This window comes from Fundulus heteroclitus, chromosome 4, assembly GCF_011125445.2.
Source record: "Fundulus heteroclitus isolate FHET01 chromosome 4, MU-UCD_Fhet_4.1, whole genome shotgun sequence".
NCBI classification, from domain to species: domain Eukaryota; kingdom Metazoa; phylum Chordata; class Actinopteri; order Cyprinodontiformes; family Fundulidae; genus Fundulus; species Fundulus heteroclitus.
In genome coordinates, this window is record NC_046364.1 from 40424533 (window position 1) to 40687947 (window position 263415).

The following is a 263415-nucleotide window of genomic DNA, read 5'->3' on the forward strand; positions in this document are numbered from 1 at the left end:
CCTAACTATGTTCCACTTTTTGTTTGACTATCTTATAAAATCCTGATAAAATCCTTTGGAGATTGTGGTTTTAATGTGACACTGTGGAAACTATTTTAATTTGTTCATAATTTGTTCATAATTTGATGCACTTTGCCAACTTTACCTGGCACCAAACGCCTTCATTATTTAATGAATGTGTGTTCACAGAAAGGCAGAAAGGCTCAGGAATAATTCAACAATTCCAAAGGTCTTAGCATTTTTAACGTTAAAGGAAGTTAAAACCAAGTGGGATATTTAAATACCAAATATACATTTCATCTAACTGAGATATATTTGTTGAAACTTGGAAAGAATTTGAGTCGGATTAACACGTTCAGGTTGCTAGCAGTCTGTCGGGCTGGTGCAGTTTGGGAACTATGTTGATAATCCAGCGTACTGTATCTGTGTAGCTGTGTTTATTCTGTTCTGTACTTTCTGCTTTTATAACTTTATGTCACGCATCATAAGACCTTTAGCTACAGTCCTGTCCCACTCATGGGGCAGCTCCATCGCCCAGGAAGTTTGAACATTAATAATTACTCAGTGGAACAGTGGCTGTGAACTCTGTGACACAGAGAAGGGCTTCATCTCCATTAATTAGAATTTCATTGAGAATTAATTGAGTTAATTTATTTTTAGAATGCAGTTCATTTGTCTCTCTTGAATTAGTGAAATAAAAAAATCTTGAATGATATTCTGATCCATTGAGATGCAGACAAATGTGTAATGACGCTTAGCCTGGTGGAAGGGCAAGGCTTGTAATACAGTGGGGGAATCCCGTGTCCTGTCCACTCTGAAAATTCTCCATGAGTGGAGGACATTTAAAATGACCGCCAACCCGCTGAGATCTGTCCATCGGAGTAAGTTCACCCTGAGAGCAGCACCTCAACATGCTAAAAGAAGTCTCCACAACCCCAATAAATGTCATCATGGGATCTACTGTGGCCATTTGCTACTGCTGATGTGAAAGGTCACACCTCTACAGTCAGAGGCTGCAGAGTTTAACTTTCATGGGAGGCAAAGAGGAAACTAGCACTATCTAAGTGCTAAAGTTTGCCAGACCAAATGTGGACAAGGACACGTGGAACATTGTTTTTGAATAGATGAGTCAAAAACTTAAATCAATGGACACTGGAACATGTTTGGCATAAACTAAATCAGCATTTCAGGAAATTAACCTCACACCAACTCCAAAGCAAAGATGTAGACGCGTCATGTTCTGGGGAGGCTTTGCTAAATATCAAAGGATCCACCATCAGAAGGTGATGAGGAAAATGTGAGACCATTTCTAAAAATGTAAAACTGAAGCAGAGCTGGACCCGGCAACATGAAAATGACCCAAAACATCCTAGTAAATTCATGAACAACTGGCGTTGAAATGGAAAGTCCTGGATGCATCCAAAGCCCAGATCTTAATGTTTTTTTGTTTGTTTTTTGCTGTTTAAAGACTTGAAAGGGGTCGTATACATGAAAGACGCCCCTCAAACGTCTCACTGCTGAAAGTGAGGATGGTGAAAAACTTTTCTCAAACTGATATCAGAGATTGGTGGATTGCGACAAGAACCTTGTCGTTGTAGTTATTTCAGCTAGAGGTAGGAGGACTAGTTATTACTGGAAATGGTTTTCCTCAGTCAGAATACACATTTCTGTTATCTATTGGTTCCTCAGCACAACAAAGTTCATCTCTCATCGTTGAAGTGTACTTATGATTAAACTTACAGACCTCTCTCTACGTTCTAAGTAGGAGAACTTCAGCACAATCAGTGGCTGACTAAATCCTTTTTTTGCCTCACTGTAAAGCGCATGGCTTGTTACAAGTAAAAAATGCAACGTTTGCCCAGTAAACATGATCTTCATACCTGAGATGTGTCATAATGGGTCCTTTTAACTCTCAAATCTAAACTGTTTGGCTGAAAATCTAAGGGCTGGTGACTAATCAGTTTTAATATGAAAACAGAGACTAATTGTGTAGTTGAAATTGTTTTCGTAAAAGTGATGAAACAGTGGATAACCGTTACCTTTCTTAAATTAATTTAAAAAAAAGTGTTGCTGATCTGACACTCTTGCAGCGTTTGCTTGTGCTTGTTCTACGGCGTGAGAAATATTTAAACATAATTAACCTCAAATTCATTCAATCACAATATGCTATTCAGTCAAAAACAAATCAGGCAAATAAGAATACAAATTTTAATTATCACAAAGGGGTTTTCTGTGCTATTAATAAAAAATGAGCAACTCCAGTTCAATATGCAGAAGAGAACATGTGCAGAGTTGGATTTGGTCATGTAAGACATTTATAAAATGACTCTGTTATACACTAATAATAAATTATCATAAACTTCTGGACTAAAAAGATACTAAGATCAAGCTTTTCAATTTTAAATATGCTGCTGTGCAGGACGAGACTTTAAATCTTTTGTCAAAAACTGCACAAAGTAACACAAGCTAAGTCCAGTCTAAGTTGTAAAGCCGTGTACTTGAAGTAAACCGTTAGAATACGTAATAAAGATAATTGTGTATTGAGATACTCGTCTACCACCTGCATGGATAAGAGTTTGCTTTGACTAAATCTACAGTCCTACGAGGTCATTTGAGGCGACATGTAGAAAGACAGTTCTGCAGGTCTTCTTGTTTTTGTTTTTTTTGCTAAAAAATACATTAAAGTGTTTCAGACACAGACAGGCACTGTGTGACAAATCCAAGCGCTTCAAACTGTTTTGATAGTTAAACATAAAGCAGAATTGTTCTGGTTGTCCTTCAAGTGTGGTTACTTGCTGACCCAAATTGCCGGCTACCTTTGTAATGTGGAGAAAACAGAGATTTGTCTAAAATGAAATCGGTTTTCGACGAGCCCTTGTTCCGTTGTTCTTCAGGCTCTTTGTTTGGCCAAAATTAGAGGAATCCTTTTTCTACTTGAAGTGTTCAGTGACTGAGACGTCTCCTCTTTCTGGGTCCAGCCCGTTCATGAGCGATCCACCGTTTCTGGTCAGTGGAGTGGTCAGGTCGTGGAGCCCGGCCTCCTTCTCGTTCCGGTCCCATCCGTCGCTGAAGTTGATCGACATGGCCCTCTTGGGCAGGGTGAGTTCGGGCGCCGAGCTGAATCCCAGCTCTGAGGACAGCTTGCGCTTGATGGATGCGGCTCGCTGGAACTTGTCGTAGATCTCGACGCTCACGCGACGGCGGGTCTCTTTGAACTCGGCAGAGACGTTGGCGGTCCACTCTGCAGCGTGAGCTCTGATCTCTCCGACCTGCAGGGAGACAGGGATGGACCGAGACAGGACCTTGAGCCACGTGTTTACAGATTTCAACCGTTGGGCTCATATGTTTTCTGCTTTTTGATTAAAACCATAAGATATATGTATCTACATAAAACAAATCTCACACTACCGTCGCTTCATTTAAATTGGTTTTGTAAACCCTCCCCTCCAAACAGTCATAGGATTGTCCAGTCTGTTTCCTTCATACGCTGCACATTGTGCTGCTGTCGTGTTTAAAATGAGTGTGGGTGACACCGGTTCTGGTCGAGGAAGTCAACTCCATTGCATTGAAATAATGTATCTGCATAAGCACCTCTGCACACAGGATGGACCTCCTGGATGGAGCGGCTGTGTGTTTGGTTGTGTGCAGGACGGCAGAAGGAGAGGCTCGCCCAGGGCGCCATTCATGCAAGAATCGCCTCTGTTAGTCATAATGTCTACTGGAACAAGCAGAAAGGCATTATGTAAATTGAAAGCGGAGAACGTATTTTTAAATCTCCTCCAAATCTGTTGGTTTAACCGCCACAGTGAGACGAAAACCCCCAAATTTAACAAAAGTCCCAGCAGGTCATTCATTCCTGCTGCTATCAGATTTTACAATGCTGCACTGTAACTGTGACCATAACTGTAATAAGCAATGTGCAATAACTAATGTGTAATAATCTAATTAATACACTGTCCTACAACCCGTGCAATAATCCTGATGTAGTGACTTCTGCTGCTATCAACACCTGAACATAAGTCAGTATACATGTATGTATGTATGTACAAATGTATACAATGTATATGCAAATATATACGCGTAGGTACGTATGTATGTAGGCGCATAGATATATGTATATATTTAAGTATATAGATATGTTTATATATATATATATATATATATATATATATAGACCACTAAGAATGTAAATGAGACATCATATGCCCATTCATATTTCCTTTTTTTGTATTTTTTGGTATTCTTTTTGATCCATTGTATATATGAAGATTCATTGTATATAACTGAATGCCCTACTCTGCACCTTCTTGTATGAGCCGATGTGACGAGTGAATTTCTCCATTGTGAGATCAATAAAGACTATCTTATCTCTTATCTTATCTTATTTCAAATGCTGGTGTTATGTTGTGCAAACCTTTACGTCCCCTTTACAGCAATCTCTACAAATGAACACCTTCAAACCTTTTTTTGTTGTTGTTATATTCAAGCAGTCCTCTCTGTTTAACAAAGCGTTCATTAAATTCACATTTATCATCTCCAAAAATAAAAACCTATCTCACAACGCTAGCGCTTTTTATTTCTGACCACATCGGAGCGACTGACTACAGGAGCATAAAGCTAGTTGAGAATATGCCGTTTCACAGCAGGACTTCAGCATGAAAGGCCGCGGGGCGCATGAGTAAACACACAGAGCGGATCAAATGTCACAACCGTCACCTCTGCTTCAGATGAAACCCTGGAAAACTCATTTGGTTTTGTTCAACCAACGGGGACGGTCGGTTGTGTCGTTGTTCCCCCCTTTCCCTGACACTTTAAATATGCTTGCCTGCTGAGGAGCAGCTGAAAGGCCTTCCTAAATCTTCATTCATGCCTGGGAGGGAAATCTAATTATTATATGGGAACAGCTTCATCTTTCTGAAGGGTGACCTTAACCAAAGGCTAAAGCGTTCCAGATGTTTCTTTAAGCATAAGTCAAATTGATTTCAACAAGATTTACTGCATTTAGCATCAAAACAGTTGTGATATAGTTTTTTTTTTTTTTTTTAAACAGGAACCGTGCAACATTATGCATCTGTCCTGTGGAGATGATCTTAATGTCTGTGTTCATGTATTTGGCTGGCAGACAGCAGATTAGATTTGAGAAGAGTCATGTCACTGAAACAAAATTAAGGAGGGTGCAAACGTTGATGTGGGGGATATGACACTGTAACACGGACACCTTTATAGTTCATGTCACTGCAGAGAAAGAGGATACGGAAGATAGACAAAACTACCTAAAAGGGTATTCATACTCCTCAAAGGTGTTCCTTTTTGTCACGTTACAGCCTCAAGCCTCAATGACTTTGCCTTGATCTCAAAATGTCCAGGTTTACCCCACATTTACCTCCATCCACATTTCTGTCATTTCTGACCAGCTTCCCTGTCACTGCTGAAGAGAAGCGTCCCCACACCATGATACTGCCACCACCGTGTTTCATAGTTGGGGATGTTGCGTTCAGGAGTGAGTGATTGTTTTCTTTCTAACAGGACTTTCCTTTCTGCATGATGTGTCACCTGAACACACCACCTTCTTCCTCATATTTTCTGTCTCATACATGGTTTGAAACAGGATTTTATTCGGGGGAGTTAGTGAAAAGGAAAGAAAAACAATACAAGTGCTCTTCCGTTTTTGTTTAAATTTGTAAAATCTTAAAAAAAACAACATGTATCATTGTTGTTTTACGATTATGCACAACTTTGTATTGGTCTGTCAATTAAAATGACAATGAAATACATTGATTGTCGTGGTAGTAATGTCACAAAATGTGTGAAAGGTTTCCGGTGGTTTGAATACTTTTCCAAACGATGTCCTGCAAAGAGAAGAATGTGAAATAAGCCAATGAGTGAAGAGTGAAATACCTCTTCTTTTGTCCTCCTGGAAATGACTCTGAGCCAGTCTCCTATCATGCTGAGGATAGCGGCGAAGTAGGCCAACCCTACCAGAATCCAGAACCAGACCAGCGGTTTATAATAGTCCAGGTACTCTATGTCTGACCCACCTGGACACAGAGAGATGCTGTATAAACCTGCTGTCACGATGAAACGCTCAAGTTTAGGGAGAGTTTGTCCATTACCTGCCACAAAGTCTCCAAAGCCAATGGTGGTCAAGGTGATGACCACAAAGTACAGGGACTCAAGCGCAGACCAGCCCTCGATGTGTTTAAAGATGGCCGCCGGGAGCGCCACAAAGAGCAGGCAGCCAAAGAGCACAAAGAGCAGCGTGGATATGACTCGGATCTTGGTCTGACTGATTGCCCAGTGCTGCAGGGGGAGGAAAAAACAGTCTTATTTAGCTGCTTAGTGAAACGTATGGATCGTCTACAGGCTGAGATCTGTCGCGTCACCAGACACCTGGAGATGTTATATGCTGCCGACAATACAAGTTATAAAAAACAACGACAAAAAACAAAACATCTATGCCCACATGCTCAGGACCTTTGGTTCTGGCCTTGGTTTTCAGTCTATTTGATGATCAGTGAAACAATCTGTACTTTTTCCTCTTTGTTAAAGTGGGTAGTTATTTATGTGTTTTGACTTCTGACAGCTCTCACTCAGTTACTCCTTCTTGCTACCTGTTCTCAGATGCATAAAATGATTCAGCAAAGGAAAACAAGACAAGCTGTTATCATGTATTCCATAAAAAACAAAGCCAGAATGTAGCATCAGTATGTAAAAAAGTTTTCCCTATTGTTTTGTATTAACAGTTAAGGGAGTAAGTAGCAGTGAAGTACATTTATTTATCAGCAAATGTCTACACCCTAATCTAAAATGTAAATCTATGGGGTGGGGGGTGGGGGGGGGGGGCAATCCATGTTTAAAAGGAAAGTAAGATTTGCTGATAAAACATTTATTGTTCCTAATTCTGCCCAATTCTTTGTTTCTGGAAACATAACTCTGAAAGTTTTGGTTAAATAGAAATTGGACAGATTTTAAAATGATGATTACACTTTATTGTCCCCATAGGGGAAATTTGTTCTGCTTTTCCATAATATTTGGGGTTGTGTTTATGCCGATTTATGGCCATTATTCCAGAGACACATTTGTGAGAACAGACACTGATGCTGGAGGGGAAGGCCTGGTTTGTAGTTTCTGTTCTACAAGATTGAGGTCAGGACTACATGGAGACACCGAGGCATGAATTGTCTCTCTATTTATGTGATCGATTATTCTATCAGTTATTCTGACAATTAGTTGAGTAATTGCATAAAATAGATAGGCCAAACAGGAGTCGCTTGGCCACGGGAGCACATTCCATGAAGGGCTCTACGTATTGTTCTTGAGTTCTTGAGATAATCTCAAGGTCTGTGGCTATTGACTGAGTTGGAGTCAATAGAATAGAATGACCTATCTGGGGGATTTTTACATTGCCTCCCTCTTCATAGCTGAATCCAGTTGTTGGGATTGATTCCCACTTTGTTTTAATACCATTAACAGCTGACTAGAATTGACTAAATGCAGAGTTGGGATCCTATCATGGTACCCGACAGTGTTAAAGTGTGTCTGGAAAAATGCTGGGTCACTATAAGTTCATACTTCTCCCCACCTCTTGAAAATGTACAACTATTTTCTACAACATCAAAAAAAAATTCTCCTGTTCTTTTTCCTTCTTCCTTTTTTAACATTCTGTATACGTTATTGTTAGTTATAAAAATAAATAATAAAAATAAAATAAAATTGGCAGAGTTCTTGAGAGCGACCCATTCCTTCACAAATGTTTGTTCAATCGGGCTGCATCTCCAGGTTCTGGATTTAATATACTTGTTTCCTTGGAAGGACTTAGATCACCAGACTTCCATTATTTGGAGCGGTGATTGAATACTGTCAGCTACAAAGGTATTCACTCAGTTCAAAGAAAAACAGCAGTGCAGATGTGCAAAAGTGATGATTTCTTGATCAGTGATGTAGCTGAAGAGAATCAGCTTTTAAAGCAAAACTTTTAACCATTCTGCCAGCATCCAAAGTAATTGTATTGCTCCATTAATGTTTCCCTTGAATGTTGTAAAAAATAACAGAGCAAGTCTGGCACAATCTACAGATTTATAGGACTTTAGACAACAATATAATTCAACTTGTGCTTGGTTTCAATCTCAATCATAGTTCCCAATGATGGGTCCCTCAGGAAAGGTCAGAGCTACAGAATGAGCAAATTGTTCTGAACAACGTGTTCAGATTTCTGTTCCCTTCATTTAAGACCAAAAGCAGATAACAACCTCAGTGAGCTTTTGAAATCAGTTCATGTCTCTTCTTAAATAATCTAGGCCCAGTAATTAATACAGAAATCTCATTAACACCAGCTGTATTTTAATGACCAAGAGATACAAGATTAAAACATTCCTTTATTGAGTTCATTTCTCACATTTAACCTAGATGCTGAATTTACTGCTGTCTCTTTGTTACTTTTAGTGGGTAATAGATTATGTCACCATATATAAAGAGGCTCAGTTAAACCATCATTAATTTATCAGCTAGTGGCCATGAGTCACTGCAGCTCACTTACTTAAAGTGCTGGTTTCTCCGGCACAGTTACTTCGATGATGTGCTACAGCATTATTCATAGGTTTTCAAAACATTGCTTGATTCAAAAACGACAGTTGTTGAACTATCAAAGACGCTTCTTGTAAAAGATAAAACACCATCTGTTGGCAGACTCACCACAAACGTTTTCTCCACTCTGGCGATTCCCTTCCCGAAGATGGTGCCGAGCTGATCCCCTACACCCGCCAAGAGGAAACCAAACAAGGGTATTCCCAGCAGCGCGTAGATGATACAGAATATTCTCCCTCCTTCAGTGTGGGGAGAGATGTTTCCGAAACCTGCAGAGAGCACAATCAGAAACTGTCAAAGAGATGTGTATGAATAATAATCTGAGTCATAGAGACTGCGTTACGAACAAGGTTTTTTTTTTTTTACAATCTGGCATCACAATATAATTTTTCTAGTGCATATATGAAGTCTATATCCAAGACTTTACAAATGGTGCAACCTTCAGATCAAAAGGAGTAGTTCTGAGGCTGTTTATATGAAACTTTTGCCAGATCTCAATGAAAACCAACCTTATCCCAACAAAACGAAATCAAAGCAAGAAGATCCAGAAATTAAGTCGTGGGTAAAAAGGCTTCACAATAAGGTTTTAAATAACAAGTGTTTCATGATGGGTAAAAGCAAAGAGCTTCTGCAAGACCTTAGGAAACTCGTTGATGCAAAACATACTAATGGCATTGCTTTCAGACATTTCTGCATATTCAAATGAGTGCCATTCAGCTTGTAATCCGAAAGAGGGAGGAACATATTTTTTTTTACAGCCTTTGACAGCTTTTCTCCTTATATTTAACTCCATCCCTCTGTGTCCTTGCAAAATAAAAGCATCTGTACACCATGATACTACCACCACCATGTTTTCCTATTCATGGTGATGTACATGTTAGTTTACCTTCAAACGCTTTACATCTAGGCGAAAAACTTCAGTTCTTCCCCCTACATGCTGCATCACTTTCATGGCTTGTGGCAAACTTTCACTGGGACTTCTTCTTATTACTCCTCCATACAACCTAAATCTGTGGTGTGAACAACCAGATTATCTCCCCTGAGCTGGGGATTACTGCAGCTCCTCCAGAGTTACCACTGCCATCTTGGCTGCTTCTCTGGTTAAAGCTTTATCATATGCAGCCAGCCTATCAGTTTAAGTGGACAGGCCTAGCTTGGTCCTCCTTAAAAATATAAAACGGTTGATGTTTTTTTATCAACAAAGCCTGCTTTAATTCTCTCAAGCACTTAATCACTGACCTGTCCTGATGTGCTCCTTGGTCTTCATGTTGCTGTTTGATGTGCTTATACTGGACTTTTGGAAGAGTTTCATTGCATGGGCTTTTGTTTCATTTAGGGTATCAGAACAAAGAGATTGAATACATTTTTTGATTTTTGTTAGTGAAAACCTTTGAAAACCAAGTATAATTTTTCTCCCATTTTACAATTAAACCCTGTGTCTTGGTCTTTCACATAAACGCCAAATAAAATACACGATTTGCGGTTGTAATCAATCAAGAAAATATGGAAAAGGTAGAGAACTACCAACTTCTGCAAGGCATTGCTGATCTACAAGTTTACTCTGTGTATTTGTGTATCCTACCGATGGTTGTGATGACAGTTCCAGCAAAGAAGAAAGCAGAACTCAGGTCCCACAGGCTGCTGTGATTGGTCAAAGTTCCTGCAGGGTTCACCCCAGATCGGACAGCAGACACAACTTGCTGGAGAGGGGAGAGGCTTCATTAAACCCAAAACATAACCGCAACAACTTTCCTAATACTATATTTGATGTCCGTGTACAGATATTGGGCCATGTGGTTGTGTCTTTCTGTCTGCCTATAAGATAAAATATGTAAACAGTGAGTATGACGCTTCAGATGATGCAGAAACTGAGGCTGATAATGAGAACATATGGACCTAGAGCAGAGGTGGAGCTGATAACAGAGACGCTTTCTATGGCTCAGCTGTTTGTCTTTCCACTCCTGTGAGGCTGGAGCTGTCCATGGTGCTGAAAGCTTTCAAACTCTGCACGTCACGCCTTTAAAATCTGTGGATTGATTTAATAAAAGACTCCCGCTATTGTTCCCCAATTTTATTACCCAGTTATGTTTTAACTGGGAAAATGTGCTCATGATTTGATAATTTTTTTGTATTTCACCTTAATAATCCTCCAAAGCATGCTCCTGGATGAATCTAAATTGAGCAAATATGCATCACAGCCCTTTATTATTCGTTCCTAAAACGCATCAGTCCCTTGATTTATTCCACAACATAGAATTTGACCACTTTCCCAAATATGGTTGTACCCAATCAGAGTGAAGTAAACTTGGTAGAACTGCATATCATTACCGCAACCAACCGTTTTACTGAGGTGGGACATTTGGCCCAACAAAACAACAAGCTGATGCTATTTCTTATGAAATTCTTTAGAGAATTTATACATTGGCTGCAATATCTACTACATGAAATTGTTTATACGGTGATGTCATGGGACCTTTAAAAATTGCCTGTGTGGAAATACAGTGTTGATTTGAGACTCACGCTGCATCAGGCTCAAGGTATAAAAGTGTGACCAAATGCCTCAGGTTTTAATTTATTTCTGATTACAATTTCTGCTCAGTCTCTTGCTACTGAATCAATAAGCCAGAGGAGTTTTTTACTGCTAAGAAATTACTTGAGGTTTGACAACTAAATGATAAAAATGTTGTTTTTTGTTTTGTTTTTAAAAAAAATTTTTTTCCTCCAATGTTGCTGTTAGTCTGTCGTGTGTGTCATGAATGCAACAAAATTGCACTTTGAACCAAGTGGAAGATTTTTTCATCTCCTAACTCCAAATCAAGGTAACACAATGAAACTAAGACTCCAGTCCACCTAAGCAAAAAAGATCAACATTTAAGTCGACTTCATCTTTTTTATGTGAATGAATACATGCAGAAGAGTCGTAGGTTATAAGTAGATGGGCTGTGTCTGTATTCACAAATATTCCTAGGACTAAAAGTAGCTCTTAGTGACAACAATTTTACAAAAATCTTGGAATTTCCCATATTCTCATTTTTTCCTGGAATTTTACCTTGGTAAGACAAAAGTTATTCACAAAGCATCTTTGGCCTTAAGGGAGCTCCTAAAGTGAAAATGTTAAGAGTAGTGAGGAGGACTTTTAGTGAGCCTAAAAGTGTCTTAAGCAGGAAGATGGTGGAAACAGAGAGAGCTGATTGGCTGATCCACCACCTAATCAGTGGAGAAAATGAGCATATAAACCTCTTTAACGGTCATACACGTATTATGTAGATAATATAAACTTTATCATCCCCATAGAGGGCAATTAATTAGTTTCAGTGGCCAGATGGGTTAAAGGTGCAGCTCTGACAACTTAATTTTTATTTAGAATAAACAATTATTTGGAGAAAATATTGAATAATTATGAATAAAAAGTGGAGAAATTTTCAAAGAATATATAAAAGAGGTGAGAAAATATTTTTTGTATTGCATGATAATGTCAGTAGCCTAAATAGTGATCCAGATGTTTGCTTGTGCGATACCATCTCCTGCAGTGCTGCTCTCTTTCCAGGCTAATGCGTAAAAACACCAAGACACGCAGAGAAAGAGAAGCATTGATCTTTGGCAGCATGCTTCAAAGTCTGTGTATTTGCACCATGATCCAGGGAAGAATTTACTTTTCAACACTCCCCTATTCTCCCCTCAGAGCTGTGAATTGTGCGCTGCTTAACAGTTCGTTTTTTTTTACACCTTTTTTCTCTATTTCGTTTGGCCAAATCTAACCACATTAGTATCAAATAGATAAAGTAGTAAAATGACCAGTATGGCATGTAAATATAATAAACAAATGAAAATATTGATGGGAATGTAAATAAGGTGTGTTTAAACATTTTAATGCTGTATGACAATCAATTAATTTTGTTAAGTTTCATCATCTTTACACACATTTCTTTATCAGTCTAATCAGTCAATTTCTTTCCTTTGATCAATAGGACCGCATTTGTGTGGTTTTATTGTACTATCAACCAATCACAGCTCTGAAAGGACAGCATCACACAAAGCAACAGAGTCAACCAAACTTCCTCACTTACATAAAAATTGTCTATCATTTTCTTACTCAGAGTCACTCTCTGCAGCAATCTGAATCACTCTTAAGCTAAGGCTCCTAGGTAGGAAATTTTAGGCTAGGCAAGGAGTGCTCTTAGAGGCCTCTGAGAATCTTTGTGCACACAGGCACTGGAGTTTAGGAAAAGTCAGCTGGGTCACTATTGGAGAAACCAGAAAAATCCAGAAAATACTTGTGGCTGGAAGACATTGTTCTACTTTGTTATAGTTAACTTTACCAGATTCTCCTTCTTTTTTTTCTTTAATGTAGAGTCTTCCTAATTCAGTGTACTTCAGTTACTGTCTAAAATGGTGAATATAATAAAAAAATTAAAAAAGTAGAATTCCCTTAAAAAAATTTAGAAAATCCCTTAACTACTAATGCAGTTTTTGCATTAAATCAAGTTTATTTTCAATCATAGGTCAAACATGCCTACAATCTCCAAAACCAGACCTGGCTGCATCTGCTTCCTCAAACACATGGATATAAATGTGCATCACAATTAGGGAGGCTTTCAAAAATTACTTCTATGTGTGTGCTATAAGGTCATGTTTCTAGGGAACAGTGTACAGTAGAGCACCATCACTGATAATTAATATATGATGTAATATGTCAGGATTTCATTCCCTGTTAGTAAGTTGCACTTAAGACCAAGCTCACCTGAACTAGCTCCTCCAGCTGACTCTGGTTGACACAGGAGTGCTGGGACAGGAACTCCAGCTTCTGGGACAGGATGGCCAAACGCTGGGCACTAAAACAGTGAGAAATTAATTTTATCACTGTAATGAGGAAATTTTGCCATTTGATTCAGGGGCATTGGAGCAGGGATGTATCCAAAAGTTGCAGGATTGTGGGACTCTAGGACCAGACGTGGGCACCCGATTATATACAAAAAGTACATTTTATTGCATTGGACCATGATTTGTCTAACACTCGCTCTGAGTGGCAGAAGGAACGTAGCATGAGTTTTTGAGGAGTAGTGAGTAAATGAAGAAAGATGCCCACCTCTCATGAGGCTGCTCCAGGGATCTGAAGACTGCCGCTCCTATCACCAGGTACAGAACCACCAAAAGAAAGATGGCCGTGACTGTCTTCCACTTCATCACCGTGGCCATGACCTGCTGTTCAAATCAGCGCACATAGACACAGGATGTGTCCCAAATGTACAAGTTAAAGAGCTTTTTTAAAAAAAAAAAAAAAAAAACAATTTAAAACTACTTTTGGCTGGTTTATATTTTTTTCTTTATATCTGTAGATGTCTCACCTCACTTTCCTCCTGAGGACTCAGTGTTATTGGCTTTTTGGAGAAGGAGAGGCGGGGCTTCGTGTTGTGAGTGGCTGATTTTGGATCCAATAAGTCTGGAGCTGCCACTGTTGGGTGAAAAACAAGCTGCAATGTTACAATTTAAACTATTGACTCATTTTACATCATCCACTTTATCACTTAGTTTCATGTTGTCTATTGGTTTCTTTCTCTTTCATAGAATTCATGTATGAGTACCTAAAAACATAATATATGCGGTTGATGCAAATGTGTTTTGGGGGGTAGTGAGAGAATTTGGTGTAATGCCTGGGAGCTCTGGGAACACAAAACAAGGGCCCAAATCATGACAATTGGGATTCATATGCAAATAATGCTCAAGAAAGAAAAAAGAAAATAACCCTGTGTATCCAAAAATGTAAGGGAGTAGGTATGATTCAGATTCAAAGCTGTATACTTTTAGAGAAAAAAATAAGACTGTTTTGGTTTTAAATTTATGAGAGAGATGAATTAATTTCTGTACATATTTTACATCAGGTAATTGTCCTTATTTAAAGTGTATATCACTCATAGAGAATTTTGATAGCAAACCCATCGGGTTTTTTTTCTATTAGACCTCTAGCTGATCACATGAACTTGCTGCTTTTTTATATTTTATTCCATTATGTGTGGGATTCCGCAGGGATCTATGCTAGGACTACTTTAATTTATTTTTTATGTCAATTTCTTGCTACCTGTTTCAAATATCCTCATTCCAAATTTTTTTTGACCTGTTGACAGTTTATCAGCAGATTGCATGTGTACATTTGCAAAATCTTCCTGTGAGAGCATACGTTGCTTTTAAACTGTGTACACAAAAAAAAGGGCGGTAACTTCTGCAGCCAAATTACACTGTGGGATTCCACAGGGATTGATTCAGGGACCACTGTGTTAGTGATTTGTCATATTCTTTTAGATATCCTAAGACCAATATTATATGCAGATGATGCAATGTCTAAGCTATTGCACTGATTTTGAATGGTATTGTGTGTTTAACAGCCTAACTATATTGTTTAAACTGAATGTAATACTGAATATAATAAATACAGTTTAATTATCTTGGAAATAAAATACTCCAAAGATTTATCTAAACTTGTCAAATAGTCCATTGGGTACCTCAGCTGTGCTTTACAACATTTGTAGGAATTATTGTTGATTAAATGTCGACTTGGAAAATACACATTTACTTTATTAGCAAATACACATTTTTACTTTGTGTTATGATTTAAAGCACCACCATGTAACTATCGGCCACTAGGGAGCGCTAGACCTGTGACTTTCAGGTTTGGCACCCCCGAAGGCCACTGCCATCACTGCAGTGTCACAACATTAAGCAATTTCCATTTGTGTTTTGGAATCTGATAGCAGACTGCTTTGGACTAGCAAACTGAGAATCATGGACTTACTTGTATAGACAAGGCCATAATCACCTCTCTAGATTAAATCCTACATCGCTAAATCAGGTAAGTGGCATGTCTGTTTTGTTTTGTTGTTACAGCAGACTGAGCTCAGACTGCCTTAACCTAGAATGTGTCATATGACCTAAGCGGTGCTTTAGGTCATATGACACATTCAGCGATAGATCCCACTCTCTTAAGTTTCCTTTCAATGGACTATTTGACAAATGTTTTTCCTCTTCTCCCATGCAGGTGCAGAACACTGGTGTCATTTCAATGTGCCACCAGAGGGGGCAGACATCTCCAATAACCCTGGGTTTACTCTGTGCTCCTTTAAATTAAAATGTAAGTGTTTTTTTCTTTAAAGTTTTTCCATTTGTGTTCAAGTTATAAAAATCACAACATAAAACTAGAAGGTATTACATTGAATTTGCCTTTCACGTGAGGTTTGATAAATAAATAAAAAGTAAGGCTACAACCTTCAATCTAATCCTGTTCTGTTCTGTTGTGTGATAAATGTAGGATTTTGTAGTACAAGTAAAGATATCCTCAGAAATGTTTTATGTAATGTTTTAGGAGGACATGTCAGTATTTTGAAGGCAATGTTCCCAATTGAATACACCTGTGTACTGTACGCCAGTTCAAGGAGATGTTTCCTGTGGGTCCAACCTGCTCCCAGAAAAAAAGTTATATTCCCACAACAAAGAAATCTCCACTTACTGGTCGTTGTTGGCTATCCAATGCCCTCCGCTCTCCTCTTCTCCTCACCCGAGGCTCTCTCTGCGTTGCGGGGAATCTTTCCTCCTCTGCGTGTCTCCTCTGTGCAGCTCTGAGGAGGGCAGACGGACTGACGCTCCGTCTTCCCTCTGCTTGTCTGCTTGACTTAAACCGCTGATCGGAGACTAGTCCTGCAGAGTTGTCTGGATTTTATTGCCTTTACTATGTTGGGGTTTTTCAGTAAAGAGTTTCTCTGGTCTCTCTCTGTCTCCTGCAGCCCCTGTCAGCTCACCAGCAATCACTGTGCTGCGTGTGCACTCTGGCTTTTGAGCTTATTGCAGAGAGTAGGAGGTCCATGATACAGGGAGGTGCTCCCCAAACTTGGTGAGGCCCTCAGCATACATTAGTTTCTGGTAATACAGAAACTGCTGTGCAAACATTTTGGGTCATCCCTCGTTTTTTTACCTCCATGCTGACAGATTGTTTCGTTTGATGTCTCATGCTCAACAATGGTTCTTCATGCTTTCTGAAGATCTTACAACTCTTCTTTCTTTTGACCTTGACACTTTTAACTAGTTTTCAGTTTAGTTCCTCCCCACATCCAGAGACATGTTTTAGATTGTTAGGCCACTCTGATCATTAACCATTGAAGCACAAAAAGGCTCCAAAGCTCAAGCGATGAACCTTTGGGGGTTTTGATAAGGGCAGTTGCCCAGAGCAGCATTGGAAGGGGAGCTCCAGATAAAAACAATTCTAAGTTATGCTTTTAGGTATGTGCTGTCAATAGGAAGTTGGTTTTGCTACCACAAACTTGTCTTATTTCTTTAGCTGAATCAGTTTTTTTTAAGGTAACACATTTTTGATAGAGTAGTGCTTACTAGACAAATTCACAGGCCCTTGTACTTTTTTCACATTCAGCCATAAAGCTTTTTTTATTGATTTTGTATTACACATTAGAGGAAAGAAAATGATACATGAAAAAATGTCTCACCAAACAAAACTGAAAAGTGTGGCATGCATTTTTATTCACACCCACCAGATGAATACTAGTAGGTATCCTGTAGGCATCACCTTTCCTTGCAATTACAATGAAAGAGAAATCTATTGAGGTATGCCTCTACCAGCTTCACACATCTGGACTGAAGTTCTTGTCCATTCTTTGCTAAATAGTTTAAGCTCATCAGCCAGATGTGATGGAGATAATCTGTGAACATAAATTTTCAACTCTTGTTATAGATTCCCAGCTGAATTTAGGTCTGGAATTTGACTACATCTGGAATTTCACTAGGTCATTCTTACAAATATTTCATGTGACCATGCTTTGATCTAAACCAGTCCATACTAGCCCTGGCTTTATGTTTGGGGTTGTTGTCCTGCTGGAAGGTGAGCCTCCACCCCAGTCTCAGGTATTTTTTAGCCTCCAACAGGTTTTCTTCAATAGTTGCCTGCGTTTGTAAAATTCTCAGGAGTGTCACCCACACATTCAACTCTGCTTAGCATTTTCCTTACAAATACAGCACAATCTGAAGGGTAACTGATAGGCTTTTTAGTGCCATTAGATTTATTCCCACAAAGCATTGTTACAACAAAGAAACAATCAACCAAACATCAATTTATCTTACTAATTATACAAGTTTAACATTTCCTTTATATTAATACAGATGTTTACATCATAAAGTCATCAAAATTACTTTCTAATGTTGATCTATTTTTAAAACTAGCAGATATTAGCATGTATAAATAACTGTAATTGTGCTTTCCAGTAGAAAACAAAAGTATTTTCAATGTACAATGGCACTGCAGAGGTTAGAGTCTCCTAATGTTTAACCAGAGTAGGTGCAGTAAACCAGCTGTTGGTGAATGCAGAGCTGCTTTATTATCACACTCGGTCCATGCAATCTGACACATCCTATTTGCTTTAGGATATTGACCCATATCACTATGGTCACATTGTCAGTCCTGACTTTCTTTCCAGACTTCTCAGGAACAACAAGAGGGGAGAAACGAAAAGCTTTTTGAGGAACTTTGTTGCTGCAGTTGAACTAAACTAGGTAGAAATAAGCACAAGACACTGAAAGTGGAAAAACTGTCAGAAACCTGATAATTTACTAAATTTTGATAACATTTTTGAAAGGAACTCCTGGGTTACCCTGGTATTCTGTGTGCAGTCAGATTCCAGTTCAGCCTGCGCCAAATGACTGAAGCCAAATTTGGTTGCTTTCTAAGGTGAAAACTGTTGATTGCGCAAATCAAACTGCAGTTCACGGACTAATTATGACCTGAGAGGTTGCTGTAAACTGGGGAGTAGATGTGCAGTTATTCAGAGCAAAATAAAGCTTTTTCAGTCGCTGTTCAAGGTTCATCCTTTAAATGTCCACGGGCCTCCAAATGCTTGAATGATTCATGTCTCAGACTCTTTTCTCACCCCCCCCCCCCACCCCATCCTTCTTCTTCTCCCACTCAGCCCACTCCTCTCAGTCTTCCTCCCAGACCTAAATGAGAAATTAATAGCTGCTTAAATGTTGGTGTTTCCACCTCAGAACCCTGACAATTAAAGGTTAATTACATGCCCACTCACTTTGCTAAACATAGAACCTGCTTGTGTGGGTTTATCCGTGTGGATTCCCGACTTGCTTGCCATAACATTCACACTGACTTACATATCTGCATGCATGTTGGAAATGAACATGAGCAACATGAATCATAGGTAGTTTCTGTGTGACTAGCCTCCTCCATGAATACGCACTGAGGTCTTGCTTGAGCTGCTTATTTTAGCCTCTTTTAGGTTTTAGCTACATTCATTCATTCACTCGGACAAGCTTCCCTGTTCTAGCTGGGAGAAAAACACACTTGTATGTAGGTTAAAACATCATTGTTTTATAATCTTGTCAAGCTTTAAACTTCACCGCGGCGTTCTGTCTGACCCGTCTGCTGTGTTCCTCGGTCTTCATGGTGCTGGTGGTTCCCTGATGGTCTCTAAGAAACCTCCGAGGCCTTCTCAGAAGAGACGTCTTTATGCTGAGATTAAATTATACTGTATTTACTAATTGGGTTTCTTCCAGAGGCAATTGATTATACTACGTTTTATTTAGTGGTATCACATAAATGGACACCACATTTGTTTGAAAACAATGCATAATCCCCCCCCCCCCCCCCCCCCCACACACACACAATTATTTACTACTTTTTGTTGCTCTATCAGTTAAAGTCCTGGTAAAGTACAAATTGATTGTTGTAACATGAAAAAAATGTGAGAGCTCAATGGATAGGAAAACTCAGTTTTATGTTTTAAAATTTTCCTAAATATCCTAATTTATAAAAGAAAAGCCTGAGTCATAATTGTTAGTCCTAGTAATGCCTCATAAATCCTCTATTCATATCTTTTCTGTCCTCTGGTCACTCAGTTTGCAGATATTTGCTTAGTTAATTTATTAGTTTCCAGTTTACACAGGAAACACTTGTAACCATCCAGCATGATTCAGTTTTTTTTTTCATTTATATGTTTATGGTTTTATTTGTGATGTCCAATTGTTATTCATTGTGTCAGTTTCATTCTTTCTTTCTTTCTTGCAGCTCATTAATTGAGCTTCATCTCAGAGTCACGGAATCGCTGCTCTCACATGTTTAAATGAGTGATTTGCTTCATTTAAAAAACATCTTTGTGAGCTCATCAACAAATCCCCTTTGAACATATTTCCACTGTTTCTATTTCTGAGTTATTTAATAAGTCTGTTCCACACAGGACTGTTGACTCCTCTGAACAAATGTTATTGCAGTTGGGATTAACATGCCTGTGTGTCTGTGTGTCTGTGAGTTGCAGCTTTCATTTACAAACGGTTTGCTTAATGATTGAAGCTCGTCTGCAGAGCAATAATCAGTGATGGTGATTCTTAGTTATGGCCAATTTATACTGGAGCTACTAAAGATAGAACTCTCATTTCTGCTTGTTTGTATGCCATTTGTTATACGTGATAGGTGGTTTGTCTGAAGGGTAAAAATAAAACCTAAAGCAAATATTGTCTAGCCACTGAAATAAATGTCTATAATACAAAATCTTACAAATTGTTCTTTCTTAATGGGAGACAAGGGTGTCTTTTAAAAAAACACCACTATATTGGGCTTTTGTTATCTTTACAAATTGTAAAATTACAGGATCTGAGCTAATTATAAATTTTAATTTTATTATTAACATGAAAAGAAATCAAAAACACACAATGCTGGTAATTTTTAATCATATGCAGCTTTGTTAGTGTTCATTTATCAAACATTGTTGTCAAATTTGTACCAAATAGCAGCTCTTTTTCCAGCTGTTCTCAGATTTAATTAAAGCCAAATGTTATACTACTGTGATGGACTCGGAACCTGTCCAGAGTCTACCCCACCCTTCCACCAATGACCCCCAGAGATGCGTACCAGCCCACTGTGACCCTGCACGGTTAAGTTTCCCCCATCATTATCCAAGGTCGAGACCGGCCACTCCTCCAACAAGATCACAGTATGTAGTTCAAAGTTAATGTCATTAAATCTATTAACCTATCTAAATAACACCAGATCACATTGTAACCTATGTCTTTTTCTATGTGGTCGCTCCTCTACATTCAGCTCTCTTTGTCATGCAGACTCACACTAAGTCACAAGCGTTTCCACGCAGGTGAACACACACTCTCACCGGCAGACAGAGAGTGCAGAGAAATGTGTCGCAACCTTTGAAAATTTGAGAACGTCTGGCCAAAAATACCTGAGAGAAATCAGGAAAAACTCTGCGAGATTGTCTGACCTGCAAAGCATGCAAGAATAGCTGTTTTTTCTTTCTCTCTGTCTGGAACAAGCATGCAAAATATCCCAAGTGCTTCATGCCCTGTGCGACACACCAGCAATGCAGTGTATTAACGAATGAAAGGTAGAGAGAGAGAGAGAGAAAGAGAGAAAGAGAAAACTAAATGATCAAGAGTGAGACAGATGGATAAATAAGAGAAAGGAGAGAGACAAAAAAGATAAAGTAATGAAGAGAGATATATAAATACATAAAATATAGTACAGTATATCTTTAATAATATTCTGCCCCCAGACCAAATTCCTAGGTGAAATCCTGAAGCACTTATAGATAATGGATAGATGACATATTAGTCCTAATATTTGTTTTAAATGGGACCTGTTTTGCATTGATTTCTTAAGAAGAGTGTTTTCTCACCTTGCTGGGATTTGGTGGATGCAGAACATTTTGTTCTGGGTGTTGTTTGCTGGTTTCTTCACATTAACTTCTTGCTTAATGTCCTTCAACAACATTTCTGCTGGATTAAGGTCAAGACTTTGACTTTTGCTTTTCAAAACATTAAAACTAAATTCTGCTTTACTCCTCATGCAGTAGAAAGAGTTGTTTTATCAGCTTGTTGTCTTCTTGACTCCCTTTGTCTAGTATAGTTTGCAGTTCATTGCTCTATCAGTGATGGCAGGTTGTCCTGGTCAGGATCTAAGTGCTTGGACACAAATTGTGAGGATTGTTTTTTTTATTATTGCACATCTTATTATTAATAATAATAATAATAATAATAATAATAATAATAATAATAATAATAATAATAATAATAATAATAATAATAATAATAATAATAATAATAATAATAATAATAATAATAATAATAATAATAATAATAATAAATACATTGTTTTATAAATGCTTGGTCAAAAATAAACGACATCAAACATATTTTATATTAAAATACCATGGAGTATGGGTCTCCAAATGTGCCAAAACTATTTGCATGTATTTATAAATGCAAAAATAAAGGCTTAAAGGATGACTCTGAATCTAACACGGAAACATGGGAATGGCCAGATGTGAGAAAAACCCTCAATTAAACTAAGGAAAAACAAGAAAAGAATACAGCTCTAATAGAAATACTGAAAATTAAGGAACAGAAGCTAACTAAACAGGAACCGAAAAAATTCAGCTCATACTTCTGTCAAGATGGAGAAAAACACTCCGTTTGATTGAATTCAATATAAAATAAAAGATTAAAATAAATTGCTAATTTTGTAAAACAATTGGGATTTCCCAAAGTTAAGATAAGATAAGAAAATCCTTTACTCAAAGACACAGACATGGTTACACACAGTTTATAGTAATGAAAAAAACAAGCTAATCTAATCAGGCTTTTTCAGAAACGGCAAAAATAAAAGTACAAAATTAATATCAGAGTACAAATTGCACAAATATTGATAATATGGCATAATACTCCAGTAAAAAAGATGAAATATTCAAAAGAGGACCAGGCTATTTATAGAACAATGAGAAATAATATGCAATATGCATGATAGTACAGCCGCATTTTGAAGTAGCTAAGCCATGTGCAAATGTAGCTTAGTATCTGGAAGTTTGTAAACACATGTTGAGTCTGTTGTGAGCAGCAAAGATTATAAAGTCTAGCAGATGGGAGGAATGACCTGCGGAGGCGCTCCCTAGAGCATCTGGGATCCAGCAGCTCCATACATGGGGTGGGAGACGTTGTCCATCAGTAATGCTATTTTTCTTTAAGTCCTTCTGTCTCCCACCACCTGCACTGGGTCCAGGGGGCATCCCAGGACAGAGCTGACCCTCCTAATAAGCTTAATCCAGCTGTTTCCTTTCAGCTACATAAGCTGCTGCTCCAACAGACCATGAAGATAGTTGATGCCACCACAGAGACAAAGAAGGTCTTCAGGAGCGCCCCCAGCACTCCAAAAGATCTCAGCCTCCTCAACAGGTAGAGTCTGCTGACAGTTCATATGCTTTTGAATTTTTTAAAGATAGATAGATAGATCGATAGATAGATAGATAGATAGATAGATAGATAGATAGATAGATAGATAGATAGATAGATAGATAGATAGATAGATAGATAGATAGATAGATAGATAGATAGATAGATAGATAGATAGATAGATAGATAGATAGATAGATAGATAGATAGATAGATAGATAGATAGATAGATAGATAGATAGATAGATAGATAGATAGATAGATAGATAGATAGATAGATAGATAGATAGATAGATAGATAGATAGATAGATAGATAGATAGATAGATAGATAGATAGATAGATAGATAGATAGATAGATAGATAGATAGATAGATAGATAGATAGATAGATAGATAGATAGATAGATAGATAGATAGATAGATAGATAGATAGATAGATAGATAGATAGATAGATAGATAGATAGATAGATAGATAGATAGATAGATAGATAGATAGATAGATAGATAGATAGATAGATAGATAGATAGATAGATAGATAGATAGATAGATAGATAGATAGATAGATAGATAGATAGATTGATTTCTGGTACATTTGGAACCCCATATAATTCTTTAAATTGTTAAATTACTACCAGACTGAAGACAATTTTATAAGTGTTTCCACATGACGATTCACCTTTTTTTGTGCAGATGGACATCTCTGTGGATGATCTTTCCATATGGTTATGTGTGACTGTGTTACAGTTTACAGATGTCCTCTGACTTCATGGAAACATGGAAGCAGCATGTTTCTTTGAGTGCAAACCATTGTGTCCACAGGTACTAAGCTCATTTATGCACACACAAGTCATGCTCATTTGTGTGTGGCTGCAATTAAGAAGTCATCCAGTTAATTTGCCCTGACTGCTTGGAGCCCCCCCTTGCAAAAATAATCATTCATGTCCTCAGAACATTATGTGGGAGTTGGACTCAAGTCTCCAATTAGATACCAATGAAGTGAAACTGCCCCTGTCTGTGTTTATACCCGAGTGTGCTTACAGTAGTACATAGAGACAAGAACATTGTCTTTGTGTAATACCAGTCCGAACAAAAATCTGACAATCACTGCAACAGTATGTGCCCTTATGTCGGAGTGAGTGTGTGTTTGAATCCTCTGCATCATTGTTGGGGCTTCCTCTGGTCCTCTGGTTAATCTAAAACGTCGAGCAGTTAACTTGTGGAATGTGACAGCAACTGTTTCAGACAAACTGAACACATGAAGTTGTGCTAAGTGAATGAGCCCTAATGGATTCACCCTGCCATGTGAAACACGTGTTCACATTCTTCTACAAGAATTTCTACATGTGGAACAGGTGGGAAAGATTTTTGCATGTGGAACGTTTTCCCGCAATTTTGACATATTACTACACAATAAAATCTCATGTTCATATTTTGCAACACCATATAATTTTCAAATGTGAAACACAGGGGAAAACACACACGCACACACACACACACACACACACACACACATATATATATATATATATATACATACATATATAAATATATATATACATATGGATCGAACTGTATGCTAGAGTGAGCGAGACATTGATTCACTGAGCCACATCACCAGGATCTACAGCAATGTCGTTCGGACTGGAGAAATCCTTAAGCTCCCAGGTGTGTGTGTGTGTTTGTACTCGCAGCTGAGCGAGAACACTTATCACTCATTTTGCTCGTAGACATTCTATAGGTAGATGCCTCATGGACTGACACTGCCTGTTGGAGCTGACGTTTCAACACTTATCTTCAGTTATTGTAACCGTAAGCTGACGAAAACACGGTCAAAGTTTCTCCCTCTGCGTTCACTCCGGTCGGATCCTATGCCAGACTTGAGTAGGACAGACCCATCCAAGATGGTGGCGACACAGGTTGAACTCCAGCATGTAATGAGGTGTCTACGTATATATTGTCTATAATTTTACTAGTAAAGTGACTTTGATGTCGGTCCTCACTTTTATTCTGGTCCAGATGTTAAGTTTAGCACTATGGTGTCAATTAGGTTTAGGTTAGTGACTTCTTTGCAAGTGGAGCCCTATCTCTTGTACATTTGGTGTAATTTCAGTTTTTCAAGTTGGAGTTTGTGTATTTAGAGCAGTTGTAATTTTCCATAGAAATCCTCAGTGACCTTCATCAACTCTACATTTACCGCTTTTCATCCAACTCTCACCTGCATCTTCTCACCTCTTCATCCCCTCTGCTATTTATTTGCCCTTTTCACACCTTATTAAGGTTTTCTTCAGTGTTTACCCTTGTTACCTATTATTTGGTATTTTGGTTTTCACCCCCCTGTCACTACACCACATTTACATAACTCATCTGGTGAACAAAGAAGAAAGATTGAATTTTCTTCATATTTCTGCCTTGTGCCAGCTAAACAAGACCATTTTCCTGAATTAATACAATTTTCCAAGTGAAATATTCTCGAAAGTCAGCCCAAAATGGTCTCTGAAGTGTCTTACGACAACAAAAAATGTAAACTTTATGCAGTTATGAAATATACAGCAGCGTTTCCATTATGTGTTGTACGGAAATGCAACATTGGTGCACTACATGGCTTAACATGGTGCTTAGATTGAGATATATTCTCAGAAACTGTCTCTACCAGCCCAGCTTTGAGTTGTGTCCATGAAGTGACAGTGGTGTTGCTGTGGGAGGCCCATACATTGCATACAGATTGGGACGGCATGTACCAATTACTGCAGTGAGCATACGCTGAAATTACACTGGGGTCCAGAGGTCAAAAATAGACTCACAGTTTTCACTGTTAGGGGCCACCAAATAGAGGAACCTAATCCGTGTTATGTAACTTAAATGGAGGGATGTCCTCAGTTTGGGACATGTGCAAGTGTCGGTGTACATAGTTGCGTGAGTATGCATGTGAATGCGATAGGGCTATGATGAAGACAAACAGAGCCATGCAGCTGTGTGGCATTGTGCAGAGAAGCAGGAAAGCAGCAGGTAAAGATGGGACCTCCTTGTTGTTGCTGTGACGTAAATATCTCTGGAATCCAGTATGAAAATTATTTTATTGGGGTTTTTTTGTGCGTATTTTTGAGTATTATTTTGTCCTTTTATGCAGTTTGTTAATAAGCGAATTGCACATTGCATTTGGACATGCAACTTAAAAAATTCAGGCTACCAAACAAACTCCGCCATCACTGTAATTTGCGTGGAGTGCAGGTAGCGGACGTGAACACAAGGCTCTCAGGCCTTGGTTTTAAGACTTAATAAGCCTTAATATACGTGCCATACAATGCCCAGTACACTTTGTGCCATGTTCAATTGCCGTAACAGAATTTATAGGCTTGAACGGTGGCGGAACAAACATGATTGCAAAGCTCCACTGAGTTCTCCCATAGATGGAAATAGGGAATGTGGTTTTAAATCTCCAATGACTGATCATAATATTCAGCCAGAAAAGAAAGATCCAGACAGACGTAAAATATGGACTAAAATTGCAAGTTTTTTTTTTTTCATGTTTATTGTGTCTAATCTTCATCTTTATGTAGGCTATGATCTAATCTTGAAACAGAGGAGGCTGTCGGCTCATGGTGGCTGCCCTGTAGGCGATAGCCGACAGGAAGAGAGTAGAGAAGCAGAAGAATAAGGCCGACAGAAATGTATTTTTGCTCATTGTCACTTTTTAAATAATTCAAATGCATTCAGGAATAACAGAGAAAAATCTATCATTATATTTCAGTCATACTTCTGCACTCATGTTCAGGTTAACTGTGTTTTGTTGCAAGTATCATTAGTAACGCGTTGCAACAGTAGCGCATTACAGAAATATAACAAGGGTTACAGTAATACATAATTTTGGTTTAAAAACTACGACAATATAATCCTCTTTATCAACACAGCTGCGCTGTACAAAAGCATTTTATCATGGTCTGATGGTACGTGCTGTCAGCACATTTCCCCGTGCCCTGGAGACGTCAACCTGTACGGTGCTTTGGGTCACAAGATGGCCGTGGTGAACCTGGAGCCTGCTCCCAGCCCCTTCACCTCTCACTGAAGAAAATACCTGTCTCTTCCTCACCTTAGTGTGATCTGTTTTTTGCCTCCCCAACTCTTAATTTGCTCTTTCTTAGTCCTAATGTGGCTTCTACCTCCACCCAAATCAGTGTTTTAGGCACATAACTAAGCTTAACTTTAGTATCCCAGCTTGAGACAGAGACAGTGTTCTTGCAGAGGGAAAGAAATCATAGTTCTCTTGGTTTCTTTCTGCGATCTTTTACTGCAAAAAGGGAACTCAAAATAAGTAAAATGTTCTTGAAAGTTTTGTATTTTTCCTTGATTTGAGCAGGTAAATAAGACTATTTGCCAATGGTATAAGCGTTTCGCACTTAAAATAAGAAAAATGAATCTCCATCTTATTTCAAGTGCAGGATGTTTAATTATCTTATTTTAGGGGTAAATATACTCATCAAATTGGCGAATAGTCTTATTTAGCTGTTCAAATAAAGGGAAAAATACAACAATTTCAAGAAAATTTTACTTACTTTTAGTTCCCTTTTTGCAGTGTTGAATGTTGTTTTGTAGCCCAAAAAAGACCTTATCCATAATGCACAGTGCAGCCTCAGATCTGCAACTCGCTTATAGATCAGGTGCCTTTTATGCCTCTTCAGTTGCTCAGTTGGCAAAATCGTACAGCCCTATGTGCCACCTACGTATTCTGTACGATTAAGAAGAAATGTGTATCTTTACATCACATAAATAATGGTTTTCTTTTATTACAGCTAAAGTAATAAACTCTATACTTTACAGGATAATCTTACACAAGCCTGTAATGCAATTTTTCTCTGCGTGAATTAATTGCTGTAACACAGAATAGAAGATAAGCTTCCATCCTTTAAAATAAAGTTTGCAGTCAGACTAATTGATCTATGGGTCAGAACAGGTTTCCCCATAAATAACTGCCTTCAGCATACATTGGAAATTCTGGGACACTGATACATGTTTGTACTATCTTGTCTTGCATTGAAATATTTAGGACCCATCAGTGAGGGTGAGGAAAACTATCTTGTGTTTGTCTATGTGTGTATAATTTTATCTGTAATCAATCGATTATCTGGATGGGTAAAAAATATTCAAAGACATGTTGCTGATTATAACGCTTCGTCATTGCCTTTCTACACTGTACTGTAGCATATCTGATGTGATCTTTGTTTGGGAATAAATCAGGAATACAGGATGAATAGTTTTGAATAAGGCTGACACACAGAATATGTGTAAAGATGATTGGATGCTATTGTTATGACATGTGTTTTACTAATTGTTATGAGTTAACTAGTTTTTTTCCTGTTTTACCTGTTTAGGATCACTGCGTGATATCAACCTGAGTCTCAACGGGCAACAGGTGGATCTATATAAATCATTAGCATTTGGTGGAAAGATGGTAAACATTTACAAAATTGCAAGTACCTTTTTAGATATTTGCTGCAAGGTACAAGTAATATAAACTCCAAAATGATGCAATATGAATATGATCCCTCGTCAGTGAAATAAAATGTTACAGGGACATCTTGTGGTCAGATTGGAGGATTGCAGTTCTGTCCTTCACTTTCACTGCTATTGCTTCTAAAAAAGGAGAATGTGGAGAGGTGTGGTATAAACCGTTCGCCCCCTTTTAAAGAGGGGCTAAAAGAAGATAAATTTTTGTTAATCTGAAAGATTACAAAACATCTGCTCAGGGAGGTTGGTTTTGCTGCTTTGTTCAAAAACGGTCAGATCAGAAAAGGGGTCATCTTGCTAGGTTGGTTGTCTTTCTACATAATTAATATTCTCCAATCAGAGCACACCATCAAGCAAACAGCCTTGGGGAATTCTAGTGGTGGTTTTTGATCAAAGGGATTAAAACTAAAATTGACTAGCTGAAGTTAAACCGCTGCCAGGAGCATGATTTTGCTGCATACTCCTGTGTCGCAGCAGTGCTGCTGCAGCCAACTCCCTGCCTTGGTCTATGGGGCTATTAGGGGTCTGCAACCTATGGCTCCAGAGCTGCAAGTGGACCTTCCACAATGGCTCTTAACAACTTTGGCTAAAAAAGATGGCTAATCATATAATGCAATTTTAATATAGATATAATAACACAAGTTTCACTTTTTCTAATGGAACAATTGCATAGAATTTCCACATCAGAATAAAATGTTTTTATTGTTGTTTGGTTGGAAACTGATTTATTTTTGTTGTTGTTTTTTTTATTTTTATTGTTTAAGCATCATTTTCCACAGATAAATAGGAAAATGATTAGGGCCATTCATAAAATAGAAAATAGAAAAAAAGGGGGAAAGGCATTAAAAGTCTATTCAATTCTGACTTTAATCTCAGAATTCTGAGAAATAAGTCAGAATTCTGAGAATAAAGTCTGAATTAAATAAACTTTTAATGCCTTTTTCCCCTTTTTCTATTTTTTTTAATGTCCCTAATCCTCTTCCGTAGATAAACATCCCATAGCCCTAGCAGAAAAGGTATCCAACCACTTTTTGCAAAGATTTTATGATTTTCTTTATTTTGCAATCTAAAAATACAAATAAAACAGTGGTTCTTTAAAAATGACAACAAATATCCTGTGGAAGACATTTGTAAAAATAAATAAATAAATAAAATAAAATAAAAAGATATGTTGTCTTTTTTCCGAAAATCATAGAACATTAGCGGCTGTAAAAGAGTTTCATTAACGGGACTCAGGGCAATAATGGCTCCTTGGATTGTAAAGGTTGCAGACCCTTGGACTATTTATACTGGGTAAAATCGTCCTTCCATCCTGAAAGTAGTTAATACATTATGTATTCACATTAAAGAGGTTAAAAAATTCTCTGTGAGAGCTGCAGACCTGTAAAAACTCAAACCAATCTTTGCCGTACAGTCCGAAGGGCATGGATTTCTCAGAGTTTTTGTTCCTGTTGTTATATAGCGATGTCATGGGACCTTTAAATATTGTTTCATGGTCTGAAAGTGAGATGATAAAGAAAAATAAACAGAAGGGGGCACTGTAGACACATCTAAATATTGCTATAAGTACATATAATAATGTATTGAGTTATGGCACTTTTGGCCCTCTATACAGGAGTGGCCATTTTTCCTTTAAAGCTACAGTTGCTGGATTTAAACTGCACTGCGTTAAAATCACTACCCTGGTAAATGTGCTGCTAAACCGAAAGGCTGACAACACAAATGTCCAGCTGCTTCCACCCATTTAACCGATGTGAAGGATGCAAATTACCCCAGGATGATTTAAATATATAGGCAGGCCAGGTTTGGCTGCCCGCGCCCTTTGAGGAATGTGCCTGGGTGTGTGGACGTGGACGTCGTGGCGTGGCAGGAAAATCCCAGGACGGAGGCGCACAAAGACAGACGGCGCTCCTCCACGTGGAGCCTGACGTTGAGCCAAACACGCAGCGGTCTCCTCCGCGGCAGCAGGCGCGACAAGAGCGGGGGAGGGCGCAGTGCTGCAGAGCCTCCAGGGCGGTGCGGGACGGAAGAGCGGCGTCCTTCAGACATGAACCTTTAACCTGCGGAAATCGGCCGTCTACAGTCCCAACTATGCAGTCAGGTAGGTCCTTCATTATTTCTGAGAGAGGAGGTTAGACCGCTAAACCCAGGGCCCGACTGGCAGCGGGGTTATTTAAATGTTAGTTTTTCAGGCTGGTGAAGGTGCAGCCAAGGAGCTGTTTTAACAAAACCTTAGATATCAATCCGAGATGGAGCGTTGATGTCAAAGACGGCAGGAGTTGCTCGCAAACCAGTATGTCCTGTTCTGGATGCGTTGATCCAGAAATAATGCTGCAGTGAACCGGGGCAAGGCTCTATGAGGAAGAAGCTGCAGGGATTTAAACCTCAATTCTGTCTGTTTTAAAGGCAAAACGAAAATCTGCTTAAACTGCAAATAAGACCTTCTTTTATACGGAAACGGGCTCCTTTACAGAGCAGAGGGGGCAGCGCTGAGCTGGAAATAGGCCTAAATGTAGTTTTTAAAACTGCACCGATTCCACTGATTGTGAGCCTGTTCCAAGTTTGATTTTAATTTCTAGGATTAATTAAAAGCGTGCGAAATCACTCAAAGATGCGCTTCAAAGTAAAGTATCTATGTTACTCTTTCAGAAAAACAGCAACTTTATTATGGAAGCCAATTTCTGCTTTAAGCAGCAGTGATGAGAAATATGATGTACTGCCTAGTTATGTTATAATTTTTAGGTAGTATCATGGTTATAAGAATATGCCTCTCTGATCAGGCAGTAAACAGGTTCTGTAATTATTTATCAGGTGGAACATGTGTGTCCAGGGTGATGGGTCCTATTCTTCCTTCATCCCTATTGTAAAGGATGTGCCTCGAGGATCCATACTAGGGCCACTGTTGTTTACAATTTATGTCAATGATCTTTGTGACAAGTTATCTGATGCTACGGCTCATCTATATGCTGATGACACAGTACTTTACCGTTTCTCTTTCTTAAACTCACAATCACTGGAGCTGTTACAGTCAGTTTTTGTCACTGTTTAGTCCTGGTTAACTCATCTTAAGTTAGTGCTTAATGCAGATAAATCAAAACCCATTGCTTTTTTTCTAATGGTAAACAGTTTCACTCTAACCCTCCCAGGCTGTCAACTGTGCATGGAGTCAAAATTCAAATGGTCACATCTTATAAATATGTAGGTATTTAATTGATGAGAATTTATCTTTTAAACGGCACATCCATAAACTCATTTCAAATTGTATTTATTTATTTATTTATTTTTAGAAATAAATCATGTTTTTCTTTGCATCTTAGAAAACATTTGATCACTGCTACTTTTTTTTTTTTTTTTTTACCTATGTTGGACTATAGAGACCTGCTTTTTATGCATGTTCCAGGTCAGGTTTTAAAGAAATTGGATGCTGTTTATCACTGTGCATTACGTTTGGTCACTGGTTGCAGGGATAGTGTAGCTCATTGCTCCTTATATACAATTGCACAATGTTGTGTGCTCATAGGCTCTCCCACTGGCTGAACTTTATCTACAAATCTATTCTTGGACTTCTACCTACATATTTATGTCTACATGTGTGTAGAAAGTTTAACCGATATGGCCAACGTTCTCTGGACTTCATCCATGCAGATCCCAAGAGTCAGAACTGAACTGGGAAAAAAGGCTTTTAAATACTCTGCCCCATCGACCTGGAATGATGCACAAAAGGACCTGAAATTGAGAACTATTTTATCTCTTGGGGGAATTAATATCTTTTATAAATGAGTACTAAGCATGACTGGTTGTTGTGACTGCATTTTGTAAATGGATAATCTTACCGTGTGATGTATTCAAATGTGTATTTGAGCTGCCGTCTTGGCCAGGTCACTCTTGAAAAAGAGGTTTTAATCTCAATGAGGTTTTTTTTTACCTGGTTAAATAAAGGAATCTATGTCTTATAATAACAACATGTTTAAGTCATAAATAGACATGCATTTAAACATTTTTTTTACCACAAAGGTGGAAACAGGCTTCCATAAATATATGGATCATTACATTGCTTAAAAACCACTAATAATATCCTCCAATTTATTGGATAATGATTTTTCTACAAATAAAACAAATATTTAAACTTAATTTATCAAATAAATGTCCTCCCAGCGTTTATTTCATTTTCTGCATTGGGTTTAACGATATGGTGAACATAGAGTGTCTGCAATTTCTTCTATTAGCCTTATCTAAATCTTGTAATCTTCAAACAGTTTTTTTAAACCATGCAGTTTTAAAGAAATACATTGTTTTCCGAATCCTTATTCAGTGAAAACTTTCACATTAAAGAGTGACAGTTAATAGAGCAAAGTTATCACCTTTGCTATGATGCATTTGTGGTTGGATAAAAAAAATAGTATTTTGATGCTTAGTTAGAGGGTAACTTGATAAAGTTAAAACTGATTGACTACTTTGATCATTTGGTTAGCTATTGATTAGCTAATAATAAAAATATATATTCAATGTGTGGGCAGATTAAATTGGATGTTTGTAATGTGTAATCCCATCATTGTTTATTTTCAGGTCTGCTCATGGGGTATCAGCTGGACTGGCTGGTCCCACGCTTTCTGTCTCTGTACTTCCTCATAAACCTGTGCCTGGCAGCACCTGGGCTACCTGGGACACAAAGGTACTTTGACACAAGACTTTTCTGTGGAAAGTTCCTTATTATTAGTCAGAAGTCCCCATTCTTTTCATTAGTATTTGATAGCATTGCCTTTTCAATTTTATTTCTGGCCTCAAACATGTTTCCTTAAGCTTCTCGCAATAGTTTGCTGGATTTATGGCTCATTTCTCCTGACAGAACCAGTGTAATCTGGCCTCCTTGCTCACACACCTTTTCAGCTCTGCTCATGCATTTTCTATGGGACTGAGATCAGGGCTAAATTGACTGAACCTTTAGGTTCATTGTCCATTTTGAAAAGCCACTTGTGTCCAAACCTTAACATCCCAGCTGATGTCCTAAAATGTTTCTTCAGTGTTTCCTCATTATGTCCTTTCCTCATGATGTGTTTCATTTTTGTGAAATGCACCAGTTTTTCTGGCTGGAAAAGACACACATGACAATCAGATTTGTTTATAAAATGGCAAATATACATATTTCTTCTTTTAAAAAACAATCAATGATAATCTCTGTTTTGTAAAATAGAAAGAGATAGCAGGACGTGGCAATAGATCTCTTTTTTAGTGTGCTTTTATTTGTTTATCCTTTAGGGAAGAGTCAGCAGGTGCCCATTCCCCATCAGCAGGACTGATTAATCCCTTTGGCTCTGGAGAAGAGGAACGCAGGTGAGTGGCTTTTAAATGATGCCCTGCTGATGCACTCCTATCTCACTTTGAGCTATAAATTTACTTGAATTTTATATTTGCTTTACACTGGTGTCTGCAAGAAGGTCAATTAATGTCCACCTCATCATTAGAGTGCTTTCCGCATTTCTCCCTTTTTGTTCCATCCATATTAATAAAGTCTTACATCGTCGCTAGAAGAAAAGCAGAGATTCAAACCCAGCACAAAACGTAATATCAACCAAGTTGTTTGTGTCAGACTGCTTTCTTAAGTTAACTCTGATAAATTCTACACAATATAAACTCCATAGGCAGCCTTGTTAGGGTTACAGTGGACTAAGCAGCTACTGTCCTTTCCCCCTGACCTTTGGTATCTCTGTTGTGTTGATGATGTGGCCAGGACCAAATGCTGATAAGATTGCATGTGTAATAACACCAGCTTTTGTTGTAATTATTGGTCTATGTAGATTCCCAGCTCACATTTTTGGTTAATCATAATTTTACCTTTAAACCCCAAGTGTTCACTTCATTTAGGGAGCAAAATGAGAGAACCACTGAGCTATATAATACACTGGAGTGCTAATCACAGTCTGTTTGAACGAGTCGCTTTGAAGCCACCAGCCGCCATATTGGTACTCCCTATTTTCCCCTAGTAACTAGGGAATATGTGCGCTAAAGCATCGAATAACGAGGATTTTCTCATGTTCAGGGGGGCTTAAGACTTTTAAAATGTCAAATACCATATACTTTTATGTTATGTTTTAAAAATATCAAGTACTGAGAAAGTCATGTGCTGAAATATTTTGCATTTTATTGATATATGTTTAACATTTATAAATATATAAATAACAATATACAAAACATTACATTTACATATGTGTATACATATATATACATATATACATATACACATAACTTATATATATATATATATATATATATATATATATACATATACACATATATAATATATATATATATATATATATATATATATATATATATATATATATATATATATATATATATATATATATATATATATATATATATACATATACACATACTAGTGTTAGTACATCGACTGACTCAGTGGAGAGAACTCAGCATTCTATGGGCTTAGTGGGACAATAATTATGCAGCTTATTTTCATTGATGAGATTTAAGGACGTATGCTTGACTTATACCTTGAGGTCGATAGAAATGTTTTTAACAAAGCAGATGGTATTTGCACCACCTTGCATCAACAGTGCACAAATATTTGCCTATGGCGTATCAGCAAATTTAGGCTTCTAGTGAGGTGTTGAATGCTGAAAGTAGACATCTGTGCTTGGAAATAAAATACTATTTACCTACAATTTGAAAACCCTTCAACCTCATTTGTATACCTATTGAGAAATTTGCATTTAGAGATTTAGTGTGCTTCAGTGTTATTGATGAAAAAAATTACATTTCAGATACTATTTCCCTTTGTAATCATCAAGGATAGTACAACCTTATTTCTATTCAATTAGAATTATTTTTAATTTATATCCAATTGATATGTATAAAAAATCAAGTAAATGTTAGTATTATTTCATTTTAAGTTACTAAATATTAGTTACAGACTTCAGTTGGTTGGAATAACCATTTAAAATAAATGCTATCAATTCAATATTTTTAGTTTATTTGAAACACATTTTCCTTATTGTTATTATTATGGTTGTTGTTATTATCTTAATTTAATGTTTTTACTTATTTTTGATTTTGCTTCCAAAATTTACAGTGCTGTGAAAAGTTATTTGTCCTCCTTACGGATTTCTTCTTTTTTTTATTATTATAAAACATTTTTAGATCATTTATTTTAGAAAAAGTAAATACAAAAGGCATTTATCAAAGGATCATATCAGTCACTGACTACACATTTAAGAAGTCACTCAGATAGAACCTGTAAGGCGTCACGAAGTAGGATGAAAGTTCTCAGAAATGTCCTCGACATCTAACCCTCTGGAAAAGATTTACTAAACCATTTCTACAACAATTGAGAAAACATGGAACTGTGGTGAACCTTTCCAGGTTAACACAATTATTTAAAGAGCGCACCAATCACTCAAAAGTTTAATCCAAAGCAATATCTAAAGCACTGCAGTTACTCCACCTGTATTTACTCAGGATTTCTTAGGTATTAAAATTTGTTTGATGATCTGAAAAATTAAAGTCAAAGCAAAAACTGGTGAAATGCTTGAGAGAGCAAACAGAATAGAATAGAATAGAAATACCTTTGCTGTCCCACAATGGGAAGAGTCGGGCATCACAGCGGCAAAAACAATTAGAGAGAGGACACAATTATTAATAGATAATATGCCATATCCAGGTAAAAATGCAATGTTTAAGTATATTAAATATAGTATTAAAGAACATTGTACTTACTAAATTACAGTATATTTACCACTAAATCTTGTTCAACAAATCACAGCGTTTAGAGGAGAACATATTAAGACTTTATCTAGCAAAAAGACTTAACTAGATATTCCAATATAAATCAATGGATGCAAAGAAAACCACAAAAGAAACATAAAAATTGAACTCAATAATTTGTAATTACAACATGACACATGTAAATTTGAAATATCTACCATTCAGCCACTTTGGGGATGTTTGATTTTGTTGTTTTAGATACACTAGTAATGAAACGACTGTGGCACCAGGGTCAGCTGGGAATATAGACAAAATAATTACATCATAAATATTCTAAATATTGTCTCATCAGTCTGTTAAAGTGATGTTGGTGATTCATTTAGACCTCGGCTATTTTAGAGATGAATGATCCTCACTGTTGTCTGATGCCCTTTGTCTCAATGACAGAGACAGCCAGTGTATAAAGGCAATATGGAGGCACACAATGGGGTAGTGTTCTCGCTACAATATGTTATATTTTGATAAGATCCTAGTAGCTCCGCTAGCTGAATGTAGTTGTTTTTGTAGCATGTTGTTAGATGTACTGTAAAATGACAGTCAATCGGTTTGATTTAAAACAGCAACCACAAAATAAAGCAGCTGAAAATATTAGTTTATGTGTCTGAACCTGCCATTATCACTTTGTTTGGACTGGTTTACTGACCTTAGCCAAGGGATGTCCTAAGTGCAGTCCACTGTCCAGTTCTGGACCCTGGAATAATTTTGTTTCGTGGCTTCCTGTAGGCCTAAGTATTCATTTAAGGGAAAAACCTGAGGGTTATATGATCAGATTACACTGAAAATCTGCGTTTAATTAGAACGTTTACTCTTCAGTTCCTTCTCTCAGAGCTCACCATATATTCAGATTATTTTTGTTGCTGAGGTTTGCAAACAGAAAGCTAAAGGCGGGGAGAATATTTTAATAAAAAAGTTGGTAGTTTTCTGTGGCAAAATACAATACATGGAGATGTTAATTAAAGTAATATTGATATATTTTCTTTTTTGTTTTCCTTATTTTATTTTATTCTTCTTCTTATTTTTTTCTACTTTTCTTGTATTACCAAATGATGTTTAGAAAACTGTACAATGTCTGTAATCGCAGGTTGTTGCAGAGCTATATTCAGCACAGTCTACAGAGCAGCCAAGGAGGACCTGAGATCACTTCCTGGGAGCAAGGTAGACAGCACCGACTGCAGATAACATTTAAAATCTAAACAGACACATCTAAATTAACTATTAAATCACTGAAAAGGTCATTTGAGTAACTTAGTTCAAGAAGAAAAGAGTTGCACAGAGTGATGTATATCAAGCTGCATTGACAACAAACTTGATTGCTCCTTGTATGATCACTGACCTCACACTGGACCTGAAGCAAATTGGATTTTTTTTCCCCTTTCCATTCTTCATCCAGGCTCTGAAACATTTATTTCCAAATGAAATGCAAAATTTTGATTTATCAGAAAAACAAACTCTGCTTCAAAATCATCTCATGGCTGTGTTTCACCCTGTGGGGATTTTCTTTTCACTCAACTTTGCCTAAATACGCTTGGATACAGCGCTCTGAAATGCGGCCCTGTTTAGTAGTAACTTTATGGTGCTTAGGGCTGGACGATAATTCAATAACAATATATATCAATCGATAGACGTGTATCGATAATAGAAAAAAAAGGGTCAATAAAAAGTTCAATAGAAGAAAAGTTTTCCTTTTTGCATTCAAGCCTATCATGTAGGCCAGGGATGGGCAACTTCCATGATAAAGAGGGCCACATTTTTTTCAGCACGACCATTGGAGGGCCACATGACCACGCACTTCAAATAATTGGATATGAAAGACGCTAAAAATTATTCTCAATAAGAACAAATTTTAGATGAATTTATATCTGTATGTTTACTGCACCAACATATAACTATTTTCTGCATATAAATGCATTTTAATATGTCCTTAAGCAAAAGACAAACCGTTTGCTTTAAAAAAAATGCAAAAAATGAATTTAAGCTCCATGTCAATGCATTCAGGAGCATGGGTCATTTCAAATTTACAAGGAAAGAGGCATAAAACGGAACAGAACTTAACTCAAACAAGAATGTGTCTATCCAGAAACTGTGTGGGCTTTCTTACAATACTGAATGCTCTATAATTGTATTTCTGTTACTTTTTGATTATGCACATGTTAGCTTTTTATTCTGAAAAATCTAATGTCCCATGCTCCTGAATGCACCATAGCTTTCTGACGCTCACGAATGCATCACACTGGTCTGCACGTTTGATCTTCTGCTTAAGACAAAACTTTGCAGTTTCAAAACTCACGTCGGCTCTCACGGTTTATGTTGTGTGTAAATGACAAGAGACCAAAAAAAAAATTCCCCATGTCCATACTTCTTCCCATTTTGTCTGAAAAATGTGACTTTCTCGTCAAGTTTTTCCTATATTCCACTGCTAGTGGCCAGGGCTCTTGACTTTCTTCCTCGCTGTTGCAAAGCGGCCCATGCCCGCTTTTGTTCGGGTACGGCCCCCTATAGGTCAAAAGTATAATTGCAAGTTTATTTTTTTATTTTTTTTATTTTTAATTTTTTTTTGTCATTATTAAATTATTATTGATCTATTCGCGGGCCGCACTGAGTGATGACGAGGGCCGTGTGCGGCCCCCGGGCCGCCAGTTGCCCATCCCTGATGTAGGCTAATACTAGTCTTTACATCCTCCCAACCAATCACAAATGCAGACCTAGGAACACGCCGTCACCAAGCTCCGCCCCCTTTAAAGAGTTCACAAAGCGCGTTCTTTTTTAAAAACTTGCAGTTTTGGAAAAAGTTCATTGAAAATTGGATTCAGTTTGAGTTCAGTGTTTATGTATTTTATATCTAAAAATAGGCCATCAAGCAGCATAAAATGGCCAGGGCTGCACTAAAAGTATATGTTTTGAATTTGTTGATAGTTATCGATAACGATCAATATGATTTTTATTTTATCAATATTCTTTTCTTTTATATCGTCCAGCCCTGGTGCTTACCGTTTATGTTCAGGGTGTCAAGCGATTGTTGGACAATTGTCAAGTCAGCAGTATTCCTCTTGATTTCAAAGGTCATAACATAACATTTCTGCATCCTTTCATTGTTTTTTTTTGCAGTACACCAATTTTCTGAGAAACTAAAATTTTTAGTTTTCAACTGCTGTAGGTAAAAATATGTAAAATTTGCAGAAATAAACACTTGAAATAAATCAGTGTAAAACAGATTTATAAGTTTTTCTTAATAAATTACTTGATGACATTGAAATTATTGAGATTCATAGAGATTCTCTACTTCCAATTATTTTCCAAGATTTTTGAAAATCTCTGTTAACAGACTTTATTGATACCTTTATTGTTAAACACAAACTACATTGTGTGATTGACTACAAGATCTGTTTGAAACCTCCCATTAAATATGTTCACACTAAACTATCTAGAAGCATTGCAACTCTTCCTTCTTCTTTTGTGCTTCACAAAGCACTTTAGCCTGAAATGGACAAGTCATTAATGTAGAAATTGTTCATGACTTACAAGTTATAAGCAAACTTCCATGGCAGAGTTTTATCATTGTTTTAAGAAAATGCTAATGAAGTGCTTTGGATGAACTTTTTAGGTTTGTGGTTCTGGGGGTCGTTCTCTGTTTAGTTTTAATTTACTTCCTCCAGGGTAAGGTTAACTATGAGTTCTAAATCAAGAGTGAGTGTGAGCCCTCCTTGACTCTGCAAAGTAACATTTAAAATGACATTAACTTGAGTGTATAACATATCGACCTCCTGCTTTCCCTCAGGGGTGTTCTTCCTGTTTCGTCTCTTTGATTATGATCGCAGTGGCTTCTTGGATGGCTTGGAGATGATGAAACTGCTCTCTGACTACAACTCCAATCATGCACTTGGACCGGAGACCAGTGAGCAAGTAAGTTGAAGTGACTGAAGGAGTGTGTTGGTGGTTTGTTTTAACCTCCGTAGTATGTAAGCATATTTGTGAATACCTATCACCAGCATACCTTCGGCTGATTATGGAAATTAGCCTCTCCTTATGTTTCTTTCCGGGTTCAGGTGGAGTTGATGGTCGACTTCTTACTACAAACTCAGGATCTAAACCAAGATGGTCTGTTGGACCCTTCTGAGCTGCTCTCTCCTCCCTTCATCAACACACAGGTACACTGATAAAAATAACCTGTTTAAGTTCAACCAGCAAAATCTGTATAACCTGCATACATAAGGCTCTGGTATATTTTCTCTGAATAATAATCTGAGAAGTGTGACATTCATTTATATTTAGACAGCTTTACACTGATGCCCCTAATTAAAATGCATTTAACCAGCTGCCTTCAGAAGTTACATTATAAGTTAATCAACCTGTGTCTAAAACGGCCTTCTAAAACTCAACTAAAAAGTCATCTAAAACTGCCATGAGGGCTATGGTAACTCTGGAAGAGCTGTAGAAATCCATAGCTCAGGTGGAGGAATCCTATGACAGGAGAACTATTAGTTGCGCTCTCCATAAATCAAGCCTTTATGAAAGATGCAAGAAGAAAGCCGTGAGATGTGATAATTTTTGCAATTTCCCACACGTGTGAGAGACACAGCAAACATTTGGCACACGGTGCTCTGGTCAGATAAAACCAAATGTGAACTTTTTGGTCAAGTATTCTGATTAGTATTGATTCAAAGTTTATTCATTTTTGTATTTATCTTAATAAAATGGAAGTACAATACATCTACACAAACAGATGCTTGTTTCCTTGATGTAGTTCAAAGACAACATGATAATGCATGTATTCAACATCCAGAGTAAATGCAGTCATTTCCTTTATTATAATAATACTTTCAAGCATAATTCAGTGAATGTAACAATACAGTTTTACTGCATCTCCTCTGTTTTCTGTTCATGAATTATGTTTGTCCTCCCATGTTAAAAGATTTCCAAAAACAAGAGCTGCTTTGAGATTAAGGCATAAAACATTTATGAAACAGTAATAAACATTTCAAACCTTATTTAACAAAGTGGCACCTAAACCATTTCCTTGGCAAGCATGACAGCAACACAGAATAACAGCTGTTTAGCCTGCTAGCACATTTAGCTTTAGCATTAACACTAGCAATGTTGTTAAACTAGCTAAAATTGGATCCTAACTTACGTGTTTTACTAATTTGATATATGAAAAATATAACCAAAAATAGCATAACAGCCTTAGCTCTGGTGACCACCCTGGATGATAAACGAGAGAATGGTTTAGTGAGCAAGCATCTTCATTTTAATTGCAGTAAAAATGTGTGAGGAGGATTTGTAACCAAACTAAATTAGTTAATGTCCAAATTTAACAATTATAAAACATATTTAACAAATATTGTAGCGGATTAAAATATAAACAATTGTAATGGGTAATAGTTCATGTCCTCAACATGTTATTTTTATAGTGCAGATTTAATCCTTCAATGACGTACTGTTTGATCACAATTTGTTTTGGAAGTGACGCCATTTACAACTAATCTACCCTTAAAGGGCTCAAGCGGCAACAAAACACCTCATCAAGAGCAAGAGTTGGCAGAAGAGAACATGCTGTCAAACACCATGACTGTGGAGGAACATGCAGCAGTGCCGCACAGGGAGGAGCAGCAACACGACACAATGACGCTAAAGGAGGAACCAGTAAAGCAAACAGAAGAACATCAAGATCAAGAACTTTTTAATGCCTTGGCAGAAGAACAGGAGCAGGCCCACCATGTCCCTGTGCATCAAGGGCAACCAGAAATATAAATACTGTAAGCCCAAAAACCACTTTATTATTTGGCCTTCTATATAAAACTGCGTGTTGAATTAAAGTAGATGAATTACAATTTTTTACTACTGTAAATGGTGTTTCTCTTTATGAGTTCCAAGTGTATGGTACTATCAATACTGGACCATAACACAGACAGCTGCTCGTTAAAATGCTGACTCTCCAAAGAGTTTCTGTCACTGTAATCTCACATTCTTTCTATGAATAAAGTGATTCCTACCGTTATTGTAATGGTCTTTATTTTTTATTGCAACTTTGTATATTCCAGTGAAATTCTGTCCACTGTCCCCATCCAGGGAGCATTTCAAGGCTAAGTGTCTTTACCCAGAGTGGTAGTCTGTAGGTTACAAGGAAAAAAGGTTTTAAAATCAACTTCTAATGCTTTCCATAAATGCAAAAGCTAGAATCTGCAGAGATACTTTGCAAAAAGACTCTGTTCTGACATGTAAGGATATATTGTATTCATTTATTAGTTGTATGTATTCACATTACATGTCACTTCCTGAAAGGTTGATAAACCTCTCACTTTGGCTGAAATTGTTACATTTATATACTATTATATACTATGGCGCTCTCCAATCATGGTGTTCAATAAAACAACTTTAAGTGAAGGTCTACACACATACACACAAATAGACAGGAGTTAAAAAGCATCAACAGTTAAAAATATAAGACACTTTTAAAGGTGCATGTGCATTCAGTTGACGTCATCCATCCTTGGCGTTAACAGGTTAATTGCAGGGCTGCTTCTGAAGATGGTTCATTGCCCTGATGGCCTGAGGATGGAAGCATTTCAACAGTCTTTGAGGCCTTTCTGGCATATCGTTCTTTATAAATGTCAGCCAGGGCAGGCAGAGGGGCACTGATGATCTTTTCGGCCGTTCTCACAGCTCTTTGCAGGGTTTTCTTATCTGCCTGACCACACAGTAATGCAAAATGTCACCACTGCCCCTCTTCCAGGTAACATAAAAAAGGTGTTTGCTGAATTAAATTGATTTTTTTTCCTAGTAGACATTGAATAATTGTTTGTTTTTAACCCAACAAACCACCCGCTTCGGATGTTATCATCCCATAGAATGGCGATTATCAGTGGTTATCAGCCCCATTGAATAGCCTCAGTTGGTCCCTGCTCTGCCTGCTATCAGGCTGTTATTAACCATTCTATCGGTGATAACAGCCGCTTGTCGCGAATAGAACCTTTTTTTTTGTTTTTTTACCTTTTTTTAAAAACCTTTATTCATAATGTATCTGCGAATTTGAACAGGATATTAAGAATTTACTAAAAATTCAAAAGCCAAACGTATCATAAGATTTTAATTAGGTATTGTAATAATCGTTACAGTATTTAAAAACAACTCACTAAAATCTAAAACCGGAGTTTTTTTTTTCCTGTTTTGTTTATTTTTGTTCGCTTTTTTAAAGACTTATATTTCCAATATGCCTTTTATTTCTTTGGATTTTTTCCAATAATTCACTCAAAATAAATGCCAAAATTTAACATACTTGGTTAATTTTATTGGATCGTGTTCTCTCAATACATGCCGTGTTTTTTCTTCCGGTCGTGCAATTTCATATATATATATATATATATATAATGAAATGAAAAGGTATATTCTAGAGTTATGGAGTTATGTAGTGTTATGAGTTGTCCAACCTCATAGCCTTCCACTAGGTGGCTGTATGTACATCCGAAGTTGCTTGCAATCCATTAATAATGATAAGAAGAAGTTAGGGTTGGCCCTAATCTTATTTTTAATTAAAAAAAATAAAAATACGGATGGATTTGCTCATATGATTATATGAAAATCTGTGTTTGTACCATATGAAAATGTTTAATATTTGTATTAGTAGTAATAATAATAAATTACGGATTGCAACCGACAAAAGATTAGAGAAGAAGAAGAAGCTTACGTCATTCGACGCGACACTTTCCACGGTCGGAGCTGGTGAGTAGACCCTGAATCTGTCAAATAAAAATGTAGTAAAAAACCTCAAAAGACCGAAGGTCTACATTTATAAATCTGCTGATGGTAGTTCTATGAGTTAATGTTAGCGAGTATGTGGCACAGCATGTGTTTGTACAGATTTAGACACGTTTTTACCACTATTTGGTAGAAAAAAGGCTACTAAAAGCCAGTCAGGTTCAAATGTAGCTGTCCTTCATACCTTTAATAACAATGTGCTAAAATTTTGTTTTTTTATTATGATTTTATGCTTCTCGGTGTTACAGTATTTCTGTCTTCTTTCTGTTTTCTCCCACTTTAGAACCATGCCTAAATATAAGAGCAGTGTCCGTTGTAAGACCAAAAAAATAAAACTAACTCGGAAAACCATCGGTGCTCGGGCGAAATCTTCCTACATTCCCTCACATGCAGGCTCATCTGACACCAACACTGTTTTTCCCTCATCACATGACATTTGTACTGAAAACTCAGAGGAAGAAGGGACCGCGTATACCAGGGCAAAAAGGAAGGAGCTGAGCCTATGGGATACACTAAAAGATCAGGTCTTGGAAGAGTCCTATAAGTCCTCCGCTCCTTTCTCTGACATGTGCTCTGTGTGCAAGAAACCTGGAGTATACCGCTGTCTGGAATGCAGCAGAAGCAGTGTTTTTTGCAAGGATTGTGTCTACACAGTACACATAAATTCTTTGCACCTCCCTGAAAAGTGGAATGTAAGTTCATTTTTGTTGAATGTACTAATAAATATTGTAATTGATATGTATAGAATGAGAATGAGTTCTTAATTGCATAAAATTCGATTTTTCTCTGTCCTTTTTTGTGTCTCTTTAGAAAACCTGCTATGAGGCTGCTTTCCAGCAGTTGGTGTTGCATTTAAGTGGGGATCACAGTACCCATGTTGTTTACTCCAGAGATGTAAAGACTTTTGTCAACACAGGTATGTTTTTACACTGTAATTTTTTAATTAATTAATTTTGTGTGTGTGTATATATATATATATATATATATATATATATATATATATATATATATATATATATATATATATATATATATATATACTGCTCAAAAAAATAAAGGGAACACTCAAATAAGACATCCTAGATCTGAATGAATGAAATATTCTCATTGAATACTTTGTTCTGTACAAAGTTGAATGTGGACAACAGCAGGTGAAATTGATTGTCAATCAGTGTTGCTTCCTAAGTGGACAGTTTGATTTCACAGAAGTTTGATTTACTTGGAGTTATATTGTGTTGTTTAAGTGTTCCTTTTATTTTTTTGAGCAGTGTGTGTGTATATATATATATATATATATATATATATATATATATATATATATATATATATATATATATATATATATATATATATATATATATTCTACAAAATTCTAAATCTTATTTAGTAAAATTTATGTTTTCACTTTATGAGTATTAATCTTGTCCCATGTGAATATATGTTTATGTGACTTTTTATTGTGGAATAACTTTTTATTCTTCTTTGTTGTTATTTATACTTGGATACACAAATATAGAAAACTACATAAATACATAGATTGGAGGGGAAGCTCAGTTAAAGACAACACATGTTAAGTTAAACACAGTTAAAGTGGCAAGTCTGCGTTGGTTTGTACATGTTTAAAGAAGGGATATATCATCCATCCATTGCCTTCTGCTTATCTGGGGTCAGGTCACCCAAGTAACAGCATAATTAAGGATTCCCAGACTTCCCTCTACCCAGCCAATTGGGCCAGCTCCTCGGGTGTAATCCCAATACATCCTACACCAGTGGTGCCCAAAGTCGGTCCTCGAAGGCCAGCATTTTGCAGATTTTAGTTCTGTCCCTGGTTTAATGCACTTGGATCCAGTGATGGCTCAGTAGAAGAACATTGACCTGCTGGAAAGGTTGTTACCACCACCACAGAGAGAACTAAAACATGCAGAATGAAGGTGCTCGAGGACGAATTTTGGTCACCCCTGTCCTATTCCATCTTAGAAGCATAGATGTGGCTCGGTGGTCCCTAAAGGGAGCAGTAATAAAAAGATCAACTCCTCATATAGATATCATGTATTTGTTATACAACTTATAAAATCGAAGTATAAGTATAACACATATTGTGGACTGATTTAATTCTGAGTTCTATAAAACAGTGTATTTATTCACTCTGTGAGATAAAAAATGGAATGATTCTTCAGTAATCTTTTTTCTTTCTTTGTCTTTTTAGGTCATCTCATTAATTGCACAGTTTCTTTTTGTAAATGCGAACCTGAGGTCTGCACTCTTCTGAAATATGGCCTTTGGCCTGCTTCACCGGAGAAGCCACAGACTGCTTTTTCAATGGCTCTTCTTGAGCTATTTGTCCATCTTTCTTTGGAGTGCCAGATCTCTGTAGAGGGATTCATCAACACCTTACGGTGGAAAAACAATCTTACTGTTATGGAGGTAGTGAGAAAAAGATGTCCTAGTAAATATGTCAACAATATTGCAACTTTTTTATTCTGTTTAATATATTAAATATTTCTTTAAATTAATGTCACTGATGGCATTTCCAGTAGACTAGATGTATTATTTACTGCTTTCTCATTTAGAATTTTTTTTTTACAGTATTTATTTATTTATTTTACTTATGTACCTTTGGAATTAATAGATTAAACATAAGTACTGTGACTCTTTTTACTACAGGTTAATATGCTGTACAGAGCCCTAGTAGGAGAGTCTATTTCCCAGTTTCGCCATTATCACTTCCGACGAAGGTCACTAGTTGGCCTTTGTGACCAATTTGATGATGGCACAGTGTGCCCGGCATGCATAAAGGTTGGACACACTGAGATAGATTTGTAATATACTTTTAGAAGACATTAGTACAATGGACAAATGTCATTTTGAGAGCTTTGAGACTTATCCTTATTCTTGCTGTTTATTTTTCAGACTGATGGCACTGTAATTGTGGCTTTGGATGCCAACTTTGGCCTTGTACGAAAAAAGAGCTCTGGAAGTAGTATCACTGAGCCATTGCAGGGTAACAGAATGTTTGTCAGGGATGAAGATGTTGAAGAGTATGTCAGGTCAAATCCTGACAACTGTCAACCAACAGAGGTGAGTAAATATCATATCTCATTTTCTATTCTGGTAACTTTCTTATTTATTTTTAGTCAATGCTTTTTAAAAAATACCCTTAAAAGGAATTTTATGACAGATATATATCTTTCTAATTTTAAAATATTTTCACGTTCATTTATTTTGACACAATTTGTATATTCCTCACGTTTTATGTGTTTCACTGAGAACCTCTTTCCTTTATTTTTTAGAACTGTAGCAAGTTTAAAGCTGGCAATGCACTTCGTTCCCAAAACCAGCAAAAAAAATTAGACATAACTGGTGTATTTGGAGCATCATGTCGCCACGAGGTTCCACTGATATTTCTTAACATGACACATGGAGAAAGGTGAGTTTTTAAAGTGTATTTGGATGACTTTAACATAACATCATCCAATTATTTGAAAGACTCTTGGATTATTTTTTATACATTATCTTATGCTGTTATCAAACTATTTTTTAACAGACTTGCATATCCTAAATATGTCATCACAGAGCTGATGAAAAAATATAAAGAAAAAAACATTAATCTGCATGTCCTTTATGACATTGCATGTGTCCTGTCCAGACATTTCCGTGTGAGTATAATTCTTAATGTCCGAGTTCTTTATAATATAACAACAATAGTGACACACTGTCTGTCATTGAACAGAAAACTGGAGAAGGAATCCCAAAAGGACTTTCCCTGGCGGTACCAGCATTTCATGTGTATGGGCATAAACTGCAGTGTCAGGTATTTTTTGGGTTGTTCTAAAGTTAGTCTACCAAATTCAACATCTTGTTACATCATATATACATATTGTTCACCCTGTTGCTATAAAGCAGCATGACAATTGAAAATGAGCTTAATTGTTTCAAATACCATGATATATTCCTTTTCTCTTTTCTTGTTCTGTTTCCAACACAAACTGGATAACATCAGTGTTATGTATGGTTTTTTGGCCTCAGCAGTATTTTCATGACACTTATGTGTTTTTGCTTATGTACTTTGTATATTTTAATTGTATTACAGCTCCAGGGTTAAGTGATATTTATAATTAAAAATTTAATATTGAGAATATTTACTTATATTTTCATTATTAATTATATTTTAAAATTTCATATGGCCTCCAAAAAACAACATTGCCATTGATAATAACCTTTGTGTCCATTTGTAATTGTTACAGGTCTACATGATGTCCAATATATTAGGCTCCATATTGGGTGTTGCACACTTTACAGTTATGACTAATTATGTTAATCAGATCATGTACAGCACGCGACGAGTTCCTGGATTTGGACTAACAGATGGTGAATGCATGGAGAGGTTATGGTCGTTTTTGAGAAGATTTTCTCGAGTGACTAAAGAGATGACTCCCTCCCATCGCCTTGACCTTCTCACAAACGCACTCCTGTACTATGGTAGAAGAAAATCTGCAGATCTAGGTGCAGTATATGTCCATAGTTTATTTAATAATTTACTGAAACTTTTTTAATTGAACTTCAAACACTGTCCGTTATTTACAGATGTGCAGCTTCTTCAGAGGTGGGACAAAGCCGAGAAGATTGCGAGTATTGCTGAGGAAGAGATTTCTGCAGTTTTGAAAGAGTCACCGAGTAAGCTTGTCTTAATTGAAACCTTTTGATTGCAAAAAAAGTTTTGTATTCATTTATTTATTTTTCCTTTGTCCAAAGTAAGCATTTCTGAACATGACCTACAACAATGGATGGAAACACAGAGACATGTAGCCCAAGCTGCACATTTAAAAACTAGAGACAAAGGTATGTTTTTTTTCTGTTTTATTTCATTTGTTGTTTTTTTTGTTTTTTTGTTTGTTTTTTTCATTTGTGTCAAGGGGCAATGTTGTGAGTGTCTTTCAAAGCTGCTTTGACTACATCTAAACAGAGTTTGAATATCTTTTTTGACTTTGACACTTGTAATGAACTGGATTGTTTATGGTTCTTAAATTAATTGAACTATATTACATTGAAATTAAAAAATGCTTTGTGTAGCACCCTTCCATGGGCTGCCACATTAACGTGGTGGAGGGGTTTGAGTGTCCCAATGATCCTAGGAGCTATACTGTCGGAGCCTTTATGCCCCTGGTAGGGTCACCCAAGGCAGACAGATCCTAGGAGAGGAACCAGACAAAGCGCAGCCATAACACCCCTTATGCATTACCACTGGAGACAGTCTTCCCTTGCATGGACGCCGTTCACCTGGTTCCCGTTTTGTTGCCAGAGCTGGAGGTGTGGCACATTTCAGTTAGTCTGTTGGCCGTGCTTTCAACCATGCACCCAAGCGGCCGAAAACAGTTTCCTATGCAGGGTGCCTTAGTCATATAGGCCGACTGCTGCTAAGCGGAAAAAGATGTACGAATGTTTATCCTAAAGGGAAATTAAATTTTGATGTAATTCGTATTATTTCCAATTATTCACAGAGATACTGGATTGTTCAATAACATACATTGTTGACTTATCTACAGAGATTGTTCCAAGATGGAAGAGGAACTATGTGATGAAGCTGACCGAAATCAACCAGCTCAGGTATGATCCTTTTTTGAATACCAAATCAGTAGGCAGATTGGTGGTGTGTCTGTAATGATGAGGGCGCTGCAAAGGTCTGCAGTTTTCAAGACATGTAGTAAATACAAAAAAAATTAGTCAAATGTCTCGATTTGGTGGTTGTTCCATGTTCCTAACCTCACCTATGGGAAGCAGCCTCACTACTAGGCACTAACCTCAGACATGCATAAGATAATGTATAAACATTGTGAAATACTTACACAAGAGTTACAATGTTGCCACATTAATGACAAAGTATTAAGTTCAGCTAATTATACAAGCTATGCCAATATAAAGTCTTTGTTTTCATTTTTAGATCCGGATCACATCAACAGGACTCACTCATTGAAGATGAATCACAGTAAGTGACAGAAATTTGTACTCTTCTATATTTGAACAACAGTTCTCGCCTCAAGTAAAGAAACTGTGCGTTGTTTTTTTTTTTTTTTTTTTTTTTTTTTTTTTTTGTGGTTAGACTGGACAGGGATCTTCGAATAATTGAGAGACACCATGCTGTAAAACGAAGATGGGTCCCTTCGGATGACATTTTCCAGAGAACACTGAGAGATGTTGACCAGGAACTTAGAGGTCAGCTGATACAACGAGCACAAAATGAAGCAAGGGAGAGGGCCACTCTTCTGAACCTGAAAAGAAGATATAATGGTAACGCTACTTCTTTTCTAGACTGTATGGTCATTAGCAAAATTGAAGCTAAAAGGTCTTGTGGTTGAATCCCAGCATGTGGTAAACCTAAATTTAATCTTTATGTTATCCCTGCATCATGCATATGTTCACTCTGGGTACTTAAGCTTCTTTATGCAGTGTAAGAAGTGACTGGTTTATTCCAACTTGTCCTTTGTCATGGGTATGTGCTTTTGATGTGTATGGTTATTTATCTTTGGTGTATGAATATGTTTCTTGGGTGTATCCTGTTTTTCACCTAATGCCCGTTGTAAATAGGCACAGATAAGTGAGTATTGTAATACATCCATTTTCTAATGGACATTCAATGATCTTATGCATTACTGCAGATATTAAGTCACTGTAAGAACTATCAGTCTTTATATTCTGAGGATAACTTTTTAAGAGTACAATTAAAATATCATTCAATTATTGGCAGTAATAGATTTTGACCTACAAACTGAGATTTCCTTATGCGAACTTTAGTGTCATGTTGAATATCTTGTGTAGAATTGGCTGCCACTACTTGTGTTCACAAAATCCAAATTGAGATAAACACTATTTCAGATGTTGACTTTTTATTATGTTTAACATACTTCAATAAATCACTATTGTATCATGTTTTCATATTGTGTTGATTGTATTATTTTTACTAGTATTTATATTTCTTCTTTCTTTACAGATGGACAGGGAGTTGCTATAAGGCTGTCCAAGCAAGTGAATGCCTGTAACAGGAAACTGAAGAACATTGTTACAGAGTACAATAATCTGCAGTGGCCTCCACAAACTGGCATCTTTCCATCACATTTAGAATTTCTAGAATTATGTGATGCCTCCTCCCAGCTGTACACATTGTTTGATGAACAAGTGAGTAGAATTGATCTAAAGGTTTTATTCAACTTTCTACATGCTGTTATTCACTTTATGTTGCTACTATGCTTTAACAAGGTTCCACTTGCAATTGTTCTCTTATTTTAAAGATTGAAGATCATGGTGTTGTTCCAAAGAACCTAAAAAGTCGAGCAATAGAAGCCCTGCATTTGAAGACTAGAGCAACTGAAGAAAAGCTTCTACTTAAGAGAGAGATGAACACTGTCATTCTTCACCTTCATCAACAACATGGACATTTAAGTTCAGCTATAAATGATACTGCAGATCCTGGTTCAAAAGCTGTACTTCATCAAAACATTATCATGTTAGAAAAGAAAATGTACAGTGCAATGAACATGTTCAAGAGGTTTATCGAAGTTGGTGCCCCTCCTCCAAATCATCACCTACCAGAGTTTAACTCTTATTCTCAAGCACTTATGTCTCCAGATCTACATTACATAGACTATGATGAAAGCATTGACGATGGAGAGGATGAAGGGGATGATGACGACAATGTTGAGGAAGGAGAGAACAGCATAGATTGTGAATCATCTTTATGATTTATGGCCACTTACTGTCCTATGTGAAGAGCACATATTCCAGTATAAAAAGTTCATTGTTTGTTGATTGTCATATAAGCTTTTTTTTTCTAACATCTCAGTTTATTGCTTTTGATATTGTTGAGACATATCTGTTTTTCAAGTCAAGCTATATATAATCAAGGGCATTTTAGTTTTACTCATTACAGCTTTGTACTCTTTTTTTCACATTTATTAATGTTCTTGTTCAGGATGACATTGTTAATGACTAAAATTCATTTACAGTTTGATTTTAACTCTTAATTTTGAGATGCTGGATAATCAGCTTTACATAATATCTTTAAATTTGAGCACAACAACAAAATAACTAAAACGTAGTGGACAAAAATTTTATGATGTTCATATTTGAGAAATATTTGACTGTTATCCAAGAATAACATTATTTTGAAGGGCACTACTCTGTATTAAAAATTCATTAAGAGCTATGTCAGTGTTTCTGTGATATTTCAGACAGATTTCAAAACTTACAATATGGACTATTTGGAGCCTGTGTAGGGGCTTACAAACTGGTTGATTTGATTTACCTTCCTGATTTTAGTAAGAATGCCAGCAGCACCATAATGTATCATCTGCAGTTGGATGATTACTACTTTTTTAGGAGACCCCTCACACCAGCATCCAGGTTGAGTGTTTGCTGTCTAAGCGCTCCTTCCACTGCTCCACCACTCATATGGCTGCACAGACTAGTGAGAATTATCTCACTGTTAGATTAGCATTTAGTTTTGCAACTGTAAGGACATGTACATTCCTGGTTGTTTAAAAGTAGAGCAGTTAATATTAGTGTTGATGTTTGCGTTTTTCAGGAGGGCAACGCGCATATTGACGTCCTTCACACCAGATATTACATTAAAATTTAAGCACACAGCGGGACGGATCAGGCAGGAATATAAAGACAGAGTCTGAATAACATCAACTGTATGTCAGAAAATTCTGACATGTAGTCTTATGTGATTTGTCTCTGCTTACATTAAAAAAAATATATGGGCCACTATGGAAAATGGTGACAAACCATTTTGGGACCTATACTATCTGCCCTCTTTTTTCCCTTATGGGGCCCACCTAGGTATGACATAACTGTTTGTAACCTACCTGAGAAAGCGGCAACATACAGTCATATGAAAAAGTTTGGGCACCCCTATTAATCTTAATCATTGTTATATATAAATATTTGGGTGTTTGCAAAAGCTACTTCAGTTTGATATATGTAATGGACACAGTAATGTTTCAGTATTGAAATGAGGTTTATTGGACTAACAGAAAATGTGCAGTATGCATTGACAGAAAATTTGACCGGTGCAAAAATATGGGCACCTCAACAGAGAAGTGACATTAATATTTATTAGATCTGCCTTTTGCAAAAATAACAGCCTGTAGTTGCTTCCTGTAGCTTTTAATGAGTTCTTTGATCCTGTATGAAGGTATTTTTGACCATTCCTCTTTACAAAACAATTCCAGTTGAGTTAAGTGTGATGGTTGCCAAGCATGGACAGCCCGCTTCAAATCATCCCAGATGTTCAATGATATTCAGGTCTGGACTGGGATGGCCATCCAGAACATTGCAATTGTTCCTCTGCATGAATGCCTGAGTAGATTTGGATCATTGTCCTGCTGAAATATCCATCCCCAGCATAACTTCAACTTCGTATCAGCTTCTTGAACATTATTCTCAAGAATCTGTTGATATTCAATTCAATTTTTTCAATTCAATTTTATTTATATAGCGCCAATTCATGAAACATGTCATCTCAAGGCACTTTACAAAGTTAAGTTCAATCATATTATACAGATTGGGTCAGATTATACAGATTGATGCAATCAACTGGTTTTCTTAAATAGGAACATTTTTGACCAAAGTCCCGACAAGCAGCATTCACTCCTGGAGAAGCGTAGAGCCACAGGGAGAGTCGTCTGCATTGTACATCGCTTTGCTGCAATCCCTCATACTGAGCAAGCATGAAGCGACAGTGGAAAGAAAAAACACCCGTTAGCGGGAAGGAAAAACCTCTAGCAGAACCGGGCTCAGTATGAACGGTCATCTGCCTCGACCGAATGGGGTTACAGAAGACAGAGCAGAGACACAACAAGAGAGACAAAAAGCACAGAAGCACACATTGATCCAGTAATCTGTTCTACATTAGATGGTAATAGTCAGTGATCTGTCCTCCCTGGATGATTTCACAGTCAACAGAACGTCAGACCAGATGTACCTACTATGAAGAAAAAAGAGAGAGAACAAAAAGTTAAAAGCTGAAATGACAAGAGTCATCTCAATGATATTGAGTTTAATCCATGTGACCCTCAACTTTAACAAGATTCCCAGTACCAGCATTGGCCACACAGCCCCAAAGCATGATGGAACCTCCACCAAATTTTACAGTGGGTAGCAAGTGTTTTTCTTGGAATGCTGTTTTTTTTCTCCACGCCATGCATAATGCCTTTTTTATGACCAAACAACTCAATCTTTGTTTCTTCAGTCCACCGGACCTTATTCCAAAATGAAGCTGGCTCGTCCAAATGTGCTTTTGCAGACCTCAAGCGGCTCTGTTTGAGGCATTGCTGAAAAGGGTTCTTTTGCATCACTCCTATACAGCTTCTCCTTGTTAACACATACTATCTGTAATAGTGCAGCTAAACTAAATATGAGGAAAAAAGTGAAGCCCTGATCATAGTTTAATACACTACACACTACAATTACACCATAGCTCTCAACTCTCACGCATTGACCGTGTGACACACGCATTTCACTAACTTCACACGCTCACACGCAACACATGGCATTTCACACGCAAACATGGAATTTCTCACGCATAAAAATCCCAACGCCCATCTGGGCAGCGGACGATAAAAACTCCGCCTTCTGCTGAGATGTTTCAGCTTTTTTCACAGCTTATGGCCATCAGTAATTCCTGCTGCAGTTCGTGTTAACAGAGCAGCAGGAAGAGTGATCAGAGTTATGAATAATTTTAGTCTTAACAGCGGTGAAAGTGAGCCGGTAAGGTCCTGTACCGCGTACACAGGAGGGGAGGGGGCGGGGGGGGAGAGCTGCTGCGAGATGACCGGTTCATTCAGAACCAGTCATGGCTGCACGCTGATCATAAAACAGTTCTGCTAACCAGATGCAGTTTAAAACGCCACTTGGTCAGTTTATAAGTTTCGTTTTTATTTATTCTGCATTTTTTAACTACATGCACCGTATTTCTGTGCCTCAGCGCTTGCTCCTCTCCCTCCCCTCCTTTCCCTCGGAGCAGGTGCTTTCTGGGCGTCAGTGCGCACTGACGAGAGCAATAGAGATTTGTCTGGTCAGCGCGGCGACTGACTGAGAAACCTGTCGCTGTGAAAGGTGATGAGAATGTTATAAACTGTAACAGTCTAGAAGTGCATTGAGCTGAAAAGAGGGAGACTTCAGCTGCTGGATCGTGCGTAAAGACGCAGCGGGAACCTCTGTGTGCTTCAGTGTTGCTGCTAAATGGGAAATTGTTGACCATAAAGGCTTGATGAAACTCAGCCTGATTCACCAATCAGGTTATAGATTTACAATGATAAACAACCCATAGATGAATGTGTAACAGTATAATTATTCGGTCAATAATTAAAATGTACTTAATTTTATTCAGTATTATTTGAACAATTGTGTATTATTTATGTTTTAATCCATTAACTGAAAAATTAATTAAGTATTATTATTATTAAGTATTAATATGTCTCTTTCTCTTTTTAACACAAGTAATACATGTCTACTTCATTGTCTGGTGGGATAAAAATGAGATGGCTCTTCCAGGGTCCGGTTAGCCCCGCCCCCAAACAAGCCCCGCCCCCAAATTAGCATAATCTCACTCCTAACTTTTGATAAAAGTTGAGAGGTCTGATTACACTCTCAATGACCATATACATTACTTTATAACAGCCTCGCAATTAAACGTTCAATGTTTGAAATGGAATGCGCCCCACCATTGACAAACGGAGCCTTATTGTTGCGGCAAACGTCCAATGTTTGAAATGGAATGCGCCCCATCATTGTAACGGAGCCTTATTGTTGCGGCACACGTTCAATGTTTGAAATGGAATGCGCCCCACCATTGACAAACGGAGCCTTATTGTTGCGGCAAACGTCCAATGTTTGAAATGGAATGCGCCCCATCATTGTAACGGAGCCTTATTGTTGCGGCACACGTTCAATGTTTGAAATGGAATGCGCCCCATCATTGACAAACGGAGCCTTATTGTTGCGGCAAACGTCCAATGTTTGAAATGGAATGCGCCCCATCATTGTAACGGAGCCTTATTGTTGCGGCACACGTTCAATGTTTGAAATGGAATGCGCCCCATCATTGACAAACGGAGCCTTATTGTTGCGGCAAACGTTCAATGTTTGAAATGGAATGCGCCCCATCATTGACACACGGGGCGATGTCATGATTAACCTCACCAGTCTGAGTGGGTAGCAAATTCTGTTAAAGTAATTAAATCAGATTTTTCAGTCATAAATTGAAATTATCAGACAGAATGAAATCCTAATGTCAAATCATATTAATAGTTTTCATTAAGCGGCAAAAAGTTTGTAACTGGTCGCGTGGCGTGTCACCCATTGATAACCAATAGTAACATGTGATGTTGTGGAACTACTGCATCCCACACTGGGATCTTCTCCAGCTGTGTCCTATCAACATGCCTGTCCTAACGATTTCGCGAAGGGAGAAAGTGCCTTTACCTGAACGTGTCGTCTTCTAACCTGGTCAATTTGTTTATTTAAAAGGAAAGATCTTACTCATTCTCTGTGCTACCATGTGAAAATTTTTGAATTGCAATAGTAATGAGTTCAGCTAACATGCTCACTGATGTGTTCGTTTGATACCCAAATGTTTGTTACTATTTAAAGCACTCACATTTGGCAGAATATCTTTTCAATACAAAAGCTTTTATTGAACATTGCACATTTATCAATTGTTTAAGACAAACTACAGGAAATGCTAACATTGAAAGACATAACAAGGCTCAACTTCTAGGGGGTCTGACAATGACGACACAAGTTTTTCTTGAATCCACATGCCAGGTGTGACCACTGCTCACATGTGTTGCAACGTCGCCACTCACGCCACTTCTTCTTGGCATTTTTTTTATCATCACTGAACAGACAGTGGCAGATGTTGCAAACATCCGTAGTATCTAAATAAAGAAAAATAAGTCATTTATTGACAAATGTAGTTTAAAAAACATAAAAGAAGCATAATGCCTTAATTTATTTAAATGCATACCATGTGTAGTCGGTTCTCTTGACAGCACTTCCGTCAAACCCATAGGCTCTGTTACGCTCCGCTCATCTAAAGAAGAATTAACAGTTTAGTTGCAATGTGATCTCAAGGTAGGTCACACCTTCAAGTAATGTTTTACATATTATACTTTATACGGGAATATGTTGAACTCAAGCGTTACTATCAGTTCTGTGTAAACAGCATATTTAAACATATTGAAACAGTTTTGTTATTAATACTTTTTATTTTTATTCATTGTCGTCAAAATTAGGGCCCTGAGGATGGGCATCCTGCATGTTTTAGTTCTCTCACCGGTGGAAGTTACAAACTTTTCATCATGTCAACCTATTCATAGGCCTTGCATTAAACCAGGAACAGAACTAAGAAATGCAAGGTGCTGGCCATTGAGGAACAATTTTGGGAACCCCTAGTTTAAGCTATTGGTTAATGTGATTTGTATGTAATTATTTCTGCAATTTTTTTTTATGTTGAAAACAAATTATTGCCTGCTCATTCATTAGTTCCGTAATTTGAGATGTCTTCTACTTCCTTTAAGTTAAACAAGTGATGCAAGATAAGCATCTATGCTTTAGTTCTGTACTACTGTATTTTGTGGTACATCTAATTTAATAATTTCTTTAATGTTTGCATGTGTAATTAAAGCTGGAAATGTGGTTCATGTACATAGGGAATGAGAGTTTTCTGTGTTTTGTTGTGTGACTGATGGTCTCCACCTCAAGTGGTTTGAATAAGCAATAAAACATAACCAAACATAGTGTTGCAAAGTATTCGGAAATATGTCAGCTGTGAGACCAGCGGCAACTATTACTTTTAAAAGCTCACAATATTTCTGTATTCCGCATTTGTGAATGTGACTATTGTTCAGAGGGAACATCAGCTGTTGTGAGACTTGCCAACTTGCTAATTGTCACAACTACATTTGTTCAACAGTCTTAGCATGAGAAACGCATCACATGCACTATATTACACATAAATTTTTGTACAACCACAATATCAATGCCGAGATGAATCTTGCAGACATTGACAGTACAGCTATAATCCGACTATACATAATAGCCATATAGAACATTTTGAAAGGTGTTACATCCTCACTAATAAGATCACCCAATACACGTACCCCAAAGCGTATGTGATTTATCTAAGTTTGGAATATTTATAATTTCTTAAACATATCTGGTTGTACGTCAGAGTGACCTAAAGACAAAGCTGGACTCCCCACACTTTTTGTATCTGAAAACCTATAAATCATCCGGAATACATATTTTCCTAAGGAAGACCAGACATATTTTGTTACCGAGGGTGGAGTGCACTTTGTAATATATCCACATAACATACATAACAACATTGTAATGGAGGACATTCAGGATAGACATGCAACGAACTTACCATTTGCACACATTCCATTCAAAATGTCTTCCACAGTTGGTGTCCTAATTGTCCTCCCGGGGTCTGATACAAAGAATAAAATATAATTATTGAAAATTTTTTTCCAACATATCTTCAATATGAGTACAATACAATGCAATATCAAAACTTGAAGTACAAGTATCCAGGACATGGCTTAAACAGTATTTCTCAAGTACACATTTTGAAGTGTAAATGATTAAAGGTTTTCTTAAGGCTAATATTAATCAACACAACATTGTACTTTATTAATTTTAATGAACGAAAGGACAATTTCCCATACTCCAGGGTATATTTGTTTCGTTTCTCGTTGTAAGTTGGCATCTGCAAAGTTTTTACAGTAACTAATCCATCACAGACCATAATTGCAAATAACTAAGCAGGTATATGTTGTGATACACTGAATAGAATTGTCACAGGGAAAGAGATTTATTTCTAATATAAATCTGATATAAAAACCATATATACAATTTCAAATGGAATTGTATGATTAAAACAAGTCCAAAAAAAAACCTATTACATGGAAAGGGATACTGAATGCAGTCCTTCCAATAAGTGTATTTGAAAGTCATAGGTATAATCTTCTACTTAACACCAGTAGAATGTAATAAGGAATACAAACCACCTTCACTATGAGAAAAAAAACACTGTGTTTATAAAGTTCAATCTGAAGACATACCATTTGCAGTTATCACCACTCCAGTGTCAGATGTTACAACTGATTCTTCAACAGTCTTTTCATCTGAAGAGAAAATTGAAATTAGTAGTGTGAATGCTGCATGCATTTTGTTTGTATAAAAATAATTATTGCACTGTCAATACATTAATTATAATACATGTTCTTTGTTGTCAGAGGAACACAATAATGCCTTCGTCAGCTCAGAAGTTTGAAAGCAAAAAGAAAAAACAAAAAAAACGAGGATGGATGATCTTTCTGCTAAAGTATTACTTTCCATCATCCGTGTTCTTTCAGCAAACATTTGAGACAGAAATGGTTTTTGTTTGTTTTCCACTTTACCTGCCATAGAAAGTATTCGTAAACGTTTGTCTGTTATCCTTCAACTCATGTGACCATACTAGCCGAGGAGATGCAACGTTAAAAACAATAAACATTGTCTTGTACAAAACAATGGAGCAACTACAAATAAAGAAAGACTTTTTTGTCCGTTTATTTCTAAAAGGACAAAAAGTGTGTCTGTCAGAAGCTATTGCAGACACGCCATTATAGTACGCAAGTATAGTTATTTAGAAGTTTGACTACATTATACTAGATGAGTATGACAAAATGTTAAGGTGATTATGACAGTAGTGCTAAACAATAAACTTAAGTGAATAGCACAATTCATGGGGCGCAGCAGTTTGAGCGAGTGTATAAAGACAGACTACAGAACTCATGCGGCCTTCCAGACTTTGACTCTGATCCTTGGATCCTTTACCAAATGCTTTTCCCAAAACATATGCTACTTTTGGATTCTGCTCTTTAAATACTTCAAATTAAAGTCTAGCAGTGCAAAAGGAATGACTAAATATAAGAACATAAAATTATGAAAATAACCTCTCAACAACAGACCACCCCATTGCATGATTACAAAGTACGTTTTTACCGGATCACTTCCATTTAAATATAATCTATCAACATTTATGCTCAAACACTTACTAATTTTAAAGGAAATGTTCGCCGCATTATTTAAAATGACTTCTAACTGTTTACGTCCATAGTGGCATGGTTTTTTGAGAGTGATGCCATCAGGTAGACCAAAAGCGTTGATAATTATGCTTTCATTTTGAATGGAGATGTACGGGAGCCTTCCTCTGCCTCCCGCTTCATCTAAAAAAAAAAAAAAAAAAAAAATTTAAAAGTTGTACATATTTGCAGTCAAGCTGAAGATAAAAAAGTGGATTAGTAATACAGAGCTCCAAATTGACTATTTAGAAAAGTGCAACGCACCAAAAAATTCTAATTTATACAGCCGTGCACATGCAAAGACCTGTGCACCTTGCCTTTATAAATCCCAATTACTGGAAAAGATAATGCAGCTGCTGATCCGTTCTGTTGCCACCCATTAATACATATTGAAATTAGTGTGAAGCTTACAAAAACTGTCACACAAAGCTCATTTTTATACATATCAACTTGTGCATCAAATATGGCATATAACTTTTTTGGTGAGTACGCACAATCATACATGTGGCCCGTGGTTAATTGACAAGGTGTTGCAGACCATTATGTCGACATATACGCAGATACCAACTTTATTACTGCAATGAAGTTAAATTATGAATCCATTACATTGACCATGACTAGAAAATTACTAGAGTATGATAATGTATTCTTACTGTATTTCCTGTTGAAGAGCCCCTGCGCTTTCTTAACCATTTGATCAACCGGTTCTTTTGCAGCAGAAGTAGATGATGATTTTCCTTAAAACACAGTGCAAACAAGAGCGAAAATATCATGTAAATATTAAGTCCACTAAGCTGTTATTTAAGTTTGAGGTATCCCTGTCAGTTTGTGAAAACCTTTGAAATGCAGTGCAAAGTTGTCCAGTACGTCGGTACTGTCGAAGAACGAAGAAGCACCTTTGCTGCTCACTTCTAGGACTTCTAAGAAAGGCTTTTGATGGTCATACATCATTACACCAGTCTCTACACCAAGCTTCTCAAGACTGGCAACCTTCAACAAAGATCAAAAGAAGAGTCATTCAAAACAGCAGATATACATAACTTTACAAAGGATAGGAATAAAGTTATTGAGCTAGAAAATTTTCATTATTTTAAGTCAGTAAGAAATAAAACACAAAACAGTAAAAACTAAAACATAGAAATATGGCATGTAATATAAACATTCAATATTTCTATAACACATGTTAACAAAAGGTAGATGACATTAATACATTCAAGGTAGTCTTTTAATTTTTATTTTCAATTAGAACACTATGGTTTCCCTAAAAATTATGTGGCCCTTATAAATTTATAAGCAAAATAATACAAAAACTTAGCAATACTAATTCCATTTTTAACAGTGAAAATTATTGTGTCACCTTTTTTTTTGGTTATCAAATTAAATCTTTATATGAAAATGTATTTTCTTTTTATTACCATTACCTTATATGATTAAACACTTTTTTATGATGTGAAACAGTTAAGTGGGGTAAACTGCAAGCACAGACTAAATATGTCATGCGCAAGTATCTTATCACAGATAAATAATAAATGTCATGTGGAGCAATGTATAGTGCTTCACTCAGTCTAGAGGAACTGAAAGGACTTTACACTACATTAAGTAATTTACACACTGATGGTGGTGGGCATTAGCTCACCACCCAATAGGGTTATAGCCACAGCTGGTTTCAGGCAGTCTGACAGAAGTGAGGCTGTCATGCACTGGCACCACTAGCAGCCAAAGCATGTCAACTAAGACAGACGTAGTAGGCATTCAAACTGGAAACCCAATGATTACAAGGTTAACTTCTAACACTATTTCCAATATACAGTTAAATGGCTTGAAAACATTCTTAAGGTCTTAGCATATATGGAAAACCTCTATTTTCATCTGCTTTAGGTGCTTCTTCAATTTCAGGCATCGCATATCTGGGCTCATGTCATCTGAAGTGCGCTGAACTTTTAGAGCTGCTGCCTCCTCCGCATATTGCCTCTTCTGCTCTTCTGCCAAAGTGGACCATTTCTGCGTAATATCTTTCAGGCTTCCTAGCAGGAAAAACAAAACAAAGAAAAACAGCAAGCAATCCATTGACATTGTACAGATCTCGTATGGCTCACCCCGACTCAATGGGTGTAGATTTTGATAACGTTAAGGAAACTCTCTAACATTACATGGCAAATAGGAAAAGTTTCATCAAGTACTCAAGATCTCACAAAGGTAATTTGACAAGATAAACTAGACAATACAAGTCAGATTTGTTTCGTAAGGATGGCTTATAAAAACAACTACAAAATAACTAAGGCAAGATACTTTTTCCAAAAATTAAGTTTATGAATAGCCTGGTAAAAAAATGACCCATTGTACTACACATTGAAGCATCCAGAGGGTCTGGGCTATGGCTATTGAGACACTCATTTAACACCTCTGTAGAGGTGTTAAATTTTACCCAATCGCTAATGTTTGTCTGTGACGTATGTCATGTGCCAGTTCAATGCCAAAAATTCTACTTGAAATTGCATTCGCTGCAAAAAAATAAATAAAATAAATAAATACATAAAATCTGTCACTACAAAGACAAAAGACCTGAGCTCATCGAGGCAGCTGTCCATGTTAATTCCATATTTGGAAGGACAACAAAGACTGAATGGCTTCCTTTACTTTGCTACAACTACAGGCGGACTGCAATTCTAAAACAGCACAGAAAATTGGCAGTCTTATCAACTTCTGCGGGAGATAATCCGAGTCAAGGGGAGAAAGCAAAGGCTGTGCTGTAAGTGAGAATTGCAATGATCAGGCTAGCTATACACACAACAATGCTTGTCAACATAACAGCTACAGTAAATCCTCTCTCACCCTTGTTCTTTAACTGATCCCTGCAGAACAGGTTGTAACCAGACAGGTCCTTGGTGTATAACTTCTTGTTTTTAGGTTGAGAAGAAGATGGTTTTTTTCTTCTATAGTTTCCAATCCAGTTCTAAAAAACATAAAAGTCTTGTTACAAAACAGGAAGCTTGAATTTATTTTTATGTAAAATTGCATCTTGCCTTCTGAATTCTGAAATTGAACGGCTAGAAAGAACTTTGGTAAACATACATCAATGACAAACGGTGGCAAGCCAGTGGCCTGGGATGCCGCTCCAACCAGTGGAGATCCCACCCTGGTCATCCCTTCTTTATAGGCTTTCTGGAGGAAGACCTTCGCTTCCTCCGGGATATGTGTTCTCTCTTATCATGAAATGAAAAAAAGCAGAGCATATAAAAAAAATTATATTCAGGACAAACACATATTTTCTTAGATCTTGCTGTATAGCTCAATGTTTAAGAGATGCTACACATACCTCTTCTTGACATTGAACCTAAAACAAAGACAGAAAATACAACCATGACTATGAATAAACAGAAGGTAGCTGTTTTTTCTGGTATGTGATAAATAAATATTAGCATGCATTGTGCTTGCAGGGTATCCCCCAGAAAACATGGTAAGCCCGGTGGTTGAGTTTTATGACAGTCAGTCATCCTGTAGCTGGTCATGTTTCTGAGATAAAAAATGTTAAAAGTTGACGGGAAATTTGAAATTACATTTTGAGAATTATGTGTTATTGAAAGATTGGAAGATTAATACATGAACAATAACTATAAAGTCATAGAAAATGCAAACGTTTTACAAAGACTTAAATAAATAAACAACGCTTAGCCTGGTGGGGCAACAAATAAAGAATGATGGCCTCAGGGCTTATAATACACTGTGGGAAACGATGAAATGTAATGAACTGTATGATAGAATCCTAACATTAAATCAATATACTGATATAAACTAGTATACTGAAAAGTATACGTTTTTTAAGATATATGAAACAAAATTTTAGCACATTGTTATTAAAGGTATGAAGGACAGCTACATTTGAACCTGACTGGCTTTTAGTAGCCTTTTTTCTACCAAATAGTGGTAAAAACGTGTCTAAATCTGTACAAACACATGCTGTGCCACATACTCGCTAACATTAACTCATAGAACTACCATCAGCAGATTTATAAATGTAGACCTTCGGTCTTTTGAGGTTTTTTACTACATTTTTATTTGACAGATTCAGGGTCTACTCACCAGCTCCGACCGTGGAAAGTGTCGCGTCGAATGACGTAAGCTTCTTCTTCTTCTCTAATCTTTTGTCGGTTGCAATCCGTAATTTATTATTATTACTACTAATACAAATATTAAACATTTTCATATGGTACAAACACAGATTTTCATATAATCATATGAGCAAATCCATCCGTATTTTTATTTTTTTTAATTAAAAATAAGATTAGGGCCAACCCTAACTTCTTCTTATCATTATTAATGGATTGCAAGCAACTTCGGATGTACATACAGCCACCTAGTGGAAGGCTATGAGGTTGGACAACTCATAACACTACATAACTCCATAACTCTAGAATATACCTTTTCATTTCATTATATATATAATATATAGATATATATATATATATATCTATATATAGTATATATATATCTATATATATATATCTTATATATATATATATATATATATATATATATATATATATATTATATATATATATATATATATATGAAATTGCACGACCGGAAGAAAAAACACGGCATGTATTGAGAGAACACGATCCAATAAAATTAACCAAGTATGTTAAATTTTGGCATTTATTTTGAGTGAATTATTGGAAAAAATCCAAAGAAATAAAAGGCATATTGGAAATATAAGTCTTTAAAAAAGCGAACAAAAATAAACAAAACAGGAAAAAAAACCTCCGGTTTTAGATTTTAGTGAGTTGTTTTTAAATACTGTAACGATTATTACAATACCTAATTAAAATCTTATGATACGTTTGGCTTTTGAATTTTTAGTAAATTCTTAATATCCTGTTCAAATTCGCAGATACATTATAAATAAAGGTTTTTAAAAAAAGGTAAAAAAACAAAAAAAAAGGTTCTATTCGCGACAAGCGGCTGTTATCACCGATAGAATGGTTAATAACAGCCTGATAGCAGGCAGAGCAGGGACCAACTGAGGCTATTCAATGGGGCTGATAACCACTGATAATCGCCATTCTATGGGATGATAACATCCGAAGCGGGTGCAGTTTTGCCTCTCTTGGAATTTCAGACTGCACTTTAGCCCTATTTCAACCATTTTCCTTAAATGTGCGTTAAGCCTGAATATTAGGAAATGAAATGAATACAACATAAGACATTAAATGTCTGGTGCTTTCTCGTTATATAAAGAATATTATGTTGTTATAGTCAGAAATTGTCTCGTTCTTACGACATACTGCTCCTAAATTTATTTATCGCGTCTGGCAGTTAAACACTTCCATAGAAATGAAACTGCGCAGCATAACAATCACCGCTAACTCGTTTGGACCCACATTTTCATTTAGGTTGTTGCTACTTTGGACGAATCCACTTTGAAATGACGTCCATGGTCTGTGAAAGATTTCTGCTGCAGACCATGCTGTGACAACCCAGCAAGTCTAAACTCGTGGAAATAAATGAAAAAGAAAATAAATACGTCAAGGTAACTCAGGCCTTTGGATTGTTTTTCCAGGTTAGACTAAGCAGATGTGTCAAAACAAATTTTTCTTTAGGCAGAAAAAAAAAAGAAAACTGAAAAGCTTTGTTGCTGCTGTTTTGTTCTTTGCGGTGATCCCATGTCCCCTGAGCGCCGCCATGGTCTCAAGTTTGAAGAGGTCATCAGTGGTCCTTTTCTCGTCCTCAGGGTCAGGTAAATGTCTCAGCTCCTGTCTACGTCTCCAAGTGTCCAGGCAAGGCTTCAGCTCCTGTCCACATTCCTGAACTCAACGATGGCGTCCAGGTGGACCCGCTTCCTGCCAGGTTTTCCAGGCTCCTCCGTGGGTTCCTAACCTGGCCAGCCAGATTGATAATGTTTAGTATCGCGTTACATTTATGTCTTAATTCCCGCGAGCAAAATAAACATACTCGCATGTTTATTAAACTACTTCCGCGCATGGTTTATCTACCGCCGCGCGAGAAACTGCCGCTTCGAGAGGAGAAAATCGCTCTCCGCGCGCGCCAGCTGCTCTCCGCGCGCGCCAGCTCCTCTTCTCCCACGCGCGCGGAGAAGACAGCTCCTCCCACGCGCGCTCGATTTTCTATCCAGCGGCTACGCTCGAGCGCGGCTGCGCTCTCGGAAGCGTCTCTGACAGCGGACGGATTTTCTCCTCGCGCGAAGAAAAATGTGTTTTGACAGGTTGGGCGGGGCCAAAGCCCTCTTCTGTAAGTCTCCTCCTGATTGGCCAGACACGATCACATGGGAAGTACTGTCTGGAATTTTCTGACTGAAAAGTTACATCTGGAGGCGGAAAAGTGACGGAGGCTTCTTAAGGGCCTTTCAGACAGGACGCGATTTGCGCTGCGCTGGCCGCGGGGTTCAGCGCAGCGCATTTGCGGTTTCTATGGCAACGCGTGCATTCGTCACGGCGCGCCGCGCTCGCCGCGCTCAAAGTTCAACTATGTTGAACTTTGAGCGCGGCGCGCGAAGCGGTGCGCTGCGCTGTGCTTGCGCTTTGCTCGACGCAGCGATAAACCGCCCTGGCGCGGCGCAAGCCATTGAAAAGAATGGGTTTCACAGCGCAGCAGTGCGGTCGTCGCATCCTGTCTGAAAGGCCCTTGAGTTTGGACTACGTCGGGTAAGTGGAATAGACCCCTTGCAACCACGTGACTCCGTTACCCAGAACCCCTTGCGTGGCGGCCATATTGGTTGGCACGCCATTTGACGAAATGACGAGTTCTCCAGGTATTTTTCTTCTTTAGATAACGTATCACAAGATCGTTTTAAGAGTAAGTTGATGGTTGATGGTATCAGATTGCCAGATCCACACAGCAAAAGCCTTAAGGGACGGAGCGAGTCTGTGAAATGCTGGCCAAGGGTTTCATACCGCGACACAGCTGCTTTATAAACACGGCAGGCCAGTACGGACAAGAGAGCACGAAAGCCATGAAACCACTGGACGGCTACAATTATTTTATATCAGGAAAAAGGCTCCAGTAACCCCCGCGACGCCATGAAGGATTAAGCGGGTCAGAAAATGGATGGATGGATGTTCAAACATGTTTGTGTAACAGCACAAAGCAAAGAGGAAGACCCGCCCAGTAGGTTAAAAAAACATCACTCACAACGGATTATTTTGGTGTTTTTGTCTTGTTAAAATGGGTGGGGGTGTCGGCGTAAACACAGAAGTACTAGCGGGCGGAGGGGAGGTGGTGATCGCTACACTGGCCGGAGAGCCGCCGCTGTCTGGAGCGGCAGAAAGCGGGTGCTGCTCCAGACAGCGGCGGCTATAGCAGCAACAGCGGCTTCTCCGGCCCGTGTAGCGATCGGTACAGCAGCCGCTACACAGATCGCTACACGGGCCGTGTAGCGATCTGTGTAGCGGCCAGCGTAACGATCGCTACACGGGCCGTGTAGCGATCTGTGTAGCGGCCAGCGTAACGATCGCTACACGGGCCGGAGAGCCGCCGCTGTCTGCTGCTTCAGACAGCGGCGGAGGGGAGGTAGCTATCGCTACACGGCCGCTTCTCCGGCCCGTGTAGCCGGCCCGTGTACCCGTGTAGCTATCGCTACACGGGCCGGAGAAGCCGCCCGTGTAGCTTCAGACAGCGGCGGCTGTCTGAAGCTACACGGGCGGCTTCTCGATCGCTACACGGGCCGGAGAAGCCGCTGTTGCTGCTACAGACAGCGGCGGAGGGGAGGTAGCTATCGCTACACGGGGCGCTTCTCCGGCCTGTGTATCGATCGCCACCTCCCCTCCGCCGCTATTTAAGTAGAACAATGAATAGAGCAGAATTAAGTTGTATTTACCGGAGATGAAGTGTAGACTGCACATTCTGTCGTGTTATGGTGGCTCCCCCAGTCCATTGGGAGTGTCTGCCTGCGCTCTTTTCATTGAAAATATCCAATTCTTTCTTCTTTCCTCATCCTTCGGTAAACGACAGAAACGTACATCCAACGATTTGGAATGCCTCTCTGTGCAACCGGGAGCACAACAAGTGGTAGGCATTGTTTAGATTCAAAAAATAAACTAACTAAAAGTACGCTCTAAATCACCCGTTTTGTCATGTAGTAGACGGGTTGTGAGGCTAGCCTGCCCACCAAGATGGAGGCGCGCACCCCCGATCACGTGACCGTGACGTCAGATGCAAGGGGTCTATTCACAACCGTTCTTGCCCCCCCCCCCCCCCCCCCCCCCCCCCCCAAAAAAAAAGAAGAAAAAAATAAATAAAAAAAAATTATTCCTCAATAAATCTGCCGTAGAACGACATAAGTCCTATTTGGTATCTTCGAATTGTTCAGGGATACATAGTTAGCAGTTACAATGTTTCTTGCTACTTTAGCTACTGCGGCGCATTTAGTGATCATGTTAACTGATGCTGACTCTGATGTATTTCAATGTTTGTGGTGCTTTTCACGGTTTCAATAATTGTATCTCTTTCTCTTATTGTTTGTGTACGTGTGTGGTTCATTTTGGCATTGCAGTATTGACATTCACCCCTCAACAATAAGCAATGGATAGCGATACGTCAGCAACATTTGAGGATTTGCATGTAAGTGACAGCAAACGTCTTTGTTTTATTAAACTAATGATATTCATCTTTAGAGATGACACTCAAACTTACAGTTCTAAGGTAATATGTTAATTCAATGTACTGTAATGGTCAGAAGTTGTATTTACCCAGTTCCCATTTTAAAAGTAATGGTAAACACACTGTGAAGTCGTATATAAACTTGGAATCTCTGGTTAGACACACCACCATCCACTTATCCCAGTACAGATGGTAGCCTGGCTGACATATCCAGAAAAACTAGTAAAACATTAATTTTATCTCTTTAAAAAATCTAAATGTTTTATTAAGTGGGCATATGCTAAATTATGCTAAAAATAGGAGAAAAAGCTAACTTGGTTAGCTATCCACAACTGTAAACAGACACTGTAAACAGTTTATATATATATATATATATATATATATATATATATATATATATATGTATATATATATATATGTATATATATATATATATGTATATATATATATATATATATATATATATATATATGTATATGTATGTATATATATATACTATATATTAATATAATGTATATATATATATATATATATGTGTATATATGTATATATATATATATATGTATATATGGTATATATATATAGTATATATGTATATATATATATATGTATATATATATATCATATATAGATATATATTATATATCTATTATCTAACATATACATATATATATATATATATATATATATATATTACATATATATATATATATATATATACATATATATATATGTGTGTATGTGTTTCATCCATTCACCCCATGAGGCATAAAGCGAGTAAGATGTGTGTGTGTGTGTGTGTGTGTGTGTGTGTGTGTGTGTGTGTGTGTGTGTATGTATATATATTTTGGCCCAGTGCATCATGGGGGGCGCGTGATAAGCATCCCTGACTGTGGTGTAATAGTGATTCAGAATGTTCTACTCTCTGGTCGGGCATTTAATAAACTGTCTATATTTAGGAAGTTCATGAGTGAGGTTTCTTTTGTTAAAGTCACCTGACATATCGGCATATGCGGCACTTTCGTGGATGCTCCGTGTTCAGAGACACCTACAGAGATTCTCGAGTATCCACGGAGAAAGGAATCTTTATAGCTACAGGAGAGATTCACCTGGTCCTAGCACGGGCACCGCTGGCAGAGCGCCCCGTCTGCCGTTGTAATCAGGCAAAAAAAAAGCAGCCTCAAGAGAGAGCGTGCACGTTCTCGTTGACGTGCGCTCAAAACGCCCCACCTTCCGCTCAACAGACTAAACGTTCCAATGTTTCAGTCTGTGCTGAAGAGCACCCACCAACAGAAGCATAAATCGGCATCCATGCCTATCACCACAGCCCCCTCACGGAGATCAGTGAAAATGTCCTGAGAGAAGACATTGCACACTTTGTAGTTCATTTTCGGAATGTTGTAGGCCTGGATTGACACGCATCGTCTATGTGCATTTCCATAATGAAATGATGTTGGAGGTGAAGGCTGTCTGAATTCAGCATAGCAGTTTTGAAGCAAGCTCCTTCCCACTTTAGAGGTCTTACTCTTGACCCTGGGAAATTTCAATGAACTGGAGTAAGGAGTAGGAGCTATAAGCTATTATTAAGGGTTTTTGGATTGAGCCAAAGACAGGAAACAAAGAACCACGTGAAGTTCAGGAAGCAGTGGAGCTGTGCATATAGCTCAATCTCATTTTTAATACTGTAATGTAAAAGTTCTGTGTAATCAGACAAAGCAAACTAAATGTTAACAAGTGGGACGCATATTGGAATTCCAACTTATTTGGCTTTGCAAACTAGAACGCTGAAACTTGGCTATTACGTCATTCCCAGATTAGCCTTCTAAACTCTGTTTATAAATTTGAAAGCAGCATTACATCTAGTTTAGATTGAGGTCTGTAATAAATAACAGGTGTGTGGCATCCACGTGCAGTACATAATGTCTATCATTTCAGTACAGTAGACATCATTGAAGGGATTTCATCATTTTGTGATATGAAAAATTATTACTGTGGGGAATTATTTTAGAAAGTATTTACCACAAAATAACATTGCCCATCCTTAATACCCATTTCAAAAATTACAATTTCTTAATGCAGTCGTCTGTCACTGTCATAATTTTGCCAAATCACATACCTCCTTATGACCAGCATCTGCTGCAATGTCAACTGTCCTTCGTCCTAGCCCAGCCTGTAGAAGGGTCATCTCCTCTGATGGTTTTGGAGTTCTCTCACAGGCGGTTTTAAGCAGGAAAAATGACACAGCAGTTCTTTTGGGGGCAAACCTTTTCTTAGATAGCAGAGCCCTGGAACTCTGCTTCTCTTTAAATAACCCAGGGAAAGACCTAGAAAAACAAATATAATGGAAAACACAAAACACACACACCCTAAGATTAATTCAAACTGAAGATTTTTTTTATTCTCAGAAGTCAAAGGAGATAAATATTTACAACTTCAACATTTCTGTTGCCTTGATAGAAATGACTAAAAAATAAAAATCTACTACTATTACTACTATGCTGATCATTTCATCAGATGAAGTTTATCAAAATGCAGAAAAAGACATTCCTACAGCACTTGTCAATGTCAAACTTTGATAGAATTAAGTTTTAAAAAAAGTTATCCAACTTGACAAGTTGAAGCATTTCTGAACAACATCCTAACCTGGCCATGTTTCGCTGCATAGCAATTCCAGAAGACGCCTGTGCAGGTGCACATGCTGAATTATGCCTGGGTAGGTTTTGCAGGTCCTGCCTTGTGTCCCTAGCACTTGTTGTGGGGCTCACAGTGGTCTCACCCTGAGCTTAATTTGCAATAAATTCAACAAAGTTGGTGAGGTCAATGTGTAATTATTGAATGCTTATTCTCATTATTCATATCATTATCAAGTTTGTATTAGACTTTATCAAAAAAATGTTTACTTCAACACTAATTACAAGTATGAATTACCCTACTCCTAGAGCTGGACGATAATTCAATAACAATATATATATATCGATCGATCGAACGATCGATAGAAAAAACAGGGTTGATAAAACTTCAATAGAAACAGTTTCCCTTCCTTCCTTCCTTTTAACCTATATTAGTTGATGCTACAGTCTCTACTTCCTCTCGACCAATCGTAATCGTGGACCCAGGCACGCCGTCACAAAGCGCCGCCCTCTCAAACCACAACACAGAGCATGTGAATATGTCGCAGCAAGGAGCGGCGGAGGAAATTGTCCCAAAACGGGGTTTTACTAGTTCACCAGCCTGACAGAAATAAACCAGTGATTTGTAAAACTTGCGAGGAACCGGTAAAAACAAAGTCTGGTAACGCAACCAACTTGTTTCGTTCCGGGACGCAAGTTTTTCTCTAACAGCGCTCCCTAAATTGTGCAACGAGTGCAGAGAATCAGTGCAAAATGAGCTGCAATCTGCGTCCTCATTACACGCCACAACCTCAGACCTCAGCCCTGCGTCAGCCTCAGTGAAACCTGAGAAGTAACTACCGGTAGTGTACTATTCCCACCTAAATAGGCTATTTTATTTATTTATTTGGTATATTTATTTTGGTCATTTTACTGGTCACTTTAGTTTATTCTTTGTCAGTATTTAATAACATAACTCAGATCTCTTAAGTTATTTTTCTTTTAAAAAATTCTGTTATGGTTAAAAAAGTTGGTTATTAAAGATTTAATTGGAATTCTGTGTTTGTGTGCTTTATCAGCTGCACATAAAATATGGTTTTGCACATAAAATATGGTTTAAATATTTTCAATAATTATCGATATTGATCAATATGCATTTTTTTTTTTATCAATAAGCTTTTTTTTCTATATCGTCCAGCCTACTCCTATGCCTGAAATGTCATAAACCAGTGTATATGGACAGCAAATAATCAATAAAACCACATGCATGCTGTCTACAAACAAAAAGATAATAAAAGGGTTAGTGTGCAGGTTAGACGTAAGAAAGCTAAACTTACTGTTTGGTGCTGGACCATTTATTGATGATCTTAACATAGCAACCAAATCAATGGCAGCTTTGCGCAATTCCTCCTGAGAAATATAAAAAAGGTGAGATCAAAGAAAGAAAAAAAAATTCACAAAGCACAGTAAACCACCGAATACAACGAATAAAACGATAGTTTACCTCTTTACTATCTGCCATGTTTTCCAACTAGGATGTTTCCTTTATTTGGTAGACGGTGGAAAAGCACACACACACAAAGATACAATTATTGAAACCGTGAAAAGCACCACAAACATTGAAATACAGCATCAGTTAACACAGGGTTCCTACAGCATAAGGCAAGTTAAATTCAAGACTTTAAGACTTTTTAATGCCACTTGAAATAAAAAGTTAAGACCAACTTCACGATAAACAAGATAAACCTGGTTGCGACAACTTTACCCAAATGTTAATTTTCACATAAACCATTACTTTCTGGCCCAGTAGACATGTTTAAAATTTTGAAAAAAATTCCATATAGGAAGAAAGCTAAAAAACACACAAATTATAGATATATTTTTAACAACTACTGACCTGAATTCACAAACTTTATTTTGTTCCCATCTAAAATAAACTATAAATCAGTTTTAAAAACCACTACATAACCAGTGCCAACTCTTTCTCGCAGCTATGGTCCGGCTGCAACAGTTTTTATTGGTTCCACTATCGGGACGGAACCAATACTGGTTACATTGAGCCGTTTGGTAAATTAAAAAAAATATAATTGTGTCAATTACTTTACTGTTTGGTAAGGATTACAAAAATAAAATCCTATTTATGACCTGGTAACAATTTTAAGACCTAAGAAAGACAGATTTAAGACATTTTAATGCCAATTAAGGCCTTAGTTTTATATTACAGAATTCAATGCCTTTTAAGACTTTTTAAGGATCCGCGGGAACCCTGTAACATGATCACTAAATGCGCCGCAGTAGCTAAAGTAGCAAGAAACATTGTAACCGCTAACTATGTATCCCTGAACAATTCGAAGCTACCAAATAGGACTTATGTCGTTCTACGGCTGTTTATTGAGGAATAATTTTTTTTATTATTATTTTTTATTATTATTATTTTCCTTTTTGGGGGGGGGGGGGGGGCAAGAACGGTTGTGAATTCCACTTACCCGACGTAGTCCAAACAAAGAAGCCTCCGTCACTTTCCCGCCTCCAGATGTAACTTTGTCTTATAGATGATGTAACTTTTCAGTCAGAAAATTCCAGACAGTACTTCCCATGTGATCGTGTCTGGCCAATCAGGAGGAGACTTACAGAAGAGGGCTTTGGCCCCGCCCAACCTGTCAAAACACATTTTTCTTCGCGCGAGGAGAAAATCCGTCCGCTGTCAGAGACGCTTCCGAGAGCGCAGCCGCGCTCGAGCGTAGCCGCTGGATAGAAAATCGAGCGCGCGTGGGAGGAGCTGTCTTCTCCGCGCGCGTGGGAGAAGAGGAGCTGGCGCGCGCGGAGAGCAGCTGGCGCGCGCGGAGAGCAGCTGGCGCGCGCGGAGAGCGATTTTCTCCTCTCGAAGCGGCAGTTTCTCGCGCGGCGGTAGATAAACCATGCGCGGAAGTAGTTTAATAAACATGCGAGTATGTTTATTTTGCTCGCGGGAATTAAGACATAAATGTAACGCGATACGCAGGCTCCAGATTTCTGTCTCCAGGGTTCTGGCCTGAGTCCCAGCCTCCTGAGCCCAGTCCCGGGATTCAGCCTGCTGAGCTCAGCTCCTCCACATCACCTGGTGGACATCCTTCTGGCCAGTTCCTGCTGTGCGACGTGTCTGTAATGATCCTAAGGTGTTTACCTTATTGTTAGTTTTGTTTATTGGAGCATCTTTGTTTTGTTTTTTTCACTTCTTCAGTATTGTTTATTAGTCTGTATATTTTGTCCTTTCCTTATTTGTCATTATTTAGTATTCTGTTCAGCATGGATTTAGTTGGTTTATTCTTGTTTCTGTTTCTTCTGTTTCTGATTCTTTTATTCTTGTTTTGTTCCCCTGCCTGTCTTCAGTTCAATTAGTTGCTGGTTTATTTTTACAGTCTGTTCTTTCATTGTGGTTTTTACACTCTTGTTAGATTGTGTTTTCCTCTTTGTCCGATCAACTCTACCTGCTTCTCTTGCTCTCTCTCTCTCGGCATCCCAGTATTTAAGCAGTCCTACTTCATGTTCGGTCACCGGTCCCTCTTGTTTGCTACTTCTGGTTCTCCATGGCCATTTATGCTCATGCCTGTCACTCATCGCTGTAACTAAACCATGACGGCAGTAAGAAAATGTAGTTCATGAATCATGCAGAGACAAAAGCTCCAACGTAAAAAATCACTCATTTGTTTTGTTTTTCCTCGGACTGAAAATGTTGTACAGTTGTTGTCAGAAGCTGTTTGAAAAACAGCAGTTTTTCTTCCGTGCGATGGTTTCAGGTACTGCACCACCACCCACCATCCTATGCTGACAAAAGGCAGGATAGGATACGGGCTGTCAAAACAAAAAATGAGGAAATGTGCCGCTTCAGTTGTAAGACATGCTGGTATTCTTGTTTATCGAACGACTTCACTTCCTGGTAAGTGCCTATAGACACACTCTGTGGTTATCAGCCATCTTTTTTTTTTCACCTCAGTGCTATAAAGTCTGGCATGACCAGCAAAACACCTTTTGCATTTACCTACTGCTGCTGCTGATGTTCTTTGTGTTAGTGTGTAAAAATCATCAGTATGAGCTGAAGAGGAGATCAACCCCATCATCCAGAGGTAAGCCTGTTGAAATTGAAACATATCTCTACCTTCAGTCACAAATTGAAATGATGAATGTGCAAAATGGATCATCGCAACAGCAAACAGGCAAACTGACTTTCGCTCTGCTTGTCTAAAAACATTTCGACACCTATCCAGGAGTCTTTTTCAGTTCTGGCGAAACCCGTAGTAGGAGCGCTGCTGTTTTTAAGCACATGGAGGCCCATCCTTCAGATGACGTTTCAGTAAATCCACAATTGTCATAACTGAACATCAATAATTTAGTGTGAAATAATGCCAGTTGATTAGTTTAAAAGGTATAAAAGGAATATATCAACATTTTATTGGTTCCCTTGCATCAGAAAGCCGAGCTTATTAAAACGTTTTGGTAATAATGCTTTAGTAATGCAAACAATGCTAATAAAATTGCTGCAAATGTTAACAGAAGCTGTGTTCTACAGCCATAAATGTTGAAAAGCTTTGCAATATTTGTTGGGTGCATATATTAGAGCAACCCCTCGCGACCCCATGAGGCATAAGCGTGTAAGAAAATGGATGGATGGATGAATATATTAAATCACATCTACAGCAGGCACCCAAACATAAAAGGCAATTCTCTGCTCAGAATTAAAGGCACCATAAGCTGTTTTTAAATATTCGACATAATAACCCAATGAAGCAACGGTAAATGCCATATTAACAATTAATATCCTTCATGAACTCAGTCCAGCATGAAACTTTCATGAGCGATCAATAGTTTATCTCTGAAAAGGTATGGTATGATATGTATTGATCCTTCAACTCTTTGATGAGAGGAAGAGATGTGAGAGGAGAGAAGCGAGGGGAAAGCCGGAGCTAAACAGATTACCCAGGGCTGCAGAAATACCTCCTCCAAAATGTCCCGAGCTGAGAGCCTTGCTGTTTCTTATTTTTCACAGATCAAAAGCGTTTTCTGTGACAGCTGCATGTCCCACCCCACAGCCATCATGGAGGAGGTAGCAACAGGTGAGTTGTTCCAAAGCCCATGCGTATGCAGAAGAGCACTTTCCAGGGCTTTTGTGCGCCGACACAAATAAATACTGACCTCCCCTGCACATTACAACGTCTACTAATACTATTATGGCACAAGTTGTAGATGTGGTATATTTTATTTTCTGTGATATATTAAAAGAAAACTGTTGAACAAAAATGGAATAAACATTTCTGAGCCAAATTCCAAAGTAAGCTTAAAAAAATATATATTTTTTTTCTTTTTCTTTTTTACTAATGCAGATTTTTTATTTAAAATTGTCTAGTACAAATACATATGTATCAATATCATAAACAATGCATGTATATTATATGTATATATTGTATTTATTACATTTAGAAGCACTGTACTTCATCTGAAAATGAAAACAGTCTTTTTTAGTGTTTTCTGTCTGTACTTTCAGTTCAAACTTCTTGGGACATTTCAGATTCAAGGAGTTTTGGGACCAAAGCACCAGCATTAAAGTAGAAAAAACTATGTCAAATAAGAATGCTTTAACAGATATAAATTCTTTGTGTTTTTTCAAAACGGAAATGTCCAAATTTGGATTCTAATCATCCTCCTTTCCATTGGTTAGTTGAGCCCGATAGGAACTGAATCAGAAGTAGCTGAGCAGGAGACATAAGACGTGTTAAATATCAACCATGTTCAGCTACTAAGACATCCATTATACTGTTCTACATTAGTCATAATTTTTTTTTTTTTATTTGGGATTTAATAGGATTAAAAAGCACAAAGTAGCACATAATTATATAGAGGAAGAAAACAGATTCATGGTTTTGAGCATCTTTAACTAAGAAAAATCTGAAAAGAAACCATAAATACAGCCAGAGCTGCAAGGAAATGCTTTAGTTTCAAGCACAAAAATAGAAGAAAGATTCAGTCCAACTCTTGCCTTAAATCCATACATGCAGAAAGAGTTAAAAATCATATTCACAGCTGCTTATATAGTTTGAACTTGATCTTCATCTTTGTCTGCAAAGCAGAACGAGCAACATCTTCAGTCTCTTAATGTGCAAAGCTTGCAGAAACCTTCAAAACGATCCAGTGTCCATTAACTCCAGAAGAAGCTGAAACAGGGGGCACTTAGTTCCAAATATAGGGTGCATTCCTCAGGGCTGAGTTTATAATTTGGTCAGGAACAATTTATATGTACAGACCTTAAATAAAAACTCAAAAAATGCATTCAAATTCTGGAAAAAGATGGTATCTTTAGCATGAACACTAAATATTACCTCCATTATAATGACACAGCCATGTTACCTGTTCTTCTAAATCTACTTTCAGATGATATCTATGCGTACGCTCTGTCCAAGACGCTGACAAAGGTTTCCTCACCAGCAACAGTGGGTCTCTACTCTTCTTGTCAGGATCGACTGGATGTGTTTCTCGATAAGATGGAAGGTAAATGGTGTTTCTAAAACAATCTCTTAATCCTGTGAGAAAGTTCATTCTCGGGCTCGGCTCTGTTGGACGCTGATGACTACTCTCTACCTCCGACGATTTTAATGTTTGCAGTGTTTCTGACACTGTCTCCGTATCCGCCGTGTTAGCTGCGAACAAGACAGGGATGTGTGAAAGTGTGATGCGTCGACTGTGCAAACTGCACTTGTTCACTACAATATACTGGTGATGACACAATATAGCGACATATTATGTTAAAATGTATGTAGTCAAAGCAAAAGGCTTTTATAGCTTCTTTAAAGCTGATTGGGTGCATTTAAAAAGGGATTTAAATAGAAATAATTCCCTTTTTTCATCCTTTTCATGGTCGGCTGGTCATTCTGACATTACAGAGGCCCGTTTATAGATGCATGGTGAACAACCTTAAAAAATCAGGCTGCACAAATGATTTCAGCTTGTTCATAAAATATGTGGTGGCAGAAATGTGGAAGACAAGTGACATCAACTACGCTGAGTGGGGAAGGCACAGGAGCGGCGACAGGCCTCCATGGAAAAGAAAAGTAGTGCTGCTATGCCCTGAAGGTCCCGCTGCAACAGGAATTATTCTTTTCTTTTGCTTCCTGCAGGCGGATTGTTTTTCAAGTAGCCTCTATTGGATTTAGTTGTTTGCTCCAAGGTATTTAATTTGTTTCTGGAAGCCTATTCAGTACAATCTATGCATTTTTAAATATTTAAATGAGCTATAAGTCAGATATTTACTGTAAAATCAACCTAAATCATTCTCGTTTGTCACCTGGGATGGAAGTAACATTCCCATGATTGGTTCTCTCCATCAACAATTTCTTAGTTACATTTTTATCCAGTCAAACCTAGAGGAACAACACTTCACCTGTCACTTAAATGCCTTCATAAGCCAATGCTAATGATGGTGATATTTTTCATTTCTGTTTTATGAGTCATGTGGATCCAAACTATCTACCTTTACAATGTAAACAATTGTTGTTTTTCAGTGCACACAAATGAGGAATCCACAAGGATTGAGCAGAAATCCGACAAAAGTTCAAAGCCCCGTGCAGCCAAGCTGTCATTCACAGGCCTAATGTCTCTCATCTGGAAGCTGCTCTTCTATAAACCAGTCTGGACCAAAGAGAACCAGAATCAACACAATATCAGGTTCATTTATGTGAATTTCAGCGCTTGGCATTTTGCAGGCTGTGACCTACTATGGACTAAGATGGCCATAGGGTTGTTTCACGCCATGCAGATGAACTTTGGGAAACTGGCCCTTGCACTCTTCCTTGTCACTCAATTCAACAAAGAGGAAGTAAAGAAACAGGTTTGTTAGTTTTCTTTGTTTTTTTCTGTGCTTTAAGAACACTTATGGTGGCTATTCTTTTCACATTTGTTGGTTTTGTGGGTATATAAAAGTCTAAGTAACAGTTGTTGGCAATCACAGAACAAATGCCTCAATGGGAAATCAGTTGGTGACTTTTTTAGTAATTTCTTATACTCAATGTGTAATACATTAACATACGTACTGCCCATATGGGTTTTATTTGTATTTACCTTTATTTGACCAGGTCTGGTCTTTTCCTCATCAAACATATAACACAAACTGGGCAACAAACTGATACCGGCATTTTTATTTGTTTATTTTTTGGTCTGGACATGTGCCCCTAAATGTTTTTTCTCCCTGGATTTCTTTTCAAACCTAAGGGGGAGAAAGAAAAAAAGAAAAACTGGATTCCGAAGAAGGTTTGCTGCTGTCCCTGGTGGCTTGTCATCCTGTTCATCATTATTGTCCCTATATTCCTAGTAGTGGGCATTTTTGTATGGGGCCTTACTAAAGCTCATGTAAACACAGAGGAGCAAAGGACTGATACGAATAGTGAGGTGGATGCACTGAAGAAATTTTTCATTACATTACTAGGAGTCCCAGCAGTAGGTGCTCTGAGGTTTGTCCTTCCGATTGGCAAGAACCTCATCTTCAGCCAGGCTACGAAGATTAAGAAGGAACTAGAAAACGATCAGAAGAGCAACAAACAGGGATCCAGGAACCAAGTCAGGGAGGGAATTTCGTTTCTGACTCAATTCATCAAGTTTATGGAGGTTTTTGAAAGGAGGAGGATTCGTATTGTATTGAAGATCACTAACCTGGACCGTTGCTCCCCCAGTGAAATTGTTGCAGTCCTGGAGGCCATCGATATTTTAATTTCAGAAAAGAAAAGCCCAGTTCTTTCCATCATAGCTCTAAATCCAAACGTTCTGTTACAAAAAGTCAAAGCGGCGAAAAGCTGCTTCTGTAAAGAGGACAGAGCTCACGTTCTGCTGAACCGCGTCGTCACTCTGGCCTTCACAGTCCCACCAATGAGCGGAAATTTAAAGCAAAACTTATTTCAAGATATTACCAGCAGTTCAGAAATCTCTGAAGAAATCCCTATGGATATGGATCAATTAAAGGTGTCAATTCTAATGGACAACAAAAACACCCTTTATGTGGAGGAAGACAAACTGGAGAAAATGGTCAAGAGGATCCTGAGCAATGCTGAGAAAAAGCTAAACAAGTACATGTTAGATGACGCCATCTCAAGAAAGAGGATGATCAACTCAGTCTGGGTAACCTGGATAATCATGAAGATCTTGAAGAAAGAGTTTCCTGCTCCAGAGCACACTGCAGCATGGGTGGTCCTAGCCAACCAGTGGCCCTGTCGATTCAGCTGGATCATCCAGTGTGTGGAGGATGAAAAGCAGAGAGCAGCTATTGATCAACAGAACATGAGCACTGATGATTCAAAGACCCTATGGAAGGTCTTCAGCGAGTCCAGGGAGGAGCTGTATGTGATGCGGGCACACATCCAAGACCTCCTGGAGCAGGACGGGGATCCTGAAATGTTCGAAGCGTTGCTCAAGGACAAAGAGTTTGAGTTCACCTTAAAGACCCTGGAGATCTTTCAAGTGGCGATGGTGAACCTGGATCACTCGATCAGGAGGGAGCTGGCTCTAATCAGAGGGACATCCAGGCTGAAAGACTCGGGCTGGATGAGGAACGTTGCTCCTCTTCCGGTCACAAGTCTTATCAAAATGACCACAGAGGATATCTGCAAAGAGGTGAGTTCTTGCTTCTAGCTATAATATGTAGAATTCATGTAGAATTAGGCTGTGTTGCAGAATATTTCTTACTTTCCTTTTTCACTTCAATTTCATTGGATATTTTTTGTTTCAGAGCTTTCTTGAACGACTATTTACGTAACTTTGGGATTTAAAACTGCACTGATAGTTTGTCAAAAGGAGATCATGTTTGATGTGTTGCACCACTTTGTTTTTTTTCCCCAGTGGTAGCAGATGTTTACATTATTTTATGCATTTCTGAGTACGATGTTCTCAGTGGTAATAAAATACTTTCTAATAATATTTCTAAGCCTCAAGCTTAATCCCTGACCTGGTTTATCTCCCACATGTTTTATAATGTCTTTTTCAGATGGAAAGGATGAAACTGGAGAAAAAATACATTGATACGGTGAAAGACCATAAGATCAATGGCTCTGCTCTGGTCTTTGGTGATGCAGAGGATCTGAAAGCCCTCCTGGGTATGACGTTTGGCGAATGGGCAACTTTCAAATTGCACTTCTGTCTCACCTCACCGGCCACGGTAAAAGAATATGGTGCCAGTACCTTCCAAGATCCAGCTGTGAAAGTTCCTCCATCATACTCCCCATAATTACACATCTACCTCCAGTCTGCGTTAGCAGCTGCATCTTGTAACATACCACTGCTTCTTAACTAAATATACGAGTGAGCTACATTAAAATAGTACCTGAATAAAATAAGGTCCAAAGTTGTTCCACTGTTTTAAAGAAAAAATCTTTTCTACCTCTTGCCTATTTTTGCATAGCTTGTCGAGATAACTGAGATTGATACATGGATTCATGCAGAGGAAATGCCCCTAAAATCCTCAAGGTCTCACTTGTCTGAAGGCCTAAGAACGAAGCCTGCTTTGGTTGCTGTGTTGTGATTATTTTCTTTTCTTCCTTTGCAGAATTAAATCTGCTATATCGTATAATTGTATGTATTAATGAATCAGGGGATTAAGAATATGATTTGATTTCCATGTAACTGTAATAGTAATGCATATTGAAATGAGTTATAAGCATGGCTGTAAGTGTCACAGATTTTCATGAGTCTGAAGAAAGGAGCAAGTTGTATCTTTAAACAAAGATAAGAAAGAAGACACTGAGAGGGCAGTTTAACAGGTGGACACTGTAATATAAAAGAGATGAATGCAATAAGTTGTACAATTTATGAGCTGAGATGTGCAAAGTGTGAATTAGGGAAAGACGCTGTTGAAGAGACAGATCTAACCCAAACATCAACAATCAAAGTGACATTTAGCCTAAGACACGGGCCGTACAAAGGAATTTGTTATTACTACCAATGCTAGCTTAAAACTTTCATCCTCATCAAAGAAGCTGGCATCTTTTAGAGCAGAAATCTGCGGTATTATAATCTCTTTTTCCTTCTAAATGAAGTCCTTGTCTGAAACAAGTAGGAATGCTGTAGAAATCTGAAGAAACCTGCTGTTATCAATTTTTTCTTCAATATGAAATAATTCTCCATAAAAAGAACAAATCCTGTTTAAAAGGACTGAAGCATTTTCCAAAATAAAACACTTTGTGAAGATATTAACCCAAGAGGATTAAAGAAACTGAACTTTGGCCATAATTTACCCATCTCGTCTCCCAGTAAGGTGAGCGAGGAAGAGAGCAGAGGGAGAAATAGCAGCTCTGCTCTGAAAGCCTTATCTCGCTCAGCGGATGCTAGAACAACCTTCAGCTAAGAGACAGTGACACACTTAAACATCTTGAAAACCCAAAGCCCTATGCCCACCTTTTGTTTACAGATTTTAGCTCTGCCTTTAATACCTGTTATGGAAAAATATGATTACTTGTTATATTAATCAGGCATTTTTATGGAAAACAATAAGAGGTATCTTCTGGTCCCTAAACTGTGTCATGGAAGAAGGTGGGGTTTGCCCCTCTGAGGCAGAACATGCACAGCTACACAGGGTGTTTGTTTTAAGGTATGAAAGCTATTTTATGGTTCTTGAGGTAATCTGGTTTGACCCCCTGATAGGACATCTGGGTGCTAAATCACCCTTACTTCATGAAGACTCTCGAGAGAATAGTCTCCTTGTTTTGGGAGCAGATAGGACCTGGAGCCTCAATGTCTGGGCCCACAACACCCAAACTAACTGGGAGGGGCGGCCATTCTTTTAAAAAGATGTGTTTGAGTAGTGTAAAGCAGACAAAGGGCTTACAATGGCTGGGAGAAGGACGTTGGTAACATACTGAAATTAAGCTTGTAAGTTTTTCTTTGTCTCTTTGGAATTCCAAATGACATAAATATGCATATTTTAAACGTTTGGTTCTAATAATTGTTTCTCCTTTACTACCAAATCTTGAACCGGGGTACAACGGGCCGCGGGGAATGGACAGGAGCGGGGCACTTTTAAATCTTAACATACCCTACAACCTCACCTGCTCATCAAGAAATGACAGCAGATGAATCTTAATCCTTTTCTTATTAAATGGTTTTATTCTTTTTTTAACAAATAGATCACAGCTTGTTAAGAGTTATCACCCCCCGGTCAGAGCCAAGGGCCATCAGCACTCAGGGTTGCATTACCTCTCCGGTCCTTTTTATTATTTACACAAACGATTGCATCAGCAGCTGCCCAGGAACTTATGTTTTTTAAGTTCCCTGGCAATGCTGCTATTCTCTGCTTGCTGCATGAAGATATGGACCCCTCATCATATTTTAATGAGCTACAGTCCTTTGTTCAATGGTGCCATGACCAACACCTTGTCATCAATGCCAGGAAAACAGAAGAGATAATCACTGACCCCAAGTCTAGGTGACAGTTGGCCGCTTTTTATTCATGACCAAAAAATACGCGAGGTCTGTTTTTACAGATATCTGGGTGTACACTTAGATAACTTGTTCAAGAGGGTATATTCATGGCAATATGTTATGTTTCCCTCTACAGCAGAGACTGTATTTCTTACGTCGACTCAGAGTCTTTGGGGTTAACCAGAAGCTCATGTAAAGCATCATCAGGTTTGGAACGTCAACGTAGTATGGCAACCTCTCTGTGCAACTAAAATCTAAACGTATGGTACAAACTGCAATGAAGGTGACAAGAACGACTGATAACATTTCTCGGCAATCCATCTATGAACAGTCTGTCCTCAGACTTGCTTGCTACTGTCTGATCCCACTCACGTCCTCAACTCACAATACAAGCTGTTACCATCTGGCAAACGGTTTAGACTCCCTGCTTGCAGACTTAAATTTAAAAACTCATTTGTCCCTTCATCAATCAGATTGTTAAATAAAGCTAACGTATAGTATCTTGTCATGCTTCTGATGCTCTGGTCTTATCTGCTGCTTCACTTGCTGGATTGTATTTGTGAATGTGTGAATGTTCTTTTATGGATCAGCTTTTATTGAACATTATCTGTTTACTTGTTTAGATGAATTGTATTGTTTGTGGTGTATTTAATTGCTGAAGCAGCTTTGTTTAGCGTATGATTTCCCGTGGCCACAATAAAGTATCTATCTTAAAATTCTAAAGAATTTGTGGCCATTCAGTTATTAGTAAAAAAAAAAAAAAAAAAAAAATTAATCATTGGGTTGTTTGATGGTGGTAAATTTGTCTTGGTGGTTTGGTTTGTTTATTTTAAGAGGTTTTTAAAGGTTAACCTAGCCCAATTTAAACAACACGCTTGTGAAATATTATTTTCCTGGTTATTAAAATCTTTGCAGCTCAGATACCAAGTGCACATTATTAAATAGAGGAATAGCAGCCGTTAACAGGTTGTGGGTTGCGATACCTAGTCGCGGCAAGGCTACTCAGTGACTAATTTGCAATCGGATTCAGGGTGGAACACTCACTTCGACTAACTGTGAGCAGCTAGACGAATATTCCTCCACACCAGTTTAAATAGATTACCTCAGAAGTAATACCCGACAGACTTAGGAATCTCTGACACATTGAATGGAGAGCTTTCTCCCACTCTGCTCCCAAACTCTGGAATTCTCTCTGACACGTTGTCCTACTTTAAGTCCAAACTCAAACACGTCTGTTAAAGAACGCCTACTCACTTTTTCTGTTCTTTGAAACTTTTCAATGTGTGTCGTTTTTAATGATTCATTTATTAATATACTGTTGGATTTGTACATTGTAAGTGCTTTAAAAGGCACTTTAAAATAAAATGTATTATTAAGGCAGCTCAACACAGTACATCTGATGCTGTTGTAATTGTAATTCTTTATTTCATGCTAATAAAATGCAAACTCACAAATTAAATGTAAACAGTGTTCAACAGTAAAATGATTATTCAAACAAACCTTTTTGTGTGGCCCTCATTTCAAAACACATTCAAGTTTACAAACAGCCAACGCAATGTGAGGATTTGTTAGTGATATTTCACATCAAAGCTGTTGAATCATCGACTAGAAAATAGTTCTGTTTTCCCTTAGGCTATTTTCATTTGAAGGTTTCAACTGTTAATTAAACCAAAAATTATCTAACAACCGCAGGCATTTACTTACAACATATTCATAGACTCAGAAGGCAAACATTGATAGATTTTGACATAAAAGGCAAAACCCATGTGGTTGTATGACTATAGCACCTTTTGTCATATTTTCCCTCATAACAGGCGCATGACTTAAATCTGATACATCCTATATATCCATATATGACAATACTTTGTAATACTCTGAAGACTAGCACACAAACTTACTTTTCTTAAAGGAGCATAGCGCAAGTTATGTTTTGCAGAGGTCTGCCCCCTCTGGCGACAAGTTGAAATGACACCAGTGTTGGGCGCATGCATTGGAGAAGAGGAAAACCATCTCCCGCTGCGATTGCACAGGTCTTTTGTTTAGAGGCACGATGTCTTCTTTTTTTTATTTTATTTTTTTTATTTATTTATTCGAACATGATACAAATATAAAAATAAAATAGTGCACAGTAACAAGAAGTGCATAAGAAAGAAGAGAAAATACAGATTTTTGTTTCAGTTAACATATCATGCTCAAAACGGGGTAGGAAGAAGTGAGAACTTATAAACTCCTACCCCTCTTCTGAGGTAAGAAAGCTATAAATATTGAAGTTAGCCCGTGTTCTCTCGCTAATGCATCGATTACGGCAGAGCCTCAACAAAGTAGCCAGGTGACGAGATCACATAGCGTCACATTCACGCACGGCCACTGAATCACTAGCTATGTTTACATGCACAAAATTTCACAATCGGATTAAAATGTATTCGGATTAAATAATCCGATTGTACCGTTCCACCAATTAATCCGATAATAATGTGGCAGCATAAGCACCGTGCTTCATTCAGAGTAGAAACACTCTGACATGCGTTTTTTCACCACCCCCCCCCCCCCCCCTCCATAAAAAAAGAAGTACTTCCGTCTTTTCTAAACTACAAAAATAGTAAAGAAAGCAGTATTATGACAATTCGTTTGTCTTCCGAGCGTTCTAATTACAGTTGAAACGTTACAGAGTAAGCATCAATTTTGAGCTCTTTTATTGTTTTGAACAGAAAGGTTGTATCGGGAGCCCGACAGTTTTGCGTCCCAACGTATTTCTGCCACTCGCCAACATGGAACACATCACTTTTAAATCGGGCATCTCTGAGGTCAGTTTGCCACATTTGGAATAACTTGAGCCTGACAAGCATTTATACACACCTTGTTCGGATTATCAATCGGCATAAACCATCCCTCTCATTCAGAATAAAATTGTATTCCAATTGAGCTTAATCCGATCATCATATTCCAATTGGCTTGTTTACATGACGCATTTTTATTCCTATTGGTCCTTTATTCCAATTACTTTGTCCATGTAAATGTAGCTAATGTCACATAAACTGACTAATGGAGGTTATAGAGGCAACTGCAGTAAATGGAGAAAAACTCCTTTTACAAGTCAGGCAATTGTAAGGGCATGTATGGAAAGAAAAAAAAATATTTTACCTTTAACACCTTTAAATACAATTGTTTGATTTAGTGATCATTTAGGCATTATAGGTGAAATGATTCTGTATTCAGCAGAGAAAAACAAAGGCACAGCTATACTGAGTGAATCAGCAAGTCATAATACAGTAGCTAATCCCATTTAACCAGCTGTCATTTTATAAGGCACAGGTGTAATTAGGTTAAACTACATTTTCTGACAGGCACATATCATTGCTAACAAATATAGTGGTAGTAGAGGGAGGATACAGTTAGTCGTTGTGAAACACACAGAAAAATAAAACAATTTAGGAATGTACAATCAAAAAAATTAAATAGAAAAACTAATTAAAAAGATGGGTATGGAGCAAAATAATTACGTACATTTGTAAAATGTTTATTTTTCAATAAATCTCTTCTTACTGGACTTTGTTCAGTTTTTCTGAAACTGCCTTTAGGTTTCACTACAACAGGATCTTTGGAGATTTCACCAGAGCAGACACCTTTCCAGGTGATTATCAGGCAGCGCCTCACTTCCGTCCCAACGACTCCGCCAGCTTCTTGAGCCTTTTCTTCAGCTCAAGCGGAAACTTCTCATAACACTTTTTACAAACAGGCTTCATGTCAAACTCTACAAACTTGTTCCTGCAAAGGAGGAAAAAAAATATGAAAAACCTCTGGAGTATTTTGGGTGTTAGACTGTTGATTGGATAACCAAACATCTGAACATAACACTTTGTATCAAGCATTTTTGTGTGTGTGTGTGTGCGACCTGCTAACAGTAAAATGATTAAAAGGCATCTAAATCTAAAAACAAAATCCAATTCTGTTTAACGTGCATTTAACATGCATGTTCACATGATTTAGTTTCATGCCACCAACACAAACACCAGAAAATAAATGAGAAATAATGACACGCTACAGAGACAAAAAAGTAAAAATGGAGAGGAATAAGAAGGTGGTGCTAGCACCACCCAATGGATGGAGTGGTGAACTGCAGACACTAGAAGCTACTAGCAGGTAGCCGACTTTTTCTTGTGGTCTTTAGCGTCTCGTTCACGTCGGGCCAGTCTGCGTTTTAGCTCTTCAGGCAAATGCTCATAGCAATGCTTACAAACTGGTCTCAGGTCAATTTCAACAAACTTATCTCTGAGTTGCCATAAACGCACCATTTGAAGCGTGTAAAAGAAGACAGGAGGAAAACAGAGAATACGTAAGAAGTAGCGCTGGAGAATCACAAACAAACACGAGTATTAATAGTAAGTTTTAGAGAAAAGTAAGAAAATACAGTGGCGGCTTTGTGTGTGACTAGAGTTCAAGATTTGAAGCAATGAGCACACATCAACACTTACTTGAGAGTGAGTTTGGTGTTGCAGGTGGAGCAGGAGAAACAACTCACACACCAGGCTTTGTTGAGAGCAGACACAACTGAGGAGGGTCACAGAAAAGAAAGTCAAATTAAAAACAGAAGATTCAGCTGCTGTAACTTAAAGCAACACTTGGTAAATTACTGAACCACGTAAGATCCTAATTATGTGCTTCATCACACCGCCGCTCACCATCGCCTTCAATCACACGGTTGCAGTGATAGCACACGTCCCCAAAGAGCTTGGTGGAGGAGAAACAAGGAGGCGAGGCACAGAAATTATTTCATTCAATACCAGTATTGTAATGTTAGTCGTGTCATTAAAAGCCAAATTTTGACTTCCTACCTGGTTGTAATGAGTCTCACAGTACGCCAAACCTTTTCTCTCGTAGTGGCGGTGACCGAGGAATGGTTTCTCACACTTGGCGCACACAAAATGCTGCAAAGAAACAATAATGTTACAAGTACGCACGGCGTCTCAGTCCCTCTCTGTTCTCACTGATAGCTGGGAGCCTGCTGGAAAAGAAACGGCTCTAGTATGCAGACAGTACGCCAGTGTTGTAGTACTCGAGTCCGAGACTCGAACTCGAGTCCGAGTCATTAGCTAAATTTAGAGACTCGTGACTTGACTTGGACTTGAGCACTGATGACTCGAACTTGGACTCGGACTCCTACATTCAGATCATTCTGACTCGGAGATTGAGAAAAAGACTCGACTTTTTTTATATCATTAGGCTATAATTTTAATATGTCATTGGAATATTATTTGGTGTATGATTTTAATATCTAAATGCCGTACCGCGCACGTGACGTCACCATCTCATGAGCAACGCCCCTTGCCGCTAAGGTTGGGCAAACAGTGTGAGAGCGCTCGTAGCAACCAGCCGTTACACATGCAACAGACACAAGGATATGACCGACTTTACAGCTGTTAAACTTTCACAAGAGGATGTCCAGGCGCCCATTTTACTGGTAGAACTGTGGAACAACATATCAACGTTCAGCTCAAACGATGGCTTCAGTGTCAAGGGCTTAGAAAGTCTGGAAAACTGGCCGAGTTGATAAAACGGTAAGTCGATGTTTTTCTCCTGCTCGGCGTTCATAGCGTCATCGGCTGTTTTTTTTTTTCTGTTTGTAGTCACCGTCCAGGAATCGGTATAAATTTTCCGGCCCGCCGAATAATTTAGTCCGGTCCGGTGGCCAAATGCATTATCATTATCAACGGCTGTATCTCCTCGCTGCATCGACCGATCCACACCAGATTTGTTGTGAGTCATGGGGGAACGCTGCCAAACGCGTTTGTGGGAATCGCCCGGTGGACGGGCGAGGAAAATGCGTAACAGCATCTGCGGTGGCGGGCACCGCGGCGGTGGCCAATAGGCCGGAGTGCGCTTGGCTGCTAGGGCCGATCGATGCCGCTTGCGGCTTTAACATCCTTCATATGCGGCCTATCAGCGTACCTCGAGTCGCTGTTGCACGTTCCATAACAACAATGTTTAAAAACCATGGTTAGGAGACGTCTTAGACTTGGAAAAAGCGGTAGTTTTACCGAGTAAAACCAAGGGTAACTACAGCGAAAGAGTTATTAGTGCAATGGAATGTTACTGCTTCATGTCATACATCACACGTCGCGGCATGTTCCTACAACGAACTTGGATCAATAGTGACTCGACTCGGACTTGACTCGGATGAGTAGTGGACTCGACTCGGATTTTTTTTTTAATGACTTGGACTTGACTCGGACTTGAACACTGGTGACTCGAACCTGGACTCGGACTCGAGGCATAGTGACTTGACTACAACACTGCAGTACGCACATCCTTTAGCCTCTAATGCAGCCAGACAGAAAACGTAGCCAGGTCAGAGATTTTAGTATCAATGGCTACCTGACAGTCGGGCTGATTTATACATACATACCAAAATACAGAGTATTTATGGTGCAAGTGAGGAAAAAAAGATGATCTCGTCAGTCAGATTCGCTCCTGACGTGGTTTGATGCAAGACTACATTCTGCCTATTACTACCTTTAGCATCAAACCGCCTGCTACACACTGGTAGCAGCAGAAATCTTTTTGAAAGTCTGAAACACATCAGCCTTCAGTCAGATGAACCCATCGTTTGATCTATCTTGCTTGGCCTGAGGAGACTTCATCTCTTCACAAACATCTCAAGTCAATCAGAAACAAACCAACTAGCTTCCAGCGTTTCTGGTCCAAATACTGTTTCCTTCATTTTAAAGTTTAAACATACTGACAACAACATGGATAATTTATTGAACCTTTTTATATTCTGAGTCTGACTACACTAGAGATAGGCCTGAATAAGAACAAATGTATATTTATAATCTGAACAAAATGGCAAAAACAAAATAATAATGTTCATATGTAAAGATATGAAAAAAATAGATTTGTGTGCTTGAAAGTTCAGAGTAAGAACCAATTTTTTCACCATTAATTTTAGTTTTTCTATTGCCTTGATTACCCCCTTTTATACTGGCCAAAATATTTGATCAGTGTTTTATTACCGTATTTTTTGGACTATAAGTCACACTTTTTTCATAGTTTGGCTGATCCTGCGACTTATAGTCAGGTCCAACGCATATAACGTTTTTAAATGATAAATTATACTGACCAACATGAACCAAGGAGTGAACATTACCGTCTACTGCTGCTGGCAAAAACCTTGCTGGTTGGAACTTTAAGCTGGGCGATACGGCCTAAAAAATAAATAAAATCTCTGATTTTATTATACCAAATCCGATTAATCAATTAAATTCCCACTTTTTGTTTCACAAAAAGAAATTAAAGAAATTATTTTTAATAACGTGACTTTATTTCAAGCATTTCATCTGGGTGTTGACCTGAATTCAAAGTGCAACTAAATTCAAGATGGCGGCCCTGCCATTGTAAACAATGAGAATGTAACTAAATGTTTGCTGCTAGTGGTTTCACGCAATGAGCTAAGAACAGGCTTCACTTCACTTGTCTAACTTCAAACTTACTTAAAAAAAAAAAATAAATAAATAAATAAATAAATAAAAAATAAAAAAAATGTATGTGTTTCAGATTTTGGTAAAAAAAAAAGTTTACGCTTTACAATATTTTGACAATATAGTTTCATAAACATATACATTCAGCACTACATGTTTTTCTCTTCATGGAAGCCCAATGAGTGCATTGCCAAAATAAAATCCTGATTTTACCAAAAATGTAATCTTAAAAAGTTGTAAATTTGAATTAATCAATTTATCGCCCAGCCCTGCTGTCATGTTACGCTAATTTACCTCATTAAACTTCCCAGGTATGTTCGCTGTTATTCAGCAATAAGTTGCTTTACCAGATTAAATGTCAGTCTTTAGTCTTGGATTTTTTTACATAAACTTCTAAATAAATGCATTTTTTTTCCTTTGTATGTCTGAGTGATTGTTGTTTAATTGCTTGCCTGCTACTGCGAGCTATAAAGCAGATTGCCCTAATAGGGACAATACAGGTCCCTTGATCCTCGACTAATATTCCAAAAAAATACAGTAAATTAAGAAACACAATTCATAGTTTTAGAGCCAAGATCACTATGAGCCCTCTCTGTCCTCCTTAGGTAATGAATGCAGTGAACCGTGTTGGTAGCTAGCTTGAAGAATTATCCAGGACAGCAGGGGTCACAGACCTCCACGTGCCACTGCTTGCCCATGGCGTTGACCACACGTCCCTCAATGGGTCTCCTGCAGGCGCCACAGATCGGCACACCCATCTTATCATGGCAGGGCAAACAGAAGAGCTCCCCTTTCAGCTCTCTTGCATCAGCAGTCAACTCTTTTCTGGGAAAAAAAAAGATGTTGATAAACTTTTAAAACAAAATTTCTTTTGTATGAAACTTAACAATACACGCTGAGGCTATACAGACTGTTGACTTGTGACCCCATGTTCAGAATCAGGGGGGGGGAAAGCTGAAAATAAGACAAAGGTATTGTGACTAACCCGCAGTTGTTACAGTTGAAGTGGTCAGGGTGATACGGGTCGTTTTTGAAGATCAGCGGCTGCTCTTCAATGATGGCATGGCACTTCTGGCAGATATACTTGCCTAGGCCCCGGGCCTTCTCTCGATTGTGGCACGGGTGACACAAGTGCCTGAGGGGAAACAAAAAATAAATAAATAATATCAGGGCTGCCAAAAAAAACCATCTCTACAGATTTTTTTTTGACACACTCCATCACAGCTGCTTAAAGCTCCATTATTTGCTAAAATACAAAGTGAGTCACAAGCTGGGCGAGTAAAGCCACCTGTTCAACACGCTGCCATGTGGTTATTTTCTCCACTGTAATAAGAAGAGATTACCAACCTGCCAGCGTTTTTGACAAATCCCACATCTGCGAGCACTGCCTGACAAATGTCGCAGCAGAAGCAATCAGGGTGCCAACTATTGTTCATGGCCTTAATGACGCGACCAATGATGAACTCCCCTGGAAGAAACCGACCAGAAGAGAGAAATCAGCTCCAGTTTAAGATTAAATTTGAAAAACGTCAACAGGCTATTTTATATTGCGTTTATTTATTTATTTTAGCCGCACTACAACATGTTGCAATAAATGCGCTGCGATACAGTTTCACCGGGTCCTTCCTGTGACACTAGACTTAAGACCAAAGTTGAGAAAAACATCATTAAAATGTGGTGAAGAAACAGTTCCAGCCATTAGGTTGCCAGCAGGTATGTTGGTGGATACTCCAAGTTGATCACATAAAGAAAAATATACCAAACTCACTGGAAATTAGAGCTGCTAGAGATTAGGGCTGGGTGATATCACCTAAAAATAAATTTTATGATTTTTTTTTCCTCAAAAAATACAAAAACTAGAAACAAGCATATCATTCAAATAAACTTTGTTTTTATTTGACACAAAAAGAGAATGAACAAACTAAGATGAATTACCCTATTGGGCTTAAAGTGCAAACCTTGAAATCCAAGGCAAAATAAACAAAAGGTTCCTCTTGAACAAAGATGAATGTCCATATTGTGATTAAAAGTGCAATAACACAGCAGCTGCCTGTGCCTGTGAGACAGCACTGAGGGACTTCGACTTAGACAACTTTATTTGTCATTTTGTATGCACAGAGTGCGTACAGAACGAAATTTCGTTGCATACAGCTTGTAAATTACAGTATAAGGTGCACCAGTGATTTAAAAGTAAACAATTTAAATGTCGACAATGCAGGAGAAGTGTACAGGTGAGTATTTTTTTTAAAAACATTTGTATGTACAGAATTTGCTTGTGCAAAGGGCATTTGTGCAAGAATGCATTTTAAAAATAAGAGTTTGGCAGCATTTGTAATGCTAGATGGAGAATGCAATGATGCAAAATGTGCAAATATGCGAATGTTGTGCAGAGTTAATGGGTTATAGTCCAGCAGAATAGGGAAACCCCACGCAGCTCTAGCTGCTGTCCTGAGACAGTAATGGTAGACAGACTGCTGCTTTCAAGCGAAGCTGCTAAATCGCCAAAACACAGAAAAAAAGTCACTAGATTTGTTTCTAGTTGTTTTTTTGAATAAAAGTTGCTGGAGGGGTCAGAAAAGTCCTCAGATGAGTCGCTAAGTAGGAAACACTGGACCGTCGTCTCTAGTTTTCCTTCTCTACCGAGAGCAGCGCAGTAGCTTCATTGACTAGCAGCTACAGCTTGGATGATTGTAAATTCGGGTTGTTTTCAGCTGTGAAAGCAGAATCAAATGATGGTTTGAGACCGGCCGACACTTACCACACTGGTGACAGCAAGGTGCGAAGAGCATCTGGAAGTCATGCTCACAGTACTTTCTGCCTTCAAACTGTAAAAGGGCAACATTCAAAACATTTGTGTGTTAAAGTGTGTCAAACAAACACGCACTGTGCACTAGCCGACTGTCGTGTTGATTTGTGAAACCTAGAAAAATGGTTATGACGTGGTAAGCATGCTCTCTACCTCATAGAAGAGTCCTTCAGGGAACTGCTGGAAGCACTGGGCACAAACGAAGCACTGCTCGTGGTACAGCTCTCCGTTGCTGTTGACGATCTTCTCCGTTGGAGCAAAGCCACTTTTACACCTCTCACACACCGCACTGACCAGGGCATTTGCGATGCTGCGACAGCAAAAAATAAATAAGTACAGATCTCCCCTTGGTGCGCAGGTTAGGTGGTTTATCATTTCTCACACAATTCCTGTCTGAAGCTGGATTCCTGTCAGCAACTGTGACCGGAGGAAAGGAAGTAATAAACTCCCCGTTACTCGTCGTACAAAGACATCGCCTAATTTAGTAAGGTTTGACGTCTGGTTGAGGATTTGCGTCACATTCAGCTATGTGGAAAAGTATTTCCCCTCCTTACAGGTTTCTTCTATTTTAGTTTTTGGCACATTTAAAATTGTGAACTCTGCCGCCTACCAGACAATCCTGAAAGATTGTGTCCAGTCATCAGTTTGTGACCTTGACTTGAGCTGACGTACAACTTGGGTTGTTTACACCAGTCCAACTCTGAATGGCTCAAAGCAACCCAAAATCTAGGGATCTTTTTCTGGGAAACCTAGTTAAAGTCCGGCCTTATCCTCGATAGAAATGCATTGGTAACACCTTAAACAGGCTGTTCACCCACAGAGCCCTCTAACTGTGATTCATTAGAATAAGAAATATGCCAAAAACTCTCACACAGAGATGTAAAAGACTCATTGCTAAGTATTCGGAAAGCCTGACTGCAGTTTGCCAGTTGTTAGATTTAGTGGCTGATTTCTTTTTCACATAGGACCAGGTTGGATTCTATCAGAGGTGTCAAAAGTATTCACATCTATTACTCAAGTAGAAGAATAGATACTAGGCTTTAAAAATACTTCTGTAGAAGTAGAGGTATCAACTCAAACCTTTTACTCAAGTAAAAGTATAAAAGTACTGTATAAAGTAATGAAGCAGAAGTAATCCCCCCGCCCCCATTATTATAATTGTATCGTATGACATTAATATTTTAAAAAAAAAAAATGAGATTGGCTGTTTTACCCACTTATATGTCCATTGAAAATGAACCATTTAGTATCATGCAAATATATGAAAAAGGTCCATAAGTACAATACTGAGCATCAACATGGGTTTCATGGAGCAGAAAATCTGATGTTCGGTTCCAAAAAGTCAAATTTCAGAGACATATTATCAATAACCTTTTGCTTGTTATTATAGTAATGTAAATGGAAATCCAAGCGTAGCCACAGGAAATGATGCAACAGATGTAAGATGACAAAACTGGACATTATAATGAGTGCATTACCCTCTTATAACAATTACCCTTGTATGGCTGTCTGCAGACAGTAGACAGTGTTGTCAAAATTAATTATTAATCCTAGCGGTTAATCGAAAAATAAAAATGAAATAACAAAATAACAAATAATCCTAATAATGCAATGTTCTTTTATGTTTTGTTCTTCTTAAGTATCTGTGTGGGCATTTTGCCAACAACTTGCTGCAGTACGGCCTCCAACCACAATCAAAACCTCTCTGTCCAGGTAGCGCTTATCGGAATATTTTTTTTGTTTTTTTATTGACAAGCCAGAACAAAAACAAGCTGAAATAAAATAGAAGTAATGAGACCATTTTCAAAATGTAAGGAGTAGAAAGTATAGATAATTGCATGAAAATATAAGGAGTGCAAGTTAAAAAAATAGGCTAAAAAAACAATTATTCCACCAAGGTATAAATAACCACAATTTATAAGGTAAGGTATGAAAGCAATTTGTACGACTTGACACCTCTGGATAGGGCTGGACGATATAGAAAAAAGCATGTCGATAAAATAGAAATCAGATTGATCGATATCCATAATTATCAACTAATTGAAAACATATATTTTACGTGCTCTCTGAACTCATTCAAGAGGGCGGAGCTTGGTTCCTGGGTCTGCGTTGTGATTGGTTGGGAGGATATAATAAGTGTAATATTAACCAAGCCCTTTGATGTTGTATCTGTTTGTAATTATTAATGTTCTCTATTGTTCTTGTATATTCTTTTTTTTTTTTTTTTTTGCAATAAAAAAAGACTGTAATATTAACCTAAATGGCTAAAATGCATAAGGAAGGAAAACTGTTGTTCTACTGAACTTTTTATTGACTTTTTTTTCTATCAATATACGTCTATCGATTGATACATATTATTGAATTATCATCCAGCCCCTCTGGATTCAATTACACCCCCTTTAATACATAAAATAATAATTAAAAAAAAATACGTCTTGGATTTCTTCGGGTTATTTTTGTCTGATATTAATATTTTTTTCCTTAATGGCTGAAAACATTTCAGTGAAACAAAAGAAAACAAACAAATCCAGAATGATTTTTTAAAGAGGCAAATACTCTGCACAGCTCTACAAGCTTAGAACTGAACAAAAAATATGAACCTTGGTTGTCAGACAGTATTGGGAATAATATGCTGCATTTGAGCAATAATAGGTGTTAAATTTAAATAAAACTGTTATGTCTGAAATTTCTAGCTGATAAAGATGACAGAAAATTGATTAAAACAACAGCTGATATGACTAATATAATCGAAAACTATCAAATGGCACAAAAATAAAACACGTAAGAACGGGTAAATGGCAACAGTCCATAAATCACGTTAAAGCTCAATCTGGCTAGGTGGGCTAGCCCCTCCACAGCAAAGTAACTACCAGGCTAACATTACAACTCCGCTAACGATGGGGAAAGTGAAATAAATCCTTAAGGCAATTAACACCTGCAGACAAAAAGGGACTCTTAACTAGTTTCTATGTATGTAAGCCGAGCTGCCAGCTCTGATTTTAGTCAGACTGGCTAGCTAACCTGACGTTAGCTTTAGCTCTTCCCCTGCGAAGCTAGCGGAGTTCCCGTTAACGGAACAAAATCACAGATTGTTCTGACCTGCCCGTCATCCCGGCGACCCCGAGCATCCCCTTCCTGAACACAGTCCGGGGAAAGCAGCTTACAAAATCAGGTGCTTGCTTGTTTACACGAAGTTTAAAAGTATTTGTTTTTCGACTTTAGAGCCCCCGTCTGACGGAGGCAAGCGCAAGCTGGGCGGACTACCGTGTGGCAGGAGGAGGAGGAGGAGGAGGCCGGGGCGCGCCTCGGTGGTTCCCACAGGCCGGGTCGCTGACCCACAGCGGGCCGTGAACCACAAGAAGAGGGACCCGGGGAAACTTGCTCAGAAGTCAAATAAAATGTAAAGAAAACAACTTATTTTTGACTCAAATCGTTTCAAATGATATTAAACAGTCATTAAATGTCTGAATCAAGGCCAGGAATTGAGTACAGCTTTATAGTAGGGCTGGACGATAATTCAGTAACAATATATATCGATCAATAGACGTATATAGATGATAAAAAAAGGTTTAACAGTTTTCCTTCCTTTTGCATTCTGGCCATGTAGGTTAATATTACAGTCATTACCTCCTCCCAACCAATCACAACTCAGACCCAGGAACCAAGCCCCGCCCCCTTTAAAGAGTTCAAAGAGCACACGTTCTTTTGTATTTTTTAAATACTTGTAGTTTTGGTAAAAAGTTGGTTGAATAAAGGTTTAGTTTGAGTTCATTGTTTGTGTCTGTATTTAAAAATAGTTTGCTAAGCAGCATCACACAATGGCCAGGGCTGCACTTAAAATATATGTTTTCAATTTGTTGATAATTATAGATATCGATCAATATGATTTCTATTTTATTGATATGTTTTTTCCTCTATATCGACCAGCCCTACTTTATAGTAACTCAAACATCAGAATTATCAACATTATTGTATTTCATTTGCCTCGGAAAACCAAAATAGCAGCTGGAAATGGGATAAACCCGAGTAAAAAGCATTCCAGTTAAAGCTATAGTTGGTAATCCTGTTCAGAATGGGATTCCAAATAAAAAAAAGTTAGGACTCCAATATGGTGACAGCTAGGAAAGGCAATTGTTTTCTTCATAGTACCTCTTATAAATGTCCTTTGAAGCTATACTTTCTACATGCAAGCACCACTCTTAATTTGTTCGGTTCAGAGTTACAGCCGCTACTTATAACATTGATATTAGACGCACTCTTAAGGTGCGTTCACACCGAAAATGAATGGCACCTCAATGTCGCCACTTTTGCTTGCTGGCCTGACATCGCCAGCCGTTCACACAGCAGGCATCAACAATTAGGGCAAAATCATCATACACGAAAATCTTCTTCTAACAGAAAATATCAGGTACAAATCAAATTTGTCTTTTAATGACCACACTTTCAAATTCTCTTTAATTTCATAGTAAATATAGGACCACATCTATCCAATGAACTCTATTCAAATCCTGACTTTGGTGCACCACAATTTGCTTTTAATCCATTTAATAAAACTTGATAAATTTAGCAGGCGTTTTAAAAGAAAGACTTGACCCAAATCCTGTTCTTAATCCTGAGAACAGACTAAATTATTTTGAGGTTTTTTTTCAGTCAAGCTAAAAGGATTTTCCAACTTTTCAGAAAATCAGGTTACCATAGTTAGTTTAATCAAACTATAGAAAGCTCATATGTTGTGGTGCAAGCAAAAAATAATGACTTTTTGGGTAATTTTTGGCCCTCTGGTATTTGAATTGACAATTTCAGCCCTGGTGACAAAAAGTTTGGATACCCCTGCCTTTCACAGTTACAGGTGACAGTTTTCAATGTTTTCCAATTTCCCAAATACAAATATTAGTGAGGTTGTATGATAGTGTTTGAGCCTGAATCAATATTTTTCTATATTCATAAATGTAAAGCTCTGTCTGGATCATTATAATGTTCTACTCTACATGGATTAAAGTACACCCACAATAAATTCAAAGGTTTGCACTCCCTGCACTAAATTTACAAAATTCATTACGTTGAGTGTATTGAAGCCACTGAGCAGGACTGTGTTACACATTAACCACAGTATTTCATTCACCCCAATAGTTAGTGCTCTCAAACCTCTACCACTTACACAACATAATCTTGTTAAATGTTGCTTACAGACATATTCCCTGTTGAATGCAAAACTAAAAGAGAATCCAGATATAAGGGTCCAATTACAGATTGTTTCCGTTTCATGTGAAGGTTGTGCGTGTATCCACTGAATATGAAGCAAACTGTAAAGATATGACAAATAAGCAGGATATTAAATGTAAATTATGGGGTAAGAGAGCTTTCTAAATAGATTTGTACATAAAAGGATAGTTGTGTCCATATCAGTCAGAAGTTGTGCATAACAAACATTTGTAAACTCATAATAATTTAAATCACATTCAAAAGATACAACATATGGTTTAAATAGTTACAACTTCAATAACTAATAAATACAAATTTCAAGTTTAAATTTGTGCTTTACTCTTTATGAACACAAATAGCAGCGGCTGCTTGAGAATACGGATTTTTTCTTTGAGAATACGAATTCACAACAGTGGTCTGACGTCACGGTTTCCAAGGCTGGTTAATGGAGCACAGAGTGCGAAGGTAGGAGCCGCGCATGCGCTCTTCAGACTGACCGTCTCTGAATGCACCGCGGCTGCAGATTCATTCCAGACAGCGCAGAGCTCACAGTGGTAAGTTAAACACTCCCTTTTCTGCTGCTGTTGTTCAAAAGTACGTTTTCAGATCGTTTGAGGCGAGAACATTATACTTTTAAGCTTCCCTACGTGGCCTGTTTACAGAGTTAGTGCGTAATTTAAAAAAAAGAGTGATTGATTTGTTTTGTGTTTATCAGGCTGACGCGTGTTGCTTTATTAACTCAATAATTGCTGGAATAAATTGTAAATGTCTCCAAAGAATAACAGCAGCATATAAAATGGAGCTGGACCATAATTTAATAACAATATATATCAGTCGAAAGACGTGTGGCACAATAAGGGGAAAAAAGTGTCGATAAAAGACGGTTATAGAGACAGTTTTCCTTCCTTCCTCTTAGCCTATATTAGTCGATGCTGCAGTCACTGCTTCCTCTCGACCAATCGTAATCGCGGACCCAGGCACGCCGTCACAAAGCGCCGCCCTCTCAAACCACAACACAGAGCATGTGAATATGTCGCAGCAAGGAGCGGCGGAGGAAATTGTCCCAAAACGGGGTTTTACTAGTTCGCCAGCCTGACTGAAATAAACCACAGTGAACTGTAAAATTTGCAAGGAACCGGTAAAAACAAAGTCTGGTAACGCAACCAACTTGTTTCATCACGTAAGCCGCTCACTACCGCAGCAGCGCGAGCTGTTTTATCCCCGCGCGGCTCCGCGTCTTCTTCTTAGGAATCTTCTGGAAGTTCTTCCAAAACAAAGCAGGTATAGCAGCTACTGGGCTCCGTTCTTTGTGATAAAATGACAAAGCGTCCTGGCGGCGTAAGGACATCACGCATGCAGTAACGTGCTTCATAGTGATGGACATGAAAAACCTGGCTTCAAACAATTACTCGCCACTCATGATCCGCGATAAAAAAGTTTCGGGCTGCAAGTTTTTCTCTAACAGCGCTGGTCACTTTAGTTTATTCTTTGTCAGTATTTAATAACATCACCCAGGTCTCTTAAGTTAAGTCATTTTTCATTTAAAAAAAATCAGTTATAATTAAAAATGTTGGTTAAATAAGAATTAAATTGGGATTGAGTGTTTGTGTGTGATATATTAAAAGTAAGTCATTTAGCAATATTATAAGAGCCAGGTTTTAAATCTTTTTGATAATTATCTATCGATCAATATGCATTTTTTTATCAATATGCTTTTTTCTATATCGTCCAGCCCTAATATAAAATCTATAAATAAATCTATAAATAAATTCTATAAATGTTTTTCCTATCTAAGTGAGTTTCCTCTGAGTGAGGACACGAAGAATCGAGAGAAGAAAGAGGGAAAGAAAACAATAGTAACAATATATGAAAAAATACAGATATTTATTTTAGACAAATGTTTTAACTTTGGAACAGAATGAAGGTGTAACATATTCAACAAATTAACAGTTACTAACGTGGTTTAAAACAATGAAATAACTTCTATTCTAGACAACACCTACAAACATACAATTAAAAATAGTTGGAATGGAAATTAATTTACTGATTATTTTATGTATTTTTCCAGGTAGTGAAAAAAATTAAATGAAGCAGCACGTGTACATGACTAGAACTGATCTACATTAGGTCAGGTGTAGTCATGTTCACTTAAACATGCAGCCAGCTGGAGCAGCTTCCTGTCTTCAGCATGGTCATCCTCCTCTGGGTCAACCTCCTCGTCCTCCTCATCTAGCTGGTCCCCTGCCTCTATACAAATATTGTGAAGGATGCAGCAGGCGGCGATTACTTTTGGGGCAAACGTCAGGCGGACCTCCAGCACCCTGAAGAAGATGGAACACCACCGTGTCTTCAGATCACCAAAGGCGCGCTCAACGATGTTTATCAGCCTTGGCGTGGTGTCTGTTGTAGCGTGCCTCCCCTTGACCTGTACCAAATATAAAATTAACTTGTAATTTAGGTAATATGCTGATCTGTCTTAATCTTCTATCCAATTTATATAATCTATGTATCAATTGTGTGTCATTGTTGGCTCTATTTAAGGACAAGAAGGTAAGAGGTCTTACTGCTTAGCTGTTTCCCTATAGGATGCACCACAGGCCAGCCAGCAGAGGGTCACCAGCACCTCTATCTCCTGTGGCCGTCCATGGACCTTCTGGATGGGCAGCAGCTGAAGGAGGAGGATGATGGTGGCCCTGTTTAGCCTGAAGGCTGGTTTCAGGTCCCCTTCATTAAAAAATATTTGGAGGATCGGCACAGAAGTGTTTATCCTCACATTTTTTGTTTCTGTTTCTTACTGTAAATAAAAAAAATGCCAAATGTTACCATAATTGTTTTTTCAATTCTCACCTTTTAACACCATAAAACTATATGTGGTTAACATGCAGATTAATATAGTAGTAAATGTAACAAATGGCTTCCCTTCTCTGGTATTTCTACCATTTCACTGAAAGAATGAACTGAACTAACTGCACATAATTTATAGATTAATCATTGTAAAGGTGGGCAGACAGAAATAACTTTTCCTTAATGAACAATGCTGTGAAGGTTAGTAGGTGCAACAAAGTAGCTTAACCCTACTCCCTTTACTGTTATAAAAATTATGTTTTCATTTTAATTCTTTACAGATAAATAGTCACAATTTCAACGTGATCACATGTTTAATACCATCCTCAATGTTGTTGTTTTTTAAAGATAAAAGTAGGAAATAGGCTGTCAATCTTAAAAAACCTACCAGTTGGCACAGACGCTCAACGTCGGACTTTTTATTAAAATGATGCACTAACTCTGTAAACAGGCCACGTAGGGAAGCTTAAAAGTATAATGTTCTCGCCTCAAACGATCTGAAAACGTACTTTTAAACAACAGCAGCAGAAAAGGGAGTGTTTAACTTACCACTGTGAGCTCTGCGCTGTCTGGAATGAATCTGCAGCCGCGGTGCATTCAGAGACGGTCAGTCTGAAGAGCGCATGCGCGGCTCCTATCTTCGCACTCTGTGCTCCATTAACCAGCCTTGGAAACCGTGACGTCAGACCACTGTTGTGAATTCGTATTCTCAAAGAAAAAATCCGTATTCTCAAGCAGCCGCTGCTGTTTGTGTTCATAAAGAGTAAAGCACAAATTTAAACTTGAAATTTGTATTTATTAGTTATTGAAGTTGTAACTATTTAAACCGTATGTTGTATCTTTTGAATGTGATTTAAATTATTATGAGTTTACAAATGTTTGTTATGCACAACTTCTGACTGATATGGACACAACTATCCTTTTATGTACAAATCTATTTAGAAAGCTCTCTTACCCCATACAAGTGGCTTTCAAATAAATCTCAGTTTATTAAAGCAGCTTTATTAAGACAAAATAAAACTGGAACCCAAAATGCTTAGAGATTACAACAATCATCTTCATACAGGTAATCATAGCTGCAGTTAACCACACTAACCAGCAGATGGCGTATATTTACAATCACAGAACAAGAATAATTTGAAAGTATGCCAGGAAAAGATTAGGTCTTCAAATAAACGTAAAGAAAGAGGGATGTAGGGATAACCGAGCACCAGGATATTGAGTTTAAGGTTTTTGCAAATGTAAGACCATTTAACATAATAATGACGTTTTCACATGTTCTGTTAAATGTAGAGTGGATGCAAAAATTTCATTCGGATCAGGATTTACGCATTTATCTTTTTCTTTAAAGCCCTGTGTGGGACAGCTCCGTTTAATTTAAAAAGGGGGACTGTGCAAGTAATTAAACTATTTTTCTCATGCACTCGAGAAATATCCCATTGTGCAGATAATGGCTTTATTGGACATAATTCAATGACTTTATATTTGTAACTCAACGGTTTAATACATTTTTACTTCTTACAAAAATAAGCACATCTTTCTCTTGTTCTCATCGTTTCTCAAACCCACAAGATTTCTGCATATTTTCTTAATGCATATAAATAAAAATTATTACATCACCAGGATTTGTGTGCAAATATATTTCTCTCTGGAGTTTAACAGCCTCCATAAATCTCATCAAGGATTCATAATACAATCTTTTGTTTTTACTTCCTTTAACAATATTAAACAACATTAGGTATTATAACGCACATACACAAAAAAAAAAAACATATATAGTTAATTCTTCTTGGGTATACATTTGTTTATTATACTAGCACATTATATGATTGTGTTGTTAGGCAGGTTTTTTCTCGTGAAAAGGGTTTTATTCTTGTATAATAAAAATAAACAGTTTTACTGATTTAACTTGAAATGTTAAAAATGAAAGTCTTCTAAATAAAGGTTACATACTGAGTTTCTGACAACTGAAAAAAACAACAACATTCAGCTGCAAAAGCTTGCCAAGTGTGGAACCTTCATTAGAGGGAAAAGTGCATTAAAGTTCTACATTATATGTGCAAGTACACTGCATAATAATGTCTGTATTTGTTTTTAAATACTAACACTTCTTTCTTTACAGTTTCAACAGGTTCTGAACCGCCGGTCAGACGGTACAGAGATTACAGTTTATGGTGAATGAAACAAAACGAGTTCAAAACTTAGAGATATTTACACGATCATCATGGCCGGCCAGTTAGTGCTATAAACAGGAGACAGGCTCATCCTGTGGCTTTTCCACACGGATAGAAGAACAACACAAAAATGATCATGAAGCGCGGAGACATGAAAAAGGTCAAAAGCAACAAAAACATATGATTTCAAGACGGAATCCAGCTACAGCGTCTATTGTCTGGCTCACAAAAGGACACGGCCTCTTTACAAAGACCAGTGAGCAATTACATGTAGACAATCACACAAATAAAAAAAAAGACCCCTTCCACAACAATTTACGCAGTGATTGACCAGAAACATCCTAGCTTATAATGCTGATCTCCCCCCTCTAACGCGTGTGCTCCATTCACCTTTGTGATAAACTAGCACACTGTGCATTTAGCGTGACGACAACAACGACGCTTGTTTTAGTAGCGCTCATCGCTGCGAACTTACTTCCTTTTATTAAAAGGATCGTACCCGTGCCCTTATAAGGCAAAGATGTTCACCGGATGTTCGTATACGCAGAAAATATCTGTCACACATCCCAGACACACCCGTTAGCCTGTAGGCAGTGGCGGTTCTAGACCAAATTTACCAGGGGGGCCAAGGTGGGGCCAGTGTTTTTTCATGGGGCACAGAACAAAAAAAAAAAAAATGAAACAATAAAATGGCGATATTTAACTGTGTAATAATATTAAGTGAGCAACTTGTGGCTCTGGAGCTGCAGGTTTCAGACCCCTGATCTAGCAGTTGAAAACTTTGCCCCCAGCTCCATACGGCTAAAGCTAAACGTGAAACATCTTAATTTTTTAAATCCTTCTTGGAGTAAAACTGTATAGGTAAAAAATAAAATTGGTCAAAGTAACCAATAAGTTGTGGTTTCTTTGCCATTGCAAATAATTAGAAGATGTGTATTTAATGTTATGTCTTTAGTACAGGGGCCATAATAGGGGCCAGGACCATTTCTACTGGGGCATGGGCCCCTGTTGGCCCCTGTCTAGAACCGCCCCTGCCTGTAGGCTCTCCGGAGGAAAACGCCAAATGAGAAGAAGTGATTAAAAGACATACGTCCATCTGCGAGTTGGTGTTTTTGATAAATGCTACATCAAATTAAAGACAAAGTCGATCAAAAAAAATCTCAGAGAAACGCCATTGTGTTAAAAAATTAGGGATCTGTACAGGAAAACCGAACGAACTCCACCATCCCCCGGCTCTCTACCACGTGGGCATCATGTCAGGGAACCAGACACGGCCCAGATGCTTCGACACCTCCCAGTGGATGTCGTCCAGCTCGTAGCGCTGATCCGGGACCAGCACTTCCTCCATGATGGACAGCTGCTTCAGTCTGTCGCCGCACATTTTCACAAACTCCACGAAGGCGCTGCAGGACACCTCGCACTCCCCGAGGCCGATGGCGGACAGCTGCGTGCAGCCCTGCGCGATGCGGATCAGCTCCTCGTCGAGGGGCCGCAGCCCGTTGGCGCACACCACCAGCTCCACCAGGCGGGGGCAGGTGAGGCCGACGCGGCCCAGCACGTCCTTGCTGACGGAGCGGCCGAAGTACAGGTGCGTGACGGGGATTTCGTCGCGGAAGAAAGGGTCGAACTCCTCCTCGTAGAGGTAGAAGTACATGACCAGGTTGAATTTGGGGGAGTGGCGCACCATGGCGTCCCAGCTGCTCTTCTTGATGCTGTGGAACTGCTGGCCCGGGTTCTCGCTCACCACGTCGATGCGGAGGTGCTCCAGGTGGACGTGCTTCTCCGAGGAGAGCGCGATGAGGAGTTCGTCGCTCAGCAGGTGGTAGTTCAGGGCCAGCTCCCTCAGGCCGTGGCACTGGTCGGCCACGCACATGATGCCTGCAAGCAGAGTGAGTGGTGCCTTGATAACAGCGTTCATACAACTTGAGCTTTTGCACATTTTGTCGCATTAAAACCACAACGTCCAACGTATTTTAATGTGATTTGTAAACTAGAAGGAAAACGACAGCGGATTTTTTAGGGTACATGCAAGCGTTAACGCGCCACCCCCCTGTACGGTGTGGGTTCTATTATTTAGCAGCAAGCGGGAAGGTGGTCAGAGTTGATGGAAAGAAGGATGCAGCCAAAAGAAAAAAAAAAGATCCTGAAAGACAACCTGCAAAAGTCGATTTAAAAAGGATAACTACCCTGAACACACGGCCAGAGCCATGATGAAAGTATATTCACATATTAAATGGCTCAGTGAAAGCCCAGCTATACACTCAGCTAAAGGTGTTGCTACACAGTATTGACTCCAGGAGGCCGAATACTAAGGAGCCAGACTTTAATTTATAACAAAATGTTAAAAAAACATAAATCTGTTTGATCCCACTTCACAATGAGAAGATCTTTTTTTTAACTGTTCTAGCTCCTGAAGTTTTTGGTTGTAACGTGACAAACGGGGATAAAACTGAAGGGATATAACTTTTTTGCGAGGCACTATATGCAAGAACAAAACGCCATCTATATTATTTATTAGTAATAAATTATGTTTTTCCCGCATAATTAATTTATTTCTTTCGAGCAGCGGTTTGGTATTTTTGTGAATCGTCTCCTTCAGGTAATCCAATAGAAAACTTTGTGCCCATTCTTGTGACAATTTCCAGAAAACAAAGTAAACACGAGGTCGGCGTCTGCGGTCGCAACCAAACTATATCAAATTAAACATAACTGGAATTTTCCGGACTGCACGTAACTAAATCTGTTTGTTTATACTGAAGAACACCTCAGGTTGACCTTTATTGTAAATACAACATAAATAACGTAGCTGAATTTTATCGTCGTAAACAACACAGAGGTTGTCCAGAACAAGCAGCTAGCTAGCCTTACTGTGAATGACGTGCTGTGTTCGTACCTGCAGGGGAAACGTGAGGGCAGCTGCTCATTTTCAGCAGCTTGAGCGTGTCGCTGTTGTTGGCCACCAGGACTTTGAGCGAGGGGTCGTCCACGGGCGTGTCGTCGATCTTCAGTGAGGACAAGGATTTGGAGTTGACAAAAACCACCGTCAGTGCGGAGATGAAGTGAGACTGTTGGAGGGAGGAGGAGAAAGAGAGGCTTTTAACGGCCCAAACCGCGCTGACGAGGGTGGCACAAATGAATTATGACTGTACCAAAACTGGCTTTAACACCAAGGTGGTGCTGGTGCATAAAAAAAAATCCTACAATTACAAAACCAGGAGGAGGACTTCATGCTTTTCTGGTTTTATTTTCTACACACAAAATATACAAAAATCTTTTATTTCCATATGTTTTTGGCTCAGGTGGCCTTTCTTTGATAGTGACCAGACAGGAAGAGGGTGGAGAGAGAAAGGGGGAACGAGATGGAGCAAACGTCTGCGGGTCGGGATTAAAAAAAAAAGTCAAGTAAAATTAGAAAAAGCAGAACTGAACTGAAAATAAACTAACACCTAAAGAGAAGAGAGGAGAGCAGATCAAAGAGAAGCAGACTGAGGGCTGATGATGATTGGATGAAAGTGATATTCAGCGACTAATTGGGAATCTGAAACAAAAAGATCACATCAGGACCTTTATTTGTTTTAGGTTCTATGAATTATACAGCGATGCCTGAAACCATGAAATAAGCTCATCCCCACGGTGATTAATTGAAGTCCATATTAGAGAGTTTATCCAGGACCAGGTTGGGGAGGCGACCAGAGCTCGCTCCCTCCTGCTCCCTGCTCCACGGTCTATCCAAGCTAACTGTGAGATTAAGTTTTCTCCAGCGAGGGTCTGCTCCGAGGCATCTAGAAGTGGGAAAAGTCCTCCCAAGGAAAGCATCCGGAGAGGATCCTCACCTAACGCTCAGCACCGCCTCAACCGAAGCCTTTCAAGGCGGGATTTTGACTGATTCTGTTTGGGTTTTTTTAGGGACGATGAAAAACAAACAAACAGGTTCTGTTAGGTTCTTTGATAGAAAAGGTTTTTCATTCAACCGAAAATGACAGTTACACAATGTATGAATCTAAACTTTATCTGTTTTTAACTAACTCAGAGGAGTGCATCAAACTCTCTGCTTTATCCTTAGTTTTAATTAATTCAGTGAACCAAATGGAGCAGATCAATGGGCTGCTCCATGATTCTGATCTGTCACCTTACCGGTGCGTCTCCGCCTGCTCCCCAAGGAACGACTGAACTTTCCCTTTCGACTCAGTTCTGCCTTCAGAACCACTGAGCAGGACAGGCTCCTCATCACGACGCTGCCAAGTCTGCTCAACCATCAACCCCACCGATACGCTATAAACTCCTCCGGTTAGGCCCGATACCCAACACCAGAGAGCAAATCTACCTTTACCCCCCGTCTGCAGCGATTTAGTAAAAAGTGATTTCAACCATGGATAACGACGATCATCTGAGAGTTCTGGTGCTTTTAAAACCCAACTAAACATTTACCAAGTCAGTCCGACGTCTACGTGAAGCTATTCTTGTTTTATTCAATTTCTTTCATACATATTTTAAAAGTGTTATTATTATATTTGTAGTTTCATTCATATTCTTAACTCTTATTCTTAAAAGGCGTTTTTCAGTATTAAATATTGAAGCTGTTAGGGCTTAGCGATTTTTCTTTTTGTTTTTTTGTTTTTTTACATTCTTTTCCAGCGTTTTCATAACCTGACACTAGCCAGATGTATGTCGATCCGCCTAGCTCCACTCACATCCATCTGGGACCTCTCCATAGGAATTGCCTTTATTGAAGACTGGGCCTTATCAAAAATCCTTGCATATGATTGGATAAGCCACTTGTCTGTCATCTTTATCGACGTGCTATTTCAACCACTCACACCGAAGCCAACCCGTGATGCTGATGAGAGCGACACAGGAAAAAACTAAACTTTTTTTTATTTTTTTTTATGTGTTTGCGGCTCTAGTGGCACGCGTTTTATTGACAGTGAGCTGACATGAAGAGGGGGGAAGACAGGCGGCAAAGCGCCGCGGGTCCGAATCGATCCCGGGCCGACTGCGTCGAGGACTAAAGGCCTCCTAACATGGTTCGCGCTAACCGCTAACCGCTCAAAACTTGCCAAATCCGGTCGGGAGAAGGGCGAAAACATGGTTTCCACCAGCTAAAGCCTTCAGAGCCGTTCTCTGATGTTCTTTTAATGAAACAATATTAGGTAGATTGGACAACACGGAAGAAATAGCAGCATCAATGTTAACGCTTGCTTCCTCGATGCGAGCCGCCATTGTTTTTTTTCACGGTCGCTTCTCCACTACGTCACATCTATGAAACTCCAGCCCTGCGTCCTGATTGGCTGGACAATAAAATGGGTTGGAGAAATCACTTTCAATGGGCGAGGTCCCAGATGGATGTGAGTGAAGCTAGGCAGAGCGACATCAATCTGGCTAAGGTCGGGTTAGCGTTTTCATCCTAAACTACATTAAAGTCTCTTCCTATTTGCTGATTTAAATTTTTATTACTTTTCCCCGGTGTTAGTACCTTAGCTGCAGGCACACCCCTGATGCTACATAAGCAACATTATAATGAACGGTCAAGGCCAGCTTGCCTTCTGCACAAAATCATTTTAAATTAGTATAATTAAGTATAATTAAGAGTCGGCGTGTGTTTTGCATTAGGAGGGCTCCACGTGTGAAGCCTGACTGATGGACGGATTGAACACGGACGCAGCCAACAAACCAACCGCATCCTGTTACGAACGGAGTGTAAAGTTTCTCATGACAAGGCTCTACCTGCGAAGCGAATCGAAGTTGCTGAACTTTTCACCTTCTCGTAAATCAGTCCAGTGTAAAAGCTCGGTGAAGCCTATAATAGTTCAGGGTGTGACGTACTCTCAGAGATGAGCCGTTACAGAAAACATAGCCGGGCGCACGGCCTCCATCAGAGCTGCCCCGTCTCATCCACTCGCCGCCCTGCAGGCCTACCTTGGGCATCTCCATGAAGCTGGGCCTGGCCGTGGATATGAGCCCCAGAGTCTTCAGAGAGCAGTTCACCAGCTGAGAGAGGATGTCACACGCTGCCTCTGCCGACTCTCTGCTGCTGTCCACCTGCACCGACACGCAGAGCTTAAAGCCTCTGTCCACACAGGAGATGCAGGTCTAACAGTGAGGCCCGCGTTCTCACAAGAAACCCTCCACCTGGCTCACCTTGAAGCTGACGTACTGGAGGTGGTTGGAGTGCTTCTTGATGATCTGCTTGATGAGCTCCGGGTGCGTGGCCTTCAGGTAGGAGCTGGCCGGCTGGTTCAGCTCGAACTCGAAGCAGCGCCACAGCTCGGGCATGTGGAAGGCCTGATTCCAGCCTCGGCACACCTGCAGAAGGTACACAGCAGACTCAGCGGAGCTTTAACAGATGGTCCTTTCCTTTTAATACGCGGTAATGTGACAAAAACGGCACCCTTGTTGGAAGGAAGAAAACACCCGCTGCAAGCGTGGGCAGATTGTGATCTTAAAGCACCTCGTAAAGCGCGTCTGCTCAGCCATAAATGACCAGACATGCTTAATCATCTGTCTTTGCTGCCAAGCCTTCAGTAAATCAGGGCGTGGCGGCATGACTACACCCGCCAGCCGTCCTTAATGGCTCGTCGTATTCAGGCAGAATACGTGCCGCTGGCTGGTGATGAATGATTGGCACTCAATGAAAAAAAAAACTGTACATTTTTTAATGTAAGAAAACTGTAGACTTGCTACAGTTACTGTTGCAAGTCTTTCAGGGTGTGTCTCTACCGGCTTCCCACATCTAGTCAGCGAAGTTTTTGGCCATTCCTCATTACAAACGCAACCTCTTCAATTAAAAGCCCTCCTTGGCTGCTCTGGCTGTACATTGAGGGTTCCTGTCCTGCTAGAAAGGTGGACCCTCCACCCCAGTCTCGAGTCTTTTCCAGTGGATCTCTGCAGCTCCTCCAGAGTTACAGTGGCCAAAGTGGCTACATCCCTAATCAATGCTCTCTTTTTTCTCTGTTTCTCAGTTTAGACACAGAGTTCATATCTGAATAGGTTTAGACATCAACATGGGTCGTACCATGCGTTCCCCATCTTCAGAGGATGGCCTGAACAGCGCGCCCTGACATGTTCCAACATATTCAAACCCCCTGAGGCTTTTACAGAAGAGCTGGATTCAGACTGGGATTAAATAATACAGCTCTATTTACAAAAAAGATCACTTCCTGATGTGATGCCCTCTAAGTTATTAAGGGGTATTGGAGAAATAGAGGGAAGCAGTTGTTAGGATGCAATAAAATACCTTGATGTTTATGGTCACAACTTGCCAAAATGTGAAAGAGTTTAAGGAGAAACAATACTTTTGCAAGGCCCTGTTATACTACTACTAATAATAAGAATAATAATAATCCATTTGAATGTGATGCCCCACATTGCTATTTTACACAGCTTTACAAAGAGATGCATGCACATGTAATCTGTGCTTTTAGGATACCTGAGAAGCATAAGCCCTGTCCAGCAGTGGGAGAAACTGGAAAATGTGAAGCAGGATCTCCTGCGGCAAACACTCCCAGCTGGCTCCCTCCTCCTCCTCCTCCTCCTGTTCTCTCTCCTCTCCCTGCTCGTCGGACCATTTGATGGTCTTCTGACGCCCCCAGCTGGGGCCTCCTCCTTCCTCTTGCTCGTTCTCTTGGAAACCTCGTTTCATTCTGGGAAAGGAAAAACGGGGAAGTTTAAAAAGGAGCCCAGACCTTTGGAAGAACGTAATGATTGTATCAGCAACCCTGCACCCCAGAGACCGGTTAACAGTTGGTTAAAAATCCTGCAAATGCTATGAAAGACACGATTATGTCAGGCAGCAATTCTGTGGACACTGGGCAGAACTTCTCAGCTCTCGGCCACCACCAACACCCTCCACTTCCTGTCGCTTTCAAAACTTCAGGTGAGGAAGGAGCTGCGGAAGATCAAGGTGTGAAAGGCTACTGGTCTGGACCTGCTTTTCACAGTTTTTTTATTTTTATTTTCTGTAAACAGTCTATTGCTGTTTTTTTAAGCACAAATATACACGTGGTCTGTTGCACATTTGACCCTTGTGTGTGCGCAGTATCTGCAGTATCAGTTTGCCTTTCACTTTTCCGCCGGTACGCCTGAAGCTCCCCGCGGTGGGACAGTAAAGGAGATTTCTATTCGACTCAATTCTCCACTGATGGACCACCTTAAACCGTGACCGGGAGACAGAAAGTGGTATCTGGCATGCCAGTTTTAAAAAGTGACATATGGCCAAAAATATCAAAGGCATAACAGAAAATCTGACAATGTTGGGTTATACTAATTAGTAAAAGCGTTTTCCTTTTTAGATAGATAGATAGATAGATAGATAGATAGATAGATAGATAGATAGATAGATAGATAGATAGATAGATAGATAGATAGATAGATAGATAGATAGATAGATAGATAGATAGATAGATAGATAGATAGATAGATAGATAGATAGATAGCTTTATTGTCATTTTGAATGCACAAAGTGCGTACAGAACAAAATTTCGTTTGTATACAGCTTGAAAAAAAAAATCACTTTTTCTTTTTGTCACAGCATTAACATGCGGATGTTTGCCTACGTAAAACATTTAAAAGTTGTTAAATTCCCACAGTGGGATGAGCTGCTTAGGAATGCTGCTCAGGGCAGCGATGCATTCATCCAACCATGCAGATCCAGAGGCAGACAGTCACATCTTCTATTGCAAAGTGGCCTCTGATAAGATAAGATAATATAAGAGGCTTTATTTATCTCACGTTGGAGAAATTCACTTGTCCCATCAGCTCAATAGTCAATAGTCAGAATAAGGTGTCAAAAGTAGGAAAAGGTGCATCAGTTATATACAGTGTATCTTCATATATACGGCGGATCAAAAAGAAAATGAGGAAAAAATAGGAATAAAAATACAAAATAAATCGGAGATATGCCACCTTTTATAACTGGTATGTCAATTTTTATAACCTATCATGCCAGCCCAGATACCACTTTCCGCCCCAGGTGCTGGACGGAGATCACAGCGCCACTCAGCGCGCCGCCAGCTGCGCCGGAGGGTGAATGGTGCGGACCCAGATTGACTCGCTCACAATGAAAACATTTGCGCTCATAGGTCACGCCTCCCTCCATTTCAACAACTAACACGGATGTCAAACTAACATTTTATCACTTGCTCTCCCCCGAAACGATGGCTGAAAACGGCTTACACTAAAACAAATGCGCAAAAATGTCGAGATACTGACGTTTAACACGGCACAAAAAAACACCGATCTATAGTCAGCTTAACGACTAACCACGTTGGGGTTAAGCTGTCTACCATTAGCGAGTTGCCGCTAGTTAATGAAACCAGCCGACGTGAGCAAGTTTAGTTTCCACGTTTAGCTCTGGCTGTTTATCTCACCTGGCTTTCAGCTCCGCCGCTGGTTGTTTATTTACAGAGGACCGCCGTCCGCGTCAACCGGGACCGACAAAATAAAACTGCGTACGGGCTGGCCGAGCGATCAAACACATTGGACCCCACGACGGCAGCACGGCGTGGCTTGGCGCTCACTGACCAACACACACCCCGGAAGGCTTCCGACGGGAGATTTCCAAAAAGTCTTCGGCTTTTTTCAGACGCCTGACCCAGTTTCGACCCACAACTCTGCCTCGGCGCACCAGTCCGTCGGCCAAAGATGGCGGTTGTGTTGCTGTGCGGATCAGAGCGCCGCACTTGCAGCAAGCGGCCTGCAGGGGGAGCCGTTTCACCCGCAGGCGAGACGGGTCACTGGGTGGGCGGTGATGCATGTCAACAACAACAAAAAAACGTATTTTCTGGAGAGGATACAAAGTCACTGATTGTCCTGAGTTAAACATCTTCCATTCTAAGCTCTAAGTGAACCTAAAACGATCCTCAGAGAGAATTACCACATGAAACCACGTGTTTGAACTCTTTTTTTTTTTCGGTTAAATGTAGAAATGTGTAATTTTATTTTCCAATCATTTTGCCGAGAATCAAGTATAAGGCTGCAGATTTAACTTGCAGTGGAAGATTTTGAATGTGGATCTGCATGGGTGGCCATAAGCAGCTCATCCCACTGTGGGGATTTAACTGTTATAAATGCTTTACGTACCCCAAAATCCGGATGTTAATGCTCTGACAGAAAAAACAACACTATTACTAATCAGTATGACCTAACATTGTCTAGTTTGTCTTTGTTGTTGGTTTTAAGCTGTTTTTTTTTTTCCTTTCACTTACCACACGTGTTGCAACTATAGATGTTTTGGGTGGATAACCAACAGTCCGGATTTTCTTACATTTTCATCAAGCACATCCAGTCCTAATAACCAAATTGCTCTTGCTGGGATACCAAATAAATTTACAGTCTACCGCCTGTTTGTGTGATTACACTTTCATAGCTGAACATTTCTGTTGCTCCCGCAGTTTGTGTTACAACGATGAAAGTCTTCATATGTCAATTTTTGTTGTCGGAAAGCTCTCCTCTCTAGTGGTTTAAAAGCCTAATGCATACCATCACTGGGTTTCTCTGCAACAAATAATTCCAATTAAGAAAATATCCACAGCTGAGTATTTTGTCAGAAATTGCTCTTGACACACACAAAAAACTACTTTAGATGCGATGGATTAGAATTTATTGAACTGGAAAAGTTGAGGTATAACGCATATAGTTTTCATAACTATCATTCTACACTGCAGAGACAACAGACGTGAAACTCAACACAACTCAGCAGAAACTTCACTCAAACGTGTTCACACATAATCTTGCTTTTGCGTCTGCTTTGCTCACGCTCTCAGGTGAAATTTCTTTCTTCGTGAGATGCTTGCTGAGCAAAAGTACCAGATCTGCATCAGAATCTGCTTTATCTGGCAGATATTTGAGTCTGGATTACAATTCCTCACTCGTGTCCCCATACCTGGCAGAGGAAAAACATCGTCGGGGTTACCAGAAACGACATCTACCCACCAAAGTTTGAGTCGGAGCTGAAATTCATGTTTATTAAAACGGGACGGATTAGCTGCGTTTACACTCCATCCACAGCGGCATCGATTTAGAAAGCAACAAAACGCGTACAAAGGCGGTATTTACACCCCACTATGCACATTATTTATAAGATACAATTTTCACTTACACTTTTCATACAACTTTGCAGATGTTTTGCTTTTTTAGGCGACGTGAAGTCAAGATGTGAAGACCTTTTCAACAAGCTACAGCTCAAACTCTTTGGACAAAAAAAAAAAAAAACTTTTAAACTGCAGAATGGAATAACGGCTTCAAATATCTTTTTTTCTTTAATGCACATTCTGTTGCCTTGGACGAGGTTTTCTAAGGACAAAGTAGTCTGGCTCTGATGCAGTGAGTCCACACAGTTTGCCTGCATCAATGCATCCTGCCAGTCTGGGAACGCAACATTTATGACGTCCAAGCCACACCTCAGCGTTATCCGACACACACACAGCATTGAGAAAGCAGCCACAGCCAAGGTGGTTTGCTCTGATGACAAGGCGATAAAGAAGTTCAGGGTTTCTGTATGACAGAAAAAAAAAAAAAAAAAAAAAAAAAAAGAAGCTGACCTCCATCTGTTTCCATTTCTCACAGAGGTGTCACAGCACAAAGGTCAAAACCATAAGTCCCGGCCGCATTGAAAGCCAAGATGTATTAAGCCATTCAGGGATGTTCCTGGACCATCAGAGCAGGGCATGATGAAAGGTTTTGTTTCGCAATCATCAACAAAAAAAGCAGCTTTGAGGTTATATGCACCCACTGCCACGCTGTCATTAGAAACGGGGGAGAAATTGATTCCCTTTTCTTAGTGGAGGATACCGTGTTACCAAGCCTGCTATAAATGATCTGAGTTTTTTTTTTTTTATTAATCTTTTTTTTTCCTTAGGCTCAAAACAACATAATCTGCGCTGAAACCTTCGTCTGATAGTGGTTCTCTGCAGTGCGTCACCAGAACACCTGATGAGGCAGGAGAGCAGGCTTTCACTTATTTAAAACACACATTGGCGTTATCTGACGACTGCCCAGCCTTGGCCTGCTGTGCACTGATTGAGTCCTAAACATGTTGCACAACACCGCCATCGTGTGGTCACATTTATTTCTGCAGCGTAAAAGTTGCATCTGTTGTGCCCATTTTTCTCATTTTTTTTAAACCAAATACAGAAAAAACTTGGGAAATAACATCAATTAATTTGTTTGAAATTATTATTATTGATTGGGATCTAAGACTTTAGTTTATGAAACCTTTACACAGTTAGTGATTTATTCATTTAAGACATGTAGATTGTTCACCTTTATTTGTTGTAGTGTTAGGTTTAAGGTTAGACCTTAAAAAAAAAAAAGTAGATAAAACACAGGGTCCCCAAAATATAACCCAAATGGTCCAGCAAGCTCTCCCTTTCTATATAATAGTTTTTTTTTTTTTTTATGTTTACATGAGTTACGCCAGCAAGAAGCAAACATGGAGAAAATCCTCTGTCTTTCTCCAGTTATGGTTGGTAACCATAAAATGTTAGTCATATAGATTTCCAATTCAAAGTAAATAAAAGTTGTTTAACATGTGTTTTTTTCTTTTCTTTAAAATTATGTTTGTTTGGGATTAATGTGAGAAAATAATGTGACGCTCAGACCCAGCAGGAACTGAGCATTTTTGAAGTTTTCCAACACTAAAACTGTGAGCTTTTTGTACTGCTGCCGCCGCCTCGGCCTCCAAACAGCCCCGATTATTATTCGCCACCAGTCACTTTTGGTCCTGTCCATCCCTGCACCTCATTTGACTAACAAAAGGCGTTAAAGGTGTCATTTACCAATGCGCTGCAGACTGACAAAAGTCCACCTTTTTTTGTATTTTGAACCAGGAAAGGTTCTGTGAGGCCGCTGGACTTCTAGGTGGTGCATGTGGCGCCGGTTTGGAGGTCACTGAAGACGCCGCTGTGGACAGCCAAGTTAAAATGGATTTACTTTAACCATGAGGGGGGGCTCCATTTCAGATGATGGGCAACAGAGACACCGGCTCTTGGAAAAGGACACAAACCACGACAGCGTGTCTGTAGTAGTTCACATCAAAACCTAACGTGCGTCGCACACATCGGTATTACAGTACAAACGGACTGGACGAGAACCGCAGCAGTTTTGGTATTATTTCATGCTTCAGAAATATTTGAAACAGGACTTTAAAAAAAAAAAAACTCATGTGTTGTTAAATCAATGTCTCCAATTTCCGTTTTTTAAGCTCTTGAGTGAAGACGGACACAGGAAGAAGGCGCGCAGCGGCTCAGGAATAAACAGCTGGAGGAAGCGGTTCTTAAAGAGACAGTCCCGCTGAGCCGAACCCCCCCCCCCCCTCCAGGCTGGATCCCCATCGCTGCTTCTTCTCCCTGCAGCCTGCAGCCGCCCCGTCCCGAGGCGTCAGCGCACCCCGCCGCAGCTCAGCGCCTCCAGTCGTACGTCAGACAGCGGTGGGAGGGCCTAGTCTCACGTGTGGTTGCTGCTATTGGCTAGCTGTCTCTTCGTGGGAGAGTCTCTTACTCTCTGCGCGGCGCAGTGGACGTGGACAGGCACTCCACCGGGCAGACACACCACGTCAGGCTCACTGAAGGTGTTGTGGCACAGGTGGCATCCCTTCTTTTCTGACACAAAGATCGGTTTCCTTCGCTCCTTTAGCTGCGGGGGAGGGAGGGGTGGGGTGGGGGGGGGAAGCACAAGTTACAACAGAGCAGAGTAGAAACTGGTTATGGTTACAAAAAAAAAAATCAGGTTTAACAAAGTCGAACTGTTCAGAAGGAGGAAAAAGAAAACGTCTGCTCAGACTTTGAGATCATCTAAAAGAAGCTAAACTGATTTGCTTATAATCTCCCACTCAAAAATATTGGCTTTATAATATATAACACAATTTTTTTTAATATAAATGCTAGAAAATATTTTACTTTTTTTTCTATTGATCAGATTATCAGGGAGCTTTTTAAAAAGTCCTCCATGACTTTCCGGTTCCCTGAGGAATAGAAATGGCGTGACCCCGGGCCTGTTTATGTTCGCCCCTCTTCAAAATGGGAAAGACAAGACAACAGGGCTGCTAAGTGAGGCAGATGTTAATAATCTTCATTAAGCTGATCGTGAACAGGAACCAGGGGGCACCGCTTACAGCCTCGGTGTCCCTCCATCTGTGACGCCAGCCGAAACCCCCCCCCCCCCCCACCCCTGGGTAAGTAGTTCAGGAACGCCGAAAAGGCCAGCCTCCATTTTTTAAACGCCGCTCCGTGTCGCTCACCCTGTCGTGCAGCAGCTGGACGTTCTCGGAGCGCGCCAGCCCCAGCGCGATCTTGGCGGTGCGGCTGGCGTGCATGCTGGCCCTGACGGCTCGGTTGAGGAAAGGCCGCAGCAGCTGCAGCGACCAGCTCTCCGGCAGCATCCGCAGGACGCGGACGGCGTCGAACGCCTCGCCGTGCCTGTTCAGGAGATCCACGGCCGCCATCTCCATCTCGCTGCCGTCGCCGCGCGGCGCTCTGGCTTCTCCGGGCAGCGCGCCGTCCAGATAGACGGCCAGCAGGAGGTGAAAGAGGCGCCGCTGGTACGCGGCGTCGCGGCCGGACGAGGCCCAGACGCAGAAGGCCTCGGCGGACGGGAAGTCTCTGAGCTCGTGCACCAGGATGCGCAGGGCCTCGTCGTGCTCCTCTAGTTTCCCGTGTAGCGTCGCGCGCTCTAGCAGCAGGTTTTCACTGTTCTCCAGCTTACCTAATCCAGGTGCGGAAAAGAAACGATGAGCTCACACCGGAGAAATGATCGGATCGCTGGTGTGTCCCCTGCGTCTGTGGAGGCTCGTCTTACCCAACAGAAACTTTACGCGGTACAGGCTGGACTCCCTGAGCATGGCCTGGAGCTTCTCCCTGGCTTTGGTCAGCCGCCCCTCATCCCTCGGTGACTCTGCCAGCAACAGCACGACCTTCTCCAGGTACAGCACAGCCAGGTGAGTGTGGAACCTCTCTTTCTGCAAGAACACGAAGGGATAATCGGACTCCAAGTAGTAAAATCCATCAAAATAATCCTGAGATTTAACTCTAAAAATGTGTTTTTATTCAGCGCCCTCCTTCCCTTCAGCTCACTCCACACATTTTCCACGGGATTAAAGTTTGGGGGGGTCATGGAAATAGGTAGCTTTAGTGTCTGGTGAGCCCTTTCTGTGTTGATTTGAGCGCAGGTTTTGAGATTAATATGATGCTCAGAGACACATATGACGTTCACTTTTCCTGGCAGAGACCACTAGATTTTAACATTTAAAAATGCGTTTACCATCGCCTGCACTTTACCACGGTTCTCAGAGTATTTGGAAGAGAACCAGGCCCGCAGCATGACAGACACTCCGCCATACTTAACCGTTTGCATCAGGGTGTTTTCCCACGTACGCCGTTAATTGTTTCCCACGAGACCTACCGAAGAACTCTCACATAATGAGATATATATATATATATATATATATATATATATATATATATATATATAACATCTGTTTTTAATGGCTTAGGTTAGATAATTTAGAATTGTTTTTTATTTGGACCCCTTCCATTGAATAATTGATTTTTCTACATTCTCCAGTGTGAGATCACGTCGCTACAAACATTCATCTTAACAATTTACTTTAGGGGTCACTTTTTTTTGTTTTTGCTACAATTTTACTAAGGATGCCGTGAAATCTGTCCATGTCTGCATGCCGACAGCTGATCAATGAGGGGGAAACCAAGGAAGTTTGTCCGCAGGCGTGCAGAACTAGGGATCGCTGCTGCTCCTCCGGATCATATGCGCTCGCTCTGCTGCCTTTTCATGCGCTGGCTGACAACTTGTGACAAAACTATTTCCACATTTCCATTTTGTTTTCCTGCAAGCTGTAGAAAAAAAAAGAAATTACCTGTATTTTCCTCTCCAACACCAGGTGCTCCAAATAGAGAAGCAGAGCCTGGCTGTGCTTCTCCAGGTAGGCGATGACTTCGTCTGGGTCCACCTCTGGTTGGCCTTTGCAGGCAGGCCTCCTAGTAAAAATGTGAACCCCTGTCTGTAAAGAAAAGAGGGAAATAACTCGCCGAATGACCAAAAGCAACAGTCTGACGAGAGGGATGAGGTCTGCAGAAGCTCCTAAACCAGGGGTGTCAAACCCATTTTGGTTGAGGGGCCGCATACAGCTTAATCTGATCTCAAGAGGGCCACACGAGTAAATTATTATTATTAAATTATTTTCACTTTTACACAATATATTAAGAATAACCTCAGCGTTTTTAAAAAAAAGTATGTGAAATTTCAACAATACTTTTACTCAGTTAAACATTTACTTAAGTGCATTATGCATAAGAACTGATCACAGTGATTATACAATGTTGAAAAACATTTATTCAAATTTTTTGGAACTTAAAAACACTGTCCTACATGACAAAATACATGAAACAGATAAAAATTAAGAAATTATTTAAATTTTTCCACACCTGAAGCTTAATCTGCTAATTAAAACACAGCGCCCCTCGTGGACAATATAGGAACTGCATATTTTCAATCAAACAAAATACATGTTTTTTTTCAATAATTGTTTTATCATTCTCTTCCTTTTCTTTTCCACATGTGAAAGTCAAATCTGATGAGCTCTTTGTGGCATCTTATTGCCACATTGCCAGACAGGACACTGGAAAAAAAAAATAAAAAAAATAAAAAATACATTTTTTTTTTTTAATAATGATAATGCATTTAGCCACAGGGCCGGACTAAATTGTTCGGCGGGCCGGATCCGGCCCGCGGGCCATATGTTTGACACCCCTGTCCTAAACACTTTAGCTGCAGTTTTCCAACACTCCATTAGCTTTAGTGTTCTCTGCTCAAATAACCTTAAATATCTGCCGGTTGTTGAAGAGATTCGGCAGTAATCCTCGCCATGAATGAGGAACTGAGTAAATTACGCCGTGGGCACGTCAAGCCGCAGCAAAAAGCAGAGGGGGACATTTTAGGGGAACCTACGGTGGGATCCTTCTGCAGGGCCCAGTCCGCATACTTCCACACGACCTCCATGTTGGAGGAGCAGCAGAGGAAGTCCACGACGTAGTCGTACAGATCCGACCTGGTGGCGTCCCGCAGCTCGCCGTCTACGATCCGGATCCACAGCTGAAAGACAAAAGGGAGGACACGCTGACCATCTGGTGCAGGTTCTAGTTTGATCGCCGACATATGGCAATAAAAAAGAGGGGGGGGGGGGGGGGGGGGGGGGGACACGAACCTGCAGCGCTGCCGCGTCCTGACCGTTGAAATGATGGAGAAGCCCCAGGGCAAAATATCTGGGAGAAATGAAAGAGCCATTAAAGTCGAGCTTCACAACACGCGGTCCAGTTTCTGGACGCTGATTTAACAGCTTCATGCAAAAACGGAACTAAAAATAAGTCAGATTTTCTTGAATTTAGTGTATTTGTCCTTGCTTTGAGCAGGTAAATAAGATTATCTGCCAATGGAATGAGTATTTTGACCCCTAAAATAAGATAATTAGATATATTGCACTTGAAGTAAGATGATGGAGATGAGTTGTTCCTATTTTAAGTGCAAACATCTTATTCCATTGGCAAATCATCTTATTTGCATGCTCAAATCAAGGACAAATACACAAATTTTAAGAAAATTCAACTTATTTTTAGTTTAATTTTTGCAGTGAAGTTAATTAACAGCGTGGGAGAAGGAGCAGCATTTTAGGCCCGACTCAGACGATGCTTTAGGAGTTGGTGAGTTTCATCATCGCGTTCATTAATGAAAATCAGACCCATTCCCACATTAATCCTCAGCTTTGTTCGCCTGTTTGCACAGAGCTGAAAAACTCCCTGAGATTAAGAAGTGAGCTTCCTCGCTCTTTATACAGGAGGGGGAACAAATCGTAGCTTAACAATCGTGTCTTTAACGGCCGTTCGTCTTGATCAAGCAATGTCTGCGAATGTGACAACTTTAAAACAGTTTTCAGACAACGGGGCTCCTACACGCACATTTCACCCTCATATCCGCAGCTCTCGCCCCGTTTTTAAAGTTCAAACGACAGGAAACATTACTACGTGTGTTTCTGTTCAGGAAAAGAAAAGAAAAAAAATACATATTCAGCAAAAACAGAGAAATCGGTTCTTTAACTCAAGGCAGCAAGAAAAACGCTCTTTGCATCAGAATAACTCAAGTATAACTCTTCTAGGAAGTCTTCATACTAGCCGCACACCCACATCATGCTTCTCCCAACACCACGCAAGAAAAAAGTGGAAAAACCAACAAGAATGTACGCTAGAGTACATCTGTATCGACTGACGGGTGGATGAATTGACGAGTTAGACAACGGGAAAGGCAATAGAACATGAATATCACTCCCTCCTGAAACCCTCCCCAGGCGGGGCTAAAACCCTGCAGCGGTGAGCCGACCCGGCAGCATACACACTTGTGATACTTCTCCAGCCAGGGGACGCTGTCTGCCAGCACGCAGCAGTTGTCTGAAGCCACCAGGTCCAGCAGGCTGTCGTGGTCCTGCTCGGCGTAGAGCTTCAGCAGAGCCGTGTCCACGTCTTCCCTGCAGCCGTTCACAGCGTCTGTGCCGCGGACCTGGACGCACCAGACGAGACGAGAGAGAGAGACGTGAGACGGACACCCGGGACCGGGCAAACACGACGCCGAGGGGAGGGGGGACCAGAAGGATGCGCGGAGCCACTCGAATCCAGTTACCTCTCCTAGATAACTGATAAGGAATTTCTTGCACCGCAGCACTTTGTCCTGGTCACCTTGTGCCAGATGGTTGAGGTCGGCGAACTCGTGGAGGGGAGGGTGGCAGCGCGTGAACGAGGAGGAAGCTGGCAGCAGCAAGGGGTAGAGAGAGATGAGCTCCCGCACGTCCAGCTGACCCTTCCTGGAAACGACAAGGATTGACACTGATGAGACGCCCCGGCCTTACAGCAGCGATTAAAATGAGGTTGATAAGAGAAGGAAAACGTGGGAATCCTTTCTGGCTCCAGCAGCAGGATAGCGAGCAGAAAACGCTGGGCGAGCGGCTTCGCCTCTTACCTGAAGTGTTCTTTGGCCTCCAGGAAGTGAAGCTGGCCGAACTTTATGAAGCCCGCCTGCTGCAGGATTCTTCTGTGCAAAACCTGGAGAAACAGGGCGTGCCGAGTGAGAGTGGTCAACGTGAGCGCTTAAACAAGTCGGCTGACCACATATGCGGTTTTCTAACAGAGTGACAACACGTTTCTGAAGTAAAGCTCGCCTTCCTGTTGAGGCCAACAATGAAAGAATGTCTGAAGATGCGTGTCGATGCCGCTCGTCTCAGGGAATATTGGGCCAAAAAAACATAAGCAGCCAGTAAAGTGAGAAAATATTGAGCAGACTGAAGCATAATTAAATAAAAAGGTGAACTCCATGGCAGCCAGCAACAATTGTACAACAGATATTTAATACAAAACATAAGGAATATAGCCTAACATCATTAAAATAGCAAATCCAATTATTTTTTACAGCTGTAAAAACCAAAGAAGTATTTTCTGAATATTGATTAATCAGACATTTTGGTATCCTGTGATTCAGATCCAGCCTATATGCTCACATATAATGAGGAAATCACGCGATCAGACTGAAGGAAATGCTGGAAGTGTCACCATGTGGTGCCGACTATTTCGTTTAAAAGCCGCTTTGGTCACTTTTTAGGGCTTTACGTGCAAGTGAGAACCCACCTGATCCCGTATTTTCAAAATGACTCTCAGATGTAAACAGTGGGCAAAAGAAAACAACTTCGGCATTCATTCAGCATCACCATATTAGCTTCGACGCGCTCTTTATGTGCGTTCGAATATCAAACAGCAATCATGTTGCCTCTCTATCCTTAGCTCAGCTCGCGTTACAACACCGAAATGTAATTTGTGAAACCATAATAAACCCTAACCGCCGAGTACGTATGTGCGGAAACAACTTTTACTATTGAAAATAAAAGAAAATTGGAACTATGATCATAAGAAAGTCAAAAAGGTTTTCTTTCTTCCTTGCCCATATTTTTACCCACTTCTGCGGCCTTTTGCGTAACACTTCCCGTAGGCTGCACATTTTCTTCTTTAGCTTTCCACCTGGATCATCAAAAGTCATCGGCCTCCTGATATTTACCTGGAACTTGTCTTTGGGAATATTTCTCTGCGCTCCCTCTGTGAGGACCAGTGCTTCCTCCACGCGGTGGCTGGCCAGCAAGTCTTGAATCTGCCTCTCCAGCGGCAGAGGGACCAAGACGTACACCGCCTTAGTGGAGGCCAGCATGACTTTACCTAAAAAAACACAAACACAACCGTCGTAGCTCGGAGTGGCACTGCTCATATGTCTGATTTATAAAAAAAACAAATCACACTGCAAAAACGGAACTAAGAATAAGTATTTTTTTTCTTGAAATAAGTGTATTTGTACTTTATTTGAGCAGGTAAATAAGATAATCTGCCAATGGAATAAGATTTTTGCACTTACAATAGGAGCAACTCATGTCCATCACCTTATTTCAAGTGTATTATATCTAATTATCTTATTTTAGGGGTCAAAATACTCATTCCATTGGCAGATAATCTTATTTACCTGCTCAAATCAAGGACAAATGCACTAATTTTGAGAAAATCTTATTTATTTTTAGTTCTGTTTTTGCAGTGCACTCAGCCTCTCTTTGATCCATTGTTTTGCCAAGAGTCCTTTAAAACGTGTTCTGCTCTAAAAACAAATGGCTCTCCTTGTTAAGCACAACTCCACGACGGTAGCCTTCAAACCTCCTGTGTGGATCTTTGCAGAGCTACCACTTTGACTTTTAAAAGGCCGAAATACGGCACTTTATACAGAGCCTGGCAAAAGTTTTCACACCCTATTGAACTTCTCACATTACGGCCCTTTAAACCAAAAACATGATTTTTTTTTATATATATATATATACACACAAGATCTTAAATAAATACAGACAACCTTTAGAAACGATTTCATTAATTAACAGAGTTCTTTGTGCATCTTCATCCTGGAGCTGTTCCTTGACAGAACAGCAAGTACTGCTGAGAAAGTCCAATTTTCTTGAAATGAGTATTTGTCCTTGATTTGATCAGGTAAATAACATGATCTGCCAATGGAATGAGTATGACCCCTAAAATAAAATAATTAGATATTCTGCCCATTAAATAAGATAATGGAGATGAATGGTTCTAATATCAAGCACAGAAATCTCATTCTATTGCCAATCATCTTGTTTACCTGCTCAAATCAAGGACAAATACACTAATTTCAAGAAAATTTCACTTACTTTTAGTTTTGTTTTTGCAGTGCATATTTCTGCCACCAATTTCAGAAAGGGAAACTTATGTGGACTGATTGCGCACAGAAATATTTCTAGCCTTTATTTCCTGTGATTCTGACGAGTACTGCTAAGTTATTGACAACCCAAATATGAGAAAGTTATAGCTCATTCACGGAAAGTTGAGTGCACGGAAAAAGTGTTCACCAGCAACAGGGATTTTGAGAGGATTGTCGAGCAAAATGCCTATGGTAGCTCAGGGGGAGCTGGAGTCAGTGGATCACGGGTCACTACGCACAGATCAGTCCTGCACGGGGGCTAAAGGCGTCTGGGAAAGGCTAAAAAGACCTGCACTGCAAAAACAGAACTAAAAATAAGTAACAATTTCTTGAAAGCAGTGCGTTTGTCCTTGATTTGAGCAGATAAATAAGATGATCTGCCTATGGAATAAGATTTATGCACTTAATATAGGAACAATTCATCTCCATCATCATATTTCAAGTGCAGTATATCTAATTATCTTATTTTAGGGGTCAAAAGACTTATTACATTGGCAGATAATCTTATTTACCCGCTCAAATCAAGGGCAAACGCACTCATTTCAAGAAGTTTTTACTTATTTTTAGTTCTGTTTTTGCAGTGTGGGGTCTCGCTTACAGAGGATCGACTCGCGCGGCTGAATGCATCTGTTCTTCACAATTGGTTTCTTATATTCTGAAAACCACGTCACAACATCCAGTACTTTGTGCTGAACTCTGCGGTTGTGACGCGACAAAGTGTGAAAAAGCCCAACGGAGGGGATTACACATTACACCGTCTAACTAATTGCTCGTTTTGTCTTAGGTCACATAATTCACCCAGAAATGAGCTCATAAACCTTTTTATCACCTCTGCATTTGATCCCATGTGAGACCCAGAGAGGCGGAGCTCCTGGACTGTGTGTGTGTGTGTGTTTGGGGGGTGGGGGGCGGTGTACCTTCAAAATCTTGCAGAACGTGTCCATCCCTGAAAGAAAGCGTCTGTTTCAGCTGCTGGTCCAACATGCTGTGGATGGTGACGAAGTTCTCGTCCAGCGCCACCACGTACGGGAAACACACGGCGGCGGCGATCACGCCCTCTGACCAGCTGACCGGCGCCCGCTGGGAGGCTCCCTCTGCGTTGGCGAACATCCCTGGAGGAGGGGGGAGGGGGAGGCACATTGAAAACAACAACAACAAAACGCTTTTCTTTAGCGGCAAAAGCTTTTCGTTAAAACCTGTAAGCTTCAGGGCGGTCGGACTTCTGTGCAGAAGTTAGCCTCGTGGTTCATCGTGAAAAAGTCCTGATGTCTTAGATTTTTTGCAAGTTTGTCACCCTTTAATGTTTTAGGACATCAAATAAGTTTAAACATTAGTCCAAGACAGCACAAGCAAACACAAAATGCATTTTTTTTTAATAAAGGTTTGTTATTATTAAAGCGAGAAAAAGAATCCAAACCTACATGGACCTGGGTGAAAAAGTAGGAAAAAAAAACTGGTCCATCACACCTGGATTCACCTTAGTCACAACCAGGCCGGATTCAGAGAGACTCAGGAACGAATTCAGGATTGGAAAGAGTCACAAAGCCATTTCCAAAGCTTTGGGACTCCAGTGAGACATTATGGAGAAAACATGGAGTGTAGGGAACCTTCCCAGGAGTGGCCGGCCAACCAAAATAACCCCAAGAGCGCAGCGACGACTCAAGAGCTTTTAAGAGACCCAACAACAGCATCCAAAGAACTCCAGGCCTCACCTCCCTCCGTTAAGGTCAGAGTTCACGCCTCCAGCCTATAGGAGACTGGGCACACACAGCCAGCAAGGTCCCAGATAAAAGCCGCTGCTGAGCAAAAACAACATCAAGGCTCGTCTCAATCTTCCCTGAACACATCAAGCCGCCCTCTGAAGGCTGAGGAAAAACAAAATGAAGCATTTGGAGTGGCCTAGTCAAAGTTCTGACCTGAATCCTATTGAGATGCTGTGGTGTGACCATAAAAAAGCCGTTCATGCTGGAAAATGCTCCAATGTGGCCCGAATGGCCAAGATTCCTCCACAGCGCTGGGAGAGACTCGTTGCTAGTCATCGCAAACGCTTGACTGCAGCTGATGCTGCTACAGCCGGACCCAACCAGTTATCAGGTTTAGGGATAATCACTTTGTCACACAGAGCCGTGTAGGTCTGGATTCTTTTTCGGCCTCAATAATAATAATAATAATAATAAAAAAAACTTTAATTAAAAACTGCATTATGTGTTTACCTCTGTCGTCTTTGACTACCGTATTTTTTCACACCATAAGGCGCAGCGGATTATAGAGCGCACTAAATATTCTTCTCAAGCGTGTAATATCACTCCGCCCCTTCACGTACACATCTCTCTATCCGTCTCTGTCGGGAGGACAGAGTAGCTAGACAACATAAGGCCAAAATAAATTTAACTTTTATATTGAACTAGGTTAGTAGGTTTATTGTCGATAACCTAAAGGCTCCCACATATTTGGGCAAACTGTGTGCATACTGTGAGCTGTACGGACTCCATCGCAGATGTTTTACCCTTCATAGTTGAGCGTACTATTGTCTACATTTCTTGTGGCAAATTCCTACAATTTCCACACTTTCTGCCAGTGGGACGAAGCGGCGGAACGGATAATAAAATGTGTGATTAGCTAGCAGAGCACCTAGAGCCGTTTCTTTTCCAGCAGGCTCCCACCTGTCAGTGAGAACAGAGAGGGACTGCGACCGCCTGCTTGGAGCAGCTCAGTGTATCAAGCTCGGTGTGACATATAAAACAGGTCGATGTAAAGACTTTTTGCCTCCGAGAAGTTTTATAGTGTAGCGTAGCTATATGTGCGGAGTCCGCCTTGAATAGGCGTGGCCCTCCGTGGAGTGAACAACACTTTAGTGTGCGGGGGGCCTTTCCATGAATGCACTTCTAGTGTCGACATTACAGTCAGGCGGTCTTGTAGACAGCCCAGGGGTTCAATCAGGCAGTGATACAGTGTGCCGTATATGTACCCAATATCCAGTGAGCGGAGCGGCTTCGCTGCTTACCAAAGTCATACCAAAGATTTTTGAGGGCATTGCACCACATAAAATCAGTCGGTAAGCACAACTTTAATCAACCATAAGGCGCACCGTAAATTTTTTAGACAATTTAAGGATTTTAAGTGCGCCTTATAGTCCGACAAATACGGTAATGTTTACATTTGTTTGATGTTCTGAAACTCCTGGGTGTGACAAACAAGCAAAAATGTATGAAATCACGGAGGGGACCAACACGTTTCACATCACTGTAATAAATCTCCTAACTTTTAGCGCATTACGGATCGCTTTAAGGCGAGGTGCAACGCTGGTGCACATGTAGAAGGATTATTTTGCCCACCGTCTCCACGGTTACTTTTGATTCAGGCACGACTCTTTACCTCTTTGTGCCCCCCACCCCCCTTCGCGGAGCCTCTCTGGACTCACCGAGACCCCCAGGAGCTGCGAGCAGGAACTCCTCCCGGCTGATCCTCTTCACGATGGGCCTCCTCTCCTCGCTGTTGTACGGGAAGAGGTCCTGCGAAGCCCCCGTGTTGTAGTTCAGGATCACGTACTGCGTGGTGAGGGCCAAGCACAGGAAGTAGCCGTCGAGGCTGACGGCGCAGGGCTGCTCGGGGGTGTTCACCTCCTTCACCAGCTGCACCCTGTCCTCGTAGACCATGTAGATCTGAACCGTCCGCCTCCTGGACGACAGCACGCCCATCTCCACGCAGAACGGGTCGCCGTTGACGGGGTTCTCGTTAACGCAGAACGTGGTCACGCCCCTGATCTTGGCCCCGCCGCCGGCCGCCGAGGGGACGGACTCCAGGGTCACCATGTCGACGAGGAACAGCACCCCGTCGCAGAGCACGATCAGGCGCTCCAGGGCGGAGGCGGCTCGCAGCTCCGCCACCGGCTTCTTCAGGCCGAGGTACTTGTGGAGCAGCTTCTGGGCCGAGTAGCTCGGCTTGCCTTTGGGGGAAGGGACCTCGTCCAGCAGGAAGTGGTGGACGAAGCAGTCGTTGGTGCCCACGTACAGGTGCTTGCCGCAGCATTCGATGCACTCGATGTTGATGCGAGCTTTGTCGCCCATGAGGAGGTGGCGCTCCACAGCGGGGACAAGCTCGAAGGCCTTCACGCTCATCTCGGCCAAGGCATCTAGACTGAACAGCAAAGGACAGGCATCAAAAGAAAATAAATAAATAAACTAAATCACAATCAGGACCTGCTAACATGATAGTGGTTATGTTACGGCAGCTCGTTGAGAACGTTTCACAGTACAGCGGCTTTAATGACCGACGGAGAGGACGATTGAGGCTTTTTTGTTTAGATTCAGCCCCATACAGAAATAATATAAGCTCTTTACCGTAAACGAGTCGGGATCTAATTAGTTTGACCAGGGCTGGACAATAACTCGATAACAATATTGATGATAGACATATAGCTATGATAGAAAAAAAAAAGGTAAATAAAAAGTTCAACAGAATAACAGTTTTCCTTCTTTTTGCATTCTAGCCTAACATGAAGGCTGATATTAGTCTTTACATCCTCCCAACCAATCAAAAACGCAGACCCAGGAAGGCTCCGCCCCCTTCAAAGAGTTCAGAGATTATGCGTAGTTTTTTTCTTTTTCACTTGGTTTCTTTTTAAAAAACTTGCAGTTTTGGTAAAATGTTGGTTGAATAAAGTGAATTCTGCGTTTGTGTGTTCTGTATCTATAAATAAGTTTCTAAGCAACAGCATAAAACGGTCAGGGCTGCACTTAAAGTATACTTTTTAATTTGTTGATAATTATCGATCAATGTGATTTCTATTTTATCGATATGCTTTTTTATTTCTATATCATCCAGCCTTAAGTTTGACATCAAGTGCTCCTTGTGGTCTGCCAAAGAGAGACGTCCACATTTATTAGGATTTAATTTGCAAGATGATTTGATGTTAATGTGCTAAACAGATTTAGTATTTACTGCACTTTTTTTGTTGTAAAAGTTCATATACAAATCCGACTTCATTCTCGTTATGATGACTTTATACTCCAATTTCCACAAAGATAAAAAAGACCCTCTTGACAGAAGGGGGGTCTCCAGTCTCTGGCTTTGCTATTTTGAGGGTGGCAGGCTGAAAAGTTTGGGAGCCACCGATCTGAATGATCATGTTAGTAATCTGAGTTAATGTATCTAAGCTTCCTCACACACTGACTGTTTCACTTGTCATCACATGGCACCCACTGCAGATTTCAACACATCTGTGCACGAAGCATGTGACTTTCTACTTCCTGGCCGTTAAATCTTCCATCCATCCATCCATCTTTATATCTAGATTTCTAAGCAAATATTTGATATTTGATTACGTATACGAGTATTCAGTGAAAGAATTGAAGAACTAATGACAGATTCTCTGTATAAATGCTTGCAGGTTTGGCTTTAGCTGCCTGCTAGCTTCCCAAACCAAGCGAGTATAACGACGGTCCCCTCACAGTTGACAGCAACTGTTTAAAATCACGGTATTTTGTGTATATGATGTCAAAAATTAAAAAAAAATATGAAACAGGACGTCTGTGATGGGGTCTTTTTCCCCTCGGATCCGTGGGAATCTTACTGCTAAAGCTGCTACTAGCTAAGACTTAGCCATGCTAAAGCTAACCGTGTTTCTTTACAGCCGTTGGGTCTCCAGGCTCGTCGTTAAGGATTTTTGTTCTGATCTGCATCGGGAACAGGAATCCGCTCCGTCCGTCCCCCGCTTCCCTTCCCCCCTGAGCGGACGCGCTGCGGACCAACTCCCCGCCGAGTTTGTGGCGGAGTTGTCGGCGTTAGCAGCCGGGGAACCTACCGCTGCACACAGCGCTCAGGACGGCAGGCCCGATCAGCACCGACAGGCGAGCCCTGCTGCTTCAGAGACAGCCGCCATGCGGGTGTTTTTCAGGAGGACACGTCACGGTCAGCCATGGTGCCGAGGCAGGGGGACACACCGGGAAAGGTCTGCGTCTCTGCTGCTCGGGTCCTTCCTCTCCAAAGTAACGCCGCCGCCTCCCATCTGAACCTCCGCCTGGCTGCAGGTGGAACACAGGTGCGTTCAGGACCATCCGGAAATCTGGCCGACACCGATGAGCGAGGTGTTGGCTTACAATTATGCGATTTAAAAACACCAATAAGCAAGCAATAAATAAATAAAAGACACCAGAGTTGATAGGGACAGGCCGTTTACCGTAAGGAACCAAAAGCAGAAATGCACCGATTGTTATTTGCTACTACTGGGCGCTTCTTAAAATCCAACCCACCTATTGCTGTGCTTTTCCTTTTGTGTAGATGTCTATTTTGGTCATGAGTTTTATAATGATCATAAAGCACAACACATGGTATTGCAATATAGCAATACTTCTACAAAATACTTCTATAATTAAATATTTGCTGTTAGACTTTATTATCTCTGCTGCTCACAACAGAATCAATAAGTGTTTACAACATGCAAATGGTTGCACAGGTTCTGATCATTAATTGTTTACACGGCCTCTCAGATGCTAAGTGTACCTTAGTACCTGCTGGATGCTGTTGTAATATCATGCATATTGCATGTTATCTCATTTCGTTCAATGACTAGGTTTAACTTGAATATTTCATCTGTGTTTTTTTTTCTACCTGAGTATGTGATGTTATCACTAATTGTGCAATACTTACTCTGGTATTTATTTTTTAACTTTTTCATATTGGCTTTCTGATAAAGCTTGTCATCTGTTGCTTTATAACTAACTTTAGATTAGATTGGCTTGTATTTTTCAGTACTAAAATTGTGTGAAACTCGGTCTTTGTTTTCAGCACTGACACGTACAAATCCCATTGTGGGACAAGAAAGGATTTTATATATATATATATATATATATATATATATATATATATATATATATATATATATATATATATATATATATATATATATATATATATATATATATATATATATATATATATGTGTGTGTGTGTGTGTGTGTGTGTGTGTGCTCTTGTAGCTAAGTGGGAATTTGTTGTTTTTTTTTGCTCATTTTAATAGTAAAGAGAGCACCAAAGAAAGGAAGCACCAAAAAAAGAAAGGTTAGGGCTTTTCGAAGGCCTGGAAAACATTGGCTTAATGCATTTATTCATATAATTACAACAAAAAGTATGACTCACCATAGGCATTGTATTTTAAAACATATATATTTTCATACATGTATAGGAAATGCACAGATTTCCTATACATGTATGGTATACATGTAAATGTATATTCACTCTTCAGGAAGAGTGAATGCTGCTTGTCAAGACTTGATGCAATCAACTGGGTTCCCTTAGATAGGATTTTTTTTTTTTTACCAATCTGTATAATCTAATTGAATTTGACTTTGGGAAGTACCCTGAGACGACATGTTTCATGAATTGGCGCTATATAAATACAATTGAACTGAACTGAATTGAAAACTCCAGCATAATACGTTTCTCTTATCTTTCAACATGGATCCCTGAAACCTAAAAAAAAAATTGGACAGTAGGCGAGCGGCAGCCAACCGCACAAATCCGAGCCGTCAGTGAACGCACCTGCCTTGCTGAACCCGTCTGAGGAAAAGCCATTTTGTTATGCTAGCTAGCTGACTGGTGGAAGGCAGCTACCAACAACACGAGTCTGACATGTCAACGCTAGCCATGTCAACGCGTTGGAGCTCCCGCTTTCTGTCGCCCAACACATTAACCGAGCCGGTTCTGACCCGCATGTAGTCCGCGCTGACACGGACTCTGGCCTGCGAAGCTAAAAAAAAAAAAAAAAAGTGGCGAATGGGACGGAAACTGCTCGCCGAAGTGTGCTGCAGCTTTAGATAACACTCAGCTAGCTAGCGGTGTGTCTACTTCGCTGCCTGCGGTTTGTTTTTGTTTTTTAAACGCTCACCCGGTGTTATGTTTGTCAAGCTTTTGCAACATTGGTGCTTTATATAGACTCCACCGCTTGTCGCAGAAAGACAATCTAGTCCAAGGAAGGGACCGACAACAGGACCGTCCCCGGCAGTAACTTAGCAAAAAAAAGAGACAACACAACGCGCACATTTGGAAGCATACAGCGGTAAGCCAAAGGGCTAATCTGATCATGGCAGAGGACACCCGACAGGACAAGAGGGCCGGCGGCGGCTTCTCGGCTCTGACCGAGCACGGAACCAACGGGATGGCCAGGACGTCCGGCAAAGCGGGCGCCTCAAAGAAGCTCGTGATCAAAAACTTCAAAGGTACAGTCTGTCAGTGGAGGGTTGCTGGTTCGACTCCGCGGCGTCGGTTCCTGGAGGGCAGGGTTGCAACCAACTTGCTCACAGCTACAAACGATGCAGGACCTTTATCACTATTATAAATATTACTATTATTTTGGATGTGCTTCATATAAGCAATCCCCCTAAAAATGTGGACTTTTCTTACAAAGTTCGCTGCGTCAGGGTTTGGCAGGAAAACGGGATCTCTCTCTGTCTCTGTCTGCCTTGATGGCTCTCAGCTGAGAGAAATCACAACCTTACAACTCGTGGCCCTGTAATTATGTAGGCCGCTTCCCTGGGTAAATGTTTACCCCTGTTAAACAACAGTTGCATAATTGATCCGAAAACCCCGCGCTGTTTTAAAGGATATTAACACGGCGGTGTGCATTTGGCGTGGTCTCCGTGTCAAGGTATGGCGAGGTTTACGAAAGAGGAAGAAAAGGAAAAAAAGGGCATAAAACATCTATTTTGATTTTTTTATTTTAATTTTTTGCTACGATTCAAAGTCCTTTTAACGCGCTGGAGTGAGCTGGCTGCTGCCCCACCCCCACCTGTTGCTGGGCACTACCAGCCAGCTGGCTGAAACGAGGCGTCTACACGCTACAAATGTTTCTGCTTGCAGAGGAAGCCGTGGTTACAGTGACAATATTAGCTTAGAAAATATAGTTACTTTCCTCTACCTGCCCGGTGTGTAGCTCGTGAACGTCTTTCAGCAGCGACACAAAGGCATCTATTTAAATGATTTTGTTTAAAAGCGTAAAAGCTCGATGGATGTTTTGAAGATGTGTTTTTGGGGGGGGGGCATCTAAAAGTGAAGGAGCAGTTGTCTTGTCGTCGCACCTTTGACTGGTACAGGAAGGTTGTTGTTTTGTTTTGTTTTTTCCCTGTGTGGGTTAATTGCTTCAGAAAGACTAGGGGCACACGATATATCGGCTTTAACGTCGGCATCGGCCGATGTTTGTCATTCTTTAAGATATCGGTAAAACTGGGCCGATATTAGCAACCAATGTGTGCGTTCCTTCTAGTCGCCCTTTGGGCCTGTGTTTCACGACAGGAAGAGGGTTGGTCATACGTTTCTTTTTGTTCGGTCATGTGACAGTGATGCGTCGCAGCCAGGATTGTGTTTTTTTTTTTATTGAGCTGAGATTTAAATAAAAATCTGTGTAAAAGTCTAGACTATTTCCCATATTCAAAAATTCAGTTAGCAAAGTTTTTAGTCATTACAGAATTTGACCAGCACAGAAGCGTAACTGTGTGTATATTACACACACATCGGTAAATATTGGTTATCTGACACAACAGTAATATTAATATCGGATATCGGCCCAGATCTTCCCATCGGTGCATCCCTAAGGAAAAAGGCCTGACCCTGTCTGACTTCCTTTTAACAGACCGGCCAAAACTGGCAGAGAACTACACAGAGGACACCTGGCTGAAGCTTCGCGATGCGGTGGGCGCCATCCAGAACAGCACCTCCATCCAGTACAACTTGGAGGAGCTCTACCAGGTCAGTACATGTAGGCATCAAGCTCCAATCTGACAAGTTTGTCTCACGTTCTGTTTCTCAAGAAAACGTGCCTGCTGTGTTTTTTTTTTTTTTTTCCACCAACATCTGACCGAACCACCTGGAAGGCGGTGGAGAACCTGTGCTCGTACAAAGTATCTCCAACGCTGTACAAGCAGCTGCGTCAGGTCTGTGAAGACCACGTGCGGGCCCAGATTCACCAGTTCAGAGAATATCCTTTTTATTATTATTATTATTATATTATTTGTCCACAGCCTTCTCAGAAAACCCTGCAGAAACGTTTCCTGAGCGTAGCGCTGGTGAGATGTGTTGTCACAGTTTGACAGCTAGAGAGTCTAGCAGGAAACAGTCCTGTTTACACTCCTATAGGGTTCAGTTGATAGTGAGACTAATGATAAAAAAAAAGAGTAGCCCATGATCAAGTCATGGGTATTTGGTGACTGTATTATAAATTGTAATGTTGGGCCGGCCGTTTGTGTTATGAATCTGGAGCCTTATCACCACATCGATGATCACAACTTGCACGTTTTGTAATTAGTTGCTGCCTTTGTTTGCCCCAATGTGATAGACGTTGGGTCTGTGTCTTGGTAGTTGAGAACAAAAAGCGTTATCATTGACCTTTTACGATAAAGCCGCCGTGGTTAAAGGCGCTCCGCTGCGGTTTTACCCTTAACCTGGAGCTCACAGAGTCCATGGACAACCTTTCCTTCCTGAAACGGATGAACCGCTGCTGGCAGGACCACTGCAGGCAGACTGTAAGTGAGGGAGGGCGTTTATGAACGTGCCCAGCAGCGCTCACCTCGTCAGTAATGAGATCCACATGTCTCTCTCTGTTTAAGATAATGATCCGCAGCATCTTCCTCTTCCTGGATCGGACCTACGTGCTTCAGAACTCTCTGCTGCCCTCCATCTGGTAAGGCCTCTTTTTACCGCGGCGGGCGCTTTCAGCCACGCAGGCGGGGGGCGCTGACGTTGGTTCGGTTCGTACGCTGCAGGGATACCGGGCTGGAACTGTTCCGCACCCACATCGTCAGCGACGGCGCCATCCAGAAGCGAACGGTGGACGGCATCTTGGAGCAGATAGAACTGGAGCGGAACGGGGAGACTGTGGACCGCAGCCTGCTGCGGAGTCTGCTGGGCATGCTGTCTGACCTGCAGGTACCTGCAGCATCGGTTAACACAACGCTATGTCTTTATATATCTATCTATCTATATATATAATATACAAAGCAAAGACTGTTTTACTTTTCTTTTTTTTTCCCTCAAAGGTTTACAAAGACTCCTTCGAGGAACGGTTTCTGACAGAAACGAACCGTCTCTACGCAGCCGAGGGGCAGCGGCTGATGCAGGAGAGAGACGTGAGCGAGGCTCCTAGTTGGGTATCTGCGTCGCGTGGCCTCGTTGATCACATGCGAGTCATTTCTGTTTCTGCGCCTAGGTGCCTGAATTCCTGCACCACGTGGCTCGCCGTTTGGAGGAGGAGAACGACCGGATCGCGAGCTACCTCGACCAGAGCACCCAGTAAGGTTCAGACGGTTGTGGTCGAGCCGTCCGACCTTTAACCGTGTTTAACCCTAGACGTCTGGCTGAAAAGAAAGGAAAAAGTTTGTTACAGTTTAGTTGGGAGCTCCTCTGGTTTTGCAGCTTGAGCGCACGCACAGAATGACGCAGTCAAGTAGAAAACCCTGGCGTAGCTGGGAAAACGTTTGTGTTGGTCGAGGCACTTCCGTTTGCTGCTGACAGCTTGACGGCTGCCTTCCCCCTCGGTTTGTAGGCAAGGGTTCAGGTTTTTAGACGATGCCTCAGCAGCTTGGCTTAGCTTTTGTGAAATTAATCATATTGTGGGGTAGTGCGTGGCTTTGAGGTCGTATTTGACCAAAGTTCGGGAGTGTTTCTACGCTGTCTTTAAAATGAGAGAAAAGTTTGGACTTTTTATTGTTACCCGGGTCCGGAAAGGCCTGGAAAAAACATACAGCATGTTAAGAGCCTGACGACTGCACAATCATTGAGCTTCTAAGGGGACCACATCACTGGGCTAAAAGGAGCCGAGAGCTCTGGAAAATGGAGTCTGTAGAAGTTTGGAATATTGTACATGACTCAACTCAACAGAACAGTCCATGGTGGGGGTGTGAGGGGTCCCCGATGATGTTTCAGGCTTGGGACACGTAGCGCTGAGATGAAATGTCTTTTATGGAGGGAAGAGGAGCCCTGATGATCCCTTCTGCTGTCCTCACGTTCTTCCAGTCGGAGGCACTGCAGCCTCCCCACCACACAGAGAGACAGCTGGTCAGAATGCTCTCTATGGTGCTTCTGTAGAAGGTCGTGAGGATGGGCGGGGGCAGGTGGGCTCTCCTCATCCTCCGCAGGAAGTATAAAAGTGCCCAACCTGTGTTGGCTTTTGTAGTCTGTCATATCCCTGCTTCAGTAGTCTTTGTTATCCTAACAGTGAGTTATTCAAGTGGTATTCAAGATAACTAGAAATTACCTAAAACAAAGGTGATCATCCTTTTTAGTTACTGCTTTTATTGGTGTTCAGACTTTGCAAAGCCTGGATGTCAGATTTAAGAAGCCGATGCTTACGGTGCAGATGCTGTTTCAGACTGTGCGTGTGCTGGTAGAGCCTTTCCATTGCTATCTCTCATGTGTCCCTAATAAGGCTAAGAAGTGACCTACTTTGAACCATTAGTTAACCATTAGTCTTTAGAAATGGCCTCTCTTCTGGCCGTGTAAAAATAGTTAACAGGGTTGACCCTCAAACGGTTTTACAGCTGCGATAAGGTCCAAAAAGCTGTTTTTATCTAAAACTGTTGTTTTAGTGAAGAGATGCGAGCTAAATCACAGCCTTACAAAAGAAAAGGGGACGAGGGTTGCTGCCCAATGAGTCTAGTTTAAGGAACGCATTGGAATATTAAACTCTTCAAACCTGTTTTATCAGACATAAAAAATTTTGAACCTCAGAACTACTATAAAACTGGATGTGGTCTTCTGCTGTGAAAGAAAGAGTTGGATGTAATTTAAAAAAAAAAATTCTAAACTAATACTGATACATTAGTACACCGTATCATATAGTCTGTTTTTATTTATTTATTTATTTTGAATCATTTCACAGGAAACCTCTAATCTGCTGTGTCGAGAAACAACTTTTAGGAGAACACATGAATGCTATGCTACAAAAAGGTACGTCTGTGTGATGTAATCATATTTGTCAGGAATCTAATCTCGTTTATTTAGAGCTACACCATTACATTAACTTCCTGAAAGGGTCTTGATCTGTGGTTTTAAAGTATCAGCTTTCTGCTTCTGTGTTAGACTGGCACACCGCTGGATGTCCTCAGAACAAGGATTACACGTCCTGTTTCCCAGACGGCAACAAGAAGGCCACCGTTCTATTTCTTATTTAGCTTAAAAGCCATTTTCTTTCTAAAGCTAAATTGTTCATGCGAAATTAGGGCTGGACAACATATAAAAAAGCATATTGATAAAATAGAAATCATATTGATCGATATCGATAATTATCAACAAATTCAAAACATATATTTTAAGTGCAGCCCTGACCATTTTATACTGTTGCTCAATTACCTATTTTTAGATAAAGAACACACAAACACTCAGTTCAAAACTCAACACTTTATTCAACCACCTTTTTACCAAAACTGCAAGTTTTTAAAGAAAAAAAGAACATGTTCTCTGAAGTTGTTGAAGGGGGCGGAGCTTGTTGACAGAGCGTTCCTCGGTCTGAGTTGTGATTGGTTGGGAGGATGTAATGACTGTAATATTAACTTTCATTACTAGAATGCATAAGGAGGGAAAACTATTGAACTTTTTATTGACCTTTTTTTTCTATCATCGATATACTTCTATCAGTTGATACGTTATTAAATTATCATCCAGCCCTATGTGAAATATCAACGTAACATCTGGAACTCAGTGATGTTAGAGTCTCTGGAAGTTACTGTCGCAGCAGTTTTCGTAGCAGTAACTGTTTGACATTTACGTCCTCCCTTTTTTTTTTTTTCTATTCCATGCATTGATAAGAAAGAAAGTTAAGTTGGTGCTGTGGCTTGTGTCTCTGCCAGGTCTGAGCAGTCTACTCAACGAGGGCCGAGTTACTGAGCTGGCCCTCCTCTACCAGCTCTTCAGTAAGGTGAAGGGCGGACTGCCCACGCTGCTGCAGTTTTGGAGAGACTATATCAAGGTATGCACGCTAAACCCATACACGACAAAATGGAGGCTATCATTTTGGTCAGAAAAGCGTAAATAAACCTTCTGGTTGTAGTCGTTCGGCGGAGAGATCGTTTGCACACCAGAGAAAGACAAGGACATGGTCCAAGATCTCCTGGACTTCAAGGACAAGATGGACAATGTGGTGCAGACGTGCTTTGCTCGCAATGAGGCGTTCATCAACGCCATGAAGGAGGCCTTTGAAACCTTCATCAACAAGAGGCCCAACAAGCCAGCCGAACTCATCGGTAGGTCCAGCACATACTTACCGCTGTTTTTAGCGCCGTTGGCGTCCGTTTTTATTGGTTCTAGCCTATGGTGAGATCTTTTCTGGTTGTTGCTTCTCCTCCAGCTAAATATGTGGACTCTAAGTTAAGAGCAGGAAACAAGGAGGCGACGGAGGAGGAGCTGGAGAGGATCCTGGACAAGATCATGATAATCTTCCGCTTCATTCACGGTCTGTCACCCATCTGTGTGTCCATGGGGAATAAAACTGTCCTCGTGCTTCACCGTGACTGGAGTGACGAGACCGCTTAAACTTGGCTTCCCCCCGTGCAGGAAAAGACGTGTTCGAGGCTTTTTATAAGAAGGACTTGGCCAAGCGTCTGCTGGTTGGTAAGAGCGCCTCGGTCGATGCTGAAAAGTCCATGCTCTCCAAACTCAAACATGGTGAGTCCCCCGTCCTCTGGTTTATGTTTGTACTTGGTAAGTTACAGTTCTGGGTATACAATGCAGTAAATCGCATATATACCCAGACCCCCATGAACCTTTCACATTACAACCACAAACTGTAACGTTTTATTGGATTTTTATGTCACAGACCAACACAAAGTAGATCATAACAGAAGGAAAAGGGACATAAAATATATATTTTTCTAAAAAATTATCCAAATAGATGTGTTGTGCCAAAGTATTCTGCCCGTTTTAATCTGCCGATGGCAAGTAAATCCATTATGGGATGGGCATAGCGCAGCGTCAAACCACCCAGAGCCATGAAGAAAGTATATAAAGCTAGAGTTACAATGTAAAAGATTAGATTAGTTGGAACAAACCAGACCTAAATCTATTTGAGAGGGACTTTCAATTTTATGTTGAAAGATTGCTTGAAAAATAGAAGAAATCACTAGTTAGAATCTGTACTTTGGTTCAAAGGTGTTTAAATACGAATACAATCCCCAGTTTCTGTGTAAAGTTATGATAACTGTGTACCACTTGACAACTATACCCAACTTTGTGTTGCTCTATATCTTAAAGCTTTGAATAAAATACATTAAAGTTGGAAAAAAAAAGGTGGTAGGGGTACTAATTTGAATGCATTTAGAAGGAAAGTCGGACTTTAATCATAGAGTACCAGATATTGTGTCTGATATTGGTGCTTGTAGAGCGTGGGAACATGTGGGCTGTGATATCTGTGGTGTTGCAGAATGCGGTGCAGCCTTTACCAGCAAGCTTGAGGGCATGTTTAAGGACATGGAGCTGTCTAAAGACATCATGATCCAGTATAAACAGGTACCACAATGATCTGAGCACATCAAGTCACACACAATGCCACCGCCGCTGCGCAGATTGACCCACTTATGCTTCTAACGTCCTCCATTCAAGTACATGCAGAACCAGAGTGAGCCGAGCCTCATAGAGCTCACTGTGAACATCCTCACCATGGGCTACTGGCCTTCCTACACGCCTATGGAGGTTCATTTGCCACCAGAGGTAGGAACTGCTGCGCTTTGTTGCCCCCACCACAACACGCTTAGCTTCACCAGCCGCGGTCGGCCAAGGCTTTGATGCATTTGCTGCTTGTTGGTAGATGGTAAAACTCCAGGAAGTGTTCAAGCTGTTCTACCTGGGGAAGCACAGCGGGAGGAAGCTGCAGTGGCAGCCCACCCTGGGCCACGCTGTGCTAAAGGCCGAATTTAAAGAGGTGAGGGCTCCAAGCGCCTCGGGGCTTTGAGAGTAATGGACACACTGCAAAAAGGGAATTAAAATTAAGTACATTTTTCTTAAAATTAGTGCATTTTTTCTTGATTAGAGCAGGTAAATATGATTATTTGCCAATGGAACAATAAGATTTGTGCACTTGAAGTAGGAAAAATTCATCTCCTCCATCATTTTTCTAGTGCAGAATATCTAATTATCTTATTTTAGGGGTAGAACTACTAATCCCATTGGCAAATAGTCTTATTTACCTGCTCAAATCAATGAAAAATACACAAATTTCTAGAAAGTTTTATTTACTTTTAGTTCCCTTTTTGCAGTGCAAGCACCTGAGCTGCGTTCACGGTGGATGTTTTCTGCTCCGCAGGGCAAGAAGGAGCTGCAGGTCTCCCTGTTCCAGACGCTGGTGCTGCTCATGTTCAACGAGGGCGAGGAGTTCAGCATGGAGGAGATCCGTGCTGCCACAGGAATAGGTTATTCCTAACTAGGGCTGAACAATTAATCGCATTTTCAATATAATCGCGATTTAAAAAAACACAATTTCCAAATCGCAGAGTCTGCAATTTTTGGCTATGTAACAATTAGGGAATTAGACAACGTCCATTAGGTGTTGGTAAAATGTTTAAAGTGGGTTTGCCTCCACATGGAAGGGAAGACAGTTGCAGCAGTGAGATAATCTGATTTTATTACTTGTTTTAGAGTTTATATAATCATACATAGCATTAAGTTCTGGTCAATCAGTTTAATACATAGACTTGCTTGTTGGTTGCACTTTATGTTCAACAAGGATTGATGTCCAAATCAATTAACAGCTGTTCTCTTGAACAATATTCTGATTAATAGAAACATTAAAAGTTCTTGCTTTAAATAGTCCTTGTTTACAAACATCTTTATTTAGAGGTCATTTTTGTTGCTTGTGGTTAATGCAGAGAAAAGTCAAAATTGCAATTTTGGTTGAAATATATCGTAGGCAGAACGCAATCATTTCTGCTCCGAGTTTAGATGCTGTGGGTCTTTTAGCAACTAATCTGCACAGCGAGGAAACAAAATGATTTGTTGTTTTGTATATGTTTAAAAAGACATGATAAATTAAACTGGGGGAAAAAATCGCAGCACATATTTAATTTTCTTAATATCGCAATATTAAGAAAAAAAATCGCAATTAGATTATTTTCCAAAATCGTTCAGCCCTATTCCTAACCCTTTATACATGCAGTGCAGACAGGTGTGTGTGTGAGGGGCGTCTGTGGCTTCAATTGTTGCTCTTTCCATTTCCCCGGCGCAGAGGAGGAGGAGCTCCGGCGAACGCTGCAGTCGCTGGCCTGCGGGAAAGCGCGCGTCCTCAACAAGAACCCCCGAGGGAAAGACGTGGAGGACGGAGACCGCTTCAATTTCAACGGCGACTTCAAGCACAAGCTGTTCCGCATCAAGATCAATCAGATTCAAATGAAGGAAACGGTAACCCCTCCCTCCCCCGCCTTTACGTTCACTGCTTCCTGTTTCGTTCGTCGGGCGCCTCATCCCGAGCATCTGAGCTTTTTTGTCCCTTTTCCCCGCAGGTCGAGGAGCAGGTGAGCACCACAGAGCGCGTCTTCCAGGACCGACAGTACCAGATCGACGCCGCCGTTGTGCGCATCATGAAGATGAGGAAAACCCTGAGTCACAACCTGCTGGTCTGGGAGCTCTACAACCAGCTCAAGTTTCCTGTCAAGGTGACGTGTTCGGCTTCCCCGTCTTCGTTTTCGGGTCTCTCCCACGCCGCAGCCGGATCTCATTGCCGCTCGTTTTCCTCTGACCTCTCCGCAGCCGGGGGACCTGAAGAAGCGGATCGAGTCGCTGATAGACAGAGACTACATGGAGCGCGACAAGGAGATCCCCTACCAGTATCACTATGTTGCCTGAGGGAGCGCCGCTGCAAGCCGCCGTGCTTTTTCTCACAGCTGGGCCCCACCGCACAGGACTGCAGCCACCCGACTCTCCTCCGGCGCCCATCTCGTCCCCCGCCTTCACAACGCTGGACGCAACGTTCAGAAGACGCAGAGCTCCAGAGCGACTGGAGACTTGGCTGCGCCGTTTCCCCCGATCTGCAATATCCTTAGTGGGACCCTGAGAGCGGGCTGCGTACGTCGGACCGGGTCGTTGACGGTTGGTTAGGACGGCGTACCGAATCCGCTGATGCAAGACTCAACCGAGAATAACTAGCACTTTCCTTTGTTTTTGTTTTGGAGATTGGGTTTTCCTTCTTACATCACGTTAGAAATCCCTCCTTGTATTTTGCAGCTTGTTTGTCACAGGTTTTTGGATCGTTTTCTTTTTCTTCTTCTTTTTGAGGTGTTCTCCCTTTAACCGGCTGCTGATGCGACACCGAGCGTTGAGAACAGCGGCGGCCGTCGGGGCCGACACACAGGCAGGCCAGCCGTTTGTGTATCTTTCTTTTCAGTATCTTGTATGTTTGACCAAAACGTCCAATGTCACGTGCTGATGTTTTTTTTTTTTTGTTTGTTTTTTTGTAGATCGAACTGTGAGTGCAAAAAGTGAATTTGAATAAATGAGTATTTAATGATTGGGTTTAATTAATGTCTTATATCTGATGATAGTTTTTATTATTATTATTATTATTATTATTATTATTATTATTATTATTATTTGTGAATAATAAGCTGCTGCTTTCTTTCGCTCCTGTCTGGGTAAAGTTTGGGTTTTTAGAGTTAAATACAGGATGTCTGCCTGACGCATGAAGTGTTGCGCAGCACAACACTGGTGCCGGTTGTTTAGGTTGTTCTCTTTTAACTCCATGTTGTTATGTAGGTTAGACACGCTGAGGTACAGAGCTACAACTCTATTTTCAAACATGGGAGTTTTGCCAGAGAGAAGCCATTCGGGATTTTAATGAGAAGTTTAAACGATTTTAAGGTTTCATGGGTGTGATGATGAAATTTTGCTGCCAACCCAAATAATTCTGCTCAGGTTTACTCAAGCGTAACCGTGCTGTGAGAATGTATCGGGCTGCTTCTAAGAGCTGGACAGTAGCTTTAAGGCGGCCTCCGCCTTCCTTTTGGGCTTTTTTGCACAGCCTCGTGAACTGATGGAGGCGTCAGCTGACTGGCTGCAGCTCATGTACGCTGCAGCTTTGTTGCAGACGCTCGGCTTCCCCTTACAGCACATTTAAGACTTCACACACCATTTTATAACGCTCTTCTGATTGTGATGCAAGCGTTAAGAAAGGAAAGTGTCTTCAGCCTTTCCTTATTACACTCAAACTAGTCACCCTTATTAATGGCATAGACGTGAGAAGTAATATTGTGAGCAAGAATGTTCCTTTTTCTCAATAGGACTCGGTTCTTCTACTTATATTCTGAGTCATATTCGGCTTTTCCTCAGAGCTAAAGCGGATAAAACTACTTCTCAGCCTCGGCGGTGCACTTTGGTGCCCCTCTCTCTGTCTGCGGAGCCCAGACGGGATCAGCTGAGCTCGCGGCAGATTAGGAGGGGTGGTCTCTCACGTGACCGGGTCGGCCCCGAGCGCTGCCATGCGGGTCACGTGACGGACGCAGACGCGGAGATGATGGTTTAACTCCCGCTGCGCGACTGGAATCGCTATTTAACCATCATTTCTGACGCTTTCCGGTCTGCGGGGCACCAATCTACGGCCACCCGACAGCCGCATCCTCTCTCCGCCGTCGGGAAGCAGACAGAGAGGCAAACATCCACCGGGAGGAGCACCGCCACTTTTTGAGCTCACGGTCCGTGAAGGCACCACCAGAAGCAGCGGACCCACCTGCGCCTGCAGCGGAGAAACGACCTCCTGCTCCCATATTTTTCCACGGAGGAGTGCTCGACTTTAACGATGGAGGTCCTCAAGCGCCCAGTCCCGGTGTTCGTCGTCTTCTTGGGGGTGTTAGGTGAGTGTTTTCTGCTGCTAGAAGCCGCTATTTTTAGCCTAAATCACGCCCCCTCCCCACTGCAAACATTTTATTTGAATAAAGCGACAATCTGCTGTACAGTAAAGGTTAAATGGGTGTTTTTTGTTTGCTTGTTTTTTAGACCTTATGGCAACTTTTCAATCTTTATTCATCCAATTTACCCCCATCTTAAGTTTGACTGTTTCTAGATCAAACCTGGGATCTTTCCTGACCCTCTTTATAAATTTTAGACAGGATTACTCTCTTCAAATACATGTTTAGCAGCAGATATCTGCTGTATATGATGTCTGACTTGCTCAAAGAAAAGGTCTATTCTATGTTTTTACCCAACTTCTAAAAGTTTGGATGTTTTCCTAATAAATTGATATGGTATGTATAGATGTAGATGCTAATAATGGTGAATTATAAGAAACCATCTAATAAATATTAGCTGCGAAAGGAAACTTTAAATAATAATAAAGGGAACAGTGCCTTTTTGTGTCAGAGGCTTTTGTTTTTCCTGCTTTTGTAAATTCAGTCAGGTTTGGACCCACCTTTTGTCATTCATTGGCCTTTCCTTGTCTTTCTGCGTTGCGGATGCATAGTGAAAAACATCCAAACAGCGACTCAAAAGTATACAGAATGATGTTTCAAACACAAAATGGTGAAATAACTCCAATCATCTGTTATATTTGAGCCTTTTCTATCCACCCCCTCCTCCCCTTGTTGTGATTACTGCTTTAGCTTTCTCTCAATGAGCTTCATGAGGCTGGTCACCTGAAATGGTTTAACCTCCTAGAAGGAGTTTCCTAGAGGTAGTAACAAAAATAAAGACAAACCGTTGAATGAGATGGTGAGTCCAAACCTTTGACTGGTGGTAATGTCTATTCTTTATTCTGTTTTTTTTTTTTTTTTGTCAGTGTGTTTGATCCTGATATAAAGTGCTTGTGTTGCCAACGCTGTGGACCAACAGATGAGCCTCATTGTTGTGTCACTGGAGAGCTTCACATGACTCCCAGAGTGGCTTTGTGTTGCACCCGGCTCTGGAGGGGCCCCAGCTTCAAAAACACCCACCGGCACACGGTGCTGCTGACGCACGAGAAGGGGCCAGCACGTTAAAGCCGCTCCAATAGTTGCATTTTCACTTCAAGATGCGCGTTGAGATATAAACCCGGACGTTTTTCAGCACAGACCGTTTGCAGTTTTGCTTTTCGGTTCGCTTAAATTCCTGCAGCAACATTTTTGCGCTCAGAATGCAGGGCTGGGGTAACTTCCTGTGAAGCTTTCTAGCACTTTGCCATCGACAAATCGCTTCGGCCTTATGACCGGGTTGCAACGTTGTGTAAGCGGTCTGCTGCGTGTTTGCAGCTTGGACAGAGAGGTCACCTGAGGGTCACGTTTAATAAAAGGCAGCAGCTCGCGGCCGGCAGAGGTAGAGACGCCTGTTTGAAGTCAGGCAGAAGATTCTTAATGCAGTTTTAGTTTCAGTCTATTCTTAACTACCTTTTTTTTTATTCTACATACAGGTCCATCTCAAAATATTAGCATATTGTGATAAAGGTCATTATTTTTCATAATGTAATGATGAAACTTGAACATTCATATATTTTACATTCATTGCACACAAACTGAAATATTTCAGGTCTTTTATTGTCTTATTACGGATGATTTTGGCATACAGCTCATGAAAACCCAAAATTCCTATCTCACAAAATTAGCATATTATTAAAATGGTCTCTAAACGTCGACGAGCTATGAACCTAATCATCTGATTCAACAAATTAACTCTAAACACCTGCAAAAGGGCTCCAGGTGCCGCATTCCCCAGGTCAAGCCACTTTTGAACCAGAAACAGCAGCCAAGTATTGAGTGCATAACTGTACATAATTATTTAAAGATTGACCTTTTTTGTATTAACACTTTTCTTTTATTGGTCGGATGAAATGTGCCAATTTTGTGAGATAGGGTTTTCATGATTTTGGGTTTTCATGAGCTGTATGCCAAAATCATCCGTATTAAGACAATAAAAGACCTGAAATATTTCAGTTAGTGTGCAATGAATCTAAAATATATGAATGTTCAAGTTTTATCATTACATTATGGAAAATAATTAACTTTATCACAATATGCTAATATTTTGAGATGGACCTGCATACATTCTGGGAGGTTTATAATGAAGCCTTTTATGAAACACTGGATGTATGAATATGTAAGCTTGCACCGTGCTAGTAAGACTATTTACTGTTAATGACTAAAACCACAACTGCACACGCCCATTCGTATGAAGAGTAATTTGGCAGGTTTCACAGAGTAGATGAGCTATTAATTAAATACTGAAGTTAACTAAATACTGAAGTTGAGGTTCGTTAAGCCTGCGCACATGACTCTTGGACAATCAGTGTCTTTAATAAAGGAAAGTTCAGGTTTTGTTCCTCTTGGTCTCCAACTTTCTCATCTCTGTCGACCTCTAGTGGCAGCCTGTGTGAACTGTCGCTCTTTTTTATATGTAGAGTCCAGCCACTCCGGATGCTGCACATATTCTGCTTTTGTCCTAGTAAGGTGAAAAAAAAAAATACATTTGTTGTTTTCGTGCAGGTACATAAATAAATAAAACAATGCGGACATCATATAAAAAAGACTGGTTTTAAACAATTAATAAATGACTGAACATACAGGTAGCCCAAAACGAAAAGTGCACTTGAGGTGTATGTAACTACTGATGACTTCATAAAGTATTTTTTTTTATTCATAAAAATTTGCTTTATGTCTGTGAAAAACACGAGTGAAGTTGCGCTTCCAAACTAATTATCAGGTTTATTGTCACAGGATCCTTATAGTTGTCATATTTCAACTTGAGAACTAGGTTTATTTAAGGCGACATGTGCTAATGTGAAAGAAGAAAGCTTAAATATACATTGGTGTGGTTTTCATCAAATGTTAATGTTTCTTAAACCACCTCCGTCCTGTACAACAATGTTTTTTTCTAGGGCTGGGTATTGATTTGATACAATGCTTGATTTGATTTGCTTCCAATATCGATATTTATTACTTTCAACTTGATGCCGAAAGTCATTCAATCAACAAAACCAGCAAAAAATATTTGTTAAATTTATTGAACACTGATATATTAAAAGGAAAATAAAGTGCACTTGGTTCAATGCATTTAACGTATCACAGAAACCAAAAATGTGCTCAAACGTCTGATTTTAGAGACGAAGGCGCTTCTAAAATCCTGTTGACCATTCCACAAATTCATCTCAGTAATGGTGCTCTGTAATAACGTTTCCTAAAAGGTGGCAGGTATATCAATATTAAAAGCCAGAATATCGATATTAAATCGTTTTTAAAAACATCAATATTAATCTTTATGGATTTTTATGCACATCCATAATGCACATCTTTCTCCCGTGTCCTGAGGCGCAGGTTGCAGTCAGGCTGTCACTCTGGAGGTGAAGGAGGGGAACTCCACCTGCATCAAAGCCCAGCTGTCTGCCCTGCTCCTCATCCCCTACACCACCTCCAGCAGCACGGTAAATGCTCCACCTTTGGCTTTTTAATTCAAATCCCGAGCAGGGGTCGCCTGAGCTCCGCAGTGCGTCCTTTACGCCGCCTGTTTCCTCCTCCTCAGAGGAACGCCTCCACCTCTCTGCCCGACTCCACCGCCGTGGACGCGGCGAGCAGCTCGTGCGGAGCGGGCGGCCGGCCGCCGTGGCTCGTGGCGGTGTTCGGCTCGGGCCACGCGCTCGGCCTGAGCTTCTCGACCAATGGGAGCTTCTACAGCGTGACGAACCTGACGCTGCAGTACAACCTGAGCGACGCGGCGCTCTTCCCCGGGGCCAATGGCTCTGGTGAGGGAGCGCAGACACAGATGTTCCCAACATGGCAATCTCTGATTAAACGTCACGTTATTACGGTTGTGAATTATTTATTGCAGCTTCATAAAAGCACTTCCCTGCCTGCATCCTAGGCGTGGTGACCGTGGTGAGCGCGTCGGTCGGGATCTGGGCTCCGATCAACACCACCTACCGCTGCGTGAGTCCCACCACCATCAGAGCCGGAGGAGCTGCGGTCACCTTCTCCGCTGTGAGGCTGGAGGCCTACATGCCAGGAAACGACCTCAGTCCTGCAGGTCCAATCTCTTCTCACCCAGTTACTCTCAAACTCTCTTCTTCTTCTTAGACATAGACAGCTTTATTTGTCATTTTGTATGCACAAAGTGCGTACAGAACGAAATCTCGTTTGCATACAGCTTGAAAAATCACATAAAATTGCACTAATGTTCAGGATAAAGATAAAGCAATGCCCAAACATATTCCTTTTCAAAAAAATGTAAAAAGAAATTATTTTTAGAAGGTATAGATAAGTATGGTAGAAAGTTTTGTGTTTGTTTTATTTGTATATGTGTAGGTATATATACAGCAACATAATTATAAATATTGTAAATTAAAGAAATAAAATAATTAAAGGGGAAGGATTACATAAGTTTTACTTATTCCTACTCCTTTTTGCACATATAATAGAGGTATATTAACTCAGGAAAGAAGGGTACCTTGTTTATTGTTTTCTCACCAATGTTTTTAAACATTGTTTTATTTATATATATACTTTCTCCTGCATGTTCGAAATAAAGATTTCAATTCAAAGATGCAGCAGCGATTTATAGACTTCTTGCATCCAAACTGATCATGCATGTTTGTTGCGTCTGCAGAAAGTGTGTGTGTGGCGGATCGGAGCACCACAGCGGCGCCCCCCACCCCTGCCAGCACCACAACAGGAGCTCCAGCACCGACCCCACCAGGACCGCCGGAGGCCGGGATGTTCTCCGTGAGGAACGCCAGCGGCGCCGTCTGTCTCCTCGCCAAGATGGGTCTGCAGCTCCACGTCTCCTACGCCTCTCGGTCCCAGAATAAGGTTAGTGCCGCGAAGCCAAAACGCCGCCGATCCGACAGCTGCCGTCGTTTAAAGCCGGCCGTCTTCTCTGTCGCCAGACTGTGGAAGGGTTGTTCAACGTGGCGCCCAATCTGACGGCTTCGTCGGGATCGTGTGGCGGAAGCGCGGCTACTTTAGTCCTGACGCAACAAGGCACCACGCTCAGCTTCACCTTCTCCACGGTAACATCTGTTTTCCTTGAATTCCCATCAACGCCTGTGCGACTACCAGTAACAGCGTCTTCCTGCCCACAGACCTCAGCAGCTAACAAGTACCACCTGAGCGGGATCAGTCTGTGGGCCAACTGGACCGACATGAGAGGTAGGTCCCTGGGTTTTAGGCGTCTTTGCTCTGAATGACCCTTCTGGGATGAAGATGTGACGATCTCTCTCTCTCTCCCCCCCATCAGCTCCCTTCTCAGCCAGCAACACCTCCCTGGACTACCTCGGCGCTACGCTGGGCCGCTCTTACGTCTGCAACGCGGAGCAGACTCTGCTGGTGGCTCCAGCTTTCTCCATCAACACGTTCGGGCTGCAGGTGCAGCCGTTCGCCGTCTCCAGCAGTCGCTTCGCAGCAGGTACCGTTTGGGTTTTTGAATCTCTCGTTACCGCTTAGTGTCCAGTTTCAGATCTGAAGAGCTCTTCAGGTCTAAACCGCTTGTGATTCAGTCCGGTTGGTTTGTGTGAACCCGCTCTACGCGCAGCTGAGGAATGCCTGCTGGACCTGGACCAGACGCTGATCCCCATCATCGTCGGCGCAGCGCTGGCCGCTCTGGTGCTGATCGTCCTCATGGCGTATCTACTGGGCAGGAAGAGGAGCCACGCCGGGTACCAGACCATCTGAGAGGACGCCTTGACTAACTTTACCCTCACAGACTGAGTGCTGGAGGCAAAAAAAACGGCGTGAATGAGAGTAAAGGAAACGCCTGCGTGAGTGAAAGTTGTGGATTTTAGACCGCTGACCACGATGGAGCCGGAGAGGACCGAGCAGCGACGGTTCAGCTCTTTGCTTCTACTGGTGAAAGCGTGACTTGAATTTCTTTGTTTGATTTTGAAAATGAACCGTTAAGATCTTAAAAAAACCCTCAGATCAACCAGATTTTTCTTTTTCTTTGTAATCCTTGATTAAAAGGGAAATCTCTAAATAAGTCTCTTGATGCCTGGGCCCAGTGAGGACTGGGTGAAGGGACATTATTGGATTTTTTTTTTTTTTTAAACGGTGTAACATTTCCCCTCCTTTCTGGATGTGAATTATGTATTTAAGGAGGAGACAGAAGTTAAAGATTTTATTTAATGCAGGAAGGCGTTATCTCCTCTTTGAATTAATCTGGTCTGAATGGGGACTTCATTTTAAATCTGTCTGAAAAAACACTTTTCTCTGCTTTTTCTTCAGGGTTCTCAGCTTGCTTTGATAATTTGTTAAGTGAAACAATCTTTTCACGATGTTTTGGGACGCGGGAGCGCTTGTTTTTTTTTTGCTGGACACATGTCTTGTTCTGTATGGCTCAGAAGTATTTTTCCATTAAACATTAAAATTAAAACTTTTTTTGTTCCTTCTTTAACTTCATTGTAGCAGAAACTCCCTCAGTGAATTTGTTTCCATGTTTCTTTTTTACTTCCATCTTGCAAAAAAAATGACTTTTTATGGAAAATGTATCTTTTTTCTGTAACATTTCAGCCTTGCATTGAGAGATGCACGGTACTCAGACCCCCACTTGTGTTGAATTGAGCTCAGATAAGAAGCAGGACACATGTCTCAGGTGATTGAAGGTTTCATTAAATGACTGAAATTATTCTGGTTTAACTTTAACACAGCGTCACATTTCATCTCATCTCTTCAGTCACCTAAACAACAATTAGTGTTAAACTTACATTTTTGACAAAGATGTGAAACACAGTGGACTTATTTTTCCTTCTTGGCTGTGCTTTAAAAAAAAGAAAGAAAAGGTACAACCCCTCCCCCCCATTTAGATTTTGTCACCTAGGATTAAAGTGCACAAATCCACATTTACCTAAAGGTGAAAAACTTCATTTAAGACAAACTTCATGGTATTAAATGGAATCATTGTGTCATAAAGCGCTGAATTATTTCAGCTTCACGATTATCTCAGTTTACGCTTTAAGACAAAAAGTTCAGTGTGTAGTGACTCGGTAAAAAAAAAAAGATAAAGAAAGAAAATTAGATGTAAAGGAGCTGCTGGGAGCTCGTCCCTCTGGAATGTGTGGAGTCCAGGTCAGGACTCTTCTGCAGCGACTCGACCACGACACGCCGCCCGCAGCTTAGTCAGGGCTGCCATGGAGAGACTTCCTGGTTCAGTGAAGATTTTCTTGGAAAGGCGAGAAACACGGGATTATGGGATTACAGAAGCAGAAATAAAACCGGTATCCCCCTCTCTATACCGACTGAGCTCATCTCCAGTGATCTAACTTCCTTACAGGGGAAGTCCTGCTCTTACCTGCATGAAAGCGTGGCAGTCTTCCACGAATGGTCCCTTGGTGATCTGCTTGAAGGCTTGACAGACGTCTGGCAGGGATCGGGCCTGTTCGATCAGCGCCTGGTTGTGATGGATCAGCGTCAGAGCCACGCGGAACAAGATCTTTGAACCTTCGTAGAAAAGGCAATCCCAGATCCTCAGAACAGTCTGTGGGGGGAAACAGCAAACACTTAAATGCTTCGTAATTTAAAAAAAAGACATAAATAGTAAAATACATGAACTCATAACAAGGGTAAGCCACGTGTTTCAACTACAAAAACAAAATGCGGTTTCAAATGCAGGCAATTTCAAGAAAAATCAATTTTCCTGATGCTGTTAATAATAATAGATAATAGATTCCTTTCTCCCTGCCCAGTAGCCTACGTCTAACAAGTCTTCTCGCGTGTTTAGAGACCAAACAGCGCTCCAATTCAAAGGGAGGGAGACGGCAGCAGGAACCAGATGGGTGAACATTACCATGAAACTACATTTTTATTTAAACCCCAACTGCAGAATCAAGTGTAACATGTGAGGCTCGGGTCTTGTCTTCTTTACCAAAACTATCCATCCACGGTTCTTAGTTTTCCTTCTTAAAAACAATTATGCATTTTTATCATATTCTAGGTACGAATACATCGTAGGGCTGGACGATATAGAAAAAAAGTTTATCGATAAAAAAAAAAAATGCATATTGATTGATATCGATAATTATTGAAAATATTTAAAACCATATTTTATGTGCAGCTCTGCCTGGACATTTTATGATATTGCTAAATGATTTAATTTGAATAAAGAACACAAATACAGAATTCCAATTAAATCTTTATTTAACCAACTTTTTTAACCATAACAGAATTTTTTTTAACGAAAAATAACTTAAGAGACCTGAGTTATGCTATTATATACTGACAAAGTTTAAACCAAAGTGACCAGTAAAATGACCAAAATAAATATACCAAATACCATTTTATCACAAAGAACACGTGCTCTGTGTTGTGGTTTGAGAGGGCGGCGCTTTGTGACGGCGTGCCTGGGTCCGCGATTACGATTGGTCGAGAGGAAGTAGTGACTGTAGCATCAACTAATATGATAGGCTGAAAGGAAGGAAGGAAACTTTTTTCTATATTGAAGTTTTATCGACCCTTTTTTTCCTATTGCGCCACACGTCTATCGATCGATATATATTGTTATTGAATTATCGTCCAGCCCTACTACATCGTATTCTACAGAAATAGGAACTAATAGATGTATATTCTCACCTCCACGGGCAAAACGTCTATGTAAAGACAGATGAACCACCGAGAGACCACCAGCGTCCACATGACGTTGTGCTCCATCATCACCTGCCACACTGCGGGGACTTTGAGCTTCACCAGCTCCCCCAGCACCTCCTGGTCCATTTTCAGGCCCGTCATAGCTGGACTGTAGTAGTCTAGAACCACACAGCAGGTAGTTTTACTGCGCGTCTCTCCTCACGGGGGACAAAACTGAGGACTCACACTGCAAAAACAGATCTAAAAGTAAGTAAAATGTTCTTAAAATTAGTGTATTTATCCTTGATTTGAGCAGGTAAATAAGATTATCTGCCAATGGAATAAGATCTTTGCACTTAAAATAGAAACAATTCATCTCCATCATCTTATTTCAAGTGCAGTATATCTAATTATCTTATTTTAGGGGTCAAAATACTCATTCCATTGGCAGATAATCTTATTTACCTGCTCAAATCAAGGATAAATACACTAATTTTAAGAACATTTTAATTACTTTTAGATCTGTTTTTGCAGTGCAGAAGTTCTCGTGGGAGGAGACAAGTAGAAAATGCAATATTTTGATTATGCAAATAAGGTGATTTATTGATTTTTTTTTTTGGCAGGAAAGGGACGTGTAAATCATTGTAGATCCAAGATTAAAAGAGTATTCACATCTGCCTCATTAAAAAAAAGGCATCTAGTTTGCAAATTATTTCAGGTTATGTATATATATTAAAATAAAACTCTATCCAGTCCAATAATGAAAGCATCACTGGTTTAATTCATTAGTAAAAAAACAAAACAAAACAAAAAAAAAATGTAAGATTTTAATCCAGAATAATTTTACCCCAATTAAAGATAAAGCCTTCACCAGCGCTGGCGGGCTGAATCTGTATCGTTCCTGAATCACACAAAAATCAGCCTGGGGGCCTATTGCGGCTCCAGGGCCGTACTTCAGACATCCCGCCTCTTAGGTTTTGTGTAAGATGCGACAATGATTGTCACTTTCACTGTTACTGCCGATATGTTTACACCCGCTGGTTTTTTTTGTATCAATTTACGTCAGTCTGCTGATCCCAAGATGCAGATAAATAACACAAGTAGCTCTTAAAGCGCAGAGTTTAGAACCACGTGACAAACAGGATTATTCTGATCCCAGGCCAGAGACACAAGCCACAACAAGAGCAACGCTTCACACACAAACCTGGCAGGATCCTCCCAACCAGAGCGTCCAGCAGCCAGAAAGCTTTCTCTTCATCTTTTGTGACGATCAGTAGATACCCAGCAACAAAGTTCATCCCCTGCAGAGAAATAAAACACACCAAGGCTAAAGATATTACTAAAGTCTGTAAAAACCTTTATTTCTCACCTTTTTCAATAAGGCGGGTTAAGACTGAATCGACGCGAAGCCGACACACGGATAAACCCTTTGGGAACACGGCGCGTTGCATTTCTAAGCACAACCTTTTGGGATTTGTTTTGCACTGATAGGAAGTGAGGAAAAAGGCTACAGGCTGTTCAAAACCTACTACTGCCCGTCCTTTTCTCTACAAGCTCGCATGCACAGTGAGAACCCAAGAGGAATGCTTGAAATGTAGCTTTCCTGTAAATCACAGTAATTATTTGGTTGTATAACCACCGTTACTGAAAAGCCATTCAGTCTTCAGCACGCAGCGGTTCCAGGCCAAAACGACAACAGTCCACCATTTCCACCTCTCTGATCAACCTTTCAATCAAAGCGCTTTGTTATTTTGAGCAATATCTGGAATCAGATTTTAAAAAGGTCATGGCTACAACTCGTTCCTCAAAACGATTCATTTTTTCAAAAATTAATACATCCACAGAACGTTTAGAGTGGTGCAGAATAAAGGTGCTTATTTTACTGAAAAATAGACTGTGTATAAATAATTGTTTTCTAAATCTTGACGGGTCCAAAACATACTTTTACTTCTGGTTATGAGGCCGAGGCTAAAGCAATGGGCACCAATATGACTAGTAGGCTGAAGTCACAGGAGACGGAGCTCACGTGTCGCCAGATGCTAGTAGCTCCGTGGCAGCGCCGAGCGGACCAAAAACGCAGCATAACGAGGGTGAACACCTGTCAAGGTTTTGAGCGTTGGCACCGATTTAAGGAAACAAAAGCCCCATTTCCACTACCCTTGTTAAACCGATCCATGCCGAGCTCGGTCTGAGCTTGGATCAGTTAACCAAGCCGAGCCTGGTTCTGACGACCGTTTACACATCACCCTAGCAGGGTTCCTTGGTTTCCTCGCCTCCTAGTGACGATCTACGGTACTACTGCTCACCACTACTGGGATTGAAGAAGGAAATTAAGCAAATCAAAATGGCGGCGCCCGTAACATTCAGGAAGTTATGTTTATTTATATTTCGTTGTTTGCGGAGAGTCAGGCGAAGACGGCAACTTTTGGTGAATTTACTTGAGAGAGTCGGCTTTTGGGACGTGGATAAGACAAACGAACGTCTAATAAGGATTTACAGACGCAGGAAACAACAACAGACACTGAGGTTCATCACACTGCTAAGCAGAATCATCACTGAAAACCGTGTGGCACGGTAAGGAAGCTAGTATTATTATGAATGTCTGAAATGTCAGCTGACTGTAAGGCGATAACGCGGTCTGCTCATGTGCTCTTTAGGCCCGTTTACACTACACTTTTTAACCGATCCGAGACCAGTCCGAGCTCATTGACCGAGATAACTATCGAGTGTAAATGATAAGCAGACTGAACTGAACCGAGCCAGACATAACCGGACCGCGCTAAATGCAGACCAGTTCCAGAGGTGGGTTCGGCCTGTTTTTTTCCTCTGGCCCGGTTCTCTAATAACAAAGAGCGCATGAACATGAGCTGTTGCTCTACTTCACTTGTGAGTCATTTACTTTATAAAAATGTAATTTCTACCAATAGCACTGACTGATGTGGTTAGAAACCAGTTTCAGGACAGGCCTACCTGGCAGTAGCCCACAGCTGGGTTATGGTGGCCGTAGGCCAGCAGCACGTTGCAGAGCGCCTTCTGCAGACACGGGTCCGACGTCTTGCGGAACAGGACGTTGTCTGGAAATGTTCTGTTCAAGTCTGTAAGAGATAACATATAAATATAAAGAAAAGTTGTACTTTCTTTACTTCAATATCTAAATATGTTTTCCTGTTTTAAAGGAACTCAAGATTTGCAAGGAGCAAATCTACCAAACACACCAGCAAACGCTCACCCGGCTGCTGCCTTGCTTCCCTGATGTGAAGCAAGGCAGCAGCAGCACTCTGCTGTGGGTGTGGGCTCAGGTCTGAGCGTGGGGAACGCAGCCAAAGACGCGCCCCGTTGTGCAACGAGCTGAACCGGGGCTAGCGGGTTCAGCTCTCAGCGCAGGGATTGAGGGGGAAGCAGCAGCAGCGAAGCCTGACCTGTTCTGATGGCCTCCACCAGCTTGGCGTCGTGCCGGCTCTGCAGCATGGCCTGGTAGTGCTCCGGCTTCCTCTCCAGCTGCTCCTGAGCGCCGCTCGCCGCCATCCAGATCAGAGCGCGGTGCTCGTTGGGGATCCCCTTGCGCACGTAACGCTTTACTGAACGACAACGAGAAAGCCTTACGTCACTCTGAGCTCTTTGCCTGCCGGGGACGCGGCTGTGTCGGGGCCCTTTTTAGGCGCTTACGCTTCACATTCTTCTGCACTCTGCCTTTGCCCTTCAGCAGTCTGGACCACTTGATGGAGCGCCGGGTGAGGACGACCAGATACTCGGACATGAGCTCCTCGTAGGACTCGTAGTCGAAGTCGTCGGAGCGCTCGAAGCCGTACGGGTCGATTCTGTGTGGGACGGTTAAACATTAAAATTAAATTTCACAGCAATCAAAGGATCCGATCAACAGAACCAGCCGTCTTCTCGTCGTTTTACCTGCATCCAGGTGTCTTAGTATTGATATTTGGGTCAATTAAAGAACCCCAGATTAAGGTGTTCTCCTTTACACATGGCAGAGGCAGCTTCCCTTTCCTAGGGAGACAGAGGAGCACCTAATGCCTTAGGTAACATGTTAATCTTCCTCCAGCTTAACCTTCCCAGAGAGCAAAGTCATTCCTGACGAACTGATAAACGCATTTACAAACCCTCCGCCCAAATGTTTGGCAGCGCACCTTTAACTAAAGACAACTACGGCGTCTGCGGCGGACCCCTGACCGGAAGCAGCCAGCAAGGCCCGGGGGAAACCGTGTGAACTGATTACAGCTAAAGGAAAAATAAACATGGGCGCGTCTGCTTCTGTCAGACTAAACTGCATTGTCCTGGCTCAAAGAAAGCGATCTTTACTCTGTTGTTGTGATACGAGACCTGGAGTGGACCCACGGTATAAATAATGAGCGAGGGGGAGAAACCATGATAGAAAGGAGTTAAAACGATTGTTGAGCTATAATTATTGAGTATTTCTCTGATTAAAAAGGTGAAAAACAAAAAGAAAAGGGCCCGTGTACATAGTTGGAACATCAGCTCACTTTATTCTGCGTGAAATGTAAAAAAAAAAAAAAAAAACACTGACAGGAAAAATGGCCAACAGCAAAAGTGTGTAGTGTTAAATATCATTAGTCGTTGCAGTGAGGCTATTAAACCGGCGTTTGATTTAAATCGTCAAACTACTAGGCTGAAGCTGGCGTACCCTTTAATATTTCCAATGCCATCCGTTCACCCTGGGGGTTAATATCACCTTTAGGTGGATGCGCTGCCAAGAGGCTCAATACTCAAGGAGAGCGGCAGAGATTACGGCGATGACGACAGAAGAGGTGAAGAATGTGTCAGTATGATCACTGCAAATACACAGCTTCTTAATATTCTGCTGCCCAACAAAAAAAAAAAAAAAACAAACCAATAAACTACAAAACTTTTAATCTATTTGTAATAATACAACAAAGGGTGGAGAGCTTCAGTGCTGTTGCACACGTTAGATGGGGTCCTGCACAAAAAAAAAAAAACAATCTTTAGATAAATCAAACTCTACGCCAAATGCATTTTCCTAAGTAACACGGTTTGACGTTTACTCTGTTTTCAGCATTTTCAGTTTTACAGCATTTTTCTTAGCCCCAGTTTTGAGCCTCTTAAAGCCGTACTTACAAAAATTAATTATAATGATAAATCCTAAATTACCCCACCACAGAATACAGATTTGCCAAATCTCAGAATACTTAGACCAAGTTGATTTGTCTAAATATTGTGGTTTTACACCACCACCATCCAAAAAAAGCACAAAATGTGCCTGTTTTTACATTTTGCACAAATTTTGCATTAAAAGACTAAATATGTTAGATCAGCTGGTCTAACATAAATGCTTATTTTACATGTAGCACATGTAAAGTAGGCCTTTAATCTGCTGCTAAGGTGCCAACTAGATACCAACTTCAGGTCCGTTCAGAAGCAGCTTTTTTTTTTATAGAGTTAATTTTTAACTTAAAAGGATAAAAAAGAAAAAAAAAAGATTAAAAACATTTAACAAGATAATATAAACTATAACAGATATATGCAGACTGCGGTTAACATATACGCTTTTTGGGTCAAATCTGCTATTAAAACTATGATAAAGCAGTGTCCCTGAACGCAACAGCGGTTATTTTATTTTAATATGTAATTTGAAGTTCCGATGTGAACTGGAGGAACACAGTAAACTTACAGCTCTTGTTTTGTTTTTTAAACCCCGCATTAGTAGCAGGGAGGTGTCAATCAGTGGTAAAATAACATTTAACCCTGGGTTAGGTGGCTCTACCTGTCCGCTCTGTCTTTGGCTGCACTCCGCTTCCCGGAGGAGCGGGTCCCGTTGCTCGACTTTACCGCCGTCTCCATTGTGAAAAAAAAAAAAAAAAAGAAAAAAATATCCCCAACAACAGAGCTATGGTCCCAGCATCTGTCAGTTTGTTTCATAAAATGAAACAAATAAATCAAAAAAGGTTTATAAGCGAACCGAACCCACGCAAAGTTGAGGCAAGTTCTCCGGGGCGTTCAAGTTCTCCATCTTGGCGTCGGGAGAAACGGGACAGGACGTCACTCCCTCTTTCTCCGGAGAGCAACTTATTTCACAACATCAAAACCCAAATGGGAACATTCCCCCACAACTTCCCCTCCTGGAGTCAAAAAAGAATGTCTAAAGCGAGTCACCTATATATTTTATCAATATAGTGGCGGTCAGCCCCAAGCCAGTCGTGTCGGGACGGTGTGCGGAGAGTTTTTCCTCGATATTCATCCACAAACACCTGCTGCTGCTGCTGCTGCTGGTCCTCGGCTTCTCGCTGCGAAGCTACATGGTCCCGGAAAGCCAAGAAAGTCCGAACGAGGCCCAGAAACAACCCCACCCGCCGTACCCTGCACGTTTATTCAATTAGTGTCCCTCCTCCTGCCCGGTTCGACTCCATGGAGGATTTAGGAACGGTGGGGGGGGGGGACAAACGAACTAAATCAGATCTAATGTTGCCTTCACGGGTTTCCCGTAACGTCGTAACTACGGGATTCCTGTAACCAAGGGATTTACGATGCGTTTGTGGGCATTTCGGAAAAGGTAAAACGCTTGGCAATCTCTTTTTTAATATATATATTGCAGCTTTGACTCTACTCGTCATTTATTTTCAAACAACGCACGCTTATCTGGTTTTAAATTGGTTGAAATTATTTTATACCACACACATTTTTTTTTATTACTTTAGTTCTGTTTTATTCTACTTATCAATTGCTTAGCGGCCATGTACTGTATTTTGAATTACTTTTTTTTGTAAAGAGAAGATTAAAAAAAAAACTATGAGATCACATTAAATGCTCGCAATGCTGAGTTTCTCCACTTGCACTTAAGATTACTGATACGACCACAAGCACTTAAACGCAGCAAAGAAATAAAGTCGCGCCCTCTTTAACTCAGCCACGTAAGCGCAGGTAAATACAGGTAAAGCGCCTTGTGGCGAAACCAAGCCTCTGCGGAGGGAACTTGTCATTTGCCCACAGTTAAATGCAGTTTGCTGTACACATTTCACATGACAACAATAAATAAAGATTGTAAACCTAAAGTAATCAGATTGATCAAACGCTGAAAGAATCTGGAGATCCTCCCACAAGTCAATCGCCATATGGTTTCATTTAGGAGTAGATCCCTGCCAGAAATTTCGCAAAGTGATTACTAAAACGGGACTTGCTCATTGTAAATCTCACGTCACAGAAGGGCAAATGTTAACAAAAAAAGATCTTTATTGTAAATGAGATACAAATAAAACAACGATACAAACAGCAGTGAGCAGATACATTTGACACAGGGTGATCACACAAAGTCCAGGTTTTTGTGCTTTCAAAATAATGGCACCATTAAGTGTAATTTCCACTTTTAATGTAACATAACTGACTGAAAATATATCAAAAAAATCTATTAAATGTAGAAAGTAAATATTAAAACTTTAATAGCCTGATTGCATAAACGCACACAGCCTTGAATTAATTTTTCAACACATCCATCTTAGATACACAACAGCCATCACTTACAGATAATCTTCCCCTTGTAGGACTTTTCTCATATTTGCTCATTTATTTCCTAAAGCTGAAGTCACAGTTTGCAGAAAGGTTACAGAGGATCAGCGTTATCTCATCATACAAAGGTATCAGTCAGGAGAAGGCTACAAAAAGAATAATCCACAGTGTTACAGTAGCTCTGAAGGAGCTGCAGGCATTTATGGTTTTGCACCGGTTGTCCTCTACATGTAACAAAAGTCCGCCTTTATTCTTCCGAGGAAAACGTCCGGGCCCGGGTTAAAATCTTCATGAACCTTGTGGAAGAACATATTATGAAACCAAGCTTAAAATGTTGGCAGTAATTTAAAAAACACCTCATCATCAGACGAACCCCATACCCAGAGAGAAATATATACGGTGGTGGCAGCATCCTTCTCTGGGGTTATTCGTCTTCAGACAGAAGTAGACTTTTCTTTTTCCTGTCAAGCTGCATGAACTCATGAACAGCTCTAAATCAAAGTCTGTTTCGATCTAAAAACCTCTGAGGATCAAGGATTTCTGTTTTTAGGATCACAGCGAGCATATGTCAAAATCAAGACCAGAGACGACTGAATGCTGAAATTGTAACAGATTTTTCCATTTAGCAAATGTTCTATTTATACAGGATACATGTTACATTTTAACAGGGATGCATTGACTTTCTTTTTTATTATTACAAATCCACCACCATACTTGAATAAAACACCTTAAAGAATTAAATTACCTGTTATGATCTCAGTTTTCTTTTATTGTTCTCTTGTAAAAAAAAAAAAAAAAAGAAAAAAAAAAGACAAGAAAAAGCTGATATGCAGAGAATCTGCAGTGGCGCGATCCTGCTTGCGGCTGTTGTTTTCTTGCATCAGTGGCTCTAATGAACATTCAGCAGCGGACATGTTTGGCTCTGTAGCGTCAGCGTTTATCTACTCTGAGCAAGTCTCACTTTGCCCCAATTCAGGCGCAGCTGAGATGTGTCTGGTAGCTGCGGTTTAGCAACTTCACATGGAAAGGATTGGCAGAGGGAATCAGAGAAGGTCATGGATGAAAGCCTTGTTTTCTCAGTAAACAGCCTTGAAACGATCCTTGTTACGCTGTGGCCTTTATATAGCAACAGAGTGTTATTTTAAAGCATTAACATTGGGGGCTGGAAAATACTGTCATAAAAAAAATGTGCAGTATTTTGAGATTCAGACCAAACAATTAAACCCTTTATTTACCCGCTACGAGACAGTCAGTGACATTATTTACACAAAATATAACAGGAGGTTGAGGTAGCTTTCTTATACTCAGGTTTCACATATTTTTATTCACTTTGAATGTTTTTACATCTTTTAAATGCCAGAGATTTCAGCTTGTGAACAAGTTAGTCCAAGAACAAGAGGATCTCTTCAATTCTAACTTATAGCGCTCGACCTAAAAGGTGAAGGTGTCAGTAAATCGTATTATTTTAGGTTTGTATGTTTGTTTCACAGAGGGATCTGCGTAATTGATGGTTTTGTATTTTGGTCTCTGCTTTGGGTCGTCTCTTTCGGGTTGAAAGCTTTCGCTGTCTTCCTTGTCGCCAGTTCCCTCCGAACGCCTAAGGCTTCCTGGCTTTCCAGTATCCCTCTTTTCCGATAGTTTTCCCACTTCATTTCCTCCTTCCATGACCTCCTTGTGTTCCGCTTCAGCTTCGCCCTTCGGTTTCCCTACTGTCACCGCGGGGTGACTAAAGGATTGGAAAGGAGGACGGCCTCGGTCCTTGTCTTCAATATCTTCTGTAGAGCGTGACGCATCGTTTCCTCGATGAATCAAAGATGAATGGGATATCTGATTTTCGGTCAGAGGAGTTGTGGCTTCTGGGTGTGGGGGTGACTCTGTCTGATTAGCTCTATTTTTAGCATCAAATCTAAATTCGCTTGGGATGACATACTTGGAGAACCTTCCGTGAATAGGACTTGGTCTTTGGAGATTTCTGTCCTCGTTGGTGTGCTCTAAAGAAAATCTCCTGGTGTCTGACTTGCCTTCGTCTTCTTTTTCACCTCCTGCTGGTTCACTGGAAGAACGTTCTAGGTCTCCTAACAGAGGGCCTGTGGCCTCCCCTGATATCTTGTCCCGTTCCCAGCTTTCAGGAACCTCTGATTTAATTTCCTTCAGAAGCGGTTCAGGAGAAGAATCTATGCGTCGGGGCCAGACAGGGGAGCAGGCCATGATTGTGGCTATTTGCCGGTTTACTGGGATTTCCTCTTGAAGAAGAACCTCGGCGGGTTCTGGGAGTGACCATTCAGTCACGGAAAATAAAGGGAGCGTCTCTAACTCTGCGAATTGGACCCTTTTCGTAAGAGGTTGAGCTTTGTTGACTGTTGTTGGGATCTGGTTGAATTGTTCTGAGCTTCCACCCCTAACATCAGGAGGTTGACCCTTTGTGTGTTTTCGTGAACAGCAAAGCTCTCGGTCTAAGGGATCCGCTTCCAGATGACTCTCGTCGTCTGTGTGTGGACTCGCTGTAGCTGAAATGTCCGGTTCAGGATCAGACTGCCGTTCGCTTGTAATTTGATTACCTTTTGATTCTTGCAAAGCAGATGTACATGTGCCGTTCTTCCGCGGGTTCTGTTTGTTGAATGTTTGGTCAGCCACCTGTTGCTGCTCTCTTTCAACAACACCGGCAGCTGCCTTTGCTGTTTTCTCAAATGCAGCCCTGTCTCCCCCGCCTAGTCGCTCGCGAGATAAAGACGAGTCGCTTTTCTTGCACACGGTGGCTATGTTCTCAAATCTTGTCATTAGGGAGTTCAGGAGGATCCCTCTTCCGATGAGTCTAGGTTTGAGCGGCTCTTTCTTCAGGGTTTTCACTCCCTGTTGTTTCTGCTCAGCCGTGGCGAACTTGGCGATGATTTCTCTCACGCTAGCACGTCCTTTTAATGCTTTGCCCCCGGTGTCAGCGTGGTGCTTTCTGCTCTGATTGGGGTTATCTCGACCCGGCACTCCCCTGCTGGAAGTCAGCGTTCCTACCTCCCTCTGGTTGGTGTTAAAGGGTTTGGGCGAAGACCTTGAGAACTTAGATTGGAGGAGCTGGAAGGTGGTCAGGCGCCGGGACGTCGGTTCCCCTTTGCGCTGATCGACTTTGCGCTTTTCAGGCGGGTTGGAACTGCTTTCACGTGTCTTTTTGTCCAGTAGTTGCACCACCTTGAAGCCTTTCTTAAACCGAGTCTTTCTCTCTCTGGGTAGATCGGGTTCATGAGCGTGGATTTGTGTCACGTTGCCAGACTCCGGCGTCTCCATGCTTGTGCTGTTTGTTGTCCTCTTGAGTAGATCCTGTATCAGGTACTGCAGGAGACTCTCACAGATCCCTCGGAGCACTGGTCGGCATTTGGGATCTCTAACTAGCCGCCTCAATGCACCAACGTCGGAGCTGATTCCAGTTTCCCGACAGTCTGTTCTACAGAGAATAGAGGATAGGCAAGACTTCTTGAAACCGGCAACAGTTTAGGATGGAGCTTTAGAGCACAATAAGCTGTTTTTATTTCTCAAAGCACCAAAAGTGAGGTTTTCCCTCACTTCACCTGATTTTATTTAACTTTGTTAAATAAAATTGTTAAGTGAAAGAAAACTCCTTCCTCTTTGAACTGGCTATTTCATTAGTTATCCTGTTACTGCAGAAAAGCCAAGGATTTTAGTCTTACATCGCATTTGAAGCTGATCAAATGCTCTGGATTACAGTTCCTTGAGCTGTGGTGTAGGGAGCTGCAACACAACACAAAGAACGCTGTTTGAAAAGTCAAAAAAGCAAGCTTAACATTAATGTAGAGACGATTAGACGTTTTGGTTAGGCCTGTGCCGGTAATGGAGGTACAACAAAGGTTTTTTAAAATGTCATGGTTTTAAAACCTTTACAATTATCTGTTGTTGTGTTCCTGCAGATTGAAGTCCTGGTCCTGGTTCGGAGAAAATGTCTGAGCTGCTTGTCAAATATGAACCGCGTTGACCCCTCAGGCCGTTTAAACCCTGCACACTCAGCGTTTCCAGGACCGGCACTAAACAAGGGGAGCCAGCGGTCGGTTTCTATGCTCCTCTGGAACAAAGTCCCTAAAAGCCTGAAATGTGCAGAAAGTGTTGCCTCTTTTAGATCAAGGCTGAAAGATAATTGTTTCCAGCAGCTTTCGAGTAAAGAGTGTCACCGATGGTCTACTTGCCCAATCATGGATGAGTGACTGAAGCTTGAGACTTCAGATTATATATGCATTTAACATTTGCTTCTTTCTAAGTGAGTCTTTTCAGAGCTTCATGGTTTTTGTTATTTAATGTTTTTTTCCCTTGATTTTGTTTTAATCACTTTGTGTTGTCTTAAGTATGAATGGGGCTGTATGAATACAGTAAATAAACTCTTTACTTTACTTTCTCCTTTAAATCCTGTCGTGATGCTGCAGCACCTTGCATTTTTACTTACCACATCATGAGAATCTCACACTGTCTCATGCATAATTTTTAATGTACAATTTTTTTTAACATCTCTGTGGTTTAACACTGTAACAGGACCGGCTTTATTGGAGTCAAAGGAAACATAATATCTGTTTCCCAACTCGACATTCATAACAGTTTTATTCATTCTAAACACATTCCAGTCGCACCTTTATGCTAAGGATATATAAAGGTTAATTAAAAAAATGAAAAAGTTTGATGTAATAATGTGTCTTTGATTCTTGTTTCTTTCTTTTCATTCAAAGAGAAATTAGTGATGCAGAAAGAGCAGGTTTTCTCAAACCTTTGCAGACAGCGTTTGCTCAAACTATAAGCAGATTAGATTTAATCACATTCTCCTTGTGCTTCATGTTAACAAAAGTTAGATTCAGAAGAAAAGTCAGAGAAAAGAAGGATCTGCTTTGCTTTTCCCCCAAAGTTACTAAATGTTAAGAAAGCAGAAGCGTTTTTCTTTCCCCACAGCTCTGTCACTGGAGAGTCGCATAAAACAATCTTTTAAGCAAACAGCGTAAAATCCAGATTTCTGATTAAATGTGAATCACGAGGGAGAGTTACTCAAGAGAAAATGTCACTTCAGTTCCTTTCTTTTTATATTTCCGAGTTATAATTCTTCAGTGAGACGAAATTTGACTTTTTAATAAAAGTTCTGACAGATATGTGGATAGTGGACAGAAAAGAACAACAACAAAAAAAAAAAATCAAAGCGAGCAAGGAGTGAGAGGTGAGAAGAGGACAGCATGTCCCGTAAAGCTACTCTGAGGGACTGAGGGAGGGAAGTGTCATGTTCAGTTCCTCTCATAGCCAGCAGAGTTCAGCTCAGCGAAGATCAGGATTACTTCTCTGTGCATTTCTCCGCAGATGCCGCCTTGTAGAGCGCCTCCCCCAGCTCCTCCAGGCGTTCTCTCTTGTCCAAATCCCGGTGCAGGTTCTGAGGCACCTGGTCCAGGCCGTTCATGAGGCCGTAGAGGCAGCCTGCGATGAGGCCTGTGGCTTCGCTCTCACCTGAAAGAACGTTTAGTTTTTACAAAGTTACTTAACTCACAACGGGTTTCTGTCTGTACAATGCCGTGCGGAGGTCTCGTATAAAAACGCAGCAAAAAGCTTCGAGAAAAATGCAGAAAAAAAACTAACTTGCTTGAGGAAATATTGCTCGGAAACCCCTTTAAATGAGCAAGTACTATTTTAAGAGTTTTAGTGTGGTTTAGCTGTTTCTGCACACACTGCAAAAGCGGAACTAAAAATAAGTAAAATGTTCTTAAAATTAATGTATTTGTCCTTGATTTGAGTAGGTAAATAAGATGATTTGCCATTGGAATTAGATTTTTGCACCTAAAATAGGAACAATTCATCTCAATCATCTTATTTCAAGTGCAGGATATCTAATTATCTTATTTTAGGGGTTGAAATACTCATTCCATTGGCAGATAATATTATTTACCTGCTCAAATCAAGGACAAATGCACTAATTTTAAGAACATTTTACTTATTTTTAGATCCATTTTTGCAGTGCAGTGCCGGCAAGGTCCATAAAACAAGAACTTCTCACCTCCGTGAAACATGGCTCGTTTACACAGCTCTGTCCAGTCGCCGCCTGCAGCCAGAAGTGCATCGTAGGCGATCATGGGAGCATCATGACCTCGCCGCCCTGCACGGCCCTCTGAGCTCCAACGCTTGTACATCTGTTTTAAGAAGAAAAAAAGAGGGAGGGGGTTGTGTCTTTCTGTAGTTTGAGAGAGGGGGGGGGGAGCCCAAAGGGACTCACTTTATCTGTCTCCTCTGCATCGTAGCCTTCAGGGAATGATGGCTTGTCGTGTCCGTCCTTGTCAATCTGTCGTTCTTCGAGGTAAAACTGCCACTTAGCCTCAAAGTAAAACCAGTTTTCCTGATACTCTGTATGAAAAAAGATAGGACATACACTTCTGGGATCTCTTTTTTTTTAAGACAGCACATATTGATGACTCATTTTTAATGCTGTTCTGCGAGAATGTGTGGTTTAATGAATTAAGACGTAAAGTGGGGCAGCGCCCCACCTGCCATGTGTCGTATCGTCTTCCTGCAGTAGTCCTCTGCACGGGGAATGACCCTCATGAGCTCACGGCCCCAAGTCACCAGAGGTTTCCCCTGGATTGCAAAGGATGCAAATAATGCTGTTGTCAGGGAACCAAGGAAGCCTGAAGCCAAGAGGAGAGAGACCCCATCAGTGACGTTTGCCTCTCAGCTTTCAGGCTGTTGATATCTTAAATTTAGAGAGTGGTCAAGGAATATTCCAGCACCGTCACAATTATTGAAAAATGTTAAAAGTCTTATTCTTGCATTTTCAAAAATGCACAATATGTGCAGTTGTTTTTTTTGTCCACTATGCTTTATGATTTTATAATCAGTGTCCATAAACATTTAGTTAGCAAATAATGGCTTGTTTGAAGTGACACTGAAGCCCAAAGATAAGGGAACACTGCCTTTTTGTAGTGGGACAGATGTGTATTGGTTTTTCTTTATCAGGACATGGTTACAAGAAAAAAGCTTCTTGCCTAAACATGTCTATAAGGTCAGAGCAATAATTTTAAATGTTTTAAACAACTGCAACTGGAACAAATATGGTTAAATAACAACCAAGATATAGCTTGCCACCATGCAGAGACAGGGGGATAGTTTAAGTAAAAAAAATATACATCTAGAGGACTAGAAACAGAGCAAAACATAGTACCTTGGGTGGACTAGTCGCCATAACATCCATGTTTGTATGCAAACTGGTTGTTTGGGAGGCAGGTTGGGGAAAAAAATATATTTGCTATCCTGCTATTAAAGACATAAATGGAACCATGGGCTCTTCTCAGGTGAGACTGAGGTTAAAGATTTGGGTTCAGTTGGCTCTTCGAGGTGTTCTTAAAACAAAGTCATGCACATTGTGAGGTATGGCAGGGAATCTGTAATACTGTGGGCCTGGTCCTCTTTCAAAAAGCCCTGGGAACCGTGTTAAAATGCACAGAAAAGCAGTTGGGGGAGAAGAAAACATGAGGGGGAAACCAGGACTCCCGGTCATTGAGGGCCGGTGCTGTGTGAATTTATTTTTTTTGTTTTTTTCCCCCACCAAACCTGAATCAAAGAGCTGACCCCTGTCCTTGACCTGGCCCATATTCCTCAGGAGCCTATTAACGAACAGTTTGTGTGTTTTAGATAGTTTCTAGCAGGGAAACATCTAAAACATGTAGAGTTCTGGCCCTTGAGGACTAGGGTGCCATCGCCTGATCTCGAGAACTTCACAGAGAAAGGCTAAAGGAGTGGGTACAGCGGGCTTTACTAAAGCAGGGGGGCCAATCAATGTGGTACCACTGACTGAGCTTCCACATGAATACATGTTATTCAATCAAATGTTGGATATTTCAACATTTTTCTAGTACAGATTATGCTGCCGCTATTAAAAATAAAGGTATTTCAAAGCTTTTAACACGTCTTTAGGAGCAGTCGCGCTCTATCGGGTATGGACTCTGAACTGCTGAAGCCACAAATGGACTCTGTACCACATTCGTATATTGCACGGTTTTAATAAAACTCACCTGTACACTGTGAATTGCACACTGTCTATTTCCCCTGCATTGTTTATATTGTTTACATTTCAATCGTTTACATAAATCACTGCTGCATCTTATCCTGAAATTTACTGTATGCACTTTGTGCATACAGAATGACAAATAAAGTTGTCTAAGTCTAAGTCTAAAAGTAGATATAACTAGAGTGGCTCATGTTACTCTGAGCTACCTTTATAGTTTTACTGCTATAGGCTTAGGCTACTGGAGGACATCAGGATCTAATTTTCTCACTCTTTAGAGTTCTACTTTCTTCAATTATGCATTATGTGTTGTCATTTCTGCTTTAACTTTCTGTTCTCTCTCTTTTATCTTCATAGTAGGTACACCTGGTCTGACGTTCTGTTAACTGTGACATCATCCAGAGAAGACGGCTCACCCGCTACTACCATCTAATGTAGAACAGATTACTGGATCAATGTGTGCTTCTGTGCTTTTTTGTCTCTCTTGTTGTGTCTCTGCTCTGTCTTCTGTAACCCCAGTCGGTCGAGGCAGATGACCGTTCATACTGAGCCTGGTTCTTCTGGAGGTTTTCCTTCCTGTTAAAGGGGAGTTTTTCTTCCCACTGTCGCTTCATGCTTGCTCAGTATGAGGGATTGCTGCAAAGCCATGTACAATGCAGATGACTCTCCCTGCAGCTCTACGCTTCTCCAGGAGTGAATGCTGCTTGTCGGGACTTTGATGCAATCAACTGGTTTCCTTATATAGGACATTTTTGACCAATCTGTATAATCTGACCCAATCTGTATAATATGATTGAACTTGACTTTGTAAAGTGCCTTGAGATGACATGTTTCATGATTTGGCGCTATATAAATAAAATTGAATTGAATTGAATATACAGTCAAACAGCAACACAACACTCGCCCGGTCATTGTTGGGTTCCTGGCATCACATCACCTGTTGGGTGGTTATGGGTCATTCTGCCTATCTCAATGCTGACCTCCACCAGGTTATCCAGTCTCTCCGGCTGCCAGTATCTCATACCAACGCACATGGCTTTGGCTGCTGCTCCGAACCCAGACCCTGGAAACAGGCACACAGTATATTCGGGTCTCCGTGTTTGGCTCAGAACACGACGACGTTCCTAAATCCTGATCTACCCTTTTCATTGAAGGGTGTGTGCCAGGCGAGCAGGAAGATGTGAGGTTTCAGGTGGACGCAGGGCTCCACGGTGGCCGGGTCTGGAGCTCGTCCCTGGAGAGAGACCATGGCTTCCACATAGAGGCGCACCACCTCCCTGTACAGGTCCTCCAGACACCAGTAATCTGGACACACACACACACACACACACACACACACACACACACACACACACACACACACACACACAGTGGGAGTCACTCACGACTGGCACGCAGGGCGAGATAAGTGGAGCTGCCCTGAGCTAAGTTTAGCCCCACTCCACCACAAACACAGATTAGGGCCAGAATGCCTGCAGTAACTCAACAATGTCGCTTCAACAAACTTCGAGTTGTCCTTGAATGTTTTATCTGCGTGGGAGAAATCCACTTTAGAGAAACTGTGCTGCTAAGTTATTGATTCCCCCACTTTCACTCAATTCTATGATCTGGCAAATTGCCGACACGTCATTTTTAAGGATTTCTATGTTAACTATACCATCTGCTTGAAGATTGAGGTATCGTTACAATTTGTTCTTGAATCAATTTAAACTGCTCGTTTGAAGATTTTGCCGTTTGAGCATAAATCTTTTCATTTCCCAAATCGTGTCGTAAGGTAAAGACAACAAATGAAAACATCATGTATTACTTTCTGCGTTGTTGTCCAGCCAGCTGGCGTCTCTGCCCGCTGGATCGTTGCTAAATAGGGTTTCCTAATCCTGGAAAATGTTGTCACTATTTCTTTCCTGGAACCACTTGTCACTACCTATAGCTGCATCTGCTGCCAAACATGATCCCAGCAGATCTCAGAGGCCACCGACCAGCCATTGTTCAGAGGAGGCTGTGTTCAAAGTGGTCTATTTTGGACATTTTGGACTCTCAGTCCAGTAAGGAGGTTAACATGATGCTCCCAGGCTGGGAAATGGTTGTTTGCCAAGAAGACTTTGTCTTTGATGCTCTGTTGCACCAATGGATGGTGGCATGTTACCAGGTCTAGTCCTTCAGCTTGACTTTCACTGTGTTTATACTAAAATATATCATTCCACAAACAAGAATTAGGATTTCTGTAACTATTGTGCTTAAATCAAGCATTTTCGTTAACAGAGCTCAAAGTCTTTGTTCCATCTGAGAGCGTATGGAGATTTTAAATGAACTAAAAAGTTCATTTTCACACTTAAACTTGCTACAGTTTTTTTTTTTTTTAAGTTTCCTCTGCGTTTACATGATTCTGCTTGAAAACAGTCCTTCTCGTACCTGTTATGAGAGCCTCGGCTGTGGTCATGTGCATCAGCACTGCGTCGCTCAGGGGCCAGTTCTCAGGGTCCAGCTTTATGGACTCCAGTCCGCCCAGAGAGGCCAGCTCTTCTTGGATCTTCTTGCCCGAGGCGCAGCTTTCCCAGCGACCCTTCCTGTAGCCCAAAGCGTCGCCAACAGCCCCGAGAACCATGGCTGCTTTAAACTTCTCCATGTTGCTTCTCTTGTTGTTTCGCCCAGCTCAAGTTGAGACAAAGATGCCCTCCTGAATGAACCGTCCTGCAGGTCTTCCTTCCTTCCTCAGCAGGTGAACAGTCATGCAGCAATGAAGAGAGACCAAAAAAAACCTGTCAAACTTCAAATTCTTCCAAAAATGTCCTCCGTCTCTGCAACATCGCAGCTCCGCCTGCCTTCCATCCCTCAGAGCTCTCCTTTGAGTTTGCAAACACATGCAGGCGCAGGCCAACATGACAGTGCTGCATTATCAGCTGCAGCTTCTTTGTGTGGGTCAACGGTGAGCTCAGCTGGGTTCATGCATCTCCTAAAAAGGCAATCCCCGGGGTCCAGAAGCTTAAAAGCTGGATGACTGGCTTTGGAGCGGTAATCAGGGATGGACACAGTGTGGGAGAGATGCTAATGTGTTGCTGGGCCGGAGAGCAAGCACGTCCAGCGACCGGCGCCGGAGCTTATCGAGGTGTCACCTGTCCCATTAGAGGAGAGGAGTGAGCCCCTCATACACACCGACTCCCTCTCCACTTTTTAACAAACCGCTGCTTTAAAAATTCCTCTAAGCAGCTGCTGGGATCAGATACACTGATTTATTCAGCAAAAAAGTTAAACATTTGTCCGTTTTTAGGGCCTTTGTGTCTCTCATATGCACACGTACGCATCTGTGGGGGTACATTGTTGTGAATCTGAACATACACCCAGATAAAGCTTTAGCAGGGGAGCCGACGATGACGACACGCAGCGAGAATGCAACCTGATAAGGGACAACTGGTACCAGGTTGGGCATCTCTCTCTCTGTTGGGGCAGCTGGCTCTCAGTGGGATTGCATGAGCTGTTTATTTATTTTTTTGCCTCACATTCACTGCTGTCGTGTGATTTGCTTCCTTTGCAAACTCAGTGTTGGACCAGAATGGAACGACTCTTGTTTTTTTTAAGATCTGCGACGGAACAATGCTTGCATGCAGCGTTAAACTGGTCGTGCAGTTTATAGATTTTTCCAAACACAGCATAGTTTGTACTGTAGAAATCATGTTGAATATTTGGGTTGCAAATCTGTAAACAGTTGGACCTGATTATTCAGGTTACATCTTTTGTACGTAATGTAAATCTATCCATCCATTTTCTAACATGTCTATCCCTGTTGGGATCTCCAGCTGTCAATGGACAAGAGGCAGGGTTCACCCTGGACAGGTCGCCAGTCCATCACAGGGCAGTAATGTAAATCTAAAAAGGCCAAATCTGAAGCACATTAGGCCACATCAGGTGTATAACATCCAGGAGGATTATGGTCTCCTTCCCTTGGTCCTAATTAAAGGAACTCTCAGTGTTTCCGCACACCAAGTTATTTTGGACAATTTCATGCTCCCACCTTTGTTGGAACAGTTTGGGGACAACATGACTGCACACCAGGACGCAAAGCAAGATCAGTAAAGACACGGGTGAGAGAGTTTGACGTTGACAAAGTTGACTTCCACCCAGCAGAAAACCTTTGGCATAAATTAGCGCGGACAGCCGGGCCTTGTCCGAACTCACATATGCATTTTCAAGAACGTTTGCAAGATTCCCAAAAACCCACTTCTAAACCTTCTCATTAGTGTTGAAGGCGTCATAGCTGCAAATGGGCCAACATCGCATTATACGCTGTGGATGAAGAATGTTCATATGCATGTATACTTTTTATCCTATTCGGTGCATCTTTGGTAAACATAAATAACACAACACTCTTTATTGGCTTGGTTTTTTATTATTATTATTAAGAACAACGTAACTGAAAAATGCTTTTGATGCATGGACAGCTGTTTTCTTTCACAGCCAAAAGTAACACTGTTTAAATAAAGAACAATCTGCATAAGAACCAGTTGACACATTTGACAAAGATAACGTACCAACGGACCTCTCATTGCAAACCGCTGTTCTCACAGCTTCAGCTTCACAGGTCGGACTGCTCTAGATAAGTTACATTTGTTTAAAGAAACAACTTCTGCATCCCCCTCCCCCTCCCCCTCTTTCAAAGGCATCTTATGCAGCAGAAAAATTATCAGGAAATTGCAGGCAACCAACTCATTGTAAGCAGTTTCTTTAGGCTACCCTGTATCATACTTTCATTAAATAGGGAAAAAAAAAAAAAAAGTGGAAGAAACAGAACGGCGTCCTGCGTACGGCGGAGCTGCGACGAATATTACGTCGCGTTGCGTTTATTTCCTGCTAAAATCGGCCGAGCAAACTCCACAAAGTCATCGATGAGCACGGGCCAGGCACCTGACGAGAAAGTCAAAAAAAAAAAAGTGCGACATGAAAACAAGGACAGAAATATCATCCACATTTCACAACAAACATAAACTTTGATGTATTTTAGTAAGATGATGCATGGTTTTCACAGTTTTGTTCTTTCTTTTTTTAATCATACTATCTGAAAAGTATGCCATGCGTTTGTATTTAGCCTTTTGGTTTAGCAGTTTGCACATGTAGGCAGTGATATTTGTGGCTAATTCTAGTTCAAAAAGCAGCTCAGCTAAGGTAAATCAGACGGAGAGCACCTGTGAGCATCACTTTTCATTCGATTTAGATTCGGCCGTTTAAACAGATGCTTTGATCTAAACCACTCCACCATAGCGGCTCAGGCTGTACGTTCAGCTGAATCGTCCTGCTGTAAGCGGAGCCTCTGCTAGAAGCTAAAGTCTTTTGCATCTATGTAAGTTCTTTTTTTAGTAAACTGCATTCAGCCTCCCGCCATCTCGCAGCAGTTCCCGTCGTTGCTGAGGAAAAGCCTCCCTCACCGGGATGAGCATTTTCACAGAAGGCCTGGTGTGTTCAGGGCGTCACTTCTCCACCACATACGGCATTTTGAACCTAGTTTATTCCTCATCTGACCAGAGTCTTTCTCTGTTCACATCTCTTGCTGTGTCTTCTACGTAATTGTTTGGGGTTTTCTTTCAACAGCTCTTCCGGCAACTCTCCCATAAAGGCCAGATTTGATCCTTCTTGATTCTCATCAACCTGGTTTTAAGAAAAAGCCCCTGAAAATCAGCTCTGCTCATTGTGATAGTTAAATTGAGCCTCATGCCAGCTTCTTAACTCATTTGCAGCTTGACAAATTAAACTATTAGTGCATTTTTAGGGACTCACAAACGACTGAAATTGACTAATTTTCCCTTTATTGGCTCTCGCTGATGATCAGCAGGTCTGTTACAGGTCCACTTTATTTTCTAATCGGTTAATGCATAAAAACTGAGAACTCAATTTTCAGCATATTAGTGAATCAACCATCAGCATGCACTCTCATGCATTTTTTTTTTTTAGTTAAAAATCTGAAAAAAGCATAAATATGCTAGATTACTATAGAATACCCTGGGGTATATTTCCCACTTTTATCTGTTATAGTCTGTAGGAAAAAAAATTAGGTCACAATCATGAGGAGGGTGGCACGAAAGCAAGTCAAGTTAATTTATTTTTTTGGCAAAGAAAAGCCCGATTGTTGCATCTCTACTATTGCCATCTATATTCTCTGAGAGGAGTATCTTTTTTTTTTTTTTTTTTTTTTTTAAATCAGGACATGCAAGGACGTCTATTCAAGGATTCATTCCAAGTGCGACCATCCGCCCCGTTTGCACCTTCTCCAGGTAGAACCCTTTTCTGCCAGCAAACCACTGACATGGCTTCAGCTAAATGGCTCCACAGGTTTCTGCCAGATGGATGACGTCACAGCATCTTCTAAAACCAAATCTCTGAGACTGACTCTTCAAGGTTCCTGACTGGATCTGCGTCTCTGAAGCTGTGATGACCCGCGTGGGACTCACCTTCTTCATCGTAGTTTGACATGTCGTCTGCGATCATGTGGCCAAAGTCCAAGAGGAGGTTCCAGGTGTCTTTGGGAATGGAGCGTTTGTGATGCTCCTGAATACAGAGCGGGGGAGAATTTAAGCTTGTCATGGGTAAACCTTACCAATAAGCAGTAAACACTATGTGTAAAGCCATACAACTTAGCTTTTTTTGTAGGACTCTAGAGCCAAGACACTCCTATAAACTCCAAATGACTAATTCATTGGAAGAAAACTAAATCTTCCTCACGTACCAGCAGGAAGCGGATCCATAGATCCAGGAACTTGAATCGGCCTGTGAGGACTAGATTCCAGTACGCCACGGCCATTTCCAGCTCTGCAAAGAAAAACCATTTACAAGCCTCAGGATTTTAGATTTGCGACAGAAGACGTGACGTTCTGAGATATTCTCCATCGTGATCCGCTGACCTAACCCTTTCTGGCCTGGGTTCTTGGCGAAGCTGAACGTAAACTGGTAGAAGTCTTTAAACTTCCCCGTGTCTTTCAGCTCCTGCTCCAGCCTGGGGAGGATGGACTTGAGTTTTTCCGGACTGTCGCAGCTGAACGGCAGAAAGACAACAAATAATATGAGAACGTCTAAATGTACACATAATAAAGCCCTTTATCGGGGCTTAAAATATATATATTTTTTTACCCGAGCTCCACCATCCCGTCGAAGAACTCCTTCCTGCTAAACTCGCACTGCGTGGCCGCTCTGAACTTCCAGGCCACCACCAGGATGCTGATGCTGGCCGGGTCCAGGCTTAGGTCATCGCAGAACTGCTGGATCCCGTCGATGCCTATCTTATTCTCATCGTGCGGGTCTGTAACGAAGACGGACAACTCAGCTAAACAGACACGGAGCTTTTTTTTGCGGATTTCGAAGGCACCGATGGGCACGCGTCCCGTCGGCCCGACACTCGCCTTTGTATCGGTTGTAGAGCTGTTCGAGCTTCTTGCGGTCCACCGGGGTTTTCATGGAGTCTTCGTAGTGCGAGGCTGGGTTGGGGGTAATAGCTGTCGACGGCGACTTCTAGTTTCCAGTCATTGTGAATCAGGCAGGGCACAGCCGTCCCGTCGCCTGCCTGCGTGGAGGAGATAAACCGCCGATGCTTCTCCCTCTGCGACGACTTCAGCTTGTGCTGCCAAACAAAGCGAGCACACGAGGGAATAAATACACAGACATATTTATCGTCTGGGCCAGACTTTAGAGAAGGGAGTGGCCCAAAATATTTAGATTTGTCCAATGAATAGATGTTTGACAACATGTTTTATAGTCCGTATCACATCAAAGTGTTTTAATTTATTGAGTTTTCACACAGTCTGTCTATTTCAGTGACAGTAAAGGCCTGGTGTGGTTACCGTAATATTTCTTCTCTTTTTTTTTTTGGTTTGGATGAAAACATTTCTAGAGATCATGCCACATTTCCACAGAGCTGTTTAGAAAGAACAACTAAATTAGATCAGTTTGGTAAATACGCGCCTATTAACTACCCATTTATTGTTATTTGCGTGCGTAAAAAAGGAAATTGTGTGGGTAGGACATCGAAACGGGTTCCAACACAGGGGCCCGGACTCTCCTAAATCCGGACCCCTTTATCGTTCAAGTACAGCAACACTGAACGACCTTAACACAAAAAGTAAATAATGATTATAAGAAATTGGATGGGAGTTCAATTGCTGTGGAAATTGAACTCCCATCCAAACTCGAGACATGCATTTGATGTGCTCAGTGTAGTCGTGTGCAAAGATCTGATTTCGTTCCAAATCTGGACGTGCAGTAAACGATCCAGACTTTATGTGCTGCTGGCAATGCATGCATAAAACTAAAAAAATAAAACTAAAAAAAAAAAAAAAAAATCAAGGCAAGTTTATTTATACAGCACTTTTCAGTAAGAAGACGAATCAAAGGGTCCAGAAACTTCTGAGTTAAAGCTATTATTATTATTATTAATATTATTATTATTATTATTTACAATCAAAACCCAGCTCAAAAATCCCCTCACCATACTCTGATCATGATCATCTCTAGCCGATTGAAGTGCAGACCTGACCCACCGGGTGGTCAAACAGCAGGTGACCCAGATTCCCCTGGGTTGTGTGTGTGTGTGTGTGTGTGTGTGTGTGGGGGGGGGGGGGGGGGGGGGGGGGGGGCGTTAGATGTCGCAGGCTCTGCGTACAGGCGGGCTGCCGACCAAAAAGGGAAAGGTACGTAGCGCGAGTGCAGGTGTCCGATCTCAAAATACCAGCGACCGACCTTCCATTGCTCTGCCATTCAGGCAGTGCGTCGCCGAGGACAGCCTGATCCCTCACCGGAAAACCTCACTGCCACCCGGGATCACAAAGTCGCTCAACCCGGAAGGGCTTTACAACTCCCTCTGTTTGGCTTTTTAAAAGTATTACCTACAATTTTATTATCAGCTGTTTTTTTTTTTTTTTTTTTTTTTTCTTGGCCAACTTAATCGCCAACATCATAGTGCGCATGCGCGGGAATAAATACGTTTCGGACTAAAATCCTGGGAAATGTAGTTCCGCGGAATTGAACAGGCCACGTACTTTAAAAAGCACAAAACGCGGCACGGCAATAATTAATGACGTTTAATCGAAGCACTCGGTTACTGTCTGATAAATGCGCCTAACAACCATGTCCCCCCCCTTTGAATCCATAACGCGGCTTCGCCAGCGGTGTTGTGTTAGTTTAAAAGGTGTTGCTGTATAAAGTAACCCGTCTCACGTTAAAGCTATTCTGAGAGTAAATGCGGGATCACACCGAAGTCAGCTGCCGCCGTTTGAGAGCAACTTAACAGGCTCGTGCGAAGTGACCGAAACGTCTGAAGAAAAAAAAAAAAAAAAAAAAAAACCACAAACAAACAAAAAACTACAACTCCCAGATCAGCTCCGATTAAGATGTTTCGGAAGTAATCTGACGGTGCAATCAAAACTTACAGCGCGATGATAATTGTGTTGTTAACATGAAGCAACAGTATTTTAACGCCAGCTACCCGTTTGAGCTAACGGTTATTTAAATAAAGGCTTTACATCGAAAATAACCTGTTAAGTCATCTTGTTTGCTATGATTAGCACAAACTGTTAGCAGCGGCGGCGGCGGCGGCGCACGTTATGTCACCCTGGGAGAGAGAGGGTGAACCAACCCCGCCGGTTGGAGCTGGACTGACAGCTCCGTAAACAAAACATTTAGAGAATAAGTCGTTTAAAAAAATCGACAAACTACAGAGCAGAAAAAAAAACACAACTTTCAACAACAACAAAAAAAAAAAAAAACCCAGACGCGCGTCCGCGGGGTGGTGTTCAGAGAGAGCGGCTAAGACTCACCGTTGCTCTCCCCTCCTCCTGTGTGCTGGGAGACCGGCGTCACCAACGGCTGGACGGGAGGAAGCAGCAGCAGCAGCAGGAGGAGCAGGAGGAGCAGGAGGGAGCGCCCGCTCTGCTCCGCCGCTGGCTCCGGCTATGTGGCAGGGGAGGGGTGTCGGTGTCGGTGTCGAGCAACAACTACACGATTGTTCCCGTTTCTGCTTCTTCCTCCGCTGAGCCAGGAGGAAGCGAGGACTTCAGGTCACTAGCAGCCGCAGCTTTTGCTTAATCATCCGCGCGTGGAGCCAAACTGATGGACGTTTTGTTTTTTTTGTTTTTTTTACCGGCTGCGGTGTTTTCCGGTATGTTGGACTCAGGGTGCTGCTTGGGACGGTATGCGTGTTTCTGCGTGGGTTTTACGTTTCCACCTCTGTCGTTGAAGTCTGGATGTCCTGGCGAGTCGGGAGTCCATTAAATAATTATTTGGACAGCAGTATTTTTACCATCCGCAGATTCGCAGTTGTCAAAAACGGTGATTGTTCTACATTGATTTAAGGATTCTTTAAAACATAAATGTTGTTGTATTTTTCTTCTCTTAAACCTTTATTAGTAAGAACAAAAAATGTGATTTCAAATTTGGGCTTGTTTCAGTCGTTTATTGTTATCTAGACCATCTAAGATGAGGTCAATCCCAAGACTGGTCAAACCTGGAATGGATTATTCTAAAATATAATACAAGCGATTTTTGAAAATACTTTTTTTGTTGCAAAAACTTAATTTAATTTGTGAGATTACATGTCAACAATATCACAATAAGGTTTAAGTTAAAAACAACAACAACAACAAAACAGGAATCGTTTTCGTATCCAATGCATTTTAGATCATCATCATAGAATGATCCAAAGTTTCAAGAAAGTTAGGGTATAGATCCTATCTAAATTGGTGAAGTTTAGAAACGAGTATACTCTGCTGTTTTTGATGTTGTTACTGAAGGGATGAAAAGATGACTGATTACAAACTGTGTTTAATGACTCTAAGGGTCAGTTCAGCTTTAACCAGCCTAGCTATTGAGATTTTAAGGCTACATTGACCTTATTTTGTTTCAATGACAAGAGGCACTCAATGCCCCATTTTTTTGTGGCTTCACAAACGCATCTCAAAGACCGATGGGGGGAAAACAAACTCACCACAGTGATAAGCGCTGTTGTTGCCTACCAGCAAGAAGGGCCTGGGTTCAAATCCCGGCCTTGGCTCTTCCAGCGTTGAGTTTGCGTGTTCTCCTCGTCTTCTCCGGGTTCTCCGGCTTCCTCCCTCAGTCCAAAAACCACGGCATTAGAATAATTGGTGTCTCTAAATTGCCTTTAGGTAGGAGCATGCCTGGTTGTTTTCCCTGTAGGTCTCTGTGTTGCCCTGCGACCAATGGGCCACCTTTCTCCAGACACCTGTCAAGAAGTGAAATAGTACTTTACTTACAGTATGTTTTATTGCAAATGACACTACTGACCTGCTTGTCTGTTGATGCTTACTTTTGAATCTGTGGTCCAGATGTGAACAGTGGTGCCCCTGATCTCCAGCGATCAGACGAAGGAAGGAGGACAGAGGAGGAGTTTCCTTGAAATTTAGAGGAGCCCAGCTTGACTCATGCTGCCTAAGGTAAGCTCAGCCGTGGCCCGGATGTTAACGTGATTGACAAATCGAAACACAAGCTGTGAATGATGTTTAGTTTACTTGTGGTCTTTGATAGAGGCAGGAATGATGTGAATGCTGAGGTGTTAGCAGACAGGCAGGTAGCACTGAACTGTTGGCTGTCATTTCTGTTGGAGCCACACCCTCAATTAAACTGTAAATATGAGGTGGCATCATGTGCACATCCCGTGTTCCTTCTGAAAACATCCTCTTTGAAAAAGATAACCCTAAGTGCTCAAATAATGATAAAAAAAAAAAAACAACTTCTGGAAACTTTCTCAAATATTTTGCTAACTTGAGGGTGTTTTCCGGTGGAATTCCATTTGGGAATTGCTTTTGAAAATGCAGAACGACATCCTAGACCTTTTTGTTATTGCTGTATATTTGCAGCGGCTGAGGTCTTAGTTGTAGCGACTTAGATTGACACAACGGTCTCCTGATATGACGTTTCGGGGATCGTCACGTGCATCTACTGAGCAGCCTTTTTTTAAAGATCGGAAATGATGAAAGACGTCGCGTTACTGGAAAGGAAAATCCTGGCTCATGTTTGAAAGCATAATCTGTAGCAGTGATGCTTTGAATATCAGCGACTTTCCTCGAGGTAGCACAGAGATATACTGATAACCATGCAAATAGACCTCTGCCACCGACATGAAGAGTGTGTTTTTGGCCTCTAATATTTGCTGCAATGTTTCCATTCTTACAAATGTCAGCCTTCTCTGGCCCTTCAGGTCCTAAAAACCTCCCTTTTAGACCCCAATCAAGAAATCAATAGGCTTGGTTACACAGATAGTTACTGAAAAAAAAGGTAAACGTAATTCTTTCTTTTTTTTACAGGATTCGCTATCAAAATCTAAGCCCTTTGTACCACTCTGTCTCTCCTCCAGGTCTCACGTTTCTCAAACTCCTCGCCTTGGTGAAGCGGTTTGGATGCAGGTCCTTTGCTGGCTGCTGTGCCTCGGCCTGTCTGAGGCACTCGCCGTGCTTCCAAAGGAGCAGGTGGCCCGGCATGCCGCCAAGCTCTACCGGAGCAAAACGCCGGCGCACGGCCACAGCTGGGTGACCAACAACTGCAAGCGGCTGGTGGGTCTGCTGCGGCAGAAGAATGTGGCCGTCAACAAGCTGGCGGTCGCTGCCGTGGCCGCGGGAAGAGACCAAAGCCTGTCAGAGCCAGAGAAGCACTTCCAGGTACCGTCATCACCAGACGGCCCTTCTTTTGCTGAAATAATAATAATAATAATAATAATAATAATGAAGGAGTTATAGGGTGTTCAGCTGTTTGGGGTGACCGGGATAGCTCATAGCTTTTGAACACTGCTGTGTCTGCATTGCAGTCAAGGTAGTGGGATTAAGGCTAGCAGACTTAAAGGGGACACATCACGCTCTTGAGTTTCTTCTTTTTCACGTTGAAATCATTCAGTTGTGGTGTGTGTAAAGCGGAAGAGCAATGCTTTCCCCGGTAATTTACCCCCCACATTCTCCCCTTTTTTCTCCACTTTCCTGATTTTGCGTCTGAGAACGACTTGTTTTGGTGCTGTCCCTTTAAATCTAGCTGGAGGCACTTCACACCCTGTCCCCCCTCCAGGGCGCAGAGCGTTCCACTCCGCTCTGTTCGGCCATTTTAGTAGTATGCTAGGGAACAGTGTAATGAACAACCGGGCATTTTGATTTATCCACTTGTAGCTTTTGCAGCCTTCAGCTTGGACTGCAAAATCGCTGCGGGAGATAAAAAATGGCCGATTCGCAAAATTGGTAAGCTGGAAAGTCCATGACCTTTGTTTGGCAGCTCTGATGCAATTGCTGTGATGTAATTGTTCAAAAAACGTAATAGAAAACACAATGGCTTGAAAAATATGACCAAAACAGAATATAAAGATATCTATGCAGCTCCTGGAGAGACTACATTTAAATTTCCTGCACTCCCAGAGACTCCGAGTGCACAACAAAACACATTTAAGGGCTAAAAAAAGTGGATTTTGTGTGATATGTCCCCTTTAACACTCGTGCAGAGAAGCAGCTGAAGCACAAATGAGCCGGGATGATAACCTGTTAGACAGCCTGAACATGGGCGGGGCTTGCCACTACTTTCAAATACCACGTGCCCGATTATGTCACACAAAAATAAGTCAGCGAGGTAAAACGTCTTAAAAAGGGACACTCCAGGATTCATAAGCACAAAAAGCTCTACAAAAACAGATCTAAAAATAAGCAAAATGTTCTTAAACATAGTGTTTCTGTCCTTGATTTGAGCAGGTAAATAAAATCATCTGCCAATGGAATAAGTGTTTTGACCCCTAAATTAAGATAATTAGACATCCTGCACTTGAAATAAGATGATGGAGATGAGTTGTTCCTATTTTAAGTGCAAAAATCTTATTCTATTGGCAAATCATCTTATTTACCTGCTCAAATCAAGGACAGATAAACTAATTTTCAGAAAACTTTACTTATTTTTAGCTCCGATTTTGCAGTGAGGGAAAAGAGCATCAGCTTGCTCCTTAGTTGGTCCAGTTCAATTCAGCTGTTTTGTCCGGGAACAAAGAGCCTTATCTACGAGATGACCCAATTAGAGCTCCTACTGACACTTTGTTTATTGAAACGATGCCTTTATGAAGTATGATAACTGTTATTATTCACAATTAAATCAAATGAGCTCGAGCTGACAAACGTTTTAAATGTACAAAGACGTCAGAAAATGTGTAGTCTAAATCTAAATGTGTTGTAATCAACATCAAATTCTGACTCAGCGAAACATGTTATTGGTTGAGTTATTATTTATACTATATATTTGTCGATGACCTGGCCAAATAGGCTCTTTGTGACCAAGTTTATATATTCGAAGCCACCTTTCTTATGATCTAAAATCTGGATGTCCTGTTCATAAACCCTCCAGGTTATGCAGATCGACATAAGTTAACTCTTTTCTTTCGTCCTTGTTTCCGTCTGCATCAAGGTTCACACCCTGGAGGTTTTCCAGAAGGAGCTGAACGAGAGCGAGCACCTGGTGTTCCAGGCGGTGCACGGCCTGCAGAGGGTGCTGCAGGGAGACTACAGGGACGTGGTCAATATGAAGGAGAGCAGCAGGCAGAGGCTGGAGGCCCTCAGAGAGGCAGCTATAAAGGTCAAGTCTGCAGAGCTTTGTGCATCCTGTGCATGCAAGCGATTACCTCGGCTAGCTGAATGAAAACAGGCCCCGATCTCAGCTCTCTGGGATCCACTGCGCCCGCACCTGCCGAATGAAAGGTGGAAAAACGCCACGTCACGTTTTCTTTCTAACCTTTGCAGGAGGAACAGGAGTACATGGAGCTGGTGGCTGCGGAGAAGCACCAGCAGGAAGCCCTGAAGAGCGCTTTGGCCCAGAACAAGACGCTGTCCATCCTGGAGGAAATCCTGGAGGACGTCCGGAAGGCAGCGGACCGCCTGGAGGAGGAGATCGAGGAGCACGCCTTCGACAACAACAAACAGGTCTGCATGTGAACCCTGCTGAATTTAGGAGAACACGCGCGCGCTGAGTAGTCGTTCAAGTCGGACGCGGCGGTTATGTGCAGATGCTCCGCTCTGTGCAGATGAAGGGAGTGAATGTCGAAGCGGTGCTCAGAGTGGAAGAGGACGAGGAGAAAGGAGGGAAGAAGAAGAACAAGTCCACCCAGGAAGAGGTGGAGGATGGTTTGGGGCTCAGCATGCTCATTGACTCGCAGAACAACCAGTACGTGCTGACGAAACCCCGCGACTCCACCATGCCGAGAGCAGACCATCACTTCATCAAGGTCAGTGATGGCTCCCTCCCCGGGTGATCCTGCTTTTCTCCCGGCTGCAGAAGAAGACGGCATCAATAGGTTTTTCACTTAACTGGCTGTTGTATTTGCAGGACCTGGTGTCAGTGGTGATGCTGTCCCTGCCTTGCGGCTGGGTTTGCTCCCTGATGGGTCTTCCTCCTATGTTTGGCTACATCATGTGCGGGGTCCTGCTCGGCCCCTCTGGCCTCAACAGCATCAAGGTGCGGGTCCCTGCTGCAGCAGCTCCAAGAACAGCGCAGCTTTTGCTAAGCTGTAAGCTTGACGACTGGCTTTTTTCTTCTTGCAGTCTATAGTCCAGGTGGAGACTCTGGGAGAGTTGGGCGTCTTCTTTACTCTCTTCGTGGTCGGGTTGGAGTTCTCCCCCGAGCGCCTTCGAAAGGTAAACGAGAAAGACTTTGAAACCTTAGTGATGGTCGCTGTCTTCTGTTGTCTTACTAAATGCAGTAAAGACGTACAAGTTGTCCCATCTGCAACAATGTATGTGGGTTTTTCTTACATCATAACATTGCTATGCTATGTATTGTGCGTCATCAGGTAATATGAATACATTTTAATGAACTTGAAAGCTAAATACAGACGTATATTTCATATAAAAGTCAAAGTTTTGGTTTCATGAACACCCCTTAAACCTTTTTTCAAGGATCGAGAATCTGTATTGTCACCATGGTGCACCAGCTCAGGATGTACACAGATAACAGAACAGAAAACAGAAATATTTCCACACTAAATATATACAGTGGTGTGAAAAAGTGTTTGCCCCCTTCCTCATTTCCTGTTTCTTTGCATGTTTGTCACACTTAAGTGTTTCGGAACATCAAACCAATTTAAACAATAGCCAAGGACAACACAAATAAACACAAAATGCAATTTGTAAATGAAGGTGTTTATTATTAAAGGTGAAAAAAAATCCAAACCATCATGGCCCTGTGTGAAAAAGTGATTGTCCCCCTTGTTAAAACATAATATAACTGTGGTTGTCCACACCTGAGTTCAATTTCTCTAGCCACACCCAGGCTGTTTTGCTGCTTCAGGACCTGGAAGACTTGCCGTGATAAAAGGAACTATGGATTCTGCTGTCTACCAAGAGATCCTGAAGGAGAATGTCCGACCATCTGTTCATGTACTCAAGCTGAAACGAACTTGGGTTCTGCAGCAGGACAATGATCCTAAACACACCAGCAAGTCCACCACTGAATGGCTGAAGAAAAACAAAATGAAGACTTTGGAATGGCCTAGCCAAATTCCTGACCTGAATCCTAATGAGATGTTGTGGTATGACCTTAAAAAGGCTCGAAAACCCTCTAATGTAACTGAATTAGGACAATTCTGCAAAGATGAGTGGGCCAAAATTCCTCCAGGACACTGTAAAAGCCTCATTGCACGTTATTGCAAACGCTTGGTTGCAGTTGTTGCTGCTAAGGGTGGCCCAACCAGTTATTAAGTTTAGGGGGCAATCACTTTTTCACACAGGGCCATGATGGTTTGGATTTTTTTTTCACCTTTATTAATAAACACCTTCATTTACAAATTGCATTTTATGTTTACTTGTGTTTTCCTTGACTATTGTTTAAATTGGTTTGATGTTCCGAAACACTTAAGTGTGACAAACATGCAAAGGAACAGGAAATGAGGAAGGGGCAAACACTTTTTCACACCACTGTACTTTTGGAAAGAAGCGTTTTTTTGTGTCTATTAGTTTGTTTCTAGAGTGCTTTCTTGATGGAAGTGGGGCAAACAGGGCCTTACCATGAGGGCTGGGATCTGTGGCGATGCGTCTGGCCCTCCTCTGGACTCAAGCAGCAATGAACCGTGTCCAGATCTTATAGATGGCATCCCACAGTCCCTTGCACTGTCCTCCCCACCCGTGCCAAATCCTTCCTCTCCTGCACTGTGCAACTCCCATACCACACTATTATGCTGAGACATGAAACGCTTTCTATCGTAGCTCTGCCAACGTTTTTAACAGCGGAGCAGAAAGTCCAGACAGTTTCAGTTTCCTGAGGAAGAAGAGTCGTTGTTGAGCCTTCTTCACCAGGTGGGAGGTGTTCATAGTCCAGGAGAGGTCGGAGGAGATGTGAACGCCCAGAAACTTTATGCTGTGGTCCACGCGCTCCACCACCTCCCCCCAGTATGCAGAGTGGAAGGTGTTGACCATAACCTTCAATTTATTTTATATGATAGATGAACGACAAATGGAGCATCACCGTAAAGAGGAAGGAAAAGGATGTTTGAAAAATATATATTTTTAACAAATAAAATTCTGAAAAGTGCATTTTGTGTTTTACCCCATGAGTCGACACTTTGTAGCACCAACCTTTTGGCGTTATCAGCAATTCCAGGTTCTTTGGAGTAAGTCTCTACTAGCTTTGAGCAGAGAGTGAACATTTTACCCATAATCTCAAATTAGATTCTAGACATTTGCAAACAAGCTTTTTCAAGTCTTTTCACAGACTAAGTGGTTTTCGGTCTGGATTTTGATTGGGCCATTCTAATAAACCGGTTCTGTTGTACCTCTGGTCTCAAGACCTTTTAGTCTCTTAACAGGTTCTCTAGTGGTTTCAAACCACGGCCTTCGACAGTCGGTGTCCTGCCACTTTTGGCTGAGTCCCAAGTCCAAAATACCCGAACAAATGACTTTAATAACCCCTTCACTCACCCCCAGTCCTACAGAGTCTTGCTAATGATTATGTCATCCAGGTGTATTGACAAAGGTTGCAGGATTGTCTTGCATTTAGCCAGGTGGGACCTGTCTCAGCTTTTTTTCAACAATGGCTTTCCTCGTGCTCTGCTGACGTTTGTGCTTTGTGTGCGCTCAGGTATGGAAGACCTCAGTTCAGGGCTCGTGCTACCTGAGTCTGCTGATGGTGGCGGCCGGGCTGCTATGGGGCCAGCTTCTTCACATCCGGCCCAACCAGACGGTCTTCGTTTCCACCTGTCTGTCCCTGTCCAGCACTCCGCTGGTGTCGCGCTTCCTGGCAGGAGGAAGCAGGGTGGACAGGGAAGGTATGGGGAAACCTTTTCAGAAACTCATATTTATCCTTAAAGAGTAGCGACACATGGCTGATAAAGTTTGACAGACCAGGGACGCTATCCTCAGATTACTGGCGGTTTTTACAGTTTTAAACACCACTGTGTGCGTTTGGCAGGGGAACTGGACTACAGCAGCGTTCTCCTCGGGATGTTGGTGATGCAGGACGTTCAGCTCGGCCTCTTCATCGCAGTCATGCCCACTCTGATCCAGGCGCAGAACGGAGACTTGGACAGGTAGCTAAGTCACAATTTGTCCTCCTTTTTGTTCCTCGTTTTTCAAGATAAGGCCTCACAACGCTGTGAACCTTCTGTTTCCCCCTGTTCAAACCAGCGTTCTGTTCGGAGGTCTGCGCGTGCTGAAGCTCCTGGCTCAGGTGCTGGTGTCGCTGGCCGCCGTGCTGCTGCTGTGCTTGGCGCTCAGGTCCTTTCTAATCGGTCCGTTTTACAAGAAACTTCACGCCGAGAGCAAAGGCAACAAGGAGATCCTGGTGCTGGGGATGGCAGCTTTTGTCTTTTTCATGCTGACGGTATGAGTAAAAGACACCTGGTGGGGATTGCTGATGTGTTCTTGAATTCGGAGTGAAGAGCGAGGTTCTGTTGGGTGTTTCAGGTGACAGAGCTTCTGGATGTTTCCATGGAGTTGGGCTGCTTCTTGGCAGGAGCTTTGCTGTCGTCGCAGGGCCACATGGTCACAGCCGAGGTCATGGGGTGCATCGAGCCAATCAGAGACTTCCTCGCCATCATCTTCTTTGCCTCTATTGGTTAGGCAGAGCACGATGATCTTTCCCTGATATAATGGCCTGGTTGTTGTTGTTTTTTTGGTAGTGTTCCCATGGAGTGGGCGCTGAAACTTGCTCTTTGTCTGTGTGATGCTGCAGGTCTTCACGTGTTCCCTACCTTTGTGCTGTACGAGCTCACCATCCTGGTAGTGCTGACGCTTACACTCGTCGTCATGAAGGTTAAGCGGTCTCTCTGTTGCTCTCCAGTTTTTGCTCCTTGCTGTCAGACCGTCCTCTCCTCCTGACCTCTCTTATTTTCCCAGTTTGTCATGGCCGTGCTGGTGCTGTCGGCCATCTTGCCTCCGAGTTCCCGACACATACGGTGGATCGTCTCCGCTGGTCTGGCTCAGGTCAGCGAGTTCTCCTTCGTCTTGGGCAGCCGTGCGCGTCGCGCTGGCATCATCTCCAGGGAGGTCAGTGATGAAGTTTATGAAACGTTTTGCACCTTTAGCAACAATTGTGCTGTTTTTGAGTTTTCTGTCGGGCCAGTGTCCTTTTTTTTTAGCCAATCGTGAAACAGTACAGACATCATTAATTTACACGAGCGGAGGATTTACCAAAAGAAACTCTGCAATTGTGACCATAGTTACTTTATTTTTATTTAGATTTTTCCCAGGCTGCATTTTACTCAAGGTTTTATGCCTTTCTTGATTTCTGTTTGCAAATATCGGTAAATTGCAAGCAGGTTCATTACGAATTTAGTTCTAATAATGTATAAGAGAATGTAAAAAAAGTTAATTGGTAAGAAACTAGATTAAAAAAATGGTGTGATGTATGATATTTATTTTGTTTGTTTGAATTGAGTCATAATGTAATCTACCAGCATTTACTCAAGTGTTAATACCTGCAAAGTCAGTCAAACGTGGCCTGACAAGATCTGTTAGTTTTGAGTCCATAAATGAAAATTTTAATAGTCTGTTTAGTCAAGGCAAGTAGAATTTTTTTTTTTTTAGAGAATTTAATTCAAGTAAAGATGCCTAAAATGTTAATTATGAGAGGCTTGCCATGTAATACTCATCTTAACTCAATTAAACTAGGGGAAATTTGTAAATTTATGATTCAGATTTCAGATTTAAAATTAGAGGAGCAATAAATAAGAAATGTCCTGCAAAATGAATCAGAATCATTCTAATTTATCACCTAGGATGGAAGTACCATTCCTTATAAACAATCAGTCCTCTCCATCAGGAATGTCTTAGTCAAGTTTTTCTCCTTTCAAACCTAGAGGTACGGTCCAAAACAACTTCAGTGCAGTGTGTAGCCCGTGTTTACTTCCTGGTTCCTGAGCCAATCATATAAGAGTTCCCAGGGTTCCCAAAACAGAGCACAGCATTTGGTATTTTTTCTTGGCAGCCTGTTCACATAAGGCAAGGCAAGGCAAGGCAAATTTATTTATATAGCACAATTCAGTACAGAGACAATGCAAAGTGCTTTACATGATTAAAATATAGGAATAAAAGCAAGTAGGGATAGAATGTAGAAACAAAAAAAAGAACATTTGAAAACAGTAAAACAGTTTATTTATATAGAAGCCAGTAACATAAGTGGAAACTTACACGTGTCCTGTGTAAGTTAAAACTCAGTGGGGTTTCGCAGCATCAACAGAACCGATTAAAAACGGCATATTAGATTGTTGTCGCTGGCAGGCTGTTGTACTGATTTGAGACACTAGGTGTCATTATTACTTATTGCGGACAGATCTTGTTAATCTCTCTTCTGTGTTTGTCCCCTGAGCAGATACACACTAGATGTCTCAGCGACGTTAACAACCACACGGTGTATGTCCTGAGTAACACTCCCTGTCTCTGCTCAGGTGTACCTGCTGGTCCTCAGTGTCACCACGCTCAGCTTGCTGCTGGCTCCGCTGCTGTGGAGAGTCACGACACACAGATGGGTTCCTCGCGCCGAACGCAAGGCGCTCACGTGACCTCACCGACTTCAGGGCTAAAAAGTGTTCCCCGGTGACTTTTCCAGAGTTGGCAGCGTTATCGCATGAAGTCTATTACTTTTTCTGCTGGACCAAATCTCTTTTTACTGCTGCTCATAATATTGAAAGCAGAAAAGAAACATCTGCTAGCTTTTGACTGGAAGGTTTCTTTTTTTTTTTATCCTTTGACTGTTAAGTTTCTACTGTATGTTGACCATTATATTTCATTACACTGAACTCTATCTGATTGTGTACATTAACATTGTCTTAAAACTGTTCTGTTGTTAGAACCAAACATACAAACAACCATGGACTGAACCTGACATTTGTTCAATATTAAGTTTTCAGGTAAATGGTTGCCTATTTGGGGGTGTTTTTCCCTATAGACACCATTACACTGCTGTTTATGCTTTCTCTGTTGTGATTCAGGTTATCATTGATAACAGATTCTGCCTCGTGCTGAGGTAAAAGGTCTCCACTGTATAACATTAGAACATATTATATATTACAACATAATCTCTGACAATGGTACTTTGGTTTAATCTCATCTTTTTGCTACTGATAGCTTCAGACACAACTCTGCCCAGACATCTTGTTTTTCAGGTACGTTGGAGTGCACTACTCAGTATGAAGAAAAGGAAAATCCTTCAGCCCAATTTAATTTGCTAATTTATTCACTGGTGTTTTGTGAAGAAACTTAAACTCCACTCGTCCTCTGAATGTCAAAAACGACGGGCCTGCTCTGCTCCGATCTGCTCAGCTCAGCTCCTGCACTAAAATGAAGAAGTTTTACACTGACTTTTGTCCTATAAAAGCATGATGGGTCACCATTAGACATTACTGTCGATTGTATGACTTTCATATACTTTCTTTTTGTTCGAGGGTTTTTTATTTATTTAAATTTCCATTTTCTCTCAACTTTCATGTTTATTTTCGTGACTTAATTTGTATTGAAGTGTTGAATTAATTTTGATTCATATGTCCTAAGTAAAAGTATTATAAAAAAAATAAGTTTCTTAATTTTTATTTCATTTTCAACAGCCAGCGACCGCCATTTTGGGGGTCTTTATTCTTGTACACCTAATATTATGACTTTATTCTTGTAATTACCCTCTGAACATTGTATTGGACCATTGTAGAATGAAGAAAAAAAGTTGTTTGCCACGGAGGAGTAACTTTCCTTTTAACAAAAAGCTCAGGAATTTTGAAATTAATTTCACAAATTTGCCAGACAAATATTGGATGTTTTCTGATGTCAAAAAGTTGTACATTTTTGAGAAAAAAAAAATCCATCCATCCATTTTCTAACGTGTCTATCCCCTGTGGGGTCGCTAGGGGTGCTGGTGTCTATCTCCAGCGTTCACTGGGCGAGAGGCGGGGTACACCCTGGACAGATCACCAGTCTATCGCAGGGCGAGAAAAAATATATTTTCCACAATTAAAGGTATAAATTTCCTACATTTAAACAAGGATATCTCTGAAATCATGAGGTCAGGAATTTGAATCATCATCTGGGTTATCTCGTGTCTCACTACCTCCCAGGGGGACCTGACCCCCACTTTGGGAACCCCTGGTCTAGAGGTTCACCTGCATTATTAGGGACAGTCAACACTTTTTTTTTTTTGATTTTCCAGAGTTAAAGTTGCCTTTTTTTCAATTACAAGTGTTTTCCATCAGTATAAAAAAAGGAAAGAAAAAGTAACTGTAATGATTTTTTTTTAAATGTTTGGAACTGAAACGTTTCAGTAGTGTAGAATCAAACAAGCTTGGAATGCATAAACCCACGCGATGGCCTATTAATCTTTTCAGAGGAAACGTCTGGCTCTCAACAGCTGTGGAAACCCTGTCTAACAACTGCGTAACGGTCAGCTGTGAGTGAGACACACGTGTCGTGTGTGTGTGTGTTTGTGTGTGTGTGTGTGTGTGTGTGTGTGTGTGTGTGGAAGGTTGTGTGTGCAAGCATGTGAGCAGAACTGCATAAGCTGATAACCTACAAACTTTGCAGTCAGCACATCTCTGAAAGATCTCATCCCCTTCATCATCCTCTTAGTTGGACGAGATGGTAAATAGCAGCCTGATGGAAAGATGTTTATGTGTGGTTGTTGTGTTTATAGGAATACTGGATTTGGTTTTAGTGTTTGGGAAATTTTGTCATACAGTTGGTGGGATTGATCAGAGCGATTCAAACACAATCAGCACTCTTATGTAACCCATATTTAAACGGCAAAAGGATGCATGTGCCACACCTAGCATGCAAAATTTGCCATCGCATTAAAAATCTAGATGTTTACATTTATATTGAAGAGGATGTTGGTGAATTAGTTCATGAATCTCTTTGCAGGTTGAATTTTTTTTTTCACAAAAACGAGAAAATGTGTAAATGAGTTGGTTGATGAGATAAAGAGAAGTGTTTTAGAGGCTATCTGATAGAAATGGATGATATAAGAGGAGTAGACTTTGACTTGATGACTTGACACTTAAGGTAGAAAAGACTTGGGATTGAACTTTGATTCATACTAATGACTTGTGACTTGGAGTTGAGCGTCTCATTCAAGTCATCATTTGGGTGAGGGAGGATATCCTCGCTGCCAACACGCAGGTTGGTGAGTACACACTGAACAAGTTGCCAGTCCATGGCAAGGCTGAAGGCCTTCAAAGGCAGAACTTAGACATTTACAGAAAGCATTTGTTGAGATTGTGACATTTAAATGCTGTAGATTTTGTTTTTTTCCTGTATTGTGTTTCAGGGATGGCTCACTATGAATTCTTGATGATTTGAAATGTAATCCTTCAGACTTGGAGCTTGTGAGTTTTAACTTGTGACACGACTTTAGACTTGGGAAGTAACCAACTTGGTCTACCTGTGGTGATAAGATTATCATGCAAAGGTAAACTACTCCAAAAGTAGGGAAACTTTCTTCATTTCTAAGAAGGGAAAAAGACATCCTGACTTGAAACTGACGTAGAGTCTGTTAAAGGAGATTAGGGTGATGGCATGGAGGCCTTCCAACCTCAAAGACTTGGTGCTCATCAACAAAAGATAAATGGTTGAAATACCAATGGGAATGTCAATAAAATAATCTTTGATTATGGAGAATGGTTTATATAATTCTGACACATTTTCATAAAATTATATTAACATTAGTGTTCTTTGTGTTTTTAGAGATATGCTTGTATCATTTTATTAAGAAAAAACTATTTGGTTGTATGAAAATCCTTGAATAAAGTTAACTACAGTAGAGTTATGATGGTTAGAAACTGACTGGGAAGATTAAACTAAAAAGTGGTTCTTGTACCTACCCATACTGTTGAGAGTCAGATGTATGGCTATGAGGACATACTATCGCAGTTCTTGTTTTGTTTTGTTTTTTATTAAAAATGATCAATAATCAACAGAAACACACTATCTCTTTTCTCTTCCAGGCTCCAGCATCTGTATATTTGAAGGAATGTTTACCATTTAACTCTGACATTTGAATCACTGAGGCATGAAAAGCCTCTTGAATTCAAAGACTCAACCAGTGTAGGTCATCAATAGGATGATGCCACATTCAGGTCCTGTGTCTGGGATTTTCTCCTCTGCAGTTTCCAGGCATCACACAGACACCCTTTATGTTTTCTGGAAAGTTTTAAGGCCTGGTGCTACTTCTTCCACCCTCCTCTCATCCACTTTCTAAGTTTGTTTACACACTGAACAATATGTTACCATGGTCAGCTAAAACACTGGGCAATAAATGAGAGCAATCGAAGCAAAGACTTCACATGACCATTAGATAACCTGCTGAGGTATTGATTAAAACCACTTTATGAAACAGCATTAAACTATGACCATGTATATGAGGAAATTATAAAATTGCGCTTCTTTTTCGTCTGAAAGGCAACATCCTTTAATCTATTCTTGCTTCTCTTTTGCGTCCCTTGCCTTCTCCATGCCTCGTCTCCACCCTCCTTGTCTCTTGCAGCGAGCACATGGGTCAAGCATAGGATATGGCATTAGGGAGATAAATCCCTTTGGAGAAAGGTGATGAGTCAGGCGGATCTGCATATGCGTCTGCATGTGTGTGAAAGGACGAGGAGGACCTGTGATCCGCTCACTGAAGGGGAGTCACTGAGTTCTCTGTGACGGTCTGCAGCGAGCGGATGTCGGGCGTCTGAGAAACTTTCCCTCTGAATCCCTAAAGGAAGAACAAATCCACCTTCTGCCACTTTCCTCTCTCTCCCTTTATAGTCTCTTACCCCAACCTCTTTGAACACATTTTCCCTGTATCGCCATGGATATCGGTGGCCTGACCACGGTGGTGGCCAACTCTGCCTACATCTCCGCCCGTGGGAGCTTCGATGGCACTGCCAACCCAGCCGTCAACCGGGACAAGAAGTACCGCTCCCGCCTGAAGCTGCCGCACATCACTGTTTGTGAAGGTCTGCGCGAAACCTTAGATCTGGGCTTCCAAACGGTCTGTGTGGAGCAGCCCATCGGCAAACGCCTCTTCCAGGAGTTCTTGGAGTCCAACAACGAGTACAAGGGCCCCAGCCGCCTGTGGAAGGATATCGAGGAATACAACATGGCCGAGGATGAGGACAGAGCCAGTAAAGCCAGCAAGATCCTGTCTCGGTACATGGAGCCCGGTGCCAAGTATTACTGCCCCTTTCTGCCAGAAAACGGCATCACAAAGGTCAAAGAGAAACACCAAGAGGCCGGCGACGACCTTTTCAATGAGACCATGGACAGCGTGATGGACTATCTGAAAGAGGTGCCCTACACTTTCTTCCTGGAGAGTATGTATCTGAAGAGGTTCCTGCAGTGGAAGTGGCTGGAGATGCAGCCCATAGGCGAGGACTGGTTTCTGGATTTCCGTGTTTTGGGTAAAGGTGGTTTTGGGGAAGTGTCTGCCTGTCAGATGAAAGGCACAGGAAAACTGTACGCCTGCAAAAAGCTCAACAAGAAGAGGCTAAAGAAGAGAAAAGGTTATGAGGTAAGAGTGTTGATAATGGATCCTCGCTCCATCCATCTTGTATTGTTGTTGCAATACAGCAGAGTGGTTAAAGGTGGATCCAAACCAGTTTGAGTATAATTTCTCTAGAAAACAAAATAAAACGGCAATATAAATAGAGCTCTGCAGATGAAAATCATCATTTTGAGTTGACGGTTTCTAGAGGTTTCTCTCCTTATGAATGCTGACAATGAGGTCTTGCGTCTGTTATCCAGTATTCAGCATTCATTTAATGGCACATTTCATTTTCAATAATGTCCCGATTTTGGGATCAAACAAATCTTATTTGATGTTGTCGTAACATTGCGGGGGCCCACAGGCCCGGGGGCCCTCAAGTGATCTTGACTTCTCACACAGAAGCCACACGTCAAATTCCTATTTGTACTTGTGTTTTTGACAAATGTGTTTTTAATTTCTTTAGAAAGTGCATGAATAGAATATTTTGAAGGAGCAACAAGCGATATTTTACCACAGGGTGGTGCTTGAGTGCTGTCTTTAGATCAAAACAACATCTTTGACAAGCCGCCCCTCCTTTACCTTCTCAGCCGTCCTCTCCTATGCGCATACCTGTAAAGTATAAAAACACAGCAAAACAGCCTTACCTTTCGGAGGAACATTTCTAGTGAAGAAGTAAGTAACTCATAACTATAATGCTGTTAGCAAAAGGACATTTTGATCTGCTGGGGGTGTTCTCCACCATCTTCCAGCACTGCTCTGCTCTGATGGTGGTATTTTGGGGCAGGGAGGGGCTGAGCCCTGAGTGGCAGCTGTTCACATGCATGTACATGTCGCCTGGCCCGGCTTTGTGAATAAGAGACTGAAAAACAACACAGAGCGATGCGGTGTGATGTCATACCACAGTCTAACTATAATATTACCTTTAGTTCTTCACATCACTATTTTTTACTTCTTTCTATGTAAAATAGTTAAATTTCGCTTATTTCTCCTTTAAAGAACTTAAAATTCTTTGAAATGCACTCATATATAGGATTTCCACGACACGATAAATGTACTCGTGTTGCGGGTTTTGTTGCTGTGTTCTGTCCGTTTGTTTTTGGTTGAAACATCTGGGCCACCGTAGAAATCTCAATAACCCCAGTTGTATAGTTGTGCTGCTTGTTCATCAATCAAACATTTTTGGAGATCATATATGTGCTAGAGACACATTTCAGCAAATTACTCCAAAAAGAAATTACAGCTTTCAGCGTAGCCTTGATCAAACTGGCTTTGCTAAACTTTACAGAGTCTATATTGAAGCACTCCGGACACGTCAGAGATTAACTTTCCTTCACCATTTAATTACTTTTACTAATTTAACAAATGATGAAAAGGGCCTCATCTGAGGGTTGAGTAAAACACACTGTGTGATTAAGTCGACTGAATTGTTGGCTTGCTGGTAAACTATGAAATTTAGGGATTTTAAATTCACACATTCAGGAATAGATGATTTTAAACAAATACTATTTGTGCCGTGGAGGCAGGTAAATGACCACCAAATCACATTCTGCTCTGGGACGACCATCTTGGGTCAGCTCTGCCTCTCTTCCATTGACATCATGCCTTACAGGTTAAGCACAAACACATGATCAGCAGATTGAACAGCTACAACATATCCTCAACACTGGGCTGGAGATTCATGAAAGGCCTATGAGGGAGCGCTGCTCTATCATGAATTAAGATGTTCCCGAGTGTTTACTGATACTGCTACCTGATACTTTTCTTTGTCTGTAGGGTGCGATGGTGGAGAAGAGGATCTTGGCTCGGGTTCACAGCAGGTTCATTGTCTCTTTGGCTTATGCCTTCCAGACAAAAATCGAGTTATGTCTGGTCATGACCATCATGAACGGAGGAGATCTCAGGTCGGTTCTTTTGCCAACACTTGTTGTTGGTGGTTTCACGTCATCTGCTCAAAATGTACACGGTGTCTTCAGGGTCCTGCCTCTGATCAACACCTTTGCTTCCAGGTATCACATCTACAACGTGGATGAGAACAACCCAGGCTTCGATGAGCCGCGGGCCTGTTACTATGCTGCGCAGATCATCCAGGGCATGGAGCACCTCCACCAGAAGAGGATCATCTACAGAGACCTGAAGCCAGAGAATGTGCTGCTGGACAATGAGGGTCAGAAACACACTGAACATAAAGGAAAAACGGTGGATTTTAGCTCACTGTACAGTTTAATTATAACTCTCTAGTTTCATTAGATAAAGTCTTGCTTTAAATATTAGATTCTGCAGCTAATCTGTCAGCATGAACTAGTTGTTCCTCAGTGTTCATGCCAAAACACTTAGAAGAATAACTCACAGTTTAAGATTTAGCTGTCCAGAGAAATGCACTGCAAATGTATTATATGAGAAACAGTATTCTAGTGCTGATGTGTGTTTAAGCTATAAGGTAAATAAATCTATTCAGTAGAAGACAGGAAAGAGGAAGAAAACAGATTATTATTATTATTATTATTATTATTATTATTATTATTATTATTATTATTATTATTATTATTATTATTATTATTATTATTATTATTATTATTTTTGTAAGTGAAAATCTGAAATGAGTGGCTTGTATTTGTATTTTGCCACCCTTTACTCGAGTTACCATACATAAAATTCAGTGCAACTTTGGCCAGACACTGCCTATTTACTCACAAGAACGTAATAAGAGCTCAATTCAACTGAGAAATTTAAACTTTTCTTGTATTTATAAGGGTTTAAAAGCACCATTAGACAGAGTACATCACTTCTGTGTCAGATATGTTTGATACGACACCTCTTACCAGCAGTTAATGTATTTTCATGAGAAAATTATGTTGGTTAGTTAGAGAATGAGCAGATCTGGACTTTTCAGTCCCATTTTATTTATTTTTTTCCTCACAGGTAACGTACGAATCTCTGATCTCGGTCTGGCTGTGGAGCTGGCTGATGACCAGTTCAAAATCAAGGGCTACGCTGGAACTCCAGGTACAGGAAGAAAACAAACATTTTACTCCTTAGATTTATGTCTTTGGGACTCTTTTAATATGTTAGATTTTAAAGTTTTGCATTAGTCAAAATCAGGTTTCATAAATTTTTATATGTTATATTAACTTTGAAAATTACTCTAGACAATAATTTAATATAGCACATTTAATATAGCAAAAAAAAAATCATAATAAGTTTTTTAATGTAGAAGAAATTCCAGGAAAGGCTGCTATGGTAAAGAAAAAGTATTTATTTGCATTACTAAGTTTGACATCAATTTCTGTGCATGTATGAAACCCAAAGTTCTCACAAAAGACAGAAAACGGTTCCTGAAACTATCAGGGATTTTCTTTGTCCACATAACAAAATGATTTTTATTCTATTAAAAAACTCTGTTTCTGTGTCCTTTTTTAATTCTGACTGAATATAAAGAGACAGGATCTAAAATTATTTAAACGAGTTTAAGTTATGAGGAAAATAATTTCTTTTTAAAAACAAATCTATGTGATTGAGCATTAACTGACTAAAGCACTAAACAAAAATAATTATTTTATTATTGTTTGCCATTTCTTTTTATTTTTTATTTGTTATTTTGAATCAAATTTGAATATTTTCTCTGCTTCAGCTCACACGATGTGACTCTCTTCTTCTTCTGCGCAGGTTTCATGGCTCCTGAGCTTCTTAAAGGAGAAGAGTACGACTACTCTGTGGATTATTTCACGCTGGGGGTCACGTTGTATGAGTTCCTGGCTGCCAAGGGGCCTTTCAGGAGCCGTGGAGAGAAGGTGGGTGGGAAAAAAAAGGGGTGTGTGAATAAATAAGAACCTTCTTGATTTTAAAAATCTAAATTTGACCAAAATTTAAATGCAGGTTTGATTTGTCTCGTCAGGTGGAGAACAAGGTGGTGAAGAAACGGATTCTGAATGATCCAGTCACCTACCCAGAAAAGTTCAGTGAGAGCGCCCGGTCCATCTGCGAGGGTCTGCTGTGCAAAGAGGTCGACCAGAGGCTCGGATTCAAGGACGGCTCGTGTGATGAGCTGAGGGCTCACCCCTTCTTTAGGGAAATTAACTGGAGGAAACTGGACGCAGGTCAGTTTGTGGCAAGCACAAAGGTGCAGTCACAACCTGTAGGTGTCACTATTGTGACATTTTTGCACCATATTCAAGAGAAAAAAGATCAAATAAATCCCCTCCCCACCCATCCTTAAAGGGAACTCTATAAAAACAACAATAAATAGAAAAAGAAACATGAAATAGATCAAATGATTGTCTGGAAGACCTATGTGTGTTTAAACTTTTACTGGATGCAGTTTCTACAAACACATTTGGGACATTGAAACATTGCCTTTTAGCTGTTGCCAAACATTACATGAGATATTCCTGGGCTTGAAGGCAATCAGATAACAATGAAACTAATTAAAAAAGCAGCAGGCACATCTCTATGGGTAGGGTTTTTTTGTTTGTTTGTTTAAAGGTGACATATCGTGCAAAATTCACCTTTTTAGCCTTTAAACACAGTTTGTTGTGTATTTGGAGTCTCTAGGGGTGCAGAAAAGTTGAATGTAGCCTATACGGGTGCTATGTAGATATCTTTATATTCTATTTGGGTCATATTTCAAGCTGTGCAGTTTTCTCTGTTCTCTATGTTTTATGAACAGTTATATCACAGTATTTGCTGCGGAGCTGCTGCACAAGGACATTAACTTCTGGCCAAACATTCTGCCATATTGTTTCTTTCTTCTTCTTTTTTTTTCTTTTTTTTTGTGATTAAGTAGTCCGAGCTGAAGGATGCTGAAGCTACAAGTCTATGAGTCAAAATGTTTGGTTGTTGGGTGTATTAACACTCACAATTCCTTACACCGTCCCCCAGCATGCTACAAAATATGCCCGGATGGGGCGCAGTGGGATGCTCTGCTACCTGGAGGAGACCAGGGTATGAAGGACCTCCCTTAAATTTAAAGAGACAGCACCAAAACGAGTTGCTCTCAGACACACCTCAAAACAGGGGTAAAAGAAGGTCTGAGGGGCAACAACAGACCCAAACATTGCAGTTCCACTTTATATAGACCACAACCGAATGATTTCAATGTGAAAAGAAAGAATTGAAAAGCAGGATATATGTCCCCTTTAAAGAGAATAATAGAGCATAACCCGGGGCAAGTATCTCAGTCTTTAAAAGATTATTTTTCAAATATTTTTCACAAATTTATTGTTGGTAGCAAGAACCCACAGCATATGAGTTTATTATACTTATGAGTTTGGGTCAGTTGTGTTCTGTGGGTAAATGGATTCATGCATCTGTAGAGACAGTGGGCCTTCCCCACTCAGACTAGTCTTCAAAGTGCAAACAAATGTAGAGACACCCAAGAACAACCAGTCAGTCTGCTGTTACTTTGTTGACAAGAGTTGCTTAAATTTTATTGTCCTACTAAAATCGCGTCGGGTCTGATCACATTTCTGTACAACAACCTTCACTGCAAAAACGGAACTTAAAATAAATAAAATGTTCTTAAAATTAGTGTATTTGTCCTTGATTGGTAAATAAGATAATTTGACAATGGAATAAGATTTTTGCACTTAAAATAGGAACAACTCATCTCCATCATCTTATTTCAAGTGCAGGATGTCTAATTATCTTATTTTAGGAGTCAAAATACTCATTCCATTGGCAAACAATCTTATTTACCTGCTCAAATCAAGGACAAATACACAAATTTTAAGAACATTTTACTTATTTTTAGATCCGTTTTTGCAGTGTTCAATAGATCCAAACAGGGTTCTGAAAGCGTTGGTTTTATTGAAGAGTGGATTCAACAAACATTTTCATTTACTATCTTTTTTTAAAACTTTGAGTAAATTATAGGTGGCTCCCAAAAGTCTTCCTGACTCATTTAGTCAGCTTCTTGAACCGTTCGCTCAGACGACGGAGTCATGCGTCTCACTGGGACCTTTTTCTCCTTTATGTCCAAAAGGCTATCTGAGACTGTCCTTACTCTGTGAACCTCTGTCTCCCTCAGGAATCCTGACTCCGCCCTTCGTGCCAGACTCCAAGACGGTGTACGCCAAGGACCTGGATAACGTCGGCGCCTTCTCCACGGTGAAAGGCGTGGCCCTGGAAGACGCGGACAAGGAGTTTTTCGATGAGTTCGCCACGGGGAACATCCCCATCCCCTGGCAGGAGGAGATGATAGAGACGGGGATCTACGGGGAGCTCAACGTGTGGGGCCCCGGCGGCGCCCTGCCCAACGACCTGCGGCGTGAGTCCATCCTGGAGCAGCCGCCCAAGTCCTCCACCTGCGCCGTGTCCTGAAGGCTCGGGACGAGCATCGGGAAAATCCTGTTTATCAGTGATTTCCAATGAAGGGTCGGATGTGTACGCAGCTCTTTACACATGCAAGACGTCAGCGAAGGAAAATTTGTCTTTCATTTTAAGCAGTGCATACGTACTGATGTTTATAGGATTATCGTACTGTTAGTGAATGCTCAACAGTTCAGGTATCTAATCTTTCATCGTGCCGCTTTAAAAAAAAAAAACTTGTATTCGTACCACAAATGTTTTTTTTTCTTCTTGGGTGAACACTTTGTTTCTTGTGCGTATTTATTTCTAGCACTGACACAACTCTTTGAGATGAGAATGAAAACTGTGACGTTATTTTGTCTTTCAAAGATGGAGCGAAAAGCAAAAGCAACAGAGCGTTTCCTCCTGTTCACACTATCCAGTGTTTGTCTGTCGAGCCCACAGCTGTTTCCTCTTAGATTCCATCATTTGATCCTATTCTGCTTCCGCAGTGTATCCTATTAGCTTCCTATGAGTTTAAGGAATCCTGTTTACTGCTGCAGAGATGTTTCTAAATTCAAATAAATACACCATTTTGCAATTAAACCAAATGGGGTGTTCCTGTTAAATTAATCAATAGCACCTATCCATCTTATCCTTTTTTCATTATGTTATCCTTACTTTTATCGCTGTTCCGGCTTAAAAAAATATGTTTTTATTTTATAAACCTTTTCTTTTTTGCTAACAGTTTAGTGTTTAATATTCTAGTGTACAAAGTAGTCTTGGTTTTCTTCATTCAAACATGATGATTTTGCTGCAATGAGAACAGCTCCTAGGTGTAGATTATTACATGACTATTAAATATGCCACCTTTCACTGTTCTTGGCATTCTGCTTAAATTTGTTGGGACATTAGATGATTTTCATTGATGCTCAGTAACCCCAAGATACTGTTTTATAGTTTTAAAGTGTTTAATTATTTCTCTGACAAAAGATAAGGACAAGCTTAGGCAAGTAGTTTATTTTGTCTTAGCCAGTCCCTGCTTTTAAGGACCAGCACACATCTACTTCACTTTAATGGAGTGTTCTCTTCTTTTTCCCATTTTGAAGAGACTTTAAGAAATATGGGCCCCTGTGTCACGTCATTTTTATACCCCAGTCAAATGAGTAGTCAAGGGTTACAAATTAAAAGTTCCTGGATAAACTGATGGCCTTAAAAATTAAGGTATACATAGGGAAAAAAATATTCTACAGGAATTGTTGGGGGCATTAACGATGACAAACCTATCTCTGTCCAATGTATTGTTCTATGTGATACGCAGCACTTTCTTACAGGATGTCTATACAGACATAACCAGGCTGGCACAGATGATGCACAAAAACTGAAGGTTGTAAATCTGAGGAGCAGAAAAATCTGTCAGTACAGCTATACATCCGTTTGGCACAATACTGCATGCAGCAGGTAATATATGCACTTTAAAAAAATAAAGTTAAAGTTACAGTTACCCAAAAAATTAGGGTATAATATGAAGTCCGGTAAACTTTTGAATTATTGATGTTGTCAGCTCGGTAGTAGAGGGGGTTGTTAAACAGTGTCGGCCGTTCTGGTGTCAATGAGACTAATAACAGGGGCTCTAAAGGGGCAACAGTGAGACAGCCTGAAAAACAGGACTGAATTTGCATGTGGAAGCCACAAATATGTTTTTCACTTATTTTATTTTTTGTGGTTATTTTTCAGTAGTTTTGCTTTTGATCAGGGTCACTGTCACTACTGGTGCCGTGAGGCGATACCTCGACCCTAAAGTCGCCGTAGTCCGACTCCACCAGGGTGGCACATCGATATGGGCCGTTGCCAGAAGGTTTGCTTTGTCTCCCAGCTCAGCCTCAGGAACATGGAGGAGATTCCAGGTGACATACGTTACTCTAGGAGAACTGGACAGGGTGGTTGGACGTCTGTAACCCATCAGTGGGGCCGGTATTTGCTCCTTTGTGCAAGGAGGAACATGAGTCCTACAAAGAGACCTCCAGCAGGTCAGTGTTGGTCTGAGGAGATATTTCCATGGAGGGACTCACAGACCTATATGGGATAAACGATGGCACCCTGACTGCCATCAGGATAAAAAAAATTTAGACCCACTGTTAGACCTTTTGTTAGACCTGGATTCCTCTTGGTCCATGATTGGTCCAGTATGCAGGCAGTTCCTGCAGGATGAAGGGGTTGACGCCACTGACTGGCCTCCACACTCTCCTGACCTAAATCCAAGAGAACATCTCTGGGACGTGATGTTTAGGTCCATCTGACGCTATCAGGTTGCTCCTCAGACTGTGCAGGAGCTCAGCGGTGTCCTGGTCAGGATCTGGGAGGAGATACCCCACGACAGCATCCATCATCTCATAAAGAGCACGCCCTGAAGTTGTCAGGCATGCATATGAACACCCGGGGGCCACACAAACTCCTGAGGACCATTTTTGAGTCGCTGCAACGACATTTCAGCAAACTGGACAAACCTGCTGCATCAGTTTGTCAGTGACTTTGGATTACGCCCTCATAAATGTTTATATCCATCAAACGATGTGGCATGGTTTTGATTCTGTTCCATGATTTCCTTTCCAGTTGAGATCCAGTTAAAGTGTTTTGAGCAGCCTAAAGATGTTGTTGAAACGTGCTCTCCAGTAGGGGGTGCTGTACTCATATTTAAATTATTCTATAACGTCCCACACGCATGGAAACCTCATAAAGCCTTATTATATCCTACATCTGACCCAATAATGTATATTTTTCCGACACTTTACAAGTCATTTCAACGCAGAAATCAACCCGAAGCTTGTGTAAGTTAAGTATTTGAATAATTCACCGCTGGGGTGAGCACAGGGAGCTGATTGGTTCATCCTTCCTCTCACTCTGCGACTCCCGTCCTCTCAGGCTACAAGTAAAGTTGAACCTTGCAGACCTTACACAGAGTGAGCTGTGAGGAAAACCTCCTCCGATCATCCTCCAGATCTGTGGATTGTAAAAACCCTCCGTGTCTTCTTTGTGGAAGAAGATGAGGACACTATTTTGAAGCGAAACAGAGTCAGTTCAGTGCACAAGAGGAGCCACCTGGTCTGGTGTTTTATTTTTTTTAGATCTCATTCATTCTGACTGGAGCAACATGCAGCAGCCTGAAACACAGCAGACGGCTCAGCAAACAGCCGCAGCAACTCTGGATTCTGCAGGTAAAGTCATCTTAACTTAAAAAAAATGAGCATCCTTCCCAACGTCAAGCGTGTTTCTTCATTCCCATCGGGTCAAGCGTGTCCTTTTTAGGTCAGCCTGGCTGTTTGCATGAAAGGAAAAGCACGCTTAGGTTTGGGGGGAGACTTTCCACATGAAAAATATTCAGATTTTTCCACATGTACATGAAAAAAAAAATGAGCAGAATAAACGCAGGGAACACCTTCTTTATACCATTACTTTCTCCTACGAGGCGGGAAACGTTCTGCTCCTGTCTGCTGCATTAACTCAACAAATATTACTGCAAAGGTTGCATAAAAAAATAAACTTGATAGTCAACAAATTAACTGGATCCCACTGTAAAAAAATAGCAGCCAAGCCTGCATGGTGTTGCAAAAATAAATCAAGAGCAACAGTCAATGAATCAGACATAACAGGTTGTACAATACTGGTGTGTAATAGCATACTAATACATGAGGCACTTTACTTGTATACTATGTCACTTTCTAACCCCAAATTACACTTTATCAGTATTTAAAATGCACTTTAATGCAAAAATGTTCTCATTATGTAAGAGCTTTAGGTCAGAATCTGAGTTTTCAGGGTTGGTGGGAAATATTCCTCTCTGTTTGCCTGTTTCTGTCTCTCTATCAGGACTGTATATACGCAGAGGGAAGACAGCGCTGTGGGTGACCCTGTCTCTGCTGGCTCTGGCTCTGGTGGTCCTGACCGTCGGTCTCATCTCGGCCACTCGCACTGACAACGTGCCCGTGTCTGGATACTACCCCGGCATCACAGTCAGTGATGGGCACCTTCACTGTTTTTTAAAAAATGTGGGTGAGGGTCCAGTGGGTTTTAAATTCTAAACACTAACATTGTTTTTGTGCTTCTAGCTCAGTTTCGGAGCGTTTCTGGGAATTGTTGGCATCCACCTGGTGGAAAACCGCAGACCCATGGTGAGTTTGTGTATCTAAAACCATTTCAAATAAACACAATAAAATATTTTTTTTTATTTAATACATCTAAGGCTGAACTATATTAGACCTCGATTATATTTCAAGTCTTAAAACTGTCAAAAACATGCAGGCATGGTTTGCCTAAGATCAGCATATAGATACAGTAAATTTGACAGACATTAAAATAGATAGCAGTTAGTTTTATTTTCAGAGATGATTTTGCAATTATTCGTCAGTCTCGCGTTTTACTAAATACAATAGATCTGTCATTATTCATTTTGATATTTTATTGGTTTTTTTTGTTGGAAAGAAGGTTGTTTATAACCTGACTTGTCCCATTTTTTACCCACGTTCCTTTACAGTGCTGTGAAATAGTATTCCTCCTTACAGATTTCTTCTGTTTTTGCTTTTTTTCTCGCACTTAAATGTTTCAGATCAAACACATTTTAAGACCACCAGTAAACACAAACTGCAGTTTTTAAGTTATAATGTCGCTTTTCTAGGGGGTAAAAATCCATTCAAAACAATCTGACCCAATGTGAAAACGTATTTGTCCCCTAAATCTAATAACAGCTCTCGTCCCACTCCTTCTTTACAGAACAGGTTTAATTCAGCCACATCAGGAGGTTTTGGCTCGATATTTAGTCTATACTCTGATTCTGATCAAGGTCACAGTATATTAATGGGATTTAAGTCTGAACTTTGACTAGGCCATTCCCAAACCCCCTATTTTCACCACTAAGAGGTGAAAATATCGGTGTGTTTTGGATCATTGTGTTACTACATAACTCAAAGACACATAAGATGGACATCACACACTGTAGATTGAACTGACTTTGATAAATGTTTCTGGGATTATCAAGGCGTCTTTTGGCAAATTTCAAAATGACCTTTCTGTTCTTTTATTTCTTTTCATCAGCAGCGGCATTTTCACCTTGGCTCTCTCCTGTGGTTGCCGTGTTTGCTCAGCCTCTCTTTCATCTCGTACCATGAACACTGAACTTAATTGAGCTGAGTGGGGCCTGCAGTAGTTCTGGGTCTTTTATTTTGACCCCATGAGTCATCTGTGCACCATTAGAGTGATTTTATTAGGTCAGACACTCCTGCCAAGGTTAAACACTGTTTCATGTTTTCTACATTTGTATGTTGGTGTTTTGGGACCCTTTCCAGATCACATCATGTTGTTATATGTTGCTTTTGGAGTTGTTTCAGACAGGTTCTGTTGACAGGTTCTGTTTAGTCGACTTCTTGACTCTGCAGATCTGCCTGTAAATGGTTCTTGTGCAAAATAAAAAAACAAACATAAAAAAATCCAAGTTAATGCACACTGTATCAAGATTCGACACACTTTGTCATGTAGGGTAGTTTGGATAAATTTTAAATGGCAGTAAATTAAATCATTGTTTGAAAACTGCATTTTGTGTCTACTCAGGTTATCTTTGACTGATATTAAAATTAGTTCAATAACCTTAGACATATAAGTGGGACAAAAAAAGCAAAGACAAAAGAAATCTTTTTGCCCAGCACTGTAGATATTTTCTTCCTCTCAGTCGAGCGTCCAATATTTTTACCGCTGATTTTAACTCAGATTATTCAGTGTCTCAAGTTCCCCGTTGAGAGGTTATAATCTGCTCTATCACACAAATAAAATAGGACACGGCGGCGTCACGTGATTTCAAGTGTGCAATGAAACAAAATCCTGTTTTGTCACATTGAAAACTTTCCTCGTATTGAGTCAAGATGAGTTATTGTGGCTTCCTGAGCTCCAGAAGAGGTATCATCTAAAAACAAGGCCCTGTTCCTGGAAAACAGGACACATATAACATAAATTACAGGATTACATTACAGACTTTGCAAATTTGCTAAACTGTTTTGCGGGAAATTGCTCTGTTGTGAGCAAGAGGCAAATCAAATTACTCGATGGCAGCGTAATGAGTTCATGGACCTCGTGCTCAGGTCAGCCTACGTGACTGGATTTGTGGTCGGGAGAATTTGTCTCCGGACCTCAATGACAAGAGGGGGAATTGCATTAGTATCGGCCAGCTGCTCGCACAGATCCGTTTCTTTTTAGAAAGGAACACAAATAACATTGTAAATCAAGGCTATAACAAAAAAAAAAAAAAAATGATCCGGTCCATAATTCCTTAAGGGCGACATCAGAGAAATTAGAGCTCAAATGGTCGCAGAGGTGAGAAAAATTATAAAGAGAGGCGCTGGCAAACCGGCCCAGAATCCGTCTGAAACCAGAATCGGCCTGATGCCAGAATAAACCAGTTTGTGACAATAGTGACGGTCAAAGACGCTCCAGCTACACGGCCAAAAGCAAGCAGAAGGTGTTACGTGACATTTAATTGTCTGTATCACATTTACAGCAGATGAAACTCAGCATGACACCCCGTTGTGTCTGGAGGAGACTCCGATGACTTAGGAAACGTTTTCTTGACGTTTAATTGCCCCACTTATTTCAATCCACACATTAAACTGACCCAGTCTGGGCTGCTGTATCTTTATTTGATAAACAACGAATGAGAATAATACGCTCAGGCCATGAGTGTGTTATTTCCATGCCACAAAGACTACAGTTTAATTGTCTCATCTGTCTAGTGTGTGTGAGCAAAAAAGAAAGGTTTGTTTACCCACATGAAATCACATCATAAATCAGTTTCATGAACTACGATCAACTCATGATTTGCTATGGTGTCAAATAGAGAAATTAACTCTAAATACCGACAGCTATGTTCATAATTAGGGGTGTAAATCACCAGCTTTACAGCGATACAATGTTATATGGATTTGTTTGGATGATGCTAAAAAAATGTCCGATATCACAAAGTCTGTCACGAAGCTATTTCCATCATATTAACTTCATAACTCTGCTATTGATATGTTGCGATATCATCTGCCCACCTAACATTGTTAATTACATTGATATTAACCCACAAAAAAAGCACAAAAGTCATTTGACCATTTTATTTTCTACTTTCTTTCAGGTATCAGAAATTTAAATAAAAAACAGTATTCTTCTGCATATAACTAAATAATATTAAATCACTTGTTCACTATAGTCTAGTGCCTTGTGAATTTCAAAATAAAGGTGTACCTCAAAAAAATTACAATATGGATCAATGTTTTCATTTTGCATCATTGGATTGTTAATCATTTATTTGATATATCGAAGTCGACCAATGTATTGTTATACCCCTAATAATAATATATCATAATCATATATCTGCTTTTTTGATCACTTTCCTCATTTCTGTAGATTTTGAGCTAAGAGGGAAAAATTTATGGAAAACTCAGAAGTGCTTTGTCGATTTTACATTCTCCAATTCAAAAGTAAATTCAGCTAATTTCCTGAAATACACATATACCTTAGTAACTCACTATCACCTTTAATTTAAGAGAACAATAAAGTTTTCTTTTAGTTAAACCTACACTTTAATGTCAATGCTGCTGAAAATTGCTGCTTGAGTTTTGTAGTTAAAGTGGTAAAACTAAAAGCTGAACTTAAGTCATACATTTTTACCTTGAAAGACATTGTGCTCGCCAAAAACGAGCATTTAATATGTAATAATAAACAAATACAAAAAACAAGATAAACATTAATGATCCTAACTAGTGTTGCGCCAGTGCCATTTTTTGGCCCCGATATCGATACCCGATACCTGGCTGTGCAGCATTGGCCGATACCGATACAATCTGTTTGAAATTGATGTGAGTGTGTGTATATATGAAGAACTGCATACTACTTATAGGTTAGTAGAACTTTTTATTGCCTACCTGGAATGGGTGACAATAGTTGAATAAACTTTTGGCTCTCATAGGCCAAAATAGTGCAACATTCGTGAAATTAAAACATGTATAATAGTAGTGCAACAGTAAGACAGTAAAATTACATTAATAATTGAATAATCTCTTTTTTGGCTCTCAAATGCCAAAATAGTGCAACTTTCATGAACTTATATAACATGTATAATACTAGTCGAGAGAGAGAAGGCTGCGTTCAAGTGACATACAAACATTAAAATGGTATCGGTGCCCTATTTGTTGGTACTCGCCGATACTGATACCACCATTTTAGTGCTGGATCGGAGCCCCGTCCAATACTGGTATCGGTATCAATGCAACACTAATCCTAACTGCAATGTTCGCTTAATTATATTTAAGCGCTTTTCATACGAGACACACACAGCTGCTTCTCATAAGTCTCTAAAACATCTCATATCCATCTATCATCTTTAAAATTGACCGTAATTATAAATTCCCACGATTATTCTTCTTAAAAATGTTTCGTTAGAGGTTTTCTCGGCCTAACAGAGACTTGTTCCCTGTGCCTTTCAACGTGACTGTGCCAGTGGCGTCACCAGTGGGGTGGCCAGGGGTGGCCATGGCCCCCCCATGCCATGTCCTGGCCACCCCACTGGCAACTCCACTGGCCAGAGTAAATTTTATGCACAGCCAGCAAGGCAGCCGCTCTTCTTGACCTTGTATCACGCTTTTATTTGTATCTGCCAGTATCTACTTTCCCCCAGTAATTGTTTTGTTTTTAAATAAATAAAAAATGTACACCTTATACCTACTATAGTTTCACAAAAAGTAATTGTTGTTCTACTCAAAATGTACTGTAATTGGTCAATGCATATTAGATCATTAGTAACATTAAAAATCAAACAATGAACCAAAATATGTTAGTAGGCGTTTACTTAAGTCTTTCTGATAGTTTTCTACAGGCAGCTTTACTACAACAGTAGAATAAAATCTTGAAATTATGCCTTTTAGTTTCAGGGCCACCCTAAGACTTTAAGTGGCCCCATCCGGGCCCCCCTTATGAAAGGTTTCTGGAGGCTCCACTGGGCTGTGCTACCTGAGTTTGGGCGCTGTGAATTTTTCATGGAGCAAGCGGGGGTGTTGTGTGCCCGCTTCAGATCACATGAACACGCATTGTGGGACAGTGTACCATGTCTAATGCCGTCGCCAAAGATACTCTTCCTGCTGCCGTTCACACACATGGTGCGACAAAGCATCTGTCTAACGGTGCCGCTATCAAAGACGAAGTCACATTAGATTTTCAGCCAGTTGAATATTTGCTTGAGTTCTGACTCTTGTTTGTGTCGTTGTTGAGTTGTGTGAACAAAGAAAACAAACCTGCAGCGTCTTGGCACCGCTCCCCCTCGTCTGTTCTTTAAACTTTAATAGTGTGACTGCCGGCACGCTAACGCCGGTCTACGGTGTCTCCTCTGAGGGACGATGTTCGGTCCCACACTGGTGTCTAATTCTTCTCCCCGTGCATCCGATGCCGTCGCGGTAACACGAGAGCCGGCTGGCACCGCGGAGGAGAACAACTATCCGCAGCACAATGTTTCGGATACCCGAGAGCCCCCGAGGCCGCTCTCTCGTTTCCTGAGTCGCTCCAACCCTTTGGTTACTCTGACCTCGTAAAGCGGCAGACGGAGGCGTTAATATGAAGTGTAAACACGGAGCGGCGCGATGGGTTTATCTGCTGTGGCCGAACATACATTTCCTGCTTCCCTCGAAAAATGTAATGAACTGCATGACACAAACCGACGTATCTTGTTCACGCTTTTTTTTTTTTTATTATTCATGCCGGAGTTTCACAGGTGACGCTGAGCAGATCCGGTTGCAAAGGCGGAACAAAGCGTACACCACGAAGGGCAATAAAAGAGCCCTGCCACAACACAAGATTAGAATATCATAAATAACGTGATCTACAAACCTTGTAAAATAGTTTAAAGGTGCACACACTACCGGCGAACACCCTGGTTTCTGTTATGTAAAATAAAATGAAACCGTTTCGAATCTTTTTCCGGCTTTAATGTGACGTATGAGCAGCACTTCTCAGCTGTAAAACAAACTGAAAAATGAAAAAAGTCTGTAAATCCTACACAACTTTGTTTACAAGCCCTTTAATTTTCGATTAAAAGACTCAGTCTTGTTCGGTAGGACTGTCAGAATGGAGCATCTTGTCTTGGTTCCTCTTCACTATTCTTCAGACCCGTCCGTCCTCTGCTAGATTCAGGGCTGGGCTCACGGCACACCTTTAATCTTTAATCCTGGTGCAGCCATTCTTCGAGCTGCTCTTCCAGCAAAGGCCTTGAGGTTTTGTACCAACATACGCTGGTAGTTGAACTCCGCCCACCTTGATGCAGACTTCGTTTCCTGCTGAAGAAAAACCAAAGCATGATACCGTCGCCACCATGCTTCACTGTGGCGGCGGTATGTTTTGGTGATGTGTTGTTTTTTTTAACCAAACTTTTCCACATTCGTATATTGCACACTTGCACACTTGCCATCAGACTGTTGAACTGCTGAAGCCACAATATGGACACTGTACAACATTCGTATATCTGCATGTTTCTAATACTCACCTGTACACTGTGAATCGCACACTGTCTATTTCCCCTGCTTTGTTTACATTGTTAACATTTCAATTGTTTACATAAATTACTACTGCATCTTATCCTGAAACTTACTGCAATTTACTGTGATTTTTCAAGCTGTATGCAAACGAAATTTTGTTCTGTACGCACTCTTTGCATACAAAATGACAAATAAAGTGTCTAAGTCTAAGTCTTTAGGGATTAAGGCCTAAAAGCCCAACCTTTAATCAGACCGTAACACTTTTTCACACATTTTCATATTTCTTCATGAGACATGCGCCCCGTTTTGCCACTAATGTCGCCATAGGCCTCCTGGAGCCTCCCTGTTCAGTTTTCTTCTCATCGACCATGTCCACTTCATGGTAACGCCACAGTTATTTTCTCCCCCTGATAACCTCACCGTATTCTTCATCCATTCGCCATGGAAACACCCAGATACCTTCATCCTGACTGATGCTTTTTGACCAGGAGATCTCTACAGACCATGGCTGTGAGATGCAAACAAGAAAATGTGCGGAAGAACTTATTAAAACATCAGAACTTTATGTGGGCTCAACCAGAGGCACTTCAAATGACGACCGGTGTACGCTGAGTCTTATTTACCAAATGACATAGATTAGATGGTTAGTGTTGAATACCGAGACATTTCTCGTTCTATGATGGTGTTTGCCCAGATTATCGGGTTTTATTTTAATTCTTTTTTATGCCTAAAAGATTCTAGTTTTTGTTGTTAATGGGGTTATGCGGGTTGTTGGTCAGATTAAAGGTGGAAAAATCCCTGAAATCATCCGCACGTCACTAAACTCTGCTTTTTAACAGAGGTGGTTAGATTTATCATATCTAATGATTAAACCAACCATTTTTTGATTTTTTTAATTTTAATCTGACTCGATTGACTAATAAGGTGACATTAAACTGTCTGTTATGGTTTTCTTTACTCTACCTCACAGTCAGTTTCGCTTTATCAGTGCAGTCTCCAACAAACAGGAAAATACAGCTAAGTATCTTATTAGAATATTACAGTTTTACATTCATTTTGTGTCAGGTTTTTCTGATGAATCTATATTTTGTGTTTGAAGTCTTATAAGATGACTGTAGATAAAAATGTTTTTTTCTTTATTTTATTTGATAAAGATTTTGACTATACATCCATCCATTTTCTAACACGTTTATCCCTATTGGGGTCGCGCGGGTTGCTGGTGCCTATCTCCAGCTCAGTGGGAGAGAGGCGGGGTACACCCTGGACAGATCGCCAGTCTATCGCAGTGATTTTGACTTTCTTTCAAAAAAGAAGCTACATTTATAACATCCAGCTTTTATAGACATTTGACTTTTTTCATTGAGGTTAGAGAAAAGTTAGATTGAGGCTCCTCAATGCATCTAAAAATCTCTTAACCCTAACGCTCCCCCCTGATCTCGGCGTTCATATTTCCATAGAGGGGTCAGTATTACAGGAACATGCCCAGTTATGTTTGTAGAGTAAAGCTTTTGAGTTTTTTCATCTCTGGTACTTCTCCATAGATTTAGTTTAATGTTATAAGAGCTTCTTGGACCGTGTGGCCTTTCCTGTAACAGGAGGATGAAGATGAGTAACAACCTTTCTGTCTGGTCACCAGAGCCACTTTGATAACAGGCTTCGCTGCCCTGGTGCTCCGTGAGATTTCTTTATGACTAAACGCTTCATGTAGCTCATGTTCTCTCCCGCAGCAGCATCTCCTTTTTAGTTACCGCCCGTATCTCTCGCACTGCAAGTCCTCGTGGTCACCTTGCGGTTCAGAGAGCTGAACTTTAAAAGGGCCGTATTTTACCCAACAGGCCGAGGCACAATCACTTCTTATTACCGACATGGCCAGCTGCGGTCACAATTGGACGACTGCCGACCAATCGGCGGAGGAAGACCTTGCAGCGGTCAGCGACTTTAGTTGCATAACCTGATAGTTATCTTTACAGAGGCCATAAAATTCCTCTTTGTGTCTTCATCTGTTTTGTCATTAGTGTTGGATCAAAGTGTGTCTTTGCCCGTGTTTCGACGTCCTTCCATGTTTTTTTGTAGAGGTTTCTAGAGGTTATGGTTCAACAGACCGATGGCGAGTTTTGGGCTTATAAACGGCACCCTGGCCACAGTTAGAGAGCCAAGCAAACATAATAATACGTAAAATTTGTATTCCACGTCACTTTTGTGAGGGAAACAAATGCGTGCAGTACGTTTCCCATGGGAAGGTTATCGACACGGACCGTGGAGGATACCTGCCTTTGCGGTTAATAGTTAGGGCTTCATAGTTTTATAACTATGTAATGCAAATGTTATGAAGTTAAAACAGTTTTTAAAGCTTTGATCTCGTGACATGATATCATGTTTTCAATATATAAGATTTTTTTTAAGTTATTCTGTTAATGGATGGATGTATAAGTAAACAAGTTGTCAACAGCCTTTAGATATGACTGTAAAGTGTGTCTCTGCTGACTATGTATGGCTAACATTAAAATTAATTGGTCAAATTTGTTTTTTTTGTTGACAAAAAGCACAGAAGAAATATTTTCCTTTTACATAAAGTTTGAAAAGTTTTGAAAAGAAAGTAGCGTGAACTCCTACGAATAGATTACCAACAATAGAGTGCGTGCGTTTAATCTTATGCAGGATATGATTACTGAGTTGTACTGGAGCTTCGGGGGGTTTGAGCAGCAAAGATGTTTTATGTGCTGGCAGCTGTTGCCAAGGTAATCTGAAGTAATGCAGTTGTCAGGGCTCTATTGTCTCAGCTGCTGGCTTCATCTCCCACTTGCAGCCCATAAAAGTGGAGTCATTAGAACCGCTAATGAAGTGGAGAATCTGGACCAGTGGCAGATAAAGCCAGCCAGAAAGAGCTCATTTCCTCAGCCTGGTTCTTTGTTCGCTTCTCGGAGGAAAATGTATTTCAGAATCTTGATAAAATACCGCCTTTGACATTTCCTGCTCGTTTTCCACCAGATCGATTGGCGTGACAATTTTTTTTGCACCATTCTACAAAGGAAAAACTGTTTATATTTGACGCAAACTAAAGCACAAAAAATTAAAACGGGAATTATCCTGGAGATTTCTACTTGGTCAGGGGTTTTTACGTCCCCCCCCCACCACAATGAGGGGTAATAAGGCTGTAGTAAACAACAGGTGTGTGTATCTGTCTGCAAATGTCAGTGAGAGCACAGAGGTGGGGCATTGGTGAAAGGCCGAATGCATAAAACTTTCAGTTCCAGATGACAATTTACCAAATCACAAAATATTGTTTGCCAGAAAATGTGCTGACATAAAATAGTTCAAAGCAGATTTTAGACAGCTATGCTTTTCCTGCAGTCACCTCATCTTTGATTTAAATTCAGCCATTTTGATGACGTAGCAAATTAAAAAAGAAAAAACACCCAAAAAAAAAAATCATCAGCTGAGTCCTTTTGATGATGAGGAGCAGCGGCTCGACGTTGAGCTCCGTCCAGATAACGGAGCACCTCCCCCGGTCTAAAAGCGTGACTCCAGCCATCCAATGGAGGAAGCTTGTTTTGGCTGCTAGTATCCAGGATTTCTGATCTTTCAGTCATCATCCCATATGTTGTGACCAAAGGTGAGGGTCAGAATACGGACAGAACTTCATTTTTTTTGGCTCAGCTCTTTCCGGGATTCACATTACCGCAGCTGGTTCCACAATCGTACATCTCCTGCTCCATCTGCCCATCTCTCACGAAAAGGAGAAATCAAGACATTTAATCTCCTCTGCTTGAAGTGAAGGCTGGTTTTCAACCGTCTACATTTTTTCTGATTGAGACCCATGGCTACAAACTTTAGAGGAGCTGACTCACACTCAGCTGTGACCAGCTCCAGTGGACACTGAAGATCATGGCCTGCAGAGCGACATCTCATCTCCAAAAAAGCAAAGATGAGATCCTGAGGTTCCTAGACATGACAGACCCTCCTCTGCATGACTACGCCCTGATACCTGTCCATCGGGGGGCCACGGGTTCTTCTGGCAAAGTCCAACCCACCCGAGGAACATGCCCAAAACGAAGAAAAAGACATTGCTGTTGCATATCATGGACATTGCATACGTAGACGTCTCATTACATGCTGGAGCGTCTATGCTGCATCGCCGCCATATTGGATGGGTCTCTTCTACTCTAGGCTAGCAAAAGAGCAACAATCCCATATGTTATGCCACTTATGGATGCAATAACCGGTACACTGCTGAAAGTAGATCAGGCGGGACAGATCATGTTGTGTTTTTACCCGGTGAACCATCATTTCACGCTCATGGCATTTGTTTGCTCTGTATTTCACAAGCTGAGGCTGCATCACTTTGCAAAATGAAGTACCCTGGAGATACACCGTACCAGAACATGCAAGAAGCTATGCAAGACAGTTCCCAATTACAAGCAGGACACTGGAATCACCTGCAAATGTTAAAGATCCCTTTTCCAAGCCTTTGCACGCGCATGCACAGTATGCAAAAATATGAAGAAATTATAGTTGTTTGTGTGTACATACGTAGGATTGTACGTGTGTGTAAGAGAGTGAAATAAATTGAAATGAACAAAGTTGTTTTTGATTAAAATACTACATTTATTAATTTATTTAAAAAGAATTTATGTCATACCGTATGCCTATCGTTATTAAAGGACAAAAAACATGGTATTTCATCATGTAAACACATATTTTTAATGTGTGACAGCATCCGTTTTTGTTACATCTCTGCCGTTTGTAACAAACCAAACCTTAGGAAAATCAGATAAAAATATGGAGGGTTGTGATTCTTTTAGTATTTCGGCATACTGCTTCCTCCGTACAAAAAGATGCACTGGGGTTGCGTGAGGGACCCATCCAAGATGGCGGCCACGCTGATACGCCAGCTCCAATTGGCAGCGCCGGCCCTAAAGCCACATATGTCTATGTGAGCATACAAGGACCCGATGGCCCCCAAAAAGAACTTAAAAGGGGCCATTTGTAGACTTTCACTTAGTCAACAACACACATGTGGACTGGACAGCCAACCAATCGTCCTCTTGTGCTCCACCTCTTGGTCTAACCCTTCCTCCCAAGCAAGTTTACAAATGGAGACCCTACCAATTCAATTCAATTTTATTTATATAGCGCCAATTCATGAAACATGTCATCTCGAGGCACTTTACAAAGTCAAATTCAATCAGATTATACAGATTGGTAAAAAATTTCCAGTTGATTGCTTCAAAGTCCCGACAAGCAGCATTCACTCCTGAAGAAGCGTAAAGCCACAGGGAGAGTCGTCTGCATTGTACATGGCTTTGTAGCAATCCCTCATACTGAGCAAGCATGAAGTGACAGTGGAAAGAAAAACTCCCCTTTAACAGGAAGGAAAAACCTCCGGCAGAACCAGGCTCAGTATGAACGGTCATCTGCCTCGACCGACTGGGGTTAGAGAAGACAGAACAGAGACACAACAAGAGAAACAAAAAAGCACAGAAGCACACATTGATCCAGTAATCTGTTCTACATTAGATGGTAGTAGCGGGTGATCTGTCTTCTCTGGATGATGTCACAGTTAACAGAACGCCAGACCAGGTGTACCTACTATGAAGAAAAAGAGAGAGAGAACAGAAAGCTAAAGCAGAAATGACAGCAAGCAATGCATAATTGAAGAACAGTAGAACTCGATAGAGTGAGAAAAATAGATCCTGATGTCCTCCAGTAGCCTAAGCCCATAGAAGCACATCCCCATAGGTAGCTCGGGGCAACATGAGCCACTCTAACCATAAGCTTTGTCAAAAAGGAAAGTTTTAAGATTAGTCTTAAAAGTAGACAGGGTGTCTGCCTCAAAAACTGGGAGTTGGTTCCACAGGAGAGGAGCCTGATAGCTGATAGCTACCAGAGGCCAAGCCTGAGACAACGTCCTCTCCTCGTTAAGGATCGAAGGGGTACTTAAACCCCTCCACCTCGTTAAGGGGTGATTCAACATAGGGATGTTTTTATTTTCTAATCTTTTACTGTGAAGACTTGGATTCTGCTGTCATTGACATGCTGGATCACAACACATTAGTAAGTAAATGTGTTAGTTTCAATGACATCATTGACTAACATGGGCCTTAGTGAAAATAACTGCATACCTGTATGTTAATAACCATCTAACACAGTAGTAATGAGGATGGGAAGGCTTATAAAACAGCATTTGCAGGAACTTGTATAAAATATTTGAGACAGCCCTTGTTTTACAATGACAGAAGACTGCTTGGGTCCCGGTCCCGCCCTGACCAGATGTCAGGATTTCTCCCAGGTTGTCCATGCTGAGGTCGTCCAGGCAGCGGTCTCCTACTGATAACTGCGTCACAGAGCAGCACTTTTCTCTTTACCGCTTTACAGCAAAAGACTTGACTGATGGTTCTTTTCACAAACTAAATCTAATTTTTTGCACCACTTAACGAGCAGCACAAAGCAGAAACAACACATGCAAGTGAGGATAAAGCTGGGGAGAAAGCTGCAGCAATGTTAAAGCGGGGTGTAATACAATATCTCTGTTACCTGCAGGTTTAACACCATTCGTGATGTAATGAAATGACCAAATCTGGGACTTTAAGGAATTTACTACGTTAAAATGTCACAAGTCAACCTACCAACTTGTGTAGCTGCTCAAAAACCAAACTTGTATTATTGCATTTTATGTTTAGATCTTTTTTTCTAATTATGTTTGTTTTAGCCTACATTAAGATGTCATCAGCCCCGCACTTCTTACAGATAGATGTGGGTAAACTTTTCATTCATCTTTAATAATGGAAGGTTTCTGACAGGCTGAGTTTTAAATGATCGCTGCGCAGTTAATCTTTTAAAAGCAACACATCTAATCCAATAACCTAAATGAAATAGATCTTTCTTGAGCACCCGAGTTACAAATCAGAAAAATGACTAACTCGTGCCAACGTTTTGAAAAAAAAAAAAAATGTTTCTGTAACCAAGCGTTGGTCCTGTGGGGCGATTTAAATGTCTGTAACTGATGCTGATTAGTAAATTTTATGATCAGACATCTGTGATCCACCAGCTGTGTCTGCGGGGCCGAGAGGGCGAAATCACCAAATGGCCGTTCCCTCACAGTGTAAAAGACTCGTGTGGAAACGGGAGCTAGACCGCTTGCTTTTAAAGAAAAGGGCTCAAGTTAGAGGTTATTGATCAGTGATCGGGAGCAGGGAAGGATGTGGATTTGTGCGCGTGGCAGATAGAGGGAATTAGATTGACCTCACGGCCACCAAAGGGCCGTCCTTCTGTGCCGCACGCCGGGGGAACCGCCTGTAAATCAGCCACAACGCTCCGACGTGCTGGCAGGGGAAGGAGCCGTACATTTCCTTTATCATCCTGCAGCCCAGACGCCGCAGACAGCCAATCAGGACAAACACCAGCGGGGATGTGAAGATTACCTGCATGTGTGAATGCGCGTGTGTCGGTTCCTGTACTTGCAGCTGAGCTAGAACATGTTTTTGCTCATTTTACCAGTACAGTGAGGACTTTGATGTAAAGTGAGGACTGTTTTTTTTTTGGTCCTCACTTTTTATCTGGGCTAGGGGTTAGGTTCAGTACTAAGGTGTCAATTAGGTTCAGGTTAGGGTTAGGTATATACTGGTAAAGGTTAGGGTGGGTTTCAGGGTTAGGCCATATAAAGGCTTGAAAATGAAAGGAAGGCTATGGAAGTCGAGGCATGGTCCTCACTTTGTACTTTAAAAAGAGGATGTGTGTGTGTGTGTGTGTGTGTGTGTGATTGTGTGTGTGTGTGTGTGTGTGTGTGTGTGTGTGTGTGTGTGTTATGGGGAAACGTCGGCTTGAAACGCTGACTGATAATATGTCTGAAATTAGACGCATAATCAGGTAAATAAAACCGTGAGATTGTGAATAGAATATGATGATGATGATGAAGTTCAATTACGATCCAAACTCAGTCATTTTGAAGCTGAAAGAATTTAAGAATTAATACGCAAACTTATGTGCGTTTACGTCAACAACTGTACTAATAATGTTACCTAGCCCTATGCCCTATTTGTCAGGGCAAAGATCACAAAATGAAAACTGCACAGCTAATCTTAGGCGTAGATGTTTACGGTGTACTTTTAAAACAAAATGGCATCACTCATTTTCCTTATTTCTCTTTCGTGCCGGTCTCTTTAAGCTTGTGGCTGCAATAATCTTCATCAGCATCGGAGTCATCGCCTCGTTCTTCTGTGCCATTGTGGATGGGATCATCGCTTCGGAGTTTATCGTAAGTATTGCACAGATTCCTCCTGAGAAGGCGTGAATCCTGATGACGGTCTTTCTTTTGTTTGGAAAAAAAAAAGAAAAAAAAAACAGGCAAATCTCCTCTCACATAAATCAGGATTTGTTTTTTTTGTTTTTTTTTCCTGCTGAACTGCTGATCAAGACGCACACAGACACACTTATCAGATGAGGAAATCTGAACACCGTATCGGATGCCCTGATCTCATCAGCACGGCGAGTAGAGAGGGCTCCTAAGACTTTTAACCTGATTGAAGTGTCACAAAATAAATAAATACACACACAAAAAAAATTCTATTTATTACAAAGTATTGGGGAGGGAGAACTGAATAATTAGATGTGCATCCTACCCCAGAACACCACTGGATAAACAAATAAATAGCTAATAGGCTGATCATAGCCTTCCTTCTGGACACCCTAAAAGCTCCTGATATTGATCATCCAATATTATTTGGTCTCTGCAGATATATGTATATGGTTCTCATGCCGTAAAAGTCATATCTATTGCACATTCAGGCCTTGGAAAGTACAATGAATTTTATTACCTTTGGTGCTGCTGCATAAAGTGCAGTGAAGAATAACGGGGCGGCCTGTGCAGTCCAGTGCAGTGGGCAGAAACGAGCCGCCGCATGTTGTAAACCTCTCGCAGCTTCGGTGACACGCTGACGCAGGGCGCCAACTCAAACGCACGTCGTTGGAAAATGTCTTGTAGTGTAAACTTACTGCAAAAAGAAAAAAACAGAAGAAAAATAAATAAAAAAATAATCAGATTTTGCATGATTTTGCAGCTTCTTTCTTTGACTCTTGTCTCTGTTTCAGGACATACGGCCCTTGCAGGAGGACATGTGTGACTATTACAGCAGTGGATCAGCATACGTCTTCGATAACTACTATAATGAGGTTCATTCTCTCAAATGCATCCATGCAATACACGCGTGTGGACTCCAGTTTATAAAATCCAGTCCTGTTGAACGTTTTATACAGCATACGGTGACATCTAGTGGTATAAACGCGTTACTACATGGAGGAGATCCTGTTGCTGAGTTCAGTTTTTAGAGTTTGACCTAAATAGCAAACCCGGTGAAACACTTCTCTGTATACACGCCTTTGCCTCACCTGCTTATCTAAATTCAAACTATCGTTACGCCGTTAAACTCATCACTAACTCTCCCTGCAGGTGACGTGCCGCTCATTCAACAAAGCCTGCAAGATAAAACTTAGGAGCAACACCTGCTACTGCTGCTACCTCTACAACTGCGACAAGTGAGACAACCTTTAGTCTTTAAACAAGTCGACATTTTTTAAACTCACGTGAGCCTTCTCCTGCAAGTGTAAAACTTTCAGGAGGAGGCTCACTACCCAGGGCGGCACAGCCCAGGGGAGGCATGAGAGCTCGACAATATAGAAGTTAATCATATGTTTGGTCCCAAATGAGTTGTGTGCTGCTTATTTGCACGCCTAAATGGGCAGCTCGACTTGGCTCATGAATCAGAGATGGTGCCAACATTAAAAAAAATCTTTGGGGGATTTTATGCCTTCCTGAGCTCAACCTGTGTGATGATTGAATAGTAGGGAAACGCAGAGAGTAGGTCTACCACATAAATCCAAGAAAGCTTGACAAGCATCAGGCCTGCTGCTGCCGCTGCTGGGGGGGAAAAAATCACAAGACTTGGAAAACAGGCGTTTCTATTTTTTCATTCTAGCCCAACGTTCATTTTGTCATAGAAAAAGTTTTGTCATAGTTCTCGTCAACAACCTTTTTCCTTTGATGAAAAATGAACAAAGTTCATAGTGAATGACTGAAACAATGGAGAAGATTTTCAAATGAAAGGAAGTCTAATCAAGTCTAATTTTAGTCTAATGTAAAGGCTAGGGAAGATTAAAAAAAAAAACATCCAATGGGAGTGAGGCTTGATCTGCTTGAGCATTAGGAAGAAAAGTAAATGATTATATTATTTGATGTTTAGCAGAAATCTGGTACTTTCTAAATGGTATTTTCTATATGATAAATACCTTAACTATTCAATATAACCATATACTGTCACTGAGAAGAGGTGCTTTTATGAGTTTAGAGAAAGATCAAGAGTTCAAGAAATATATTGTTGATGATCAAATGTGTTGTTTGCCGTGTCAGCAGGAATTTTAATTTTTTTTTTCATGTGATTCAAGTCAGAATCTTACACAGCAAAGAGGTGAAATCAGACTGTGACTAAATACCATGGGTAGAAATGAACCTGTCAGTGTTACTGATCACAGATAGGCCCCATCCTGCCAGGTTTAAGATGCCTGCAGTTCATAAAAGCATAAAGTAAAACTCTTAAACCCCTCCTCCATGGCTCACAGCTGCCCTCTTCCTGTTCCAGCACCGAGTACTACCCCCATTACTACGAGTTCACCGGTGTCAGCAGCTGCTGGGACGTGATCCACCTGCACCGGCTGCTGTGGGCCTCCGTGGTGCTGAACGTGATCGCCTTGTTCCTGGGCATCATCGACGCCGCCATCCTCGGAGCGTACAAGGACATGGTGAGGAGGAGGCCCAGAAGGTTTACAACAACGAATGATGGTTATTTGACGGGAAAATAGCAACAGAAATCCTAAAAAGAAAAAGAAACTTAAAAGACAGTCTGAGATAAATAAATGTGGCTGGCGCAGATGTTGCAGTTTTATGTTTAATACTGGACCTTTAACTGCCTGTAGGCATCTGTTTCATTGCAATATATGATCAACACATGGCTAATGTATTATTTTAACAAGCTCACCGGGTATCTCTCAGAAAACTGAACTGCCTGAAATAGTACCTAATTTAACAATTGTTCTTTTCTAGAGTAAAACTAAAGTGCTCTTAACTCCCTTTCCTCCTGGTTTCTCTACTGCATACAATTTACTGTGTTTAAGAAAAATAAAGGAGTGTCAGGGCTAAAACGTTAGCCACACAGAGAAAGTATTGCTGAAAGTCGTGTTTTCAACATTGTAAAAGGTTCAAATACGTCACCGCTGTATTTGAACACATTTTATGCCTAAATAATTCATAGATCATAGTGTAGTGGTTTAACAAACAACAAACCATTCCTCTGTATAGTCAACTGAAAGCGGTCAGACGAGCAGCCAATGGCCACAGAAAAAACACCCTAAGAACAGAAAACCTCTGATTCATACCGCTTTAAAATGTTTGTCAAAAATGTGTCTCAGTGAAAGCAAAACCGCAACAACCCCCCCAAGATAACTCCTTTACACATGGCGAAGAAAATGAAAGTATTAGCATAATATAGCACCAAACAACCACTGGGTTTTATAAATGAAATGTAGACCTCTGTCAAAAGTATGTCTTCCTCTCAGTTTAGATCAGGTCAGGTGTCAATGAGTGTCGTCACGTGGCCATTACATACATTTTGTTTGAAGACATTTTTATACAACTTTTCTGAGAAACCCATTTTGCGGTTTTCAGTAGATGAAAAAAAACAGATATAGTGCAACTAATGAACTTTTCGGTGGCGTTTCAGCACCTGAAATTATTGAGGGATTATATGTGCGTTGAGTTCACGAGTCTTTTGATGCCCAAATGATTCAATCGGTCAGATTTAGGTGACTTGATAAACAAAACATTTGTTTTTTCAGGAAGAGTGTAAAAAGTCCCCTCAGTTTTTGTGTTCTGAACGCCTGACGCACGATTGATTTAGACATTAAAGACGCTTCTCTTCTTCTGTAAGACTGTAATTGGTTTGTCTCAGAGAACCGGGGTGTGAACCTATACCTTCCACGCCTCCTCCATTTAGATTTGGCATAGCACGTCATTCCTCCAGAGGGAAAAGAAGAACAAAGATTAACCTTTGCATAAATAATGTCAACAATAAAAACGGGTCAGTAACGAAACATAAAGCAAACATGTCATGTATACATGTGCACAAATGAAAGTCTTCTCAAAGTCATCTTGCTTTGACCTGCTGCACACGGTCGACCAGTCAAACCCCTGCTCTCCAATCAAAGAGCTGCGACTTCAAATCCGTCCAAACGTTTTTCCAACTATGTTGGGAGCACGTTCTCATGTGTAGAATTCATTTTTACAACCTGCAGGAACAACTGTAAAGCGTCCAGGAAAGAGTTGAGCTCGTTTCCTAATCTTTTGTTTGTTTTATGTCTGCAGCAGAAGCCCACTCCTCAGGTTGCTCCGAGCCCTGCGCCACCGCCCCACATCCTGTACAACCCAACCCAGCACATGCTCTCCTACTCAGGCTTCTGCCCCCCTGGACAGGCTCTGCCCGCCTACCCAAACTACCCCATACCCATGCAGGTATGAGAAGCTCTGTCGTCCTGGTGGTCCTCTGCTAAATGAAAATCCACAGGCATAAGAGAAAGTCTGCTCGATGCTTTACGGTGAAATACTTCATGATCTCAGTGGACATTTCTTTGGCCACAAAGAAATGGATTATCTTGATTATTCTTGATTATTCTTCCACCCCCCACAGCACACCAGCAGCTACCAGGCCCCTGCTACCCCCCAGATGATCCCAGAAGGAGGCTCTGGCGTCTGCCCCTCTGAGGAGAGCCAGAGCCAGCAGCCCTCCCAGGCTCCCACCCAGCCACAGCCCCAGGGAGCCACCCAGGACCCCGGAGGCTACATGCTGACACCCAACGCCCCCGCCCTGTACGGTTCCTCCTACGGACCCTTCGAGAAGCCTCCGCCGTACGCCTGCTGAGCGGCGGAGGAGGCGGAGGAGACAAGGGTTGGACGTCTTCACCTGGTTGAGGCTGAACGCAGCACAAGACTTTTTGTAGGCTGACTTTGTAGAGAGAACCCCCCCACACACACACACACACAACTACATCTCAGTTCTGTTTTGCACGTCATCTTCAGGGTTTCTACTCATTTCAGACCCAGATTGATGAGACATAGAAAATCTTTATGCAATTATTTCCAGGGGAGTCGTCTGCTTAGCAGGGGGCTCCACGGGACCCTGAGGGAAATTTGATTATTTCTGCCAGCAACATGGATTGATTGCTACAGTCGAATGATCAGATCGTTCACACACACACACCTACTAAAAACTCATCGCAGGGCTGCTTTATGTAATTCTTATAGCAAAAAATGTATTTCTACTATAAGGCGAGTCTTTCCCTCAGCTGATGCATTGCCCACAGTTGAGCATGTGGATGTGAACCGGTGCTGGGCTGATGCTGTGGCTCTAAAGTGTTTTAATAGTGCTCCTGGAGAAATTTCATTTATAAGCTGGCGTAAAAAATAATGCTTATTTTAATCACATAAATGACCATGCTCTGCAGCAAGCAGATCTCAGACTATAATATAGCTAGCAGCCATGTAGCCTGATGTAAACACATTTGCTAGCAAATGTCATACATGGTCATGTTTTATTATAATTATTTTGCTAGCATAAGCAATTATTTCTACATGATCAAAGATATTGAAAAAAAAAAAGTCACAATTTTATCATGAAATTGTGTGTTTTTGTTTGTATAATAATATACAAACCGTTATACATGCAAAAAGATACATAGTCTTGTGACTGCTCTTGGGGGCCCTAAGCAGCTGCTTAGTTTGTTTATGCCTTGGGCCGCTTAGTCTTCTTTATGTAGGGTTAGATTATAATCAATCACTAATAAAAGAGTCTTAAAAATAGACTGAAAGTTCTACCCACAAAGAGCAATTTACCACTTTGGTAGACTAATAAAATACGAATACATGCCATGGAGAAAAGCCAAACCAGAGAGAGTAAACAAACTCCTCAGGGAGAGGCTCAATCTGACACTAAATGATGAGATTTTATTTATGAACGAACGTCTCAAATCCCCCCGCCACATTTTTACAGCCCAACATCCTTGGCATGATCTTATCCTCCCACTTTCCTCTTAGAGCTTAAAATCAGGCGATAATGCAACTTTAAAACTAAACGAGGGGGAACGATAAATGCCTGAAGTACCACTTCTGCTCCTCACTGGGAGCTTTCCTGGGAAATGTCCATTAGCATCTGAAAAAAAAAGAAAAAAAAGCCCCGTTTTTCTGTCTCCTTGTTTGTTTTAGCTGGAAGACTGATGTTGCATTCCATTTGCCTCGGAAAAACAAAAATACGAGCTGGGAATGGAGTAAACCCGAGTAAAAAGCATTCCAGCAAACACAGTCGGAGAAGTCGGGATTCCAAAATAAAAACGGGAAAAGTTTAGATTCCAATATGGCAACAACCAGGTCAGCTGATAACATAAATGTTCTTTAAAGCTGCACTTTCCACACGCAAACGGCAACTTTCATTTGTTCGCTTCAGAGTTGCAGCTGCTACATGTAACATTGATTTTAGACACACTCCTACAACCGTCTTGCTTTATCACACCTTACTGTTGTTGATGCGAGGAGCTGCCATGTTGGATCCGATAATGGAAAATTTCTCCGACTTTCTGAGGGGAAAGTTGGATTTTAGCGGCCGATAGTTGATTTTTCCGATCGGAAGCTGGGATTTCCGAGTTCCGACTGCAAATGGATCGCAACGTAAAAACAACAGGCTGTGATGGAGCTGATCATCTCTGCTAGCCAGCATATTTTAATTTAACGATATCCCCTGTGCTAATAAAACAATTAGAAAGATAAACAGCGAGGAAGCAAAGTATCAACCTTGTTAAGCCTATAGAGTTGTCTCTCAGCTGCTGACGGACTGATCCGATTCATCTCGCTTAGATAATAGATTTGTACATTATATATATATAAATTAAAAGGGCTTTTCTTGAAATGTGAACCGGAGATTAGATGATGTTGGTGTTGCTCTTATTTATGTGTTTCCTATTTAAAAGTCAATACACTGTATGCATTATTAAAGTGTGTAAACCGTTGGGATTCTTATCTGCCGCTATGAAATTCATACCGTTTTAAACCTTAGACTTATACATAATGTATGTGCAGTAAGGGCTTTACAAAGATTTTTGGAAAACACGACTATCTATCTTGCTTTCTGGGAGACGGATGAGACGAATAAAACGACATTCCTGTTTGAGTGGCGGAAATGTTGGGGTTTTTCTCTCAAAAGCAAGTGAAGAAGAGAAGCTGTAATGATCAGAAAATCAACCCTAAGTGGTAAAGACTGGCTTTGTGTTAACAATCAGACTTATACTTGTCGGTCTCATCCGCCTTCGCCTAAAGGAAGGTATGCGTGTTTCCCAGAAACGTCTTTTTGCTTTGGATTATCAGCAGTATAGCTACTGTGAGTCAAACAGCCACTAGATGACTTCGCTGTGTAGATCCTGCAGCTGTAGGTTTTAAGAGAGAGAGAGAGAGAATTAAAATAATCTTGTTTTGAGTAAAAAGGCAATAAAACGTGGTTCTGCAACTCACCCTGCAACAGCTGTTCTTTGTCCGGCCGGATCAGCAGTTTCAGGCAGCTGATGATAAAATGTTCCCCATCCTAAAAACCCAGAGTGCAACGCTCCTCCTCCCTGTTCAGCCCATGGCGCGCTGAATTTTAAAGGCCACAACGGTCTGTTACATAAGCACACTCTAAACAAGCATGTTTCTCAACAGCATTAACATTTTTTAGCGGTTCCTCTATTTAAAAAAAAAAAAAAAAAAGGGACCGATCGGAATGTAGAGGTCTTGAACTCAAAAGTTTACTCATTACGAAAACCATTTTTAAAACTAACCTCCCCCATTATCATGAGCCATGTATTTGATTTACAGATGATTTATTTTAGCATCTGCATTTAAGTGTAAAACGTGTTGCTATTAAAAGACCGCAGACCCCCCCGCTGGCGGCTTGAACTGAAATCTAAGCTCCTTTATACTTTCATCTGCAATAAAAATAAGCCAGAAAGCGAGGGGCAGCCTTTATTTAGGACTCAGATGTAACAAAGATCACTCGGTGAACAAATAGGTTTTTTTTTGTTGTTGTTTTTTTTGAAAATACAATTTATACTTTATAATACAATGTTCATACAGCTGATTTTATTTTTAAATAGGTTTAAGGGAGGTTAAAACTCAAAAAAAAAAGGCAGACATCTCGCAGCATTGTGTACACATACTGGCAGTACAAAGTGAAAAATACAAATAATGGAAAAAGTTCAAGATACGACATGATAAAAAAAAAAAAAAAGAAAATACAATAAAAAAAAAAAGGTCAAACTTAACACTCTTGCATTCGCTCATAAGAAAACCCTAAAATGACGTAAAATAAGAGCGGAGCCCTTTTTTCAAGTCAACGATGCTCCTCGTGGACATTCTCAGCTTGGATTCGCTCGGCACCGATAAATAAAAAAAAAAGGAGCTCCTAAAGACCGACGCCGCTTCGATTCTTCCCCCGCCTCTCGGCTTCTGGGTCAAGCGGCCGAACTTATTGCTGAAACCTTCCCTCCCCGACGCAGAGGGTGAGAGGCTGTGTTTTTTTTTTTTTTTGTTGTTGTTGTTGGCTGAAACGACGGGAAATTGTTGCAGCGGAAGGTAGTGTTTGCGTTCTGTCATCTCTAAAGCATTTTACAGTAACATTATTTACACACAGTATAATACAGCGCGCTCCTCTTGTTCTCAGTAGCTTGTGTGGTAAGATGAATGCAGTGCCTTTCGCCGCCCCGTCCTGTCGCCCTGTGCTTCTGCGGCCTATCCGTGTTCGTCAGCTTGGTATGCGGCAGGTTTTCGACTGTGACTGAATGACTCTTAGGTGGAGGGGGGGGGGGGGGGCTTTGTCAGTGCTTCAAAGGACTGGGCTTGAAGCTGCTACAGTACTTTGCCAGAAAACCCTTCACCGGACCAGAGGGGGAGCTGGCTGTCGTTTTCTAGGCACACGGTTGATTTTAAAAGGGTCGCAGGCGGACATGAAGTGCGTCTGTAATTGAGAGGAGACCCTAAAAATGGCTTTTTTTACGCCGCAGTCCATTTCTGCCTGCGACGATGTGCAAGGTCGCCGTCGAGACGCGGCGCTGCGTCTCCAGAGGAGATTCAGCATTTCGAGGGCAAAATACGCTTCTGGGTTCACAATCAACACGACGGTTACGCACCAAATAGCTCAGAGCTGATTAAAGCACCAAATGATGAAGGTTTTTCTCTCTGGGCAGAGCAGTGTAGGGTCCGTTTTTTTTTTTTAAGATATTAGTTAGTGCTTCCTTTACTGAGCTTTGGAGACGCCAGCGGAGACGTTAAAAGAAAAAGGGGATTTCAGCGAAGGTAGCGCGCGTAGAAGTCGGACCAGACGGCTAACCAATAAACCATCTCCTGTGTTCTTGTGGGTCGCCATTAAATGCAAAACGCTTTGCCATATTCCTCGCTGGGTACAGGGGATTTGCTGCTCGGCTGCCATCTGACACACCGGGTCATAGGAATGTAAAAATGGGGGGAAACCCCAGCAGATCCATCAACGCAGCAGTGCCAATTATAAGAAAGTGTGTTTTAAATCCGAGTCGTCGCCCACTAAGTAAGAGCTTTTGGAATTTCAGCACCCCCCCCCCGGTCAAGTCAAAGACCTGCCTATAGACCGTTTGCTGTTGCTGTTGTTGTTGTTGTTTTTGTCACAGCTGAGAGCTCAGCAGGGGGCAGGAGTGAGAGCGGATGTTGTTGTGCTTGTGGATGGCCTTGTCCAGATCCAGAGCCTGTCCGTTCACAGCGACCTCCATGCAGCCGCTGTAGGGCGCCGACACCAGCGTGGACACCAGGGACATGTCTGAGGGAAGAGACGACAACACGCCAATCAGCAAAAAAAAAAAAAACACGACGACCAGCGTGCAGGAAGTTTTACCGCTGGTGTTGAATCTGCCACTCGGCAAACAAGAACCCAACCCAAACAACACAAACCGGTGCTAATTACCGCTCCGACGAACGATTAAAGCTTCAAAGCTCCACTTTTGTCTTTAATCTGAGGGAATCTGCTCTGCCAGGCAGCTCAGAAATACAGTAAATACAACTAAAGATGAAATATAAATATGCTCCACTGATTTAATCTAGTAAGATAATGTTTTGTTTAGAGGTTTAGAGAGTTTTTTTTTACTGGATATCAATATGGGACCACATTCTTATATTGGTGCATCCCTAGTTTCACAAACTTTTTTTTGCAGCTTATTTCAGAATTTTCTGCAAGAAAATGCCAAGAATAAGGGCTTATAACACTAAGATCATGCTAAAGGTTTGTTATTAAACAACTTTAAAAGCATTTATGAACCCAACTAGTTAACGTGGATAAAGAACTCTGGCAAAGAAAATAATAAACCTAGCCCTGTGTAGCTAAACACTGCACATCATCCTTGCCTGGGAGGCCTCCTATGAAGGTGCTGGACTGTGAGAAGACGTCTGTAGTGTGTTCTGATTCTTCACTGCGTCCAGGCTGGCCGTCGACCAGAAGAAGAGTCTGGTTTCCCGTGATGGTCACCTGGACGCTGTGACTCTCGCCGTCGCACAGGGCCGCAGGTGAGCTGGCGATGGCTACGTCGCCTACGGAAACCAGGATGAACTGAAAGCAAACAGAGGTTTATACATTAAGAGGAAACTTAAACCACACTGTGAACGCGCGTCGACAGCTGAGACTTGATCACTCACGTCTCGCCACTCGTCGGTGGCGGGGTTGTAGTCGGACAGAGCGATGGAGAGAGGCACTTTGTCCTGGTGGACCAGAGCAAACAGCACTCCGACGCCAGAAAGCGGCCGCAGCGTCATCTGGATGCTCAGGTTCTTGGATTCTGGAGCGCAAAAACACAAAGTTAGCACGGCAAACCATCGAGTACGTGGACCGAATCAGTGCAAGTCTGCTTAGTCATCCAAACTAATCCAACAATACGTGAAGGATTCAGAAATCGCTGCGCAGAGTGATCACCGTAGCTGATGTTGAAGAGGGCGAAGCCGGCTCCAGGGTAATACGCTCCAGGAACCTCGGAGCTGAAACACTGCATGTTGTCGTTGGACTGGATGGTTTCCTGGATGGAGGTGTCTTCGCCCGTCAGCCAGCGCCACTCCTTCATGCAGCCGTCCAGGCGGGGATTGATCTGTGTGTCGCAGTGGGGACAGTTGGCAAACGTCTGAAGGACATGTGATCGGGTCGGCTAGCGGGGCGCGTGCGAACAAACACCTGATTGACGAGGCCGTCCACTTTGAAAGGAACTCCTCCTACAGTCAGGTTGAGTTCGTGCACGCCCTTCTTCAGCGTAAACAGGTCACCGTTCACGGCGATCTTCATCACGGCCTCCCTGTCGATCTTGATCACCAGACTTCGGCCCTGCTCCTCCACGGAGATCTGGGAGACATTCCAGATGACTTCACTCAGTTAACCTGCACAGTGAGGAGGACCACAGCCTCTGAACAGAAGCTCCCCACCTTTCTCCACTGGCCGTCGTTGACCAGGGGCCCGCTGCTGGTGACTCTGCTGACGGGACCGTACTTGAGCTGCAGCTCCAGCCTCCCCTGGTGCACTGCGAGCACGATCCAGGAGCTGTTGAGGTGACCGCCCGCGAAGAAGATCACCCCCTCGTTGTCGAAGGTGCGCAGGTCGAACTCTGCAGAGAAACTGTGGGAGGAATGGAGAGAAACGGATCAATTAGTCAAAAATCAATATGGTGGGAGCCAATATGAAAGCGCAGGGAGCTTTAAGCTTTCGCTATAGTGTAGCACTAGAATATAAAGAATAAACTAATAATTTCATTTAAACACTGATCATAATTAAACCAGAAAAAAGAGCAGTTTTGGTGTCTCTGGTGGTAAGGGAAATAAACGAGCTGCTTACATTTAAACACTGATCATAATTAAACCAGAAAAAAGAGCAGTTTTGGTGTCTCTGGTGGTAAGGGAAATAAACGAGCTGCTTAGCTTAAACAGCCCCGCCAACATGAGCACGCTTGTTTATGTTTGCAGGAAAGTAATTAAGGGATAAACGTAGGGCCAGTTTCACACCTCTGTCAACAAAGAGCTGCTGCTGCTGCTGCTAAGCGTGAAATGAAACGTCTTGTCTCACCCCGTGTGGACCATGCGGCGGAAACGCAGCCGCACGACGGGCACGGCGCTGAACATGCGACCCAGATAAAGAGAGCGAGGATTCCTCTTCAGGGAAGGCGACATACAGGCCGTTATGGGCTGGAGAACAAACCACAACCAATCAAATGAGGAGTTATGAAAGGACACTGAACTCTAAGATTCAGATTTTTAACACGAGCAAAAAAAAAAAAAAAAACATTTCACTTAAACGTGACAGTGTGTGCGGCTACCTTACAGCTCCTCAGGTCCCGTCCCAGCTTCCTGCCCTGACGGCCGTCACAGAAGCAGCGGAAACTCCCGGGAACGTTCAAACACTCCTCCTCGCAGACGCCCGACTCGCACTCGTCCACATCTGCGGGCCACAACAGAGGCGGACGGGGATTAAAAGGGAAGAAGGGGCCGCCGTGCCGCGGTTTGCGGTGGAAGCAGACAGTTCGTGATCTTATCAGGGCGATAGCGGCGAGTTTCGGGCAAAGCGCACAAACTTCCAGGAAAACTGAAAAGAGGAACAGCGAGGAGGAATGCACACGGCACTTGAGTGAAGTGGTCAGCGCCGTTGGCCGGGGGTTCTGCTCCGCTTCGCATGCAGCCTTACATGGCCATGAAAAGATCTGCTCGAATAAACGTCGACCCTCTGAGGAGCGACGCTGAGGTTAGGAAACGTCTGGTTCCCACCGAAGGAACTGCTGGCTTTCGTTCTAGATTTCCATCCGCTGATAATCTTCTTGCTTTATCTTAGAAAAACTGGCGCCACAATGTGTTTTATTGCACATCGTGTTTCTCCTGCAGCGCAGGATATAAACCCTGAGCTTTAATCACTAAATATGGAACTAGGATGTTTTTACCATCCTTGATGTATGAATCCACATTTGAAGGGTTTAAAAAAAAAAAAGGACCAAAACGCTCTGTGGCTTTAATAAAGAGAACATTTCTTAGTTTCTTAACAAAATAAACCGGCTTTCAGTTCGGACAAGCGTGAACTCTTACCCACTTGTGCAGGATTTCTCCAAAAATATTTTGGCTTTCTTTTCCTGACCTACAGCGGAGCTTCATGGAGGCGCCTGCTGAGGCCAACAATGCCGCCGAGCCAGATCAAATAAAAACCCGACCCGCTTGTTTTCCGCGCATGCTCACCCACACAGCTTCGGCTCTCGTTGTCGTAGACGTAGCCGTCCTCACACAAGCACTCGTAGCGGCCCTCGACGTTCTGGCAGAGCGCCGTTCCGCACACGCTCGCGTCCTGGCACTCGTCGACGTCTGGGGAGGAACAGAAAAAGTGGCTCGGCTCAGTCGGGTCCGTTTCAAAGAGGAGATTTTATACAACTATACATTTAAAACTTTGTCATCAACAGCAAAACTTCACAGAACCGGATCCGTCTTTGTTCTTCGTCAACCACTTCATTTGTTTATAACTAAATGAATCCATATTTATTAATGGTAAGTTTGGACACTTAACATACTGAATGTGAAGCTGCTGTTAACTGATTACATTCAGATATGCTTTAGACAGAAAGAACAGCTCTCTCGGCAGACAATTTGTTCTAGTTACAGAAAATAACCTTGATAAAGATGATTGGACACCAGAGATCAGTCCTCAAAGCAAAACTTTGATCCAAGAAGGAAACTGGGCCGGGTCACCAGGACCTTTCACCACGGGCTCAAAAGCTGTGGTCAGGCTAAATGTTTGTTCTGCACCAAACGTTATGCTGAGCTGATTAAATCTGAGCGTACTCCATGCAATCCAGGTTTGAATCCAAAGTAAAAAACTGTCCAGACACCCAAACCTCGAGCAACACGGACCACCAGCTCTGTCAACTCTAAAAACGGACTGGAGTCAGTCCTCCGGCTCCAGATTAGGGTGAGCAGATGTCCCAGAGTTCACAGCGACACCTACTGCCAGGATCAGCCCGTTTTCTGCACTTGCAGCATTTTGCCTTTGCATGCGTCTGTGTGTCAGCCTCTGTTTTGTGTTTGGAGTACTTTTTGTGTTTGCGGCGCATTTACATGCTTGCAGAGCGTTTGCACCTCTCGGCCGCCGTAGTTAAAACCTTCCAGAAAATCAGAAGTGTGAAAGTGACTTGGTTTTTTTTGTGTGGGCTCTTTGTACAAACCAGAAAAAAAAACACAATGGTGCGCTCCCCAAGCCAGATTTTGGTGCTCCTCCTTGATGTTCGTCACTTAGCGGAAGGACGCCAACGTAAGCCTGTCGTAAACCACCAAAAACCACTTAGTCGTGTCGCTGCCACTGTGTTAAAAGTAAAGATCTCCATGTCAGCTGCTCTGTTGTTGGTTGCTAAAATAAACATGTTTGCCTGCATCTGTGGACCAAACTACCAGGGAGCTGTGGATTAAGTTCATCTTTGATGACGATGTTTCAGTGACGCTCCCTGCTACTCTTTATGTTGGCGCTTCACGTTTCATTATCTTGGGCAAAGATGGCATCAACCGTGTGTTTGAAGAAAGGGGCGATTCCAACAATCAGGGACTCCTCTGCAGTGCAGTCTGTAGGTGTTGCTCCCTGTGTAACTTTTTATTGGGAAACGATGGTAAACTAACCATGGTAAACTGCTAATGTTGCTAACGCGGCATCCCCATGTAAGATACACAATTATAACTTTTGTGGTTTTAAATCTCCTCATTTGCTTGCTTTGCTATGTGGATGTTTGGAAACTGCTTTACGTGTTTGCGTGTGTCTGAGTAAAGGACCGCTATCACATAAAGTGCTAATATCACGCTGATAACCAGCCATGGGAACACATGAACACGCAACTCGTAACTTTGCGAGAAAGAAAAAGGCCTATGAAGAAGAGTCTGAAGGAGCCATATTTAGAAAATTGTTCTCCTAAAAATGACTAAACATGTATTCAAAGACATTTTCAGAAGGATTGTATATGTAAAATAACAGGTCATGACTCCTTTAAGTGTCCCGCTTGGTCCCACATTTGGTTATTTGAGATCTGGTCACCCTACTCTAGATGTGTCTCTAAACCAAAGAGAAAGTCAGAAAGGGAGACGCGTCTCCATATCCTTGGGAGTATCGGCATTCTCGTGACCAACAAATACCCCTGCATGGATCGGACTCCAAAAAGCTTCTTGTCTTCATCAAGGGCGGATTTTCTGGGATGCTGACAGAAACGTCTGGGGGGTTTTCTAGCCAAAAACCACAAATTTCTTCTCCCATTTCATCATATTATTCCTTCCTTACGTTAGACATAGGTCTTTAATCTCAGAATAAAAACGATAATCTGTCCTACATAAAGTCTGTAGCGTTTAAAGAGTTGTTTCTCTTGTAAAAATAGCAAGAAGCCGTTAATTCTCTAATATTAGACGTGATGTTCAAGCGCTTAGATTCCCCATGTTGGTTCCTCCAATAAATATTAACCATAAAAGCTAATTATTATTATTCTTTATTAGTGCAGTTGTTAAAAACTCTACAGAAGGGCTTAATTCATGCTTCAGATTGTAATTAATTTAATTTGTGAGTCATGACACTGAACTGAGTTTGGAGAAGCAGTGAAACTGGTTGAGGACATTAAAGTAGTTGATGTTCACAACAACTTGAAATTTACCCAGCAGAAAGCGAGTTTCTTCTGCTGGAAGCTTTTAAAGAGGTTATAAAAGTGTTATTGAGGTGTAATAAAGGCGTGTTATTTAATTACAACCTATATTATTAATGCAGTTGTAAGTGTTTTAGATTGAAAGTGGATTTAAAGCAGACAACAGCACGCCAATAGTTTTTTTTTTTTTTGCAGAATGAGCTCCGATGTGACCGCAGTGGCTTGATTAAAGGGTTCTGCGGCTCACCGGCACACAGGTGGCGATCCGCCAGCGTGAAGCCCTCATGACAGGAGCAGCGGTAACTCCCTATGGTGTTGTTGCACACGTGATCGCAGCCTCCGTTGTCTTTGGTGCACTCATCGACATCTGCAGAAAAATAAAATAAAATAAATCACTGTCAACATGAAACCAGGACAAGAAAATGAAACCTGTGGAGCAGGAAGTTTATCGGATTTAGCATCAGTCCCCTGAATAAGACGTTTTCTGTTAGAAAAGGTGCCGTAAGCGCGGCTGAGGATAAAGGAGCAACGCTGTCATGTTCAGCAGAAGTTGGCCCATGTCACGTTAAATCTGCTACAGTTTCCTCTCGCAGCAAGGTGGCAGGATGAGTCACAGTGGAAATGTTCCTCTCTCCCCTTCCCCTTGGATCCGGACTCAACTTATGTATTTTTTTCCAATTCCTGCTTGTCCGGTAATTTGAGTTTAAACGATGCTGCGCTCCTTAGAGGGGAGCACTCTCGGCTTGAACTTTTAAGACCCGCCCATTCCCGTTAGCCCCACTCACAGGAACGCAGCTATTCTTCCACACGGGATTAACAACTGCACCAGACGTCGGGTCATCGCGTCCCTGTCATAAACGGCGCTTTAAATAGAGAGATAAATAGAGAGTAAGACAGAAAGAAGCTAATTGCTTTCACGTTGCTAAGCTGCATGACTTAAAACTTGTCTGAGCCCGATCTTTCCACCCATGGACTGGATAGGTGTCAGAACCAAGGTCAGACAGCTGAAACCTCAGCACCGCCACCAGGCGTGACGCTGCACAAATTCAACCTCTGCTCAGATCCGGCACGCAAAGTCGAGCCATGTGATGGTGACCGCACCTTGCTCACAACTGGCTCCCGTCCAGCCTGTGAAGCAGTGACAGTGGAAGTCGCCCTTTTTGTCTTCGCAGCGCACCGTGCCTCTGGGATTGCAAGGATTGGGCGAGCACTGGTCCGGTATGTCTTGAAAAAAACAAAAGAGAAAACAAAGACAGGCAAGAGGTAATGAGTGTTATTGGTTGCTTCTTGGAGCTGAGCTGACGAAAACGGGTGACATTCACACACTGCGTGCAGCTGGAAAGCAGACAACATAGAGGAAGGACAGCTCTCATATTCTGCACATCAGGATTTCAGCATAAATAGCCCAACGCAGGGTAAGCCATCCTCCTGGAAATGCCCAATTCAGGCTTCCCCCCCCCCCCCCCCCCCCCACACAGCGCGAGAGCTGCAGCTCTGAATGGAAAAGATCAAATCGATACCCAACTGCCTTTTAATATGTTGACTCTACTTTTCCACTGAATATATCTCTTCTTAAGTCCTCCATGCACCCCAAGGCTTGCGCAAGAGTGGAAATATTGCTTCTCCTGCAACAGCTATCATAGCAGTGGAGTCTGAATGCTTGACAAGTCCGGGCATGTCAGCTCGGCTTGGGTGACAGAAAAAGGACACAGTCGGAGGAAGGAAAACAGAAACGAGTTCACAAAACACAAAGAGCCACCTTTACAGCCATGAGTCTGTAAATGCTCCCAGATATGACTGAATATACAGTCTGCTCTAAAGATGCTTTCAGATGGTTAAACGAGTGGTTAACATCCAGCAGAAAGCTTGGGTCAGTTGCTCAGGAGCCCTGAGTCAGGCTCTTGTCAGCAGACGGACAACACTCGCAGTGCAACATGACGGGAAACGCTGATAACAAGCCCGCACATTTTAAGGCAGGAACAGACTGAGACTAAACCGAAACGCTCTGTGCGTGGCTTTAAATACACAACTGATCTCGCGTGGAGGAAAATGTTTGCTTACAGTAAGCAACATCATGCCCATTTTGTGCTTTAGCTGTGAAACGTGTCATTTTAACTCAGTAGTGAAGCCTAGATCGACGAAGGCACTCCAAAAGGAGTCATCATTCTGCAGTGCAGGGAGGAGAGACGGGACGCAATGGACAGTGAAAGAAAAAAAAAAAAAGGGATGCAGAAGACATTGCGTGCCGACAGTGGTGATAAGCGCTGCCGTATCTTTAAGTGCCTCGGTGATGTAGCTGAGTCACGAAACCCACCCTGGAGACTCCGCAGCCAATCGCTGAAAAGCCGGGCCGGTCCACGTCTCCTCTACCCCTGATGCAGCAAAAAGGATCCTGTCCTCATTTCACGTCACACTTTTTTTTTTTTAATATATACTCACGTCACTCCTTCACTGATTCAGCTCACGAAGAAGCAACTGCAGAGAGTGAGTATGTGACGAATGAGGGGGGGGCGTGTCCTCCTGGAACCAATGGCCAGCATCGCCGGAGCAAAGTGCTGCAATGTTACTCACAAATACACCTGGGCTTGCACATGCATCGTTTCGGAAAAGAGAAGCCTGGATCTACTCCGGTAGGAGAAGGCGCCCGAGAGTGATGCGGAATAACGCTACTGCAGTGCAGCACAAGCCGACGGCACAATGAGACGCTTTTCTCTGAATGTGGTAGGGTGTGACGGAAAGTGATGGAAAGAAAGCACACACACACAAAAAAGTCTGAGCGATGACAGTCAGAGGAGCAAAATAGCAGGGAAGGGTCCGTCATAAATCAACAGATTTGAAAATACAACTTACTATGCACACATGTGATCAGATCCTGCTTTTTCTTCTCAGAATCTCCAAATTTCTCCACACAGGCTGAACAAAGACAAAAAAAAAAAACAGACACCACAATGAAGAGATCACAGACATAAAATAAATAGATAAGTGGAGAGGGTGAGGATTATGTTTTAGGCAAAAAAGGGACTCACCCATGTACTTGGGATAGAAGTAGTCCTGAATTACACAGAAAAGAAAGAAGAGCTTACTTCCCAGACACTAAAACAAAAATCTAAAACAGCACAATATCTCATTACAGATTCACAAAGAATAGGGGACTCCTACATTATATTTTGTAGGATTTGGATTCACTTGTATACTGCTTTGTGTACCCACACATTAAAAAAGGCAAGACAGTTTGAATCTTTGCTACATCTAGATAACAAATAAATCACAAATCTGTGCACCCCTTCCTCAGGGGGCTTCCTGAGCATTTCCTGCTCCTCTAATAACCACAGCATCCCTCCTGGTCGCAGTAACTCTGCCACATGTAGGTCAAAATCTGCACACACACAAAAAAAGGCTACAGAGGCTTGGTGCACAGAGAGCCAATGCACCAAATTAAAATCCAGCCAGGCTAGGTTTTTTTTTTTTTTTTTAAATAACCCCCTCACCCAGGGAAAATTCCAACATCAAAGAAATGAGATCAAAAACTTTGTGTGACTGTGTATAATGCCTGAGAAGACGTTCACTCTGTGTCCCTGCAGCGCTAAAAAGCTGCAGCAGGAAGCGGAAAAAAAATGCCGAGTCAGGAATGGGAACCTTCTGAATGAATAATGTAGCTTTGAATGAGACTGCAGCTTCATATCACGAAAGAGAAGACTGCAAAAAAATCATCTTTCTACCCACGGGAACGCATTTTTCTGGTTTAAATGTCACCTGGCTTTAGCTTCTCTGTAGAGCTGAAGCGATCTCTGTTTTGTTTTGCCTTTCAGTCTTCCGGTCTCTCTGATTTACCAACCTGAAGACTAATCTGCTAGTCATAGATCACCAGATTCAGGCATTCTCGGTTCTCTACGTCAAACCCTAAAGAGCGTTAGTTAAAGGCCAAAGGATTACTATCTTAATGCTGCAAAATACCACCCCCTCTTATTGTTTTCCCATCATTAATCTCAAACTTATAAATCAAGTTATCAGGAATAAAAATGTGCATTTTTCCACAGCATCTTTTTGTATACCGACACCTACAACAACCAGGGCACAGATTTATGACGGAGAAAGAAAAATAACTCCAGATTACACCTATTTGTCTGCATATTTATCACACGTAGAGCATAAGAGGCTTAAGGAACCTAATCTGTCAGCACACTAAACCAGGTTTTTTTTTTTTCTTTTTTTACTTCGTGGCTAAATGTCAAGAAACAAAAAGAAGGCGTGCCTGCGGTGACGCAATGTGTGAAAAGTTTTCCTGCCTCTTGTTTATGTTCTTGGATGATGCGGTCGAAGCGTGTGTGCAACATTGTCTTGCATTTGTGTTGGAAGTGTTTGTGAGCCGGTGTAAGGCGCATGGGTGCAGATGCTGAGCGTAAACGTACAGAGGATAGCCAGGTGTCTCTCCTACACTGCAAAAGGGGAACTAAAAATAAGTAAAATTTTCTTGAAATTCATGTATTTGTCCTTGATTTGAGCAGGTAAATAGGATTTTTTGCCAATGGGAAGACAATTAGATATACTGCACTTGAAATAAGATGATGGAGATGAATTGCTCCTATTTAAAGTGTAAAAATCTTATTCCACTGGCAAATAATGTTATTTACCCGCTCAAATCAAAGAAAAATATTCTCATTTCAAGCAATATTTTCTTATTTTTAGTTCTATTTTTGCAGTGTACTGCATTTGGCAAGAAGAACACGATCCAAGCAGATCCTACGGCTCAAATGGAAGTCTTTCTGCACACCAAACAGTGTGAGGGGTGAGAGGGGGTTATCACAAAAACTGGGAATGACCCACTGAAACTTTAGTCAAGCTGACTCAAAGGTTGATCACAGGGAAATAGAACAACAACAACAACAACAACAACGTGACAGGGCCCCAGCATGAGAACAGGGGTGACAGCCAGCAGCTCACAGAACGTGTTAGAGCAACAAAACCCAAGAGGACCAGACAACCAATCACTAGTCTGCTGTAAACTCACAATCCTCGGCTTGCAGTAAATGTGATGGTGCATTTTAAATAAAGTGGCCTATATTCTCACCGTCTCCGGGTCGTTTTCAAACACCTCCCTAGCCTCCTCCTTGGAGCACCTCTCCTCCACACACTCCCTCTCCAAGTGTCCTTGCTTCGTCTCTTCGAAAACTTGATATGCTCGCCTGTGTCTGCGCAGAAACTGGTTCGCCTCTCGGGGAGAGATTACAACTAAAAAGAGAGAAGAAGAAGAAAAAAATATGTTTTGTAACTAGCCATACTGGCGCGAGGGAAAAAAAATATTGCAAAAATACCCTAAAAATAATGCTTCATATTAAATTGACATCGGCGGAGCTAGCTATAGCCACACGTAGCATGAACACTCACCGCTGTGGGACCAGCGGACTGCCAGCAGGATTAGCAGGACGACCGACGATGAGGCGGACTTTGTCGGGGTCAGCCACATTGTTTAGCCGCTGAAGTGGCGCTAAGCTCGAGAAAAAAAACTTTCTCCTGCCTGCCCCGTGCGGTGGGTCCTCCCGAGTCCCCGTCTCGGTCAGCGCTAACGTCGGCGCGAGACGCTGCAGGTATTCAGGTAACTTCCGTCCGTTAGGAGCTTCCAACGTCTTTGCCGCCGCGAGGGCTAAAACGCTGCGAGCAGCAGCAGCACGCGCGCAGAATAACAACAGCGGAGCCTGTCTCGTGTCGGCGGTTCAGCTCGTCCCCATTGCGGTTTTGGGTGCACAGTTTCTCCTCTGCCTGTTTCGACCTCTGTCTGTGTGCCGCCGGTGTGAGTCTGCGGAGAAAGACTGCGCGTTTCAGCCCTTGTTGCAGCCTGGTTACGGAGCTGCCTCTCTGGAGGGGGGAGTTGCTCTGAGGAGTTTGTAATGATGCAGCTGTTCACACGACTCCATCCCTCCCCTCTCTCCTTCCAGTGCATGAGCCCACCCATCACACTGTGAAAAAAAAAAAGATTTCACCTTACTTTAACTATGGAGTGCAGGGAGGTGATGCTGTGTTTCTCTTTAAGATTATATATAGATTGCTGTTTTGTTTTTTTACGTCATTCTTTTATTTTTATTTAACCTTTATTTAACCAGGAAGTCCCTTGAGATTAAGATCTCTTTTTCGAGGGAGACCTGGCCAACACGGCACACCAGTTAAAATACAAACACAAGTACAACATAGATAAAATCTCACATAGAGGAAAAGACAGGTCACATAGGGCAGTTACATTTTTCAATTACATGACATTTTAACATGGCTTTAAATTCATTCAATGGGATTAGATCATTTAAATGGAGCAAGTTTTGTAAATTATTCCAAATTACTTAAAAAAAACAGGGGTCTTGTTAATCTTGGGCTGGCACAAATAACACCTAAACATCATAACACAATTTTGGGACTTTTATTAAGACTTGTTGAAATTGCAATGTATGTTTAATTAAAAAATAAGCCCTTGTTCTTGACGATGGGCTGCTGGGTGGACTCCTTATTAGCATTGTTGACTTGCAGCAAGAAGGCCGAGGGTTTAAATCCTGGCCTGTGGTCTTTCTGCATGGAGTCTGCGTGTTCTCCCCATGTGTCCTTGAGTTCTCCCTGGGTACTCCGCCTTCCCTTCACAGTCCAAAACCAGGACTGTTTGGTTAACTGTTTTTTTTTCTTCTCTAAATTGGCCTTGGGGGTGAGTGCATGAGTGGTTGTTTGCCCTGCATGTCTCCATGTTGCCCCGTGAAGGACTGGTGGTGGTGGTGGTGACCTGTCTATATTGTACCCCGCCTTTTACCCAATGACCGCTAGAAGTAGGCACCAGGCACACCCACTACCCTGCAACGAAAAGCAGGTAAAAACAATGGACGTATGGATGGATACATGATCCTGGTACCATTCTATGAGTAAGTTTAAATAAATAAAAATGTTGCAACCACCAAAGCTTTCAAAACTCCTCAAACTAATCAAACCCTTTATAAGGGTGGTCAATGACAAGTAAGTAAGTAAACTTTATTTGTATAGCACCTTTCACAGGATAAAACCACAAAGTGCTTCACAATAAAAACAACACAAAATACAAAGATAAAACAGCATAAATCCAACATCGTTGCGTAAAACTAGTAAAAACTAGTTAAAAGCCAGTTGGAACAAGTTGGTCTTCAATTGCTTCTTAAAAGAATGATCAGAATCAAGACAGCGTGAATATAAAGGCAACGCATTTCACAGTCTGGGGGCTACAGCTTTAAAAGACAGATCCCCTCTGGTCCTGAAATTAGTTTGTGGAACCATTAACAGCCTTTGGCTGGAGGATCTCAAGCTACGAGAAGGGAAATATGGTTGTAAAAGGTTGTAATATCAGCTGGAGCTTGGCCAATCAGGGCAATAAAAGTAAAGACTAAATTTTTAAAAGGAACCAAAATGCACCGGTAGCAAATGTAAAGAGATTAAACCTGGGGTAATGTGCTTTCTTTTCCTTGTGTTGGTTAAAAGTCTTGCAGCAGCACTCTGCAGTAACAGCAGATGGCCAAGATCTTTCTTATTCAAACATAGAAAAAGGCTGTTAGTCAAGACGAGGTGAAATAAAAACATGCATAATCATCTCTAATTCAGCCTTTGACACCAAAGTTCGAAGCCCAGAAATATTTCTTAGCTGAAAAAAGCGTTTTTTGATTAAATTGCAACAATGACACTCTAGCGACATGGCAGAATCATGCCAAGGTTTCACAGTTTATCAAGAAGGACAACTTAACAACTTAAAAAATTCAGTACGCTTAAAAGAACAATAGAGCTGAATGTCATCAGCATAGAAATGATAAGACACATCAGGGAACTGCCTGATTATCTGGCCACGAGGGAACATATATAAAAGAAAAAGAATAGGTCCCAAGACAGAGCCCTGTGGTACCCCACATAGCAGGTATTATGAGTTGGACATGAACTGGTTTCCAAAAACACTAAAAGATCTTCCAGAGAGATAGGATTTAAGCCACTCTAGAGCCTTACCTGATTGACCGACTACAACATGAAGCCTATAAATCCAAATACTGTGATCGACAGTATCAAAGGTGGATGTAAGATCCAGGATAACCATCACTGTTGATCCAGCGGCGTCTGCAGACATTAAAATGTCTCTAGAAACTTTAAGTAAGGCAGATTCTGTCGAATAGAGCTTACGAAACCAGACTGAAAATTGTCAAAGAGCTCATGTTTTTCCATAAAAGAAACGAGCTGTTCTGCTACTATTTTTTTCAAGAACCTTGGTCATGAAAGAAATTTTGGAGATAGGCCAGTAATTACTAATCTGGATAGGATCCAAGTTGCACTTTTTCAATAACGGCTCAACAATAGCATGCTTGAAAGAACTTGTAACCAGACCTGTTGAAAGTGAGGTATTGTAAATCTCTACAATACAAGGGCCAATAACAGAGAAAACCTTTTTTAAATAATATTGCAGGGAGGATGTCGTTTGGGCAAGTATAAATTTTACATTTATCAAGTAAATCTGAGATGTCTTCTAAAGTAACTGGATCAAACACATTCAGAGACTGGGAAGGTGGAGAGATGGAAACACAGTTTTGACACCTTGAAGGACAAATGCTGCCTCTTACATTATTAGCCTTCAACACAAAAAAAAGTATGAAATCATCACAGTCAGCTTTAGAGGACACCGGTATTGTAGGGGTCACATGTGAAACGAGAGAGTTTATTGTTTCAAACAGCACAGTAGAATTGTTCTTATTTAAAAAGATTTGAGAAATATTTCATTCTGGCTGTTTTTATCAGTTTATTTAAAGAAATCCAAAGTTCCCTGAGGTGGAGCCTGTGAACCTCGAGCTTAGTGGATTTCCACAAGCGTTCAAATTTGCGACACTCTTTTTGAATTTTCGAATAGATTCAGTTATCCAGGGAGAAGCTTTTTTTGAGTGGTACAACTGCAGTTTTTTCAGTGGCACCACTACATTAAGAATATCTGAGCAATGATTATTGAAACACTCAGTGACAACATCTACATGGGGGCAGTCCTCCAGACAAGATGGATCAAACAAATCACAAAAATTCTGAGCAACATCCTCAGTAATAACGCGCTTTAAAATTCTATGTTTGGCTGGCGAGGGGTCCAGAGGAAAGCTAAGGTTAAAAAATATACAGCAGTGATCACACACATGTACATCAGTAACACACAAATTAATGATTTTTAGGCCAAAAGTAAAAACAAGATCCAATGTGTGGCCATTTGTGTGTATAGGGCCAGAGACATGTTGAATAAGATCAAAAGTCAGTAATAGATAAAAATGTTAGTTGCTGTATTAGAGTTACTCTCCTCTGTGTCTATGTTAAAATCCCCCAATCAATAAAACTTTTTCAAGTTTTATGATTTGTCTCTCTTGTTGTGTCTCTGCTCTGTCTTCTCTAACCCTCAGTCGGTCGAGGCAGATGACCGTTCATACTGAGCCCGGTTCTGCTGGAGGTTTTCCTTCCCGTTAATGGGGAGTTTTTCTTCCCGCTGTCGCTTCATGCTTGCTCAGTATGAGGGATTGCTGCAAAGCCATGGACAATGCAGACGACTGTCCACTGTGCCTCTACGGTTCCCCAGGAGTGAATGCTGCTTGTCGGGACTTTGATGCAATCAACTGGGTTCCCTTATATAGGAAAATTTGACCAATCTGTATAATATGATTGAATTTGATTGAGTGCCTTGAGATGACATGTTTCATGAATTGGCGCTATATAAATAAAAATGAATGGAATTAAATTGAATTGAATTGAAATTAAATGATGAAAAGTCTGAGAAATCTGAAATAAAAGCTCCAGCAGGGCCAGGAAGGCGGTAAATAAAAACACAGTAAAATACGTTAGCTTAACTGACCTTGATCGCCTCAGACTCGAAGGAAGAAAAAGTCTCAGTATCCACTAACCTGCATAAGAAACTGCCTCAGTATGCACTGTGGCGAGTCCACCACCATGATGGTTAAAGTCCCGATGAATGAACAGCCAATGGGACTGTTCATATTCCTGCTCACTTTGCCATGTTTCTCTCAGAAACATGAAATCCCCACAGCTCTTCCTAGGTGACTCCACTAATGTTGATAGCGGTTTAGAAAAGGAAGTGCCTTTGTATGTCCAAAGAAAACATGGGACCATCCCAAGAGAGGAGCGGTGGTACTATATGAGGAAACCACGTGTGACAGAGACGGGGAAACAGTGGTGAGGTGTGTGGTAAAGTTTGATCACTGTTGACATGCTTTCTGCTGCATGTAGAGATGGAGTTGCTCTTAGGCTAAGGTTCTCAAACTGTGGTGCAAGTACCACTGGTGATACATGGTACTAGCCTTTTGTAGTACTCAGAAGAAATTTTGGGGCAAAATAACTTGCAATATCATTAAAAGACAAGTTTACAATGATAAGCTACTAAGTACTTACAATCAACAATAAAAAAAAAGATGAATTGCGAAAGAACGTTGACATTTGTTTCACCAGAAACCTCTCAAAGTAAAGTGCAGATGATTAGTACATTTTTGAAACTGCACCAGGAGAGCCATGATCCAAGCTTCGCTGTTGGTTTGGCTGTTTCATAAAAGCTTTGAGTACCACTGCTCTGAGGAGTAGAAGGCAGAAGTTTGTAATGATGCAGCTCTCCACACCTACTTCTCTCCCCTCAGCTCCACCCATGGGTAGAATAATGGTATTTTGCTTAAGAAATTGTACACTTTGTTTTAATTCACGTTAGTTCCATTTCCAGCGGCACCTCCAGAAAGGTTTGTACGGGATGGCCAGAGGGGAACACAGTCATGTTGGGGTGGAACAACAAAACCTATCCGGGTATGACGGAGCCATGACTGAATTTGGAATGTATGTACAATTTTTCTTTTTTAAATGTTCTCCATAGTTATCATTTTTTAATGCATTTTAAAAGTGTGTAAGTTAATGTTACCTAAATACCAAAGAACAGCTGATTTGTTACGTTTGCACATGTTTTTCCTACATGACGTAATGCAGTTTTAAAAACTATTACGTTTTTTTGTATGAATATTTCATCCTGGTATTGTTTGAGAGCTGAGTCAGGAATGAGAACAAATACATATTTGGTGCCACAGCTGGTCAGTTTGACCAGTCGCCTATTATTACCCACAATAACCAAAATGATCCTTACCTTTATTTTGTACCTACTTAAAACATGGCATTTCAGTTGTTTTGCAGTTGGATATAAGCAGTAATCCCTTTTCATATTCCTGTTACATGGATCCTGGTTTGTCCACCAACCGTAGAAGTGCTTTTATGCTAAAGCAAGTCTTAGATCAGAGTTTAGTGAATGAACAAACAGCAAAAAAATAAAACTGAAAATGGCCACCTGAAAAAAAAAAGTGAAGAAGCAGCCTTCAAAAGTCCTGCATATCTATATCTATAGTGCTCAGAAGCCCTTTAAAAAAAGTACTATACATTTTGCTACATCTAAGCCAATCATGTGGTTCAGACCTAAATTGTTTTCGTCCCTGGCAGATTTCGGTTTAAAGTAGTCTGTAAATGTCCCTCTGACTGGAAATAATATAAACATTTTGGAGTGGCCCTTAAAGTCCCAATCTGTGGAAGGAGCTAAAGATTAGGGTGATGGCAACAAGGCTTTCCAACCTCAAAGACTTTGAGCTCACCGCCAGATAAAAATTGTCAAATTACCGGTTGAAGCATGCCACAACAAGTCAGCGCTTAAGAAGGGATTCAGTACTGCAATGCTACTAAGGATGTTTCCATTGATTATTGAGAAACTGTGATGACTGGGCGACTTATCCAGGGGAAAATGTTTATTTGATTTATTTTTAAATTCATAATCTCTTTACATTGTTTTATAGTCTTTTGAGAGATGATTACATTCAAGTCTGTGAGGATTATGAATAACTTTGGGCTTAGCTGCATTGAGAGGCCAAAAAGACCTCATATCTTTTGTCAACACAAAACATGTATATACAATGCACAAAAGTATTTAGCGAATTCCTGTTAACTGAAACCTTTTTTTCCGTCAATGGTGGTAAATAATTTCACTTTTGCTTTCTTGTAAATGCCTCCCTTCCTTCTGTGGTGATTCAGTGAAAACACTATTGCACAACTCAGAAAACCGTTTTTTTTTTTTTTTAGAAATATGTTTTTTCCAAGTAATCTTTTAGTTTGTTTCCTTTACCCTGAATTAGATCAAGAGCACCAATAATGCTGACTGGACTTTTGAGATTTGGCCTGAAAATTCTGGTATAATTATGTGTCTGACAGACAAATGTTGTTGTCCAACCTACATAAGTAACTTTCACTTGTAAAATATGTACAGATTGCACAGAAGGTATCTATGAAGGATATAATTCACCTGATGTAGAGGTATTTCTTATGTGTGAAATTAATAAACGGAATTAAAGTATGGCTCACAAAGTCTAAGAAAACTGTTGTTGGGTATAGAGCCGGCCCTAAACAATGCAGATCTACTCCTTAGGGTCTCTAAATCAGAAGGAGGCCCCTAAAAAGTGTCTGAATTGTTATACAAATTAAAATTCAGGACTTCAGAGAACCTGTTCAGTTATTAAAAAGGTACTTACTAATAAATTTGCAAATTTGAAAGAAATAACAATTCTTAGAAATTGACATTTATTCACGAATTAAAAGATCTGACGCATATGTTAGTTGTAAATATGCACAGTAAAACCATTTATAGTTCAATAGCTATTTAGGTTGGCCATATATGCTGCACATGGCACCTTAAATTTAATCATTCGGTAAGCAACAATCTTCTGTTTGTTCTTAAAAGCGCATCCGGTTAAACGGGTCTCACCTTCCTGAGTCTATTGAGTCTGCATTGAAACTCGGTACAGCTAGACCAAATGAAAAATTCAATCCTTTTATCCAGTCTGTTTAATTGTTGACTTTTTAGTGACCTACAAACCAAGTGTGCTAAGGGCACAACATGAAAACTACCAAGCTTGTTGGTGTTGTGATGGGCTCAACTAGATGTGGAGCAGATGATTAAATTCTGCCTTGGGCCGGTCCTGTCTGCAGACATGTCTGCAAATAAATTAAAAAAATAAATAAATCACTTACTGTCATAGGAAAACCGTGCCTGGTGGAACAGGTTTTTGTAGTAGTTACAGAGGGAAAGACGGGAAAAGGTTTGGCTCAAGGTGTGTTCAATGGACTGGAAATCTGCTCAGCTACAGAACATACGACACAAAATAAGATACTAGAAAAAACATGCATCATATTTTTTAAAGAGATTATATTCTGCAGCTTCACAAACTATGAAAGTCCTCTTGTATGGCGTTTTTTTTTATGCCCAAGTCAAGGGGGGACAAAAGCAATAAAACGTAAGAAGCACTGCTTTAATTCAGTTTTATTAAAACAAACGTCGCAAAAACAATAATACTTCTGAAAGAACTACTTGGTTTGTCTTTTATATACACAGTGAAATTGTGAACCCAGAATAACTACAGAACAAGCTAGACACCAAAGGTTTAGATAATAACTGTGCGACCCAAACCAGCAATGTTGATTCAAAGAAACACGTGCAACAAGACCGTGCCAGAGGCCTCCAGGCTCAGCCTCTTCCTCTGAGACAGATACAGACAGGAATGTGACTGCAGCAAGGACGGGGACGCAGGTACTAGCAGAGCCTGGCCAACAGCGACCATTTGTTTATTCATCTACACACACAGGCAACCACCTGTTGTTCAATACACACCGGTGCCGCAGAGCTGAACTCTTTCTGTCAAAGTGTCTTTGAAGATTGTACATTTATTGGCAAAAAAACAACAACTGCTGCAACGTAATGCCCAGCAGCTTTAGTTGAAGCTAAAACAAACCACAAACAAAAAAAAATAGTGGACAAAGTTAAGACGGCATGGATGAAAGACAAAAACGTAAAAAACCCCACTTTCTATCCAACCTGTCCCAAGAAGGCGTCCCAGGCGGGGGCGCTGGCAAACTCGAGGGCTTTATTTAATCATAGTTTGCTAATTGAGGTCACTTCCTATGCAGGCCGGGGTACATCTGGGCGTTCTGGGTCACTGACAGGAGGACAGGAATGAGACTTGATGCTGTTGTGTTTGCTCAGAGCTTCGTCAAAGTCCAGCTGCACGCCGTTTACGGTGATGTCCATGCAGCCGTGGTAAAAGGCTGACACCGGGGTGGCGGGCAACGGGACGTCGTCTGAAACACAAGAGAGTTTTAAATAAACATAATTTAAATAGGCATAAAATATCAGCGAAGACTTTAAAACCTTTGGCCTGTAATTGTAAATCTATCTCAAACTTCTGGCATTAGGAACCTTGAAATATTCTGGGTAGCCCTACCTAATCTAAAGAGGAAAAAATTGAGTCTGAAATAATATCAGAAAAAAGGTTTTATTCATAATACATTTCATAATAATGATACATTTTATTTAAAAGGTGCCTTTAGTGCACATAAGGTCACCTTATATAAATTATGCACAACTCATGTACAGTTTTCTTTGTATTCTGTTGTAAAATGTCATCTAATCAACATAAATGATACCCTCCCAAAAACAAGCTTCCTTGCTCGTATGTCCCTTCTTGTGACATCACATAAAGGCATAACAAAATTGTTTGTATTCGTCACAATTTTCCTCCTTTATCTACATGTTTTTAATCAGGTTTTTTCTTTCAAAGCTGCTCACTTGTACTCTTCGTACCGTTTTGTCCCTCCTGTGATGTCATTAACATATTCTATGGAGACTGTCTCATCCTGAAAGCGCTATAGCCCCACCCTGAGGTTGGCGTGTGTAAGCTTTAAAAGGTCCACTAATGCGGCCATTTTTTTTTCCTTTAGATTCAGGTCTGGTCTTTGATTAAACCTGCAGACGAAGTTTTAATTCTCGTTCTTTTCACTAACCTGGTATCCCACCAATGTACGTTGCTACGGGGTTCTGCATGGTGGCGTTAAGGCGCCCCAGTGCCTTCTGCAGGGCCTCAGGGTTTACGTAGCTAACAGTGGAGGAGTTGGCAGAGATCTGGATGTCCGTCGGCGTCACGTTCAGCCGCACCATCAGCCGATCGGGGTAACAGAGCATCAGCGAGTCCAGCGTGGCCACACAGACGCCGTCCAGGAACACTTGTAGGTCCTGGAGATTTAAGTGCAAATAACGTCACAAAAGTTCGATCCCGGAGGGTGAAGATGAGCGTGTTTCCGATATTAGTGTCGACGAAACCCACTGCGTCGTCTTCCTCCTTTGTTACCACGGCGACTGAGAGGGGGACAGTGTTGTTGTAGACAAGAGCAAAGAGGACACCCGTGCTGCTGGACGGACGGATGTTTATCGTTACGTCCACCTTCCAGCTGCTGGCATCACCTATTTATGCGCAGGAAACACATGATTACTGTTAAAATGAAACTGCCACCTTCAAATTCCAACATATTTTCAGGTTGTGATAAAGACCCTGAAATTATCTACAACTTACAGATTGCTCAGTTGCTACATGCCTTGGCAAAGCAAAATTTTGGCCTTTTTATCCACTTGTGGTTAATCAGCAAAACTTGCTTTGAAATGTTATTTTTAACGAATTCACGGGACTTTGTGGCCTCGCACCTCATTAAATCTCAATTTGGGATGTGTTTTAATTAGACGATTAGCAGCCGATTAGTCAGTAGAAATGATTGAAGCCTAAATCATGTTAACGTGAAGCAGGTCTTCTAAAATACGCTTTCAGAGATCAAAGAAACCGAGGGATGAGCCGTTTGAAAAGTGAAGCTCCACAGAGTCGCGGTATTATCAACGACCTGTAGTTTTTGTTTGTTTTTATATGGGATTTTACAGTTTTACAGTTGGGTTTCCTCTGTACGCTTCTTTTCCCCTCCTGTGTGAAACGTGTTTGGTAAAAAATGTCTCAAAACCAAGACAGCATGTTCAGGTCTACTTTCAGTCCCCTTTGATTATTCAAGCACGCTTTCAAAGCTTTCCCACAGGGATTAATAAAGCATGACTTAACTTACTCACTGTAGTCTATGTTGAAGTGTGCCAGTCCGGCCCCTGAGAAGAAAGAGCCTCTCTCCACGTACACGAAGCAGTGTTTGCTCTCCTTCTCGTGAATGACCTCTTTGACGCCGGACGCCCCCTGGTTCATCAGGTTCCAGCCACGGATGCAGCCGTCCAGTCGGGGATTGATCTGAGAGGGCAGCAGAGAGCAGCTCGGGTTTCACGTGTCAAACACATCCGTTTCGCCCAGCGAGGGAAATTTGTCTGGTGGGATTGGAGGGGCTTACAGCCTTCATGACCGTGTCGGTGCGGTTCGGCAGCCCAGCGATGTAGACTTTGGTCTCCAGTTTGCCGTTGACTGAAGTGAAGAGATTCTCGGGGCTGTTGATGCTCATCACAGCCTCCTTGCTGATCTTAACGCTGATGCTGTTTTCCAGCTCGTCCACCGAGATCTGCGTATCACAAACCAAAGACATCTCAACACTTTTGGTCACTTTGCTGCGGGATGACAGCATTCGGAGCAGAACATCTTTAATCGGTTTAGCGTCCGGATCAAGACTTGAGCAGCCTGCAGCTTTTTTTTGTCTGCAGCGAATCAGTGATCTGCGGCACTTCCTTACCACATGCCACTGTCCGTCATTGATGGCTTTTCCTCCGCTTGTAACCTTGTAGGTGTGCTGGTTTTTAAACTGGACTTCAATGCGGCCAGCCCTCAGCCCCAACATGAACCACGAGTTGGGGGAAGACTCGGCATACAGAACAACTCCCTCTGGGTCAAAAGTTCGGAAGTCAAATTCAGCAGCAAATCTGTCAAGACAACAAACAAATGCACAAATAAAACAACTTTACACACTGATCCTATAGAAACCCCGACTGTCACTTTGGATAGATTAAGGCATTGCATCAGTTTCTTCAGCATCCCTTATAGGCTCCTGTTTTATGTGATTTATGTTACTGAATAACTGAGGGTAATAAGATAAGAACTAACATAAGTTATCTACGTTACTTAAGAATGATTACATGTTTTTCAAACCTATTTGGACATCTGTGGTAGATTTTAGCTCAAAAATGGCTTTATGGTTCATATATCCAACATATATGGAAAATTAATGCTGGATCATTATGTAACCTGCAGACTATACAATCAGGGGTCCAATTTTCAGCCCAATTCATTTCCAAATGTGTAGAAAGTGTAAATGCTTATGTTGCCATCCTCGTCAATGTGTAAAACGGGGCTTTCGAAAGCTTAACTAACTTAGTTAGGGCTTAGCTGCCAATAGTCAGCAAAGATTCACAGTGTACTGACACAACCCAACCCAAAAGGATTTAGCTCAAGTTGTGAAGACAGCAAAAAGGATTGTAAGATGCCATCTACAAGAGCTGGACTCAGTTTATGCTGCACCAGTCCAAAAAAGGGCCGGACACATTGCCACTGATCCCTCCCACACAGGCAACGCACTGTTTGAACCACTTCCAAGTACATCAGTAAATTAAAGTTCCTTGTATTATGGTAAAAAAAAGAAGTTTCGTATTTTGACAATATATTTTCCTAATTATATATTCAGCATTGTATGCTATTCTCTTTATGGAAGCCCAATACATGTATTGGGAAATTAAAATCCTGATTTTCCAAAAAAATGTAATCTTAAAAAATTGTAAATTTCAATTAATCGAATAAATGGATTTATTCCCCTGCCCTATAATATGCTAATGACTATCTGCACACTTTTTAGATTCTCATGGAGTGCTTGTTTGGTACATTCATGCAAATTGAACAGTTAACAATCGACTGCTGTTTTTCTTATTTTGTTTTTAACTTGAACATCTCATTATTATCTGAATATGTAGTATTAGCTAATAATAATTGTACTTTATGTTACCCTCTCTGCAAATTCTCTCCCCTGCTGTACTGGTTAAACCTAAATTAAGCTTTTTTCATATTGTGTTTTTGCATTTGCATTTCTCTTCGAAGGCTCATTCTTTGTTTTTCCATTGGTATTTTTGATTAACCTAACTTCAACTAGATGGGATTGCTCCACTGGAAATGTATTTCAGAAGGAGAGGCCTTATCACAAATCCTTGCATTTCATTCCTGCTTGCTTGTATTCTGTTTTATTTTCCCAATGTTTTAATCATGTAAAGCACTTTGCATTGACTCAGTAATGAAATGTGCTAAATAAATTTGCCTTGCCTTGCCTTGCATATCACTGAATAAGCCACTCATTAAGGATGACAGAGAAGAGGCTTTTGCCATACCTGGTCGGGAGAAGGGCGAAAACATTTTTTCCACTAACAAAAGCCATTGTTGTCTGAATCCAAACATTTGCTTCTCTGATATGTCACATCTACGAAAATCCTGCCCGCCGATCTTGACTTTTATCTTTTCATTTTATGTGGTATTGAAATCCCTCCCAGTAGCAACGATTACTGATGGATGGGTGGGGCAGTGTGGGGCTCGGCGGAACTACATCCATCTGACGAGAGTCAGGCTCATTTTTGATTTGTCTGTGTGTTATGTGTGCATTCAGAGCCAACGTCTTATTAACATTTCATTATGGCTGCATAATGAGAATAAAGAGTCTTGATTCTTAAAAAACTTTTTTGTTAAATCACAAATTCCACAAATAAACCAATAACAAACAAAATTATTCAGAACTGAATCAAGAAACCAAATTTAAGTGATTGTGTATGACCCGACAAAGGAAAGTACAAACACTCTGGAAGAACAGAACAGGTATTAGAATTCAAGGTTCCCTAAAACAACCAGGATTTACAGATGACAAAAAAACACACAATTTGCAACAAACACAGTTAAAGACACTGTGACAAAACCCAGAGGCTACAGCTCACTTTGCTCGGTCAGGGTTAGGGGATTTAATTTTGTTTCCTGTGTAAAAGACACTCCAGTCTCAAAAAACGTTCACCAAATCAGGAAAATTATGAAACATCTTTTGAAACTCCAACAGTAGCAACACCCATCTGTGGCTGGTTGGGTATGTTCAAAACCTTACTTTGTGTTCTCAGGAAGGCGAAAGCGCAGGTAGATGACTGGAAAGCCCGCAAACTGCTCCCCCAGGTAAAGCATCTCGGGGTGTTTATCGTCCTTCAGGTCCACGCAAACAGGGATGCTCTCACAGTGTCGCTCGTCCGCAGCCAGCTGCAAACCCTGACGCCCGTCGCAGTGGCACGTGTAGCTGCCCACCGTGTTTTGACAGGTCCCGACACACGCGTGCATCTCGCACTCGTCAATATCTGCAGCAGTGAGAGAGGGAGGGTTTTAAAAGACGTTCGGATTTCTTGGTGAAATATGTCGCAGAATCAAAAATGACGGCAGATTTTCTTGGGAATAACGCAGAATGTCTCACCATTGCAGGTCCTTGAGGTGAAGTTGTATTTAAATCCCACGGGACACCGGCACTCATACATGCCTGGCGTGTTGACACATTTGGCTGGCTGTTCACAAATACTGGGGTACAACAGGCACTCATTGACATCTAGAGAGAAATATGACAACAGACCCTCGTCAGAGATCAAAATGTGAACTGCTTCAGAAATATCGACAAGGTTTACAAGAGAAGGCAAATATATACGATGTCTTCTAAAATAGCGTTGAACTTTTGTACGTCTTGTCAGGTAACAACTACAAATTTCAGTTCATTTTATTTAACAGCCCAAAACAGTGAGCAAATAGCTGTGAATTGAAAGGAAAGGGATGCAGGCTTTTAAATGTATTTGTTTTACCAATAATAATCTGGTAAATCAGGAAGAGCAGTGTGGTTTTCGTCCTGGCCGTGGAACACTGGATCAGCTCTACACCCTCAGCAGGATTCTTGAGGGGGCATGGGAGTTTGCCCAACCAGTCTACATGTGCTTTGTGGATCTGGAGAAGGCATTCGACCGTGTCCCCCGGGGGATCCTGTGGGGGTTACTCCGGGAGTATGGAGTACCGGACCCTTTAATAAGGGCTGTCAGGTCTCTGTACGACCGGTGTCAGAGTCTGGTCCGCATTGCTGGCTGTAAGTCGGACTCGTTTCTGGTGAGAGTTGGACTCCGCCAAGGCTGCCCTTTGTCACCGATTCTGTTCATAACTTTTATGGACAGAATTTCTAGGCGCAGCCAAGGTGTTGAGGGGATCCGTTTTGGTGGCCTTAGGATTGCGTCTCTGCTATTCGCGGATGACGTGGTCCTATTGGCTTCATCAGGATGTGATCTACAGCTCTCACTGGAGCGGTTCGCAGCCGAGTGCGAAGCGGCCGGGATGAAAATCAGTGCCTTCAAATCCGAGACCATGGTCTTGAACCGGAAAAGGGTAGAGCGCCTTCTCCGGGTTGGGGAGGATGTGCTGCCCCTAGTGGAGGAGTTCAAGTATCTTGGGGTCTTGTTCACGAATGAGGGGAAGATGGAGCGGGAGATCGACAGGTGGATTGGTGCAGCGTCTGCTGTGAAGCGGGCGCTGTACCGATCCGTTGTGGTGAAGAGAGAGCTGAGCCAAAAGGCGAAGCTCTCGATTTACCGGTCGATCTACGTTCCTACCCTCATCTATGGTCACGAGCTTTGGGTCGTGACCGAAAGAACGAGATCCCGGATACAAGCGGCTGAAATGAGTTTTCTCCGTAGTGTGTCTGGGCTCTCCCTTAGAGATAGGGTGAGGAGCTCAGTCATCCGGGGAGGACTCAGAGTAGAGCCGCTGCTCCTCCACGTCGAGAGGAGCCAGTTGAGGTGGCTCGGGCATCTGGTCAGGATGCCTCCTGGACGCCTCCCTGGTGAGGTGTTACGGGCACGTCCCACCGGGAGGAGACCCAGGGGAAGACCCAGGACACGCTGGAGAGACTATGTCTCCCTGCTGGCCTGGGAGCGCCTCGGGGTTCCCCCGGAGGAGCTGGCCTAAGTGGCCGGGGAGAGCGACGTCTGGGTCTCCCTACTGAAGCTGCTACCCCCGTGACACAACCCCGGATAAGCGGAAGATGACGGATGAATGGATGGATAAAAATCTGAAACATAGGAGAGCGTGGTTCAAAGAAGGAGCCACGTGTAGAACTGTAACTCTGGAGGAGATGCAGGATCCACAGCTACGATCTGAGAACCTGCTGACAGGACGGCCAATAGCCAAATATGGCCATTTAGGAAGCATGCAAGTTACTCTATGTCTTCTTAGTAGTTTGCCACAAGCATGCAGGGGAGATGACAAACATGTTGAAGTCGCTGCTCTGGTCAGAGAAGACTGTGTGGGGAAAAAACTAACACTGCACACAGGGTGGAGGCAGCATAATCATGTGAGCTTTTCTTCAGCAAGGACAAGTAAGCTGGTCGGAGTTGATGAGAAGATAAGATGGAGCGCAATAGAGGCTAGTCTTGGAAGGAACACTGCTAGAGGCATCAAAGGACCTGAGACTGGGACAGAGGTCTACCTTTCAGCAAGCCAATGACCCTAAACATACAGCCAGAGCTGCTGTGGATCAAACTAGATCATAGCATACTCACGTGTTGTAATGGGTAGCTCAAAGTACAGAGTCTACAAAAAGCCCACATTATCCAGCCAAACTGACTGAGCTTGACCTATGTTGTAGAGAATAATGGGGGGAAAAATGCACTCCAGCATGGGCAAAGCTGGCGGACATACCCTCAGGGACTCGAAGCATCAGGTGGTCCTGTTAAGTATCGGCTCATGACTGACGTGATTACAAACGCACGTCACACTTTTAAGATTTTTACTTGTGAGAATGTTGAAAAGCTTTAAATGGTATGAACCCTTTTGCAAGACACTGTAAAACAGGATCCCTTATGCTTCTAGATTAATAAATACCTCATGTAGATTTCCGACTCTTTTACGGTAAATCTTCTCCAAAGCCATAGTAGCTCAGAGGGTCTGATGTTTAAACTGCTACAGCTGGGCCCTTAAGAAGGGGCCTTAACCTCATCGTGACTGACCCTGTGCCCTGACCTCTGGTTCCTGACAAGCTGCAATAAGCCAAAAAGCATTTCCCTGCTTTGCGATTAGCCTTTAGCCATACAAATATTCTTCTTTGGTGAGTCTTTGAACGTTTTTCTTACAGGTAGTTCAATTGAACAGATGGAAAGCTTTGCTGTTTTCATGGGAATCAGTCTAAACGTCCCAAGACGCTTTACCTGGGGAATCAAGTCTATTAACACACAAGCTGATATAAAAGCTAAGAAAGGCTTATATCTGTATATATTAGATGATGTCAGAGACCTTTAAAATATAAAAATTAGAGGTGACTGCTAACTTTTATTTTTAAGGAGGTCGTCTGACATTCTATGCACCGAAAAAAAACACCTAATGTAAAATTATTATTCCTTTTTTTTAGGGATCTTTCACAGCTCTAGTGGCTCGCTTTTTTATCACAGTAGGCTGACAGGAATGGGGTGGAAGAGGGGGAGAGACATGCGGCAAAGGACCATGGGTCAGATTCAAACTCAGGTCAACTGCGTCAAGGACTAAAGGCCTCCATGTATGGGTCGCACTACCCGCTGCGCCACGAGCACACCCTAAAATTATTATTCCTGACACATTGATTATATATATATACTCTACACAACACACAGAGTCACGAAATGCAGCAGCGGAGCAGCTTCCTCCCTCCACCATGCCCCGTCAAATGAAAACAGAAAGCCAATTCATCAAACAAGCTGAGTCCATGTTTGTGAAGACTTTGTACTGGACAACGCTCAAAGATAAACACTGAGCTGCCCACAAAAAAAAAAAAATTTGAAAATAAAGCAGGAGATGGTACAAGTGGACAAAAGATGGGACGCTGCTTCACATAGCTAAGCATTATTAGGGTGTGTTGGTGTTTTCGGCCAATCAGTCGGTCCGTCGGGTCTGGAATAACAAATAGTGTGCTCCCTGGGGCAACAGCTGTGGGGAGCAGAGTTTGGGATTTCAGGCATGAAGGGTTCAGCTATACACATGAATAAATACCAAGAAAAAGTATCAGACAGAAAAACAAGCTGTCTGTGTGCTCAGCTGTTGTGCAGAATATTTTCTATTTTTTTACCACAGAGTAGGAAAAAAACAGTCAGAAGTCATTAGAATCACAGACCCCATTAGGCCATCATACAACATATCAAGCTCTTACCAACGCAGTTGATGTTGTCATTGATGAAGAAGCCTTCCTCACACAAGCAGAGAAAACTACCTGGAATGTTGTGACACTTTTGGTTGCATCCTGCGGGAAACTCAGGATCTGTGCACTCGTCGATGTCTGCAGAAACCAGCACCAATCAATGTTCAGTCACTAGAAGGGTTTAAGACTTTTCACTCGAAGTCTAAACGCCCTGTTATAGTAAAAGCTCGGGCAATTTTTTTTTTTTAAATGACTGATGAGAACTGACCATCCTCACAGCGCAGCCCCTTCCAGCCCGGCTTACAAACACAGGTATAGGAGGCCTGGCCGTCCACGCAGCGCTCCGAGCCCTCCTTGTAGCACGGGAACGGCGTACACTGGTTGCTGATCTCTGATTCAGGACACACAAACCCACCGGGGGGAATGACGGCGGCACACACAGCGAAAACAAGAGCCTTCAATAAAATATCAGCCTCTCACCCGTCACGCAGGTTCGAAGGTCAGGGGGGATGTTGGAGCCGGAGTTGTGGTTGTTGATGCCGACGCGGTGGGAACCCAAGCACACTGCAAGAAGAAGTGGTACTCATGAGCCAGGAGGCACAAAAGGTGCTGAAACGCAGCAAAAAAAAGAGAAGAAAAATAGCTAACTTACAGACATATTTGGGGTAGAAGTATTCCTGCAAAAAAACAAATCACATAAAAAAATAAATACAACAGATTGACAAACGTTAGATATTTCATTACACAATTTAAAAAAAAGTCTCCAATATAAACCGAAAGTTGCTGTTCTGCAGAATGAATTATTTAAATAGCATCGGGTTGGATTCTATTTTTCTTTCAGGAAACTTTCAGTAGGTAGTGGTGAACGAGTTTCTAGAAACATCTAATTAATATTCAATGACCCCTTGTTTCCCTGGTAAGTAAATACAAGGTGGACCAGGATGCAAGACAGAGCGGCTCCGCGGTCATCACCACTGTTCGAGAAATGTGAATGTAATCATTTTATTTTCATTAAGTTATAGGCATTTAGTCTGTTTTAAGAGTTTGCTTTCAGGAAGGTTCTGTTGTTTTTAACTTCAGACAGGGAGAACAAATGGTTCTCTCAGATAAGGAATGCCTTGCCTTATCCAGATGTGAGTGTTGCAGGTGACTGATCACCACCCCCAACAAACTTGCTCCTCTACTTGTGTGCAAACCCCCATGTTATAAACTTATGACCCCTCCTGTCCCTTCTTTGAAGTTTGATAATAAAGGCAGAGAGAAAGAGGTGGCTCAACGCAGATGATCCCAGACTGTCAGGGAGTGAAGTTCTCCGTTTGGGTTTTTCCTCTGCCCTCTTCTATAAAAAAAGTCTAAACTTGTGTTTGTGTGGTTTTCTTTGTAGGATAATAAGGGGATATTTATCATAACCCTATCAACAATGTCTCCATAACAGCCATTAGATGCTACACAGTCAACTGGTTGTTTAGGTCTATACCCGGAAAAAGCTTTTTCTGTCCTGTTATCACAAACGTCACTGTGAGAAGTTTGCTAGATTCTGCCGGGACTCTGACTGAAACCATGTACATTTGGTCAGATGACTAAACTCTTTGGCTTTAGCTGGGTCTGGCTTGCAGCAAGGCGGAAAAGCACTCTGAGCTCTATTGTACGGTGGAGCAAGCATGAAGCTGTGGGCCGTTTTCGCTGCCGAAGGCCCCATGGAGCCTTCTAAGTGTACACCCTTTTACAGATTCTTTGAAATACCAGGGCATCTTGACATAAACGACTGGGCCAATAAATCGAGAGGACTCTGCGAGAAGCACTAGTAGGAGAGTGAAACATGACTACCAGTTCAGGTCTGGTCAACCAGAAGCTGAACGAGATGCTGATGGCCTTTTTGTCAATGTGGTAATTGTGTTAATCCTTTTAGTTTCTATTAAGGAAACTTAAAAAGAATCCCTTAAACGGAAATTTGAAGAGGTGAACTTGAGCTTCTCTGTTCATTTGTAAAGACTTTCACACATTTTGTATGCATAACAGCCTGATCTGCAAATTCACCATCTAGATAAATAAGTTAACAGGATGTAAAGCCTCTTGCTTTGCATCGTCTCACGGTCCTGCTGATCCTCATCTTCTGCTGAAGCTGGTTTTTACAACCTGAGACGTCCTGCCAATGCAGGGACGTCGAACCCGCGGGGGGGGGGTGGGGGTCCTCACCGTCTCTGGGTGGTTCTCGAAGATCTCTCTGGCCTCCTCCTTGTTGCACACCTCCTCGATGCACTCCCTCTCCAGGTTGCCCTTCTTGCTCTCCTCAAACAGAGAGTTGGCCCTCCGGTGCCTGCTCAGGAACTGGGAAGCTGTGTTCTGGCTAAGGACTAACACAGACACTCAACTTTAAAAAACAACAACAAAAACAAAGCAAACTCCATGCAGCCACAGATTCTTTATAGGAGCTGCACCGATTTACTGATTTGCAGGTTCCCCACTTGTGATTAATGCAGCACAGCCACACAACAAAGCCTGACTGATCCCTGCAGGAATGCAGCTCCTCTCTTCCCTCATGAAAGATGGCCCATGTGTTGTTGCTTTTTTATTATTTTTTTCTTTATTTTTGGACTAACCTAATTGAGCTGGCATGAAAAGAGCTGATTGCGAAAGCCCTTATTTCCCAGAAATAGCCCCCCTCAGTTGTTGTAAGCGGCTCATGTTGTCCAGGCTTTTTGTTTGACGGTGCATAACAGAGTCCTGACAACCCCCCCTCCCTCCCTCTCTCCTCTGATTATCTCCATTTTTTGTGATGTAAAAGTCCAGAAACCACGCCGGGGAGCTCGGTCTGGGGCCCCAGTTTGAGTTTTAAGGCACCCCGACAGGCAAAGCGCAGCCTCGGTCGTACTTACATCGGTGAGCGTCGGCGAGCGTCACCAGTAATAGGAGACAAGCCCAGGGTGTCCCAGGAGCCCGCTTCTGCCTCCTCATGGTCGGGCCGTTCTTCCAGCTGCAGGCCACGGCTTGGCTCCGGGTAAACACTGGCCGAGCGCAGGTCGGCGAGAGGAATGGGGGAAAAAAAACACACTTTATTCTTCCCGAAAGTGTTTTTGTGAGGAAAAGAGAGAGAGAGGGAGGGAGGGAGGGAGGCAGCGGCGCTGCTGACGCTCTCGGGCTTTTGTTTGCTCAACGTGGCTGAACTCAGGCGGAAAATAAGTTTACTAAACACAAAGCAGGGGGGCCCCCACAGCGCACAGATTTACTGGGGAACTCAGTCAATAAGATCAATATAGCATAACACTATTATTTGTTAAAGTTAAGCAGCAGGGATGAAGCATCCAACAATATTTTACATGAGCTTTAACATGTTTCATTAATCTTGTTCTTCTTTATATCTATCTATCTATCTATCTATCTATCTATCTATCTATCTATCTATCTATATATATATATATATATATATATATATATATATATATATATATATATATATATACATACATACATACTTCAGACTGCTGAAATGCTGAAGGCGCAAATGGACTCTGTACCACACCTGAATAGCACACTGTCTATTTCCCATGCATTGTTCACACTGTTACATTGTTTTTTATTTCAATTGTTTACATAAATCGCTGCTGCATCTTTATCCTGAAAATTAGTACAATCTACTGTGATTTTTAGAGTGATTTCTGGAGTGATTCTTTTCAAGCTGTGTGCAAACGAAATTTTGTTCTGTACGCACTTTGTGCATACAAAATGACAAATAAAGCTATCTATCTATCTTACTCTATCTATCTATATATCTATATATATCTATCTATCTATCTATCTATATATATATATATATATATATATATATATATATAGAGAGAGAGAGAGAGAGAGAGAGAGAGAGAGAGAGAGAGAGAGGAACAAGCTTAATGAGACATGTTTTAAAAAATTTACATAAATAATAATGAAGTACTGTTATGATCTCTTTACAGTGGCTTTTAATTTACATTACCACCACAAACAAATATATTTTATTTGAAGCTTATGTGATATATATATATATATATATATATACACACATGTGTATATATAAATATATAAAAAATTGAAAAAGTGCGGTGTGCAAAAGTATTCTGCCCCCTTTTTCCCGGTGCAGCGAATTGCCTTCAGAAGTTACCTGATGATTGCTAATGAATAGAGTCCACCTGTGTGCGTAATCTAATCTCAGTACAAATACAGCTGCTCTGTGACGGCCTCACACGTTGGTTAAGAGAACATTGGGCTGCAAACAGCATTATAAAGTCCAAGGAACACACCAGACAGGTCAGGGATGAAATTGTGGAGAAATTTAAAGCAGGATTGGGCTATAGAAAGATTTCCCAAGCTTGGAACATCTCACTGGAGCACAGCTAAATCCATCATCAGGAAATGGAAAGAGTATGGCACAACGGTAAACCTACCAAGACAA

General features: G+C 41.1%; 18 protein-coding genes, 1 long non-coding RNA gene and 1 other non-coding gene across 35 annotated transcripts; 9 read left to right on the forward strand and 11 right to left on the reverse strand.

Moving 5' to 3' along the window:
* Positions 1 to 2231: 2231 nt before the first annotated feature.
* On the reverse strand, positions 2232 to 16444 carry kcnk2a (potassium channel, subfamily K, member 2a). The gene is made up of 9 exons (XM_036135684.1): positions 16082 to 16444; positions 13929 to 14035; positions 13670 to 13782; positions 13325 to 13415; positions 10166 to 10283; positions 8692 to 8852; positions 6114 to 6300; positions 5899 to 6038; positions 2232 to 3269 (listed from the first exon to the last, which is right to left on the reverse strand). Coding segments are annotated over exons 1-9 (1257 nt in total). The 5' UTR covers positions 16083 to 16444; the 3' UTR covers positions 2232 to 2930.
* Positions 16445 to 30001: 13557 nt separating this feature from the next.
* cgref1 (cell growth regulator with EF-hand domain 1) lies at positions 30002 to 42103 on the forward strand. The gene is made up of 7 exons (XM_036136563.1): positions 30002 to 30424; positions 32890 to 32995; positions 33580 to 33654; positions 37190 to 37263; positions 39884 to 40008; positions 40152 to 40253; positions 41602 to 42103. Exons 1-7 carry the CDS (start codon positions 30415 to 30417, stop codon positions 41854 to 41856), a joined length of 747 nt encoding a protein of 248 aa, XP_035992456.1. The 5' UTR covers positions 30002 to 30414; the 3' UTR covers positions 41857 to 42103.
* Positions 42104 to 43476: 1373 nt separating this feature from the next.
* Positions 43477 to 52075, forward strand: LOC118563001. 3 transcript variants are annotated; one of them, XM_036136565.1, is made up of 17 exons: positions 43477 to 43824; positions 44144 to 44552; positions 44671 to 44776; positions 46067 to 46284; positions 46525 to 46656; positions 46771 to 46938; positions 47151 to 47287; positions 47405 to 47516; positions 47591 to 47671; positions 48183 to 48363; positions 48445 to 48534; positions 48613 to 48699; positions 49404 to 49464; positions 49799 to 49843; positions 49958 to 50145; positions 50846 to 51030; positions 51144 to 52075. In XM_036136565.1, the coding sequence occupies exons 2-17, from the start codon at positions 44148 to 44150 to the stop codon at positions 51591 to 51593; spliced, it is 2646 nt and encodes an 881-aa protein (XP_035992458.1). In that variant the 5' UTR covers positions 43477 to 43824; positions 44144 to 44147; the 3' UTR covers positions 51594 to 52075. The 3 variants fall into 3 exon arrangements, with proteins under 3 accessions (XP_035992458.1, XP_035992457.1, XP_035992459.1); XM_036136564.1 differs by lacking the exon at positions 43477 to 43824 and having other exon boundaries at positions 43923 to 44552; XM_036136566.1 differs by lacking the exons at positions 43477 to 43824; positions 44144 to 44552; positions 46067 to 46284 and having other exon boundaries at positions 44691 to 44776; positions 51144 to 52074.
* A 4455-nt stretch (positions 52076 to 56530) lies between these two features.
* LOC118563002 lies at positions 56531 to 64417 on the reverse strand. Of its 3 annotated transcripts, XM_036136569.1 has the most exons (12): positions 64071 to 64417; positions 63307 to 63324; positions 63063 to 63193; positions 62823 to 62943; positions 61848 to 62014; positions 60827 to 60980; positions 60644 to 60727; positions 59964 to 60134; positions 58986 to 59048; positions 58289 to 58351; positions 56885 to 56950; positions 56531 to 56795 (listed from the first exon to the last, which is right to left on the reverse strand). In XM_036136569.1, the coding sequence occupies exons 1-12, from the start codon at positions 64192 to 64194 to the stop codon at positions 56632 to 56634; spliced, it is 1326 nt and encodes a 441-aa protein (XP_035992462.1). In that variant the 5' UTR covers positions 64195 to 64417; the 3' UTR covers positions 56531 to 56631. The 3 variants fall into 3 exon arrangements, with proteins under 3 accessions (XP_035992462.1, XP_035992463.1, XP_035992461.1); XM_036136570.1 differs by lacking the exon at positions 64071 to 64417 and having other exon boundaries at positions 61929 to 62014; positions 63307 to 63972; XM_036136568.1 differs by lacking the exon at positions 64071 to 64417 and having other exon boundaries at positions 63307 to 63972.
* Positions 64418 to 64571: 154 nt separating this feature from the next.
* On the reverse strand, positions 64572 to 72930 carry LOC118563003. The gene is made up of 4 exons (XR_004930955.1): positions 72720 to 72930; positions 72553 to 72625; positions 70723 to 70930; positions 64572 to 65867 (listed from the first exon to the last, which is right to left on the reverse strand). It is a non-coding gene; the product is annotated as an uncharacterized LOC118563003 (long non-coding RNA).
* Positions 68221 to 77721, forward strand: LOC105933790. Its single transcript, XR_004930956.1, has 5 exons — positions 68221 to 68567; positions 74992 to 75131; positions 75265 to 75318; positions 76239 to 76305; positions 77618 to 77721. It is a non-coding gene; the product is annotated as an uncharacterized LOC105933790 (transcript).
* A 1027-nt stretch (positions 77722 to 78748) lies between these two features.
* LOC118556113 (NTPase KAP family P-loop domain-containing protein 1-like) lies at positions 78749 to 84401 on the forward strand. The gene is made up of 3 exons (XM_036136567.1): positions 78749 to 79070; positions 79451 to 80842; positions 81213 to 84401. Exons 1-3 carry the CDS (start codon positions 78834 to 78836, stop codon positions 81450 to 81452), a joined length of 1869 nt encoding a protein of 622 aa, XP_035992460.1. The 5' UTR covers positions 78749 to 78833; the 3' UTR covers positions 81453 to 84401.
* A 2741-nt stretch (positions 84402 to 87142) lies between these two features.
* Positions 87143 to 97203, reverse strand: LOC105933796 (LIM and senescent cell antigen-like-containing domain protein 1). 2 transcript variants are annotated; one of them, XM_012873493.3, is made up of 10 exons: positions 97022 to 97201; positions 94076 to 94232; positions 93875 to 93941; positions 92464 to 92584; positions 92102 to 92251; positions 91791 to 91941; positions 88474 to 88566; positions 88321 to 88369; positions 88114 to 88189; positions 87143 to 87406 (listed from the first exon to the last, which is right to left on the reverse strand). In XM_012873493.3, exons 1-10 carry the CDS (start codon positions 97048 to 97050, stop codon positions 87292 to 87294), a joined length of 1008 nt encoding a protein of 335 aa, XP_012728947.2. In that variant the 5' UTR covers positions 97051 to 97201; the 3' UTR covers positions 87143 to 87291. The 2 variants fall into 2 exon arrangements, with proteins under 2 accessions (XP_012728947.2, XP_012728946.2); XM_012873492.3 differs by lacking the exon at positions 87143 to 87406 and adding an exon at positions 87520 to 87910 and having other exon boundaries at positions 97022 to 97203.
* Positions 97204 to 105085: 7882 nt separating this feature from the next.
* On the reverse strand, positions 105086 to 113805 carry LOC105933794 (F-box/LRR-repeat protein 3). Its single transcript, XM_012873488.3, has 6 exons — positions 113508 to 113805; positions 111569 to 111782; positions 110281 to 110445; positions 110059 to 110181; positions 107036 to 107207; positions 105086 to 106020 (listed from the first exon to the last, which is right to left on the reverse strand). Exons 2-6 carry the CDS (start codon positions 111779 to 111781, stop codon positions 105380 to 105382), a joined length of 1314 nt encoding a protein of 437 aa, XP_012728942.2. The 5' UTR covers position 111782; positions 113508 to 113805; the 3' UTR covers positions 105086 to 105379.
* A 1271-nt stretch (positions 113806 to 115076) lies between these two features.
* On the reverse strand, positions 115077 to 131495 carry tgfbrap1 (transforming growth factor, beta receptor associated protein 1). Of its 3 annotated transcripts, none has more exons than XM_036136573.1 (13): positions 131249 to 131495; positions 128867 to 129577; positions 126363 to 126557; positions 124240 to 124394; positions 123154 to 123236; positions 122818 to 122998; positions 122537 to 122697; positions 121355 to 121412; positions 121099 to 121242; positions 120008 to 120151; positions 118933 to 119092; positions 118376 to 118839; positions 115077 to 117771 (listed from the first exon to the last, which is right to left on the reverse strand). In XM_036136573.1, exons 2-13 carry the CDS (start codon positions 129561 to 129563, stop codon positions 117583 to 117585), a joined length of 2631 nt encoding a protein of 876 aa, XP_035992466.1. In that variant the 5' UTR covers positions 129564 to 129577; positions 131249 to 131495; the 3' UTR covers positions 115077 to 117582. The 3 variants fall into 3 exon arrangements, with proteins under 3 accessions (XP_035992466.1, XP_035992465.1, XP_035992467.1); XM_036136572.1 differs by having other exon boundaries at positions 128867 to 129582; XM_036136574.1 differs by lacking the exon at positions 131249 to 131495 and adding an exon at positions 131063 to 131178 and having other exon boundaries at positions 128867 to 129582.
* Positions 131496 to 133006: 1511 nt separating this feature from the next.
* Positions 133007 to 143924, forward strand: cul4a (cullin 4A). Its single transcript, XM_012873487.3, has 20 exons — positions 133007 to 133661; positions 135071 to 135186; positions 135312 to 135415; positions 135890 to 135959; positions 136044 to 136117; positions 136200 to 136362; positions 136473 to 136562; positions 136643 to 136725; positions 138314 to 138381; positions 139281 to 139399; positions 139481 to 139673; positions 139778 to 139882; positions 139984 to 140094; positions 140849 to 140934; positions 141028 to 141135; positions 141233 to 141346; positions 141728 to 141833; positions 142646 to 142818; positions 142920 to 143072; positions 143167 to 143924. Exons 1-20 carry the CDS (start codon positions 133526 to 133528, stop codon positions 143260 to 143262), a joined length of 2268 nt encoding a protein of 755 aa, XP_012728941.2. The 5' UTR covers positions 133007 to 133525; the 3' UTR covers positions 143263 to 143924.
* A 1250-nt stretch (positions 143925 to 145174) lies between these two features.
* On the forward strand, positions 145175 to 151752 carry lamp1a (lysosomal associated membrane protein 1a). Of its 2 annotated transcripts, none has more exons than XM_036136575.1 (9): positions 145175 to 145262; positions 148680 to 148792; positions 148891 to 149110; positions 149230 to 149391; positions 149971 to 150173; positions 150251 to 150373; positions 150446 to 150512; positions 150601 to 150768; positions 150895 to 151752. In XM_036136575.1, the coding sequence occupies exons 1-9, from the start codon at positions 145208 to 145210 to the stop codon at positions 151032 to 151034; spliced, it is 1251 nt and encodes a 416-aa protein (XP_035992468.1). In that variant the 5' UTR covers positions 145175 to 145207; the 3' UTR covers positions 151035 to 151752. The 2 variants fall into 2 exon arrangements, with proteins under 2 accessions (XP_035992468.1, XP_035992469.1); XM_036136576.1 differs by having other exon boundaries at positions 148686 to 148792.
* A 194-nt stretch (positions 151753 to 151946) lies between these two features.
* Positions 151947 to 160371, reverse strand: grtp1a (growth hormone regulated TBC protein 1a). The gene is made up of 8 exons (XM_012873484.3): positions 159673 to 160371; positions 157584 to 157735; positions 157337 to 157495; positions 156888 to 157012; positions 155122 to 155218; positions 153924 to 154096; positions 152647 to 152832; positions 151947 to 152517 (listed from the first exon to the last, which is right to left on the reverse strand). The coding sequence occupies exons 1-8, from the start codon at positions 159825 to 159827 to the stop codon at positions 152425 to 152427; spliced, it is 1140 nt and encodes a 379-aa protein (XP_012728938.3). The 5' UTR covers positions 159828 to 160371; the 3' UTR covers positions 151947 to 152424.
* A 5527-nt stretch (positions 160372 to 165898) lies between these two features.
* adprhl1 (ADP-ribosylhydrolase like 1) lies at positions 165899 to 172363 on the reverse strand. Its single transcript, XM_036136577.1, has 7 exons — positions 171841 to 172363; positions 170569 to 170733; positions 170366 to 170491; positions 167912 to 168052; positions 167644 to 167771; positions 167428 to 167560; positions 165899 to 166883 (listed from the first exon to the last, which is right to left on the reverse strand). Exons 1-7 carry the CDS (start codon positions 172052 to 172054, stop codon positions 166714 to 166716), a joined length of 1077 nt encoding a protein of 358 aa, XP_035992470.1. The 5' UTR covers positions 172055 to 172363; the 3' UTR covers positions 165899 to 166713.
* Positions 172364 to 173790: 1427 nt separating this feature from the next.
* Positions 173791 to 178267, reverse strand: dcun1d2b (DCN1, defective in cullin neddylation 1, domain containing 2b). The gene is given in 9 exon segments (XM_036136578.1): positions 173791 to 174327; positions 175866 to 175962; positions 176141 to 176223; positions 176316 to 176446; positions 176542 to 176710; positions 176811 to 176895; positions 176897 to 177028; positions 177893 to 177984; positions 178026 to 178267. Coding segments are annotated over 9 exon segments (1005 nt in total). The 5' UTR covers positions 178162 to 178267; the 3' UTR covers positions 173791 to 174247.
* Positions 178268 to 179005: 738 nt separating this feature from the next.
* tmco3 (transmembrane and coiled-coil domains 3) lies at positions 179006 to 190948 on the forward strand. 6 transcript variants are annotated; one of them, XM_021322019.2, is made up of 16 exons: positions 179006 to 179459; positions 180564 to 180672; positions 180744 to 180851; positions 181772 to 182072; positions 183838 to 184005; positions 184170 to 184349; positions 184451 to 184651; positions 184753 to 184881; positions 184968 to 185060; positions 187498 to 187684; positions 187828 to 187945; positions 188043 to 188238; positions 188322 to 188472; positions 188590 to 188669; positions 188754 to 188903; positions 190304 to 190948. In XM_021322019.2, the coding sequence occupies exons 4-16, from the start codon at positions 181815 to 181817 to the stop codon at positions 190415 to 190417; spliced, it is 2025 nt and encodes a 674-aa protein (XP_021177694.1). In that variant the 5' UTR covers positions 179006 to 179459; positions 180564 to 180672; positions 180744 to 180851; positions 181772 to 181814; the 3' UTR covers positions 190418 to 190948. The 6 variants fall into 6 exon arrangements, with proteins under 6 accessions (XP_021177694.1, XP_021177696.1, XP_021177692.1 ...); XM_021322021.2 differs by having other exon boundaries at positions 180564 to 180658; XM_021322017.2 differs by lacking the exon at positions 180564 to 180672 and having other exon boundaries at positions 179006 to 179591.
* A 3525-nt stretch (positions 190949 to 194473) lies between these two features.
* grk1a (G protein-coupled receptor kinase 1 a) lies at positions 194474 to 201871 on the forward strand. 2 transcript variants are annotated; one of them, XM_036136579.1, is made up of 8 exons: positions 194474 to 195390; positions 197140 to 197267; positions 197373 to 197530; positions 198286 to 198369; positions 199030 to 199154; positions 199259 to 199460; positions 201389 to 201682; positions 201759 to 201871. In XM_036136579.1, the coding sequence occupies exons 1-7, from the start codon at positions 194689 to 194691 to the stop codon at positions 201679 to 201681; spliced, it is 1692 nt and encodes a 563-aa protein (XP_035992472.1). In that variant the 5' UTR covers positions 194474 to 194688; the 3' UTR covers position 201682; positions 201759 to 201871. The 2 variants fall into 2 exon arrangements, with proteins under 2 accessions (XP_035992472.1, XP_012728973.1); XM_012873519.3 differs by having other exon boundaries at positions 201389 to 201871.
* A 2712-nt stretch (positions 201872 to 204583) lies between these two features.
* On the forward strand, positions 204584 to 225269 carry LOC105933804 (transmembrane protein 255B). Of its 2 annotated transcripts, none has more exons than XM_012873503.3 (9): positions 204584 to 204863; positions 205516 to 205658; positions 205755 to 205817; positions 220360 to 220449; positions 221283 to 221363; positions 221641 to 221726; positions 222827 to 222986; positions 224605 to 224751; positions 224927 to 225269. In XM_012873503.3, exons 1-9 carry the CDS (start codon positions 204800 to 204802, stop codon positions 225155 to 225157), a joined length of 1065 nt encoding a protein of 354 aa, XP_012728957.2. In that variant the 5' UTR covers positions 204584 to 204799; the 3' UTR covers positions 225158 to 225269. The 2 variants fall into 2 exon arrangements, with proteins under 2 accessions (XP_012728957.2, XP_035992473.1); XM_036136580.1 differs by having other exon boundaries at positions 224608 to 224751.
* Positions 225270 to 228266: 2997 nt separating this feature from the next.
* On the reverse strand, positions 228267 to 241802 carry gas6 (growth arrest-specific 6). The gene is made up of 15 exons (XM_012873502.3): positions 241341 to 241802; positions 241024 to 241184; positions 238982 to 239006; positions 238806 to 238868; positions 237057 to 237179; positions 236203 to 236322; positions 233533 to 233655; positions 232629 to 232750; positions 232379 to 232497; positions 231745 to 231934; positions 231500 to 231664; positions 231248 to 231416; positions 230974 to 231113; positions 230686 to 230887; positions 228267 to 230104 (listed from the first exon to the last, which is right to left on the reverse strand). The coding sequence occupies exons 1-15, from the start codon at positions 241417 to 241419 to the stop codon at positions 229953 to 229955; spliced, it is 1953 nt and encodes a 650-aa protein (XP_012728956.2). The 5' UTR covers positions 241420 to 241802; the 3' UTR covers positions 228267 to 229952.
* Positions 241803 to 249288: 7486 nt separating this feature from the next.
* On the reverse strand, positions 249289 to 262144 carry pros1 (protein S). Its single transcript, XM_012873497.3, has 14 exons — positions 261866 to 262144; positions 261186 to 261343; positions 259642 to 259666; positions 259470 to 259553; positions 259258 to 259380; positions 259002 to 259127; positions 255270 to 255398; positions 254916 to 255156; positions 252525 to 252711; positions 252192 to 252356; positions 251926 to 252094; positions 251144 to 251280; positions 250824 to 251052; positions 249289 to 250121 (listed from the first exon to the last, which is right to left on the reverse strand). Exons 1-14 carry the CDS (start codon positions 261942 to 261944, stop codon positions 249943 to 249945), a joined length of 2031 nt encoding a protein of 676 aa, XP_012728951.2. The 5' UTR covers positions 261945 to 262144; the 3' UTR covers positions 249289 to 249942.
* Between the last annotated feature and the right edge of the window lie 1271 nt (positions 262145 to 263415).

Excerpts from the sequence above, each read along its gene's own strand:
- kcnk2a (XM_036135684.1), bottom strand. Across the intron at positions 13,783-13,928 it reads GTCCTCAGGAGGAAAGTGAG|GTCATGGCCACGGTGATGAA; the intron begins GTGAGACATCTA and ends TTTGAACAGCAG. Across the intron at positions 3,270-5,898 it reads CCAGGAGGACAAAAGAAGAG|GTCGGAGAGATCAGAGCTCA; the intron begins GTATTTCACTCT and ends GTCTCCCTGCAG.
- adprhl1 (XM_036136577.1), bottom strand. The coding sequence starts at position 172,054 with ATGGAGAAGTTTAAAGCAGCCATGGTTCTCGGGGCTGTTGGCGACGCT. Across the intron at positions 170,734-171,840 it reads AGCCGAGGCTCTCATAACAG|ATTACTGGTGTCTGGAGGAC; the intron begins GTACGAGAAGGA and ends GTGTGTGTCCAG. Across the intron at positions 170,492-170,568 it reads CACACCCTTCAATGAAAAGG|GGTCTGGGTTCGGAGCAGCA; the intron begins GTAGATCAGGAT and ends GCCTGTTTCCAG.
- grk1a (XM_012873519.3), top strand. The coding sequence starts at position 194,689 with ATGGATATCGGTGGCCTGACCACGGTGGTGGCCAACTCTGCCTACATC. Across the intron at positions 197,531-198,285 it reads TGTGCTGCTGGACAATGAGG|GTAACGTACGAATCTCTGAT; the intron begins GTCAGAAACACA and ends TTTTCCTCACAG. Across the intron at positions 199,155-199,258 it reads TCAGGAGCCGTGGAGAGAAG|GTGGAGAACAAGGTGGTGAA; the intron begins GTGGGTGGGAAA and ends TTGTCTCGTCAG.
- LOC118556113 (XM_036136567.1), top strand. The coding sequence starts at position 78,834 with ATGTCTCTCATCTGGAAGCTGCTCTTCTATAAACCAGTCTGGACCAAA. Across the intron at positions 79,071-79,450 it reads AAGAGGAAGTAAAGAAACAG|GGGGAGAAAGAAAAAAAGAA; the intron begins GTTTGTTAGTTT and ends TTCAAACCTAAG. Across the intron at positions 80,843-81,212 it reads CAGAGGATATCTGCAAAGAG|ATGGAAAGGATGAAACTGGA; the intron begins GTGAGTTCTTGC and ends TGTCTTTTTCAG.
- LOC118563002 (XM_036136568.1), bottom strand. The coding sequence starts at position 63,499 with ATGACCAGCTACAGGATGACTGACTGTCATAAAACTCAACCACCGGGC. Across the intron at positions 62,944-63,062 it reads TGCCACCGTTTGTCATTGAT|AACTGGATTGGAAACTATAG; the intron begins GTATGTTTACCA and ends TATGTTTTTTAG. Across the intron at positions 60,728-60,826 it reads CTTTGCACTGCATTTCAAAG|GAAAATCATCATCTACTTCT; the intron begins GTTTTCACAAAC and ends CTGTGTTTTAAG.
- LOC118563001 (XM_036136564.1), top strand. The coding sequence starts at position 44,082 with ATGATTTTATGCTTCTCGGTGTTACAGTATTTCTGTCTTCTTTCTGTT. Across the intron at positions 44,777-46,066 it reads AAAGACTTTTGTCAACACAG|GTCATCTCATTAATTGCACA; the intron begins GTATGTTTTTAC and ends TTGTCTTTTTAG. Across the intron at positions 50,146-50,845 it reads CCTGAAAAGAAGATATAATG|ATGGACAGGGAGTTGCTATA; the intron begins GTAACGCTACTT and ends CTTTCTTTACAG.
- lamp1a (XM_036136575.1), top strand. The coding sequence starts at position 145,208 with ATGGAGGTCCTCAAGCGCCCAGTCCCGGTGTTCGTCGTCTTCTTGGGG. Across the intron at positions 149,392-149,970 it reads AAACGACCTCAGTCCTGCAG|AAAGTGTGTGTGTGGCGGAT; the intron begins GTCCAATCTCTT and ends TTGCGTCTGCAG. Across the intron at positions 150,769-150,894 it reads CAGCAGTCGCTTCGCAGCAG|CTGAGGAATGCCTGCTGGAC; the intron begins GTACCGTTTGGG and ends CTCTACGCGCAG.
- cgref1 (XM_036136563.1), top strand. Across the intron at positions 32,996-33,579 it reads GGGCTACCTGGGACACAAAG|GGAAGAGTCAGCAGGTGCCC; the intron begins GTACTTTGACAC and ends TTTATCCTTTAG. Across the intron at positions 40,254-41,601 it reads CTCCCTTCATCAACACACAG|GGCTCAAGCGGCAACAAAAC; the intron begins GTACACTGATAA and ends CTACCCTTAAAG.
- tmco3 (XM_021322017.2), top strand. The coding sequence starts at position 181,815 with ATGCAGGTCCTTTGCTGGCTGCTGTGCCTCGGCCTGTCTGAGGCACTC. Across the intron at positions 184,652-184,752 it reads CAGACCATCACTTCATCAAG|GACCTGGTGTCAGTGGTGAT; the intron begins GTCAGTGATGGC and ends TTGTATTTGCAG. Across the intron at positions 187,685-187,827 it reads AAGCAGGGTGGACAGGGAAG|GGGAACTGGACTACAGCAGC; the intron begins GTATGGGGAAAC and ends TGCGTTTGGCAG.
- gas6 (XM_012873502.3), bottom strand. The coding sequence starts at position 241,419 with ATGTGGCTGACCCCGACAAAGTCCGCCTCATCGTCGGTCGTCCTGCTA. Across the intron at positions 236,323-237,056 it reads GGGAGCCAGTTGTGAGCAAG|ATGTCGATGAGTGCACCAAA; the intron begins GTGCGGTCACCA and ends ATTTTTCTGCAG. Across the intron at positions 230,105-230,685 it reads CTTCATAGGAGGCCTCCCAG|ACATGTCCCTGGTGTCCACG; the intron begins GCAAGGATGATG and ends CTCTTCCCTCAG.
- tgfbrap1 (XM_036136573.1), bottom strand. The coding sequence starts at position 129,563 with ATGAGCGTGAAGGCCTTCGAGCTTGTCCCCGCTGTGGAGCGCCACCTC. Across the intron at positions 124,395-126,362 it reads CGTTCTGCAAGATTTTGAAG|GTAAAGTCATGCTGGCCTCC; the intron begins GTACACCGCCCC and ends GTGTTTTTTTAG. Across the intron at positions 120,152-121,098 it reads CCCTGCAGAAGGATCCCACC|ACAGGGGTTCACATTTTTAC; the intron begins GTAGGTTCCCCT and ends TTTTCTTTACAG.
- LOC105933794 (XM_012873488.3), bottom strand. The coding sequence starts at position 111,781 with ATGAAACGAGGTTTCCAAGAGAACGAGCAAGAGGAAGGAGGAGGCCCC. Across the intron at positions 110,182-110,280 it reads TCCAGTACGTCAGCTTCAAG|GTGGACAGCAGCAGAGAGTC; the intron begins GTGAGCCAGGTG and ends GTGTCGGTGCAG. Across the intron at positions 106,021-107,035 it reads CCCTCACGTTTCCCCTGCAG|GCATCATGTGCGTGGCCGAC; the intron begins GTACGAACACAG and ends CTCTGCTTGCAG.
- LOC105933796 (XM_012873492.3), bottom strand. The coding sequence starts at position 97,050 with ATGCTCGGGGTCGCCGGGATGACGGGCAG. Across the intron at positions 92,585-93,874 it reads ACCTTGCTGTCACCAGTGTG|GGGAGTTCATCATTGGTCGC; the intron begins GTAAGTGTCGGC and ends GGTTTCTTCCAG. Across the intron at positions 87,911-88,113 it reads AACACCAAACTCACTCTCAA|AGATAAGTTTGTTGAAATTG; the intron begins GTAAGTGTTGAT and ends ATGGCAACTCAG.
- grtp1a (XM_012873484.3), bottom strand. The coding sequence starts at position 159,827 with ATGAAACAAACTGACAGATGCTGGGACCATAGCTCTGTTGTTGGGGAT. Across the intron at positions 154,097-155,121 it reads GGTTGGGAGGATCCTGCCAG|ACTACTACAGTCCAGCTATG; the intron begins GTTTGTGTGTGA and ends GTGTGGTTCTAG. Across the intron at positions 152,518-152,646 it reads ACTGCCACGCTTTCATGCAG|AAAATCTTCACTGAACCAGG; the intron begins GTAAGAGCAGGA and ends CGCCTTTCCAAG.
- pros1 (XM_012873497.3), bottom strand. The coding sequence starts at position 261,944 with ATGAGGAGGCAGAAGCGGGCTCCTGGGACACCCTGGGCTTGTCTCCTA. Across the intron at positions 252,712-254,915 it reads CGCCTTCCTGAGAACACAAA|ATTTGCTGCTGAATTTGACT; the intron begins GTAAGGTTTTGA and ends TTGTCTTGACAG. Across the intron at positions 251,053-251,143 it reads CAAAGGAGGAAGACGACGCA|GACCTACAAGTGTTCCTGGA; the intron begins GTGGGTTTCGTC and ends TTAAATCTCCAG.
- cul4a (XM_012873487.3), top strand. The coding sequence starts at position 133,526 with ATGGCAGAGGACACCCGACAGGACAAGAGGGCCGGCGGCGGCTTCTCG. Across the intron at positions 139,400-139,480 it reads TTTGGAGAGACTATATCAAG|TCGTTCGGCGGAGAGATCGT; the intron begins GTATGCACGCTA and ends TTCTGGTTGTAG. Across the intron at positions 141,347-141,727 it reads TAAAGGCCGAATTTAAAGAG|GGCAAGAAGGAGCTGCAGGT; the intron begins GTGAGGGCTCCA and ends TCTGCTCCGCAG.
- LOC105933804 (XM_012873503.3), top strand. The coding sequence starts at position 204,800 with ATGCAGCAGCCTGAAACACAGCAGACGGCTCAGCAAACAGCCGCAGCA. Across the intron at positions 204,864-205,515 it reads AGCAACTCTGGATTCTGCAG|GACTGTATATACGCAGAGGG; the intron begins GTAAAGTCATCT and ends TCTCTCTATCAG. Across the intron at positions 221,364-221,640 it reads TCGATAACTACTATAATGAG|GTGACGTGCCGCTCATTCAA; the intron begins GTTCATTCTCTC and ends CTCTCCCTGCAG.